Below are 249,046 nucleotides of genomic sequence, written 5' to 3' on the forward strand. Positions count from 1 at the left end.
GCCTGGTGACAGGCACCTTTAGTCCCAGCTACTCTGGAGGCTGAGGCAGGAGAATCACTTGAACCTGGGAGGCGGAGGTTGCAGTGAGCCAGGATCGTGCCACTGCACTCCAGTCTGGGCGACAGAGCAAGACTCTGGCTCAAAACAAAACAACAACAACAACAACAACAACAATAAGAAACTAAAAAAGAGAAGCCTACAGTCCAGTGGAACCTGCTTTCTGCAGCAGGAGGAACTGCAGTTAGATCTAAGGAAGAACTTCCTTTCAGGCAGAAGATCAGTGATATGGGCTGGGGAGGCTTTAGGATTTGGTACCCAGGGCTGTGAACCACTGCTCCTCGAAGAAGCCTAGTTTTACCCTGTTCATATTGCTCACCTTCTGTAGGTGCTCAAAATTCTTGCTGCCTGAACAACTGACTGGTAAAGTTGGGTTGCTGAGAGAGAGATTCAGGCTAGAAGGTAGGTAGGATTCAGTGTCTTGGGGCAGGTGGCTGGGCCTGGGAAAGGGGATGCAAACTGGCCTACTTGGGTTCCCAGAGGGTGGTGACTTTCACTGTGGCCCCTTGGGGCTTCTCGGTTTCTTTCTTTCTTTTTTTTTTTTTTTTGAGACGGAGTCTCGCTCTGTCACCCAGGCTGGAGTGCAGTGGCGTGATCTCAGCTCACTGCAAGCTCTACCTCCCGGGTTCATGCCATTCTCCTGCCTCAACCTCCCAAGTAGCTGGGACTACAGGTGCCTGCCATCATGCCCGGCTAATTTTTTGTGTTTTTAGTAGAGACGGGGTTTCACCGTGTTAACCAGGATGGTCTCGATCTCCTAACCTTGTGACCCGCCCGCCTCGGCCTCCCAAAGTGCTGGGATTACAGGCGTGAGCCACTGCGCCCGGCCCTCTCAGTTTCATTTTTAGGGTTCATTTCCTTCGTTTGCATAACGAACGCTCAGGGAGGCTGCCAGGTTCCCCTAAGCCCCCTCCTCTTCCTTACCCACTCAGGAAGTAGATTTGCTGAGCTGGAGGTTTCTGAAGCTGCTGAATCAGAAAGAAAAAGAGAGCCACGAACCCAAGGGGTATGTTAGGGAGGGCCGGGGTGCCAGTGACATCGGCTGCACTGATCACCCTCTCTCTGGGATGCCCCTGGGAGGCGATTCTCACACTCATCACAGGCCACAAGGCCCTTCTCTCTAACACACCCATGCAGCACTGGTAGCGGGGAGGAGCCCAGGGTCCAGGTCTTCGGATGATCTCCTGACCATGGGTCCAGTGTATAGAGATGAGTCCAGTGAGGCTAGAGCCAGGGGACAGCATTCCCTCTTTCCCACAGGGCTTGGGGATAGCTCTGGCCTGGGAAGGGCTTGGGGGAGCCTGTGGGTAGACTCACTGGATTCCGCCACGTGTCCATTTGGCCTCCCAGGGTTTGGGCTGGGCTTTTCCAGTTTCAGCACTTGGCATTTTTAGCACTTGGCTTTCTGCCTTTCCCTCTGGGAGCTTTCCCAGCTTGCCCAAGTAGGGCCTGCTTCCCTGAGAGCTCAGCTCTGGGGTCCTTGGGAGGAATCACTAGAGTTGGGGGTGGCCTTCTTGAGCCTTCTACTCTCAAATGGAAAAATTATATTTCCTTTGGCCAGTCCCAAAAACTTATTTCCCGATAGTCCCCAGTCTGCATTCCCCCCTCCCATCCTTATCTCTCATTCTTCAGCCTCACCTCCTTCCCAGGCTCCTTCAGCCGCCCTTTTCCCAGTGCCCTCAGCCCAGCCTCTGTCACCCATGCCCTCTCTGGCCCTGTACCTCCTCCAGGATCTCCCCCGTCTCCTGCTGCCTCCCCAGGTCCTCTAGGCCCCAGCCTTTCCCCATTGCCTGGCATTCATACCCATCCTGGGGTGACAGGTGGTGCAGACAGATAGGGTGAGTGGGTCATAGGTAGTGGTAGGTCACGTCATTTCCCAGCCTGACCACCCCTATTGGCTTCTGGAAGGTCAGAGACACATGCTCCTTTTGAGAGTGGCTCCCAGCCTTGTCCGGCTGGGCCCAGGGACACACACTGGACTGTCTGGCTGTTGCCATGGGAACCTCCCAGGGTTACCCTGACGCAGGAATGTCTCCTCATCCTGCCTTGTTCTGGGCCACGGATGTTCCTGGCCCCTTCACATGCTCACAGCAGGGGTCTGGTAGGGACACTGCAGGTTGCAGGGTGGGGGTGTGGAGGGCTGTTGCCTAAATCAGACAAGAGGTTCTTCCCCCTCCCCGACTCAGCTGCCTGAGCCACAGAAGCCCCTTGTTAAGCACTTATCTGAGTTCCCCGTCCCACCTCTCCCAGGCCTCCCTTAAGGTGGCCACACATCTCTTTGGTAACCTTTGGCACCCAGGATAGGTGACTGCCCGCTCCCAAATGGAGAACAGTGAACCCCTTCCCTGCTTACCTGTTCTTCTGGCTGGGCCTGTTCCTGGCTCACCTGTCCCTGGGCCAGGTGGGGGCCCAGCCCAGAACTTTTCTAACCAGAGCTTTGGCCTGAGCAAGATTTGAGGTCAGAAAACCCAGAGTGTCGGTCTCCACCACTGCCCACCTGTGGGCCTTGGACAAGAGGCCTCTCCTTGCTTAAGGGCTCAGCTTTCTCATCATTGAAGTGGAGACCACAGACACTGCTCTCAGAGGCTGTCCCGAGGGTGAAATGAGTCAACTTAAGCTACATGAAAAGGCTTTGCAAGCTACAGGGCACTGAGAGCAGTTACTTTTATTTTACTTAACCTCTAACAGGGAAACTGGGAGCCTCTGGGAGCTACTGAAATGGGAGGAAAGGGTGTTGGTTCCCCGACCACGACCACCATGAGGCAGGAGCTGGCGGGAAAAGATGCTAACTAGCATTTAGGTCTCAACACTGTGCTAGATGCTGTGGGGCCCCCAGTCCTTGCCCTGAGGCTAATTGGATTAGCTGCACACAAAGCAGGATTTTAATAGTACTCTCTTAATGGTGCCAGGAGCAGTCTGCCAATTGCTGAAGAGGAAGGAGGGGGTGGCCTTTGAGTTGGATCTTGAAAGATAATAGGATTTCAGAGATGGGAGAATGGGGGAGGGCATTTCAGGCTAGGCAAAGGTGAGGCCTAAGGTGGGGGTGTTATAGCCTATAGCTAGAGGGTTCACAGAGGGGGCAAATTCTCCCACAGGCAGCCTGCAGGTCTGAGGGGAAGGCTACTGTAGGAAATGGGAAGGGTGCCACTAATTCTCACCATTCCCCCAACCTTCCACTTCCTCTCCAGAGCAGGGCCCCTTTGCAGGAGTTCTCACCAGCATGCGGCACTTACCTTCACTCAGCCCCAGGGGAGGCACTCAGCAGAGGGGAGTGAAATCCACTGAGCTCATCACTGAGGCCCTGTTCAAAGTCAAAGGGACAAGTCATCTGGCTAGAGCAGGATAGGCAGACACTTGAAGCCGCATGCTGTCGAGAGGAAAGTGCTAGATGGCTCCCTTTGGAAGGTCCATCACCCAGGGGTCAAACAGGCTGGCCATCAATGCTTGCTCATCTGGAATGACAGGACTAGTCCAGAAAAAGTGGCATGAGGCCAGCAAAGGAACAGGCTGACTGGGCGCTGTGGCTCATGCCTGTAATCCCAGCACTTTGGGAGGCTGAGATGGGAGGTGGATTTGAGGCCAGGAGTTCGAGACCAGCCTGGGAAACACAACAAAACCTTATCTCTACTAAAATAAAAATAAAAAAAAATTAACTGATCATGGTAGCGCACACCTATAGTCCCAGCTACTCGGCTGGCTGAGGTGCAAGGATTGCTCGAGCCCAGGACATCAAGGCTGCAGTGAGCTTATGATCCACCACTGCACTTCCAGCCTGGGCACAGAGTGAGACCCTATCTCAAAAAAAGAAAAGAAAAGAAACAAGCCGTGGCTGTCATCTAGGTGGGTCATTAACTTTTCAAAGCACTTCTATACCTTTTTTCTCACTGAGAAGTAGACTTTGAAGAATGTTAAGACCACCAGTACCTCTATTTAACAGATAAAGAAACTGAGATAGATGTGACCTGTCCATTGGTGGGGGGGAAAAAAAAGAAAGAAAGAAACTGTGAGAGATGAAGTGACTTGCCTAAGGTCACATCCTAGCTAGACAGTGGCAGTGGAAGAAGACTGGCCCTAGGCCACTCTTAGGACGCCTCCCCTTCTCCAGCCCCAGCTGGCTGAAGGTTAGTAGCACTATCCCAGCTCCCATTTGTGTTCCCTTTGACTCCTCCCTGAGCCCCATCCTACACCCCCACTGTAGCTCCCTGGGCTCCTGGCCCTGGAGGCATTTCTTCTCTGGCCACCAGCTGCCACCTTATTGGCTCCAGCTAATGGGTAGGAGAAGGTCAGTTCTGGAAGGGCCCATGCGAGCATCAGTCCTGACTCTTGTTGTTCAGAGGTGGAAACCGGGGGAAGTGACTTGTCCGAGCTCACAAAGCTTGCTAGGAACAGAGTGGAGATCAGAGCCCAGGGCTGCTGACCCCCGGCTAAGAGTCCCCCTCGTTCTTCCTCCCTCCCCTCTGTTCCCCTCCTGTCCATGGCTCTGTGAGCTTGGCTCTGAGGTGTGGTCTGGAGGAGCTGCTTGCTACAAGTCAGGTTCTTCCTCATCCTCACGCGTGGCTCCCTCTGCAGAGATGCCTGGTGGTGGCCACAGTGGGGCAGCAGCAGGAGGAACTGGAGGCTCTCCTTGCAGAGGAGTGGGATGGGAGGGAAGGAAGGGCCTCTAGGAGCTGCCCCAGGAACCTGAGCTGGGTATGGTATTATAAGGTCTTAAGCTTGAGGGTACCCACAAAGGCCCATCTAGCCTCAGGGGTGAAATGGCTTCCCACCCCTCCCCCATAGACCCCCCATTCATTTATGCATAAGTAATTTATGGGGCACTTATCCTGTCTCTGGTCCTGGGCCAGTACCACTGGATATGCAAAAGCAGCCATGTAAAGCCCAGTACAGTGCTGTGGGGAGAAACACTGGGATGGAGCTCCCACTGCCAACAGAGGCCCGGTCTGCACATCCAGGAGGCTGCCTTGGCCTGGAAAACATCCATCTTTGGAGCCAGACAGATCCAGCTCCACCAGTTACAGCTCCTAACTTTGAAGCAAGTCTCTCAATCTCCTTTTTCGATTAAATGAGAAGAGATTTGACACACAGTAAGCACTCAGTAAGTGTAAACTATTAACCACCTGGGTAGAGAGAAATGAGTAAACTGATAATTACAGTATAGAATGAGATACCGTGATGTGGGTAAATACGGGGTGTATCAGCAGTACAGAAAATGGGTTTCTGATTCTAACTTGGGGGGTGGAGGGGTCAGGGAAGGCTCCCTGGAGGAGGTAAGACAAGCTAGATGTTGAAATACAAGGAGTTCATTCCACACAATGAAGATGGGAAGGTGTCTCAAGCAAAGGGAATGCCATGAGGATGCATTGTTAGAGTCATTTACAGCTGATAGCAGAGCATCCTGCAAGTATTAATTTATATCAACCTTTTCTCTCCAATTTTTAAGCTCACACTCCATTTTGAAGCTATCTTGTCCTTGCCTGTCTCCTGCGAGAACGACGCTCTTTGAGAGCAGGTTCTGTTTTGTTCCCTGTTGTGTCTCTAGTAATACCTGACACATTTCGTATATTTAAATACATGTTGTGTGAATGAGTGAATAAACAAATGAATCGACTTCTCTCCAATCAGGTCCCCAAAGACTCTGCCTCCCCTTCTTTTTGCTTGTCGTGCTGTTTCCTTACAAGCCCCACCCCATTCCATCCCTTACCTGCCAGGCTCTGTTGCCCCTGCAGCAGCAGTCATCAAACACACGAGGACTGATTCACAAACCACATTAATAGTTACCAGCACGGGCGAGTGCCTGGGTCAGCTGGGCAGTGACCATAGGAAGAAACACTGGACTCAGAGGCAGGGAACTGATGCAAAAGCAATTGGTGGTGTCGCTGAGCCAGGATGGATGGCATGTGGTTCCACCATGGGACAGGCTGGCTTTGGGGGCTGACCTTGGTACTCCCTGCTCAAGACTCCTCCACCTGGGCAGAGTGCCCCTTTTTAGGCTCTGCAGAGCTGGATGAGCTGGTCCCCTGCCGGCTCAAACTGCCTGCATGTGTGAATGCGGTGAGCAGGCTTCCTTCAAATAGTCCTAGATTTGACTTCCAAGCTGTCCTCTCCACCAGTGAGGTAGACCTTTAATTGCTCTGTCCTTCTGCAGAAGAGTGATTTCAGGGTAGTTGTGTTCCCGAGCTCTGGGGGGTACCTCTCTTTTGTCTGAGGCCAACATCGGCTTCCTCAAGCATCATATTCCTGAACCCTCCATGAGGCCATGGTATCAGACACCCTTGGCTTCCAATTTGAGTCCCCGTGTTCTCTGACTCACTTGCCCAGTTGTCTCTGCCCTTGTCAGACAGTGTTGCTCCTCTCCTCTTTCTGGCCTCACCCTCACTAGTGCCCAGCTTTCAAATAGTGCCTCACATCTGTGCAGTGCTCTGCAGCTCACAAAGGATTTCCATACATTTACTTTTTTTTTTTTTTTTTGAGATGGAGTCTTGCTCTGTTGCCCAGGCTGGAGTGCAGTGGCGTGATCTCCACTCACTGCAAGCTCCACCTCCTGGGTTCACGCCATTCTCCTGCCTCAGCCTCCCAAGTGTAGCTGGGACTACAGGCGCCCACCACCACGCCCGGCTAATTTTTTTTTTTTTTTGTATTTTTAGTAGAAATGGGGTTTCACCATGTTAGCCAGGATGGTCTTGATCTCCTGACCTTGTGATCCACTCTGCTTGGCCTCCCAAAGTGTTCGGATTACAGGCATGAGCCACCACACCCAGCCACATTCAACTTTTTTCCCTGGGTTGTGGAAGGCAGGCAGAGCATATTATACAATGTAACCAGTTCCACCAGCTAGTGGACTTGGGAGGGAAGTGCTACTTTGGGGAGTATTTGAGCAAGTGACCTTGAAGGGTTGGGTTGATGAGCATGTGAATTTGCAGGCTGAGCAGCTTCTGGTGATGACAAAGCCCAGGTTGTGTCCACAGGAGCTGGCCTCTGAGGAGGAGAGGGGGAAAAAGGCTTTGAACAGCCAGAGTCAAGGGATTGAGCAGTGGGGTGTTGGATGGGCTGGCCATGACAGTGAAGTCACTGAGGATGATGACAGCAACTGTGTAGAAAAGGAGACTGGGAGCCAGTGGCCGAGTCTCAGAAAATGAGAATGAGGCCAGGTGTAGTGGCTTACACTTATAATCCCAGCACTTTGGCAGGCTGAGGCCAGAGGATGCTTGAGCTCAGGAATTCCAGACTAGCCTGGGCAATATAGCAAAACCCCATCTCCATATCAAGAAACAAAAGAAAATGAAAATGAACCACCAGGATTACTGGGCTGCCAGTACTGAGGAAAGCAGAAGGGTAGTGCAGGCAGCTGGCATGAGCCTTAGAGGAACCATAGTTTTCCAAGAGGCAGGATGAGTAATGGTGTGGAAATTGAAATGGGGAGGAAGGGAGGCCACAGACTCAAAGCGGATGCTGAGGAATGAGGGCTGGGAGACAAAAGCCACCACTTGAGACTGCGGTAAGGGACCGTGGAGTTCAGTTGAGGCAGCAGGGGGAGGGGGACTTCTGAGACTAGGCTACGGGGGAAGTTTTTATTTTTATTTTTATTTTTTTGAGACAGAGTCTTTCTCTGTTGTCTAGGCTGGAGCACAGTGGTGCAATCTTGGCTCATTGCAACCTCTTCCTCCCAGGTTCCAGTGATTCTCGTGCCTCAGCCTCCTGAGTAGCTGGATTACAGGCGCCCACCACCACGTCCAGTTAATTTTTATATTTTTAGTAGGGATGGGGTTTTGCCATGTTGGCCAGGCTGGTCTCGAACTCCTGCCCTCAGGTGATCCACCTCTGCCTCCCAAAGTGCGGCGGGACGAGGCCAGGGATTACAGGCGTGAGCCACTGTGCCTGGACTGGGGGAAGTTTTCTGATCGCTCACTAGGTATTCAGGGAGCTGGATCTCAGAGTTGGGGAGGGAGGTAAGGGGTGTGCATTGGGTCAGGTGAGGAAAGAGACTCCGGGAGTAAGTTCTGACTCCTTCCATGTGACTCAAGTAAAGCAGGAGATTTGCACTTTCTGTGGAGGCCCAAATACATGTTTATTGAAGATGAGCTGGAAAATCTGATTCTGCGTTGAATGACAAAGTGCTAGGAATAAATAACAACCCCTTACATCTGGATGATACTTGAGAACTTACAAAGTATTTTTTGTACCTTGTCATTTATTTTCTTCATTCCTTTCTTATTATAACCCTGGGAAGTGGGCGTTATCAGTGGTAAACTCAGAGTGACTTGCTAAGTGTTCAAGCTGGGACTGAAAAGCCACTCTGTGCTGCCTTCTAGCGCGTTGATGAGTGCAGTGCTTTCTGGGTTGTAAAAAAAAAAAACAAAAACAAACTAAAACCACACACACACACACACACACACACACACACCCTACTAAAGTCTGTTCTTTTTGCATCTGACCACTCTCCTGCGCCTCTTTTCAACATTCAGGAAATTAATGGTTTCTCCCTAAGTCTCCACACTACACTTTTTCTCTAGTGGAGGCAGTAATGAGTTGCAGGCTCTGTTCTGACATGCTCAGAAAAATGCAGGACTGCAAGTCATAGCCAAAAACAACTCCACGTACTCAGCTGGGGCTACCCGTCAGCTACTGCGGGCAGAGGCAGAACCGGGGATTCAGGGAAAGGACAGATTATTCTTATTCTGCCTCTCAAACTCCTGGCTGGGAGACGTACTTCGGCTGAAACCAGGCAATCTCATCAAGGGATTCAACGCTCCCTTACTATCGATGTCACCCACGCCGTTTCAAGTGCTCTTGCTTCCGAAAACCTTTGATCCGGAGGCTGCGGCTAGAAAAGCAACCAAAGGTTTCTTGCCGGGCTTAACGGGCCACATCTTAGTGACGGCTCGGGTTATAAAGTCTGCTTGACAATAAAATATCGTGTGAGCGATTCCGCTCCTCCCCCGACATGACGTGACCAGACACGCCGCTGGCGTCAGGGCTGCCTTACACCCCCAGGAAGACCCATTCCCACTCTGGGGCACCCGCAGATTTGCTGAGGCACATGCACTATAACGCACAGGCAAAAAGGCAGTTTCCAAAACGTCTCCAAGTGATCGCGCTCCAGAGATTTTCTTTTCCTAAAGTTTTTAGGGCTGCGCGGAAGGGAACATGGGGTTCACCTCAGGAAATTTCAGACGCCACCCCCCTCGGAGGAATGTAGTCGCGTCCGGTTCCTCCCCGGGAGTCAGTTAAGCAGTCCCGGCTGTGAGCAAAGGTTCTGGGCGGGGCTGGACTGTTCTAAGTGAGTTCGGGTGGGGGAGCTTCACGAGGGGAGGCTGCCGTGTGAAGGAACAGCCTTTCTCTCCGCGGGTCTCACCCTTTTCTCCCGGTATCTGTTTGGACATGAATTGAGCGCACAGTCGCGGACGGTCAGCCCTGTTCGCAGCTATGGCGAGGAGGGGTGGGATTGCTCCGTGTTGCTGCTCCGCTCAGTGGCCGCGTCCATTCCGCGCGGTGTCCGGAGTTTAGGGGTAGGGAGAAGTGTCAGCTTCAGGCTTCGCGAGGCGTGGCGGCCCATGGCCCCGCTGGGAGGCGCCCCGCGGCTGGTGCTGCTGTTCAGCGGCAAGAGGAAATCCGGGAAGGACTTCGTGACCGAGGCGCTGCAGAGCAGGTGTCCGTGGGGCGGGAAAGGTGGAAGGGGGAGCTCTCCGCATCACGTGACACGAGGAGTGCTTTTGGGTGTCACCAAGTGAGCTTTGGAGTAGGGGTCCTCCGTTTGCAAGGCAGGAGGACCACTGGGTTGGGGAAGGTGGAATGTCACCATTACATAAAACAGCAATTTACACACGGGAGCCTCAAAGAACCAGGTGACCATCTCTCCAAAGACCTTCAGCTACAGGTCTAAGAAGCATTAATAATGGTTCCTACCAAGGCACTTTCAATGTACCAGGAGTTGGATACCAGCCTGGGCACCACGGCGAGACCCCGCTTCTACGAAAAATCCAAAAAGTAGCTGGGCATGGTGGCACGCGCCTGTGGTCCCAGCTATTCCGGAGCTTGAGGCAGAAGAATTGCTTGAGCCAGGGAGGCGGAGGTTGCAGTAAGGCGAGATCACGCCACTGCACTCCAGCCTGGGCGACAGAGCAAGGCCCTGTCTTAAAAACAAAAACAAAAACAAAAAAACCCTCTTCACTTCTTTGTTAGGTACTGTGTGCCATTATTAGCATCTGCATTTCACAGGTGAAGAAACTGAGGTTCTTAAAAAGTTGAACAGGCTGGGTGTGGTGGTCATGCCTGTGACCCCAGCACTTTGGGAAACAGAGGTGCGAGGATCGCTTGAAAGCCCAGTAGTTGGAGACCAGCCTGGGCAATACAGTAAGACCCTAGTCTCTACAAAAAAATTGAAAAGTTAGCCTAGTGCGATGGCAAGCACCTCTAGTCCCAGCTACTCAGGAGGCTGAGGTGGGAGGATTGCTTGAGCCTGGGGGCTGCAGTGAGTTGTAATCATGCTACTGTCCTCCAGTCTGTGCAGCAGAGCCTGAGACCCTGTCTCGAAGTAAAATAACGTACAAAGCTAACAACAATAAAAAACCCTTGCTGGTAGCAAAGTAAGTGGCAAATTCAGGATTCAAATTCAGTTTTGTGGTTCATGATGGGCATCTCAGCAATTAATATATAATTGAAACAAACAAAAAAAACCCAAACAAATTCAGCTTTGTCTTGCGCCAAGGACTGGTTTCTTTCTCTTTTATCTGACTGCCTCCCCAAATAATAATACCTTTTGCACAGTGTTTTCTGTCAAAGCAAGATCTTCTGTGCGGGAGCATTTTGCTGAGACCTGGGCTAGGAGAGCAGAGGATGGGGAGAAACTGGAGGGGGGCTCCTCTCCTCTTGAAGGCCAGTGTGGTGGGGGTACCAGGAAGTTGCTTTTGGATATCACAGGGGTTCTACAAAGGTGTGGGAGAGCCCAGAGCAGAGGTCACCACTTGAATTTTTCACCACTAAGTATCTCACCACCTTTTCCTAAGTTGCATTTCTCCTCACCTTCAAACTCTGATGTCAAATAGTGGTCAGAAGCACAGGCTGTGGAATTAGACTGCTGGGATGCAAACCCTGGCTCACTGTTGATTAGTGTGTGATCTTGTACACATCTCTGATTCACTCTGTGCCTTAGTTTTTTTTTTTTTTTTTGAGAGGGAGTCTTGCTCTGTCACCCAGGCTGGAGCGCACCCAGGTTGCAGCTCACTGCAACCTCTGCCTCCTGGGTTCAAGCTATTGTCCTGTCTCACCCTCCAGAGTAGCTGGGATTACAGGTGTGTGCCACCACACCCAGCTAACTTTTGTATTTTTAGTAGAGACAGGTTTCACCATGTTGGCCAGGCTGGTCTCAAACTCCTGACCTCAAGTGATCTGCCTGCCTCGGCCTCCCAGAGTGCTGGGATTACGGACGTGAACCACTGCACCCAGCCTGTATCTCAGTTTTGTCATTTGTAAAATGGGGATAATAATAGGGTGGTTGTAGGGATTAAAGGAGATAATGTGCATGAAGGGCTTAGAATAATTACTGGCACCTAGCAGAGGTGCAGGAACTAAATGTTGTTTATATTTATTTTACCAATCCTGGCTTCACTACTTACAGTGGTGCTTTGGGGAAGTCAATCCTCCTTTCATAACCTCAGCTTCCTCATCTGAAACATGAAAATAAGAACACTTACAGCCAGGGCAACATAGTGAGACCCCATCTCTACAAAAGATAAAAAAAATTAGCTGGGTGTGGTGGTGCATGCCAGTAATCCCTGATACTCAGGAGGCTGAGGTGGGAGGATTGCCTGAACTCAGGAGTTCAAGACTGTAGTGAGCTGTGATCATACCACAGCACTCTAGCCTGGGTGACAGGAAGACCCTGACTCTTAAAAAACCAAAACAAAGAACCCTTATCGCTGGGCGCGGTGGCTCACACCTGTAATCCCAACACTTTGGGAGGCTGAGAAAGGTGGATCACTTGAGCTCAGGAGTTCAAGACCAGCCTGACCAACATGGTAAAACCTTTCTCTACTAAAAATACAAAAATTAGCTGGACGTGGTGGCGGGGGCCAGTAGTCTCAGCTACTTGGGAGGCTGAGGTAGGAGAATAGCTTAAACCCAGGAGGTGGAGGTTGTAGTGACCTGAAGTAGCGCCACTGCACCCAGCCTGGGCTACAGAGTGAGTCTCAAAAAAACAACAAAAACAAAAAACACTTGTCTTCCCGTGCATTAAGTGTATCTGTGAGCATCTTGAGGCTAGGGCAGGAAGCATGTATCATTCACATTTGTATCACCTAGATCCAAATATGGTACCCAATAAAGCATTGGTTAAGTAGGGAGGTGGAGGTGGAGGTTGCGGTGAGATGAGATGGCGCCACTGCACCCCAGCCTGGGCGACAGAGTGAGACTCTGTCTCAAAAAAGAGAAAAAAAAAAAGGCCAGGTATGGTGGCTCACGTCTGTAATCCCAGCACTTCGTGAGGCTGAGATTGCCTCGCAGTGAGCTGAGATCGCGCCATTGCACTCCAGCCTGTCCAGCCTGGGCAACGGAACAAGATGCTGTCTCACAAAAAAAAAAAAAAAAAAAAAGATTGGTTAAGTAAATTAAATAATGAATAAGTTATTTTTATTTATTTTTTATTTTATTTAATTTATTTAATTTATTTTTTTGAGATGGAGTTTCGCTCTTGTTGCCCAGGCTGGAGTGAAATGGCACGATCTCGGCTCTCGGCTCACTGCAATCTCCGCCTCCCGGGTTTGAGCGATTCTCCTGCCTCGGCCTCCCAAGTAGCTGGGATTACAGGCATGCGCCATCATGTTCGGCTAATTTTGTACTTTTAGTAGACACAGGGTTTCGCCATGTTAGTCAGGCTGGTCTCAAACTCCTGACCTCAGGTGATCCATCTGCCTTAGCCTTCCAAAGTGCTGAGATTACAGGTGTGAGCCACCGCACCTGGCTTTTGTTTCAGTTTTTTACATTTGCTTTTCTTAGTTCATTTTTTTGAGACAGGGTTTCACTCTGTCTCTCAGGCTGGCATACAGTGGTACAATCGTGGCTCACTGTAGCCTGGAACTCCTGGGCTCAGGAATGCTCCCGCCTCAGCCTCTGGAGTAGCTGGGAGTACAGGCACATGCTGCCATGCTCAGGTGATTTTTAAACTTTTTTTGTGGAGATGGTATCTTTGGGTCTTACTGTGTTGCCCAGGCTGGTCTTGAACTCCTGGCCTCAAGCACTCCTTCTGCCTTGGCCTCCCAAAGTGTTGGGATTACAGGTGTGAGCCACCATGCCCAACCAGTGAATGAATAAATGATACATGTTATGGTGACCAAGTCAGTGGAGACAGGTACCTCTGGCTGTGAGAGAATTAGTTTAGGGTCTGGGCAATAACCTAATCCAGCCAGAATATTGCTGTGCCTGTTCACACTGTAAGTATCTCTTTATACATTTTACCTGTTAGTTTCAGGGCTCTTTTATATTCATTAGAGTTTCATAATAATCCTGTGTGGGAGACAGAACAAAGTGTTATCATCATTTTCCGATGAAGAAATAGGATCAGGGACACTGAGACCTACCAAAGTTACATAATACCAGTAGTAGAAATGGGACTTCAGCACAGGCCTCTTGACTCTCTTTCTGGGACCTGGAAGCTCCTGGAAATTCTAGGCTAACTGGCTTCTGATCTCCCTGTCTCTCAGACTCGGAGCTGATGTCTGTGCTGTTCTGCGGCTCTCGGGTCCACTCAAGGAGCAGTATGCTCAGGTAGGTAGTGCTCTGTGGCATCCGGTGTGTTGGGCGGGGCCGGCTCCAGGACTTTGCAGCTGTGGCTGCTGCCTGAGTCACTGGCATGATCCCCGTCACCACTGCTGGCAGGGCGGTGGCCAGCTCTTGGTTTTCTGTGAGTGGACGTTGTGGGGGCATTTTCAGCTTATATTTCTTTCCTAATAGCCTCCCTCCCTTCAGAGTGAGTTCAAGAAGGTGTGCCCAGGAAAGGCTGTCGACACTGGAGTTGGTGGCTCTGATGCTGTGTGATTAGTAAGGACCTGACTGTGCCTCCTCACACCACCCTCTCACTCAGCTGGCCTGACACAGCCCCTGGAACTTTGTTCCTAGAAATTTAGTACAGGCTGAGCACAGTGGCACACGCCTGTAATCCCAGCACTTTGGGAGGCCAAGGCAGGTGGATTGCTTGAGTCCAGGAGTTAGAGATCAGCCTGGCCAACACAGTGAAACCTCATCTCTGTTTCTTTAAAAAAAATTTTTTTTTAAAGTAAACAACAACACACAAAAAGAAATTTAGTCCCATAAGTTGTCAAAATATATCATTAAATGGGGGGAAAAAAAAGCCAATACCAAGATGTAGAACAGTGTGTAAAGAATGCTACCTTTGTCTAAAACTGAGGAGGCACTTTGTGACCAAGAATTGTAAAGGAATTCTAAGTGTATCTGCTCATATATTCGGCTGTTTAACAAATATTTACAGGGTGCCTGTCTCATGTTCAGCACTGTTTCAGGTGCCTGGGATGTGTTCCTGCACTGCGCGGGAAAGACACGTTAGAAACTGTACCATTGGTTGCCCCCAAGTAGGGGACAGGGTGAGAGAGAGATTTTTCACTGTAAATTAATGTGTATCTTTGAATTTTGAACCACGTGGGTTAAAAAAAAAATAGGATCGTTAAAATAGAATAAAAAAAAAATAAGTCAATAGGAACTCTCAGAATCTTAGACTTCGGAAAGAGAACCTGGAAGGCAAGATCAGCCTCCCACATGGTGAAGAGCCCTCTTGTTGCCCACATTTTGCCCTTGGCCTCTAGGTGCACCCTTCTGGGACATGTGCTCTGGCCCCTCCGTTGGCCTGAGTGTGGCCTCCAGAACCACATAAAATGAATTGTCCCCCCTTCTGTGTGCCAGCTCTGCCTCCATGGGAAGCATTGGGTCATCTCTCACCAGCTGAACAGACCCATTCATAGGGTGGCAGCCAGTTATTGTAAGAATAACTAAATTAAGTCATTTAATTTTTTTTCCTTTTGAGACAAAGTCTTGCTCTGTAGTGCAGGCTGGAGTGCAGTGGCGCATAATGGCTCACTGCAGCCTTGACCTCCTGGACTCAAGTGATCCTCCCACTTCAGCTTCCTAAGTAGCTAGGAATACAGGTGCATGCCACTATGACTAGCTAAGTTTAAATTTTTTTTTTGTAGAGATGGGAGTCTCATTATGTTGCCCAGGCTGGTCTCCAACTCCCGGGCTCAAGCGATCCTCCCACTGTGGCCTCCCAAAGTGCTAGGATTTGGGTGCGAGCTACTTTGCCTGGCCTGGTTTTCAAAAATTTTAAGCAGGATTCTTTCCCAAATGAAACTGGACACAGAATTTCTTTGTATCCAGGAGACAGACTGGAAGTGACTCTGCGGGGTGGTGGGTTGGTGGTGGGGAGATGGGATGAAGGAAGGGGTGAAGGGAAAGGCACTGAGCCTTCCCTAGTGGGGCCTAGGCACTTCCAAAGGCCTCCCAGGATCACTTTCAAAACTGATCTTCCAAAATTCCCAGATAGGTCTTGCTTCTGTCCTTCTGAGTCAGACTGGTGGGGTTGGGTGGGGGCGGGAGGAGGAAGGAGCAGGAGTTTGCATTTTTATTTATTTATTTATTTTATTTATTTATTTGAGATGGAGTCTCGCTCTGTCACCCAGGCTGGAGTGCAGTGGCGCGATCTTGGCTCACTGCAACATCCACCTCCTGGGTTCAAGCAGTTCTACTGCTTTAGCTTCCTGAGTAGCTGGGATTATAGCCATGCGCCATCACGCCAGAGTAATTTTTTTGTGTTTTTAGTAGAGACATGGTTTCACCATATTGGTCAGGCTGGTCTCGAACTGCTGACCTTGTGATCTGCCCACTTCGGCCTCCCAGAGTGCTGGGATTACAGGCGTGAGCCACCACGCCTGGCCAGTTTGTTTTTTTTTTTTTTTGAGTTGGAGTCTCACTCTGTTGCTCAGGTTGGAGTGCAGTGGCGCGATCTCAGCTCACTGCAAGCTCTGCCTCCTGGGTTCATGCCATTCTCCTGCCTCAGCCTTCTGAGTAGCTGGGACTACAGGCACCCGCCACCACGCCTAGCTAATTTTTTTGTATTTTTGGTGGAGACAGGGTTTCACCGTGTTAGCCAGGATAGTCTCTATCTCCTGACCTCATGATACCCCCGCCTCGGCCTCCCAAAGTGCTGGGATTACAGGCGTGAGCCACTGCGCCCAGCCCCAATTTGCATTTTTAAAACCTCCATGGAAGATTCTGATAGGCCAGACTGCCCTTGCTCTGTGGAAGTCCAGCACCACTCTATCCCCCACTCCCATTAAAAAGCAAAACCAAAATGAAATGTTCATGCATTGATTTCCTAAGTCACAAGGGGAAATATAAATGACAAGCAGACCACGATATTCCTGGAGGGAAACCAGTTCAGGAGCAGGAGGTGGCTACTGACCTCCTCTTGCAGCAAGGGGAGCAGGTGGGTGATCAAGAAATTGAGAGCCTGAGGGGAGAAAGTCTTGCTGCAGTGAGCTCATGGAGGAGCCAGAACCTGAACTGGGTGGTGCTTTTCAGACGCCTCCTATCCTGGATCCCTTTAGATGGACCCCTCTGCTTGAGTGGGGAGCAAGGAGCTCCCCAGGTGGTCAGAGTAGCCTCTCCTGCCTGGGGGTCCTCTGGGTGTGGGAAGCCTTGCACATAAGTGCCCAGAGCTAAATGGAGTGTTGCTGTTTCAGCAAAGGCGCCAGGAATTTGGGGATGGGAAGGGATAAGGGGGAGAGGAAGGAGACACAATCTCCGTGGGATTTGGGATGGGGGCAAACAATGCTAGTGGGAGGACATGGAGTGCAGGAGTTTTTTTTCCCCCTCAGATTTCCCACTTTAGCTGAAGGCTAAACCTTTGCCCAGGGGATGCAAACTAATTTCAGGATTAGTTTAAGCCAGAAATAATTGGGAAGGTAAAACTTGCAAAAGAGAAACCACGCCACACATTTCAAAGACAAATTGAAACAATTTCTGGATTATCCCCAGACCTTTCTTCTGTCTACCAGTGATTGGGATTTCTTAGTTGCTGGGGTTCTTTCCCTTGCAGACCTTTGTTCTGGCTGAAACCTCATTAATCCTTGCATCAGCCTTGGGAGAGGCAGGTGAGGGTGAGGGATGGCTCTTCTGCTGTTTTAGGAGAGACCACTGAGGTCGAAAGGCTGGTGACATAGACATAATGTCCTTTGGGCAGGAGCATGGCTTGAACTTCCAGAGACTCCTGGACGCCAGCACCTACAAGGAGGCCTTTCGGAAGGACATGATCCGCTGGGGAGAGGAGAAACGCCAGGCTGACCCAGGCTTCTTTTGCAGGAAGATTGTGGAGGGTGTCTCTCAGCCCATCTGGGTAAGAGGGCTCCATGGCAGCATGAAGAACACCTGTTTCCCGAGCTCTTTGCTGTGTCCATCTCTCTCTGTCTCCACTGCCACCGTCCTGGCCCAAGCCCCCACCATTTCTGGCCTGGACAATCGCAGTAGCCTCCACACTGGTCTGTAGCTGTGGCTCTTGCCGTCTGTGTTCTATTCATTACACAGCAGCCAGACTGACGTTTTATTATTTATTTATTTATTTATTTTTGAGATGGAGTCTCACTCTTGTCGCCCAGGCTGGCGTGCAGTGGCGCAATCTTGGCTCACTACAGCCTCCGCCTCCTGGGTTCAAGTGATTCTTCTGCCTCAGCCTCCCAAGCAGCTGGGATTGCAGTTTTTTTGTATTTTTAGTAGAGATGGGTTTTCACCATGTTGGCCATGCTGGTCTTGAACTTTTGACCTCGGGTGATCCACCCACCTCAGCCTCCCAAAATGCTGGGATTACAGATGTGAGCCACTGCGTGCAGCCCAGACTGACCTTTTGAAAACATGAACCAAGCGATGTCACTCTTCTGTTTAGAATACTTTGGTGGCTTCTCGTTCTCATGTTCTGTTTAGAATACTTTGGTGGCTTCCCGTTGTTCTCATGAACAAAATGAAAATCCTTCACATGAACTTCTGGGCCTTGTGTGATCCAGTTTCTGCTACCTTTTTAGCCTCCTTACTCCTTGAGCTGCAGCAACACTGGCCTTCTTGGTCCTCAAGTCAGTCAAACTCCTTCTGGAAACAGGGCCTTTGCACATGCCCTTCCACCTGTCTGGACTGCCCTTTCTTTCTCTCTTTCCCTGGTTAGCTTCAGCTCAGTTGACATGACACCTCCACAGGGAAGCCTTCCGTAATATTCAAGTCTTAACTGGTGCTCCCTGGCAGGTGCTCCTATGTCACCCTACCCTTTTTCTTCCTCATTCATTCTGCCAGTGAATATTGAGTATCCACTTCTGCCAGGTATGGTTGCAGTTTCTGGGGATATATTGGTGCAAAAATGCAATGAAGTCTCTTCCTTCAGGGAGCTTACATTACAGCTGAGGGTGGTGGGGAGATAGGCACAGAATAAATACAGAATATATCAGGTGGAGGTAAATACTAAGGAGTAAAATAAAGTAGGCCTAGGATATGAGGAGAGATAGGGAAGTGCTGATGTTTTATTAAGGGTGCCTGGGAAGGCCACACTGATATGATGATGTTTGAGGAAGACCTGAAGGAAATAAGGGATAACTGAATGGATATTTGGGGAAGTAGCTTTCCAGAGAGAGGAGGAAGTGCAGAGGCTTGAGTGGTGAGTGTGCCTGGTATGTCTGAGGACAAGCCGGGTGGCCAGAGTGGGTGAGCGTGAGTGGTGGGAGGTCAGGTCGGACTTCCCAGGGAGGACCTTTGGGAGAGCTGGGATTTTATTCTGAGTGAGATGGGGAGTCACTACAGGGTTCTTAGCAGAGGAGAGACATGATCTGATTTAAGATTGAGAAGGCTGGCCCTAGCTGCTGTGGGGAAGATGGGAGCAGAAGCACAGGGACTGGGTGGAGTATTTTTTTTTTTTTTTTTGAGACAGAGTCTCACTCCATCACCCAGGCTGGAGTGCAGTGACACGATCTCGGCTCACTGTACCCTATGCCTCATGGGTTTAAGCGATTCTCATGCCTCAGCCTCTTGAGTAGCTGGGATTACAGGCATGTGCCATCATGCCCAACTAATTTTTGTGTATTTTTAGTTGAGACGGGGTTTTGCCATATGGCAAAATTCAAACTCCTGACCTCAAGTGATCCACCCACCTCGGCCTCCCAAGGTGCTGGGATTATAGGCATGAGCCACCACGCATGGCCAGGACCTTTCTGTAACAGACAAAATGACTATGGTTGGGGCACAGAGGGGAGTGAAGGTACAGTGGAAATAAGGGGTCGATTTTGCATGTATTTTGAAGAGAAAACCAACAGGATTTGCCCATGGGTTGGCTGTGGGGTGTGAGAGACTATACCAAGGATTTTGTTCTGAGCAGGTGGACAAATATAGAATTACCATTTTCTAAGACAGGGAAGGTTGGGAGGAACAGGATTGGAGAGGAAATCAGGAGTTGAGTTTCAGCCATGTTGAGGTTGAGACACTTGTTGACATACACTTTAATCACATGGTTATTCGATCACTAAACATCTGTTCAGTGTCTCCCACTAGACTGTAAGCTCTGAGAGGGCGGGCACAGGGTCTGTTTTGCTTACCACTCTAGTCTTAGCACCTAGCACAGTGCCCAGCACACAGTAGGTACTTGCTATAATACTTGCTTAATTGGATGAATGGTCAGGAGCACTGCCTGACATGTAGTCAGCACTCAGTGGCGTATGTTCAATGAATGAGTGAATCCGTGAATAGTGAGTCTAGTTGCTGACTTGCTCATGAAGATGTGGGGTAGAGCCACACCCCACATTGCCCTGGGTTCTGGAGTCCCCCACCTCCCCTCACTTCTAGCATCCTGTCCTGTTGGTCACCTGTGTCCCTCCCCTGCAGTTGGTGAGTGACACACGGAGAGTGTCTGACATCCAGTGGTTTCGGGAGGCCTATGGGGCCATGACGCAGACTGTCCGCGTCGTAGCGTTGGAGCAGAGCCGACGGCAGCGGGGCTGGGTGTTCACGTCAGGTGAGCCACTCCATGTGTAGGGCACAGGAGGACACAGGCTACCCATCCTGTGGTTTGTCTCCCTGGCAGGCCTGGGGAAAGTGAGTGAGGGATGATAAAAGAGAATCTGAGGCCTCCTGATTAGGGAGTAGCATGGTGGAGGAGGTCCTGGGGGTCAAGGTTCTCTTGGTTTAACCTAGGCTATCTTCTCATGGCCAGTGGGCTGCTTTGGTAGTCTGGCTGGGACCCACCCCCATGGTTCTTCACCTTTGCTTTCCAGCCCTGTAGGGGCTGACAGTGGTCAAGGGCAAACCTGACAAAGCTCACTTCTTTTTAACACAGTAGTGGAGTTAGAAGTTAGTAGTGGAGAGGAAGTTCTGCTGGAAGCTTCAATGGTGCAAGCCCAGGACCCTCTCTGTGGGCTTCTGAAACACAACTTAGGCTTCCTTCCTGCCCTAGATCACTGTGACTTGGAGCAGTTCAGATCCAATGGGTATGACCACTGCTAATGCTACTCATTTCTGGGGCACTCACATGGTCCAGGCCTGTGCTAAGCATTTTATATGCACTGTCTCACTTTACCATCAAAACAGATTCAGCAGGTAGATGCTGTTATTAATTTACCCATGGTCGGATGAGGCCCTGGCCTGAAAGGTTAAGTCTCTTTCCCAGGGTCACAAAGAGTGAGAGGAGGAGCTGGCCTCCTGACCCTCTGCTTCTAACTCTGGCACATGCTGCCTCCTGAGGGGACTGAATTGGACAGATTTAGGGATAGAAAAGGACACAACCACCTTGACAGAAAATGAAAACACAGTTGTGTGTGGTTTTAGATGACCGGATTCACCCTCTGTAGGCAGTAGCAAGTGAAGAATTAAGTCAGGAGGGATCAGCTGGGGGGCCCAGGTGGCTGTGGGCTGCTGAACCTACCATCGCAGTGTTTCAGGGGTAGGGAGGTGCCTTCTGGGTGGGTAGTCCTTAGCTCCGGGGTAGCAGAGGAGAGGCCGGGAGGGCCCACTCCAGCTGGGGCTAGCAGGCCTTGAAGACTGGTGTCTGTCTGGAGGGCTGGGGCCTGACCTCTCCATGCTTCCTTCACAGGGGTGGACGACGCTGAGTCAGAATGTGGCCTGGACAACTTTGGGGGCTTTGACTGGGTCATCGAGAACCACGGAGATGAACAGCGCCTGGAGGAGCAGTTGGAGAACCTGATAGAATTTATCCGCTCCAGACTGTAGTCGCTAGGTTCTAGGAGTCAGCTGGGGCCTGCTGCAGTGGGGGTGGGGCTGACTCTGCAAGATGAGGGGTCCCCTGATCCTGGCCAAGGTGAGGAACAGACAGAGGGGGGTCTAGATTCTGAAGGGGTTGGTGGATGTTGGGCAAAGCAGGAAACGTCTGGAGACCTCATTTTCTCCATGGGGAAGACAGCCATGCTCTTCAGGAGGAGACTCCAAGGGCAAAGGAGGGTGACTTGGCTGTGCTTGAAGGAGAAACCCTGCTGTCTTCCCAGCGCCAGTCCCCTCAGCCTGTGGCAGCCTTGCATCCTGACTGGATGTTCTCAGCCCCTTGTTCTGGGCAAGAACCCAGGGCTCCCCAGTGTGGATACTAATAAACCTCTTTGGAGCACACTCTCAGAGCTGCTTATCTCTCATTTCCCTGATGCCAGCCTGGCTTGGGTGGGGTTTAGAAGGCCTTAGGGTGTCATGGTGGCTGGGAGGGGGTCCCTGTTCCACCTCCCACCTGGCTAGAATGTATCCTGCAGAGGTTGACCTATGCTGCACCTCACAGGCAACAGGCCTGTTTATGTTGGAGGTGGGATTGGGTTGAGGGCCTTACCCTCTGGGATAGCCCCATGAATGGCTGTGATCCACAGAAAGTGCCACCAGCAAGTGCTTCCTCCCCCCGTTTTTTTTTTCTTTGAGACAGGGTCTTATTCTGTCACCCAGGCTGGCATGCAGTGGCGTGATCATAGCTCATTGCAGCCTTGACCTCCTGGGCTCAAGCAATCCTGCCTCAGCCTGCTAAGTAGCTGGGTCTACAGGCACACACCACTACATTCAGCTAATTTTTTTCATTTTTAGTAGAGACAAGGTTTTGCTCTGTTGCCCAGGCTGGTCTTGAACTCCTGAACTTAAGCAATGCTCCCACCTTGGCCTCCTAAAGTGTTGGGATTACAAGTGTGAGCCACCATGCCCGACCCTGCCCTTGTAATTTATATAGCCTTTTATAATTTCCAAATTTCTTCTAGATTCTTCATAGCCACCCCCTGAAATAGGTGAGGATAGGATTTTCATCTGTATTTAGCAGATGCCAAGAACTCAGAGAAGTGAAACAACTTCTCCAGGGTTAGAGGGCTTAGTAAGTGTCAGTGCTGCGTGGAACCCAGGCCACTAGACTCCTGACCAGGCCCCTTCTGCACATTCCTATGGGTGTGGAACAAAGTCCCAAAGCTCCTTGCTGTCCCCAGGCCAAGCCTAAGCCCTCCAACTCTGGCCCTGGCTTCGTAATCCTCCCACAAATTGTGTTCTCACAGATAAGGGAACAGCCAAAGAAATTACAGTTTCAGTGTGACCCAAACTGAATTTTGTACATTTCTGCCCAGATCTCCTCTGCTCTGCTGCCATCATCCTTGCTGGGTGCCAGGCACTGGGGACATAAAGATGAACAGGTCACAGGACTGTTCCTTAAGGAGCTCTTGATCTCGATCAGAAATAGACACCCCCCAGGTGCCCAGGAACCTGAAGGCGGTGCCAAAGACAACTTCAGTTCTTTGGGAAGGAGGGTGCGCTTCCATGACACCCCAGGCCTGCCGTGCCAGGGTGAGCACTGACCCCTTGTCCCAGGGCCACTGCCGTTGCTGCTTGGAAATCCCTCTCTGGAGCTGGGAGCAGATGATTGTGAACAATCCCAGTCATGAAAATGTCCAAAAGTCACTGGGGCCAACTCTGATGAATGTGGGAGGCAAAGTTTTTGGGTTACAAACCTTAACGAGTATAAAGAAATCAAGTGGGGACCGGGGTGGGGTGGCTCATGCCTGTAATCCCAGCACTTTGGGAGGCCGAGGAGGGTGGATCATTTGAGGTCAGGAGTTCAAGACCAACCTGGCCAACATGGTAAAACCCCATCTCTACCAAAAATACAAAAATTAGCTGGGCATGGTGGCAGGTGCCTGTAATCCTAGCTACTCAGGAGGCTGAGGCAGGAGAATTGCTTGAACCTGGGAGGCAGAGATCTTGCCACTGCACTCCAGCCTGGGCAACAGAGTGAGACTGTCTCTGAGAAAAAAAGAAGGGCAGGAAGGACACAATCAAACCAGGGAGAATGTAGAGTCCATGGGGCCAGCTAAGAGGCTTCTGCAATATTCCAAGCAAGAAGTAGCACAGGCTGATGGAGAGAGGGTCACTAGAAAGCAGATGGGTCAGTGGTGACATTCAACCTTGTTTCGGACCCAACCCACCTGATACTGGGCATATTCCCATCAGTGATACTGGCTCACTGCCTGAAGGGGAGCAGAGGTTCCGGGCACAGGAGCCCAGTCAGAACCTCCGGGTTGGAGGTGAGGAAACACCTACTGCATGGCATCATTACCTGCTTGATTCCAGCATGTCTTCTGTGGTCCTGTCTCACCACGCATTCAATCACCTCCACTTCCTGAGCACCTGCTGTGGCTCTCAGAGCTAGGGACACAGCTATAAGAGAGACATGGGCCCTGCAATCACAGAGTTTACCTTTCAGAAAGAATCCTAGACAGGGTGGGTTCCACAGAACTTGGGGACTGATTAGCCACAGCAGCTGGGGAGATGGAGGAGTTCAAACTTGTGCCAGAAACCCTGGGTTTTGTCACCTTCCCTGAGGGGGGTGTCTTCAGCATGTGGGAATGTGGTGGTACCTTCTCAGTTTGGAAGCCAGTGAATCCCTGCCTTCATAGGCGACGAGGGTCAAAGCTCCAGATGGATGTGAACCTATCAAGTGTGGTACTAGGGTTGATGCAGACAGGAGGTTAGGGACTGGTGGGTCTCCTGTGTCCTCTGGGAGGCGTGCTGCCCTGCTTTCTTGGCTCTGGGTATTTAGAGGAGTCATAGGAGTATGACTTGGGAAGCCAGTGGGTCTGTCTACGTTGTGACAGGTTGGTACTGATGCCTCTTAAAATAGGAAGCCCACTGTCTGCTGGATTCGAAGTTCATAATTTTTTTTTTTTGGAGATGGAGTCTCACTCTGTCACCCAGGCTGGACCAGGCTGGAGTGCAGTGGTACAATCTCAGCTCACTGCGGCCTCCACCTCCTGGGTTCAAGCGATTCTCCTGCTTCAGTCTCCCAAGTAGCTGGGATTACAGGCTCCCGCCACCATGTCCAGCTAATTTTTGTATTTTTGGTGGAGATGAGGTTTCACCATGTTGGCCAGGCTGGTCTCGAACTCCTGACCTCAGATGATCCACCCGTCTTGGCCTCCCAAAGTGCTGAGATTACAGGCGTGAGCCACTGCGCCCAGCCTCATAATTTTTTCTTTTTCTTTCTTTTTTTTTTTTGAGACAGAGTCTCGCTCTGTCGCCCAGGCTGGAGTGCAGTGGCTGGATCTCAGCTCACTGCAAGCTCCGCCTCCCGGGTTCATGCCATTCTCCTGCCTCAGCCTCCTGAGTAGCTGGGACTACAGGCGCCCGCCACCTCGCCCGGCTAGTTTTTTTGTATTTTTTTAGTAGAGACGGGGTTTCACCGTGTTAGCCAGGATGGTCTCGATCTCCTGACCTCGTGATCCGCCCGTCTCGGCCTCCCAAAGTGCTGGGATTACAGGCTTGAGCCACCGTGCCCGGCCCTTTTTTTTTTTTTAAAGCAAGGTCTTGCTCTGTCGCCTGGATTGGAGTGCAGTGGTGCAATCACAGCTCATTGCAGCCCCAACCTCCTGGGCCTAGGTGATCTTACTATCTCAGCTTCTTGAGTATCTGGAACCACAGGTGTGTACCACCATGCCCAGCTAATTAAAAAAAAATTTTTTTTTGTAGAGATGGGGTCTCGCTGTGTTGCCCAGGCTGGTCTTGAAGTTTTGGGCCCAAGTGATCCTTCTGTTTTGGCTTCCCAAAGTGCTAGGATTACAGGCATGAGCCACTGTGCCCAGCCCATATTTTTTTTAAACTGATATTTCCCTAAATATAAAAACCAAGAATAACCCTGACTTTTGACACCATATGTTATGGTGAGAACCTTAGCTGCTTTTTATTTCAAGACATTCTCCCCACTTTACTGCTACAGGTTGACCATCCGAGTCCAAAAATCTGAAACCTGAAATGCCCCAAAGTCCAAAACTTTTTGAGCCTTGACATGACACCCAAAGGAAACGATCAGTGGAGCATTTTGTATTTTGTATTTTTGTATTTGGGATGCTCAGCTGGCAAGTATAATGCAAATATTTTAAAATAAAAATCAGAAATTCAAAACACTTCTGGTCCCCAGCATTTTGGATAAGGGATACTCAACCAATAGTCTTTGCTAACTTTGTCTGTGGTTATAATCTCAGTGTATTAAGCTACTTATTTATTTTTTTCTTTTTCTTTTTTTTTTTTTTTTTTTTTGAGACGGAGTCTTGCTCTGCCGCCTGGGATGGAGTGCAGTGGCCAGATCTCAGTTCACTGCAAGCTCCGCCTCCCGGGTTTACGCCATTCTCCTGGCTCAGCCTCCCCAGTAGCTGGGACTACAGGTGCCCGCCACCTCGCCCGGCTATTTTTTTGTATTTTTTAGTAGAGACGAGGTTTCACTGTGTTAGCCAGGATGGTCTCGATCTCCTGACCTCGTGATCTGCCCATCTCGGCCTCCCAAAGTGCTGGGATTACAGGCTTGAGCCACCGCGCCCGGCCTATTTTTTTCTTTAAGACAGGGTCTCCTTCTGTCACCCAGGCTGGAATGCAGTGGCATGATTATAGCTCACTGCAGCCTCCAAATCCTGGACTCAAGCAATCCTCCTGCCTCAGCCTCTGGAGTAGCTAGGACTAAGATACGCGCCACCATGCTTGGCTAATGTTAAATTTTTTTTGTAGAGATGGGGTCTCGCTATGTTGCCAGGGCTGGTCTTGAACTTCTAGCTTCAAACGAAGCTTCCACTTTGGCCTCCCAAACTGCTGGGATTACAGGCATGGGCCACCATGCCTGGCCAAGTTATTTTTAATATTATGTGTCTGTTATTTTACTACTTCTTTTTTTTAAAATTTATTACCCACCCATGAATGTATGTAGATGTTATTTTAATCATGATTTGTAACACTAACAGCCTAAGAATTTATCATTATATTTCTAAACAACTTTATTGAACTATAATTAAAATATAATAACTACATATATTTAAAATGTACAATTTAGGCGGGGCACGGTGGCTAACACCTGTAATCCCAGCACTTTGGGAGGCTGAGGTGGGTGGATCTCTTGAGGTCAGGAATTCGAGACCAGCCTGGCTAACACAGTGAAACCCTGTCTCTACTAAAATACAAAAATTAGCTGGGTGTGGTGGTGTGTGCCTGTAATCCCAGCTACTTGGGTGGCTGAGGCAGGAATATCGCTTGAGTCAGGAGGTGGAGGTTGCAGTGAGCCAAGATGGCCCCACTGCACTCTAGCCTGGACAACAGAGTAAGACTCTGTCTCAAAAAAAAAAAAAGTACAGTTTACTGAGTTTTGACATATGTATACATATGTGAAACCACAGTACAATCACCATGGACATATTCATCACTCTCAAACATTTCCTTATGTCCCCTTGTAATTCCTCTTCTCACCTCTCCCTGATTCTCCACCCTCGCCTCCAAGAAACCACTGGTCTGCTTTCTGTCTCTATGGATGTTCATATTTTCAAGGATTTTATATAAAGAATAATAAAATTTGGCTGGATGCAGTGGCTCACGCCTGTAATCCCTTTGGGAGGCCAAGGCAGGCAGATCACCTGAGGTCGGGAATTCAAGACTAGCCTGGCTAACATGGTGAAACCCCGTCTCTACTAAAAACAATAATAAAAAAAATTAGCCAGGTGTGGTGGCTAATGCCTGTAGTCCCAGCTACGTGGGAGGCTGAGGTAGGAGAATCGCTTGAACCAGGGAGGCGGAGGTTGCAGTGGGCTGAGATTGTGCCACTGCACTCCAGCCTGAGTGACAGAGCCATACTGCATCTCAAAAAAAAAAAAAAAAAAAAGATTAATAAAGTTTTATACAAAGAACAGTATATATTCTTTATTGTCTGGTGTCTTTCATTGAACGTAATTATTTTGAGGTTCATCTACCTCAAATTGATGGTATCAGTAGTTCATTCCTTTTTCTTATTGGTATGTGGTAAGAATATACCACAGTTGTTTACCAGTTCACCTGTTGATGAATATTTGGGTTGTTTCTAGTGTTTGGATATGACAAATAAAGCAACTATACACATTCATGTACAACATGTATAAGTCTTTGTGTGGACATGTGCTTTCATCTCTCTCAGGTAAATATCTTTTCAACTTTTTTTTTTTTAAGACGGAGTTTCGCTCTTATTGCCCAGGCTGGAGTGCAATGATGCGATCTCGGCTCACTGCAACCTCTGCCTCCCGGGTTCACACAATTCTCCCGCCTCAGCCTCCTGAGTAGCTTGGATTACAGGTATGCACCACTAAGCCCGGCTAATTTTGTAGTTTTAGTAGAGATAGGGCTTCTCTATGTTGGTCAGGCTGGTCTCAAACTCTTGACGTAAGGTGATCCACTCACCTCAGCCTCCTGAAGTGCTGGGATTACAGGCATGAGCCACCGCGCCCTGCCAACTTTTGGTTTTGAGACAGTCTTGCTCTGTTGCCCAGGCTGGAATGCAGTGACAGGATTTCAGCTCACTGCAACCTCCACCTCCTGGGCTCAAGCGATTCTTCTGCCTCAGCCTCCTGAGTAGCTGGGACTACAGGTGCCTGCCACCATGCCCAGCTACTTTTTGTGTTTTTTTGTAGAGACTGGGTTTTGCCTTGTTTGCCCAGGGTGACCTTGAACTCCTGGGCTCAAGCAATCTGCCTGCCTTAGCCTCCTAAAGTGCTGGGACCACAGGCATGAGCCACCGGGCCTGGCTTAACTTTATTTTTGGAGACTGTGTCTCACTCTGTTGCTCAGGATGGAGTGCAGTGGCATGATCATGGCTCACTGCAGCCTCGACGCCCCTGGGCTCAAGTGATCCTCCCATCTCAGCCTCTTGAGTAGCTGGTACTACAGGCATAAACCACCATGCCCGGCTAAATTTTTTTGTGTTTTGTAGACAGGGTGTCTCCATGTTGCTCAGGCTGGTCTCAAATTTCTGGGCTCAAGCATTCCTGAGCCCAGGAGTTTGCCAGACTGAGGCCTGCCTCAACCTCCCAAAGTGCTGGGATTATAGGCATGAGCCCCTATGCCCAGCCATCTTTTTAACTTTTCTTTTTTTTTTTTTTGAGACAGAGTTTTGGTCTTTTTGCCCAGGCTGGAGTGTAATGGTGTGATCTCGGCTCACTGCAACCTGTGCCTCCCGGGTTCAAATGATTCTCCTGCCTCAGCCTCCTGAGTAGCTGGGATTACAGGCATGTGCCACCACACCTGGCTAATTTCTGTATTTTTAGTAGAGATGGGGTTTTGCCATGTTGTCAGGCTGATCTCGAACTCCTGGCCTCAGATCCTCAGGTGATCTCAGAGGAACTCCAGATCCTCAGGTGATCTGCCCACCTCGGCCTCCCAAAGTGCTGGGATTACAGGCGTGAGCCACCGTGCCCAGCTTTAACTTTTTTTTTTTTTTTTTTTGAGACGGAGTCTTGCTCTGTTGCCCAGGCTGGAGTGCAGTGGCGTGATCTCGGCTCACTGCAAGCTCCGCCTCCTGGGTTCACGCCATTCTCCTGCCTCAGCCTCCTGAGTAGCTGGGACTACGGGTGCCTGCCACCGCGCCCGGCTAATTTTTTGTATTTTTATAGAGACGGGGTTTCACTGGGGTCTCGATCTCCTGAACTTGTGATCCGCCTGCCTCGGCCTCCCAAAGTGCTGGGATTACAGGCGTGAGTCACCGCGCCTGGCCAACTTTTTTTTTTTGAGACAGAGTTTTGCTCTTGTTGCTCAGGCTGGAGTCAATGGTGTAATCTCAGCTCACTGCGACCTCTGCCTCCTGGGTTCAAGTGATTCTCCTGCCTCAGCCTCCTAAGTAGCTGGGATTACAGGCACCCCCTACCATGCCTGGCTAATTTTTTGTATTTAGAAGAGACAGGGTTTCATCACGTTGGTCAGGCTGGTCTCAAACTCCGGACCTCAGGTGATCCATCTGCCTTGGTCTCCCAAAGTGTTGCGATTACAGGCATGAGCCACTGTGACCGGCCTACCTTTTTAACTTCTTAACTTCTTTTTTTTTTTTTTTTTTGAGTCAGTGTTTCACTCTTGCTGCCCAGGCAGAAGTGCAATGGCACGATCTTGGCTCACTGCAACATCTGCCTCCCACGTTCAGGTGATTCTCCTGCCTCAGCCTCCCAAGTAGCTGGAATTACAGGCTTGTGCCACCATGCCCAGCTACTTTTTTTTTTTTTTTTTTTTTTTTTTTTTTTTTTTTTTTTTTTTTTGTGAGACGGAGTCTCGCTTTGTCGCCCAGACTGGAGTGCAGTGGCCGGATCTCAGCTCACTGCAAGCTCCGCCTCCCGGGTTCACGCCATTCTCCTGCCTCAGCCTCCCGAGTAGCTAGGACTACAGACGCCCGCCACCTCGCCCGGCTAGGTTTTTGTATTTTTTAGTAGAGACGGGGTTTCACCGTGTTAGCCAGGATGGTCTCGATCTCCTGACCTTGTAATCCGCCCGTCTCGGCCTCCCAAAGTGCTGGGATTACAGGCTTGAGCCACCGCGCCCGGCCGCCCAGCTACTTTTTGTATTTTTAGTAGAAACAGGGTTTTGTCATGTTGGCCAGGTTGGTCTTGAACTCCTGACCTCAGATGACCCACCCACCTCAGCCTCGCAAAGTGCTGGGATTACAGGTGTGTGCCACCGCTCCTGGCTTACTTTTTTAACTTTTTAAGAAATCCCTGTCAAGTTGTTTTCCAAAGTGGTTGTACCACATTCCTACAAATAGCGAATGAGAGTTGCAGTTGGTGTGCATTCTTACCAATACTTTATATGATCAGTCTTTTACCTTTTAGCTGTTATAAAGGTATGTAGTGGTATGTCATTGACTTTTTTTTTTTTGAGACAGAGTCTTACTCTGTCACCCAGGCTGGAGTGCAGTACCATGATCTCGGCTCACTGCAACCTCCGCCTCCTAGGTTCAAGTGATTCTCCTGCCTCAGCCTCCTGAGTAGCTGGGACTACAGATACATGCCACCATGCTGGGCTAATTTTTGTATTTTTAGTAGAGATGGGGTCTTACCACGTTGGCCAGGCTGGTCTCAAACTCCTGACCTCAAGTGATCTGCCTGCCTTGGCCTCCCAAAGTGGTGGGATTTCAGGTGTGAGCCATGGTGCCTGGCCCTCATTGGCATTTTATTTGCATTTTCCTAATGACTAATTTGGTACAAACCCTGTATTCACATTTGATAAAATCTGTCAGCAAGCTTGAACTAGGATGGTGATATAGTTTGGATATTTGTCCTCGCCCAAATCTCATGTTGAAATGTAATCCCCAGTTTTGGAGCTGGGGCCTTGTGGGAGGTGTTTGGATCATGGGCGCAGATCCCTTTTGAATGGCTTGGGCCATCAACTTAGTCATAAGTGAGCTCTTGCTCTGAGTTCACACGAGATCTGTTTGTTTAAAAGTGTGTGGCAGAGGCCAAGGTAGGAAGATCACTTGAGCCCAGGAGTTCAAGACCAGCCTAGCCTGGGCAACATAGTGGGAACTTGTCTGAATTCATTAAAAAAATAAATAAATAAATAAAGTGTATGGCACCTTCCCCACACTCTCCCTCTCTCTTGCTCCTACTCACTCTTGCCATGTGACATGCCTGTTCCTCCTTTGCCTTCTGCCATGATTGTAAGCTTCCTGAGGCCTCCCCAGAAACTGAGCAGATGGCCAGCACCATGCTTCCTGTAAAGTCTGCAGAACAGTGAGCCAATCAAACCTCTTTTCTTTATAAAGTACCCAGTCTCAAGTATTTATAGCAATGCGAAAATGGCTTAATGTAGATGGAATATACTCAGCCTCATAAAGAATATCTGTAAAAGCTCTACTGCTAACAACACACTTAATGGTGAAATACTAGATGTCTTCCCCCTAAGACTGGGAATAAGGCAGTGATGTCTATTCTCATCACCTGTTCGACATTCTACTGGAAGTTCTAGCCAGTGCAATAAGAGAAGGAAACAAAAAAAAAAGGCATCTAAATTGGGAAGGAAGATATAAAACTCCTTTTATTCATAGATGACATGATCATCTATGTAGAAAATTGGATAGATTCTCCAAAAAAGCTACTAGAACTTATAAGTGAGTTCAATAAAGTTGCAAGATCAATATACAAAAGTCAATATTTCTTAGCAATGAGCAGTCAAATTGAGATAAATAATACCAATTACAATACCACCAAAATATGAAATAGGGATAAATCTGATAAAAGACATAAAATCTGTACATTGAAAATGACAAAACATTGCTAAGAGAAATTAAAAGACTAAATAAGCAAAGAGATTATACCATATTCATATATTGGAAGACTCAATATTGTTTTTTTTTTTGAGATGGAGTCTCACTTAGTTGCTGGGCTGGAGTGCAGTGGTATGATCTCAGCTCACTGCAACCTCTGCCTCCCAGGTTCAACCAATTCTTGTGCCTCAGCCTCCGACGTAGCTGGGATTACAGGCACATGCCACCACGCCAGGCTAATTTTTGTATTTTTAGTAGAGATGGGGTTTCACCATGTTGGCCAGGCTGGTCTCAAACTCCTGACCTTAAGTGATCTGTCCACCTCAGCCTCCGAAAGTGCTGAGATTACAGGCATGAGCCACCGCACCTGACTCAATATTGTTAAGGTATTTATTTTTTAAATTCAGGTATAATCACATACAGTGAAATGTACTGATCTTAAGAGTGCAGTACAATGAGTTTTGACAAATGAGCACACCTGTATAACACCCCATCATGATAGAACACATTTTCATTATTTCAGAAGGTTTCCTTTCAACTCTTCCTACTCAATCCCTGCTCTCCCAGAAACAATTATTTTGAATTCTTTCACCATAGATTAGTTTTGCCTGTTCTAGAATTTCATAAAAATGACTAACATCCACCTTTAAACCAAATTTACAACAATTTATAATTTAGACTTCACTGGTTTATTGCTCACTTTCAATACTTTTATAGTACCTCAACTTCCCTATTTTTGAATTTTGTATTTTGATTCCTCTCCAGATAGTTGATGTGTCTCAAAAATTTTTTTGAAAATGGTATGTAGATGATTTTTCTTTTCTTTTTTTTTTTTTTTTTTTTTTGAGACGGAGTCTCGCTCTGTCGCCCAGGCTGGAGTGCAGTGGCCGGATCTCAGCTCACTGCAAGCTCCGCCTCCCGGGTTCACGCCATTCTCCTGCCTCAGCCTCCCGAGTAGCTGGGACTACAGGCGCCCGCCACCTCGCCCGGCTAGTTTTTTGTATTTTTTTAGTAGAGACGGGGTTTCACCGGGTTAGCCAGGATGGTCTCGATCTCCTGACCTCGTGATCCGCCCGTCTCGGCCTCCCAAAGTGCTGGGATTACAGGCTTGAGCCACCGCGCCCGGCCTTTTTTTTTTTTTTGAGACAGCAGCATGATCTTGGCCCACTGCAACCTCTGGCTCCCAGGTTCAAGTGATTCTCCTGCCTCAGCCTCCTGAGTAGCTAGGATTACAGGCATGTGCCACCACACCCAGCTAATTTTTGTATTTTAGTAGAGATGAGGTTTCACCATGTTGGCCAGGCTGGTCTCGAACTTCTGACCTCAAGTTATTGGCCTGCCTTGGCCTCCTAAAGTGCTGGGATTAGAGGTGTGAGCCACTGCGCCCGGCCATGATCTACTTTCTGAACCTATATGTATGAGAGAATGACATTCTCTTACCTCTATATTTGGACAGTGACTTGGTTGGCATAAGTTTCATGACCTGGTTCCACTGTCTGGAGAGTATGAGGTCACCTTGACTTTTGTTCCTTTGAAGGTAACCTCCTTTTTTTTTCCTGGATGCTTTTGGATATTTTCTTTCTTCTTTTTGTCTTCATTTTTGAAATTCAAATCTTGGCATTCTCCAAGGCAGAGATATGGATGTGTCTTAACAGAAAAAAGCTGGCATTTTATTGTTCCTGGTAAAGCATTATTGAATAATGAGATGGGAACAAATGGTCTTGTACATCCAACTGTCTGCTGCAACTTAAAGTAGTCACCTTGGGCGTTTGGGCTGAGACACTTCAGGGCTGTTGCCTTTATCAAATGGCTTTGGGAGCTCCTCTTTGCTTTGAGGACCTGCCCTCAACTATGCTAAATTCTCATACCCCAAAGTGGATTTGAGTTTTGGAAACAACCAAAGGGAATTTGGTACTAAACTCTGGTGAAGGAGACATCTTATGGCCAGGAAAAATAGTCCTGTAATGTAATAATTCTAAAACTTACCAAAGTTAATTCTCAGAGAGAAATTTTTAAAAGTTGCCTTAGCAATCAAGCCTCTGTATCTTTGCCTGTGGAGTCACGCTGCCTAAAGTACCCTTCCTAGTTGCTTGGGCTTGGACCACTGCAACTTGAGCAGAGCAAGGGGCACTCCACTTCCATTCCCAGAATGCTCCACAGTGTACACTTTCTTACTCCTCCACCATGCTGTGAGCAAGTAAGGAAAGGTTTTTTTTCTTTTGAGTCTTTGGTGCATTGCACATAGTAGAGGTATATTAGTCAGTTTTGCATTGCTATAAAGGAGTGCCTGAGACTGAGTAATTTATAAAGAAAAGAGTTCTGCAGGTTATACAAGCATGGCACCAGCATCTGTGCTGCTTCTGATGAGGCCTCAGGAAGCCTCTGCTCATGGCTGAAGGCAAACGGGGAGCAGGCATGTCACATGGCGAGAGAGGGAACAAGAGAGACAGGAGGAGGTGCCAGGCTCCTTGAAACAACCAGCTCTCCTGTGAACTAATGGAGAGAGAACTCACTCATTACCACAGGGATGGCACCAAGCCATTCATGAGGGTTCTGGCCCCATGACCCAAACACGTCCCATCAGGCCCCACCTCCAACACTGGGGATCACATTTCAACATGAGATTTGGAGGGGATAAACATCCAAACCATATCAGTAGGTCTCAATACATGTTTGTGACAATGAAGAAAATTTATGTGTTAGAAAACAGTATGACCTCCTAAGCTTATTGTCATGAAGCAGTTAACAGTTATTTGGATGTAGAAAGTTATGGCGAATGTGTTTGAAGCAAGAACAAATTGCCTCCCATTGCATTACTCTTATTTATTATACACAGTCATGTGCTGGCAAATGTTTAATAATCAGCTCCCTGGAAGGGGAAAAACAGCCCTGATTTGTAGTGTTTGACCATTTCTGTAGTGTAAATATTCCCACTGTGGCTGATTTCAATCTACCAATGGGATGTCAACTGGCTAGCAAAATCCCTGAACATGCAAAATGTTGGCTCTTGCAAGCCAGTAGGAGGTGGCTGAAGCTGGCTCCAATGTACCACTGTACACATTCTATACCTCTTTTTTTTCCATCATCACCCAGTTCATTTGCATGCCCTTTATACAGCACATGTCTGTGACTATATTTTATTCCTTGCATCTATCTGATACTATTTTTATCTTCATTTTACAGGTAGTAAAATGAGGCCCAGAGACAAAGGGACTTGTCCAAGGTGGTAAAGCTTTCCCGTCTATTCTTGGGTTCAGTTTCTCACTGTAGCTCCCTGCCTGGAGCCCGACATCGCAAGGGACTAGAGAGATGTCTTCTTCACCCAGTTTTCTTTTCTCTGGTGTTGAGGGAAGGACCCAAGCACACCGTGATTGCCACCAGCTCTCACGCCCAGGACATCCCTGCTGGCAGCTGAACTGTGACGAATGCTGGCATTTGTCTTGTTCACTTGCTACCCGATAAACAGGTGATAGGGAGTTTAACAACTTTCATTAGACGGGGATCAGCTCTAACTCTCATGGCCTAATTCAGGATCTGGACAGTGTCTTGTTGTCTGACAGCCAAGTGCAGTGATGAATCCCCCTCTACAGTTTAGGATTTTAATTATTTTCTTCCAGGTGAGTCCCAGGAACATCCAGCCAAAGGCAAGTTCTTTGTGAGCCCAAGCTCATGGCGGTGACAGCTCCCCCAGGAGATGAGAGGTGAACCTGCTGTCCGCTTCCTGCTACTTTATTTTGTCTTTAACAGTTCCCAGTTTCTGGGCTTGTTGAAGGCCTATGTTAGGGACTGTGTGAGACTTTCTGAGAGATCACCACCTAGATATGTGATGTCACACAAAGTGAGTATTGTAATGGACCTCAGTGATCTAGCTCGAAACCTGTTGCTTATAGATGAGGAAACTGAGACTCAGGGAGGGGAAGTGGTTCGCTCAAGGTCGAGCAGCAATGAGTGGCAATGCCAAAAGTTGGCCCCAGGGCTGCTGACTCCCCAGTCTGTGCCCTTCCCTTACCCTAAGTGTCTCTGAGACAGCATGAACCTGTGCCCTTTATCGGAGGAGGGCAGAGACAGCTCAGCCTGAGCTCGTGGGCGCTCAGCCCAGTTCCCTGCTTCCTGGGTTTGTTCAGCCTTCTCTGAAGAGGCCAGGCCACCTGCCTATTCCACCTGGCATGTCCTGCTTAGGTGAATCAAGCTGTACCAGGATGAGGAAGCCACAGAGTCACTTCCCAGAAGGGAATAATTCTGTGTGCTAGAGGACAATGGGGTGGGAGAGATGGGAATAGACTTGGACTTGTTGTTCCTAGGGTACTGAGGCTGAGATTCCTGACGTGGGGGAGGCCCTGCCCTTCACCATGGCTGCTTTCCATCTGGGTATTGACTGTGTCTGCTAAATGGGACATGCCCAGCAATGTCCTTCTGCCGTGACACCTTTGGTGAATTTCCAGGCACATTAGAACTGAGCCAGTGGTAGCTTTGGCTCCTCAGCTCTTCTGCTGCAGTGGCTGGCTGTCCTCAGGACAGCTGGCTTGGATTGGGCGTTGTTCTAGCAGATCTGGGATGTTCCAGGAACTGCACTATAAATCCTGTTGAGTATTGGCTGAGTGTGCCAGGAAGGGCAGGGGGCCAAGGACTCGGATCCATTTGGCAAAGTTACTCTCAGCACCTCTTGAAGAGAGCACTAAAGAGACGGGGGCTCAGAACCTTGCCTGGGGAGGGTCAGTGGGGAAGCTGTGGGTCAAGGGAAGATAACATGGTGGCATGCTTCATGGTTTACCACGTGTTTTCTCATATATTATTTCGTCTAATACTTGCGATAGTCCTATTGTTGTTTCCATTTTAAAACTGAAGAAATGGGGACACAGAAAGATGACATGACTTTGCCCAGCACACTTTGGAGTCAGATTTGAATCTCACCTGTCACTATCCACCTGTGGGATCTTGAGCAAGTTAGGTTACCTTTCTGAGCCTTGATTCCTGCCTGTACAAAGCAGATAATGCTGCTCACATGAAGGTTTGTTTAGGCGGCACAGCACTTGCCTGGAGCAAGAGGCCAGGGACTCTGACTTTTTCCTTTTCCCTGACCTCAAATCACACAGTCCAAGACAGTGGAGTTGGGCCTGGGATTGAACTTCTATTCCATTTTTAGTGTCTTCTACCCCTTACTCTTTGGTACATGTGAGATAAAGCTGGCAGTTTTGGAAAAGGAATTCTTATTAAGAAATAAAGGGGAAACACAGAAATAGACATGAAGGTGTGAACAAAGGGCAAAATGCTGACGCCTTGTCTGTGTAATGTGGAGCTCAGGCTGGTGTGCCCGGGGCTCTCCCACCTCCACCCCTGCTCTTTTGTCTCCTCTCAGCATGTCTGGCTGGACCAGACTTGCAATATGCCCTACAGGCAGGTCCTCCAGGGTTCCAGGGGCCCTCCCAGAAGCTTCTCCCACCTGCTCTGGGTGTGGGCCCTATGAATGGGATCAACGATGAATGGTCTGAGCCTACCTTGAACTGGGAGTGTGTGCAACCAAAATCAGCCCTGCACAGGTTCAGTGTGTCCTTTGGTGGCCCTGGAGCCCTGAGTGAGTGGCTCCTCAGCACACCTCAGGACTCGAACCCCTTCCTACCATGGCCATAGGTAGTTTTTTGTTTGACAACAGAGGTGAATCTGGAAGGTCCACACTCAGGATGTATAGGCCATGTAAGCATGAGTGAGGTGCAACTTAAGCTGTGGTCATACCTGGTTTCCTTCTATCAATCACTCTTCATGGGCTCCATTTTAATGACATCTGGTGGGATTGAACTTGACCAGCTCAAAAATTGGTATTGTCAATTATGATCAACTTCCATTAAACCAAACCTGGTATGGAGCTTGGAGCCCATTCATTCATTCATTTAACCAAGGAGTATCAATCGCTCATTATACATGAATCAGGACATATAAGGTTGAACAAAACCCAGCCCTTGCCTTTGGGGAGCTCACAGATCTGTAGGGGTAACAGACAAGAAAATACAACCGTGTGATAACATGGATGATAATACCTTCAGGAGGAGGGAGGGTGAAGTGATGTGACAGTGACTTGCAGAGTCTATGGAATTAGATGAGCTGACTCCTGCAAGCCAAGCAGGGCATTGTGACCCTTCCCTTCACAGTTGCTGCCATCGGGACCCACCCAGGTGTGATGGGAGATGAAGGGAGCTTGGGGCACATAGCAGCACCACCTCATGTATGCCTTCATTCTTCCATCCTCTTTCTTGGGGTAGTTTGACTCACCTGAGCCTGGGTTTCCTCTACGTACATCTCAGGGAGGGGCTTGATCTCACCTAGTGCTGGCTGGATGGACGGGCGGCTCCATATCTTGATGCTGTGAGTTCCTGGGAGCCACCTTTGCTTCCAGGAGTCCATGTTTCTGCTGGTCACTGATTTAGCCACTGCAGTCACCCCCGCCCCAACTCCTGGCAAGGGTTATGTATTTTGTTCAGTACACAATGTATACAGTTTTGGTCTTAGGATATAGTAACCTATGGTTGTCTGCCCATAATTAGGTTCTTATTTCATGGTATTTGGTACTTTTTGTTGAATAGCCTGGGCAGGCCCTTTTACTATGGCTTTGGTCTCACCCCTTGGATGACCATTTTGGTGCTGTGCTCTCCATTCTGATTTTTTTTTGAGAGGGGTTCTGCGTCTTCCTATGTTGCCCAGGCTGGTCTCAAACTCCTGGGCTCAGGGGTCTTCCCACCTCAGTCCCCGATTAGCATTCTGAACATTTTGCTCTCAGTTCCTGGGGCTTGCCAGGCTCCTGCTCATCTTTGCTTACCTTTGTGCCTTTGTGTGTACTGTTTCTCTCCTGGAACGCTCTTGCCCCTTCTGCTCTCCTGGCCAACTCTTCCTCTTGCTTTGGTTCCGTGTCACTTCATTCTTTGGCTTTGCTACTCCTTCCCCAAGGTGAGGCGTCCTTGCTCTGGAATTCTACAGCACACTCTGTCTAGCCTCACCATCCCCTGGGAAAGTCTATGTAACTGTCTTCCCTGCAACCCTCTGAGCTCTCTGGTCCCTCTCACTGATGCAACTCCTAGCATTTCTCATGTGGTAGGTGGGCAGTAAATGTTGAAAAAGTGAATAAGAGAGTGAATTCATGACTGGTCAGGAGGCCATAATTAGGATCATGAAAGAGCCTGGGCTCTGGGGCACGTGGGTCCATTAGCTCAGGTCCCAGACACACCGTGGTGGTGTGGCCACATTGATGTTCTTTCTTTTCCAGGCATCAGGAAGCTGAGCAGGTGATGAAAGCCAGAGTGGCTGAGTCCTAGCCTGTGTCCCCACCTTATCTCCTCAACCCCATTCTCCTCCTCCCATCCCTTCCTCCTGTCTTGGTGGTGGGTCTTTCCATGCTTAGCTGCCCACTAGTGCCCACCCCCATCTACGACTCTGCCACATTAACTAGCCCCTCTCTCTCAGGTTTTCCAGTTTCTCCATCCTCCCCTGTCCTGAAACAGCTTTCCTTCTGTGGACCCCTCCAGTACTATCTCAGTTATTTTGTCCCCTTTACTCCTGAACACTTTGCATTTTGACCTCTGCTCCTGTCTCTACTGAAACTGCTTCTTGAAGGTCACCCACCACCGACAGCTGTCTTTAGTTCTCCCTCGTGACCAGTCTGCATCAGCCGACTCACCCACTCCACTCCCTCTCTCTTGAATTCACTTCTTTGGTTCTCCTGCCTTTCTGCTCCTGCCTTTTCTATTTCTGACTCCTCCTCTTGTTGGGGTGATCAGACCCAACACAAGGTCGTGGGGCTGGCGAAGTCCGGCGGTCAAAGGACTGAGGAAAAGACAGTTTGAGAGAGAAAGGTGGGACCAGGGGGCCATGGCAATTGTGGAGGCTGCGAAGGTCCCAAGCTCTGGGAGCCCACAGTATTTACTGGTAATTGAACAAAGAAACAGGTGGTGAGAATGTGGAGGTCAAAAGGGCAGGCACATGATCTACAGCTGTGACAGTTTAGCATTTATAAGGAACATTTTCTGCTACTTGAGACAATGGGGAGCAGTTTCTTTTAACTCAAGATACAATTGATCCTGGGAGAGCAAGGAGCAAGGAGCCAGCAAGTCTAGACACATTCCAGAGCCACGAGCCCTGGATTCTATCCAAGCCACGAGGGATTTTATGCCCTGGGCTTAGATTATGGTGCGTCAGGGTAGCCTTCCACCCTTTAGCACAGAGCTTGGTGTTCCAAAGGCCACAAGGGGTTTTAGACTCTGGACCCCGGACATGTTCCAAGACTCTTTTACATTATGTTAGCCATGCAAGCCCTGCCTCAGCTTCTCCCAACACTCAGCTTTTCCCAACATCCTCTCTTCTTGTCCTAGAAATACAGGTTCTCCTCAGGCCCTGCCTTCTGTTCTCTCTTTTGCCTCCTCCCTTGATGAGATCACCTTGGTATGGATGACTCTGAAGTTTTCCTGTCTTCACATGGGCATCCCATGCACTGTATTTGGAGTGGCTTCATGTTGGCTCTTGAAGCATGCTTCTTCCCTAACAGGCTCCCTTCCATCACTCAGACTGGAACAGGGTGCCTGACGGAGACCCAACCTTCAGATTTTTGAAAACTTGGTAAACTGAAAAGGGAAAAACTGCTATGGAAAAGTTGCAAGGAATTTTTATATTGAGAGGTGGTTAGATCAATTCCCTTTAGGATCAGGGAGTCTCTTCGTTTCAGAAAAATTGCCCAAAGGAGCCCTTTCATTACACATATATGAAGTAAGCACTTACCCAGTGCTTGGGCAGAACGCAGTCCCAGAATATGTGAGTGCATAGCTTTGAGCCAACCATTCTATTTGGCAACATCAGCTCTTGGCCATAACTGAGCCAGAGCTCTGCCTCTGAGCCTTTCTCACTTTTTTTTTTTAGTGAGGGACAGAGTTTGTCCAGGCCAGAGTGCAGTGGCATGATCTTGGTTCACTGCAATCTCCACCTCCTGGGTTCAAGCGATTCTCTTCCCTAAGCCTCCTGAGTAGCTGGGATTATCATGCGCCACCACTCCTGGCTACTTTTTTTTTTTTTTTTTTAGAGATGGGGTTTCCCCATGTTGACTAGGTTGGTCTCAAACTCCTGTCCTCAAGTGATCTGTCCACTTTGGCCTCCCAAAGAGCTGAGATTATAGGCGTGAGCCACCATACCCAGCCCATCCTCACTTTTGGGGAGTCAGGGGAAGGAAAACTATTTCTTGAATCTGTAGGAATTTAGAGGACACTGAGCTGCAGACTGCTGTTTGTCTTGTGGGACTGAGTGTTCTTGTAGACCAGTGGTTTGTGGGGTGTCCAGAGCTGAGGTGGATAAGAACTGCTGGCAGGACCCATGGATGTGCTCATACTTTGTCTTGGAGAACAGACCAAAGCCAGAGCTGTCTGGACCCAGTACAGTTGCACCTGGATGGGATGGGCTGCAGGTGGCCCGTTTGTGCCCATGTTGTCTGTCTCCCACTGGACTGTAGGCGGCATGAGGGCAAGCACCATGCTTCTCCAGTATCTAGCTCTCACAGCACCTGTCTAATCCCTGCCCATTGAATGAAAGATGAATGAATATTGTGGGCTGCTGTACTTGGGGCCATAGAGCAACAGCACCCTCTCTTGGTAGGGCTGGGGTTTCTCCAGAAGGATCCATGATCCTGGTAAAAGAATGCCCTTCAATGGGGAAGGTGGGTTCTCCCTGGCTGCTGGGGAACCTCTTTATTTCCCTGTGGGCTGGCCGGGAGCTCATCGTGGTGGTGGGCCTGAGGCCCTGAGAGTAGCGCCATCTCTAGTAGCTGGAGCTGTTTCTCTTCGGTCTTGTGCTTTCCTTCCGTGACCCTTCGTAAGAGTCTGAGGTGTGGTCTGCGGACCTGCCCCTCACATTTGTGGCGCTGGAGCAAGAGGCCTACGTACTAGATGTCTAAACATTCAAAAATTATAAATAAGCCAGGCTCACGCCTGTAGTCTTAGCTACTGGGAAGGCTGAGGTGGGAGGGTAGCTTGAGTCCAGGTGTTTGAGTTCAGCCTGAAAAACCTAGTGAGACCTTGTCTCAAAAAAAAAAAAAAAAGTTATAAATAAAATTAACAAACTGTTAAATAAATAAAATATGGCTGGGTGCAGTGGCTCATGCCTATAATCCTGGCACTTTGGGAGGCCGAGGCAGGTGGATCGCCTGAGGTCAGGAGTTCGAGACCAGCCTGGCCAACATGGTAAAACCCCATCTTTACTGAAAATACAAAAATTAGCTGGGCATGGTGGCGCATACCTGTAATCTCAGCTGCTCGGGAGGCTGAGGCAGGAGAATCACTTAAACTGGGGTGGTAGAAGTCGCAGTGAACCAAGATTGTGACACTGCAGTCCAGTCTGGGCAGCAAAGTGAGGCTCTGTCTCAGGGAAAAAAAAAATATATATATATATATATTTATATATTCATACATATGTATATATATTCTAACCTCCTACTTTGACAAATATACCTTTATAATGACAAAGCTAAAAATATGTAACTCAAATTTGCTAACATATCAAAATTAATTGAATTTAATTATTGTTGTATATGTCTAGATGTTCTATTAATGTGCCAGAGATGATTGCACGAGTAATGAAGATAAGTGTCACTTATAAATTATTCTATTTTTCCATAACATTTATTTTTCTTGCCTTTATTTTAGAAAATCATAAATTATATTAATTTGGTCAAGATCTTCACCTAATTTGTGTGCTGTTGATAGCAATGATCTAGATAAAAGTATAAAAGTCATTTTCTAAAAAGTATAGAGTCTGAATATTTTTTCATTAAAATATACATTGAAATAAATGTAAAACATTAAAAAATTAAGGCTGGGTGAGGTGGTTCACTCCTGTAATCCCAGCACTTTGGGAGGCCAAGGCTGGTGGATCACCTGAAGTCAGGAGTTCAGGACAAGCCTGACCAACAAGGCAAAACCCGGTCTCTACTAAAAATACAAAAATTAGCCAGGCGTGCTGGCGGGTGCCTGTAGTCCCAGCTACTTAGGAGACTGAGGCATGAAAATCGCTTGAACCCGGGAGGTGGAGATTGCAGGGAGCCGAGATTGCGCCACTGCACTCCAACCTGGGTGACAGAGTGAGACTCCATCTCAAAAAAAAAAAAAAAAAAAAAAAATGAAAAATGAAAAAGAATGAATAAGATCTAGTATTTGCTAGCACGATAGGGTGAATATAGTAAAAAATAATTGTACATTTAAAAATAACAAAACCTAGGCAACATGGCAAAACCCTGTTTCTACAAAAGCACACAAAAATTAGCAGGGTGTGGCAGTGCGTGTCTATAGTCCTAGCTACGCAGGGGGCTGACAGGTGGGAGGATCGTGTGAGCCCGGGAGGTCGAGGCTGCAGTGAGCTGAGATTGCTCCACTGCACTCCAGCCTGGGTGACCCTGTCTCAAAAAAAAAAAAAAAAAAAAAGGAACAACAAAAAAGCCTAAAACAATGAAACAATGTAATTGGATTGTTTGTAACACAAAGATAAATGCTTGAGGTGATGGATACCCCATTTACCCTGATGTGATTATTGTGTACGGCATGCCTGTATCACTCAGCTCTTATAACCCACAAATATGTACACCCACTATGTACCCAGAAAAATTAAAAATTAAAAAAAGATTAAAAAGAGAGAGGCAAAAAGAGGCCCGAGGGAGCTTGTTCCCCTCTTCCATCACTTGAGGACACACAGAAGGCACCAGCTATGAGGAATAGGCCCTCATCAGACACTGAATCTGCAGGTGCCTCAGTCTTGAACTTCTCAGCCTCCAGAGCTGTGAGCAATAAATTTCTGTTGTTTATAAATTACCCAATCCAAGATAATTTGTTATAACGATCTGAATGGCCAGAGGCATCAACTTATCTATTAAATAAAAGGCAAAATAATTGGTTTAAATAAATGAATATAAAAAATTGAAAGCAAATTTTTTGAATAAAAACAATTATTTTAAACTTTATTTTACAAAAATTTAAGTTTTATTACATGTTTTTACAAAAATAAAACTATTTCCAATTCTAGTATTCAATATCTAGTGTTTACCTCCAGCCAATGTAAAGAATCAATAACTGAGCTTTATGCATTTACGTCTAGGCCGACATATTTACTAATTTAAGAGTAATAAGAATTATTTATTTATTTTTAGGTATTTTGCTAGCACCATACTCTTTGTTATTATTTTTAAATTTCATACAGGGTCTCACTATTCACTGTGCCCAGGCTGCCTGGTCTGAAATTTCTGGTCTCAAATGATCCTCCCATCTCAGCCTCCCAAGTAGCTGGGATTATAGGTATGTGCCAGCATGCCTGGCTCCATAAAACAAGTTATTCGATATTGAAAATATTCCTCAACTACTATGCACAACAGTTAAGAACGCTCTGGTAGTCGATGAATACTTCCATAGTCGTGTTTGAAACAGGAAGGGAAGGAAGAAAACAAACACTCAGCGTTCTGGTGAAAGGTATGTTGTGCTTATATAAAAGGGGATGACAAATTAATTCATTTGTCTTTTCTTTTACTGAAGCAATTCTCCGCTGAAATCTTCCCTGTACTCTAAAGCAGGGTTCATCAGCAACACTGGTTGTGCGGCAGCCCACACACCTTTTCGGCATTCGGATTTCGTTGCCTTTGTTTTGAAGACATAAGACAAGAGATGTGGAGAAATGTGAGAAATGTTAGTCACAAAAGAGGATATTAGGATTATGTGGTGCCCTGTGCCAGCACTGAGTTCAGCTCCTGAGAGAATGAGGTACCTGCACGTGTGTGTGTGTGAGACAAGGTCTCACTCACTCTGTCACCGAGGCTGGAGTGCAGTGGCATGATCACAGCTCTCTGCAGCCTCAACCTCCCCAGCTCAAACGATCCTCCCACCTTGGCCTCCTAAGGTGCTGTGGTTACAGGCGTGAGTCACCGCTCCCAGCCATGTGTGTTTGATTTATCGTAACATTTTCACATACCATACAATTCACCCGTTTAAAGAGAATACTTCAGTGGTTTCTAGTACATTCAGAGTTGTGCAACCATCACCACCAATTCCAGAACGTTTCCGTCAGCACAAGAGAAACCCGGTACCCATTAGCAGTCATTTCCCATTCTCCCCTCCCCAACCCCCTGGCAGCCAGTGATCTATGTTCTACCTCTATGGATTTGCCTATTCTGGACATTTAATATAAATGGAATTGTAGAATATGTGTCCTTTGTGATTGATGTCTTTCACTTAGCACAATATTTTCAAGGATCCCCCATATTGTAGCAGGTGTCAGTACCTCATGGCTGAATGTGATTCCAGTGTGTGGATACACCACATTTTGTTTATCCATTCATCAGCTGATGGCCATTAGGGTTCTAGCTATTATGAATAATGCTGCCACGAACATTCACGTACACGTTTTTGTGTGGGCATGTATTTTCAGTTTTTTTTTTTTTTTTTTGGAGATAGAGTCTCACTGTGCTGCTCAGGCTGGGGAGCGTGGTGTGATCTTGGCTCTCTGCAACCTCCACCGCCTGGATTCAAGTGATTCTCCTCTCTCAGCCTCCTGAGTAACTGGGATTATAGGCATGCACCACCATGCCTGGCTAATTTTTTTTTTTTTGTATTTAAGTAGAGACGGGGTTTCACCATGTTGGCCAGGCTGGTCTTGAACTTCTGACCTCAAGTGATCTCACTGCCTTGGCCTCCCAAAGTGCTGGGATTACAGGCATGAGCCACTGCCCCTGGCCATATTTTCAGTTCTTTTGGGGATATACCTAGGAGTGGAATTGCCAAGTCACCTGTGTTCATTAACAATGCTTGTATGTATGTATGAGTGCATGTGTGCGTGTGTGTGGGTTCAGGGAAGGGTCCTTTTGCTTAAGTTTAAGGGTGGTATTGGTAGCCCATTCTCTGCTATGCTGTGGGGAATGAAGGAAAGGGCTTTTGTCACACTGGGCTGAGTGGCCAGAAAAGGGTAGAACCAGAATGGTGGCTGTCACTTGTGAGAGATGCCCAATTATAATCTGGGCATTTAACTGAAATGTGGCTATTCTGTGCTAACATACTGGTTATAGGGCCATCACCTTCCCAGTCACCCAGCCTTAAATTTCATGACACACATTTTGTGTATTAGTTTCATGGTATACATTTTGTCTGTGTCATCATCAATAACTCTCGCATCTGCCCCTTCTCTCCACCATCCTAGTTTGGCCTCACGTGGTTCATTACCTCTTGTTTGCTCTTTGTGTTTTCTGATCACAGAAGTAAGGCACAGATACACAAACCCAAAACATTGCAGAAATACAAAATGTAGAAAGCAGAGCCCTTCCCATACTGACTCCCCCAGAAATAGCTATCATCAACAATTTAGTGCATTCTCTTCTGAAATTTTTATACATATTCTAACGTATTATTTCTGTTTTAAAACAAAAATAGAACTGTGTATACTGTTCATCCTTGTGTTTTCCCCCCTATAAAAATATATTAGACATCTTCCCATGAAAATACATAGAGGCCCGCATCATTCTTTCAAATAGTGATATGCAGTCTATAGTGTGGCTAGATGGTGGTTTATGTAACCAGCCCCCTGTTTGTGGATATTTGGATTGTTTCCAAGTTTCCACCATTATAAACAATGCTGCAACAGTGTTTCTGTATACATATCCTTTCTGCATTTGTGGGAGTTTTTCTGTAGGATAAACTCCAAGAAATGGAAATGTTGGGTCAGAAAATATAAACATTAAATATTTTAAATAAATACTACTACATTTTCCTCTGAAAACATTATACAGTTTATATTATCATTAACAGTTCCTGCTGGGCACGGTGGCTCACACCTGTAATCCTAGCACTTTGGGAGGCTGAGGCGGGTGGATTGCCTGAGCTCAGGAGTTCAAGACCAGCCTGGGCAACAATGGTGAAACCCCGTCTCTACTAAAAATACAAAAAATTAGCCGGGCGTGGTGGTGGGCGCCTGTAGTCCCAGCTACTCAGGAGGCTGAGGCAGGAGAATCGCTCGAACCCAGGAGGTGGAGGTTGCAGTGAGCCGAGATTGCACCACTGCACTCTAGCCTGGGCATCAGAGAGAGACTCCATCTCCAAAACAACAACAACAAAAAAAGCAGTTCACGAGAATGCTTGTTTCCCCGCCTTTTGGAGGGCTGGATATTATTGATTTTTGTCATTTTTATCAATCTTGGCAGTATTTTTTTTTTTTTTTAGACGGAGTCTCGCTCTGTCACCAGGCTAGAGTGCAGTGGCGTGATCTGGGCTCGTGACAACCTCTGCCTCCTGGGTTCAAGTGATTCTCTTACCTCAACCTCCTGAGTAGCTGGGATTACAGGTGCGTGCCACCATACCTGGCTAATTTTTGTATTTTTAGTAGAGACAGGATTTCACTCAGGCTGGTCTCGAACTCCTGACCTTGTGACCCACTCGCCTCGGCCTCTCAAAGTTCTGGGATTACAGGCGTGAGCCACTGCACCTGGCGGCAGTATGTCTTCTTACCTCCCTTGACATATCATCCCAGCCCCTAAAAGGTCCCTCTATGCCCAGTTCTCTCCTTTTGTTTTTGATTTTTGTTTTTTTTGTTTTTAGACGGAGTTTCACTCTGTTGCCCAGGCTGGAGTGCAGTGGTGCCATCTCGGTTCGCTGCAACCTCTACCTCCTGGGTTCAAGCTATTCTCCTGCCTCAGCCTCCCGAGTAGCTGGGATTACAGGCACCCACCACCATGCCTGGCTAATTTTTGTATTTTTAGTAGAGACAGGGTTTCACCATGTTGGCCAGGTTGGTCTTGAACTTCTGGCCTCAAGTGATCCACCCGCCTCAGCCTCCCAAAGTGCTGGGATTACAGGCACGAGCCACAGTGCCTGGCCCCAGTTCTCTCCTTTTGTATATTAATCTGCCCAATACATGGTTCTAATTATGACTTTGCCAACTCTAAAAACCCTTTTGAAAATTGCAATAGGCCTGTGCAGGACGCTTTTCTTCATGCAGTCAACAGATAGTTATTGACTCTGACCAATGTTCCAGGCACCGTGCTAAGCGCTGGAGGCGCAGCGTTGAATGGGAATGATAAGGTCTCTGCTGTTGCAAAGTTTAATTACCATGGTGGGAGACAAATCACAAACACTGGAGAAGAAAAAATTATCAGACTGTTATACGTGTAATCATGAGAATTAATATGGGTAGGTGGTGATGGTTACTGGGAGGTTGGGTGGACAAGAAGAAAATTTCTGAGGAGGAAACACTTAAACTGAGTCCTGAGTGATAAGAGTAAAGTTGCAGGGAATAGCATGCTACACAAAGGGAACAGAATGTGCTAAGGCCAGAAAATAGGAAGGAGCTTGGCATGTAAGGAGTTGAAAGAAGTCAGATTGGCTAGGATGGGGAGGACATGGGGGTAGAATGGGATGTGATGAGAGTAGAGGCTTAGCCAGGGTCTGGATTGGCACAGTTTTTTGAACCAGGGCAAGGAGATTGAATTTTTTTTTTTTTTTTTTTTTGAGATGGAGTCTCGCTCTGTCGCCCAGGCTGGAGTGCAGTGGCGCGATCTCGGCTCACTGCAAGCTCTGCCTCCTGGGTTCACGCCATTCTCCTGCCTCAGCCTCCCGAGTAGCTGGGACTACAGGCGCCCGCCACCTCGCCTGGCTAGTTTTTTTTGTGTGTGTTTTTTAGTAGAGATGAGGTTTCACCATGTTAGCCAGGATGGTCTCGATCTCCTGACCTCGTGATCCGCCCGTCTCAGCCTCCCAAAGTGCTGGGATTACAGGCTTTAGCCACCGCGCCCGGCAGGAGATTGAATTTTAAGTGTGATGAGAAGCCACTGAGCAATTCTGTTTTTTTGTTTTTGTTTTTTTTTTGAGATGGAGTCTCACTCTGTTGCCCAGGCTGGAGTGCAGTGACGTGATCTTGGCTCACTGCAACCTCCGCCTCCTGGTTCAAGCGATTCTCCTGCCTCAGCCTCCCATGTAGCTGGGATTACAGGCGTGGACCACCATGCCTGGTTAATTTTTTTGTATTTTTAGTAGAGATGGGGAGGGTTTCCCTATGTTGCCCAGGCTGGTCTTGAACTCCTGGCCTCAAGCGATCCTCTTGTCTCAACCTCTCAAAGTGCTGGGATTACAGGCGTGAGCCACTGTGCCTGGCCTCAACAATTCAAATTTTGAATGTGGCCTGATCTGAGTTATGTTTTCAGAAGATCACTGTCACTGGGTGTGGAACATAGATTGTAAATGGGCAAGAGGGTCAGCAGGGACACCCTGTAGGAGAGACTGTGGAGGCCTGGCATGGGGAAGGCAGTGCAGACAGAAGTGGATGGAGTAACGAGGTAGGCGGTGGTGTTATTTACTGAGAAGGGGAAGACTAAGGGAAGGCTAATCCTGCCCTATCCAGGAGTAAATGTGAGATGCTTACTAGACATTTCCATGGAGATGTCATGTAGGCAGTTGGATATTTATTTTATTTGGTTTTATTTTTTATTTATTTATTTTTTTTAGAGACAGGGACTTGCTCTGTCACCCGGGCTGGAGTGCAGTGGTGCAATCACGGCTCCCTGCAGCCTTGACCTCCCGGGTTCAAGTGATCTTCCCACCTCAGCCTCCTGAGTAGCTGGGATTACAGGGGTGTGCCACCACACCTGGCTAATTTTATAGAGACGGAGTCTCATTATGTTGGCCAGGCTGGTCTCAAACTCCTGGGCTCAAGTGATTTTCCCACCTTGGCCTCCCAAGGTGCTGGGATTGCAGGCGTGAGCCGCCTCATCTGGCCTTCTACAGAAGTTTTGCTGTGGACTGGGCACGGTGGCTCATGCTTGTAATCCCAGCACTTTGGGAGGCCGAGGAGGGTGGATTACCTGAGGTCAGGAGTTCAAGACCAGCCTGGTCAACATGGTGAAACCCCTGCCTTTACAAAAATACAAAAATTAGCCGGGTGTGGTGGCATGTGCCTATAATCCTAGCTATTCAGGAGGCTGAGGGGGAAGAATCACTTGAACCTGGGAGGCAGAGGTTGCAGGGAGCAGAGATCGTGCCATTGCAATCCAGCCTGGGTGACAGAGCGCAATTCTACCTCAATAAATAAATAAATAAATAAATAAATAAATGGAAGAAGGTTTTGCTGTGGATAAGGGGGAAAGGAACGGAGGAGCAGAGGGAGGGGAGATGAGATAGAGGGAGGATTTGATAAAACGATTCCAGGTTAAGTTCACAAGAGGGAGGATTTTAAAATAAGAGATACTAGGACACTATATTGTACACACTGCAGGGTGGATTGGGTAGAAAAGGGTAAGTTAACATGCAGGAGAAAGAAGATGAGCAGAAGTCTGTCCTTGAGACAGAAGGGAGAGGGGGTTCAATACAGGAACAGGTGCAGGGCTGCAGGGACACTGGCTCTCCTCATGGGAGGAGCAGAGAGAGTGGTCTTTTTTTTTTTTTTTTTAAACTTAACTATTCTAAATATATATGTAACAGAGAGGCGTCTTGACGCAGGTGGCCTGTAAGTTTTGTGGTATGCGGGGATGAGGGGGTTCCTGCATCAGGTTTTCCCCAAGGAATGACAAGGCAAGGTTACTGGCATGGTGGTGGAGTGGTGGGGAGGAGGATGCAGGCCATCTGGGGACCGAGAAGAAGGAATGAACTCATCATATTGGAGACTGGGGAAATATTCATTCCAAGGAAGTGTGGTGGGATTATTGGGTACTCATTTTATTTTATTATTTGAGACAGTCTTGCTATGTTGCCCAGGCTGGCCTCGAGCTCCTGGGCTCCAGTGATCCTACTGCCTCAGCCTCTTGAGGAACTGGGATTACAGGTAGGAGCCACTGCGCCCAGCTTTGGGTGCTCGCTTTAGATTGACTTATAAATATCTCCAGCTTTTTCCTCAGAGGGAAGTCTTCTGTGCTTCCTGGCCCAGCTTTCCCACCCCCATACCTGTGCTCATTCATTTCTTCACTGGGGTTTACTAGGTGGAATCTGAGCCAGAGGAATGAAAGGAGGAGGCTGGCAGAGAGAGAAGCCAGACAAAGTTCCCTGTGTGCAGCTCAGGGGGTCCCACCACAACCCCGGGATGCCCAGCTCAGGGGGTCCCACCACAACCCCGGGATGCCCAGCTCAGGGGGTCCCACCACAACCCCGGGCAGCCCAGCTCAGGGGGTCCCACCACAACCCCGGGATGCCCAGCTCAGGGGGTCCCACCACGACCCTGGGCAGCCCAGCTCAGGGGGTCCCACCACAACCCCGGGATGCCCAGCTCAGGGGGTCCCACCACAACCCTGGGCAGCCCAGTTCAGGGGGTCCCACCACAACCCCGGGATGCCCAGCTCAGGGGGTCCCACCACAACCCCGGGATGCCCAGCTCAGGGGGTCCCACCACAACCCCGGGCAGCCCAGCTCAGGGGGTCCCACCACAACCCCAGGATGCCCAGCTCAGGGGGTCCCACCACGACCCTGGGCAGCCCAGCTCAGGGGGTCCCACCACAACCCCGGGATGCCCAGCTCAGGGGGTCCCACCACAACCCTGGGCAGCCCAGTTCAGGGGGTCCCACCACAACCCCGGGATGCCCAGCTCAGGGGGTCCCACCACAACCCCGGGATGCCCAGCTCAGGGGGTCCCACCACAACCCCGGGCAGCCCAGCTCAGGGGGTCCCACCACAACCCCGGGATGCCCAGCTCAGGGGGTCCCACCACAACCCCAGGATGCCCAGCTCAGGGGGTCCCACCACGACCCTGGGCAGCCCAGCTCAGGGGGTCCCACCACAACCCCGGGATGCCCAGCTCAGGGGGTCCCACCACGACCCCTGGATGCCCAGCTCAGGGGGTCCCACCACAACCCCGGGATGCCCAGCTCAGGGGGTCCCACCACAACCCCGGGCAGCCCAGCTCAGGAGGTCCCACCACAACCCGGGGCAGCTCAGCTCACAACGTCCCGTCACAACTGCGGGCAGCTCAGCTCATGAAGTCCCACCACAACCCCAGGCAGCCCAGCTCAGGAGGTCCCACCACAACCCTGGGTGCTGGCAGGAGACCTAGCCCGCCTGCCTGGCAGGGTTGGAGGCAGACTGACTAAGTTTAGGAGGCCTCCTGGTTCTATTGTTCTGGGTGAGGCTGGGCGGTAGGGGAGGTGGTTTCAGGCGGGGATACCCAGTGTGGGAAAGGAAGCGTGGCTGCTGTTGCCATGCGAGAAGGATGGAAACTGTGAGCCTGGTGTGCAGGTTTCGGCCCCAGGGAGGTTCTGCTCTGGTTCCCATGAAGCAGGTAGGAAGTTGCCCTTCCTCTCACCCCTTCCTCTATGAGTGGCTTTTCCATTGTCCCAGCAGAGCGTGGGGTCGGCTGGACCCCTCAGCTCCCACGCCAGCAGTGCTGGGGGCTGTTTCCCCCGCCCAGCTTTCGAGCTGGACAAAGGGTGAATGCCAGCCTATCATGGGAACACAGTGAACTTGTTTGATTCTTTCAACTGCCAGCGAGGCTGCTAATTGCCATTTCACATGCAGGGATTGGAGACTCACTTGCTGAATGACTTGCCTAAAGCCTCCCTTTGGTAGCTGAGTTCTCTCATGATCCCCTGGTGGGTTCTTAGGTTTCCAGAAGGACAGAATACTTTGTGCTTCTGGTGAGGTTTGCTCCTGTTCACATGGCAGCCTGGGTAGGCACAACAAAGATTTTTTTCTTAGAATTGTTATATGAGAACAGAGCTAGCATGGGGGTCTAGAAATGGGCCCCAAAGGCCTGTATTCAAATCTTGACCCCTCTAGGTGTTAGCCCTGTGACCTTGAGCAAGCCATTTAATCTCTTGGAGCCTCTGGGTCCTCATCTGCTCTCTGGGGCCGGTCACCCCTGCCTGGTTCTTGGGGCTGCTGTGAGCTCCCATGAGATAACGCAAAGGAAAAGGCTTGCATGGAAGCAGGGACTCCCAATGATGTGAAGCTAACAGTCTAAAGCAAAGGCCGGATTTTATCTTGGCTCAAGAGGGAAAGGATTGTTTTACAAAAGGAAAGAGGGCTCGTGGTAGTTATTTAGGAGTTTCATGGCGGTGGATTTTGTTGTTAAAGTCTTGTGACCAAGTTAGAGGAAGGCACACAGGCAGATGGATGAGGTGTTGCCCAGGCTGGTGAAATTCTGAACCCCACTGGTCTCCAAGGCCCTGTTGAAGAGGAGAGCACTGGGCTGGGAAAGCCACTCCGAAGGAAACTTGTATGATTTAAAATTCCAAAGATGTCTCGACAGCTGGGTATGTTCTTTGTTGCTTAATAGGTTTTCTCCAGTTAATTCTCCTGGGTTCTTTCCATTTCCTGGCCAGACGGAGTAGCTTTAATATCTCTCCTCACTAGCAATAAACTGCTGCCTGGAGAATGGAGATGAGAACCTGCGGATCCACGGGGGAGGGAGGACCAGAGTGATGGGATCTCAGCAGTAGTGCTGGAGGGAAGTCAGGCCTCCCTCGAAGTCACCTGAGGGTCATGGAGGGCCATGCAGCTGCCTGACAGATGCAGTGCTGATCATTTTTACTTCTCTTGTTTCCTGATGAACTCTTACTCGTCCTATAAGTCAAAGCTCAAGTGATTTCCCCTCTGGGAAGACTTCTCCAACATCACTAGACAAAATTAATCGGCCCTTTTTTGTGCTCTTATATCATTAAGGAAGCTTTTAGTTGCAAGGAACAGAGGAAGATCAATTTAAATGGTTTTAAACAATTAAAGAGAATTTATTATCTTACATAGCTGTACATTTCAGAAGTAATGTTAGCTTCAGGCATGGCTTGATCAGGATGCTGGCTCTGTTTCTTGTTAGTTCTCTAGACCTCACCCTCCTCTGATGTGTTGGCTTTGTCCTCTGCTAGCCTCTCCTATGGAGGTGATATGACTGTCAACAGCAATGGAGACTAAATTGCTCGCTTATTTATAGGCAGAAGGAAAGAATGTCTTCTTTCCCAGCCATAGATCAAAAGCCCTAAGACTTACTGGGTTTAGACCTGAACTGGCCAAGAGAATCCATACACCGACTGACTTAGGTCAGCATTATCTCCTCTTCTTGAATTAGTCAGTGTGTGGTAGAAAAGATGAAATTATGCCAGGCAGGGGCCACCTTGGATCTGGGATGGAATCAATTTCACTCAAACATGTGGCTGCTATAAAATACATGTAGGTGGTTCCTAAAGGAAAATATTTTATGGAGAAGAGAGAAATTGTTGCTGGTGGTGCAACCAGCAATTGCCCTCTGTACTCTTGTGGTATTTGGTATACTAAACTCGTGGACACTTACGTTTGGCACTCCAATTCTTAATTTTGGTGACGTCCAATGTATTATGTTTTCTTTTATGGATTGTGCTTTTAGTATCATATCTAAGATAACTTTGCCTAGCACAAAGTCACAAAGATTTTCTCTTATGTTCTTTTCTAGAAGTTTTATAGGTTTAAGTTTTACATTTAAGTCATTGATCCACTTTGAGTTAATTTCTGTATATGATACGCGGTATGGATCAAAGTTACATTTTTGCATATGTATATTCAATTGTTTTGGCATCATTTGTTGAAAAGACTATCCTTTCTCCACTGAATTGCCTTTGTACCTCTGTTGAAAATCAGTTGCCAATATGTGTAGGTCTATTTCTAGACTCTATTCTGTTCCACTACTATTTTTCTCTTTTTGATGCCAATACCACACTCTCAATTATTGTAGCTTGATCATGTCTTGAAATCAGGTAGTGTAAACCCTCTAACTTTCTTTTTCAAAATTATTTTGACTTTTTTTTAGGTCATTTGGGTTTCCACATAAACTTTATTTATTTATTTTTTGAGACGAAGTCTTGCTCTGATGCCCAGGCTGGAGTGCAGTTGCATGATGTCGGCTCACTGCAACTTCTGCCTCCTGAGTTCAAGCAATTCTCCTGCTTCAGCCTCCTGAGTACCTGGGACTACAGGTATGCCACCACGCCCAGCTAATTTTTGTATTTTCAGTAGAGGTGGGGTTTCACCGTGTTGGCCAGGCTGATCTTGAACTCCTGGCCTCAAGTGACCTGCCTACCTTGGACTCCCAGAGTGCTGGGATTACAGGCATGAGCCACTGTGCCCAGCCTACATAAACTTTAGAATCAGCTTGTAACTCTACAGAAAAAGCCTAATGTGATTTTGATTGGGATTGCACTGAATCCATAAATATGGGGAGAATTGATAACTTAACAATATTGAGTGTCTAACCCGTGAACATGGTATATACTTCTCTGTTTAAATTTTCTTTAATTTATCTCAGCAGTGTTTTGTACTTTTCCGTGTACAGGTCTAACATTAGGTCTTTTATTAGGTTTATCCCTATTTCAATTTTTTTAAAAAAAATTTGTGGTAGAGTCTTGCTCTGTCACCCAGGCTGGAGTGCAGTGGTGTGATCTTGGCTCACTGCAACCTCTGCCTCCCTGGTTCAAGTGATTCTCATGCCTCAGTCTCCTGAGTAACTGGGACTATAGGCATGCACCACCATGCCCAGCTAATTTTGTTGTTGTTGTTGTTGTATTTTTAGTAGAGGCAGGGTTTTGCCATGTTGCCCAGGCTGATCTCAAACTCCTGAGCTCAGACAATCCACCTGCCTCAGCCTCCCAAAGTGCTGGGATTACAGGCGTGCAGCACCACGCCTAGCTAATATTTGTATTTTTAGTAGAGAAGGGGTTTCATCACGTTGGCCAGACTGTTCTCAAACTCCTGGCCTCAAGTGATCCGCCCACCTTGGCCTTCCAAAATGCTGGGATTACAGGGGTGAGCCACCATGCCTGGCCCCTACTTCAAAATTGTGATGCTATTGTATAACACATAGCATTGTTTATTTCAATTTTGGATTGTTTATTGCTAAGTAAGAGAAATACAGTGGATTTTTGTACATTAATCTTGTACCCTGTAACCATGCTGTGCTCATATATCAGTCCTAGTAGCTTTTTTTGGAGATTCCATCAAATTTTCTACACAGGTGATCATGTCATCTCTGAATAAAGATATTTTATTTCTTCTTTTTCAATTTGTATGCCTTTTACTTCTTTTTCTTATCCTATTGCACTAGCTAGAACCTCCAGTGTAATGTTGAATAGGTGGTGAGAGAGGACATGCCTTGTTCCCAGTCTTAGGGGGAAATCACTTAGTATACTCTTCACCATCAACCATGCTGTTAGTTGTAGATTTTTTGTTTGTTTGTTTTTTTTTTTTTTTTTTAAGATGGAGTCTCGCTCTGTTGCCCAGGCTGGAGTGCAGTGGTGTGATCTCGGCTCACTGCAAGCTCCGCCTCCTGGGTTGAAGCCATTCTCCTGCCTCAGCCTCATGAGTAGCTGGGACTACAGGCGCCTGCCACCACGCCTGGCTAATTTTTTGTATTTTTAGTGGAGATGGGGTTTCACCGTGTTAGCCAGGATGGTCTCGATCTCCTGACCTCATGATCCACCCGCCTCGGCCTCCCAAAGTGCTGGGATTACAGGCGTGAGCCACCACGCCAGGCCAGTTGTAGATTTTTTTAATAGACACTTTTTATCAGGTTGAGGGTAATGCTGGCCTCATATAATGATTTAGGAACATTTTCTCCTCTTCAATTTTCTGGAAGGGTTTGTATAAAACTATTATTATTTCTTCATTAAATCCTTGGTAGAATTGACCAGTGAAACCATCTGAGGCTGGGGCTTTCTTTATGAGAAACTTTTGAGCTATAAATTTAATTTTTTTAAACATATATAGGACTAGTCATGCTATTTATTTCCTCTTGTATGCACCTTGGTAGTTTGTGTCCTTCAAGGAATTTATTCATTTCAGATAAGTTGTCAAATTTATTGGCATAGGGTTGTTTACAATATTTTTTTATAATCCTTTTACTATTTAAGAATTGGCATGGATATTACCTCTCTCATTCCTCATTATTGATTAATTTTTGACTTTTTTCTTTTTTCATGATAAGCCTGGTTAGAGATTTATTGATGTCAATGATCTTTTCAGAGTGCAGTTTTTGGCTTACAGATTTTTTTTTCTGTTTTTCTGTTTTATATCTCCTTGATTTCCACTATGATCTTTATTATTTCTTTTCTTTAGTTTACTTAAGATTTAATTGCTCTCCTCCTAATTTCTTACAGTACCAGCTGACGTCATTTACTTGAGATGTTTCTTCTTTTCTAATATAGGTATTTGGTGCTATAAATTCCTCCTAAGTACTGCTTTTGTGGCTTCTCTCAAATTTGTTTTATTTTTCATTCAACTTAGAATACGTCCTGTTTTCCCCTTTGATTTCTTCTCTGAACCATGGGTTATTTGGAAGTGTGTCATTGTATTCCTAAATGTTTTAGGATTTTGTAAAGCCCTTTTGGTTATTGGCTTCTAATTTAATTCCATTATGTTCAAAGAACATACTTTGTATGACCTGAAACTTTTAAAATTCTTTGAGACTTGCTTTATGGCCCTGAATATGGCCTATGTTGGTAAACACGTTCCATGTGCACTTGTAAATAATGTGTATTCTACTGTTGTTAGGTGGAGGGTTTTATAAGCATCAATTAGGTCAACTTGGCTGATTGTGTCGCTTAAAGCTTCTATGGCCTTGTTTTTTCGTTTGTCTCCTCTATTCCTTTTTCCTCTCCCCCTCTTTTTCTGCATACTTTTGAATTAATTGAATATTTTAAATAATTCCATTTAATTTATCCTTTTCGTATCCACATAGTTGCCATTGTTGGTGATTTTCATTCCTTTGTGTAGATTTATATATCTGTTATCCTTTTCTTTTTGCTTCAAGGATCTCCTTTAACATTTGTTATATTTCAGGTGATAAATTATTTTAGCTTTTGCATGGCTGAAAAAGGCTTATCTTACCTTCAGTCTCAAAAAATGTTTTCAAAGATATAATATACATCTAAGATATATTCAAAAGATATAATTAAAATTTGGCAGTGTTTTTTTCTTTCAGTATTTAGAGATACTGTTCCATTATTTTCCGGTTTGCATTATTTATGACAGGAAGTTTTTTGTCATGCTTATCTTTGTTTCTGTGTATATAATGTCCCTGGTTGCTTTAAAAATTTTTCTCTTTATCGTTGGCTTTGAGCCATCTGATTGTTCTGTGCCTTAGTATAGTTTTATGTTTCTTGTGCTTAGGGTTTATTGAGGTTCTTGGTTCTGTGAATTTACAGCTTCATAAAATTTTGAATAATTTTGACCATTATTTCTTCAAATACTTTTTCTGTTCCCCTCTCCCACCCAGCTTCCTTTATTCCCTGGGATTCCAATTACACATATGTTAGGCTATTTGAAGCTCACTGATGCTCTGAGAAAAGTATATTGGATGGGTTTAACAGCAGATAGACATTGTGGAAGAACATACTGGTAAACTTGAAAACATATAAATAGAAATACCCAACATGAAACAGAGAGAAAAAAGACTAAAAAAATGAACCCAGCTGACATTTTCACTGCAAATCCATGAGAGACTATGAGTCAGAATCACCCAGCTATGCTGCATCCTAATTCCTGACCCAAAAAAGCTTTGAGGCAATACATGTTTGTTAATCCCAGCCAAGGTGGGCAAGGGATTTTGGGAGGCCAAGGTGGGCAAATCGCTTGAGCCTAGGAGTTCGAGACCAACCTGGGGAACATAGTGAAACCCCATCTCTACAACAAATACAAATATTAGCCAGGCATGGTGATGCGCACCTGTCGTCCCAGCTACTGGGGGTTGTCGGGGGCTAAGATTGGAGGATTGCTTGAGCTCTGGAGGTCAAGGCTGCAGTGAGCCATGGTTGCACCCCTGTACTCTGGCCTGGGTGACACAGTGAGAACCTGTCTTAAAATAAATAAATAAATAACAAATGTTTGTGGTTTAAGCTGCTAAGTTTTGGTATAGTTTGCTGTGGAGCCATAGATAACTAATCCGTCGTCTTTGAATTTTCCTCTAACTTCTCTATGTGTAAGTCTTTCCTCTTTAGCAACTGAGTTATAAGAAAAGAATCATGAGTACCCTATTAACTGTACTTTCTTTCAAAACTTTTCATGATAATTTTTTGTTTTTATATTTTTTCCTTTTTAGAGATAGGGTCTTGCCATGTTGTCCAGGCTGATCTTGAACTCCCGGGCTCAGGGAATCCTCCCCTACCTTGGCCCTCCAAAGTGCTGGGATTACAGTCATGAGCCACTGCGCCCGGACTGTTTTTATTGTATGGCTTCCATTCTTGTAGTCTAGGTTGATTATGATGATTTTGGCTGTACACAATAGAAAACCAATTCAAGTTGGCTTCAACATATGGAGTCACATACTAAGAAGATTGCATAATAAAAAAGGCTGGAAGACTCCGGTGTTGGTTGATTCCACAACTCAGTAAAGTTATCTAGCACCTGGCTTATTTTTATCTTTCTGCCCTGCCATCCTCATTGAGTTCTCTTCAAGCTAACTCCCTTCCTGGTCCCAAGATAGCTGCCATAGGTTCAGGCAACACATATAGACCCAATGACATCCAGAATCAGAAGCCTTTTACAGACTTTTCCCTTCTCATTTAATTGGCCATTGCTTGCCTGTGCCTAAACCAGTCACTGTTGTGGGGAGTGGGACTACAATGGTAGTCTTAAACCAGTTATGATTCAACCCCTGGGACTGGAGCTGTGGCCTTCATTTTCCAAGATACATGGCCACATGGGCAATAAAGTACCTAAACAAATCTTGCGTTCTGTTACAAGAAAGAAGGAGGGCAGTGGCTACTGAGGAGGCAACTGTGTCTGTTTCCTTCTGTTTGACTCTGTCTTCCAATGTGGTCAGATGTCTGACCATGTCAATGCTTTGATTACATCCTGCAATGACTTCTGATTAATAACTTCTGATTAAATCCCAAGTTCCTACTGTGGTGGTCCAGGTGTCCATGACCAGGCCTTTATCTACTTCTCCAGTCTTTTCTTCCACTGCTCCCACTTTGCACATTAATACTGCATCAACCCAAGATAGTCCGTGTTTCCCACCCATGCCAGGCCACACCATTAGTCTTCAATGCTCAGCCCGGGCATTGTTTCCTCCAGAAGGCTTCCCAGAACTTCCAGGTGATCCAAGTACCTCTCTTTGGGTCCCCATAGCACCCTGTGCATCCATCCCTCTCTCTTAGTCCTCTATGATACTGACATTTCTAAGCACCACCTGCTGAATAAACCTTTTCTGAACAGAACTGCACCCCTGCCAACCTCTCTCCTGAGGCTCCAGGCCTACTTGACATGTGTACTTGGTTTGTCCTAGTCACCTGAATCCCAACATGCCCAATAAGTGCCATATCCTTATCTGGCCCTGATCACTTCTTCCCCCTGCGTTCCTTATTTTGGAGAATGTACTTCCATCAAGCTGCCAAGGCAGGAATTTGGGAACTACCCTTTCCCTCTCTTAACCTCATATCCATTTTGTCACCAAGCCCTATCCCTCTTATCTTCAAATGCCTCCCTAATTTCCCTCGTTTTTCTTCTCATTGCCTTAATTCAACTCCTGATCATCTCCCTGGGTCATTGCAGCTGGCTCCAAACTGATGTCCTTGTCTCTATCCTATGCTGTCCTTTCTCCACTCTGTGGCCAGAGTGTACTTTTTAAGAAGGTCACTCTAGTGTTTAAATCCTTCGATGCTCTCTATTTCCTTATCAAACTACTTTTCTTGGTTGTAAGACCCTTCCAGTCTGGCTCCTATTTAATTCTTTAGCCATATCTCTTATCATGCTCTCACACTCAGGTGAACTCAAGCCATATGGGATTATTTCCAATTTCTCCAAAGTAATTCCCTGAAGTTTTTTTTCTCTGCCTGAGTGTGAATCTCCTCACTTCTCCCCATCATTGACTCAGAGTCCTCGTCCTTCAGGACTCAGAGGTAACTTTACTGCCCTGGGAAGCTCCCCCATCCCCAGCTGCTTTCCCAGGTTGATCCCGTGTTGCTGCCACTGTCACTGCTCCTAGCTCGCAGCCAGGTTTTAGTAGGAGACAGAGTGGAGGGGCTCTGACACTAAACACACACTCTTGGATTACAGCCAAGACAGTGCCAGGGAAGAGCAGTACAGGGGACTCGTGGAGTAAGTAATAGGGGGCCTGCTCTAGCGGAGGAGTCAGGACGGCTTTCCCGAGGAAGTGATGCTTACATGGGGACTCTAGGGATGAGGAGGAGTTGGTGGCCAGCTGAAGAAGATGGCAGGAGCAGGTGTTGGTGGTTTTCCAGGCAGAGGAACATCATATGGGAGGCCCATAGTGGTGGGAGATGTGGCTCTTTGAGAAACTGGAGGGAGCTGGTGTGGCTGGCATGCAGAAGCAGCTGGGAGTAGGGAAGGATGACACAGCGGCGTGCAAGGTTGGGGGAGTGGGGTCAGCCGCCCCTGTGGGGCCATGGAGCCACATAAAGGAGCGACATAAAGGAGGACTTTGGGTTTTATCCTGAGAGCTCTGGGAAGCCATTATGGGGTTTTAAGCAGAGAAGCAATATGATCAGATTTTTTTTTTTTTAAATTTTTTAATTTTTTAATTTTTTAGGCAGAGTCTCACTCTGTCACCCAGGCTGGAGTGGTGCAGTAGTATAATCTCGGTTTACTGCAACCTCTGCCTCCTGGGTTTAAGCGATTCTCCTGCCTCAACCTCCCCAGTAGCTGGGATTAAAGGTGGATGTCACCACGCCTGGCTAATTTTTGTATTTTCAGTAGAGACAAGGTTTTGCTATGTTGGCCAGGCTGGTCTCTACCTTCTGACCTCAAATGATCCGCCCACGTTGGCCTCCCAAAGTGCTGGGATTGGAGGCATGAACCACTGTGCTCGCCGGCCAGATTTGCATTTTCAAAAGACTTTTCTGTTGCCCTGTGGAGAATGGATTTGAGGACTGGAGGGGTGGGAGTGGGACCAGTTAGGAAGGTGTTGGGTACTAAGTCTGACCAGGGAGGTGGAGAGAGAAGGAAAGCGATGCTGAGAGCTACCTTCAAGGCTGGGTCCACAGGATTGGGTGCCAAGGACGGCTCTCATCTTCTGGGGGATGCTAGGGATCTGCCTGAGGTGGGGAGACACTGGACCAGGAGATGATTTTGGAGGCACGGCCAAATCTATTTGGCATATAAGGGTGAACTCCTCAAGAATTGACACACACATAATTCATCTCGAATTCTCCGGTCGGGCACGGCAGGGCCCAAGAAATGCTTGTGGAATAAATGATTGGAAAGCCACTCTTGGGCTTGCTGGTCTGTCTTGCTGGCCAGCGTATAGTGCTGCTCCTCAGATGACAAAGGGAAGTGTCTGCTATGTTGTTTCTAACTTGGTGGGTTATCTGCCCAAATAGGCACTCTGAAGATGACCCCAGATGACAGCAGAGAGAGGCACATGTGGGCAGCACATGGGTATGTGTGGGAGTGTGGGAGAGAGGGCCACTGGGAGTTGGGGAAGCATTATCCTTAGCATCTCATCACCATTCGTTCACATTTACTACTCAGCTGGGAGTATGCTCTGGCTACAGGGCAGTGCTTTTAGCCCAAAGACTCAGAACACTTTCCCATCACTAACATGGAACACTCCCAGATTTCCCCAGAGGCCTGGGGTTCCAGAGAGTACAACATACAGAAGGCTGAGGCTCCAGCCACACCACTGAGGTGTCTGAGCATAACGGTGCATCCGTCCATCCAAGCATGCACCATTTGTTCATTCACTTGTCACGTGCCAGGTACTGTGCCAGTCTCAGGGAATCCAAGGGCAACAAGACAGGCCTGTCCCAGCCTCCTTGAGCTCACATGCTTTATGCACATCCAGATACAGGGGTGCCACTGTCACTAGAACCACCTCTGGAGTCAGCTAGCAAGATCCGGAGCACATTATCCTCACTTCCATCTAAGCTGGCTGAGCTGCAGCCCTTCCAGAGTCTGTGGATGATGATGTTATTGGGAGTTTTATCTCTAACCACATGTACCTACTTCCTGGAGGTTCAGAGCAATGATCCTTAAAATCGTCAGAAACTAAAACTGAAAACTACCCAACTGCCTAAGAAGAGTGAATGGCTAAGCAAATTCTAGACATACGATGGGGGAGCGCGACATTATCTAATAAAAACGTGGGGTTATGTTGATATGTTAATGAGATGGGATTTATTGTCTCTATGAGACTGTCTTTAATGAAACAAGAACATAAGATATCAGGTACACACTAATTACATCACAACTGCTCAAAAACCTATGTACACACATTGACATCTCAATTGCATAAGGAAAACACAATGCATAGCAAAAGACTGAAATACGCCAAATCTTAACAATGCCTCCTTTGGTAGAGGAATTACATGTGACCTTTCTGCTTCTTTGTTGTTTTCTATTTTTTTCCCAAACTTTTAATAATCAGAAAGCATTTACTGTGAAAATTCAGAAAAGTAAATACATTAAGACCCTCCTATGTTTACACATTGGCGTAGGTCAGAAAAGTATTTCCAGGGATGTTAGCTGGGCGTGGTGGTGCACGCCTGCAATCTCAGCTACTCGGGAGGCTGAGGTGGGAGAATCACTTGAACCCAGGAGGCAGAGGTTGCAGTGAGTTGAGATCACACCATTGTGCTCCAGCCTGGGTGACAGAGCAAGAGTCTGTCCCCCCCCCCAAAAAAAAACCATTTCCAAGGGTGTAAGAAGAGTTTGGTGAGCGCTAGGTTCAGTTGTTCGTATTTGTAATGAACCACACACTGATCACTGAGAACTGAACTAGGTAGACACTAAATGCACCTTTGCTCTGAAGTGCTGGGATTCAACTTAATTCCATACAAGTTGAACAGCTTACAATCCTGTCAGGGAGGCAGACTTATTTGTTTACTCAACCATTCATTCAACAAGTGTTTGTGGAGTTCCTCCTTTGTTCCTAGCATTGTCCCAGATGCTGGAGAATGTAAACACATAATCAATGTGATGTGACAAGGGCCTCAGCAGAAGTCCCGACAGAATATTAGGGGAATACAGCATGGCTAACTCTGTTTGAGGATGTTGGGGTTCAGGAGGATCATTTGAACAAGGCCTTGAGGGATGAATAAGAGTTCTCTAGGCAACAAATAGAGGGACATGGAGCCTAAGCTACTTTGGGAATTATTTTTAGAGATGCCTACATGTGCTATGAGGAAAGATACAATATGTGGATTGTTTATAGACTGTTGTTTTCATTCCAACCAGGAGACCAGAATGAGGAGTTGAGTTCAAAGGTCTGAACTCACAAAATTAGAATAACTCATTTGTGTCCTGGCTGTTTTCTTATCCCATGTTTAACTAAACATCATGTGTGTTCAAGGCCTCTTTGAATAATGACCCTCTCAACCCAGGATCTTGACCCAAGTTCAGGAAGTGGAAACATCTGGATCCTGCTGGGCTAGAAAAACATGTGTGACCCCTAGATCTCTATCCTCACACAGAAAGCAAGGACAGCTTTCAGAAGGGGACTCACAACTGGAAATTCCAACGGGCAAATATTAGTATCACTAAGAAATCTTGCAAAGGTGATTATTAGCCATCTCTTGTCTGTTGAGTTCTGTTGCTTTTCTTTCCTCTGTCCTTTTCTCAGTTTTTCTCTCTCCCCTGTGTCTTTCTCCTCCTTTGCCACAGCTGTCTGCCTCTTTCCTTCCCGTCTGTTTTTCTTTTCTCTAGTCTCTTATTCTCACTCTTTGTCTCTTTCTGTCTCTCGGAGCATTTTTCTGTCTCTCTTGTTTTGCTACCTTTCTCTCTCTGTCTTTCTTTTTCTTGTATCTCTTGCTGACCTTGGGGTCACCCCCTTGGTTTTCTCCATTTAACGGAGCCCCAACTTGCTTTTGATGGCATTTGGGGAGGGCAAAGTTAGTCGGACTCTCTGAACTTGATTGGCCTCCCGTGACAAGGATCTCTTTTCACAGGGTCTGGCTTTAAAGTGTGAAAATATAAAGGGCTTTTTCATTCTGACTCGCACATATCCCTACTTGAGCTGAAGCATTTCCAGACAGATAATCATCAGGTTTCCTACAGGAAATTAAAGACCTCAGTACCATGTAGCTGTTCAAATCACCCGCATTGCCCATTAGGTTTCATGAAAGGCTTTGCTTCCCTGGTATGTGATAGAACAAATCTTTAATAAGATTTTTTCCCCAATTTTTCTAATGAAGTCGGTGGTGTGTGTCCTCTAGATAAGCTCACAATAAGGCCAGCAGGTTCCCATTTTGGTATGAGCTGGTGCCTCACCCCTTCTTATCTAAGCCACAAGGACACGGAGCTGGCACATGTCCTCAGAGTCCACACTGGGAGCTGCCCCGGGGACACGAACCCCTAGAAGTAGGTGCATTCAGACCTCTTGTTGGATTGGCTAACTCTGGTTAGCACCTACTTCAGAGGAAGTCAGGCCCCAATCTAGCCAAGATGGTACTTCTCTTCCCTTTTCTTGGTGATTGGTTTAGATCTGAGCATTTAATCTTTTTTTTTTTTTTTTTTTTTTTTTTTGACTGAGTCTTGCTCTGTCGTCCCGGCTGGAGTGCAATGGCACGATCTCAGCTCACTGCAACCTCTGCCTTCTGGGTTGAAGTGGTTCTCCTGCCTCAGCCTCCCGAGAGTAGCTGGGATTACAGGTGCGCACCACCATGCCCAGCTAATTTTTGTATTTTTAGTAGAGACAGGGTTTCAACATGTTGGCCATGCTGGTCTTGAACTCCTGACCTCAGGCAATCTGCCCGCCTTGGCCTTCCAAAGTGCTGGAATTACAGGCATGAGGCACCATGCCCAGCCTAACCCATTCTTTGACCAGTGAGATGCAAAGGAAAGTCTAGAGACTTCTGGGACAAGTGTTCTCATTATTAAAGAGATCCACAGCAGGGGGGCTTCCCTTCATTGCTGTTGGACTTGAAGGTTGGCAGTGGGATGCCTCAGTGTGCTGTGGCTACCTTGTGATCAACATGCTGAGGATGACAGAGCAGAAACTCAGGAAGGGCCAATGCTCATGGTGACATGCGCTGCCAAATTAAGGACCCTGGGACTGTTCTACCTCTTGAGTTCTTAGTGTGTGAAATAACAAATTTCCTTGAGGCTTTTTTTTTTTTTTCTTTGACTGGCAATTGAAAGCATCTTAGTAGACACAGACAGGGAGGTCCAAGATGGGCTCCCATGTCTTCTAAGAGAGGTCTGAGCTCACTGAGAGAAGGGTTGGGTGGGGACAAGCCTTGGGATCAAAGGTCCCGCATTGGAGCAGTCTGTCGTTTCACACTATGACAAACCACGGGCAAGGCAACCTCTCTGAGTTGAAGTTTCCTTGGCTCAAAATGAGTGTTGAATACCTCACAGACGCTCAATAATCATCAGCTCTCTTCTCCTCAGGTATGCTTATCTTCCAGTTATTATTATTATTATTTTTTGAGGCGGAGTCTCGCTCTGTCTCCCAGGCTGGAGTGCAGTGGCACGATCTCGGCTCACTGCAACCTCCGCCTCCTGGGTTCATGCCATTCTCCTGCCTCAGCCTCCTGAGTAGCTGGGATTACAGGTGCCTACTACCATGCCCAGCTAATTTTTGTATTTTTAGTAGAGATGGGGTTTCATCGTGTTGGTCAGGCTGGTCTGGAACTCCTGACCTCAGGTGATCCACCTGCCTCGGCCTCCCGAAGTGCTGGGATTACAGGTGTGAACCACCGTACCAGGCCTCTTCCAGTTATTTTAAACGGGACCAGGAGGTGCCAGGTACAGAGAGCTATTTAATATTTCAGTGCTGGGGAAATTTTACACAGAGACCATTCTGAGTCCTTTACCCACAGTTGCTCCAAGTACAAATCACGTCTCTAATGCCAGCACCAGTGTTGAGGGGGAGGCAAATACACCCAATTCTCAATTCTCCATGGTGATGAGGAATGTGGATAATTGAAAACAGCAGATAATCCCCGAACCTGCTTTGAGTCACTGACTTCCACTGCCTCCCCCATCATCACTTTTCTGGTGCAGCTGACAAAATGCCACATGCATGCACGTTTCTTCTCTCTCTTTTGGTGGATCACTTGGCAAAGCTGCTTATCCACTTCAAAACCGCCAAGTCCGGGATGACAGGAGAAGCCAGGGGGCTGAACACCACCTCCCCAGCCAAGAACAGCCTGGAAGCTACACCACTGGGCTTGGCCTTGGAGTGGGTTCTGTTCATCCCTTAGGTTAGTTTGACTTTAATTCCTCCAAGCTCTTCAGGAGGTCAAAGACAAGAAGGCGCAGGATCCCGCAGGTGGTAGTGAGCACCAGAGACGCTGGGCTCCTGTCCTCAGATGGGCCCTGCCCAGGCCAGCCAGTGCGTGGCTGGCTTCACGTGAGCCAGAGCTCCTTCCTACATGCCACACATTCCTGGAAACCAGGATGCCTCCCTCTCCCTCTCCTGAGCAATGGCTGGACTAAGGTTAATTGTACTCCTTGAATTTAAAGCTTTTAGAGTTCTGATCCAAGACCCCTTCTCGGTCAGTGAAACCCCTTCATATGAGAGGGATGAAAAGTGAGAGAAGGAAATGGGTCTTCAGCAGGCATCTGCCCAGCTCCATGCCAACCCCTTCACATCTCCACTTCACAGGGAGAGCAGATCTTTCAGTTAGAACTTGTCTAACCTGGAGTGGGAGACACTGGCTGCCTGCTTGTCTCTGGCAATCTGTTCTCCTGGACAGTTTCTGCCTTGGTACCAATACCACACAAATCAAATTCCTTCTGTCTCAGACCCAGGTCTCTCAAGATTTCTTGCTGTCTTGTCCTTTCTCTCTACAGCAGAAGCTCGTTCGATCAGCTGAGATACTTGGGTCTGAGGACACTGGATGACCCAAAACTTCTCCGTTGGGCAAGGGGGAGTCGGCAGCTTTCTAAGCCCTAGTCAGGAGATGCAGAAGCATGCGCCCTGCTGATCACAGTTAAAGCTCACACTGCCAGGAACTGTGGTAGTAAGATGTTAGGGGCTGCGAGGGCGGGCTCCCACCCTTTTTCCTTTTCCTTCTCTAGCCCTCCTGGCGGGCTCAGAAGCTTCTCTAATGGAAGTAGCAAGAAGTAAGTAGGAAGCCACTAGCCTTTCTTACTCTCTGATGCTCACATGTGCCAGTTCCTGGGGCTATCAGGAGGCTTAATCACTGGGTTTGTAGGAGGAGAAGACAGTGTGCTAAGAAAGGATTAGCGCTCACCAGGCCTCCCAGGAGCTCCCGTGATGGGCCACAAGGATTGCCCCAGCAGCACTCTGTCATAAAATTGGCCCTGGGAACACAATTTCAGAAACAATCAGAGGAGGCAAGGTTTCTTAAATTGTAGGACAAAGCTCCCTGGTTAGAATAATGGCTTCTATTTGGCATCCATTCTCTCTGGGGTGTGCAGCCTCATCCATTCCCATTCTGAGGCGTGACTTTCAAACACCAGATGGGAAGAGAGCCAAGATGAGGGTGCTGGGCCTTGGAGTCTGAAGCTCGGTTATTTTATCCTGGGCAAGTCCCTAGGCCTCTCTGGATCAGTTTTTCTTTGTAAAATGGGGACAATAAGAACTGCCTCACCAAGAGAGACAGTGGTAGATTGAGGGATTTGGAGAAGACTTCCATCCTGCCCTCCATCTCTCCCTCTCTGTTTATGTATAAATATATATAAATATATATCTATGTGTCCACATGGATATACACACATATGTGTGTGTATGTATATATATGCATGTGTATGTATGTGTGTCTATATTTATATATGTGTGTGTGTGTCTATATGGGTTTGTGTCTATCCCAAGGATCTCTGGGAAGGAGGTGGGCTTCCCTAGTTCATTCACATTTCCTCCAGGGTTGATGCAGGGGGATTCTCTGATGGCGGATAGGGAGGAGCAAATCTAACTTTGTCTTCCTCATGGCTATGCCCCAATGTCACCAGGCATTGGGGTCTGTGTGAGACAAGCACAGCCTCCAGAAGGCCACCCCAGCGGCCACAGACACGTTGGGTGACTTGCAGGCCTAGTGCACTTTTCTCTGTGCCCTGTCTATGAAGCTTCGTGTGGCCCCGTGGGCTCTGGAGGTGAGACCAACTGTGCCCTGCCCAGTAGCATGTGGTCTTTGGTTCAGATGCTCCACATTGGACCTATGTCCATGGCTGCATAAAGTCTTGTGGCCTTGGTGACTTGGTCTGATGTGTAGGTGGGTAGGTGGGGTGTCACATGAATAGAGGTGACAATGTTCTGATTTCAAGGTGGGGAACCCAGTGGTGAAGGAAAAGTTCTGGTCTCTTGGTGGGACAAGAACAGCAGTGACAGTGTCCTGATCCCCTGGAAAGGCTGCTCATGGAGGTGGTATGCCCTGGTCTCATGGCAGAGACCCTGGTGAGGAGCTTGCTCTGTTTTCATGGTGGGGAGACTAGCAGTGGTGATAATGATCTGGTTTCCTAGTGGGGACAAACAAGGGGGCCTGTGTGGCAGTGGGGAGTCAGGGTGCTTCTGCCTCAAGGCAGCAGAGTGGCCGGGAATCCAGCTCAGAAAAGTCCTGGACCTGTGGTTCTCAAATTAGAGCAAAATGGCTGTCAAGGTCTTTCCTGCAGTCACTGCCCATGTACACAGCTGTGGCACTTCTTCTCTCCCTCCTTTTCCACTCAGCATCCCACCTGAGAGACACTGGCCAAGTCATTAGGTGTCCGATTTGATGGGGGCCTGTTAAGACACTATTGCTTTTCTAATTCTGGCTAAATCGACATTGGTTTTGTCAATCTACCTACATAGGTCGAGCTTGTTGCTTCCAATTTCAGGTGATTTCCATCTTATCACTCTGTCCTTCCCTTCTCAGCCCATCTAATCCTCGGGCTCTCAGGCTGCCCAGTACTTCCTGTGAGGCAGCATCACTGCCTCTGAGGCTCGGCAATTAGAGACTTGGACTCCAGCAGGGAGGGCATCTTCCGATTATTACTGCAGAGGGAGAGCCCAACTGCAGTGTCCATAGCAACCCTCCGGCTGCCACCTTTCCCAGGAGCGAAGGGAGGCAAAACAAGGGCGGGAGGCAGGCGAGGGGCCTGGCCTTCTGCAGGATTCATGTCAGAGGGCTGGGCACTCAGGCTGCAGCTCCTGACTGTCCGTGGTGGCTGTACTGAGGGGAGAGGGGGCTTCTTCCCTCGTTTCATAGCAGCAGCCCAGAGTGGAGCTGTGCTGGTGGATGCCCCATAGCAACCAAGAGATGATGGGCTCGTGGAAGGGGACCATCATGGAGGCCGGGCTCGAGTCCCGGCTTTGTGCCTGGCTCACGAAAGAGTGGAGGCAAGTCCCCTCCCATCTCTGGAGGTCTTCTCTTGCTAATAGGGTGGGCCCGGAGGTGCCTCTAGCATCCTGTCCAGCCCTCTCATTCAAAGGCTTTATGGTGCCCTCACCCAGGACAGACAACAGATGGTTTCTTCTTCCCCAGTGGTGAAAAAAACCCAAGGAAGCCTGGGAAATAAGAGTGACTTTTGCAAAATATTCACAGAAGTTGATTCTGGCACCAGATCCAGTCCCTGGGCCTCCATAGAAGGAAGCAGAAAGCTGAGGCTGGGGTTCAGGTTCTGTCTGGGGTCTCCCTCGCATCTCCCAAGGTGCCTGGAGTGTGAAGCTATGTGCATACGCCACCAGCAGAGGCCGCCACACTCCTCACAAACCCGCCACAGGTTGCTCTGTCCCTACCCCCATGGGTGAGCACTGACCAGCTGGGACGGCAATCTCAGAGCCGGGGCGGGGCGGGAGCTGCTACTCGCTGCCTGGGGTCCAGGGAGGGGCTGGCTTAGGGGGCTGTGGACTCAACTGCAGCTGGCCCTGCTGATCCTTCACTCCCCTCCCTGTAGGAGAGACATCCATCCAGGCCCAAGGGACACTGGCCGCCTTCTTCCCTGCTGGGAACCCATGGGCTGCTCCGGTCTGGGCTCTCCCTTGGGCTTCTGCTCAGGCACCTGTTCTGCATTTGGGAAACTGTTAGAGTTTTTGTTTGCTATGAGCCGTTTGAGACTGGGGCCAGGAAGCTGATTGATTCAGCAAATCTGAACTGAGAACATGCTCTATGACAGGCCCTGTTTTGGGCACTGGGGTTATAGCAGTGAATAAAACAGGCACAAATCCCGCCCTGCGGAGCCAAGTCTCCAGTGGGGGTGGGTGTCATCACCTATACCACAGTGTGGGGCTGGGCAGGACACACACACCCAGGATGGCACGTGACAGCTCTCTCTACCGACTCAGCCCCATGCAGACAGACACTGGACCTACGCAGACTCTGGGGCCGAGGCTTCCATGCTGAGCCCTTGTCAATCTGGGTCTCTACAGGCCCTCCCTTGTACTGGCCAGTGCACATCGGCAGCACTTCACTGTGTTCAAAGTGTGCACCTCCACTGGCTCCCTATGAGCCCAGCAGGCATCTTGGTGACAGAATGTTGGCACCCTGTGCCCATTTCCCATGCCTTCTTTCCAGACACGGTATCAGCACCTTCCATTCGACCTTTGACTCCCTCAAGTAAATAAACCTTCTCATCCGGACTGACTCATCTGGTTAGAACAACAAGTTCCCACACCAAAGCCTCAGAGAAGGGGTCAGGAGACACATTTTAAAATGTATCTCAGTTTTCACAAGACAGCTGTGCAGGAGGTGTGAACTATCCCAGTTTCACAGGCTCAGAGGGGCACACCTTGCTCGTCACGGTCCCTGGCAGGAAAATGGCAGCTCAGAATCAGATGGGCCGATTCCCAGCCCAAGACTTCTCTGGTGCCTGGCCTGGCTGCTGCACTGTCTTCTCTCCATGTTAGGGCCAGCCTGGCCTCTGCAGAGTTTTAGAAGCAGAATCATGAACCTTTATCCAGACAGATCTCCACGGAGCTGCTCTTTTGAAACCTTTCCCCACTCCTGTTGTTAGAGGCTGTTTCCTGGAGGACCTGGGCAGGAGTGGAGGGCAGGAGTGGAGGGCAGGAGGGATACTTTCTCTGGAAAGGATGAGTTCAGTAGCAGAGGCTGAGTGGAGAGGGTGTGACCACGCAGAGTGCATAGACCTGTGTGGCTCATGGCTTGGACTCTCCCCTCCACTGTGAACAAGAGCAGGCCAGTTAACCTTCTCTGAAACTTGACTCAGTTTCTTCATCTATGGAATGGGGATGCTAACCTTACCCTCTGGCATGTTGGAACCACGAACGCCCAGAGTTGGCCCTCAGTAAATGCTCCAAGTGTAGGGAGTCAGGCCATATGTCCCCTTTACCTTGGCACTCAGATGATGCAAAAGAGCTCCAGTTTTTCTTTAGCAAAACAGAGTGTGGGGAGGAGCCTGTGTGAAGCTGAAGACTCCCTTGGCACCCGTAGGTGGCTGAGAGTTGTTGGTGCATGGCCTGGGGACAGGTGACATGCTGTAGTCCTACCTCGATCCTCAGATCATGGCTTGTGGGGCCAGGGGTTAGGTGTGCATTCACTCTAAGAGGCTTCACCCAATGTCTAGACATCCAGGGACTCAGAGGAAAGAAGTGTGGACAGAAGGCCTACACTTACCAGTTGGCATTTCTGGTGGCCAGCCGGGCAAGTAAGGGGCAAGTAATGTGTCCTGGTTCAAAGTGCCCAAACTCTCAGTCAGACTAAACTCACTCACCCTCTTATCTGCTTATGTATTCAACACACAATTTGGGTGCAGCATGAAGTGCAGTGTTTTGTGTGTGTGTGTTTTACAATTTATACCATAAGCTCCTGTCACCAAGAGCTTATGGTATCAATTAAAATCAGGGAAATTAGCCAGGCGTGGTGGCGGGCGCCTGTAATCCCAGCTGCCCGGGAGGCTGAGGCACGAGAATCGCTTGAACCTGGGAGATGGAGATTCCAGTGAGCCAAGATTGAGATCGCGTCACTGCACTCCAGCCTGGGCAACAACTTCTCTCTCTCTGTTTCTCTCTCTCTCTCTCTCTCTCTCTATATATATATATATATATATAAAAAACAAAATCAGGGGAGAGAAGACATGTATATAGACAACACCAGTGCAAAGCAAGAGGTGAACAGTGTCCCCAGAGAGATACAATAAAGTACCAAGGGAATTTGGAAGAGGGAGATAATGTCAAATTGAGGGAGCAGAGGAGGGGAGGTCGGGGAAAGCTCTGGGCAGGGGTTACACTTGTGCTGCTCCCTAAATTCTCACAGGACAGGACACAGAGCAAGAAGTGGGCTGGAAGGGCTTTCCAGGCAGAATGGATGGCAAAGAGCACAGACAGACCCAGGTTCAAATCCATGCCTAAATGGTGACCTTGAGCAAACTACTGAAACCTTTCTAAACTCTAGTTCGTGGGAGTAAGAGTGGCAACGATGGGGCAATAGAACCTTCCCAACCAGCCTTCCAGGGCTACCAAGAGTTGCAAATGAAGTATTTTACATAAAAGCAGTTGGAAAACTATAAAGTGCTCTGCAAACACAGGGTTTGTTTTTATTATTAGAGCATTAATTAATCCAGTAATGAAGCGCCTAGATAAGAACACAGTAATGCCTTCAACAGCTCATTAGCATGGGCTAATGAGCTGTTCAGCCTAAAGCTGTCCAACCACTCAGAGTCTGATAAAGGGGGTGGTTGATCTTTATGACCCTATCCTTAGGAGGTTAAGGGTATCCGTCCAACACCACTGGCTTTTTTTAGAAAACCTGCCATTATCTGTCATTGTGTCTAAACTCCCTCCCTCCCTCCATCCATCTATCATCCATCCATCCATCCATCCATCCATCCATCCATCCATCCACCCATCTATCCTCCCATTCATCTGTCTGTTTGTCCATCCATCCGTCCACCCACCTATCCACCCATCCACATGTCCATCTGTCTGTCCATCCGTCAATCTATCCATCCGTCTAATAAATCTTTTCTTTTCTTTTTTTTTTTTTTTTTTTTTGAGATGGAGTCTCACTGTGTTGCCCAGGCTGGAGGGCAATGGTATGGTCTTGGCTCACTGCAACCTCCGCCTCCCGGGCTCAAGCAATTCTCCTGCCTCAGCCTCCTGAGTAGCTGGGATTACAGGCGCTCGCCACCATGCCTGGCTAATTTTTGTATTTTTTTTTTTTTAGTAAAGACGAGGTTTCATCATGTTGGCCAGGCTGCTCTTGAACTCTTGACCTTGTGATGTTCCCACCTCGGCCTCCCAAAGTGCTGGGATTACAGGTGTGAGCCACCACATCCGACCAATAAATCTTTAATGAGTAATTCATAGCCAGGCACCCTGATCAGTGCTGGGGATACAGAAAAAATTTAGAGCCCTTTTATGCAGGTCACAGCTTGTGGACAGCCATATGAACCATGAACCACTACTTTTCTTAAACCTATTTTCAGTTAGTCTTACCTTTCGAGGATAACAAGTTCTACAGACAATAGATTATGAGATTTTAAAGCTGAGTGATCTTAGAAATTATCTTTTTTATCTCACTATTTTACTGACGAGGAAATTGTGTTTATGATTTCTTGTGAAAAGTGCTGTGACTTTCTCTTACTTGCCTTCAAATGACCTCACCCAGGTTTCAAGTTTAGTCAGTTCGATTAATTTTTACTAAGCATCTGTTGTAAGCAGCTCTTCGGAAAAGCTGCAGTACAGCTGTGAAGAAGACATCATCCCTGCCCTAAAGGAGGTCATGGTCTAGGGGCAAAGGACACATATGGAGATATAGCTGTGTTGCTCTGTAGAGGCCCTGTTAGCATAGGCGACTGAATATACAGAAGGAGCTCCTGATTTGGGTTTGGGGAGTTCAGGGAAGCTTCTCAGAAAGAAGACCTTTGAGCCATGTCTTGAAAGGCAGAGAGAAATGTGTTAGATGGAAATCTGGGGGAAGGGCATGCCAGGCAGAGGGCATGCAGATGTGAAATAGCTTGACTTATGGGAGAGCTACAATAGGTTGGTGATGCTGGGGCTTAAGGAGGAAGGTGGTGAGGAATGAGCCTGGAAAGGAGGGCAGAAACCCAGCTCCAGCACGCTTGATGCTTGATGTGGAGCCAGTATGGCCAAGGCCACCCGTACTTTCCTTGTCTGCTCTCCCTGTCTCTCTGAGGTAAGAAGCTCCTCCACACCCCCCTTTGCAGACTAAAGAGGCCTAATTTGTCAGCCTCTCATCTTAAGGCAGCATAAGGAGTTGCTCCCCATTCTTTAATGTGTGGCTTACGTCCCACCACCTCCAGGAAGCCACCCTTGACAACCCTCTGCCTTCAATGAACTCTACTGTCTCGACCACACTTTGGGATCTTCATTGCTGTTTTTCGTCACCCCATGTGAGTGTAACTTGTCTCTACAGTGAGACTTTAAGTTCCTGAGGGTTGGGTACGTGAGTCACATGGTAATGTTTAATAAATACCAGTAAGAATGAATCCTTTAAATTTGGGTTTCAGGACATATGGCGAGTGTTTGAGCTTTGAGGTTGGACAAGCCTGGGTTTGATTCCAGCTTTATGACTGGTTTCTAATTAGTAACTCTGGGCAAGTTTTAAAATCTGTTTAATGCCTCAGTTTTTTCATCTATAAAATGGGTGATGGCCTCAACTCACAGGCTGCTGTGAAGACACGGTTGTGGCTGGGGGCCAAGGGCAGCATTGAGGGCTTTTCAACAGTGGGGCTTTGAACAGGCAGCAACAGCGGGAAGACGCCTGAGTGCGGTGCATCTGGAGGGCAGTGTGGAAAACCTGACATGATCAGGCCCTGTGGTTGAGAGCTCCCAGCTTATTCACTAACCTGTTGGTGCTTGACAGTTACAAAGTACTTGGCCGGTGCTCTCACTGGAACTAAGGAAATTGAAGGCCTGAGAAGATAAGCAATTGGTCACATAGTGGGCGAGTGGCAAAGCTTGTGCTGGTGAGAAGGAAGGCAGAGGGTGGAGTGCACAACCTGTATATAAGGATATAGGAAGCAGTAATGTGCCAATAAATGTTGAACAGCTAGGAAAAGGTGTAGCAAGCGGCTTCCAGGAAAACATAAGCTCTAATTTACAGTGTTAGCCGATTTCTGTGGTGTAAATACTCTGATCGTGACTGATTTCAAGCTGCTAATGTGACGTCACTGTGGAGTTAGGAAGAGATGTATATGGATGATCAGAAGGTCATCTTGCCTGTGGTCACACAGCCATCCCTGTGGCAGAGAAGGGGTCCAGCCTGGGCAGTCTGACACTTGAGCCCAAGCTTTAAACATGACTGTCCTCCTCCTCCTTCTCCTGTTCATGACAGGATAGCCATAACAAGGGGCATGAGCTGGCTCAGTGGCATCAGCTGTCAAGTTGCAGCCCATTTCCAGATAACCACTGATCTTTGGTGCTGGCATAGTTAGGGCTCTACCCAACTATCTCTCATCCTCATCCATGATGGCAGGACATGTTCTGATAGGCCCCATTTGGATCCCACTGGCACCGCCAGGAGAACTGGAGGCAAGAGTCTGGCCAGAAAGGTTAGCTGAGGCAGAAGGCAGCTTATGGAGGTGGAGTGAGTACAGAAATACCCAGGCCTGGAGTCTGTTCTCCAAAATTGATTTTTCACAGCCCAGAAACTGTATCTAGCACTAAAAAACCAACAAGAACAGCACATTTTTGCTACTAACAACATATTCATGGTAATTTATTAGAAGATAATGAAATCTAAGTATGCGATCTGGAGCCTTGAACCAAGCAGGTGGCTCTGTTTGGGCATGGAGGAGTGGGAGGGAAATCAGGAATACAGAAGGGAAGGGCAGGGAAGGCAGAGGATGCTGAAGGGGTTGGGGGTGGGTGCTAGAGGGCCTGGTCATGGGAAAACACATGAGACCCCAGGCTTGCATCTGAGGCCTGGTGCTGTGACTTCTAGTGTGTGTGTGTGTGTGTGTGTGTGTGTGTGTGTGTGTGTATGTGTGTGTGTGGTGGCAGGGGTAGGGGGAATGACTATGTCATTGATAATAATAAGAATCAAGATTATTATTTTATATTTTATTTTTTTTTAGAGACAGGGTAATGCTCTGCCACCTGGGCTGAAATGTGGTGGCACTATCACAGCTCACTGCAGCCTCAAACTCCTGGGCTCAAGCAGTCCTCCTCCCTCAGCCTCCTGGGTAGCTGGACTACAGGCACTCGCCACCATGTCCAGCTAATTTAAAAAATTTTGTAGTGTCTGGGTTTTGCTATGTTGTCCAGGCTAGTCTTGAACTCCTGGCTTCAATCAGTCCTCATGCCTTGGGCTCCCAAAGTGCTGGGATTATAAGCATGAGCCACCACGCCTGGCCAGAATCAAGATTATTGTGCAAGAGGAATTGTCAGGTATCTGGGGTTGTGGCTTGTATTACAAGTAATATTTAGCTCTCAATCTCAGGGTTAATGGGGGACTGGAGAGGTGAGAACTGATATACAGAGGGGACTCTGGGCTCATTTGGGGGGAGCTCTGTCCCTCCCTGACCTGGACACTTGCTGCTTACCAGTCAGGAGTGCTGCTTTAGAAGTTTCCTATGTGTATATGTGTGCATGTGTGCGTGCATGGGCTAGTGTGTGCATACAACCATGTACACACGTGCATGTGTGTCCACCTGCTTACATGTTTTCTGAGTGTGTGTCTGTGTATGTGTGCATGGATCTCCTACCCTTTCCTCTTCCCATCTAGGGAGGGAGCTGCACAGAGGCCAAAGGGTGATGGGGAATCAAGAGCCAGAGAGGAAGAGGCCTGCCTTTTAAAACCCCAGGTGTGCTGGGGAATTCCCTCTTGGTGACTTCCTTTCTGATTCCTAATGCTGCTGTGGTTAGAAATGAAAAGGAATTCAGCTCTGGTCCCATCCTTTGGAACCCCCTCTGCACACAGTGGGAGCTTAATACATACTTGATGATGATGCTGAACCTGGGAAGCCAGCAGCTGTTCCTAGCTCTGACTCTCAGAGCCCCATGGGACAAATCAGGCAGGGAACGACCATGGGGGAATCTTCAGTCTTCCTGCCAGATCACCCTGTGACTCCACGCCCAGCTGTTAGGGAAAGGGCTGGAGCCATGGTCCGCTTCACACACCCTGCTTTGGAGAGGCCAGTTCTTCCTCAGCAGCTTCTCTAGTTTTTCCCCTATCCAACATTTGAACAATATTTATTGAACAACCACTTTGTACTGAATATCATAGTGGAAATGCATCCTGGGAGACAGTATAGGATCTGTAGGGTCAGACTGACTAAGTTCAAACTCTAGCACCTTTAATTACAAGCGGGGTGACATCTGACAAGTTACGTATCTATGTTTGAGTGTTTGAGTGTTTTTTCCCCTTTCCTTTCTCTCCTTCTTCTTCTCCTCCTCCTCCTTCTTCTTCTTCCAATTTTCATCTGTAAAAGGAGAGTGATGACATCATTTTCGTGGGGTTGATGTGAGGGTTGGAAATAACAGAGAGGTGCCTGAACACGCGGCGTAGGCACTCAATCAATGGTAGGTGAGTTTATCCACCCAGTGTTAGGAGGCGTGGATCCCCCCTGCTTCTGTGACCTTGACGTTGTTACTCAACATCTGTAAGCATGAGGCTTTGTAAATGAGACCATACTGCCCACCTCCTTGGGTGTTTGGAGAATGTATCCGGATAATATATGTGAAACAACCTATCGTAAACCCTGGTGGTTAATAAATGTTTGCCTTCCCCTCCGTCTGCCCCCTCATCAGGGTGCACACCTCCCTTCCTTCGGAGGCCTTCTGTCCCTCCTCCCCATCGCCCAGCGTGAGCGAACATCCCTTATCGCCTTGGGCTTGCGGGTTGTGGCCATACCTGTCAGAGGAAAGGGGACAGTGGCTCAGCTCCGGGGTCGGGGAGCAAAAACTACAGTTCCCAGCCCTCGCTGCGCCGCCACTGGGGCCGGAGACTAGGACGCCAGGCCCCTCCTCTGGGGAGGAGCCTATGCGGGGGGCGGAGCTAGGAGGAGGTTGGAGAGTTAAGCCAAGCCAATGAGACCAGCTGCTAATAAGTGGGCTTGGCTTACAATGTAACAGTGGCAGGAGGAGGCGAGCGAAGCTATTGAGCCAGCGAGGAGTGAAGCTGATCCTGGCCTCACACGCTCCTAGAGGACCACCTCCTGAGAGAGTTCTTTCACCCCCTCTTCTTTCTCCAAGCTCCTCTCCTGCTCTCCCTCCCTGCCCAATACAATGCATTCTTGAGTGGCAGCGTCTGGACTCCAGGCAGCCCCAGAGAACCGAAGCAAGCCAAAGAGACAGGACTGGAGCCAAGACACTGGTGGGGGAGATTGGATGCCTGGCTTTCTTTGAGGACATCTTTGGAGCGAGGGTGGCTTTGGGGTGGGGGCTTGTGCTGCAGGGAATACAGCCAGGCCCCAAGATGGACACTTCTGGGCACTTCCATGACTCTGGGGTGGGGGACCTGGATGAAGACCCCAAGTGCCCCTGTCCATCCTCTGGGGATGAGCAGCAGCAGCAGCAGCAACAGCAGCAGCAGCAGCCACCACCGCCAGCGCCACCAGCAGCCCCCCAGCAGCCCCTGGGACCCTCGCTGCAGCCTCAGCCTCCGCAGCTTCAGCAGCAGCAGCAGCAGCAGCAGCAGCAGCCACCGCATCCCCTGTCTCAGCTCGCCCAACTCCAGAGCCAGCCCGTCCACCCTGGCCTGCTGCACTCCTCTCCCACCGCTTTCAGGCCCCCCCCTTCGTCCAACTCCACCGCCATCCTCCACCCTTCCTCCAGGCAAGGCAGCCAGCTCAATCTCAATGACCACTTGCTTGGCCACTCTCCAAGTTCCACAGCTACAAGTGGGCCTGGCGGAGGCAGCCGGCACCGGCAGGCCAGCCCCCTGGTGCACCGGCGGGACAGCAACCCCTTCACGGAGATCGCCATGAGCTCCTGCAAGTATAGCGGTGGGGTCATGAAGCCCCTCAGCCGCCTCAGCGCCTCCCGGAGGAATCTCATCGAGGCCGAGACTGAGGGCCAACCCCTCCAGCTTTTCAGTCCTAGCAACCCCCCGGAGATCGTCATCTCCTCCCGGGAGGACAACCATGCCCACCAGACCCTGCTCCATCACCCTAATGCCACCCACAACCACCAGCATGCCGGCACCACCGCCAGCAGCACCACCTTCCCCAAAGCCAACAAGCGGAAAAACCAAAACATTGGCTATAAGCTGGGACACAGGAGGGCCCTGTTTGAAAAGAGAAAGCGACTGAGTGACTATGCTCTGATTTTTGGGATGTTTGGAATTGTTGTTATGGTGATAGAGACCGAGCTCTCTTGGGGTTTGTACTCAAAGGTAGGGGCTGTGGTTTCTCTTTATACCTTGAACAAAAGGAATATGTAGGTAGCAAGAGAGGGATTGAGAGAGGGGGATTGAAAGAGAGAGATTGAGAGAGAGAGAGAGAGAGATTGAGAGAGAGAGAGAGAGATTGAGAGAGATTGGGAGGGAGACTGGGAGAGAGAGGTGGTGGTGGTGGTGAGAGGCGCTTGCTCAGTTATATTGAACACTCTAACTTCCCGTGGTTTTCCTTCTTGATCCCGGGAGAATTCATTCCTCGTTTCCTTTAGGGGGTAGGGGACATCCCCACACACTGTGTCTAATTTGCAGACTTTCTGTTAGGGAGGATTAAATAATCCCTTCTGAGAAATCCCTTTTCCTCCTGGCTCACTGGTACTAAAGCATAACCCAGCAGCTTAACGCACCAATTAATTACACTCCGCCTTGATGTGTTTGCCAGTTCCTGCGACTTCCCCTTCTTTCCTCCCCTCCCTGCTCCACTCCATTTTCCTGAGGATAAAAAAGAAATAAATGTCTGGGTGGGGGGTGGGGATTCCATACCATTGCCCAAGTCCCTTCTCTCCCTGTCTTCTTCCTCTCTTCCCAAGTTTCTATTTCCCTCCTCTTCTCAGAAACACTCAGGCAAAACAGAAAACCATTCATGACCTGTGTCTCCTGAGGGCATGGGGTAAAAATATAGGTGGAGGAAATCAGTGGTCCTTTCCCTCAGGAGAGAGGACTCAGAATAAACCTGCTGCTGCTTTGTAAACATCTCCTGATAAAATGGCTACAGGTGTTACCTGGGCAGAGCAGCTGGGCGCCGCCTTGGCATCAGCTGGGGGAGCACCTCTCCTTGGGATGGGATGACAGGGCTTGCCAGGCGGTCCCCGCGAGCCCGCGCCCCAGCTCAGCCCCAGTTCTCCCCTCCCACCTCAACTCCTTCTCCTTGGGATAAATAAAGATGAGTGTGTGTGTGAGTGCGCGCCCGGATGGAGAACAGCAGGCACTGGCTTTAGGGGGGAGCTGGCCTCACTGCTCCAGCCTCTCAGTCCAGCCCCAAGACAGAGGAGGGGGTTTCCCTCCCAGAGGGAATGGAGATGGAGGAAGGTGGGTTTCTGCCGATGCTCGGCTTGCCGGGGAGCTCTCCTGCTGTGGGCTGGAAGGCTTGGAGACCTGGGAATCAGTGGACAAGTGGCTACACGATACCCCCACCCCCAATTTGTTGGTGTGTGTGTGTATATGTGTGTAATGTGTGTACGTATTGCATGCGCCTGCTTGTTGCTTGGATTTTTCTATTTATTTGTCATTTGGGGCAGGGGGTGGCTGGCCGGGCTGGCCAGCGCGTAGCTGGGAGGGGTTCAGCTGTTGGAGGTTTCAAATAGAGCTTGTTTCAGGCAGGGCACAGCTGCTGCGAGACTGTCACATTCCTTATTGAAATCCAGCCGCAAAAACCTAGGAGGTGCTGATCGGATTTCCCCCATTCCCAGCATCTCGCTTTAACCGGGGATGGGCAGACTTTCCCGCCCTGGAAACGGGTGGGGCAGACCTGTCAGACGACCTGAATAGCCAGGACCAAGACTTCCGGGCAGAGGGTCCTCCAGCAACCCGGTTGCTGTCAGTGGGCTGCCCCAGCGGAGGGCAGCACCTGGAAGCTGCCTTAGTCAAAATAGCTCAAGGATGAGCGTCTCAGCGAGCAGAAGCGAGTGGGGTTTCCCCTGGAATCGCAGCTCACTTAGTCATTCCCTGTAATGAGCCTTTGCGTCTGCGGGTCCTTCTGCTCGCTGCCTTCTCAGAACCGCCTTTCCTGCTGGGCGCTCCAGGAGATGGGGCCGGCAGCCTCGCCAGGGCTGGCAGCTGCCCTGGTCACAGCCCTGGCTCTCTCCAGTCCTCCCTTGGAGATCAGGGGCCCTTGCTGGGGAAAACTGATGAAGGCCCCAATGCAAGGGGGGTGTGGGGAAGGGGCAACCCCAGCATCTTCTCTTTTCAGTGACACCGTGGTCAGAGTTCTTAAGGAAATGGCTCTTCCCAGAGGCAGTGGCTGTGCACAGGATCTATGCACATTTGTCTTAATGTGATGGGATCCTCTTCAGGATTGGGCCCTCTTCCCTGCCTGAGGCAGGTGCCAGCCCTGAGGGGGAACTCAGGGAAAGGGGCTTTCCCAGAGATGCGGAAGGCAGATTTTAGGTGAATGAAGGGGGAGGCCACCTGAGGTGCCTGGCTTCCCCCATTTCTGAATCACGGACCCTCATAGCAGCAGTGGCGTGCACCGAGGGCACAGCAGCTGAGAGGTCCTTCTTGCCTCAGTTGCCACTTCCTGTGTGCCTTGGAGCTGCTCCTGAGATAAGCAGAGTTCATTGAACTTGCTCACCCACTCACCCATCCCTGCACTGGCCATCCAGGTTTTGAGTCATTTATGGAACAAGTATTTTCTGGGTGTCTCCTGTGTACCAGGCCCTGTAGACACCCTCTCTCCTGGTGGCAAATGGGATGGTTTCAAGGAACTGGGCCAGAGTTGGAATCCCAGCTCTGCCACTACTATTTGTGTGATCTTGGATAAGTCATGGAGCTTTAGCGAGCCTGTTTCCCCAGCTGTCGAGGAGGGAGAATTAAATTAGAGACATGTAAGGCACGTATCTGCCTGCTCAACAAATGGGACCTATGGTGATTGTTATTGATGATGACAATGATGAGAGGAAAGGAGATGTCTTTTTCCTGTTATCTAATTCTGGCTATAAAATGAGTTGGGGCCTTAACAGATTGGGATCTAAGACTTGTCAATGGAGTGAGAAGTTGTATCTGGGAGGGAAGAAGTTCTGAGAAGGGACTGGGTCTGACTAGAGACCACCTTTAAACATGGTCTGTTCTTGGGGGGAGGTGAATATCTGTGTCCCAGTTTCATGGAGGAACTGGTCTCTTCTCCTCCATGGTCTGGGTAAGATGAGGAGTCACAGCCCAGGAGAGCTCAGGGATATTCAGTGGATCCTGGGGAGGGATGGGTGACAGTCTTTTGCTGGAGAGTTTTGTGTGCCTGGTTGGCCCTGCTGACCAGTCTGGAGGCAGGCGGATGGATGAGGCAGCCTCAGGGGTACCAGGCAGATTAGGTAATTCTGCCCTGCCAATGGCAGCTCCCACTCAAAGGCTCTTGGGAGGGGATTTTTCCCCAAGTGATTGAAGATTAACTAACCTTGTGCCTGAGCTGCTGCTCTCTGAAGTTCTCCGCCTTTTTTCCCGTGGGGTTGTGGCCTTGCTGTTTACCTATGTTTGGCGGGTGCCTGTTGCTGGGGGAGCAACTTATCATGCAGGTCTGGGTCTCTTGAAAAGGAGGGTGGCATGTGCCCCGAGCATGTTCAGTTAATGCAAATGGGAGCCAGTGTGAGGGGGTTGAGCAACCGGGACAGAACATCCCCAGCTCCCGCCTCACAGGCCTGTAGGTGCTGATGTTGGAAGGAAGCTCTGCTAGGAGGCATCAGCATGGAGCAGGGAGGTGGGGCTTGATTCCTGGGTGAGCTCAGATAAGAGGGGAGCTTCTCATTATTATGCCTGGGACATGAGATCAAATAGCAGAAAGATGCCTGAGATGGCCCCAATAGGCTCCTAAAGGTACCAGGTGACCCTTGAACCAAATGAGGAGTCCCTTTTTTTTTTTTTTTTAATAGGCAGGTTTACTCTCTGAAGGCTTAGACATTGTGACGAGGCCTGGTCTAGAGATTCTGTTGAGAGTCTTAGTCACGCCATCTCTACCTATCAGTGCCACCCGGATAGAGCAGCAAGGACCTGTGAAGTCCTTCTTGGTGTTCTTTATTTTCTTTTAGAGCTGGTTTGGGACACACCCACTCCATTGCATTAAATTACCTCTATGCTCTCTTCCCTGGGTTCAGAAAGAATTAGGGAGGGGAAAGGCCTGGCTGCCCTCCCCTTTCCCCAGGCTGTGACTTCACCACCCTGGCTCTGACATCATGTTGGTGGCTGAGCTGGTACCTCTGTGTGGCTGGCAAGGCACCCATGGGCCTCATTTCTCAGGACCTCAGGCGTTGGACTGCGGGATCGTCTCGGGGAGGCTGGAGAGTGCTGGTGCGGCAGCGCGGCTCTTCTTTCCCACCAGTCTGTACAACCTCCAGCCGCTTCCCCATGCCTGGCCTCGAAACTAGTCTGCATCTCTCCTCCCAGGCAGAACCAGTCCTCTGCCCGCTCCCCCACATGGCCCCGTCTCGCCTGCCCCACCGACTTCCTGCCCCTCTGCTCCTCTCTGCTGCCCCTGCCTGGTCTCGTTGCTGGGGTAACCCAGGTGGCAGAGAGGAGCTGGTGTGAAGGTGCTTATCTGGGTTGCCCTGTCTGCTCCCATGGTGGCTTCTTTACCCACCTCTAGTTACTCTTTCTTCAGACAACCTCATGGGAGGCCACCCTGGTGGCACAGGCTTCTCCGCATGCCCAGGGGAGCCTGGTCCTCTGGCCGTTCACTCTTTAAAGAGAATGGCCAAGGCTATTCTCTTAGGCCAAGACCAACTTGTCTGTCTCTTTGCAGACCTCAAAGAGGTCTGTGAGTCCATCCCCAGCCTCCAGACCAAATGGCTGAGTAGTATCACTGGTTCCAGTTCTGATCCTCTGCTCTCCCTGGTCACAGAAGCCCTGTCTGCAGAAGGGCAGAGCAGCAGCCCAGGCTTGGCTGGTCAAGTGGCTCTGCACCTTCTCTTTGGACCCAGGTGCTGTTTTGGGATAGGTTGTTGGCTGTCACAGTGTCCTGGTATTTTTGAGAAGATGCCTCTGGCTACTGGTGCCTGCGTTTCAGGCCATGGTGGAAAAGTAGGAGTAGGATAGATCCTTTCCAGCCCTTTCCATGGACCCTCCCTGTGGGCTGACCTGCAGGACCAGGACGCAGAAAGCAGGAGACTGGTTGAGAGCCTGTGAGCCCGCTGCTGAGGGCCCTAGGCACACATTTTGTCTTCACAGGTCACACTGTGTCGGCCCACAGGAGGGTGAGCATGAAAATGGCCTTCTGACAGCGTGAAAATGGCTTTCTCTGCCGCCCGCCCCAGGGTGGTGGTGACTTTATTTATAATCTTTGTGGACAGTCTGTAAATGAGTCAAACATTTGTAACCCACAGGGGGACAGCTAACTTTTTATATATGCTTCTCCTTTGCGTGTCATCACACTATTTATAACTGCCCTGGGGAAAGACTTCATCACACATCCGGACTTCCCTTCCCCACAGGCGGTGTTACCCGGGTGCTCAGCCAGGGGCATTCTGACTGGGGCATTTATCTCCTGCAGAGCCTAACTAGAAAGCCATCTGATGGCCTCGCATTTCTCTTATTGCACTTTCAGGAAGAGGGATTTGTAAGGCCATGGCCAAAAGATCTGCTTTAAAAAATGTAAGGTACAGAAAATCAAAATGAAAAGAAATTTGAGTAACCTCTGTAGAGAATCTGGGGCCTGGATGGAAATGTAAGATCAGAATAGAGTGCTTCAGTTCTGTTGCAGTTATTTGTGAAGCACATTTGGGGGAGAAAATGAGTGTGTGTGGGGGTTGTGAGGGGCGGCTATATATTGATGAAATACCACTTTACTCAGCTCAGTGACAGGGAGACCAGCACGTTCATTCGTAGTTCTTTTTCTTCTCTTTCTTTCAAAACCCCAAAGGGAGAGCAAGAAAGCAAGCCACTATTCCTCTTTAAATAATGAGGGTGGGGAATTCTGAAACTGTGCTGTTCCCAGGAGCTGTGGGGAGGAAAATTCTAGTGCCTTTTCTTCAGGTGAGGAAAGTCCGGAGGAGGCGAATGGGTTTTTAAGTGTCCCCTCCCCCGACCCTGTCATTCCACCCCCAGGTGCTCAGCTGGGATCTGAGGGAAAGGAGGGGAGGAGCGGCTGGGGGCAGGGACCACGCTACTTTCTGGTCGCCCAGCACTTCAGCTGGGCTGGCCGGGATGTTGCTGAGTGACAGGAGAGGGGAAGGCAAGGACCATTTGTGGAGCGCTGGGCTGGCTTTGCATTACACCCGGGAGTACGAGGAGCAGGTCGTGCTCACCGCCCCCTGTGTAGATGAAGTCCCCGGGCCACGCTGACACGCTGGTGGTGGTGGCGCTGAGATAAGAACCCAGGCCCGTTTAGCTCCCGGGGTCATGTCCTTTCCCGTGCCTGCTGCTGCTGGTTAGATTGCCCATATCCTTAACACAGACAAATTGAGTTTATGGCCCTGAGACCCGTGATGCAAAATGTTGGAACAGGAGGAACTTTACCACGAGCTGGGCAGGAAGGGCTCGATGGAGGGCAGGAGATGCCAGCGCAGGACCTGGAGAAGACAGTGCTGGAGGGGTGACAAGGGCAAGTGTGGGCCCCCGGGGTAGCCTAGGATCAGGGTGAGATTGTGGACTGGCCCAAGGTCAGTTCTTGATGCCTCCTCTCTGGAGTCTGGTGCTGCTGCCCTCAGGGTGATACCGGGCAGGCTGTGAGGGGGGTAGGTGTGGGGATTACAGGGAAAATGAAAGCCTATCCTGCAAAAGCTCCTGCCACAGCCCCTAGCACTCCCACCCTCCACCCCTGGAGGGCCAGCAGGACCCCTAGACCTGACTGGACATGTCCATACACAGCTCTCTCACCCCTCACCTCTGCCTTGCTCTTCTTTAGGCTGCCTTTTTCCTCCAGCACTGGCTGTGTGGCTGTTTATCAGGGGACAGTCACATGAGCTCAGCATCTTACATCTTACAAGGTATTTTCATCCCTGGGTCCTTCATGACCCTCACGATGGCTGGCCCAGGGCTCATGATGACCAACTATCTCAGGGATGAGAAAACTCGGCTGCACAGGGGTCCCAGGGTTCAGTGACTTGCTCCAGGTGCCCATCTCAGGAGAGATGGTACTAGAATGAGAGCTCAGGTCTCAGTGCACTTCTGGTTTCCCTATTGCAAATCCCACCACAAACTTCTGCTGGGGATTTGAGCAAGGGACCTCGAAGGGTTTCTCCATTCCTGGTTCTAGAAGTTTCTTCTTCATTCTTGAGTCCCATTTTCCTGTGTCCCTGTCTGTGCCTCATGCCTCTGTTGAGCTCTGTCGTGGGCACTGAGTGCTGGGAAAAGGCCTGTCTCTGCATTGAGCCCCTCAGGAGGTGCTTCTGCCTCTTGCTTCCAGCTTGTTGTGTGATCTTTTGTCGAGTCCCTTCTCCTCTTTGGGTCTTGTTTCTCTGGCCTTAAAACAGGAGCTGAACTCCATTCCTGTGCTGAGGCTTTGCAATCCGATTCCAGATCATGTTTCATCACAAGGATGAGCAGCCACAGTCCCGAGAGTCCTGTTCTCAGGGGTGTCAGGCAGCACCCAGATGGCATCCATCCCAGCCGGGCGGTGGTTTATGGTGTTGGTGCTTGGGAGGACTGAAGAAGGAGACAGTGACTCAGACTGGGGATGCTGGGTGGATTCCCTGTAAGGGGTTGGGGGGTCCCTGAAGGACTAGACAAGCCAGGATGGGAGGGGCCCGAGCAGGGGCTCAATTCTGAGTGTGAGAAGTCCGGGGAGAGGGGGCCGAGTGTGTAAGGAACAGAGTGGGCATGAGGACGGCTTCGGGTTGCTGCCGTGTGGTGCACACAGGGGCATGTAGGGAGGACAGAAGAGACTGTCTCGTCAGGAGAGGCTTTGGGCAGCAGTGAACACAGGCCCAGGGCGAGGGCACAGTGATGGATAGAATATTTGGTAGCATCGGTAACCACCAGAGCTGCAGAGTTCCGCACACTCAGGCCCTGAAGACCTGATATCCTTTCTCAGAGGTGGCCGGGCTTGGTAGTTAAGTTCTTGGAGCCAGGCACGGTGGCCCATGCCTGTAATCCCAGCACTTTGGGAGGCCAAGGCAGGTGAATCACCTGAGGTCAGAAGCTCGAGACCAGCCTGACCAACATGGCAAAATCCTATCTCTACTAAAAATACGAAAATTAGCCTGACGTGGTGGCACACACCTGTAATCCCAGTTACTCAGGAGGCTGAGGCTGGAGAATCACTTGAACCTGGGAGGCGGAGGTTGCAGTAAGCTGAGATCACACCACTGCACTCCAGCCTGGGCGACCGAGCGATACTCTGTCTCAAAAGAAAAAAAGACTTGGGTGGCACACCAGTGATGTGTCCTCTGGGAACTTACTGAACCCAAAGTGTATTTCCTCAATGTTAAGAGGGAATCACAACTACTGGCTATAGCAAAGCAGCCAGCACAGAGCCAGCCACACACTGGGTCTCAGCAGCTGGCAACTGTTGCCTTTATTAGAGTGGTGGTTAGAAGATGCCACCTGGAGCATCAAGACTGGAGGGGCATGTGCACCCACGTCACCCCTCCACTGTCTGCAGGTGGCCGTAGACGAGCTGGTGTCCCTGCCTGGAGAGCACGTGTGGAACACGCCCCTTTTCTCATGAGGTCAAATGGCCTCCCATCCATGACCAGCTCCCCAGTCATGTTTCTGGATAGATCTTGCTGGGTGAATCTGTGAGTAGAAAGGAAGTGGGCTGTTCCCTGGAGGGCAGGGCTGTAGTGGTGGCCTAGGCTGGACTTCTGAAGCCTTCTTACCCCATGGGGCCCAGTTATTCTACACTCAGTCAGCAATTTGTGGTCTAGGCAGAGCTAACCGGGTGTGGACATGCAAATCGGACAGGTGGAGAGAGAACAAAAATAAACCCATGGGGCCAGGCCAGAGGCTGAGAGGCCTGGAGGAAGGTCAGGGGGACATACGATGACCAGGCAGAAAAAGGCTGAGAGAGTAGGGCCCCGGGAAGAGCTGAACCGGGAAGCTGGCCTGTGACAGAAGCAGGGAAGAAAAACATTGCTACAGCTTGCCTGATGCGTCACCAAGAGAACACAATTTCCCCTTCAAGACTTGAGTCAGGGTGCTTCCTAGAATTCCAAAGTTCCTTTCTGCCCCTTCACCATGCTTGGAGCGCCAGGGCTGCGGCAGTGGGTGACGTTCCCAGCCAGGTGCCAGGGGGCAGGCAGCAAGAGCAGCTGGGCAGGGGAAGGACGTGCCTAGGGCTTGCCCTTCGTGGCAGCCATATTTTTTTCACAAGCCCTGGTGGCAGGGTAACCAGAGTTGTATTCTGAGCAGAGCCTTGATGATACTAAATGAACAGCATGCAAATGATGTGTGAAATAATATGCAAATTGGCATCTGTTATTTTTGAGTCAGCTTGTTGGGCATTTTTCTTACAGGACAGGAGTGATGCTCAGTGTCAAATGAACAGGAAAGTCAGCTTAAAGGACACTCCTTGCAGGGACTGAGCTGGCACCTACTCCTTAGAGCTTGCTCATACCAGGCCTGCCAGGCAACATCTATAAAGACAGTTGTTTGGTGTTTTGCTTCAGGTTATAGATGGAGAGACCTATAAAGGTGGGTGCCCTGCCCAGGGTTACCCAGTACGGAGGGAGGAGGAGGCAGATGACCTGTTGCCTGGCTTGAGCCGTCGAACCTTGCTGACCTGTCAGTGGCTTTGAACTGAGGGGGCCCTGCAGGGAGGCAGGGACAGGCTGCCTTTGCTCATTCTGGCCCATCTGCCACTGTTGGTTTTCCTTAAGCTCTGTGCCTCAAACTCTCTGAGCCTCATTGTCCCTGTTTGTAATGGATGTGTGGAGACTGACATCCACTAGCCTGGGGAGGATGACACTTGCTAATGGTTGGTCAAGTGGCCAGCCCGGCAGTGGGCGCTCCTAGGCTGCCAGCAAATGGTGGCTCCTCCTAGCCCCTTTGCCTGAGTTGGCACCTGCTTGTCTCCTCACAAGCTTCCACTAGCAGGGAGTTTTGCAGAGCAAAACCCCTTTTGAGATTTCTGATTTTAACAAATTGGAGTTTAGCTATTTTCTTTCTTTTCTGTCTTCCAGTGGGTAAGATGTTGGCCCCCAAAAAGCTCCCATACATGGGAATGCCTGGAGAGGCCGGCATGGGTGATGTTACCTTCTCCCAGGGTGAGGGCTTGGGGTAGGCGTGTTGCTCAGGGCTGAGCCACCGCCTTTGGAGGAGTTCAGAGCTGGATGGCATTGGTGGAGGATGCAGGGGAGGCCTCCTCAGGGAGGCACCATACCTGCCCTGGATGGCCAAGCTCTGTTGGCCAGACAGGTGTGCTAGCCTGGGTGGGCATGATCTCTGCATATGCCTCCCAGCCCTGTGAGGAAGGCAGGGAAAGGACCATCCTCCTCCTTATAGGACCCCAAGGCCCATAGAAGTTATGTGGTGGCTCACACCTGTAATCCAGCACTTTGGGAGGCCGAGGTAGGAGGATCGGTTGAGCCCAGGAGCTCGAGACCAGCCTGGACAACATAGTGAGACCTTGTCTCAAAAAAAAAAAAAGTTACGTGACTTGTCCAAGGCTACTCAGCATTGTTAGCGGCAGGGGTATAGCTAGAATCTAAGAATTCCTGGTTTTAGTTCTTCCTCTCTTTTTCTTTTTCCCATCCCTCTTCTGGAAACATATCCTGAACACCCACTGTGTGGCAAGCCCTGCTCCAGGCGGCAGGAGTGCAGAGAATCTGTGCCTTACAGACTCTGGGGGGGTCTCTCCCCAGCCAGATGTGTTGTTCTCCACCAACTCTTCCTAAGAGAACATAGGCTTTCCCCGTAGACCTGGATTCAAACCCTGGCTATTCAGCTGTGTGGCCTTGCACAGCAGCTTCTTTATCTGGGAGGTGGAATTTTAATTCCTCTTGTGGGTAGAGAGGTGGAGAATTCAACGTGGAGCAGAGCTGGCACCCGGGGGCTCTTGTCCGTGCTGGGCAGTGGTGGCTTTTGCCTTTGGTTGTTTCTTCAGGGAGCTCAGTGGCCTTGGGATCATACGAGGTCCCTCATGCTGGGCCCAGGGTTCCCAGCCCCTCCTGCTCTGGGCTGGACCTGGTGTTAAGCTCTGCCAAGATGCTTTCCTCTACTCCGGGAGAGTAATGGTGCTGAGCCTGGTAGGAGGGCATTTTGGCAGAAGACACCTGACGGGGTGCACACTATGTGCCAGCGATGGAAAGATCCCTCAAGAGTGAAATGAAATTGATGCAAACTGAGAGCAAGTCTAGGATGGAGTTGAGTCATGAGGGTTTCCTCGTGGGTGGATGGGATCATATATAATGCTTGTGTCCACAGCAGCTTGGGGGAAATGCACCGCTTTCATAAAATGGGAACTTATTTTTCCTTTCATAAGAATGACTCCAAAGCAACACCAGGTCTTATTCAGGAGTGAAGAGGTGACAGGCAGCGGAGGAGAAGAGAATATTTGTTAAGGACCTACTATGTGCGTTTACACACCTCATCTCATTAAGCCCTCACAGCAACCCTGTGAGGTAGATATAATTCTCCCCATTTTACAGATGACAGATCCAAGACTCAGAGAGGTTAAGTGACTTTCCCAGGGTCTCACAGCTGGGAGGTGGTGGAGTTCGGATTTGCACATAGGGGAGTGTCTCTGACGCCCGCACACTGTGCAGCAGACACACTTTTGCATATCACACCCTAGACTGGGCTCTTTCAAGCCAAAAAGCTTCTCCTTGCCTCCCTGAGCTCTCCACTCCTGCCCACCCTGCCCCTTACTCTGCCACCCTCACTGCCCTTCCAGCCTCCCCCAGAGCCTCGGGGATGTTTTGTGCTCTTGGAGGGAGGAGGGGAGGAGGGGAGGAGGGTGCTGTCAGTTTAGATACAGGGGTTTGCTGAAGCTCTAGGTGCCGTCTGGGCTCTGGGGCTGAGGAAGGTCTCCTGTGGGCCCTGGAGGGGCCAGCCGAGCCCTCAGTAGCGTGTGTCCTAGTGTTCTTGCCACAGCTCTGTGGCTTCCCAGCTGTGCAACCTCATTGAGAAAACTGACCTCTTTGAGCCTCAGTCTCCAGGTCTGTGAATGGGGTTAACAGTGTTTTCTCCCTCTCATGAGAATGGGTGTCATGAGGAATAAATGAGACAAGGGCATCCCCTGGCGTGTTCTGGTTGGCTCTGGAGGTTCAGCACCAAATAGACATGGAGCTCACAGACTGGTGGGGGAGGCAGGCACTGAACGAGTGGCAATAGGTCTGATGTAAGCTTTGCGAGAGACAAGGCCACACACATATGGCTTGGGTTTGACCCACAAGCCTGAGACTTGATGTCCCATGCGTCTGTCTGCTCCCCTTCCTCCTGTTTCCTGAAGGTCCATCTCACCCTCACTTCTTCCATCCTTCCTCGTATCTGTCTCCCAGGCCATCCTCTGATTCTTCTATACCGGCCATCTAGCCTGGCATTAGGAGAACAGGCTTTAGTGCCGGGCAGATCTCCGGTACAGCACTGGCTGTGTCACTCACTGTAGGCCGTGTGGCTTTGGGAAGCTGTCTCGGTGCTTTGATTCGCAGTTTCCATGGGGGTGAATCCTGCCCTGGCCGCTGGGGCTGTCATGAGAGTTAATGAGATTGCTGTTTGTAAGGCATGGGACATGGTTGCTGGCACACATGGAGCGCTCTGTGAAGGCCAGCTGAGTTGCAGCTGAGGAGAAGCGTCCTGGGCTAGGTGTGGGCAGCTTGGTTTCTGGGCCTCTGTTTTGTCATCTAGAGAGTGAGAGAAGGAGCCTGAGGAGGGGATGTTTCCTGCATTGGGCATCTGCGGAAGGTCGTGAGCACCAGATGGAGTTACAGAGAAAACTGGAAGAAAGCTGTGCTATTCCAGCTGGAGGGGGTCCTCGTGGATGGTGCATGTTGGCAGGGTGGGCTGTGGGGGGCGTTATCGTCCTGTCCCACAAGCGAAAGCCTGTGAAGACGTAGTGGCTAAGGGGATTTTCTCACTCTCAGGAGACAGCTGAGAGACAGGCCCTTCTGGCCAGCCTCCCTCCCTGCTGCCTCCTCCCTGCAGGCCAGCCCTTGGCACGAGGCCTGCTTGTCTCCTGAACCCTCCTAGCAGCAGGGATTTAATTACTATAATGTAAGTAGCTGTGGCTTGAGGCCTTCTGGTGGAGGGGAAACAGATTTGTCTTCTCACTAGGAGAATAAAAGTCTATGGAAAGGAAAAGAAATGTACTTTTCCCCGAGGTACCTGAGGCTGTTGGTCTCAGGGGAGCTTCCCTCAGGGCAGGGAGAGGGAGCATGGGTGGCAGCAGGAGAAGGCACCACGTCTGACTCAAGGACCCTTGGCGCTTGCTTTTGCTTTCTGTGGGATGACTCAGCTAAGCTGCCTCTGTTTCCCCAATGACCCTGCTAACAGATCAGCCTGACGTTTAGTAGGCATCTGTCAAGCACCTACCATATGCACTTCGAAACTTCCAGCTGAGTAGCGAGCCCAAGCGGAAAAATAATTTTATTCATTTGACAAAGTTATTGAATGCCTGTTATGTGCCAGTGTATTGTTCTAGGCACCACGGATATACAGTCATGCGTTGCACAGTCTAAGAAATCTGTCATTAGGCGATTTCATCATCGTGCGAACATCATGCAGTGCGCTTACACAGACTAGGTGGCATGGCCTTCGGCACACAAGGCCGTATGGTGGAGCCTACTGCTCCCAGGCCACAAACCTGTACAGCCCCGTTACTGTACTGAATACTGTAGGCAGTGATAACACAACGGCAAGTATGTATCTAAACATAGAAAAGGTACAGTAGAAATACTGTACAATGGATACAAAATACTATATCTGTATAGGGCGCTTACCATGAATGGAGCCTGCAGGACTGGAGATTGCTGTGGGTGAGTCAGCCAGAGAGTGGAGAGTGAATGTGAGGGTCTAGGATGTGACTGTACACTAGTGTAGGCTCTGTAAACACTGTTCACTTAGGCTAACTACATTTATTTAAAATAGTTTTTTCTTCAATAACAAGTTAACCTTCCCTTACTATAATTTTTGTTTGTTTGTTTTGTTTGAGACAGAGTCTCACTCTGTAGCCCAGGATGGAGTGCAGTGGTACGATTTCGGCTCACTGCAACTTCAACCTCCCAGGTTCAAGGAATTCTCCTGCCTCAGCCCCCTGAGTACCTGGGATTACAGGCATGTGCCATCACACCCGGCTAATTTTTGTATTTTTAGTAGAGACGGGGTTTCTCCATGTAGGCCGGGCTGGTCTCAAACTCCTGACCTCAAGTGATACACCCGCCTTGGCCTCCCAAAGTGCTGGGATGACAGGCATGAGCCACTGTGCCTGGCCAAATTTTTCACTTTATAAGATTTTTATACTCTTTTGTAATAACACACACACATTATACAATTGCACAAAAGTATTTTCTTTATATTCTTACTCTATAAGCTTTTTTCCATTTTAGAAATATTTGTTTTAAAAAATGTATTTTTACTTACAAAATTTTTTTTTTTTTGGTTAAAAACTGAGACACAAACACACATTAGCCTGGGCTGACACAGGTTTGGGATCATCAAGATGTCACGAAGTGACAGGAATTTTTTCAGTTTCGTTATAATTGTACAGGACCTTGACTGAAATGTTATTATGTGACGCATGACTGTGGTAGAAAAAACCCACAAAAGAGAAAAATCTTTGCTGTCAGGAATTTACATTTTAATAGGTAAACCTGATAGTAAACTATGTAAGTTAATTCTGTATTATATTTGATGGTGATAAGTGCTATGATGAGCATTATAAAGAACTTCTTCCCTCCCAGATACAACTTCTCACTGCATTGACAAGTCTTAGATCCCAATCTGTTAAGGCCCCAACTCACTTTACAGCCAGAGTTAGATAACAGGAAAACGACATCTCTTTTCCTTTCATCATTGTCATCATCAATAACAATCACAATTGTTAGGACCATTCTGGATGGGAGTGCAGGGGCTTCTGAGAGGAGAATGGTCATATTATTTTATTTATTTTTAAATTAATTTATTATTATTATTATTTTTGAGACGGAGACTCACTCCGTCGCCCAGGCTGGAGTGCAGAGGCACAATCTCGGCTCACTGCAAGCTCTGCCTCCCAGGTTCACTCCATTCTTCTGCCTCAGCCTCCCGAGTATCTGGGACTACAGGTGCCCGCCACAACGCCTGGCTAATTTTTTGTATTTTTAGTAGATATGGGGTTTCACCGTGTTAGCCAGGATGGTCTCAATTTCCTGACCTCGTGATCTGCCTGCCTCGGCCTCCCAAAGTACAAAAGTGATGGGATTACAGGCATAAGCCACTGCACCCAGCCTTTTTTTTTTTTTTTTTTAAAGACAGAATCTCACTTACTCTTGCCCAGGCACGATCTTGGCTCACTGCAACTTCCGCCTCCCAGATTCGAGGGATTCTCCTGCCTCAGCCTCCTGAGTAGCTGGGATTACAGGCACACACCACCACACCCAGCTAATTTCTGTATTTTTAGTAGATACAGGGTTTCACCATCTTGGTCAGGCTGGTCTTGAACCCCTGACTTCAAGTGATCTGCCTGCCTCGGCCTCCCGAAGTACTGGGATTACAGGCATGAGCCACCATGCCCAGCCGAGAGTGGTCATTTTAAATAAGTGCTCAGAGCCAGGTGCGGTGGCTCATGCCTGTAATTCTAGCACTTTGAGAGGCCGAGGCAGGAGGATCGCTTCAGCTCAGGAGTTTGAGACCAGCCTGGGCCATATAGTGAGACCCCTTCTAAACAAAACAAAAAATTAGCTGGGCATGGTAGTGCATGCCTGTGGTCCCAGCTACTTGGGAGGCTGAGGTGGGAGGATCACTTGAGCCCAGGAGGTCAAGGCTATAGTGAGCTGTGATCGTGCCACTGCACTCCAGCCTGGGGAATAGAGTGAGACCCTGTCTCAAAAAAAGAAAAAAAAAAAAAAACCCACAAACAAAACTAATAAATAAGTGCTAAGTGCTCAGGGCCAGGCATGGTAGCTCACGCCTGTAATCTTAGCACTTTGGAAGGCCAAGGGAAGAGGCTTGCTTGAAGCCAGGAGTTTGAGACCAGCCAGGACAATATGGCAAGACTCTCATCTTTATTAAAAAAAAAAAAAATGGCTGGGTATATTGGTGTGTGTGCCTGTAGTCCTAGCTACTCATGTGGCTGAGGTGGGAAGATCGCTTAAGCCCAGGAATTCGAGGATGCAGTGAGCTATGATTACGCCACTGTGCTCCAGCCTGGGCGACAGGTGAGGCCCTGTCTCTAAAAATAAACACATAAATAAATAAATTAAATGAGTGCTCAGGGAAGGCCTTACTAAAAAGGTGATGTCTGTTGGAGGATCTGAAGTTGGTGAGGGAGCCAGCCACCTGGGGGAAGAGGAATAGCAAGGTGAAGGCCCTGGGTGGGGATCATGCCTGGTGTGGTGTAGACAGCACTGTCCAGTGGACATGAAATGGGAGCTACTGCTGTCATTGTAAATTTCTGAGTAGCCATATTAAAAATAGTGAAAAGAGAAAAGTAGAATTATACATGTTAATAATATTTTTAATTCAACCCAACATAGCCAGAATATTATTATTTGAATGTGCAAGCAATGTAAAAAATTATTGAGATCTTTTACACTCTATTTTTTGTACTAAGTCTTTGAAATCTGGTGTGTCTCTGACACAGCATATCTCAATCAGACATTAAGTTTTCACTGGAGATACTTGATCTGTATTCAGAGTTTATAAAATTTACAATTAAAAGAACAGATTTGCTGGGCATGGTGGCTGACACCTGTAATCCCAGCACTTTGGGAGGCTGAGGCAGGTGGATTACTTAAGGCCAGGAGTTCGAGTCCAGCTAGGTAACGTAACATAGTAAGACTCTCTCTCTAAAAAAAAAAAAAAAAAAAAAAAAAAAAATTAGCTGGGTGTGTGGCATATGTCTGTGGTTCTAGCTACTTGGGAGGTTGAGGTAGGGGGATAGCTTGCTGTTGAGGCTGTGGTGAGCCATCAGTGTGCCACTGCACTCCAGCCTGGGCAACAGAGTAAGATCCTGACTCCCTGTCTGCAAAAAAAAAAAAAAAAAAAGAAAAGAATAGATTCACACACTCAAGTTGTTGAAGGTGTACTTGAAATTTTTCCAATAAAAGAATGGAGTGTACAGGAGGCTGAGGCAGGAGAATGGCATGAACCCGGGAGGCGGAGCTTGCAGTGAACTGAGATCCGGACACTGCACTCCAACCTGGGTGACAGAGCGAGACTCCGTCTCAAAAAAAAAAAAAAAAAGGAGTGTCTTTTTATATGTAATTTTAAATGAAATGGACTTAAAATCCAGTTGCACTGGTCATGTTGCAGGGGCTCAGTGGACACACGTGGCTGGTGTCGCCACATTGGACAGTGCAGGTCTGGGCGTAGAGGGGACGCCTGTGAGGCTGATTCAGTGAGTGGAGGGAGCATGTGGGCGGGGGTTATGAGGTCACAGGGGAGGCGGGGCTGGCTCTGCAGGGTTTGTAGACTGTCCTGAGGACTGTGGCCTTTACCCTGGGTGAAACGGGAGCAAGAGGAGGGCTTGGAGTAGAGAAGTGACAAGATCTGACTTACATTTTAATAGTATCACTCTGACTGCTGTGTTTGGAACAGACAGGGAAGGGGCAAGCCAGGGCCAGGGAGCCCTCTTGAGAGGCGATGGGGACATCTCAGGTGAGGGTGGTGACGGTTTGGACCTGGGTGGTAGTACTGAGTTGGTAAAAAGTGGCTGGGCCGTAGGGCTATTTAAAAGGAGGGCATTCTGATGAATTGGATGAAAGGTCATGGTGTGCAGGGCAGGCAGTGGTGAGAGAAAGGGGATGTCAAGGATGAGGCTGAGACTTTTGGCCCAAGCAACTGGGAGGATGGAATTTCTGTTAATTGAATGGAGAAGACTGTGGGAGAAGCAAGTTTTTTGGGGAAGACAGGGAGCTTGTGGTTGGACTTGTTAGGTTTGAGGTGTATCGATTTTGATATAATGAGGGTAGCACATGCCCCAGGGGTTGTAGGAGGTCACAAGATGGTGCTTCAGGCTGTGGAAAGCTGCCTGGGCTCCTGACCCAGAACAGATGACTCCTCTCACCTTCCAGAGGTCTGTTCCAGGCATGGCTGTCAACATTAAAACAACGTTCGGCCAGGCACAGTGGCTCACGCCTGTAATCCCAGCACTTTGGGAGGCCGAGGCTGTGGATCATGAGGTCGGGAGTTCAAGACCAACCTGGCCAACATGGTGAAACCCCGTCTCTACTAAAAATACAAAAACTAGCCGGGCATGGTGGTGCACACCTGTAATCCCAGGTACTCGGGAGGCTGAGGCAGGAGAATCGCTTGAACCCGGGAAGGCAGAGGTTGTGGTGAGCTGAGATTGTGCTACTGCACTCTAGCCTGGGTGACAGAGCGAGACTCTGTCTCAAAAAAAAAAAAAAAAAAAAAATCAACTAAGTTATCCGTGCCTCCAGTGACATGGGTGTTGACTCCCTGATGGTCATTGGAAGTTGCTAGGGTCTTTCTGAGTCAGTCCACATTTCAAGGTCAAATCTCCCTGCTCTGGGCTAATGAATAAAACACGTCATAAATGCACAGAAGTTCCCCCAGCATGGCCCGGAAGCCTGATTTTATGGAAACTTACTGAAATGGTACAAAACGCTAAAGATATGCATTCCTAATTTTCTAGCACTTTCAACTCCACAGGGATGTTGGGGGAAGGGATTAATGAGCTTGGAGAGGTGGAATAACCTCCTCAAGGTCTCGCAGCTGGGGGAAGGTAAGCACTGGATGCTGAGAATCACTAGCCTCACGTGCGTCAACCATGTCGCCAAATGTCCAAAGCCTGCAGAGGGCCCAGGGCTCTCACGGACCACACAGGGAAGCCACTGCACTTGTTCCTTTTAAGGCTGGGAGGAGACTGGGGAAAGGCAGCAGGTATGGCTTTTGAGGTCTTCTCCTAGCCCAACTGGTGTCTGATGCTGGCACCTGGGCTTGGAGGGTGAGAGTCTTGGGACCTGTAGACCAAGGCCACCTCACTTGGGCAGCCCAGGCCTGCTGGACATGGGCCTTCTGACTTAGTTTCAAAGCTGGACCCTGACGCTTGTTGGTTGCATGACTTCAGTGATTCAATCTTTGAGTTTATCTGTTTCATGGGGGTGATGGTGCCTGCCTTGCAGGAGTTTTGCAAAGTGATGTTAATGAAGGAGCTTAGCCCAGTGACTCGACACATGTCTAACATAAGGAATGCCTGTGGGGCTGCCTGGCCCTGCCCCTAGAGTGGAGGGAGGCAGTGCAGAGGGAACAGCAGAATTAGTGTGGGCTGCGGATGCCCGGCGAGTAGTGTGAGTAGGGGAGAAAGAAGCACCTGCCAGAATGGGAGGGAGCGAGAACAGTGGGGGCTCCCCTCCCTTTCACGAGACCTGGGATCTGGCTGTGCCTGTAGACCAGGGCTTCTCAACTGGGGCAGTTTTGCTCCTCAGGGGACATTTAGCAATGCCTAGAGACATTTTTGGTTGTCACCGCCAGGAGAGGGATATTACAGTCCTTTAATGTGGAGAGGCCAGGGATGCCCCCTACGACAAAGAATTACGCAGCCCACAATGTCAGTGGTACTGAGGCTGAGAAACCCTGCTTTCGATGACTCATTCTCAGCGGCTTGTTACGAGGATGAATGCGAAAATGGAGACTGCATTTCTCACTGCAGCCTGCCCTTCCAGGTCCTCTTGTTCCCTCACCCTTTCCCAAGGGGGCTGCCTCTGTCATCAAGGAGCCTGGTCCAGGAGTCACAGACCTGAATTCAAGTCCTGACTCCTCATGCCTCAGTGGAGTTTTTCCTTAGTTTCTAGTCTCCATGTCTTTTCATCCTTGGAAATCTTGTCTTGAGTGGGGCAGTGGTGTCTACACAGTAATAGGGCTGTGGTGTGGACCAAGTGGGAGCCCGGATGGGAAGCATGCTTAGTCAGCTGTGATGTGCTGGCAAAGGGAGGCAGCAGGCCAATCCGCTTTCTAGTCCAGCAGTGAATAATAGCCTTGGGGGGCATTGCCCAGGAACCCCCGTTGGCCTCTGTGAGGCCACATGGCTGCTTTCCCAGGCCTGCTCCATCTTGCTTCTTGCCTTGTATTTCCTTGAACAGGTGGAGCTAGTCTCCATTTGGGGAAGATGGAATTTGCAGGAAAATGCAGGGCTATTATTTCTGTGCTGTGTGAGTGGGAGACAGAGCTGGTTGAGTGGCAGATTTCCTGGCAGGGGGAGAAACAGCTAAGTGTGCCAGCCCAGGCATCGCTAGAATCCTCTGGAGGTGAGTGGGCCAGGATTCCCCAGTGGCCACCTCGGGAAGCAAACGTTTGTTCTGAGCTCAGGACCAGCCCCAGGGAAAGATGGGGCTTGCTGTCGGGGAAAGGTCGGTACCAATATATTGAAGCTCTGAGAACATTCTACTCGGCAAACTTTCACTGATGCCCCATTCTGTGGCAGGCACTGGCCCCAGGGACGTTGGGGGACACAGAGATAGATGAGGCTGAGGGGGTGTTCGGGCTGCTGTAACTCTGAGGCAAGGCAGACTGTGCTAAGTGCGGTAGAGAGGCTCTGCATCGCGTTAAGGGCCTGCTGCGAATATTAATGTCTGGAGTCTTCTTAGAAGAAGTGGGGGTTGAGCTGGGTTTTGAAAGAAGGTAGGGCTTCATGAGGCAAAAGGGAATGCATGTTCTGAGCCGAGGCAACAGTAGGGGCAGAGGCTCAAAGTTAGAGAGTGCCACGTGTTCTTAGGGAGGGCTGGGGAGGTAGGCTTTCCTAGAAGGGCTGGGAAGAGAAGACTGGAGAGGGACATGGTGCCCCTCCCCGTGAAGCTCGTGGAGTAATGGGGACTTCATGAACTAGGCTGATGAATTTGCATCTTTGTGTAAAGGCACAGGGAACAGTGGAAGGTATGTGAGCAGGGCAGTGGCGTGCTCCTGCCACAGCATGGAGGATGGGTTATAGAGAGAGGGAGCTGGAAGCAGTGTTACTGCAATAGTTCTAGAGAAGGAGGAATGAAGGCTTGAACCCGGCTGGGGGCAGTGGGAAGGGAAGATATGGGGGGAGGTCTGGGGAGGCAGGCAGCACGTTGGGCTTCACCTTTCTCCACCCTGGATATTTGGGTTGTGTGTGAGGCTCGAAGTGACTGCCGTGGCCCGCTCACTACATTGCTCTGCTCAAAGCTCAGCCTTTTCTTGGAGAATGACAAGTAGCGAGCATCAGGCAGCCTGCTGGTCCCAGAGAACAGGATGGCACAGTGCCCACACCAGCCGGCACCAGCCACTCTGGCTGGGGGGCGGGGAGGCCTCCTTCTGGAACCCATCAGCGCTGGCTTCTGGCCAGGCCCAAAGGAGGTGGAATACACCCTCTTCCTGCTCGTTTTCAGAGATTTGGGAGGAGTAGGTATGGAGGACAGCAGCAGCGTGCTGGAGCCGGCTACTCTCGGGTTCATGTCGGAGCTGGGGGAGTGACTGGCTGTGCGGTTGGGCGAGTTGCCTGGTCTCCCTGAACTTCAGTGTCTGTGTTTGTAAAGTGGGCATCATGATGCTCGGCCCACAGGTGGCTGCAAGGGCATCACACAGGAGTAATTACGCAGGTGTCATGTTCTTAGCTCAATAATTGGCAAGATATGATGATGGACTTGACTTGATGGGTGGGGAGAGGCAAGACCTCCTTGCCTTTAAAGGAGTTGAAGACCTGGGAAGCGGTTGGAATGGTGAATTCTATCTTGGGTGTGTTGGCTTTGAGGGACTGGGGAAAATCCTAGGATATTCAGAAGAAATCTAGGGTCTTCTAATCATGTGGTTCACATAAATGACCCCTACTATAATATCTATCTCAGAGTCAACTTTTCAAAACACCAGCCTCCCTGCAGGCAACCACAGTGTGGCATCAGGAGAGTGGGGTCATGGGTCAGCATGGTCAGCCCAGCCTCTGGCCTTGCTTGTGTCATTGGTGACTCCCCTTGGTCCTCGGTGCCTTCCTCCATGATGGCATTTCCCATTGGTTGGCTGGGCCTCTGCCCAGGGATCCAGCTGGGTGCCAGCCCAGCTCAGACTCCAGAGAGGAAAGAGTCCTGGATCTGGGGCCAGTGACCTGATATTCACGCTGGCTGTGCCCCTTCCTTCTCGGTGTGGCCTGGAGAGACACGCAGGCTCCCCGAGGGCAGTGGGGGTAGTGAGGAGGGCTCCAGGAGATGGGGGATGTGAAAGCAGCAGCACGGGCCTGGCACACAGGGGCCCCGGCAGATGTTTGGTGGACAAGTGAGGGCAGGCAGGGCAGGGGGCAGAGAGGATTCAGTGAAGCAGGCCTGGGAGGGGCGTGAGGGGTCAGGTGGAGCCGGCTCAACTCCTGGCTCTGCCACTTACTAACAGGAAGACTCTGTGTCTGGTGCCTGCTTTGGTCACATCCATGTGTGGGTAGTGGCAATGGGAGGTTGGCCTTGGGGGCCACTCTAATGCCTACCTCACAGCATAGTGATAGGTGTAGATGGATACACAGTACCAGGGCCTGAGAGTGCTGAATAAATCTTCGTTCCTCCTCTGGTAAGTATAGTAAGTCCCTAGAGGGCAGTCCCCAAAGGCCTTGATTACCCCAACTGTGGAGTACAGCGAGAAGTGGAGCTTCTGGAGCCAGCGCTTTCTCTGCTCAATTTTGTGTATTCTTTCGCTCTTCATCTCCTGAAATCTACCCAGCCCCATGGAAACTGACTGCAGACACCTAATGGCAGTGGGGTATCAAAGGGCAGGGGAGCAATCGGCTCCTGGTGCAGACAATGAGGGGTACATTGTCTGTAGAGGATGTAGAAAAATAAATAAAGCCAACAAAAAGTCAGTCTGGTTTTTGTTATTGCCATGTACCGGCACTTCGAAACAAGGTCAGTGATAAAACACTCCCCCTCCGGGCAGGCGCTCCTGGCTCCCCCTCTGCCTAACGGCCCTCCAGAAAGGAGCCTCCGTGGCTGTAAATACCAGGAAGGAACTCATCAAGACCTGACAGAGGAAGCCAGAGATGATTTGGAGAATAAGCCCATTGATGATTGCAATGGCAGTGTGGATTTGGGGCTCAGGAGACTGGGAAGGGGAGTGTGCCACACCGTGAAGTGAGGGTAAGGCAAGGGAGTGGAGGTAACCTCTGTGGGCTCCGGCCGGGAGAGGCATCGTCTAAGCCCTTTAGACGTGGTCAGGAAGAGGGTGTACTTCAGCTCCCTTGGGCCTGGCAGGAAGCCAGCACTGATGGGTTCCAGAAGGAAAGCCCCCCAGCCAGGGCAGCTGCTGCCAGCTGGTGTTGGCTGGCATGGGTGCTGTGCCACCCCGCTCTTTTGGACAGGCAGGCTGCTTGCCATCTTCCAAAGGGGACTGGTCTCTTGACAAGGGTAGGAAAGGAGCCAGGGCTGCCCTATGGGCTTGGGGGCTGGTAGGGGGTTGGGGAGGGCAGGATTCACATTTCTCTAGCCTGGACAACAAGCATGTGCGTGAGGATCAAAATGAGCACTTTTCGGGTTTTATTACTATTATTTACTAAACAAGTTTCCTTGCCGGGTTGTGGAAGGGGCCCCCGAGGAAGGATCTGTCTAGAGGAGGAGGCTCTGCATGTGTACAAGGGAAGGAGTTGTGTCCTTGGGACTGGCTGGGGCACAGCCCTAGGGAAGTGTGTGTGTGTTTGGTGGGGTGGTCTAGTCATGTGGTCCCTTCCCTGACTGAACCCCTTGCAGGGCCCCATGCCACACAGCAATGCTGCGTGTGTTGCAGAGGCAGATGGCACACAGCAATGCTGGGGTCCATTGCAGAGGCAGACACCTTTGGCTCCTGCTGTGTCGGAAGCAGGTGTGCATTAGTCAAGGTGGCTTCAGTGGTCCTGGATAGTGGGGCCTCTGCAGTGAGAAGAACAGAGACCTCTTGGGCCCGGGGGTGTAGGAGTCACTCTTCCTGATCTGCTCCCAAATGCAGGTGCATCTGGTTCCATTTGGAGCCAGTGAGCCGGCTGCTGGTGGCTGTCTGGGGCTCCTGGGGCTGAGCAGCCAGGCTAAGCTTAGCCCACAGGCACTTCCCAGAAGCTGGTGGCACTGTCACAGTGTTGGCTGGATGCTGAGGAGTTGGCAGGATACAGTTGCAGGAACAGCAAATAGGTTTTATCTGGGTGTCAAGTTGAAACAATTGGTACCAGCTGCCACGAGGGCTGTGTTGAGAAGGATTCTGAGGTGTTGTCTGAGCTCAGTGGGAAGAGTGCCCTGATTGATTCATGAGGTCTATCCTGGGCAGGAGAAATGGAAGAGTGGCAAGGGGTTTGCCATCCCTGGTGTAGTGGAAAAAATACAGAGAGCCTAGATTTGATCTTAAGTGAGTGGCCCCAGTTTTTTTTTTCTCTCTCTCTCTCTTTTTTTTTTTTTTTGAGACAGGGTCTGGTTGTGTTGCCCAGGCTGGAGTGCCATGGCACAATTTCAGTTCATTGCAACCTCCACCTCCTGGGCTGAAGCCATCCTCACACCTCAGCCTCCTAAGTAGCTGGGACTACAGACGCCTGCCACTACGCCCAGCTAATTTTTGTGTTTTTAGTAGAGGTGGGGTTTCACTATGTTGGTCAGGCTGGTCTTGAACCCCTAACCTCAGGTGATCCACCCGCCTTGGCCTCCCAAAGTGCTGAGATTATAGGCACGAGCCACTGCAACTGGCCCCCAGTTTCATTTCTAACATGAGGGTAAAAATATTGCCCTTCCAACCTGATAGTCTTATGGTGGGCGCTGAGTAAGATAGCAGAGCAAAAGCCCTTTATATAATATAAAAAAGCGATACAAATCCAGAGTGGGAGTTTTGTTGTAACGGAGTCTCCCAAGAACCTGGAGTGACTTCCCAGTAATAATGTCTGCCCCACTGGGGACCACTCCATGGTCTGAGTGCCTGAGAGGTTGACAGGACGTGTGACCGGCGCAGTGCCCGGCACCCAGGCCTTTGATACACCCTTGGCCAAGTGTCAACGAAGTGTTTGGTCATGTTTCCAAAGCTAAGTCACTTCATTTCTGTCTGACTCCCTCCCTGGCTTAAGATTTAGAGACTGTTTTTGTGTCTAATGAAAGAAGGACAGAAAATCTCTCTCTAGAACCTTGTCTCTTACTCTCCATTAAAGGTAGCAAAATTGCTTTATAAAGTCTAAAAGCCTGACAAGAACGAGTACTAATAATGCATGAATTATGCAAATCTGTGTAGTCACTTGATTTGCATAATGGAGGGGCTGGAGGAGGGTTGGGGAGGGGAAGGAGTGAGGGTGAGGGCGTCTGCCCAGATCTGTGTGTAACAGGGGACATTCATTTGCTCCCTCAGGAGGAGTCCCCTTCTGCAAGCCCCCGCTGGTCCCGAGGGTGTGTTCTTTGGCCTTCCCCTGCTGACCTGGTGTCTGCCTTTTGTGGCCTGGCTGTGCAGCCGCCCCTCCTACTTGCGAACAGTCATCGAGGCAGGGGCTCGGCGCCCTGTGCTGGACTCTCATGTAGAACTGGCTTCATTAAATCTCACAGCCGTCCCTCCATGTACAGACAGCCTTCCCTGAAAGTCCCCTGGGTCATTATTTCTCCAAACGTCTGTCTTGCTGAGGCATTGGACTTCGTTAAGTGCCGTCTGGAATTGTAACTGTTGCCAAGTGCCTGTTTCTCGGGTTCTGTGGGAAGCGAGGGTGAGAAGGTGTCTCCAGGAGAGAACTCCCCCCTGCCCCGTCTGGTTTCTCTCTGGGCATTTCTCACTGTTGCTTTGAAAGGTTTCAGCCTCTGCTGTAAGGGGCCTCCTGCTTTTCTCTCCCAGCCTCCTTGCATACTTGCTAATCTTGGGACTTTAGATTTGATGAGGGGCCAGGCGCAGTGGCTCACACCTGTAATCCCTGCACTTTGGGAGGCCGAGGTGGGAGAATTGCTTGAGGCCAGGACAACATAGCAAGACCCCATCTCTATTTAAAAAAAAAAGATTTGATGAGGGCTGAGGTTGGGACTGAGGATACTTGAGGCTTGAGCTCAGTGGGTGCTGCCTGGAAGCCTAGGGAGGTGGGGGCTCAGGCTGAAGGGGCGCTGGGAACCGGCTGTGGAGAGTCAGGCAGCTGACTTTTTTGTCTAGAACCTAGATGGGGCAGCTTCTTGTTCTGAGGAGGGGAACTATTCTGCAGGGTGGATGGATGCAAGGAGCCATCCCTGGTTGTGGGGTGGGAGGGACAGGGACCATATCTGGCTCCTGGAGAGGCCAAGCAGACTGTCAAGGCTACAAACAGGCTGGGGTTCACCTTATTTCAACATACTTCTTCAGCACCTAGGTCTATGGGCTGGGCTTGTGCTAGGCCCTAGGTGTCACAGAGATATAAAGGCACTCATAGCTGTCATTTATTGAGCTCCTATTATAAGTGTCAGGTCCTTCGCTAAGCCACTTATTTACACGTGTCATCTCATATAATGTGTATGACAACTTTATGAGGTCACTACTCTTACTGCCCCATTTTATAGACGAGTACGTTGAGGGTTGGTCACACGACCAGGAAGTGGCAAAGTAGGGCTCTAAGTGAGGTCTTTGGACTCCAAAGCCCCTTCTCCAGACTGTGATGCTTTGCTGCCTCTGTTGAGTCAAACTGGACTCTTCTCTTGAGGCCCTGATGGTAACAGCAGTGTAAACAGATGGTGAGCACAGTGTAGTGTAATATATGCAAGAGGAGAGGTTGGAACCAGGCACAGAAGTAGCACCGAGCATTTAATTGTGTCAGGGAGGGCGGGGAAAGCTCACAGGGGAGGTGTGGGGTCCCTGAATGAGCCACAGGAGGGAAACCACATTCTGTCTGGCACTTGGGGAAGCAGCCAGTGGAGGCTGCAGGTCAGTGGGCTGGGGTGAGGGGTAGGGACTTTAAATTCCAGATGCTTATAGCCCCCTTCTGCCCCATTTTTGGGGTGCAACCAGGTGATGTGGAGCTCAGGAGGTCATGGCTGGGATATGCAAGAAGGTCAAGTGTGGGGTGCTGCCCTGGGGCCCCTCTCCTTGGCCCATATATTCAACAGGTGCACTGGGCTCCCTGTCTTGTCCAGACAGCTCTGAGAGCTGGGGCTCTGGGGGTGCCTGAACAGTGTGTGGACCCTGCCTGCCTGCGATGAGGCCACAGCTGTTCCCACACCTGCACCTGCTCACACCCAAGAAGGGGGCTGCCATCATCACTGTGGAGGCCAGGGTGGGAGGGCCCTCTGGACCATGTAGTCCCACCCCATTGCAGCACAGAGAGGGGATCTGAGACCCAGAGACTGGAAGTGATTTGCTGCAAGTCACACAGCAAGAAGTGGGTCAATCACCAGGCTTCTGGTTTGGAGCACTCCCGGGGGTCTCCTCTCACCCCTCACCCTGGGCTCTGCCCTCTCCAGGCTCTGTGTGCCATCCTCACCACCTCTGCCGTGCCCTCACTCACCCACGTGGCTACACTCTCACGCATGTTTCTCTCACGCCTGGCCATCCTCTTAGGCCAGGCCAAGGCTTCGTTCTGGAGAGAAATTAAATGGCGTTGTCAGATGAGGAAGGAAAAGAACCTGCCAATCACATGACCTCCCGACAGGCCCTCCGCACACACTCAGCCCACTCTCTCCAGCCCCGCACAGGCCCTTCGGCTGGCACATCTCTTCCTTACTTCTGCTAGCAAGCAAAGATGCCTGCAGGTGCTCTCATTTGGGGATGGGGATGTAGTAGGGAGACAGTACCTGGTAGATAGAGCTGAACAACTTTATGCACAAAGTTTGGAGTGAGGGGGGCTCCATGATGGAATACCAGGCGTGAACCAGAAGCCTAATTCTATTGCTTAGAAGCTGTGTGACTTTAGGCAAGTGACTTAACCCCTCTGAGTTTCAATCTGCTTATTAATAAAACAGATATGAATAGTGCCTTGCTCAGTGGTCCCCAAACTTGGCTACATTTTTGGAACCTCTTGGGGATCTTTAAAAAATGCTGATGCCTGGCTCCCAGCTTCTGACTTGATGTCACTGCCCTGAGGGCAACCTGTGTGTGGGGATTTTAAAAAGCTCCCTGGGTGATGCTAATGTGCAGCAAGGTTTGGGAACCACTGTCCCAGGGTTTGTTGGGGGTTAAAGGAAGAATTCAGACACGTGGAGAGCGCTCACTAATGGAGGCGATTATTTCAGTGTTATCTCCCTGCCTCTCATTCCATTTAATGGGTCTGCAGGACTGAGGTTTTCATATTTGTACCACAGTGGGTTTGCCCTGAGTGCTGACCCTGAGGGGGCTGTCGGCGGCCTGGCTTTACCCCGAAAAGCCCCTCCCTTGCCCCCTCACCATCTCTGCGGCCCTAGGGCAGGCCTCAGTCTGTCTTACGGGCCCCAGGGTCCTGATTAGGCTGGGCTTGACCCCGCAGGGTCAGGCCGCTGCCTGGTCTCCACCTGGTGCCTCTGGGAATGGAAATGCTGGTTCCCACAAAGGCTTCTGGGAGACAGAGGCCTAAGATGCCTGGGTGCGGTGCACACACTCAGTCTGGATTCAGTGGCCTGACCCGGGGGATCCGGGGAGGGTGTTGGTGGGGGCAGAGGCGTGGGAGAGGCTGCTTCTTTGAAGCTCTCCACTCTGCTCCTTGGTACTGTCTGAGGCCCTGCAAACCTGAGCAGAGTCTGTGAGGGGAGACACATTTCCCCAGATTCCTCAGCTGTCCTGATAGGAAGTTGTGCATCACTGGGCTGACAGGAAGGAAATGGCTCTGCTGTTTGGAAAGAAATAGAGAATTCTGACTGGGGCTGAGGGAAAAGGTGTCTGCTTGGAGAAGCCGTTTTGTCCTGATATGAGGACTCTTTGTCTCCGCAGGCAGTTGCTCCCTGTTTATTTTCCTTTGAATGACAAGGATTGGCTTCGGTTAATGAGGAGCGGTGAGAGGAAAGTGAGAAGGGGCCTGTGAGATTTCGGGACATGGAAGCCTTCGCAGGAAACCTGGCCCTCTGCTTGTAATCAGCACCTTTCTTTCCCAGCTCCCTGCTTCGGGGACTGTAAGGTGACAAAGGATTTTGTGATCTCACACACCGCTTTTTCCTCCATCCACCAACCATACCTTTGCAAATGCCTTTGATTTCTATTTCTTTTTACCACCCCAAAAACACAGTGGATCTTTTAATAGCACAAGGCCTTTTGAATCTCTAACCAATCAGTCTCCAAATCCTATCCAAAGTGCACTTAGAATAGACATTTTTAATAAAATATATTGCTTTTAAGCCAGTGTAAACCTGTGAAATTTGTACATTTCTTTTAGAGCATCTCTACAAATTTTACAATATTGAAATCACCACCCAGTGACCTTTTAGGAAATACTAGATAAATTGCAAGAGACAAATAGACAAACCAAATGGAGTAAGTACAATTTCCAGTGCCTTTCCTGCTAGGTTCCCAGGCTGAGTCTTAGAAATCCCTGACTCCCTGTGCCCTTCCCCTCAGCTCTGTGACCCAGACCCTGCCCTGCAGGCCTCTCTGCCCACCCTGCCCCTGGCAAGGAGCTAGTAGCTGGGGTGTCCTCTGAGAGCCATTTGGAGCTCTGAGAAGCAGCTCTGCTCTGTGGCTCCTGGCACCTTGTTCCATCTGTGTTTGTCTCTGCGCTCCATCATTCAAAACACTTCCACCCGTGGCCAGGGCCCCCAGAAGGGCTCTTGGGGGTGACTGAGGACTGCTTTGGAAAGGCTCAGATGCTCTGCGACTGAGTCTGCCCCAGGCAAGTGGCAGAGGGTCCTCAGCCTTGTCGAGTGAGAGCTGAATGGGGGTCTGAGTCCAGCAACTTTCCCTGTGGAGCACTCTCTGTGCCTGGGCCAAGCCTTTGTCAGCCAGGTGTGGATTACCCACTTTGTGGATTGCCTGTGGTGTCTTTTTCAAACCCAGGTCATGTTCATCCCTGCTGCTGTGTCATTGTGTGGGGACCTTTCCTCCCTACCAGCTGGTGGTGCTCAGGGGATGTAAACCACGTTTCATATCTTGTTTGTGTTTTGTACAGGGAAACAGAATTTGGAAGACAGATGCTCTCTAAAATCACATTACCAGAGCCCCCAGAGGGTCTCCTGGAGGCTCAGTGCTCCTTTGGGCTATGGGATCTGTTCCCTTTCTGGTATGGGTACCCAGAGCCTTGGAGCAGTGATGGGGGTGAAGGGGGCACAACCGCGCCCTGCTTCCTGAGGTCTGAGGATTGCAGGTCACTCGAAGGTGGTGGGCATGTGGTTATGCACTCATTTCATGGATAAGTGAATTCAGTCACCAGCTCAGCTGCTTTGCCTTCACTACACAGCGACCTGTATCAGCACCACAACTGGAGTGTTACTTGGGTCCCCTGTATCTCAGTTGCTGTTTTTCCCATGGAGTGACCCGACCGCCCTCCAACATGGGGAGGGAGGGAGAGCAGAAGGCAGATCAGTGGTTCGAGATGTCCTGAGTGGCACTGGCCTTTCTGTGGGTAAAGTAGCTTCAGGAGAAACAAGGTACCATCAAAGCTGCCTGGGCTTCATTCACTCCTTAATTTGATAATTAATTCCACAAACATTAATGGAGTTTTTCTCACATTCCAGGCACTATGCAAGGTGCTGGGGGTGGGGGAGAAACAGAAAGATGACAAAGACTTGGTTCCCACACTCAAAGAGCTCACAGCCTGGTAAGCAGATGCTTAATGCACTTAGAATTATCTCCCGAAGAGGACTGAAGGGACAGGGTGGAGGAAGTGCAGAGGCGGAGACAGCTCTGGAGGGTAGGGTGGTGGGAGTGGTGAGAGCGGAGCTGGTCCTGAAGGTTGACTGGGAACAGGAAAGGCTAAGGGGGAGGTCGTTCCTGGCACAGCAAGCACATGGAAAGGTTGAGGAAAGCGAAAGCTTAGTGCATTTTGACGGAGTGTGAGCAACTTGGTATGGCTGGAGTTTATGGTGTGAGTATGAGATATGGGGCTATAAAGGCAGGCAGGGGTCAGATCATGCCTTGCTTAGGGGGTCTGCCTTCATCGCAGAGGCTGTGGGGAGCCGCAGAAGGGATTTAAGGAGTGGGATGGCACGATTTGTGTCTTAAATTACTTGCTATGGAATCTACATGGGATAGCAGAAGGAGCCCCGGAACAGGGGAAGGATCTGGGCTCTAGCTCTAGGTTCTAGATCTGGATCTAGCAGATGGGTGACTTTGGCCAAGGCCAAGTTGAGGCCTCAGTGTCCTGGCCTGTAAGATGTGAAGACTCTAAGGTCTGTCTTAGCCCTGACGTTCTCCACACCCATGGCCACATTCCTGTTTGGCCCCCACACTCTCTGTTCTCTACTTCTCCATCCACCTCTGGCCGCCTGACCCCTGTCACCTGGCTGCCACCGTGGTCAGCAGTTGGTGGCAGCTGGAGGGAGAGGGGCAAGTCCTCCAGGAAGCATGTGCACTCCTGCCCTCGTACACAGCCTGCCTGGCCTCTCCTCTTCCAGTCCTGCAAGAGCGCCTTCCTCGCCTCTGACCTCAGCACACCTGGCTCCCCACAGCACACAGCCCTGGCTGGGCCCCGCTGTGTCTCTTCAGTGAGACAGTTCACCCCCTTGGGCCAAAATCCCCATCCACCTGGCCCCCACATGACAAGAGGCAGCTGCTTTGGGGTTGCCACCTGGTAGCCCGTGACATCTGTGAGATGTCTGTGCATTTGGCCGGCACGAGCTTTTTCCTTTGCTCTGACCCAAGCTTCAATAGCTCAGCGTGTCATCATCGGCAGTGGATGCCTGGGAGCCCCAGACTGGCTCTTCCTGCCCAGGGACCCCCAGAGCCACTTCTGCAGGACGCCTTGAAACAGCTGTGGGTGGAAAGCCAGGCTTTCCCCCATAAGCATCACTTGTTCTGCCACCTTCCCAGCTTCTGTGCTCCCGGGTCCAGAGCTCCTCCAGGGTGAGGAACTGGGAGGAGGGATTGGCTGGGTTGGCTGTTTTCCTAGGTCTTGGATCACAGCTGTTATATGTAAAGGCTTAAATAGGCCGGGCGCAGTGGCTCACGCCTGTAATACCAGCACTTTGGGAGGCTGAGGCAGGCAGATCACGAGGTCAGGAGATTGAGACCATCCTGGCCAACATGGTCAAACTCTGTCTCTACTAAAATACAAAAAACAAAAACAAACAAACAAAAAACACTAGCTGGGCATGGTGGCGCGTGCCTGTAGTCCCAGCTACTCAGGAGGCTGAGGCAGGGGAATCGCTTGAACCTAGGTGGCGGAGGTTGCAGTGAGCCGAGATCATGCCACTGCACTCCAGCTTAGCAACAGAGCAAGACTGTCTCAAAAAAAAAAAAAAAAAAAAAAGGAGTCTTAAATAATGGCTTCTAAGCAAATAAGTATCTGTTTAGTCAGTGGAACGAGGAAATGAAAGTTGATGGGAGTTCTCCCCGCCGTTGGAAGTGTCGTTCCCCACCTGGGTGATGGGGCCTGCAGGGAAGTGGTTTTGCGCGATTCTCCTCTTCTTGGGAATAGGCCATGGGGTAGCATCCCTTCATTCACTCAGCAAGTATTTATTGAGTGCCTACTGTGTGACAAGTCCTGTGTGAGGTGATGGAGCAGAGAGACAGAAAAGACCCAGACTGTGCCATGAAGCAGCCCCGAGTCTGGAGAGGGGCCACTCAGAGGGAGCCCAGCAGCGGCAGCTGTCGGGCTCCAGCCGAGTTTCCTTCAGACCTAGCCCTTTTAGCTGACAATCTTAAAGCCTGGTCCTGGAAAACAGGAATAGTGCAAGAGGGATGAAATGTGGGTGAGGAGAGTGAGACGAGGGTGGAGGTAAGAAAGAGGGATGGAACAAAAGATGCAGCAAACTTTCCTGTGAGAAAGTTTGTGTGAGACTCTAGAAAGCGCCCCAGTTCCCAGCTGAGACTCCCAGCCACAGCCAGCAAGAACCCACAGGAGGGGAGGCCTGTGTCCCCGCTCAGCTCTGCCCTGGCAAGCGGGGTCGGAGACAGGGCATTCCCTGTGGGGTCTCAGTCTCTCCATCTGTAAAATGAGGCTCTGGACTAGGGGAGCTCAGAGATCTGTTTAGAACTAATATTCTGTAACCGGTGCAGGGCAAAACAGATGAGGGCAGGAGCCCAAATTAAGGCCAGTCGAGTACCAGATGGGGTGTTCCTCTGGCTCTTCCTATCACAACAGCGAGAGGGACCCAGGGGTACTGTGGGAGTCCTACCATCTCCTCGCTTGTACGAGGTACCTTCTGGCTGCTCTTCCGGCTGCTCAACACTCAAAGAAGGAAGGTACTGGGTGTCCTTGTTTGCATATTTTTCTGGCGTGGACACATTCTTCTTGGAGTCTCTTGACAGTAGGGCCACTTGAAACGCCCAAGGTAAGGGCTGCTCTGCCTGGCAGACATGCGTCGGGTGCCTTTGGCTCCTCCTTGGCAAGTCTGCCTCCAGATGCCCTCAGATCCTGTCCTTGTGCCTGGCCATGGGGCTGTCTGACCACTGATGCCAGAGGGTCACATTCTTCTTTTTCTTTTTTTGAGACGGCGTCTCGCTCTGTCGCCCGGGAGTGCAGTGGCGCGATCTCGGCTCACTGCAAGCTCCGCCTCTCGAGTTTACGCCATTCTCCCGCCTCAGCCTCCCGAGTAGCTGGGACTACAGGCGCCCGCCACCATGCCCGGCTAATTTTTTGTATTTTTTTTAGTAGAGATGGGGTTTCACCGTGTTAGCCAGGATGGTCTCGATCTCCTGACCTTGTGATCTGCCCGTCTCGGCCTCCCAAAGTGCTGGGATTACAGGCTTGAGCTACCGTGCCCGGCCGCCAGAGGGTCACATTCTAAAGAGCTCTCATGCAGGTCACACTCATCAGTCTATACTGGAAATGTTTTGGCAACCCCGCGTTAGAAGAGTGGGGTTTCCCTAACTGTATGGCTTTGGGTAATTGCTTAAATCCTCCGAGCCTTAGTTTTTCCATCTGTGGGTTAGGAGTGGCTGTCTCTACCTCCCAGTATCAAATAGGAAACTGTGCAAGAAAATGCTTTGTAAAACAGGAAAGCCCTAAACTGACATCCAGGACACAGTGTCTCAGTAGCAAGTATCTTCTGATATTCAGCCTTCTCCATGGTTACACCCTCCTCTGTGCCGAGAGATTCCAGTCACCAAGGGTTAAAGCAAGTTAGGCACATGGCCATGATTGTCCATAATTGATGAAATAAACCTTAAAGGAGTGACATATAATTAATTGCAATTAATCCAGGCACTGTGACACCACCTTGCTAAAAATAGTGTCTACTAATAATTGCTTTGATCTAGCAGAATGATGCCTGCCCATGAGCTTGGCAAAGTGTCTGCTGCTGGAGACCCTGCACCCCACCCTCCTGCTACACAGAGTGGGTGCGGAAGCTGGAGGCATGAGGGCAGAGGGTGGGAAGGGGGCCCCAATTCTCTCAGACCCTGTGGCAGCAAATGCTACATATATGGGGTGATCATATGATTCATTGTCTAAACTGGGACACTTTCGAGATTATTATATTAACGATTACGATTCATAGTAATAATTATGCCAGATAACAGGCATACACTGGACTCTCCTGGGTAAACCCGAATGTATCGCCACCTATGCATACATAAAAAACACCCCTGTCTTAAGCCCGTGGGAACCCTCGATTGGGAGAGTGTTTTCACGTTCATTATCTGCTCTTCCTCACGACAACCCTGGAAGGAAGAAAGGATTTTTAGTCTCATTGAATAGATGTTAAAGACGGTGATGGTGTCAAATGGTCCAGCTCTAGTCTTTGGCCTGGTTTCCTTGGTGGCTGACCCCATGCAGGTAGAGGACAGCTGGTCAGGACTGGGAGTTCTGTGGATGTGGAAACAAGTGCAGCTCAGGGGCAAAGAAGTAGCAGATCTGGCTTCAGTGGAGCAGGAACAAGCAACTTCCTCCATGAAGAGCTCAGGGCATAGGTCTCAGCGGGGACTGTGCCGCGGTCCTCACCGATCCTGGGCTTGGAATCAGAAGCTGTGTGTTCCAAGTCTGGCTCTCACACTTCCAGCTGCGTGATCTTGGCAAATTGTATAATCATTCCATGCCTCAGTTTCTCATTTCTCAAGTGGGGACAGTTCCTTCCTGTGAGGATTAAATGAGAGCTTATGTGAAGAAGGATGGGTAGACTCAGAGCCTGTCATATAACAGGTACTCAGTAAGTCCTCGTAGAGTTTGAATCTGAGGAGAGTTCCCGGAGGCAACACCTATAGGGGAACCATGGAGATCCTTCTGCCTTGAAATGGCTCTAACTTGAACCAATTAGGGTGGAATGAGCTCCTGCCTTGAGATGGGGCTGCCTTGCGTGCTTGGAGAAAGAAATGGAGGAAATCAATACATGGAGGAACTGGGAGATTCCCTGACCCCCCTAGACCATGGATAGTCTACTTGTTAGACTCTACTGCATGCCCCAGGATAGGCAGGACCAGCACCCAAGGAGTCTTTGCATTTTGCAGTTTCCTTGAAGCCCTGTAGAGGCCGGTGGCCCACGTTGGTGTGTGGCTTCCAGCCTTCCTCCAGGCGCTCAGGCTCTCAGATGAGCATGCTTGGACATGGGCAGGCAGCAGGGCTTGTGTGGTGCCCCGTTGCCGGAATTCATGGCACCTCAAAGTAAAAGGTAGGCAGGTCGGCAACAGTTTGGTGCCAGAGAGCTAATTAGAGAGAGAGAAAGAATTATAAAAGTACCATGTTTGGTCTATTAATAGCCTGTGTTTGGTCTCCACCACTTCTATCAACATCGTCCATCACATCCAAACAATTGAAAAACCTGTGCCAAATGGTGAGGAAACTCACGGCTGTGCTGTTTCTAAAACACAGCGTTTCTACTTCTTATGCCACACTGAGATGCCAGTAGTTCCATGCCAACTGGTTATTTTTCCAGACCATTTCCCTTTATTTATGTTTAAGCTTTTGTATTGTTAAGCCAAAAGAAGATAGAGAACCTGGAGTAGGTAATTGTTATTTCTCCCGATTTGTCCTTGAATGAGGCATGGAGGAAACGTTCACTCCCCAAACCTGAATTGAGGAGCCGCGGAGGGGTGGAGAGAGGACTGAGACAGGGGCCCGTCCCTTTCAGACAGTGTTCAAGCTGGTGGATGGGCAGAGTGAGGATGTGGCAGAACAGCAGCCCCACCCTTGGAAGGCTTAGGGCATTATCAGCCCTTTCTGTTACTGGTGTGTGGCCTTGGGTCGTCCAGAGCCCCTCTCCCGGCCTTAATTTGCTTGCCTGTAGGATCGGGGAGTGAGACTTGATGGCTTAGAAGGCCTCTTCCAGCTAAGTCGAGTGTTGGGTGGAGGACTCACTGTCTCACGTTTGTTGGCAAGGCTGTAGGTGTGGAAGTGGAAGGAAGGTGATGCTGCCCTCAGAGTGCTGGCAACTCCAGGAAGCCTGGAAGCATGGCTGGGAAACACGGACGCGGCTGTTCTTTATCTGGGAAACTCCAGAACAGCCTCCAGAGATGTCTGTGGAGCCTGCAGGCGGTTGTTTTTCTCACCATATGTGATTTCTGGGTGTCTTAAAAATTTTCGTTTGGCCCAAACATTGTCGGGGTTGGGGGATGATTTTGCCCAGTGTGGGGATGGAAATGGGTTTTTGCCTCTGAGCTTCAGGTGGGGAGTGGTGGTTTTCTCCATTTTGGAATTCTCTGACGAAGTTGGAAGGTTCAGCTGGGGCCCTAGTGTTGCAGCAGCCTCTGGTGCAGACAGAGGCAAGGGCTGGAGGGAGGAAAGGGCTAATTGGAGGGGTGATAAGGCTGAGAGACGCAGGGTGGGGAGTCATCTGTAGGCCTTGCTTTGTGTCTTTAAAACCCACATACTTCTCTGTGGCTATCAGGTGATGCAAATCAACATTATTTCAAGTTACAGCTATCTGAAGTGGATGTACCAGTTCCTTGTAACTAGCTGACCACAGCTTCTGCAGAGAATCTGGGAATCTGTTGTGCGTCTGGTCAGCGATGGCTGGGTCAGGATGGGGAAAGGGAAGCCCAGGCCTGGGACAAGCCCAGCTAGGCTGATTTGGTTCTAGTGAGCAACCCAGTCTAGCAGGGAGCCCACAGCTTTCTGCAGAGCAAAGTGATTTCCTGCTGTTTTATTCATTTGGGGGCCAGATAGGTTTTATTAAGAGAAAACAAAACTACTTCAAAGCAAGCCATCCAGAAAGCACATTTATTTGTTTCAAATATTCTAGAACATTTAAGAAAATGGGGTTCCTGCAATCTGGATGAAATAGGGGGGCCAGATCCTTGGCAGGTGGAGCAGTAAATATTTGCTAAGTGAACCCCTCATGGTGATAGCAAATTAAGCAGCGTTCCGGGAGACTCTGGGAGGGTGAATCAAGGTTAGGTGTTTCACTGTAACTCTGTACACCCCAGATGCCAGGACAGATTTGGGTGCTGGGACTAGGGACCTTCAGTGTGCTATGCAGTTCTCCTGAGATAAAGGTATGGTGTCAGAACCTTCAGAACCTGGTGCACAGTGGCAGGTACGCATTCATCAAAGCCGGAGGAGGCTGTAGGGACTTCTTGACACCACAAGAGTAATGTAATTGCTAACTGGCCAAGAGCACTCACATTCCACAAGCAGTGGAGGCTAAAAGCTAATCAGGAGCCCATTTTTTTATTGGAGAAGGAAACAGTGACTAGGTGACAGGCTTGGAGGTGACTTCCAGGATAGGGATACAGGCTTCTGGAGAACAGACGAATTCAGGGACTGGTTGTTATATTTCCATCAGTAGGAAAAGCAGGGTGGGCCGGGCTGCCTGCTCCTGTGAGCATAGGGCGGGAGTCCCAACACCTGGGTTCTAAAGTTTTCTCCAACACAGGATGCTGTATGATGGGGGCAAGGCAGCCTCAGTGTCCTCGTGGAGAATGAGAGTTGGGGAACTAGCGGATCTCCTGGTGTTCTGCACGTTAATGAGTGTGTGTCCCAGCGAGAGGCTCACTTGTCAAAGACATTGACATAAACGTCATGATGCTAAAGTCAGAGCAGGACTTCACAGAGGCATTTGTTTCACTGGGACCAAGCACTGCAGGCAGATCTTTGAAAAAGAGCCATCCAGAATAGAGTCTCTCCAGGGCTACATTGAGAGGAAGTGAGTTTCCAGTCCCTGGAGATAATCAAGCAGAGACTGGATGGCCGTGTGCCAGGAATCTTAGAGAAGAGACTCATGGGGCACTGAACTAGATGGCTTCTAAGCTCCATTGCTTAGAGAGCTTAGAAGGGCTATGATGGCAACCCCAGCCTCCTGGCTTCTTTCTTTCTGCCCCAGAGCAGCAATTCTCATTTCTGGCCCGCACATTAGATTCACTGAGATCTTTTTTTAAAAGTTAGTGCCGAGACCTCACTTGCAGAGATTCCGATTTAATTGCTCTGGGGTAGTGCCAAGCCCCTCAGTTCTACAAGGACCTGGGCTATTGGTGCTTCATGGGCTTCCATCCCACCTCCATCCTCCCTGTAGGGGCGGGGAGTTACAAACCCTTCTGCTCCCATTCTGCCTCTGGATGGAGCTCGAAGGTTTAAATCTGTATTTACCGTTCCATATTCATTTACCCAACAAACATTTGTTAAGTGCTTGCTTTGTGTCTGTACGAATCCTAGGTGGGCCAGCTTTTGGCTACCTTAGGAGCAGCAAGGACCAAACTGCCTTTAAAAAGGCCTCATCATGTATGTTTCCACCTCCTGCACGTAGCACAGTGCCTGGCACATGGAAACATGTAATAAAAAAGTTTGATTGAATCGCGTGGAATCTTTGCCAATATTGTAAGCGGGGCAGGAAAATAAATTATAAGCAAGCATGCGGTAGAGAATTCATGATATGCCAGTTCCCCTCTGCCCAGACCTTATAAAGGAAACTGTCTCCTTAATTGGAATTATGTTTGTGGCCTGAAGGGGGTGACCCGTCTGACTTGATATTTTGGGAGCGTGGTCTCCTAAATAACCTTTTTCTGCCTTCCTTGGGGCATCGCACAGCGGGAGAGCCAGGGCCTGGGGAGGATCATTTTCTCTTAATTGGTGTCCTGGTCGTCATGCTGGCTTCACTAAACATGAGCAGGCCACCCTCTGCTCAGACCTGAATGCCCTTGTTATTAACTGCATGATGTCCCTCAGACATCAGGTTCCATCTCTTTCTGGGATTGACAACTTAGAGGTCCAGGGACATGCCCCAGGGGCAACTTGACTTTATGAGTTTTGTGTCGAGACCACTGGCTTCCTTCAGTCCACAAGTATTATCTGCCTAGTGTCCCCGTGGCCAGGCCCAGTCTGCAGAGACGGTGCAGACCCCAAGCCCTGACCTCAGTCTGTTCACTGTCTATCACACCACTAAAGCCACACCACTGGGGGCTTCTTCAGAGAGCAGGTGGGACTGGTGAGGGCAGGGCATGCAAGGGTGATGTTCCGGCAATTGCCATCCTGTCTTCGTGAGGCTCCCTCTGGATCAGTGGTGAGAGCCCAGGTTTGAATCTGGCCCCCACCTCTTCCTCATCCGGGGACGGTGGGAATGTGACCCTTTCCAGGCTTCAGATCCCTCATCTCTAGAATGGGGCCATGGGTTGTTCTGAGGACCTAACGAAGTTAGCACAGTGCCTGGCCTGTGGTAAGTGAATAATAAATGTGAGCTGTTGCTTTCATCACCTCTCTTTAGTTCTGATGAATTTGGAAATTCAGGATGGAAGTGTCTACCTGCTTGACATATCTCAAAAATTTTGCTCCCTTCATTCAAATATTCAACGTTCAACTAGTATTTATTGACTTACTATGTGCCAGTGTTCTAGGCATGGGGCTGTAGGAGTGAACAAATGCAATGTAAAAATTCCCCGCCCTCTGGGCTGACATTCTGGTGGGGGTGAGAGAACAACATCCATGGGAAAATGGGGTCAGATGGTGAAAGGTGCTCTGGTCACCCCAGCTGGGCAGTGCTGACGGGGGCACCAGTCATGGCCAGCCTCAGGGAGGGTGTGGGGCCCAGGGCAGACTAGCGGGGTTCCTGGTGCTGAGGTTACCCTGTGTAGTATTAAAGCAGGTAATGGCTCCCAGCTTCGATGGGGGTATATGGACCCCATTCTGGGATGGGGGCTGAGGAGGGCACAGGAGGACTGAGGACAGGGCTCCGAGGAGCCACCTGCTCTTGGGTCTGGGTCAGACCCCACTTCCTGATGTGGGTCAGCTGGCTCATGATGCCTGGCCAGCTCCTGGGACTGAGAGGAGAGTGTGGATGGTCTCATCTCAGCTTTCCACCCACTGGGGATCCACCTCAAGCATCCCCTGGCTGTGGGGTTGGGGCGTGGGCCCAGAACAGAAGCTTCATGTAAGAAGGTGACGGGGCTGGAGAAAAGGTGGCAGTGAGGTTTAGCCCCATCTCCAGCCCCTGGGACCTGAGGTAAAGACATCTTCACCCACATAGTGGGTTCAGGTAGGCAGGAAAGTTTCCTGGAGCTTGGCAACTAGTATCCATGCTTGAGCTCTGCCGTGGAGAGCGCTGGTCACTCGAGCACAAAGGAACCACTTGTAGGTCTTCTCCCTCAGTCCGGGCTTCCTGCCCATTCCTGGCTGTCCTAGCCTGATGTGTCCTCCAGGGTCCCCTGACCTGACCCTTGGCCCATCTCTTCTTGACCTTGCACTGTGGGCAGGATGGAGAAGCCAGGGAGAGAGTCCAAGAGGGAGAGGATGGGATGTCAAGGTGACGGGGCGATGATTGTGCAGAGGGCAGCCCTTGGGATGAGCTCCTGGGAGCTCTTGGATGGCATTCAGGCTCAGTGGGTTGGGGTTGGAGGGGGTAGGGAATCCCTGGCATTTGGCAAGTGTCCAGCACAGTGCCTGGGCATGGTAAGTGCTCAGTGAATATATGTCGTATCAATGCACGAGTGAATGAATGTTTGGCTATGCAGGTTGCAAAGGTGTCTTTCTGAAATGCCTCGGGGATATCTTTATAAATTGTTGCAGCCATAAAATGCTGATATTGGGGATGCAGTGAGCAGCTCCAGACTGAGGATCAGCTGCATTTACCTGCACTGACATCTGCATGGCAAGAGAAGAGGTGTTTGGCTACAAGAGAATGCATGCTTCTCTTTGTGTGAAAACAGAATGAGATTTTTCATATGCATCATCTTATCTCATCCCCTAACAGCTGTGAGAAAAGTAAGGGTAGTTCTGGTTTGCAGAGAAGAAACCAGAGGCCCAGAGAGGTTAAAGGACTGATCCAATGTCACACAGCTAGTTAGTAGCAAAGACATGACTTGAACTCTGGCCTTTTGGTTTCAAATCCTATGTTATTTAGAAAGAGACAATGAACATCTTCGTTAGCCCCCATGACTAAAAATAGGAAGCTTGCCTTGTTGTGTTTGAGGAGGAGATGGTGTGAGTGGGTTTTGTGGCTGACCATTTCACACCCAGCATTTCATCATCTACAAAATGCCTAGGAAAAGAAAACTGAAAAAAAAAAAAAAAAAAAAAGGAATGGGTGTTGGATATGTCCCTGTGACCTGTTTGTCATGGCATGTGTGCCTGGCATCTTGGTCATCAGGCTTAACTGAACTTTAGAGATGGTTCTGTCCAGGAGTCTCATGTTACTGGGGGCTGAGGCTTAGGAGAAGGAAGCAACTTGTCCAGGCCAGGCGTTTGCTACGGAGGAGGCTGAGACCCCTGTGCCCTTGGATCCATACCCTGGGCCTCTCTTCCAGAGCTCTCTTGGCTAGCAAGCATCAGGGTCTTGGCCCTTCTCCTTTCTCAGGCTGGTCAGAGGTCCAGCTGCCCTCTGGAGTCCCTAGAGTCTCCCTTCCCACTGTGACAGCATCGGCTGTCTCTCCTGGTCTCAGGTTGAACAGTCCTGGGAGGTAGAGGGTCTGAGTGACTTCATTCTGTCACTTCATTCATTAGTAACTGAAACAGGATTCTGTTAGCTGACTTCTGGTAGGAGCCAGGCTGGGAAGCCGCTCTGAGAATGCTGGGAGGACCAACAGCTGCAATTATTATTATTATTATTATTATTTTTGAGACAGAGTCTTGCTCTGTCACCCAGGCTGGAGTACAGTGGCGTGATCTTGGCTCACTGCCGAGAACTTCTATCTCCTGGGTTCAAGTCATTCTCCTGCCTCAGCCTCCTAAGAAGCTGAGATTACAGGCATGCGCCACCACGCCCAGTTAATTTTTGTATTTTTAGTAGAGATGGGGTTTCACCATGATGGCCAGGCTGGTCTTGAACTCCCGGCCTCAAATAATCCACCTGCCTTGGCCTCCCAAAGTGTTGGACTTACAGGCGTAAGCCACAACGCCTGGGCTTGCAATTAAATTAGGGTGCTCCACCTGGAAGGAGGAGGCTGTGCTAAGATAGGAGCTGAGGATGATGGATAAGAATGAAAGATCCCGCTGGGCACGGTGACTCATGCCTGTAATCCCAGCACTTTGGGAGGCCAAGACTGGCGGATCATGATGTCAAGAGATCGAGACCATCCTGGCTAACATGGTGAAACCCCGTCTCTACTAAAAATACAACTGGGCATGGTGGCATGTGCCTGTAATCCCAGCTACTCGGGAAGCTGAGGCAGGAGAATCGCTTGAACCCGGGAGGCGGAGGTTGTAGTGAGCCGAGATTGTACCACTGCACTCCAGCCTGGCGATGGAGCAAGACTCTGTCTCAAAAAAAAAAAAAAAAAAAAAAAAAGAATGAAAGATCCCAAGAACTGGGCAGCATGAGATTGAGGAAGGAAGAAGGCCAGGGCTTGGTCCTGGTGTGGAGGGAAAGGAGCCTCAGGTCTCCCTGGAGAACAGCGACTAGTGATGCGGTCTTCCCTGCCAGCAGAAGAGGGGCTGGTTTAATTTGCATAGCATTAATTAGCAAGACTATCTAATTAGGACAACCATTACAGAACCACAGTCATAAGCCGATGTTGAATATCAATCAATTTTGGACCTCTCCATGAAATTGAAGGAAAAGTTGACCTTATTAGATAGAAAAGATTTCTAAATCAATTATTTCCCAGACTGAATGCACACAACAGTGATGTTAGACAGGCACATCAGACCTTAATTCAGTAAATACGAACTTCAGATGCTGTCACCTTTTCCCTTTGGGGGTTTCAGCCAGTGACAGAAATCATGAATGGACCACATGTGTGTATAAACACACACACGCACACAGCCATACACATACCGTCTTTGTGGGTAGCAGCTTGGTTGGGGAAGGAGCCTGCGCATCATTATCTGAGTTAAGCTAGTATTTCATTTTGGTTCAGTGCCCCTCCAGGACTCTGTCTGTAAGCATAGCTTTCTCTTTTTTGTGATGTTCCAAACAATAAAACACATTTAGAACTTCAAAGTCTCTGGGAAGGATCTACCATAATCATTACAGTTCTGGCCTGCTTTTGGAAGCTACAAGGCAGGCCAGAAGAGCAATTTCTGAGGCTGGCTCATAAGCTGGGGAACACAATCCATCACCCTCTGCACAGCCTCAGGGGAGGAAAGGCTGGAGCAGCTCTAAGAAGCCTCACTGCAGATATTGGAGGGCCAGCAAGGCGTGGCTGCAGGAGCAGGTGGGGTGCTGGGGCACAGGCAGGGTATGGAACCTGGAGGCAGACAGATCTGGGTGTAAAACCTGGCTTCTGCAAATCCTGGCTTTGCCATGGTAAGCCCTGCCCTTGGACAACTTACTTAACTTCTGAGAGCTTCCATTTTCTCCTCTGTAAGAGTGGGTTGATGATGCCGTCCTTGCATGGTAGGCCCCTATAGACGTGCTTTATTACAGATTATTGTCATCAGTGAGAAATCACAGATCTGTGAAGGGCTGGCTTGTGGCCTGGAGCAGAACAGGGACCACATGGATGGAGGCAGCTCTTAGGAATTCTGTTGACGTATTTTCAGTCTTTTTCTACACTAAAAAAAGCTTAAAAACTAAATAATTGGAAATATACTACATATTGTGTTGGGATCTGAGTTTTTCACTTAATATCCTATCATCAACCATTCTCCTTGTCTTCAGATATTCTCTGCAGAAGTGTTTTTTAGTGACTGCATGGTGTTCCATCACTGCCTGATCTCAAATCTACTTAACCACTTGAACATTTGTGGGCATTTAGGAATAAATGGCTTTAAAAATGACTCTCATGAAATGGGATATAATTCCTGAGTATTCCTGTGTGTTAAGGATTGTTACTCCGTGTTGAAAAGTTCTGAGTCATGGGGCAGAAGGGTTGACCAGTTGACCACTGGATTCCCTCTGTTCTATGAGCCCCTTATTGGCCCTCAGATGGGAGTGAGTGGGGACGATGGGTGTGGCAGGAACCCCATCCTGGGGTGTATGGCAGCCCTGTGTCACTGCTGTCCCCCAAGGAACCATATCAATTTCAAGCTTCATTGATGTCCAGGCAGCAAAGAGAAGATGCTAATTCAACATTTTACCAAATAGAAAACATTCCTAGTTTAGCCAGACTTCTTTAACATGTTTTCCAGCTATTAAAAGTGGTTGGTTAATTTTTTTTATTGACTTGATGGAGAAGGCAAAGAAATCTGTAAGATATTGAGAGTCCCTGTTGATCCAGCACACAGCTTGGTCATCCCGCAGATGGGGCTGGAACTGGCCAGGGAGGTTGTACTGACCAAAACCAAGAAGCAGGTGGGAGTTGCCTGTTCATGTAAAGGTTTTGAGCTTTAGGACAAAAGGAAGAGGCTCAAAGGAGAGAGACAGCATCTGGCCCATTTCCCTTCACTGCTTCCTTTAAAATGATGGAAATAGACTTGGATTCTGATGTCAATTCATTTCTGCCAAAAGAAATAAATGAGAGGCTGAAATGTGCAACTGATCCCAAATCCTTCCCGGGGAGGTGCGAAGCTCCCAGATGGTTTTAGACCCCTTTGAAAAGAAAGTTATGGTCATTTCTGGCTGGAAAACATTGTGAGCTGTCCCCAGTTGATTCGTGCAGGGAGGTTTGTCTTACCCTAATACAGTCTGAGTGTTCCTGAATTCACCGTTTGCTCTTTTCAGCTCCATCTGGGTCTTGTGGTTGGGTAGCGTTTCAGGCATCGGGCAGTGCTTGTGAAGATCAGAACGTTTTTGAGGGCCAGCACTGTGTTCTGTCCTTCTCTGTGTTGACATTGGACCAGAACAGCACCAACCCTCCTTAGGCCCCCATACATGTGTGCTGAGTAAATGATTGCAGGCTGCTCTTCACAGAACCGTGGAACATGAAGAGGCTAAAAGAAGACTTGCTTATGTGTAGATCATCTTATGTACAGCAAATAATGGAGATCTTTTCCCATAGTTGGACGACCCCATACAATGTAGAAAGTCAGAGTTAGTGAATAAGCCAGATCAGAAGCTTCTGGTGTGTATCACTGTATGTATAGAATCTAGCACACTGGTGGATATCTAGCAAGTGCCCAGCTAATGAGAAGTGGTTGAAATTGTTGTGAAAGAGTGAATGAATGAGTTACTTTATTAGTTTTCTTTATATCTCCAGTGGGCCTCAAGAAGTGTACCAATGAAATGAATGGGGAGATTAATAGACATCAGGGAGAGCGCTTTCATTCTGTTTTAGCCCACAGAGGGTGGCCGAGAGCATGGACCTGGGCACTTGGAAGTCCTGGGTTCGAGTCCCAAGCCCTCCTCTCATTCTTGTGGTTGCCATATTGGACATACCGCCTCACTCCACAGATCTCAGCTGCCCTCACATCCGCCTCTGAAAGCTGCCTCGGTCCCATCCACAGTGGCCTCCCTCCCTCGAGCTCCCCTAGCTCTACCGTAGATCTCATTCTGCCAGTTGATCATATTCTCCCTTACCTTGTTGTCTTAAGGTGTCAGTTAGGTCTACTTAAATGAATGCTTCCCATGTTTCTACATCATTTGCCACTGGAGAGTGTGCCTGAGAGCTTGTGGGCGTGCTCTGTACTGCGAGTCAGAGGCCTTGGCTTTGAATTCTGGCACAAGCCACCCACCCCTCTGGGCCTCAGCCTGTAATATCTATAAGGTAAAAGGCTGAGGGCTGTTGTGAGGAAGGATGAGAACAAATACCTGAAACTACCTTGTAAACTGTAAGGTGCCTTCCAGAAATTGGGCATCATTCTTCTAATGACCAACTCCCTGAGGACAGGGGCTGTTTCTTTTGTGGCGTGCACCACTCTGGACCAAGTGCAGGGCCGCCACACACAGTCGCTGCTTGGATATGCTTCCTGGATCTCATCCGCTGCCTTTGCTCAGGGCTGTGTTCCCTTCCTTTGGAACTGGGAGCTATCTCTACTTACAGCTTTAAAATGCCCAGAGGTGCACCAAATTCCAACCCAGACACCCTGATTTGTAGAGGATGCAAAGTAAATGATAAGGGTAGTTAACACTTACTTGGCCAGGCACTGTTTTGGGCACTTTACGAAAATTAACTCCTTTATTTTCACAATAGCCCTGTGAGGTAGGCCCCAATATTCTCCGCATCTGACACAGGCGGCATGCTGGTGCAGGGAGGTGGAGCGGGCGTTCTAAGGTCATGTAGCCCTAAGTGGCTGTTGCAGGACTGGGACCCAGCAGTGTGGCCGCAGAGGTCATGTTCTTAACCACACACCTCAGGTTCTCTAAGCTGCCCTGGGGCTGAAAGGCTGCGGTGGAGAACACAGGGCTCACCTCCCCCACCTAATCCCTAGCAGGAGGGACCCTCAGGGTCCTTCTCCTGCCAGGAGCCCTTTCTGCTCCTGTGCTCACTCACTTCTTTCTCCAGTAGCTCCTCTGCTGTCCCTGCCTCCTCCCCTGCCCTTGGCCTAAGCCAGGAGATGAGAGCAGCTGCCGGGACATTCAGATTCATTCCTGAAAGAATTCTGCCTCCGAGATCCTCTGGTTTGGGTTTAAGAGAAAACAGAGGCCCAAGCTGGCGTAATATTGATGCCCAAACCGTGTAATAGCGGCACAAAAAAGAACGATGTTCATATGACTTACGAGCATGGAAGTACAAATTCTAAATAACACATCAGCAAACTGAATCTAGCCATGTATAACAAACATAATACATCATGCCCAAGTAGCGTTCATCCCAGGAATGCAAATACGACTTAGCCCAAGAAAACAGAGGCTCAGAGGGGGCAGCTGCTGAAACAGAGCCAGCCCAGGCACAGCCCAAGGCTTTTGTGTGGCTCAGGCTGACTTTGTGCTACACCTGCTCCTAGGAGTGGCTGGTAACAGTCCCTCCTGTGTCCCCACCCCTTCTCTTTTACACAGCCGCAGAATAAAGTGAGACGCTCCTTTCCCTGCACTCCCTAATTCTCTCTCTCCATTGTTCCTGCAGGACTCCATGTTTTCGTTGGCCCTGAAATGCCTTATCAGTCTGTCCACCATCATCCTTTTGGGCTTGATCATCGCCTACCACACACGTGAAGTCCAGGTAGGTGCACCCGCCTCACCCCTTCATGCAGCGGCTGATCCTTTGGCCTTGCTCTGAGCCGAGCCCATCCTCACCCCCAAAACCCACTCCCCGAGCAGCTACTTGGGTGATTTTACAAGACGGTGCCCAAGATCTTGGCTCTTCTCTTCTGGTTTGGACCCAAATGGGAGAGGAAACTGCAAGGCTGCCCTATGGCTTTCGAATAACTGTTAAGTTGTCTTCGAAGTGCGGATCCCAGAGACAAACGTAGGGCTTCACGCTGAGCGAGGTTGCTGTATTCGGGACCCTCACTGAGCACCATCGGGCCGGGAGAGCCCCTGATGCATTGCTCTGCCTTTTCTGTGTCTTGTTGGATCCTTTCTGAACTTGGGCCACCGAGTTGATCCCCTCAGTGAGGCAGACCTGCCTCGTGTACCCCCACATATGCTGCACCGAACTCCACCAAGGAGTCTGCTTTTTGTGAATGATGTGGGCTTCACCCTTCTGGGTGCCAGGCTGGGGGTGTCATTTTCTAGAAAGAATAAGAGTCTGCTGTGGCCGAGAAGGCCCCTGTTTCTTGCTGCCCAGGAGTGAGTTGGTACCCAGAGAAACATTGGCTGGGCCTCCAGGGTGCACTTCCAGTTTGGCTGACATAGGGAGGATGGTTCAACCCGGGCCAGGAGGATGAGACAGGAGGGAACAGATCTGAGGCATCTTCTGGTGACGAGCCTCCCCCAGCCCCCGGCCCTTCAGGCTGACCTGCACTGCTGTGGACCTGAGCAGTTCTAAACTATCCAGATGTTTTTCCTCATGTGCATGTGAATCTGGAAACCATCCCGGTCCTTTGGCCGGAGGAGCACAGATAGATTCACATCTGGGCAGCAGGCGAGAGACTGACGAAGACCAGAGCTCAGAGTCAGAAAAACTGGGGCCAAGGCTCGGCCATGACCTTTTTTCTTGGAGTGTCTTTGGCCAGCCCTGTGACCTTCCTGGGTCTCGATCTTCTCATCTAGAACATGGGGCCTTTATTCCAGCTCTGCTGAGCTGTTGTGAGGATGGGATGAGGAGTGCATGGGAGAGTGCTTTGTGAAGCGCTATTTAACAACACTGTTCGAATCCAGGCCCTTTTGTTACTCGGCATTTTCAGGGTGGAGCAGCTGTGCGGACGCAGGTGGGAGTGCCTCCTCCTCCTAGAGAGCCTTGGCTTTTTGTCTAAAGGTCAGGGGCCGCTGTGGCTGACTGGGACATGGAAGCCTCTGCTCCAGGCCACCTTGGCAGGGCTGCATTCTGTCAATGACTAGAGGATACTGACCTGGATGCTGGGACTCTTCAGCCTCTAAAGGGTTGCACGTGCTTGGACAGGGGCTGTGCTTGTGCCGGATGCCACCAGGCAGCTTCCTTCATGGAGTCTGAATTGGACGCAGTGGTGGACTTTAACTCAGACATTGTCCAGTCAGCCCCAGAAAGGAGCCAGGAGTACAGGCAGGGAGGAACAGGGCCACGGAACCGAGATAGGACAGAAGTTGACAGTCTGGGCTCCGGGCCTGGTTCCGCCCCACCCAAAGCCAGCTGTGGGACCCAGGCAGTCCCTCAGGGTCCATGTCCTCATCTGTAGGAGGCTATATTATTATATGTCCCCCTGACCTGTGTGGGGAGGTGTCACACACACCAAAGAAAAAGGCAGAATCATAAAACTCAGTTATGACCCAGGCTTGAGGAAGGGGAACACTATGTTGGTGCTAAGCCTGACTACTTCCTCTTTCTGCTCCAGGCATTTGTGTGGGTAGAGCCAGGTGTCCCTCCCTCTGATGCTCCTGAGGTCCTTGTTCCCAGTCCAGGGCCTGCAGCCCTAGCTCTCGGCCTGTTCTTGTCCAGCTGCCGCTTGACTCAGTTCTGGCCTGGTGGCAGGGTCATGTTGCTGACAGCCCAGAACCTGGCTGGGCACCCATTGTCCCATGTCCAGCTCATGGCCAATCTCTGTTTCAGCCCTAATCATGGGCAGTAGATGATGCTATTGGGGGTCATTCATTTTGGCCTGACACAATTTGGAGAAACAAAGTAAAATCAGTTGTGTTGAATCCTGACACTGGGGCTCAGTTTCCCCATCTGATATGGGAACCACATCAGCCACTTTGCTGAACTCTTGCAGGGGTTGGGAACAGTGTAGAGTACAGAGTGGGCTTTCAAGAGTGGAAACTTTGGTTCCTTTCCTGTGACCTTTGTCCCACTGCTTCTAGCTGGGCCTTGTCACTTACCAGCTGGGTCCACCAGGTGGTCACTGTCATGACTGCCTGGTACTGGCAGGTGGCTGGGCTTCCTCCTGCTCTGGCTCAGCCCTGCCTGTACCCTGAGCTCCTGCCACCCAGCCCCTTATCCTCCCTACAGCCTCCAGCACTTGAGGAAAGTCACCAACACCGGCTTCCTCTGTGCCTCTTACCTTTCCAGTAAAGTTCTTTCTGTGCCCAGCTGGACCTTCTCTTGCCAGAGGGAAATGGGAACAGTTTGGGCCCAGAGAGTCAGCAGGAGGGAGGCTCCTACAGAATACCCTTGTATATACCTCATATTGCAGTTTTCTGTTAGGTGTCTTTCTCCCCAACCTCAGGGGCAATTATCTTTGCATTAACCTTTACATTTCCAGAGACCTATAGTGTCTGACAAAGAGCAGGCATTTGTAGCACGTTCTTTGAATGGAAAGTGTGCTGAGTTCAAGGTAACTATTTTCCAAAGCTGGTCATATCATGACTTAGCTTTTTGGTCTTGGACCTCAGTTTTCTCATCTGTTATTTAGCCCCCCAATCTTGTAATTCTCTGGTTTAGATCTGGCTGCTCAGCCAGCTGCGGAACCTACTTCCTGCGAGTGGAGGAAGGAGTTATCCCAAGTGTGACTGATGAACTTATGCAGAGGGGAGTGCTTAGCAAGCACCTTCCACAGGCAAAGGCCAGCTGCTGCCCATCTGTTGTGAAGTAGGCAGAGCAGGGGGTGGCTGCTGCATCTCCCCTTGGGGTGATTCAGGACCTTTGCTAGGAATCTGCTCACAACTTTCCTCATCCACAATGGTTTCTGGTCACATGGCTAAATTTTAGCAGGGACCAGAAGACCATGTCCCCATCTTCCCCAACCTTGCCCCAAAAGCTTACACCCAGGCCCCAGGCCCTGCCCAGCACATACGTGAGGCTGGGGGAGTACCTTTTAGAACAGTATTCTTATTTGTTCATTTAGATGGCTTGAGTTTTTCAGGAAGAAGAATTCTGCAACATTGTTGGGTAACTCTCATCCAAACTGGGTAATTTATAAGGAACATAAATGTATTTCTCCCAATTCTGGAGGTTGGGAAGACCAAGATTAGGGTGCCGGCAGCTTCAGTTGTCTGGTGAGGGCTGCTCTCTGTTTCCAAGATGGCGCTGCATTGCTGCGTCCTCAGGCGGGGAAGGCAGGAGGCCGGGGGACTGAACACTGCATAGCGCCTCTTTGATATGGGCCTTAATCCCATTCACAAGGGAGGAGCCCTCATGGCCTCAACACCTCTGAAAGGCCCCATCTCTTAGCACTGCCACATTGGCAACACCTGAATTTTGGAGGGGACACGTTTAAACCGTAGTGCCCACCTAGTGCAGGAACCCCAGGGCCTCTGTGGGTGCTGCTGTGGCAGAGCTGCCAGCCCCCCTGGGAGAGGCTGCCCTACCAGTGTCTTTAGAAAGCCCGCCCTTCTGCCGAGGTGAGGCAGCCTCCTTGGAACTTGCCCCCAGGCCTGGTTCTGCTTCTGGAGCAGGGAAAAGAAGAGGCTGTGTTTAAGCCTCCATTGTTTGAAGATGGCACCCCACCCCATCTCTCCTCAGTCTCCTTCTCTGTTGGTATTTTGGAGCACAGACCTTCAAAGACTCAGGCACCTCTTTTCCTCAGGCCAATGTGTCTGGGAGAGAAATGAAAATACAAGAATCAATGCATTTTGTTTATTTACCAAAACTCTGACTGAAAACTGTGCTCTCCCTTGGAGAGTCCATTTACTTCTGTGGTTTAGCTCTCACCAACAGCTCTCAGACCATGCCAACCCCCTCACCAGGCTGCAAACTCACGTTTTAGATGCCACCGGCAACCCCTGGCTCCACAGGCAAAACACTGAACTCCTCTTGCTCCCCGGTATCCTCTCCTCCCTTGCCCTTGATGACCCACCAAGGGCAGTCATTGGTTCAGTATCTATTTAATAATCTTCTAGGTGCAGAGCCCGGGACAGGAGCCCAGTTCTCTAGAGGAGAAACTTGGAATTCACCATGCTTCTCCCAGGGGTCACCAACTTTGAGTGAATCTATGGCTCTAATGAATGGCCCTGGTGCCATCCTGGAAGGCAGGCTAGCAGGTGACTGAGAACATAGACTTCAGAGCAGCCCAACTTGGGTGCAAATCATGCTGTTTGTCACATTTTAGTGTGTAAGTGGCCTTTAACAAGTTACTTAATCCTTCTTAGTCTATTTCCTTTCTGTAAAATAGGAATAATAACCATACTGTGGAGGCCACAGCAACTCCATCTTGGATGCTGATCCTCTATATTGACTTCCGATTAACCCAGTTTTGGGAAAGCCTCTAAGATTTCTCCTTTATCTACTGTTTACTGTAAGTCCTGCCCTTAGGCAAATTGTTTCTGAAGTACATATACCCCTTCCCTCTGGTATCTAATCCCTGGTTCTAGGGCATCATGGTGCAGGATCTACCATCTTGTCTTACTGCCACCGGAGACTGTGGCTTTTGTTCATAAGTCCCTATTAAATATTTCTTTCTGAGACACTGGATATGTCAGCCCCTTTCTTCAACCTCTCAGCTTCCTCAGCCTTTGGGGGTAGGTTTGCATATGCCTACCCACCTGGAACCAGTACCTACCAGAAAGGGTTATTGTACAGATTAAATTGGATAATATAAGCAGAACTCCTTCACTGAAGTGAGAATGTTGTTTGTCTGGCTGATGGAGTGGAAAGGATACCCGGACAGAGGTCTCAGAGTAAACAAAGGCTCTGAGATGGGGAACTGCAGAGCACACTGGGAATGTATCAAGGACAGGGTCCTGGGTAGGGGGGCGAATTCACTATGGATGGTGGGCAGGACCTGTAGGGACTTGTTTGCCTTGCTGAAGGGTTTTGGAATGTCCTGTAGGCAGCAGCAGAAACTATGAGAAGGTTTCAAGATGATCAGATTTACATTTTAGACAGCACTCTTCATCTGTGGCATGCAAATGTAGGAAAGGCCAATTTCAGAGGTAGGAGGACAGTGGGAAGCATGTCATCATGGGCCAGGTGAGGGGTGATAATGCCCAGAGCTGGGGCAAGAGTGAGGAAGGGAGAATGGGAGGGATGCAGTGCCCCAGGGAGGAAGTGCCTGGCTCAGAGCCCCGGGCATGGAATAAGGGGTGGGGTGCAGACACATTCATGTCCAAAGGTGTGGAGCAGAGCCTGGCATCCTTAATAAAGTTGCAGGGATGGGAGGTGCGGTCCCTACACCCAGGCCAATGCCGGGCACATAGCAGGTAGTCAGTGAAGGCCTTCAACCTCATGAATTTGAAATACAAGGGACCAAAAAAAAAAAAAAAAAAAAGGGAGGCTTTTAATTTATTAGGTATATAAAAGGGGATATTTTCATTAAATACCGATAGAGTTCTGAGCAGACAAGGAAATTATTTGAAATTACAGGACATAAATTATAGGAAGCCTCACTCCTTGTGGCATGATTGCTCTGTGGATGGGAATGTCCTCCTAGGTGCGTGTAATGTACTGTCACAGGGACATGGGTGTCTGTAATGCAGGAGGTGTTGCTGGTCCAGGTACTTTGGGGTCCCACCACTAAAGGAGTTAGTGGTGTCCTCCCCTGAAGGAACAGACAGGACAACTCACACTGTGTCTTGCTCCGTGCCCTCACTCTCCCTTCTCCCTGTAAAAGAAAGCAGACTCAAGTCACATCCTGAACGTAACCTGTAAGGTGTCCTGGCACTGAGAGACAAGGTATAATAGCAGAGCATGTACTGACTTCTATAAATTTTCCAACCCTAGTACAGTCTATAAAAATGGTGAGTCCATTCATTTGTTGATTTATTCAACAAACATTTATTGTAGGACTACTTTGTGCTAGGCATTGAGAATCCAGAAATAAAACAGACCTGATTCCTGCCTTTGGAAATTGGTTTGTCCTAGACCTTGATCCACTGTGACCCAGGGTCATAAGTGCCATAATATGAGGGTCTGTGAAACGCCAAGTGGCCACGGAGGAGGGAGTGATGCATTTCTCCCAGAGAGGCTGGGCAGGTTTCACGGGGAGATGGTGCTGTGCCCTGTATTTGCCAGGAGCAGAAACCTTGTATGCTTAGGACAGAGCTGGCCCAGAGCGTTTTAGGAGAGGAAAAAAAGAGAAGGAAGCTGTGCCTGTCCTCCAAGGGAAGGTGGAGGTTGCCCAAATCCCCCAAGGTTGGGGCTAGAGTCCCCATCCTTCTTCAGATACCTGGTAGAGGTTTCCTAAGGGTGTCTCTGGCTGGTTGGATGATGAACTAGAAATACCTTAATTGAACCTCCGTGATCTTGAGACCCCCAGACAGACTTCTCAGCCTGGCTAGGTTTGAGCATGTCAACTCCTTAACTCAGATGTGATGAGCAGATGGAAGGAGGGAGCTGGGGCCACTCGTCCTGAAGGGGAGGAGACCTTGACAGGAAATTCCACATGGGAGTCTCCTCTGCCAGGTGTACATCCCTCTCCTGTTCCACTTTCATAAATGCGCCCCTGGTTGATCACAGCACACAAGGGAAGTTGAAAATGGGGAATGCGTTCCAGGGAACAGTGCCCGGCGACGGGGATTCACTGGAGTGCTGCTCTTCTCTGGGCCTCGGCCTCCTACCTGGCCCAGCTGTGCACAGTGGGGCTAGAAAGAGAGGAATAAAGACAGAGAGGATGCTACGCCGCCAACTGGGCCCGAGAAGTCAGAACACCATGGAATAAATCCTTGTCAGACTACACTTTGAAGATAGAAAACTCAGAGGCTGATGCATTAGCAAGCACCTCAGAGATGATGGTGTGGCCACATCTTGTCTAGTACTTTGTATTTTTTAGAGGGTTTTCACATCTACCAGACCTTTGGCCTGGCTGCCTTTACCTTTTTGCCTTTTAGGTTTCAGCATAGTTATTTCCTCCTCCAGGAACTCTCTCCGGCCATCATCCCCCTTCCCTGACCCCAGGGTGCCCCTTTTAGGAGTAGACCTAGCACTGGCTCTTACTTGTCCCTGTGTGTCTTATGTTGGTTGTGAATACTATCTCTTGCCTGCAACTCCCTTCCCTGACTGTGGGCTCCATGGCAGTGGTGACTGTATTGGATTCACTGTTGGACCCCCAAAGCCATGAGAGTGCCTAGCACATAGTAGGTGCTCAATGAGTGTAGGTTGAACGAATGAATGAATGAATGACAAAGCCGGGGTAGGCATGGCAGATTTGCTCTCTCCTCATTCTAAGGAGAAAGCGGAGCCACTAACAGGCTGAGAGCTTGACCTGAAGCCCACAGCCCTGACATCTGACCTGTGCTTTCTGCATCCTAAGGGGCTGCAGGTCCCAGCGGGTTGCCCTCCCTGGCACTCTCTGGGAGGCCCACCTGGGTCCCAGCACCTTTTCACTTGGATTGGCCGCTGGCCATGGATTGCCATGGTTACTACACTAGCCCTGGCAGTCTCTGTGTGACATTTTGGTTTTATTTGCTAAATATTTAAACACTCGGGCTTAACCCTTTCTGCCTCAGAGGGGGCTTTCCTGCTGCTCCCCGTCCCTTAGGTGTGAGGCCCCCCTGCTGCTCTCCCTGGCCCTGGCTGGCATCTCCAGTGGGGTGGGTGTGCTCACAGTGGCAGCAAGGCTTGTTTCTCAGCTGCCTGTATTGACTTTCTGTTTTGTCTCTGGGGAATGTCATCCTGGATCGTGCTCTCACTGGGCGGTGCTGTGTCCGTGAACAGGTGTGAAAAGCCCTGCCCCGGGCACGTTAAGGCTTGACCTCCCTGTCAGCTGGGGTTCTGTTGACTTCCAGGCAAATGCCTCTTGCCAAGTCCTCCAGGAGCTTCCCTAGCTCCAGGAGTTCAGGACTGGGGGAGTCATCTGCCCTGGAACCCTGGCAGGAGGACAGAGGGGAGACTGGTTTCGGGAAGAGTCCGTGTTTGTGAATGGGAAGGCGGTGTGTCGCCTTGCCTCCCACGCCTCCTCCCCTGCGGGCTCAGGATGAAGCCTCCCGGGAAGAGGAGGCGGCCCGGGAGGCTGAATCCACCCAGCTATGTGTTACCTTGGAAACCACACACTTGTCCTCGCCCTAGGCCATGTGAAGTGAGGGGGCCGTGGACAGGCTTCTCGGGAAGCTTCCAGTGTAATTCAGGATACAAAAAATCACAGTCCCAGCATGGGCAGCTGAGAGAACGAAAATATTCCCAGAAAAAAAAAACAGCCAAACACCTGCTCCGCCCAAGGGGCTCCCTCCCCAGGAACCCTCTGCCTGTTCTACATGGGACGAGAGGTCAGAGCCAGTTTGTCTGGGATGCTGATCACTTGTGAGCTAGGACAAGCGACTTGTTCTAGCTCAACCTCAGTTGTGTTGTCTGTAAAGTGGGCAGATTAGGCCAGATGATCTCTGAGAACTCTGATTATAGCCAGGATTCCATGTCTGAGGGACACTGCGTGACAAGGAGAGGAAAATGTTATGAGAGTGGCTGGGGGCGGTTTTTGGTAACAATGACTGACCTGGTTTGTGTTCAGGAGGCCCTTTGTGGGACTGTCCAAACAACTTCTGTCCCTTCTTTTAATAGCCTTGCCTCTGCCCAGTCACAGAGCTGGCTGTCCCCTAAACGCAGTCTCAAACTTGACGTAGAAACCAATAATAAAGACAGCTCTTGGGCTCCAACATCTGAAAGTTTAAAGGTGACTCCTTTTGAGTCTCTTACACATAGGAGCTGGTCAGACAGCTTCAAGTTTTCAGGATGATAGAGTAAAGTTTTCAGGATGGCCGAGTCCCCTGCCTTAGCACTCCATTCCAACCTCCTTCAGCGAGCGCAGACTCCCACTTCTCCAAAGTCATGGGGAACAAGTGCTCAGCTTAACAGAATATTCTGTTTCTCTGAGACTGCCAATGTGTGTCATCCATGACTTTTCAAAGTTAATCTGTTCTATTTGGTTTTCTTGTTACCATTTTTCAATGATGATCTTTTCCCCTGTGGCAGCAGTTCTCAATCAGGGGTGTGCCTCAGATCCCCTGTGTCATGTCTGGGTCCTGCACAGGCAGATGAACCCCACTGCCTGGGAATGTGTGTTTTGACAGCACCGCAGGGGGTGCAGTGCACACTCCTGTAACTTAGCACTCAGTTAAGCTCAGGTAGGCCAGCGTCTTCCCAGTCATCCCTGCAGCCGCCCCTGCTGTGCCTAACAAAGAGCACTGTGCATAGTGGGACTCAGTGACTCCTCAGGTAAGGACCATTGACTCTCCGAGGATTTGTAAAGTTGGAAGGCGCCGTCGAATCTTTAGTGTTTGGAGGCTTCTATACAAGTGTTGTTGCATTGTACTATCAAGAAAATTCTGATAATTCTAGTTTCCTGTTGAGTAGGAATCTAGTGAAATGACATTTTCCTGTTTTTAAGAGAAAAAATGGCAAAATCACCGCTGCTCAAATTCTCCAAACCCCAACAATTGGACGAGGAAAAGAGATGAACTGCCCCTGATTTATCTTTAAATTAAAGAATTCGATGCAATTCAGTTGAGCAGTTTGTTTCCTCCAAAGACATCTCCCACGCAAACCTGTCCCGTTAGCATGACGGTGAGAGAGACACTGGGCTTGTGGTCCGCAGACCTGGGTCCAAGTTGAGACTTGGTCATTTAAAACACTTTTTAGGCTATGCACGGTGGCTCATGCCTATAATCCCAGCACTTTGGGAGGCTGAGGCGGGCGGATCATGAGGTCAGGAGATCGAGACCATCTTGGCTGACATGGTGAAACCCCGTCTCTACTAAAAATACAAAAAAAAAAAAAAAAAAAAAAATTAGCCGGGCACGGTGGTGGGCACTTGTAGTCCCAGATACTCGGGAGGCTGAGGCAGGAGAATGGCGTGAACCCTGGAGGCGGAGCTTGTAGTGAGCTGAGATCACACCACCGCACTCCAGCCTGGGCAATAGAGCCAGACTCCATCTCAAAAAAAAAAAAAACAAAAAAAACTTTTTAAAACTTGTGGTAAAATATACATAACCTAAAATTTAGCATTTTAGCCATTTTTAAGTATATGGTTCAGTGACATTAAGAATATCCTTATTATTGTATAATTGTTACCACCATCCATCTCAAGAACTGACTGTCATTTTCTATGTGGCCTTATGTGCCCCCACCAAGGCTTGTGGTGAGCTCTCTTTGCACATCATCTCCACAAGCATCCCCCACTTTGTCAGCCCCTAAACTTACCTTTACCCTGTCGCATCGCCCTAGCGTCACAGGCCGGGGTTCTGATTGCAAGTTTAGATTGGGGAAGTGGTTGGTAATCCCACAGGTGGTAATAGTGGTGCCTCCATCTGTTGATCTCTCATGTTCTGGGGACTGTGCCTTTACTTTATCATCTCAGTGATTCCTGGCGACAGTCCTGTAGTTAGGCTCTGTTATCATCCCCCCTTTATAGATAAGGCAACTGAGGCAGAGAAGGTAAGAGATCTATCCACAGTCACGTGGCTGCTGAGGGCAGAGGGCTTTGAGGTCAACTGTTTGAGTTGACCACCTCCAAAGCTAGCCAGGTTGCCTTGCCTGGGGGAGAGAGGCCTGTCCTCAAATTACCTCTTCTACCCCTGGTTCCTATAATGGCTAGAAGCAGCCTAGAAGGTGGGCTGAGTCATGGGGACTTCCCTCCAACAAGGGTGAATATTAGGAAGCCTAGGGCTGAACAGCAACCCAGTGTTGGTCCAACCTTGCAGCAGCTCTGGAGGCCCTCATCCCAGCCACACCTCCACCTTGGCTGTGCCCTATGGTGGCTCCTTTGCCTATTAAAATCCCTTCCTTCTCCTCGTTTCCCTATTGTCCTCCCCTTGGGTCCCAGGCTTGCCTCAAGGATGAGGCCCAGCACCGTTGGGGAGGTAGAAGGGCAGCTATCTCAGGGTTACATGCACAGCCATCAGAACTGGGACCCGCTTCAGTTTCTCTGCCTTCCCTTCTGATCCCGACTAGGCTAGGGTCTTCCTTCAAGCCTGGTTGAGTCCCATACTGGGTCTTGTTCTTTCTTGCCTCCCTGCCTTCTGAGAGGCTGGCTTCTACTTCTGCTTGCCTGGAACCACAGTGTCCCTGAGAGTCCCCAGGCCCTCAGGATCAGACCTGCCTCTGCCCCCAAGCCATCGTCTGCCTGGGCTGAGTCTGGTCTTTCCCTTAGACACTGTGCCTTGGGCTGCCAGTGGCCTGGGTGGGTCAGGCTTCAGCAGCTCTCCTGTTTCCCTGCCCATATTTCCCCCTCTTTCTGCCCGTTCCTATGGTAAGATGCCAGCAGCCTCCCACCCAAGCTCCCCTGAGCTGGATCCAGGACTTTCCTAGATTAAATGCCCCCGCTTCCCTGGCATAATCATGTCAATAATCCTGTTTCCACCCTGATCTTGCTACTCTGAACAGGACCTGCTCGGTCCATAGCAGCCCAGGGGTCTGGTGACACACTGACCCTCACACACCGCTGGGATCAGGTCAGTACAGAGGGCACCGACCAGCTTTCTCATTTTGTTACTGCAGTCAAAGACAGCCAGTGACTTCTAGCTTTCATGGTAGCCTATTAGTTTATATTGAATTGAATATTTACTAAAACCCCACTGTCTTCTCATGAGCTGCTAAGCCATCAGCTCCCCACCCTCTGCCCCCTCCATCTCCCATCCTTGCTAATACGGTTGGCGTTTCAGGTGAGAACTGTACCTTTCGTTTGCTTCTGTTAGTTTCCCTGCAGCTGTTTCAGCCCTTCGTTCTGGTCTGTCCAGGCCTTTCAGCATCTCACTCAGCAACATGTATTTGGGGGCCTCCCAGCTTCCTGAGCTCCCACATTTGATGAGCCTAAGTATAATAGCTTCATCTAAACCATTGCTACAAATGTCGAACCAGAAGTCGAATCTGGGAAGTAAACTTTCTTTGGTTGGACCAAAGACAGGAGGAGTAAAGAAGAAAATTCAAGGATTTGCACATCTTTTTCATCTTAAAAGTTTTGTGGCCTCCCATGAGGTTGTGGTTTTATGTGCCCTCCCACCCCAGCCCCCAAATAAGCCTGTTCTGCATTCATAAAACACGTGTTCATTGAGCCATGCTCTGTGAGGGGCATGGCGCTTGGTATGGGACAGAGCTGTGAACTACAGACTGGACCTGGTCTCGTGTTACTCACGGTCTGTGACATGAAAGGGTGGCTGCTGGTGCTGGGGCTTGGCTGCTGGGGCTGAGTGCTGAGTCTGTGAAATGGAAGGGTGAAGCCATACGCCTGGTCACTCGGTGAGATCGTGTTGTGTCACAGGAGAGTGCTGAGGCACGGCCACCATGGCTGGACGTTCTCAGAGACACTGCTCAGCCACAGCAGCTGGGCTTGGCTGTGACCGCTGACCTGTGACTACATCAGGCACAGCCACAAACCAGAGATCAGTAACCAGACACGGCGGAGCCATCCATCGGGCGCAGAGCAGCCGCCGCCTCTGAACTCAGAGCCACGTGGCGGCTCTGTGGGAGCACTGGGCAGGGAGTCAGGTATGTCCCCTACACCTGCCTGCTGTGTGATCACCAACAGTCTCTGCCCCTCACTGCCCTCAGTTCCCTCACTTGTGCATCTGGGGAGGAAGCTAAGGGCTCTCCAAGGTCCCTGTCAGCTCTTTGTGGTGCTTCTTGCTAGAATGTGCTAGAAACCATATCGATTTGAGAGCAAAGAGAAATTGCCACCAGTGGGTGTGTGTGTGGAATGGGAGGCGAGGGAGTGGGCAGGGCAATATTTGTCTTCCTGCTGCTGTTAGAAATAGCAACTATTCTCTCCCTCCCCTGAGGACTGGACAAAAGGTGATTAATTCATTCAGCACAGAGCTATTGAAGGGCTGTTCTGAGCCAGGCACCGTGGGGACAGCAAGGTCCCTGCCCGAAACAGGCTTGTGATCTAATGGAGAGATAAGCACGCAGACACTCACACGCCTTGGTTGCTGGTGCTGAGGACAAGGGTGTGGAGGGCACGGTGCGCAGTTCCACCTAGACAGGAATGAGGACGCTGCCGTGCAGGGCATCTGAGGCGGTCATGGGGGCTGGACACAGTTCTAGCAGGTGCAGGTGGTGCGAGGGTCCTTTAGGGGAAGGGACCAGCTCCAGCAGCTGTGAAGAGTACAGAAGCGCAGGGCTCTGGGGAATGGAAAGCATGCGGCTGATCATAAAGGGAATGTTGGAAGGTGAGAATAGACAGAGGGCCTGGAGCCAGATCCTGGTGAGCAACAGCTGGAGAGATGAGGCACCCAGGTCTAAAATGGTAGTAGCCCCATTCTCTCTCTATTAGAAGGGGTTGGGGGATGGCGATCTGATGGCGGGAGAGGGAAGCCAGGGAATTTGTCTTCAAGTTGCACCGGCAAAGCATTTTATGTAAGATGGAGAGAACGTCAGTAGTCTGTATCAAAAACTGAGAGGTAAGAATGGGGGTGGGAGATGGGTGTAGATTATGCTACAGGTTGAACCCCCCTCGATCACTGGGACCTGCTCTGACCTTAGAGTGCAGGGTTGGGCTAGAGGAATGGTGGATGAATCTCCCTCCTTGGGAGACTGTTAGGATTAAAGATGAGAGCCATCCGGTAAACTCTTGCTTGAGAGTCAGAGGAAGGGAGAAACACCCCTCCTACCCCAGAATGCCGAGGTTCTGATCTCACTGACTGAACACCACCCCACCAGGAGCCCGGGCTCGCGGGCAGCCCGAGTTTGTCTTGCTCTGTCAGATCTTTTTGGATGTTTAGCAGGAGCGACACTGATCAGACTTCACAAGAACCTTAGGATTTTGCAATTTTGCTCTTCCCTTATTGTTCACAAATCAAGCCTACGCCTAAAAATACACTCTTCTCCAGCAGCCTCGGGGACTTAGCTTCTCCCCCAGGCAGGGAGTTTACATCCTTCCTTTGCCTGCAGAATTCAACCTTGCAGGTTTGGTGGGGTGGCTGGAAACCGCCACCATCCCAGAGCAGGCCTCTTTCCCCAGGGCCTGGCTGTCACCCGTAGCAGCAGTGACATCACCCAAAGCCGACATTGTGGTGGGGGGGCTTCTGAGTTTTAAGTGGGCTCAAAAGGTTGAAGAGTGGGGACAGGTAGGAGGGGCCGCGTGGCTTGGGAAGGAGCAGCTGGCGCTGGAGAGGGAATGACTTGCCCCAGCTGCTGTTGGGTTACAGGGCTCAAGCTTGTCCCCAGTCACCGGGGACATTTTTTCCTCTTCTCAGTTCCTCTTTGACCCTGCACTCAGCCTCACCAAAACCACCTTGTCCCACCTTCTCTGTGTGTCCTCGGCCTCTCCTTTCCTGCTTGCCTCAGTCTTTCCCATCTTTCAAATCTAAACATGTGGTGTCTGTTGCTGCCGGTTGACTGCATGTGTATGTGTGGTTTTGAAGCTGAACTGACAGGGCTGAGTTTTACAGCCAATACCGCCTGGCTCTAGAAGAAGAGAAAGAGGGGGACGATGAGGGACAGGATCTCTTGTAGCAGAGAACATTCTGATCCAAATGTCCTTTCAGGATAAATTTAGTTCCCGGGGCTGGGACCACATTCTAATTTGGTGGGAGTCCTTGGGCACCCCCGTGGGGAATGGCTGCTTCTTTCCTCACCTGCCTGGTTGATTTCAGGGACCGCAGGAAACCCAGGCCTTATGAACATTGTGCAGAACTGCAATTACAACAACCCTGAGCTGACATAAGATTTATTCACTGGGCGCCAAATTTCCTCCAGGCCCCTTTCTAGTTTGTAGTTTTTGAAGCTGCTACATTTTTTATGGCTGGCACATCTCAAGGAGGAAATGCAGATTAATAGTCTGTACTGGCTGTGTTCTCATGCTCTCAGGATTGAATCAATAATGACTGAAATATTAATTAGGCCTTTATGAAAAGAAAATGAAATATGGTATGACATGGAAGATTCTAGATTTAGAATCAAGAGTTCAAATCTCAGCTCTGCTGCCGTCTAATGCGTGACCTCAGGCAAATCACGGAATTTTCCCGAGTCTGTTTCCTCCTCTGTATAAACAGATTATAATGCTGGCCACACACCGATGTTGTGAGCATCAGCTAAGAGAGCTGGGTAAAAGGGCCCACCAGGGCCTGGCACAAACAAGAGACTTTGGTGACTTTAATTTTGGACTCTCCTTGCTAAGGAAATCACCACTGCAAATCCAACCCTTTGCTGGTGCACAGTGGTGCAGCTCTTGCCTGCTTTTGGCAGCAGGTGGGGTACTCGGCACTTTGAGATGAGGTCTCCAAAGTCCTTGCTGACCATGTCCATGGTCCCTTCTTAGCTGATGACCAGGAACACTCCCTAGGGGTCTCCCTTCCCAACCCTCCACTTCTCCCTACCCACACCCGCCAACGGCCCCATTTCCTGTTGTTTCTCATGAATAGAGTCAAGAAGTAACAACACTAGTTGGTGCCGTGTTCACGGGCATCACGGGGCTCTAGGGAGCCTCACATCACATCACTCTGACACTGACTCTCCTGCTTCTCTTTTCCGTATTTAAGGATCCCTGTCATTATGTCGTGCCCATCTAGATAATCCAGGATAATCTCCCTATTTTAAAGTCAACTGATTAGCGGCCTTAATTCTATCTGCATCCTTAATTCCTGCTTGTAACATAGTCACAGGTTCTGGTGATTTGGACACAGACATTTTGGGGGGCGATTTTTCTGCCTACCACAATCCTGTATTTGTAGATGAGGAAACTGAGGCTAGGGTATCAGGTCACATACCCAAGGTCACGCAGCCGGTAAGTGGCCAGGTTGGAAAATTTGAACTGGAGCTGCACAGTCTGAAGTCTACCACTACCCTAAAGGGCTGCCTAGAAACCCAGAGAAAACACGTTCCCACAGAATGGCCCCGAACAGCCAACCACAGCGGGAGAAGTAGAGATCACAAGAGCCCGCCCATCGGAATCCCCACACACCGTCTTAATGTTCATCAAGTTCATAGTGCAGAGAAGAGACTGGTGAATAATACTGCACAGACTCTGAACCAGTGGTTCTCAAATTTGGATTGAGAAAAAGTAGTTTGTAATTGCCCTAAGAGCTTTAAAATAATTGTCTTGGAGCTTTAAAATAATACTGGTGCCTGAGTCCCACCCACTAGGGATTCTGATTTCATTGCTCAATTGCTCAGGGGAAGCATTGGATATAGGGGATTTTTCCAAGCTCCCCAGGTGATTTGAAAGTGCATCAGAATGTGAGAATCATTGCCCTGAACTAACCGACATGGCCACAGCCATTCCTCCTGCCTGACAATTGTGTCCATAGTCTGATTAGACCATGCCCAGAACACACCCCTCCCACCTTTTGGGCCTTTTCCCTGAACGCCCAGGTCCCCCTGTTTCCTCTTTGCCGCCTCACTCGAACCCCGACTGCGTGCTGAGCAGCATCAGATGTGTAGAGAGGACCCTCCCATGGGAAATGGGGCGTATTCTCTCCTCTGGCATCTGTCATGCCCTTCTTGCACGGCTGTCTACAGAATAGAATTGTTTTAATGTCCTCTTTGTACGTGCTATATTTCTACAAATAGTCTCTCCTTGAAAATGTAATTCACTATGTTTTAGGCGTCTGCATCGGTTCGGCTTGAGAGGCAGTGTGTACAGAGGGTTGGAAGTCTGACTCTGAAGCCAGACTGCCTGGGTGCAAAGCCCAACCCTGCCAGTTCCTGACTGAGCTTGGGGTGAGCGATTCTAGCTTTCTGTGCCTCAGTTTCCTCATCTATAAAATAGGGATCAGAATAGCCCTTACCTAGGGTTGGTGTGAGAACTAATGCTTTCATATATGTAAAAGGGATTAGGACTGTGTATTTGCTCGTGTTACTACTATTGCTACTACTGTTGTCTTAACCGAGACCTGTGGGATTCAGTTAATTTCAGCAGACACTGATTCCCTACTCAGCGCCAGGATGGGAAAGAATAAGATGTGTTCTCTGCCTTCAAATAGTTCGTGATCTTGGAAGGGAGAGGGCTGTTAAGGAGGAGGGAAGGAGTCAAATAGGTGAACAGCTAATTATTAGTATAATACAGTGTTGACTTGGAACCATGTTGCTGTGGAATAATAAAGATGGGGACTTCATGATGTGGGAATTCACCATGGTTTTGAAGGGCGTATCATGAATTCTAAGCACTAATAAAAAAATCTTAGTGGGTTTGGTCCTGCCATCCTTCCACATTTGCGAAGCTGTGGGCTGTAACACCCTGTCAAGCCCCTTAGACTCATTTTGTGAGTTGTGAATTTGAGTCAATTGTGTTAGTGTTTGTGAGTGAATGCATTAATCCAAAAGGTGTCAGTGGCATTCCAGTTCCTGCTGCAAATGCCCCTCACAGTGAGAGGAAGCGGATGGCTTTCTCCAAGAAAACAGCCAGTCTCCTCAAATTCTAGCCCTACCCTCCTTTCAAGGTGCATCCCAGAGAGCGGCTGGAGTCCACTGCAGAGGACGGTGAAGGAGGACGTGTCATGCCAACAAGGGAGCCATGGCAGCAATCAAAAGGGACATCCAAGGAAAATGCAGAGTTGCACAGGGAGAGGGGGTCTTAAAAGCCCACACAGGAAGGGATGGAAAATGCCCATCTGGGAATGCTCATGTGGTAAGGTGGCCATGGGTGAGTGGGAAAGGAGGGAGGGGCGAATCCTTGGTGTGTGAGGCTCTGTAGAGAGAATGGTTGCTGCCTGGGCAGATGTGTCCTTCCTGTCCCCTCCAGCCAAATGGTCACACATCTCTCACTCAGATTGTCAGCTTGCTGGCTGGCATGGTGGACAGCTGTGGGAATCTCCGCCAGCTGTGGGAACAGCTGTGCACTGCCCGGGGCCACATCATGCCCTGGCATGTTTCCCAATCCCTCTTGGTAGAACACAACAGGACTCAACGTTCCTTGGTTTCTAACTGTAAAATATGCCACGTGAAGGATGCAAACTCCTGTCTGCCTGGGGACTACAGTGGGGCAGGGAAATGTTTGATGGGCTTGTGAGTTTTTGTGTTTTGAAGAAAAACAACGGTCTCAAAGCAGACAGATGTTGATGAATGTGTTTGTTTATGAAGGGTGTACTGAGCTAATCATGACACTAGATCATTCCCCAAATGACAGGTGTCCATGCTGACTTATAACTCAGAGGGTGTCACTGCCTCTGTCGGAGCAACCTGCTCCATACTGCTGGCCTTTTTCACCCGCAGCCTGGTGTGGCTTGTGGCAAAATGTTTGTGTAGCCTGGGGCTTGCGTGAAAGCCCTGCTAACCCATCTCTGTGCCCTGATGGTGGTCAGAAATGTCTGTTCTTGTTTCTAGGCTGTCAGAATCTCTAGGACTCTGGGCAGGGAAGGAGGGTCCTCGGGCTCATTGGTGGCCAGGGCCTGGGGGGATTTTTGAGCCACTTCACAAAGCCTGGTCACAGCCCGAATCCCAGTACATACAGCTGCAGCCCAAGTGACTCCATGGTGAATTTCGCCATACCCAGCAAAAGGCATTTGGCACAGCCTCAGTGAGGTACGAGAGAGGCCAGAGTAGGAAGGTGTCATGCACAGCATGAAAAGGGCCCTCATAAAGACAGACAGCCTCTCCCCTCCAACCAGGCAGAACAACTAAGTAGAAAGACTGGTGCAGCTGGAGAATATGGCCAGGAAAGGAGCCTCACTGTGACAGCTAGAGGAAATGCAGGCCGAAGCTATACTGGGCCTGTGTGGGTCTGCCTCTTGGATGGGGCTCCGTGCACGCCCGTATTAGCAGGTGGAGCTGTGTGGGGACATGCAGGTCCCTGGGGTTGAGTCTCATGCCTAGTCCTGGCTGGAGGGTTTTGATGAATGGATCTTTTTTTTTTTTTTTAATAGTGTAGATATTGTATTTTGCCTCATATTCTTGGGTTATCCATATTAGTCTGCAGCTGTTGGTCTTCCTAAACCATGACTGAGTACGTCATCCTCTGTTCACCACTGGTGATTTCTTACCGTTTGGTGATTTCCAGATAATGCTGAGCCCCTGAGCTTGGACGTCAAGGCTCTACAGCAGGGCTGGGCTCCATACTTCCCTGGGCCCTGCCCCTGGCCAGCTGCCCTGTAATCACTGAACACTTGGGGTGAGAATATATCTTACCCACCCCTGCTCCCTGTGTTTTTTCAAACTTCCCTCCTTCCTGGCTCTAGAGCGAGCTCCTGAGTGTGAGGTAGTGGCTTGAGCTCCATGCAGGTTTAATGTCTTGCTCATACCGAGAAGCTCAGTAAGCCCACATCAACCATTTGTCTTTCTCTAGCCAAGAGTCAAATCGATTCACATCTAAATCCCAGCTCTGCCTTTTATTAGCTATTGGACTAGTTGCTTAAACCTGTCTGCCTCAGTTTCTTCATCTAATATTAGTACCTTCCTAAAGGGGTTGCTGTGCCCATTACATGAAATAATGCTCAGAAAGCACTGGTACAGGATAGGAATTCAGAAAGGTAGCTGTTATTGTTTTTGTTACTATTATTATTTCATCTCACCCCTACTGCCAGTGCCCCGCATGCAGTAGGTGCTAATAATTGTCCAATCAAGAAATAAGTGAATGAAGGCCATGTTCTTATTCCCTTGCTCTTGTGAGTTGGCCCCCTCCTCTTCTATTGCCTGCATGCCCACTCCTCCCATCAGGCAGCTGAGAGTGCTCCTGGTGCGCCCTGACTTGGTGCTGACGTCAGCAAACAGAGCCCCGGAGGCCAAGTCTTTCACTCTGGGGTTGCGCATCCTTTGGGGGTGTCAGCTCTTCAGGTTCTTCCAGGTCCTGCAGCTGTTGGCTAGAGATGCCAGCTATGGAAGCAGCTGTGCCTCCACCATCTTGCCTCTTCCTCCCCCTGGATTCCTGCTATCCCTTTGGCAGGCAAGTGCACTTAAAAATAAGTGGCCAAAGTTGCACTTGTTTGAAGTGTAAGATATGCCACTCTCAGAAAGAGATTTTGTTCTTACCGAATAAAGGATAAGAAATAGATTCCTAGTTAAAGAACTTTTTTGGCTAGCTCTTCTTTCAGGGGCTGGGAGCGAGCATCCTTTGTCCTTTTGGCGTGGGCTCGTGGGGAAGAATGAATGTTCTCGCGTCAGAGCTGCCGGCAGAGGCTCTCTGGGCTCTGGCTTTCTCATTGATCTATTTCTCTCTAGTGAATGGGTTTTACAGAAACTGCAGAGAGATTTTCCCCTAATGATTGTGGATAGAAAAGAATAAAAAGTGACTCCGGGGGTATCTTGGGACCTTAACTGTCATTGCACGCTGACACTTCATTTCAGAATGCAAACGGCCTTCTTCCACTTTGCCGGGATAAATGGTTCTCTTTAGCCGGGGACAGTGAGAAAAGAAGCAGGGTTTTCCAGGTAAAATGGAAGGGCCTCCTGTGTTGGGGGTGAGGCTCTCCCCTCACCTCCTTTCCTCATCTGCCCCAGAATCCTAAAAAAAGGTGGCTGGAGGCTGGAGGCCACTGGCCAGCTTGGTGTATAGAGTCTTTTTCTTTCTTTTTTTGAGCGAAGGATAGGGTCTGGTTGGAGGGCAGTGGCACCATCTTGGCTCACTGCAACCTCCACCTCCCAGGTTCAAGCCATCTTCCCACTTCAGCTTCCTGAGTAGCTGGGACTATAGGCACGCACAATCATGCCCGGCTAATCTTTACATTTTTTGTAGAGATGGAGTTTTGCTGTGTTGCCCAGCCTGGTCTCAAACTCGTGAGCTCAAGCCATCTGCCTGCCTTGGTCTCCCAAAGTGCTGGGATTACAGGCGTGAGACACCACACCTGGTGGTGGATAAAGTGCTAATCTGTTTCCCCCAATAGGCATCTCCCAGTGAAGACTGAGTCTAGGGAAGGAACTTCTGCTTAATGGGCCCCCAGGAAGTCCCTTTCCCAGGCTGGCTGGCATCAGAACTGGTGCCCAGGTAGGAGGCGCCAGTGTCAGTCTGCTCAGGGTGGGGTGGTGTCTGCTTTTCCTGTGGGTCTAGCATTCTCACCAGGTTATAACAAGACCAGCTTGGAGCTCTGTACTGGGATATCTTAACAATTATCGGCCCTGAGCACTGATCTCTTGGGTGAGATTTTGGGCCAGAAAGATCCCCTGAGCCAATTCTGGACTCCTTATCTGTGTCCTATGATAGAGCAACAGCTCTGTGAGGACAGAGCAAAGCTAGGGGGCCACGGCGTGTACCAGTATCAGCACGGGAGCCTGGTCCTGGTGGGAAAGCAATGGAAATCCATCTGCGATAGAATAGATGGGTGAAGGAAGCAACTTACAGCTTCTCAAGCAGGGGCAGGTGGCCCTCATGATTCCAGACCGTGGCTGTGATCTGGGACAAGCTCTCCCCTTCGTTTCCAAGTGAGCTGCTTATACATCCCATTCTGTAAGAACACAGCCAATGAATCATCAAAACAGCACAATGACAATGATGACTTTGGGACTCAAAATAAGAAAATCAAACTCTCTTACATTTGTTCAGGACTCTACGGTTCAACGAGGCTGTTTCCCATGCATGCGTTGCACCCTTCGCCGGCATGTGAGTGGATGGATGTGGCCTCTGTTTACAGGTGAGGCAGCTGAGGTGCTGCCAGGTCAAGGGACCTGCCCTGGACCGTGCAGGCAGTAAAAGGTGGGGTGGCTGCCTCCCAACATGGGTTGCAGAGCTGCATTTGCCCCAGCACAAAGTCGGTTTCATGTTCAGAGACAGAACGAATCTCAGTGACCTTTCCTGGGTCCCGTGCTCTGCTGTGGATCTCCTGTTGGATGAGGCCACCATGCTGACCAAGAAGCTCCAGACCACGATCAGCTGGCTGTCCACCAGGGGCACAGGTCTCCCCACCCCAGGGCACTTGCGGATTCAGGAGAGAAGCAGTGGAGGCTCTCCTTGCTTTCAGTAGGAACTAAGCCCTTTCGACTGCACTCTAGGGCATTTCCAGCAAATTCCTACATGAGCCTATGCAGGGGAGGGGACACGACCCTATGCAGAGGAGGGGACACAACCCTGGTGGCTTCACTTTATGGGTTGAAAGTCTCTGTGAGTTCCAAAAGCAGGTCAGCCTGCCCTCGTTTTCCAGAGACTCTGGCTACGCTCTTTGGACAGTTCACAGGGACGATCTCTGGAGGTGCCCTGGCTGGAACACGGAGATGCCTGGCACTCACCCGATGAGTGACAGTGACCTTGAGCCCTTGACCTAATCCCACAGTGTGACCCAATTCATTTGGCGTTAAGGCTGGCTGAGACTGGAGACCACTGACATATTTTCCTTTCAGTTTGATCATGTAATAAGAACTGTGTTAGTATAAATCATTATTTAAAGTGTACTTTAGGCCAGGCATAGTGGCACACGCTTGTAATCCCAGCACTTTGGGAGGCTAGGCAGGCACATCACTTGAGGTCAGGAGTTCGAGACCAGCCTGGCCAACATGGTGAAACCCCATCTCTACTAAAATTACAAAAATTAGCCAGGCATGGTGGTGCACACCTGTAAACCCAGCTACTTGGGAGGGTGAGGCAGGAGAATGGCTTGAACCCAAGAGGCAGAGGTTGCAGTAAGCCAAGATTGTGCCACTGCACTCCAGCCTGGGTGACAGAGTGGACTCTGTCTAAAAAACAACAACAACAACAACAAAAACGCAGTAAGTGTTGAAGTGATAGGATGGAAGGCCTGCAACTGGAGACTAGGATTTGAATTTTGGCTCTACCACTTCCTAGTTGTGTAACTTCACACACTCTCTGAGTCTCAGGCCCCTCATCTGCAAAGTAGGTACAGCGTCGGTGCCTACTCATTGAGTTTTTGTGGGGCCAAAACCAGAGAGTGCTTGTCATGTGTTTGTCACTGTGGTCCCCCTTACCCTTAGGAAATGTCAGCTCTTTTCTTTGCTCTTATTACTACATTAGTTTAAACAATGTCTCCCATAGAGGCTGCTCCTGAATTAGTAGTGTATTCTTGCCATAAATTACACTTGGGAATAGCCTGATTAATAGTCAGAGAAAAGAGGCCTAGGGTGTAAACTCCACCAAAATGTTTGGTGTGGGAGGCTTCGAGTTAGAAGGCTTGGCGAATGTCCTGCCTCGCTTTTTGCTGCCTTCATGGGTATAACTAATGTACCTTCTCCTCATCTGTGAATGGGGATAATGATGTTCCTGAGCTATGGAGAGGACCAGGCAAGCAGTGTGTGTCAGAACACCTGGCATAGGGCCTGGTACAGGTCAATGCCCACCTATTTTCTGTCCTTCCTGTCTTCCTATTTGTTCAAACCAGGTCTGAGGCTAACAGATGTGTCTTGGCGAGTCCAAGAGGGTGCTCAATGCTGGGCCATAAGGGTTGGGGAGTGGAGAAGTGGGGCTACCAGTTGCAGCTGGCAATTTGCAATATCTACCCTGTCCCAGGAGTTGTACCCTGGCCTCTCGGGATGATTTAGTATGGCATTTGTGGAGCTGAAAGTTACACATGGAGGCTCCAGTGATGGAGCTGGATTTCCTGTTCTCTTGTTCAGTCCAGAGCCCATGTGGAGAATCCAAGTCAGTTAGAGCCAGAGAGTGCTGGAGAAGGCCTCAGTGATCATCATCAGACCATCCTTCTTATTGAACAGATGAGGAAACAGAGGCCTAGAGAGACAAGACACTTAGAAGTCCACATAGCAAGTTACAGAGACTTTCTCAGGCAGAGCCACACCCCTGTGTCCACGCCTCTGGTCCTTCTAGTCTCTGGAATCATACTGATTAGCATTCCTCCAGCATCTTCTATATACCAAGCTTTGTGTTTCTCATTCAATTCATTTACCGAAAACTGAAAGAGTGCTTACACTGTTCCTGGCACTGGGGACACAATAATGAACAGGACAGATATGATCCCTACCCTCATAGAGCTTCCAGGCTAGTGAGAAGGCACAGGGACAGGCAATAACAAGGAATCAATCAAATAAATCCATGTAAATTCAGATGCAGACAAAGAACAGAATGTGGCAGTGATGGAAAGTCATGGAGGAAGAAATGAATTAGGGTTGTGGTTTCAAGGGCGACCTCTGAAAGTGATTCTGGTATTGTGAGATTTCCTTCTATTAATAGCTCCTTACCCTATGTACTACTGTATTATCTCCTCAGGAAAGTGAGCTTCAGAGAGGTTAATTAACTTGCCCAAGATCACACAGCCAGTCAGTGGAGGAGTCAGAATTTGAACCCTACTCTGCTTGACTCCAAAGTCCAGGTTTTTTCCATCTTTGCTTGTCTACAGGAATTAGGACAACCTGCTCCAGAATGTCAGGTAATATGGTAGCCATTAGTATGAGCATTAAGGGATCCCAAGGCCAGGCCTGTGAGCTCCTCCTCACTGCTATCTCTGCCTCCTGTTCTAGGGGAAGGGACGAGGTGGATAATCTAGATGGTCTTACCCTCTGCTCACCTTCGGAGACTAGCCTCATTGGGAGTGAGATGACACTGTCGTGGGTCTAGCTTTTTTTTAGACCACTAGTTGTCGCAGACTCCTTATGAAGCTAAGCAGAGCACCCCCATGTCCACAAGCACACCGGGATTCGGTACACTAGGATCTAGGACTTGAGTCCTAGATCCCAAACGCCTTTTTCATTTCTGGTGTTGCATTTCTTTCCATTCTATTATCTTCATTTGGAAAACCTTTTCATTCATCATGAAAGCAAGCCACACAATCAAAAAAAGATGTGTCTTGTCCTCTGGGCGCTGCCTCGTTGCCTGCCCCGTTATTGACCAGTGCCACCGGAGTGCCTTGTATACCTTGGCCAGCGTTCGCTGTGCACGTCGACCAGTGAGCTGGCATGCTGACAGCTGTAGGGGCCCCCAGCCTCAGGCACTTCTGAACCCAGCTGCTTTATGGACACAGTCGGTTCTTGAATCATGACTTGTCTCCCGAACCACAAATTTGTAACTAATTCACCGTGAGCCTGTGCAGCCAGATGAATTGTAACTTGGGCAGTCCCTGCACCTAATTTTTTTTAACCCAATAAAAAATGATATCTAGACATCTCCGTGTGCATGAAAGCATGTCTGTACGTATGTGTGTATGTTTGGCACCAATGGGAAATACAGAGACGTGGAATGCCAGCTCTGCCCTCGACCAGACGGGTGGGAGATGATATTCTGTGGACTGTAATTCAAACCAGACAGACTAATAACAAAGAGCTATGGAGACCAGGGGAAGGGCAAGAATTCAGATCTGGAATGGAGACCAGGAAAAGCGTCCTGGGAGGCCGGACTGTTGGAGAAATGTGGACCCGGCAATAAGAATTTATGAGCTCTTTCTCAGTCACTGCTGAGTGTGTATCTTCCAAGGTATTTTCCAGTGGGCATAAATTACCTTTTGACTGCAGTATTCGCTACCTCCACTCATCCCCCTACACCAGGTCTTAAGTGGACTGTTAGGGAAGCCTCTAACTTGTACCCCGCCTCCTCACCCTTTCTGCAGCACCTCACCCCATTGTCACAGCTGTGAGGAATCCAACAGGCACACACACTGGACCTTGTCCTTGTCTGAAAACCTTTGGCGACTCCTCCTTGTCCTTAGAATACAGTCTAGACTCCCCAGGGGGGAAGATAGAGCCCTCCAGAATTGGCCCTGCCCTGCTCTGTGGCCATATCTATGCCATTTCCTCTTGGAACACTGCCAGTCAACCTGGAGTCCCCTGTGCCCGTTACCCTGGAGTCCCCTGTGCCTGTTACCCTGGAGTCCCCTGTGTCCCACAGGTCCATGTCTCTGGGCCTCTGCATGTACCACTCCTCCTTCCAAGTGCTGTTCTCATCTCTTAAGCCTGAGCTGTCCCCCCGACCTACCCCCACTGACTTTCGGTGTCCCCATGGAGCCTCATGCAGACAGACATCTCTTGCTGCACCTCTTACACGCAATATGTTCCTCTGTTTACATGACCGCTCATTTACTGAGTTATTTGAGGGTGGTCCAGGCCCATGCCTCTTTGAGTCCCCGTGCCTTGTACAGCATCTGACAGAAGGGTGGCTCAGGGAGTGTGCGGCACAGGAGTGAATGACGTGCGGCTTCCACCATACTTCCAGACATGAATTGGAGGTCCTGAAACCTTCAGAGAAGCCTTAGCATGTTGTGATGAGTAGGCAGGGGACTCGACACTACCACTACCGAGGTGGCTCTGTGGGGTGGCCCCTGTGTGCCCTCTTATGTTTGAAAAGTGCATTCTTTCAGGCAGTCAGCCTACCAACGGTAGGTTTCTTTCTTCAGAAGCCAGTCAGAAAAGGGACTTGGCTTCCCAGATTACTCAAAGGCAATCTAATCCCAGACCTTCAGTTTTTGCTTAGCCAGTGGCTGCAAAAGTGTCACAGACCACAGGGGTTGGGGGACTTGGGCATGGTGGTCCCTCTGCTTCCCTGGGCCTGTTAGGATGTCATTCTCTCACACGACTCGTTTCAGAGAATTTTCCGTGTAAATGTGAAAGACCTAAATTTATGCCTGCCTCAGTAACCAAGTATCAGCTACTTATGGAACCACCCAGCTATGGGAAATCCAGCCATGACAACTAACTGTGAAGAAATAGCCCCCCTTATTACACAGAGCAGACATCCTCAGGGATTGGATGAAAAAGAGCTCTCTAGGAAGTCAGTGAAAATGAGCTCCCTGCCTCCTCAGAGTATGCCTGGTCAACGTGTGACAGGCTCGCCACTGGGTTCCCATGCTGCACCCATAGCAGACATAACCAGTCGATCCCAGCATTCTTTCTACATAGGCTCAAAGTGCTTCCTCCCTCCAGTGCCACCTCCATGCCCAATGCCTAACCTCAGGCATACTGCTGCTCCTGCACCTCTGTGAATGAACCCTCCACAGAGGTCCACCTTTGGTCCATGGATCAACCATGAACCAAAATGCCTGTTTCTTGTGGGTCTCAAGACAGCTGAATAATCTATTAATTCAAAGGGAGACCAGAAAGACAATAGTCAAAGATAATAAAGAGCATAACTATAGTCTGCCCTCTATAGTCCAAGTTTTTTCTCCTCTCAGAGGGTCCCTGATCCCATCAGAGGACTCAGTTCTTCACAAGCAAGACTGATCTTGCAGCAGAGGGCTGATGGAGTCATTTACATGGAGAGCCAAAGACAGTCTCTCCCACCAGGACCTTGAGCTTCTTTGAGGTGTGCCTCATTTTTTCACTCATCAAGTGTTTATTAAGCATCTGTGATTAAGGACAAGCTCTGGGGAAAACATGGACGTAGAAACAGACATGGTCTCTGTCCTCAAGCAGCTTATAGCCTATAGCCTCAGAACAGGCCAGACATTCGTCAGATAATTGCACAAATGACTGTAAAATTACAACTATAGTAAGTACTCCAAGGAGCCTAGATTGATGCAGTCAGAGGATGAATAGGCGTTAACTTGACATAGAGTGAAGGGAAGAACATTCTAGGCAGAGGGAACAGCATTCACAAAGACCGTGTATCAAGAAGGAGATGAGCACAACAGCCTTGCTGGTCCCGAGAAGAGGATTTGTCTACATTCTACGCACAACAGGAAACCACCAGGCAGAACCTCTAGCCCCAGGGCAGTGCTGTGCACATGCGAGGGCTGGATGCATCAGTGAGGAACGAAGGCATGCATTAGGGAAGGATCCTATGTGATGGAATGAGGGATGCTCTCCCACCCGGAGTATGTGCAAACCCTGGAATGAATCCGCCTCCACACTGACTTTGGAGATCTGGGGCAGGTCGGGTTTCCAGCTGCAGGTCTTTAGTATTCCTTGACTAAGTCAGCTTAGTCAACTACGTTAACTAGGTCAAGTCAAGCTAAGTTAACTACTCCAGCCATTCTTAGAGGTATTTCACTGCAGGCTTTTTGTGTGCTATTTCTGCCTTTCCCCCCCAACTTGGGTAACAGTCCCCAGCATCGTGACTAAGTTATATAAGATTCAATATTGATTTGTTGGAGTTTTTAAAAATTAAAAGCATAATTAATGATTTATTGATAGTTTGCAGTTTACATTAATCACTGTCATTAATGGTAATCCTTTTAGGTGGTTTATAACCTTTTTTTTTTTTTTTTTGAGATGGAGTCTCGCTCTGTCGCCCAGGCTGGAGTGCAGTAGCCGGATCTCAGCTCACTGCAAGCTCCGCCTCCTGGGTTCACGCCATTCTCCTGCCTCAGCCTCCCGAGTAGCTGGGACTACAGGCGCCCACCACCTCGCTCGGCTAGTTTTTTGTATTTTTTAGTAGAGACAGAGTTTCACCGTGTTAGCCAGGATGGTCTTGATCTCCTGACCTCGTGATCCGCCCGTCTCGGCCTCCCAAAGTGCTGGGATTACAGGCTTGAGCCACCGCGCCCGGGCTAGGTGGTTTATAACTTTTAAATGGGGTCTGTTAGTTCCCAAGCCTGGTGGCTTTGTCTCTAGGCTGCATTGGGGTCTGCCACCCTCCCTTGCCCCCCACATCCCTCCCCATCACCCCCTTTTTTTTTTTTTTTTGAGACGGAGTCTTGCTCTGTCACCCAGGCTGGAGTGCAGTGGTGCGATCTCAGCTCACTGCAAGCTCCGCCTCCCGGGTTTACGCCATTCTCCTGCCTCAGCCTCCCGAGTAGCTGGGACTACAGGCGCCCGCCACCTCGCCCGGCTAGTTTTTTGTATTTTTAGTAGAGACGGGGTTTCACCATGTTAGCCAGGATGGTCTCGATCTCCTGACCTCGTGATCCGCCCGTCTCGGCCTCCCAAAGTGCTGGGATTACAGGCTTGAGCCACTGCGCCCGGCCACCCCCTTTGCTTTAAGATACAGGGATGAAACTCCAGGTGTAAACTTTTCAGGGTCAGCCTCTTACCAAGGAACAGACATTTGGGTACCTCCCTCGCTAAGAGGAGGAGTGGTGCACAAGGTGGCTCTGGGCCTTTCCTGTAGGCAGAGAGAACCAGGCCACTGCTAGCTCTTCAACCCACTACCTCGTTTACAACTCTCTGACTTTGTATTCCCTGGTTTGCATGTCTGACACCTCACTTGGCACATGATTTATTACAGCTTTTCAATAGCCCGTTCTTTCTGGATTGACCTGTCCGTCTCCATTTGGAGTGGAAAGATTGGCTTCTAGGTGTTTGTGGTGAAAATATTCCTAAGTGCAATGGTTTGGGGTTAGGGGCTTCCTGCTCTTGGTACAGAACTGAGGACCATAACCAAAGGAACTCCCCTTTTTCTGGCTGGGAAATGAAAAGGGTGGGGAAATACACACTAGAAGTTGCCTGAGACCTGGCTGAAGGAGAGTGTGGGTGCAAAAAAACTTTCTGTTTTACCAACACCTTCAGTGATAGAAAAAAAAAAAATCGAACTTCTGCCTGCATCACAGGCAAGGGAAGGTAGTTCAATGGAAACAGCATGAAAAGAGCTTTGGAGCCCATATAGATAAATCCCCTGCTTCTGGGGTGGGCATTCTCTCCCACATGAATAGGTCCAGATTTCATTTTGAAAACATTTCCCTGGGGGGAGTCTTCCCTCAACTTTTCTCTCTTTCCATCTCTACCCTTCTTCAAGGTTTGACAGTCTTTCCAACCAAAATCCCTCTTGCTGTAGTCAGAGCCTCTTAGGGACCAGTTAAACTGGAATAAGGGATGGCCATAACAAAACATGCAAATTCCCTTTCCTTTTAAAGAGAAATATGTCTCCTGGATATTACCTGAATAAACCCATCAGCTTGCTGTTACTGTTCTGGGATTATACTTGGTGAGGATGGTTGCAGAAAGTCCTGTAAACATCTTCTGTACTCAGTATGGGGAGGGAAAGTCCCACCCATTTCCCGTGGAACATTCTGATTCCTGTTGTTGCTCTATATTTACAGAGTGGGCTCCATCAAGAGCCCACCTCCTTCTGTCACTGGTGGAAAGGCTATTTAATATGATCCCAGTTAGAGGGAGGAGGATCTGGGATGGTTGTTGAAACATGGCAGATGGGGGGGACCCAGAGGGAATGAACCACCCCAGGATGCTGCGTGACCACCTGACCCTCTGCAAAGCAGCATCGTGGCACTTTGTTCCCTTCCAAGGTTCCCACAGTGAGTGCCACCCATTTTTACCACAGTGGCAACAGGATTTATGCTTCCACCCACTCTCAGTTCTGAACTCTCTATGGCTTTGCCCCTCATTGGTCATAAAACAGGTGTCACCTGCCTCTCTGACTTGGCTTTTCTTGCAATTACATGGTTTCCTTTGCAATCTTCCTGGCCAGTGGAAGCAGAAGGATGCTTTTACAGATGGGGTATTATAGATGGGTTGGCAGATGAGGTGATTTCTGAGGGACTGGCACGATGCCCAAAGGAACGTGAGTCAGCTCTCAGAGGAGGTTTGGTTTTTCCTTCCAAATTCATACAAACAGCAGTGAAGTTTAAAAGATCCTCAAGTGGATTACAACCCCCATTCATTTGGCAGCAGAGGAGCACAACTGTCAAAAAGCCCAGGTACTTTCAGCCGTGGGAGAGGCACAGAGTCACTCTCAAGTTGGACAGGGCTTCAAGCTGTATCTAAAATTAACATCGGGGCCTTTTGTTCCCTTTCGAGGTTCCTTTGAGGAACGGGTGAAAGCCACCTCTTCTTGACCACAACAGTGACTGGATTTATTTTTGTCCTGTCTTCCTCCTCCCCATTCTCAGTTCTCGAGGCTTTTATTGTTTTTGGTTTTAGCCAGGCTTGGGCTGGTTGCTTACTCTCCGGTGTGCAGGGCTTCTAGAAGTGTTAGCCACAGCCAGCGGGAGGCAGCAGATCACCCATCCCACCTGCTGAGCCCTCACGGGCAGACATCTGTTGAGCTCCTCCCCAGCACCAGCCGCAAGAATGTACTAGATGTGGTCCCTGCTCTGCAAGAGCTCTCAGTTTAGAGCAGTCTTTTTGGGGGAAAAAAAAAAAAGTGGTATGATACGTAATATAAAATACCATCCTAACCTTTTTTTTTTTTTTTTTTGAGATGGAATCTCACTCTTGTCACCCAGGCTGGAGTGCGGTGGTGCGATCTTGATTTGCTGCAACCTCTGCCTCCCAGGTTCAATCGATTCTCCTGCCTCAGCCTCCCTAGTAACTGGGATTACAGGCATGCACGACCATGCCCAGCTAATTTTTGTATTTTAGTAGAGGCAGGGTTTCACCATGTTGGCCAGGCTGGTCTCGAACTCCTGACCTCAGGTGATCCACCCACCTCGGCCTCCCAAAGTGCTGGGGTTACAGGCATGAGCCACCTGCCCTCATCCTAACCATTTTTAAGTGTATAGTTCAGTGATGTTAAGTTTACTCACATTGATGTGCGAACAATCCTCAACTCTTGTCTTCCTGCAAACCTGAAATTCTGTACAGTATATACATGGGGGATATGTTCCAAGACCCCTGGTGGATGTCTAAAACTGCAGATAGTACCGAATCCTATAGAGAAAGATAGTCCCAGATTTAATGATGGTTTGACTTAAGATTTGTTGACTTTATGATGGTGTGAAAGCAATACACATTCAGCAGGAACTGTACTTTGAATTTTGAATTTTGATCTTTTCCTGGGCTAGTGGTATGTGGCATGGTATTCTCTTGTGATGTTGGGCAGCGGCAGAGAGCCCTAGTCAGCCCTGTGATCACGAGGGTCAGCAACTAATACAGTACTCTACAGTTTACTGCGTTCAGTAAATCACATGAGATATTCAATGGTTTATTATAAAATAGGCTTTGTGATAGATGATTTTGCTCAAATGTAGGCTAATGTAAGTGTTCTGAGCACACAAGGCAGGCTAGGTTAAGCTGTGACATTCGGTAGGTTAGGTGTATTAAATGCATTTTCTACTTAGAATATTTTCAATTTACAATGGGTTTATCAGGCCATGACCCATCATAAGCTAAGGGGTATCTGTAATGCTGCAATGAACATGGGTGTGCAAATATCCCTCTAATACTCTGCTTTTAAAACCAAGTGTTCTTGGCCGGGCATGGTGGCTCATACCTGTAATCCCAACACTTTGGGAGGCCGAGGCAGTCAGATCACCTGAGGTCAGGTGTTCGAGACCAGCCTAGGCAACACATAGTGAAGCCTCATTTCTCTACTAAAAATACAAAAAATTAGCTGGGTGCGGCAGTGCATGCCTGTAGTCCCAGCCACTTGGGAAGCTGAGGCAGGAGAAATGCTTGAACCCAGGAGGCAGAGGTTGCAGTGAGCCAAGATCACACCACTGCACCCCTCCAGCCTGGGCGACAGAGCAAGACTCTGTCTCTCAAAAAAAAAAAAAAAAAACACACACACACACACACAAAAGCAAGCGTTCTTAACCTGGGGCCCATGAACTCCCAGAAACTAGCTGCAATACATGGTGTGTTCCAGAAATGCTTCTTGTTCTAGGGAAAGCAAATTCATAGCTCACATCAGGTTTTCAGTGGGATTAGGATACCAGGAGGGCTCAGTCTAGAGAGTAACAAAAGCAGCACCTCCTTCGGAATCCCCTGAGGCCCCGCGTGTCCTGAGTGCTGCCTGTCCGGTGGCAGGGCAGGTGTGAAGGAGCAAGTCATTCACATCTTGGTTCCCGTCCCAGCTGTGCCATTTACTACCTGGGTGACACTTGGCAGTTCAGCTGACGTCTTGGAGCCCTAGTCTTCAAATCTGTAAAATAGAAATAATGCTAACATCTTCCTAGGATTGTTAGGAACACTAAACTAGATTTAGCACCATGGTTAAAAGCATAATGTGGTAGGCTGAATCATAATGCCCCTCCCCCAATCATAATGCCCCAACCCCAACCATATTTTGGCACAGACCCTGCCAAAATATCCAGCTCCTAATCCCTGGATATCCTGGCAAAAGGGACTTTGCAGGATGTGGTTAAATGAAGGATCTTGAGATGAAGGAGATTATGCTGGGTTATCCAGGTAGGATCTAAATGTAATCACAACTGTTCTTGTGAAAAGGGAGGCAGAGGGAGATTTGACTACCGAAGAAGAAGCAGGATGAGTGATGGTGAAACAGGAGGCTGGAGTGGTGGGAGAAAAGGCTACAAGGCAGGGAAGGTAGGCCCCCTCTGGAAGCTGGAAAAGCAAGGAAACGGATTCCCCTGCCAGATCTTCTGGAAGGAGCCAGCCGTGCGGACAACCTCCATGTTAGTCTAGTGAAACTGATTCCACACATCTGGCCTCCGGAGCTGTAATATAATAAATCTGTGTTGTTTTAAGTAATGTGTTACAGCAGCAATAAGAAATGAATACACATGGACTCTGGGTCCAGACTGCCTGGGTTTGATCTGAGTAAACCACTTACCAGCTGTGTGACCTTGGGCATGTCATTTAATCTCTTCATGCCTCAGTTTCCTCATCTTTCAATAATAAGACCCACCACAAAAGGGCTGCTATGAGGAGTAAAGAAGCTAGTATTTCTAAGTCATTGAGAATAGCACCTGAAACCTGGTAAGCGCTGTATAAGTATTTGTTAAATAAAATAACTAAAAAGCACGTGAAGGTGGCTGGCTCACAGGAGGCTGTGGGGTGACGCGAGTGGATGCTGACGGGTTTGGTGGCATGGGCTGTGCTCTGTGGAGTGAGTTCAGGAAGGCAGGGGAGTATTTGGTGCCTCTCAGGAAGACTGTGGTAGTCTTCGTTAAAATGAACCATAGATGCTTGAAGGAAAGAACCCTTCATTGTCTGTTACACTGAATGCCTCACACCCTGCATTTCCCAGTGTTCCTTGAAATATTAATAGCTGTTACTTCAAAACAAGAGTCAAGGTCAAATAAGTTTGAGAAACTGCATTTCAAAGCCTACCAGTTTTCTTTTCTTTAGAAGTCTCAGAAGCTTTCATATGCTAATGAGCCTGATGAATCTCTGAGAAGCATTTTTTAAATATTTGGCCACTCAGTCACTTTGTATGGTGCTTCCAGCGTGGCCAGCACTCTGCAGAAGGCACCTCAGAGCAAGCCTGGATGCCTGTGGCTGCTGCAGAGGTGTGTGAAGGTGGGACAACCCGTCTGAGAGGCAGTGTCAGGGGCCTGTTTACCTGACCTCAGAACTAACTAGAAAATGTAGCTGCTGCTGATCCTGTCATTCATATCCCAGACAGTCAGAAAGGGTTACCGACAGGCCCATCTATCCCTGTTTCCTTTAGGGCCAGTGGAGGCACCTAGACCCTGAGGCCCCAGACCCTAGCATGCCCCTCTCTTGCCTCCCTCCTGATGCAATCCGAGACCCTGAGGGCACCGTGGATGCCACAGCCCTCAGGTCTAAACTTCATCCCGCCCCCTCCTCCAGCTGCCCCCTGGCTGCTTCTCAGGCTTAGGGATGTATCTACCAGCAGCCAGCATCAGCCTATGGGAGGACAGATGGAGAAAGTGGCAGTGTGGGCCCTGGAAGCAGGCCTGGGGCCTTTTTGGACAAGGGACTCTGGGGGTCTGGATATCCAAAGTGGGGTGTAGAAGGTGGAGGCAGACAAGGCCTCTGGGCCCTGTGGGCTTTTGGCTCCAGGGGGTGTGGTGTGACTTGAGGAGTGGTCAAGCAGGGCCCTCTAGTGTGGGGGACCCAGAGCCAGAGCCCCAGGTGTCTGGATCCAGGGCAGCAGCACAGACCCTGAATTGCAAATAGTGCCCTAGTCACCAAACCAGCCTTCTCCATAGCCATATCTTTGTTTGCTTCTGCGCATCTCTAGGAGACACGCAGTTCGAAGCTCCTGGTTCGTCAGGAACTTGCATCCTGACATCCACTGTACCCCACGGGGCTTGGCACTGTACCTGGCACACTGAGACCAGGTCCGCAGCCAGCTCTCACCAGCAGCAGTCACTGTGGCGATGGTGGCTGCCGCATGCCCTGGCCCTGGCCCCCTCCTCCCGAATGGAGGGAACAGTGGAGCAGGTTTCAGTTCTCAACCATGGGGAGGGCCACCACTTCCCACAGGGAGCCCAGGCCTCTGCCGTCAGTAGGGGAGCAGGGTGGGCCACTAACTAATGCGGCTTTCAGTGCCTGCGATGGGAATGCACATGGAGAGGTGGCCTTGAAATAGTGCCTTTGTTTAATCTTCATGCCCTGGAACTATTTTTCACAAGGTGGTTTAGTTAGAGGGGCCGTGGATCTGGTAATGAGGCTGGCCTTGGAGGGGGAGCCTTGTAAGAGGAGCTCAGCTATGAACGCTTCTAGCAGGGCTGTGTTCATAAAATCCTGGGGGCCCCCGGGGGATTTGAAGCTCTACACAGAAAATTACAGGGCAGGAAAGGACCTGGCAATTATTGTTCCTCCAAGAATGGTTGTGCTTAAAACATCACCATTAGGCGCCACAAGTGGCTTTCTTCAGGACAGTTCTTTTAAAAAATACTTTATTGGGTTTTTTTAAATTACAAAAGCAATATAGGCTTGTTTTAACACAGAAGTGTGTTCTAATTATCAAAAGGAAAAAAGTCAATAGGTTCCCTGATTCCCATCTCCCTACGTCCCCAGTGGTACCAGTGTTAACAATTTAGTGTTTAGTTTAGCCAGAGGTGATTAACGCACCTTTTGTGTGTGCTTATACAAAAATGTACCAACATGCATACACATATATGGGCATTTTTGGTTTTATGTGTTGGTGTTTGCTCTTTTAAAAAAGAGGAATCTCGGATTGCATTGGGAGTTATACCTTATGTAAATGACGAGTTGATGGGTGCAGCACACCAACATGGCACAAGTATACATATGTAGCAAACCTGCACGTTGTGCACATGTACCCTACAACTTGAAGTTTAATAATAATAAATAAATTAAAAAAAAAAAAAAAGAGGAATCCCACTATACCTATTATGCTGTAAGTTTCTCTTTTTACTTAGCAATATATCATGAACATTTTCTAAGTCAATACATATAGATCCACTTCATTTTTAAAAACAGCTACATAATGTTCCCCAGTATGAGTACCATAATGTATTCAGCTGTTTCCCTATTGATGTATATTCAAGTTTGTTTCCAGGGTTTTTTTTTTAAGTATAATAAGCAGTTCTTTTAAAAATATTCTTTGATTTCTTTATCTTGTGCATATGTTGCAAAAGACTCTTTTGCCTTGGGAGAATTATAAAAATGGTAAACAATTAAAATATTTCTTTGGAGTCACATTGACATAGTTTTGACACCTTAAGCCCTTTATGTATTGGTTTGGGCGGCCCATATTTCCTGGGTGCTGTGCCTGGCACTGTGGAGGACAGTGACCAAGGAGACGTCTGTCCTCAAGGACCCCTGCTTTAGTGAGGCTGCTGACAAGCAGGTGGACAGGAACACGGCTCAGATGGGAGATCAAGAGGGGGGTTTTGGCCAGAATGGAAACTTAATAGATGAGAGTGTGGCCTCTTGGTTTAAATCCTGTCTCTACCACTTAGTTGATATGAGGTCTGGGGGAAGTTCACTTTTCTTATGGGGCTATTGTGAGACTCAAAGAGTTAATGTAAAGAAAAGTGCTTAGGAGGCCAGGTGTGGTGGCTCATGCCTGTAATCCCAGCACTTTGGGAGGCTGAGGACGGCTGATCACATGAGGCTAGGAGTTTGAGACCAGTCTGGCCAACATTGCAAAACCCTGCCTCTACTAAAAATACAAAAATTAGCCAGGTGTGGTGGTGCACAGCTACTCGGGAGGCTGAGGCAGGAGAATTGCTTGAACCCAGGAGGCAGAGGTTGTAGTGAGCCATGATCGTACCACTGTTCTCCAGCCTGGACAACAGAGTGAGACTCTTGTCTCAAAAAAAAAAAAAAAAAAAAAAGAAAAAAGAAAAGAAAAAGAAACGTGCTCAGGCCCCAGCCAGCAAGTTGGAAACACCAAATGGATTGTTGCTGTTTGAAGTGCTGCCCCCGCCACTGGGAGATCAGGAAAAGCTCCCCCTGAAGGGGTGACGGTGCAGCTGGCCCTTGAGAAGGAGTTGAAGGCCTTTTAGTCAGTTGGGGAAAAAACAAACACTCCCTGCTCACCACCAACACCTGGTCCTGACCTCAGTTCTTCAGCTCCCTAGGCTGTTCAAAGATCCAAAAACCTCTTTATTTTTAGTTGCTAAAAATATCCCCTAAGCCAGGGTTAAAGAATTTCTCCCTGAGTGGTAAACAGGTGACTTAGAACCAATCAGGGCCCAGCAGCCCCAGTGATGGTGCTCTTCCTCCCCTACCCCCAAACATTCAGCAGGATCCTTTCGTGTGTCAAAAGGAAAGAAACTTACCAGAAACTTCCTGTTGAGAAAACGATTCCTCTTACCCCAGACTTAGCAGATGCACAGAGACCTTTCACTCCTGGATCTGCCAAGGCACACAGAGAACCAGAAACACGTATTGGCCTGGCCTGGGATAAGCAAACATCCGGGTTCAGTCCAACAAGCCCTCCTAGTACAGCCTGGGGCAGCACACACAGTAGTGGAGAGAGTGAACTTTGGAGGCTGCCTGTCCCGGCTCTAGAGCCTAGGTCTGCCCCTTATTAACTGTGTGACCTTTAGTAAATTACTTAATCTCTCTGAGCCTCAGTTTCCCTGTCTGTAAAATAGAAATAAGAATACCTATCTCAGAACACTGTTAAGGACTAAATGAAATGGTGCCTGTAAGGTCTGGTCTCCTGAAACGCGGGCTAGCACTCCCCAACTGTCTGGCCATCCTTCTCCAGCTGCCATTTGGGGATTGGCTCTGTGACAAGCAGGGGGCACAGGGCCTGGGGAATACTGGAGGAAGGCACTCAGCCCCACCTGGGAGTTGGAAGGGACCAGCTTAGACCTGTGGAAGGGAGGGACGCTTGATCTGGAGGTCTCTGGTGAAGAAGCTGAGAAGAGGGAGTGCTTGTACAGAAGATGGAGGGGCGCAAGCTCAGGGGTTACTGGTAACTTGGTTTGGCTGGGATGAGACACCAGGTGTGGCAGGTGATGGGAATGGAGGGGCCAGCTGGTGCCAGGTGGGAAAAGGCCCTTTTGGCCAAGTGCAGTTAGGAGGTTGGACAGTCTGGGTTGCCACTGAAAGGTTCTAGAGGGGGAGGTGACATGATTTGGTTTGTATTTTGGAACATTCGCTCTGGCAGCAATGTAAAGATGGCTGGGGCGGGGCACATGATGAGACCGAGGTGTGGCCACTGCAGCCCAAGGATTGACTGGGGACACTTGGCCTTACTGCTTCTTCAAATAGAATTGGTTACAAACTCCCACCCCACACAGGAGGGGACCCAGTGTCTTTCCACTGGTCTCTGGGGGCTCAGAAACTTCCACTTCTCTTTTGACAGCTCATCTGATGCCAAACTCTTTCTGCTGAATTCTCCACCTCTATCCTGTACTTAGTGACCCCTTAACGCACCCTTCCTGTTCCCATTGCTCCTCGAGGGGCCCATGACCAAGGCCTCTAGGTTAGCCGACATTTCCATGGATCTGGAGCAAGGGGAAGGGGTGAGGTGGTGGTGGCACAACCAACGGGACAGCGCTGAGCACCACATGCTCCTGATCTTACAGTCTCAGCACTGTCCATGTCTCATGGGTGGTCAGCAGCAGTTAGTCCTCAGTGGGCTCCGGCTTCCCCTTCTCATGGGACTGGCCCAAGGTGCTGCTTAGCCACCTGCCCTCTCCTTCCAGTCCCATAGCTCACAATCTCCCACCTCCAATGTTCCTGTTCATTTCTAGGGCACATACATTAAGCCCTGTGTTGGTCTCCTCTGACCCCACCCCAGCCCTATCCAGAGGAATCTTCTTCATTAGCAAACATGCTGGGGTGTGTAAGTGGGCTCCTAAACTAAGATGGTCTCTTCCTCGCTAGGGACCCCATCACCAAGTCTCCATAGAGGTCTGTTCACTGGTGGGAAGAGGAGGAAGGGAAAGATGATAAATGGATATTCTATCTGTGGAAATGAAAGCTGTGGTCTTAGTTCCACAAACATAGCCCAGTCTAGATTGCAGGTAACAATGTGTGTTTCCAAGGTGGTGCAGACACCAGGGATGGAACCCAGTTTATTTTAATTGTATATTGATTCTCTGGTCAGCAAAGATTCTTCTGAGAATGAGCATTTAAAGTGTGGTCTTGAGTTTTCTTTTTTTTGAGACGGAGTCTCGCTCTGTCATCCAGGCTGGAGTACAATGGCGCAGTCTCGGCTCACTGCAAGCTTTGCCTCCTGGTTCAGGCCATTCTCCTGCCTCAGCCTCCTGAGTAGCTGGGACTACAGGTGCCCACCACCATTCCTGGCTAATTTTTTTGTATTTTTAGTAGAGACGGGTTTTCACTGTGTTAGCCAGGATGGTCTCGATCTCCTGACCTCGTGATCCGCCCGCCTCGGCCTCCCAAAGTGCTGGGATTACAGACATGAGCCACCGTGCCTGGCTGAGTTTTCTTTAGAAGACAACGTATACCCCAAACTGGCCAGCCCCCAAATAGAGGGCCTGCTTAGCAGGCTGGCAGGTGAAAGGGCGTGGGATTTGGAAGACATAGAATGCTGAAGGCCGCAGTCAATTGATTGAACTTCTCTTGGTTTGGATTTCTTCATCTGCTAAATGGGCATATTACTCCCTTACAGGGACATTATGAGATTGCAATGAAATGGTATGTGCAAAGTCACCTGGCTTGGCCCACAGTCTGGCTTTTGGGTAATTTTCACACAAAAGGAAATAGCTATGAACTGAATTGTGTCTCCCCAAAACGCATTTGCTGAGGCCCTAACCTCCAATGTAACTGCCTTGGAGATAGGGTCTGTGGGAGGTAATTAAGTTTAAATAAGGTTATAAGGATGGGGCCTAATCCTATAGCACTGAGGCTCTAGGAGAAGAGAAAAAGAGAGGTCTCTCTCCATCTCTCTGCCATGTGAGGACACAGTGAGATGGCGGCCACCTGCAAGCCAGGAAGAGAGCCTGACTGTGTTGGCACCCTGATCTCAGACTTCCAGCCTCCAGCACGGTGAAAAAATACATTTCTGTTTTTTAAGATGCCCAGTCTATGGTATTTTGTTTTGGAGACCCGAACTGACTACCGCAGGTGCATATTTAACCTGTGGGCAGTCTGTCTTCAGAAAGTGGTGACATAGTGCACATGGCCCTGGTGGGAGTGGGTCTGTGGTCTCCCATCCTTTGATAAAGCTCATTCTGTGACCTCCAAGGTCCCAGTGATCTGGGTCCTGCTACCTTCTTGGCCTCATCTGGTACCATCCCTCACTTCTTTTTCATGGTCTTCTTTCTTCTATCTCTGCAACTCTCTACACTCCATCCTGCCTTGGGGTTTTTGCACATGGTTGTCCCCTCTGTAATGCATACCTTTGCAAGGCTCACTTTGGATTCAGAGGACCCCTCCATAGAGAGCCCTGTCCTGGCTGTCTGGGACTTCTCCCATTTCCTTTGCCCTGTCTTATTCTCTTCCTGGCAGGTGTCACTCTCTAAAATTAAATGGTTTACCGGTTTAATATCTGTTTTCCTCCCCTGAAATGTAAGCTCTGTGGGGACAGGGGCCTTGTCTATTTGTCTTGCTATATCCCTAGAGCTTACCAAGTCACATAGTAGGGGCTCAACTCATACTCAATGAATGAATGAGTGAATAAGCTGATCAGGGCAAAGCTCCATGCCTGTGCATCCAGCACCTCTTGAACCAGACCCCAAACACTTGATTTCCAGCATCACACCTTGTCTCTCATTACAACTAGAGACCAGTCGGTCCATCCAAAGGATTTCCAATCAAAGGGTTCTATGGAGAGCATGGGGTCCACTACAGAGATCTAGACTGGAGGAGGAGGTGAGTGAGTTGATCTTTGAATGTTCTTCTCTACCCTTTCAACTACAACAGCTCTGAATTTGTGTTTCCCATGTTGGGCGTACATGAACAATCTTATAAAAGAAATGGCCCCACAGCCTGGAGAAAATGGAAAACTACAAATTGCATCCAAGTCTTCACATTACACTGATGAACCTCAGGTCCAGAGACTTGCCACACACAGATGGCCAGAGGTGGGATGCTCTATCCCCAGTGGTGCCGTGGTCAGGGATCAAGAAATTCCTGCTATGTGAGTGAAAAATAATGGCTCCCTTAAATGCTGTAACTTGGCTTTCTTTCTCTGAGAACCAAGGACAGGGGAAAGGATTTATGATCACCAGTGACCTCTGTTAGTCCCAAACAAACTTCAGGCTCCATAACGCCCATGGGTAGTCATTATATACTGCAACAGACCAAAAGCGAGCTCTGGTGAGGCACTCAGGAGAAGCCTGTCCTGGCCGGACCGAAGAGCCACTGTGGGACACCACACGTGGCCCAGGGAGTGGGATGGTTTCAGGTGAGAACAGTTTCTTCTTAGATACAGAGCCGGGTAGCATGGACCCCTTCGCCCTAAGCATCATGTTCATGGTAGAATCATAGACTTCCCTGACAAGGCCCATTCACTGGCTGGCCTGTTTTAGAGCCACCTTTTTTCTACCTTTGCTTCCCACCCCCCACCTTCCTCCCTTTCTTCCTCTAGTTCCATGGAGCATTTGCTGACTGGAAATTTTACGAACCATTGCTGCAAACCCAGAAGTTCATTTCATCACTGGCAATCAGCTCCTGTCCTCAGGGAAAGCTAATTAGGTACTACAGGACTTTTGATGTTGCTTCCATGGTAACCCCCCCTAGTAATGGTGTACGTGCAGAATATGTGCTCCAGGGTGTTTAAATTTATATATGTATATATATAAAATATAAAATATATTATATATAAATAATATATCTTAAGAAAATCTGTAATTTTTTCCTCTTGCTTTGTTTCTGTGTATATTTTTTTAAATGATGGAAATTTTCCCTGAAGTTTTTTTCCCCACAGAGAGGGAACAGTACACAAAAAGGCTTTTTCCATTTTCTCTCCTTTAATTTAGAGAAATTCATAGTTGTGCAAGAGTGAAAGTTTTTCAGTTTGGTCAGAAAGTGTCTAAGCAGGAATATGTTCTCCTCCCTGATTGCTGACAACATTTTAATGACAGATTTTGCTTAAATAAAAAATCAGAAAGGTCTCAAGCCTTTCAAAATAGAATGAGGGGAAAACGAGTGAATCCAATGAATGGACTCTAAACTTATCCTAAAAAAAAAAAATAAAGAAAAAAGGCAAGCTTCCCTGCATGCCTACCCCTCTGCAGGAAGTGTGGGAAGGCCTCACAAGCCTGAAGCTCAGGCTGTGCCATGTGGCTGCTGGAGACACTGGGTAGTGTCCTTGTCTCCCTGTCAAGGCAACCTGTCCCAGGCCCTATAGAGATTGCAGCTGAATGGCCCTGTCCTGAGGTGGCCAGATGGCCTTCAGCATTGGCCTTGTGGTGAGCTGGCGATGACATCTTTGCTTGGTGAGACACTGTAACCAGGGAAAGCTCAGACCTGGACTCCCTGAGGTGCAGGTGACAAGGGAGAGGGCCTGTGACACGCCTACAGCTGAAAGCTGAGGGCTTCTGAAGAATCCCTGAATAACTAAAAGTGCTTTCTGTACTATCCCTCACTGGCCATCCAAGGATGGAATGCCATGCTGACCTCTTCATTAGCTGCCAGCGAATCCGTTTAGCCTCAGCGTTTGCCAACAAGGTCTACTGTTCCCAGACTCCATGCTGTTTTTCTCCAGTGCCCCCTCCCATTAATTCTGTTTTGCCTTTGTTCTGTGATTCAGTCTACCAGCTGACTTCCTCACATCTGAGAAAACACTTTGTATGCAAAACAACTAAACTGCTTGCAAAATAACTTTTTAAATGCTCTGAGTTATTCTTTGATATCTCAAATGATGCATCCATGGTGGGAGTGGTGATGGGGGAAGCTGGAATGGCCCTTGACCCTGATCTCCTCCCCATCCAGTAACCCAGTTGCTTGAGAAAGACTGGCCAGCAGATATAACCGAGTGGAGTGGGAAGGTGGGGACAGGTGAGCGTTCCTTCTAGGGGCTATGGCATAAGAATCTAAAAGGAAAACGTTGGGCACGGTAGGCACATGACCTGGCTTTTCTAATATGTGCCAAATGTAAGAATTAGTTTTGTTGTATATTAATTTTGTGGCATAACAAAGCACCTCAAAACATAATGGCTTAAAATAAGAATTTAGGTCACATTTCTGTGGGTCAGTCATTTGGGCTGGGCTCAGCTTGGTGGTTCTTCTGCTGGTCTTACCTGGGGTGAGCTTCTGTCATGCAGCTGGTCTAGGATGGCTTCTGATGGCTGGCAGCTGGTGCTGGCTGTAGGCTGGGCTGAAAGGGATAGTGAGGCCATGTGTCTATAGTGAGCCTCACGGTGCTGACATTTTTTAAACCTCTGCTGTATCACTCTTTCAACTGTTCCACTGGCCAAAGCAAGGTTCATGGCTAAATTCAGACTGAAGAGATTAAGAAATAGGCTGTACTGGCCAGGTGTGGTGGCTCACACCTGTAATCCCAGCACTTTGGGAGGCCGAGGTGGGCAGATCACTGGAGGTGAGGAGTTCGAGACCAGCCTGGCCAACATGGTGAAACCCCATTTCTACTAAAAATACAAACATTAGCCAAGTGTGGTTGTGGGTGCCTGTTATCGCAGCTACTCAGGAGGCTGAGGCAGGAGAATCGCTTGAACCCGGGAGGCAGATGGCACCATTGCACTCTAGCCTGGTTGACAAGAGAGAAACTATCTCAAAAAAAAGAGAGAGAGAAATAGGCTATACTTCTTGACTGGAAGAGAGGCAAAGTCACATGTACAGAAGTAAGTGAATGGGATGGGAGGAATTTGTGGCCATTTCTGCAAGCTGCCCCCTCCGGTGTGTCTGATGCATGCCTTCCAGGCACTGCTGAAGCCCTGTCTAGCCCAAGAAGCTTTTCAAATTGCATCCAAATCATGCATGTCTTTTGCTAGAGCTACTTGAGATTGTGAACTGATTCATGGGACATGTGTTTGATTCGTATTTATATACCCACAGTAGCCTAACCTTGTTGATTCTTAATAATTATTATACTGAACTGAGTTGAGTTAGTTCTCCTTTTTCTCTAATTACAGGCTCCTTAAAGGAAAGTTTGGAATCACTGTTGCATACAATCTCTCTCCCAGAGCTCTCAGAATTATACTAACGGCTGAAAATCCTACAAGTCCTCAGAACCACCAGTTAAGTGGTAGAGGGATTAGGCCTAGAGCCACCTCTGGACAGAGCAACTATCTGAGGAAAGAGTGGAACTTTCAGGAGACCAGAGACTGTGGTACTGACACATTACATCTTCAGGCCAGTTGCACCCTCAATGAGTGAAATCACTTTTTTAGGCTTAGGAGGCAGAAAGATTCAGTGACTCGGAGAATGTGGCTTTCCTTTCCCCATTCAGGGAGGCCAGCATGCGAGGAGCAAACCCACATCTGGTCAGGAAGGGACTCGTTCATCAGCCCTGAGCCTCTGTGGCTTCTCCTGCTCTGGAACAGCCCAGAACAGACCACTCGAGGGCCCACAGTGCTCCCTGCCCCATGCCACATTGTGTCCACACCACCTCAGTACTTTTCCAGAATCCGTCAGAGGCCAACAGTCAAGCTGGTCTAGAATCACGGCTGGATGACTGAGACTAAGCCCTAGGGGAAGATAGTCCTTTGTGGAGCCACATACACACTCCTCCTGCCCCTCTGGTCCAGCGCTACTCAATATCCTAGTTTCAGACTTGCTCTAGAACTTTCTAAGGCTTGGAGGTCACCTGGGACAGTTTATTCCAGGTTGAACCACCCTTTGGGAATAAGAGGGTGTCCCTTCCCGTGGTGTGAGATGAATTGTCAAGTCCTTTGTGAGTCACAGGCTTAGGAATGGATTTTCAACAGGAATTTCCATTCTGGGTGGTTAACAAGGGCCACGGGCAATCTGTCCTTTTCTTCATATGACACAGTCATCCGCCTACACACCTTTTATTCACCAAAATTCTACTGACTGCCCACTCTGTGCCAGGCAACGTCTCAGGCATGGGAGTGGGGTGAGATGAGCCAGGCATAGTTCCTGTCCCTGGAGAGCTCAGGTGCACTGAGAACACAGATGAGGCGGGAGCTGCCAGCAAGAGGGTCTGTGTAGAACCACAGAATTACGGCTTCTTAGAGCAGGAGGTACCTTGGGGATTGTCTAGTCTATTCCCTCATTCCTCAGATGAGGAAGCTGAGCCCAAGAGAGGGAAGATTAGTCCAGGGGCACACAGTATGTGGGAGTTACTAATTCACTAAACAAGCATTTATTGAACACCTACTAAGTGCTAAGATCTGAGCTAGGCTCTGGAGATGCCACAGGGAACAAGGAAGACACAGCCCTTGTCTCTTTGGAGCTCCAACTGTGACTGGGGGAGTGGGGGTGGGTCCCAACCCTGGTTACATTTTAGACTCACCTTGGAGCCTTAAGAAGAACCCCCGTGCCAGGGCTCCACCCCCAGAGATTCTGATTTACTTGGCCTGGGGTGGGCCTGGGCATGGGTATTTTTGAACAAGCTCTCCAAGTTATTCTAATGTGCAATGTGAGTAGGTTGAGAACCACGTCTGAGGGGTGAGACAGCAAAAATCTCACAAACGCAAATCAATAATTGGGATTGTGCTTTGTTAGGAATGAATGGGATGCAGAGTGAGGAACCGGTGGAGTGGGGTATCTGCTACTTGCTCTGAAACGGGAGGGAGTGAGACCACACTCGGAGAACTGTGATTCCAGGGGTCAGAAGGAAGGAAGCATAGAGTGTCCTCATGTGGGTCAGCAATGGGATCTTCTAGGACACGTCCCACCCTGCAGATGCAGAAAACCCTGCAGTGGAGCCCTGTCTAGCAGAGGCTTTTAACCTGCAGCCTGAAAACTCCCCCTACCACCTACTCAAAACACCGCCTCTTTACACACACTGTTTATGAGTGCCCCCCGGGCCCTCCAGCTTAAAAATCCCTCACATTTTTAGAGCAGTTAGTAAAGCACTGTCGGACTTATTTATTTATTTGTTTATTTTGAGACTGAGTCTTGCTCTGTCACCCAGACTGGAGCGCAGTGGCACAATCTTGGCTCACTGTAACCTCTGCCTTCTGAGTTCAAGTGATTCTCCTGCCTCAGCCTCCCGAGTAGCTGGGACTACAGGCGCCCGCCACCACGCCCGGCTAATTTTTTTATGTTTTAGTAGAGACGGTTTCACTGTGTTGCCCAGGCTGTTTGCGAACTCTTGAGCTCAGGCAATCTGCCTGCCTCGGCCTCCCAAAGTGCTGGGATTACAGGTGTGAGCCACCACGTGGGCCACCAACCCCAGCCACCAAATTTTTATCTGTATTATTGGATCCTAACACTAACCTCATGAGGCAGGCAGGGCCAAGGTCAATGTTCCCCTGTTGGAGATGTGGAAACAAGCTCAGAGAAGTCACACACGGCCTGAGATCACATGGCTAATACCTGGATGTGGAGGACTTCAGACTAGCTCTATGGCCTCCAGCTCCACTACCCCATGTGGCCCCCACCTTCCCTGCACCAGCAAGCTGCAACTGAGGCAGGGCACCTGAGAGGCAGTACCTGAGAGGCAGGACCAGCACCCTCCCGTCACGCTGGGCAGAGCTGCTGGTGCGTTCTCCCCTTCAGCTGTGATGGCTTACAATCCCGCTCCTCATCAGGCAATCAAAGGAATCTGTTACTTGTTGCTTCCCTTCCTGCCCAGAGTGAACCCAGTTACTATAGTAACCAGATGCAATTCTTTATTACAGAGTCGATGGTTTTAATTTTGCATTTGAAGAATTTGGCCAGGCAGTCACGTTGCCATGGCTTGGCCTGTCGGGCGGCAGTTAGAAGCAGAGGGAACCCTTTGAACAGCCATTAGGGCTTTCCAATTGCTGGGGGAAACCTGTGTCTGGAAAAACCCAGGCTCAGCTGCACTGGGGAAGGAGGAGGGTGAGTCTCCAGCTGGTGCTGTGCTGGGTACTGTCTCCTGTTCAGAAATGACAGCTCTCTGATTAGAGCCACCAGGTGAGCCTCTCAGCCAGTTGCTCCCACAGTCCCCTCTAGTTTCCCTTCAGGATCCTTATGGGTGGGTCGGTGGGGGGCTGCTCGTAGGGCCTTCAACACATGTTTGTTGAATGAATGAATGAATGAACAAATGATCCTTTGTAGTTTATTAAGCCCTGTCAACCCATTGTCTCCTCTGCTCTCCATTATGGCTTTGTAAGGGTACGCAGCAGGGAGAAAGAGAAACGGAGGCTCAGCAAGGTGAGAGACTTGCCTCCTAGTGCTGCCTCCCCCGCCCCATGCCTCTCAGGGCCCACTGAATTGCCTGGTAGGTTCCCCTTGCTGCCGAAACATATCACAGGTAGATGCTAAAAGCAAGGCAAGCATCGCCCGCCCACCCCACACCAGGCCTGGTACCATAGGTCCTCTCCTGGGTCCTTGGTTCCTGCTGAACTAAGGAAGGCAGCAAAATGGGGAGAGAAAGCTGCTTGGTGACTAACTTTGAAATAGAGCAGAAGCTTCCTTCAGCCCAGACCATCAAGGAGACAGTTGGAGGGACAGAATAAAGAGCCCTTCATTCCCTGATCTCCCTGTGCAAGGGAGGAAAGGAAGGTTTCACTTGGCTTTCAGCCAGACCCCACAAATCCACGCTGATCCAGTCTCTCTGTTACTCTTTCTGTGCTGAGGGTGTATTTCCACATTAAGTAAAACCTCCACCCAACCCTGGCCTCAACATTAATTTCTCCTAACCCAGCCTAGTTTCTTCCAGCCTTGCAGCTCAGGCCTTCCCAGGATGCATGCGTGGGCTGCTCTCCTGGCCAGGAGGTGCTGGTGTTGGTGCCCTTCATCCTGAGCTCATGTTAGGCCACAGGACCCTGCCTGTCTCCTGTTTAAAGGCAAACATAAGCAGCTTTGGAGAGCAGCAGCTCTCTGTGGCTATCGGTGGAGCAGGCAGCATATGAGGCTGGAGTCTTGAGTGGGATGTGTTTGTGGATGAGCTGGGACAGGCATCAGCCAGATCCGCTGGAGGGCCAAGGGCCCAGTAGAGAGAGGGCATAGTGTGATGATAAACACTCCACTACCTCCCAGAAGTGAGGTGCCTGCACAGGAGGCCCACACCGAACATATGCGTGGATCTCAGGCCTCACCCTCCAAGAATCAAATCATCTGAGCTGGATGAGACCTTAGAGGCTTCTCATTTCAGTCTCAGATGAAGACTGAGGCCACAGAGGGGAAAGATGTGAACTCCGTTTCACAGTCATCAAACATGGTGGGACTCCACAGTGGGACTTACCCGAAGACAAAGGCTGGGCACACAGCTGGTGCTCAGTCAATTCTTGTGTGAACAGCCATCCTCATGAGGTGACAGCAGGAAGCATCTTTGTGAAAGGTTAGGGCTAGAAGGAAGCTTAGACATCACTGAGTCCAACTGTCATTTTACAGAAAGATAGACCAGATCCCTTAATAATGCTAAAACTAAGAATAGCTAATAGTTACATAGCATGCTGGGTGCTAGGCAGGATTCCATGCATGCTGCATATACGAACCCACTGCAGCCTCACAGCGGCCTCTGTGCAGCAGCTATTATCATCATCCCCAGATGAGGTCACTGAGGCACAGGGCGGTTCGGTAACTTGCCCAAGATCGTGGAGCCAGTAGTGTTAGGATCAGGCAGTCCGGCTCCAGAGTCCATGCCGTGAACACTTCACTGCACTGTCTGAGAGCACGGTGCTACCAGCAAACACTTGTGCTCCCCTCTCTGAGTGGGGAGAAGGAATCTGTGCCACCCCCTGTGAGTTCGCTCATTCAGGAAACATGACTTTTTCATCTTCGCATCCCCTTCCAGGGCTCAGCTCAGGTCTGGCAGGGGCTCAGGGATGTGTTTTTAATACAAATGAGTTGATCTTTCTCACCATCGTGAAACAGCCAATTTGGCACCTGTGTGCTGGAAGGGACCTTGGGAAGTGGCTCAATATAGAACACTTGTGGTCAGCAAAAAGGAGGGGGTGGTTCCCACACACCAAGCAGTTCTCCAGTGGCCACTGGCTGAGTGTCCTGCAATATAACTCAACCCTGACTGTCTGCCTGGAGTTAGTGTTGGCTCCCATGGGTTGAGGGCTCAGTCCCACCACATTGACCCCACTTGTGACGCCAGTCACCAGCCCCAGGCTGTTTTACCTGAGCCTCTGACCAAGTGGCTATAAATCAGGGGTTCCCAGGATGCCCTTCTCAGGTTTTCACTAATTTTCTAGAGCAGCTCACTGAACTCAGGGAAACACATTTACTGGTTTATTATAAAGGACCTTACAAAGGATTCAGATGAGCAGCCATATGGGAGCGAAGCAAAGGGCAGGGTGCATGGGAAGAGGTGGAGCTTCCATGCCCTCTCTGGGCACGGAACCCTCCACGTGTCCAGGGACCTCCATGTGTCCAGCTATCTAGAAGCTCATCGAAACACAAAGAGGGGAACGATAGACACTAAGGGTGGAGAGTGGGAGGGAGAGGATCAGAAAAAATAACTATTGGGTACTAGGCTTAGTACCTGGTTGACAAAATCATCTGTACAACAAGCCTCTGTAACACAAGTTTACCTATATAGCAAACCTGCATATGTACCCCTGAACCTAAAATAAAAGTTAACACACACACACACACACAGTCTTTTTGGGATTTTATGGAGGTTTCATTACACAGACAGAAATGATGACATCATTGGCCATTGGTGATCAACTCAACCTTCGGGTCCCTCTTCCCTCCCAGGAGGTGGTGGGGTGGGGCTGAAATTTCCAGCCCTCTCATCACCAGATTGGTTCCCCTGGCAACCAGCACCCATCCTGAGGCTACCCTGGATCCCCACCTCCCACCCCAGCCACTAGTCATCTCATTAGCATACAAAAGACACTTATCACTTTGGAAATTCCTAAGGTTTTAGGAACTGTGCCTAAACCAGGATAAAGACCAATTATATGATTTCTTATTATAAATCACTATATCTCAGGAAGTGATTTGCAGAGGAGGAAAGTGAGGCCTAGAGAGTCAAAGTGTCTTAGCCAGGGCCTCCCAGCCGGACCTGAATCCAGGTCTCCCTACTCCCCATCCAGGGCTCTTGCCACACAGCAAGGCTCCTAAAGAGCAGGCTGAGGTGGTCAGGCTGACCTGAGCCCGGTAGCCTGCCCCAGCCTGCCCTACCTGTCCTGTCTGGGCCTTGCTGTGCACTTCCTGGTCCTGGCCACACTAATGGACTCTCTGCCCCCACCAGCTCTTCGTGATCGACAATGGCGCGGATGACTGGCGGATAGCCATGACCTACGAGCGCATCCTCTACATCAGCCTGGAGATGCTGGTGTGCGCCATCCACCCCATTCCTGGCGAGTACAAGTTCTTCTGGACGGCACGCCTGGCCTTCTCCTACACACCCTCCCGGGCGGAGGCCGATGTGGACATCATCCTGTCTATCCCCATGTTCCTGCGCCTGTACCTGATCGCCCGAGTCATGCTGCTGCACAGCAAGCTCTTCACCGATGCCTCGTCCCGCAGCATCGGGGCCCTCAACAAGATCAACTTCAACACCCGCTTCGTCATGAAGACGCTCATGACCATCTGCCCTGGCACTGTGCTGCTCGTGTTCAGCATCTCTCTGTGGATCATTGCTGCCTGGACCGTCCGTGTCTGCGAAAGGTATTCCACCTGGGGCCTTCTGAGTGCAGAGTCTGTGCTGGGACAGGGAAGGGAGGAGGAGCAGGGGTGCCAGGAGGTATGTGGTCTGATGGAGGAGACAGGCATGTACCCAGACACCTGAAAGGAGACAGTGGGAAAGAGGGGAGTGCTGAGTTGGGGTTGAGTATGAGCTGTAATTGCATCTTTGGAACGAAGGTAAGGTGGGAAAAAGGCACAGAATTTTCCTGATTTTCCGTTGCTTCTTTGCAAACCGATATATCATTCTGGTTACATCAGTAACTCACATATAACACATTGCAATTTATTCCTCTTGGGTATTAATAATGCTTATTAGCATTTTAAAGGCTCTGAGAAGTCCTGCAGTAATGAAACCATTTATTTTCGTTTAGTTCAAACTTTCTCAATTGTATTTGCCCTCAAACCCTTTTTATTATAAAGCACTATTGGTACCTTGCTACTCAAAGTTTGGTTCACAGACCAGCAGCATTGGCATAACTGGGAACTTGTTAGAACAATTCCCAGAATCTCAGGCCTTAGCCCAGAATGACTGAATTAGGATTTGCATTTAACAAGGTCACCTGGTGATTCATATGCACCTTACTTTGAGAAGCACTGTACTGATGGAACATACTTTGGGAAATGTTTTAGGAGGCTGGTGGTTGGGAGTCATTCAGAGGAGCTACTCATGAGATAGAAGGGAGATGTGTCCTGATAGAGATCCAGGGCTGTAGAACAAAATGCCAACTCCTTGAAACAGCCATCATCAAGGCGCAAGGGCAAGACTGAGACCACCTCCTTCCACCACCCTTGAGCTGCCTTTCATGACTCTTCTCCCATGCAAGGGGTCCTGGATATTCATCTTATTTATTTATTTATTTATTTATTTGAGATGGAGTCTCATCCTCTCACCCAGGCTGGAGTGCAGTGGCACAGTCTCTGCTCACTGCAATCTCTGCCTCCCAACTTCAAGCAATTCTCCTGCCTCAGCCTCCCACGTAGCTGGGATTACAGGCATACACCACCATGCTAGGCTAATTTTTGTATTTTTAGTAGAGATGGGGTTTCACCATGTTGGTCAGGCTGGTCTTGAACTCCTGGCTTCAAGTGTTCCTCCTACCTTGGCCTCCCAAAATTCTGGGATTACAGGCGTGAGCCACTGCACCCAGTCCTGGATATTCATTTTAATCTGATTTGATATGGGGAGTCCAAATCTAGGTTAGAAACCGTGATTCTGCCCCTAAGTAGCTGTGAGACCTGGGGCAAGTTACTTAACCTCTCCGGAATACAGTTTCCTCATTTTAAATTGAGGATCACTTGAAATAGAACGAAGCTATGTTTACTTGAGAGAGATTATTTTCAGTATGTCGGGAGGTATGGTGAAGCATCCTGTGTAATTTACACAGATTCTGGTAGTCATCCTTAATTCGTCAACACTTACAATTATATTGCCAAACCTTCCATGCGCCAGTGTCCTAGCAGAGATCAAACAAGACAAAGAAGTCTGGGGAAGAGTTAGCCTAAACACACCCCACATGGGTACCTTGAACCATATCTCCTACCTATTTTTGAGACGTTCTGTTTGCAGATATTTCTTTCAGCGTTTTGGCCAGCAGACACACGGTCAAACTGAGAGGGCATTCTGCTGCCGCAGAACAAGGGTTCAGGCTCCAGGATGCAGGTTCAGGCTGTGAGAGCCAGTGCAGTGTTGGAAGACCTTTCTCACACACAGAGCCTCAGGGACACACCATGCTCACCTATTCAGAACCTCGCCATTACTCAGCAGCTGACATTGCAACATCCGCTCTGAGTGGGACCACACTGCACGGGGCTTCATGAGCCTTCTCCGGTAAGCAGACACTCTTTGCTCAATGGAGAAAGCATGTGCTTGGGTTCCGACCCCAAACTCCTCATGGTACTGTTAGCTGAGCAACATTGTGCTGGTCGCTTCACCTCTCTGGACCTCAATTTTCTCATCTGAAAGCTGGATACAGGATTTACTGTTAGAGTCAAACAAGGTAGTATATATGCACTGTGTATTGCGATCCAGTGATGGTGAAAATTAGTAATAATAGTGTAGATCCCTTGATAACTCTTGGGAATTTTGTGCTGCCTTCTTATAATTAGAACAGCCCAACTTCTACCATACATTGGCCTATATTCTTCCTGTTTTCCTTTCTAAATGATGGAAGCCACGTTGTCTATCAACAATAATAATTGAATTTGTGTAGCCCTTTAAGCTATTTGAAGTCTTTCACGTCCTCGGATGATCCCTGGCGTGTACTTCAGATGAGCAAACAGGCTGAACATGCAACAAAGTGCCTGCAAGTGAGTTTCATAATTTATTGAACCTGTCACGAGAAGGGGTGACTATTTTTCACTGGAAAATAAGCTTGTTTTAAAGAATGTAGTTTGCAAAGTACTTAGATGATGCATCTCATTTGATATTGCATGGCCTTCTGTAACTTCCAAGCTGAGGCTGGGGTAGCCTGGCCCCTGGTGGGCCACTGGGTCTCTCTCTCTCTTTCTATAGACATGGGTCACAAGCCCCCGCTAAGACCAAGGCACGGAGGATCAATGAGCAAATCGGAAATTCTCTGAAAGTTCCCTTCTCTTGCAAAAAGGCCATTTGAACAAAGACTTAAGTATAACATGAGGTGTATTAAAGCATGGTAGATGTTATTGTTACTCCCCTGTGCTGGTTCTGTGTAAAATCCATATGCCATCCCAGCTTACTCTCACAATAGATCTATGAGAGAGGTACCTTGCCTGAGGGGAGGAGAGCCCAGGTTCTGGAGGGGCATCTGGGTGAAGCAACATGTCATCCACTACATGGATGTGTTTGAATTGAACATGAAGCCTCATGGTAGAATCGAGGAAACTGATAGAAAGTAACTGGCCCCGAGGTCACCGAGCTCTTAATAGTAAGCATGGAGCCAGAATCTGGACTCGTTTCTGACTCTGAACTTCCATGTGTATGTCAGGCTGAATCCTGCACATACGAGGAGATCATGGCCTCAACTCTCCTGGCAACTTTCCCAGTCTCAGAGTCTCAAGGCCACTGAGACTGACATGTGAATCCCAGTCTTGCTGTTTTCCCTGCCTCCGCTGCCTATGGTCTTGACCATGTTATCATACTTAAGCCTCCCGGGCTGCCTTCATATCCAATTCAAACACAACCATGTAGTGGATGACATATTGCTTCACCCGGATGCCCCTCCAGGACCCGGGCTCTCATTCCCTTAGCTGGGGTTGTGACTGAGTCCCTCTCTTAAGGTCAAGCCCCTTGCCTGGGAGCAGCAAGCTCCCGAGGGGATTTGTCAGTGTGGGAGTTCAAAGGCCCAACCCCGATTGCTTCTAGTAGGACACTCAACCGGGCTCCAGGGTCCCTGAGGGATCGCCTAAGGCCCCTGTTACCACTGCACCTGGGAGTTTCCCCTACACCCCGGAGGTGTTGATCCTGAGAGCAGCCCCAATCAAACTCCCACCCTCAAATCTCAGCAGCTCACAGACTCTGTCCCAGGAATCTGCCCTATTAATATATTGTTTCCTAAACAGGCAAAGCACTTCTCTTACAAACACTGAGCAATATTTTTAGAATCAAGCTTAAATGATCATTGTCTTTCCCAATATCAAATAATAAGTAATATTGGCAGAGGCCTTCAGCCAGGACTTATTCAGCCGGAGACTGGACAGAAGCTGAAAGCAGGGGAAGCCTTGGGGAACTGAAGCGTCAGACCAGGTAGTGTGGACAAGATGATCTTGATCTCTCTCAGCTTGATCTAATGATGATTCTATCACCTTAGGCATCAGAGAGGGTAAGTGACTTGCCCAGGGTCACACAGCAACATGACAGGTTCTAGAAAAATCCACAGCTGCTGATGCCCAGAGCCTGTTCACATTCCAGGTGGCTTTCATCAGCCTAGACTTATCTCTAGTTGTATACACACACTTCTGAAGTTGCTATGGAAATCTCTCTACAGCAAGATGTATTTTAAAAGACAGTTCTCATATCTTGGGTTGGTTTTTATGTGACAGCAAAGGTTTTTCATATTTCCTCCTCCCAAGGAGAGAGAGTGGGATCGTAATTACGCAGAACAGCCGTGCCATGGGGAGGGCAGTGCCTGGTTGCTGGGAGGGCAGTGACAACAGCGGGCTTGTTTTCCTTGCCCCCGGAGAGGCATTACATCATGGGTTCTGAGGCCTGACAGTTGTGGCACTCCGCATTCTCTGGGATTCTCCTGGCTGCCTGCCCACCTCCCACAGGCCTCTCAGGGAGGAACCTCCTGATTATACACTGTCAAGCGCCAAGCAGCCTTACTGGTGGAGAGACCATCTGAGGCCCCAGGTCCTCACTGCGGCAGCAGGTTGGAGAAGCCAGCTTTCCTAGCGTGCCTTGAGCAGTGGCCTGCCAGCTCACCTTCATATGCTTATCTCCTTGGGAGGAGCAACAAGGCTTCCCATAACGTTGATGAAGTGGGATAAGCTTTGCTGACAGAGCCACGCTTTGTAAATGACCTTCCTGGCCTCTTGAGTGGATTCCCTTCAGACCCTTTGGACACTTTGCTTTGGTCCCTCCTGAGGCTCCAAATTCTGCAACAGGCTGTCTCAGTGTCCCAGGTCTTCAGTCTGTCAACAGGTTTTTGATTGTGGTGGTTAACTTTTGGCATACTGATATTTTAATGAGAAATTTTATTCTGGAGACCTAGCTCCTAAAGCAGGAGAAAAACAATTTGTGATCTGCTCTTTCTCTCATTAAAAGAGCCACCACTCCCATTGTAAGGAGGTAAAAAGAGGCTTCCTTCCTGTGCCCTCTTCTGCCTGTGCCTCAGACACCCAGGTCTGCACTTGCCCGCAGCAGGAAGCTAGACCACAGTTCCCTCCTCCTTCGATCACCTTCCCACGACCTCCTACCCCCTCCAAGAAGGGGTACTTCCACTCCAAGGGAACAGTAGGAATGGCCGGGCACTGTGGCTCGCGCCTGTAATCCCAGCACTTTGGGAGGCTGAGGCGGGGGGATCATGAGGTCAGGAGATCGAGACCATCCTGGCTAACATGGTGAAACCCCCGTCTCTACTAAAAATACAAAAAAATTAGCCAGGCGTGGTGGCACGCACCTGTAGTCCCAGCTACTTGGGAGGCTGAGACAGGAGAATCACTTGAACCTGGGAGGCGAGGCTTTCAGTGAGCCGAGATCCCGCCACTGCACTCCAGCCTGGGCAACAGAGTGACACTCCATTTCAAAAAAAAAAAAAAACCAAAAGCAAAACAGTAGGAAGGTGGTCGTTACAGGGATGAAGCACCCTACATGGGATTGATGAAAACCTGCAAGCTAAACCCTGTAGGGAACAGGGAACAGTGGGAACAGTGGGGCCGGGCACTGTGCTTCCTCATGGGCTGCTTTGGTTTGAGTTATAACCTCCAATGTGGGGCACACACACAGTGATCCATGGGACTATGGGAAGAAATGATCAGAACTTCTACCCATGTATATATATGGGTATATATGGGTATATATATGGATATAAATAATAAGCCTAGCTAACATTTAATAAATGGGTAGAGAGCAATACATGTCTGTAATTTATAATAAATATGTGTATAATGGAGGAGGGCGTGCTAAAAAATTTTTTAACTGGTAGGAGCTCATGATTTTAAAAGTTTGCAAACCACTGGTTTATGGTATCAGAGGACTAGTTAGAGAGGATAGGAAAGTAGCCTACCACATGGGATGAAGCCTGCTAGACCCAGGAACCCTGGGTCTCCGGTAGGGAAGGAGCAGCCTGTGGCAATCCCCTGCTGGTGCCAGGCGGAGAGATGGATGGCTCAGGAGGAAAGGTAGGGAGGCGACAGGGATCCTGCTGGAGGCCTTTGAGAAAAACCTGCAGCATTAAGGAAGAGGAAAATAATCCTGAAGATTCCTGAAAAATGTTTAATTATGAGAAACAAAAAGCAACATTAGAAAAGTCTTGGGTGGCCAGGCACAGTGGCTCACGCCTGTAATCCCAGCACTTTGGGAGGTTAAACCAGGCGGATCACCTGAGGTCAGGAGTTCGAGACCAGCTTGACCAACATAGCGAAACCCGATCTCGGGGGGGAAAAAAAATTAGCCGAGAGTGGTGGTGCACCTGTAGTCCCAGTTACTCAGGAGGCTGAGGTGGGGGGATCACCTAGCCTGAGAGGTCAAGGATGCAGTGAGCAGAGATTGTGCCACTGCACTCCAGCCTAGGTGACAGAGTGAGACCCTGTCTCAAAAAAAAAAAAAAAAAAAAAAAAAAGGAAAAGAAAGAAGAGTCTTGGGCATCTCTAATAGGGTGCCAGAATATATATGATCCTTATGATAGAGAAGAGTGGGCAGATGTGAAATGAAAATGTATCCGGTTCACGTAAGCGCAGAGTTCCAGAAAACTAAAATTGTTTTAGCAAAAAGAAAATCCACATTGATGGCATTACATTTTTTAAAATGTGGACTGTGGAGACAAACTTAAAAAATTTAAAGTTCTTTCAGAATGTAAAAGAGATAAGAGAAAGGATGAATAGGACAGAACTGGAGGCTATAGGATCCAGGTGAAATCTAAGAATTAGAGTTATTTCAGAGGAAGAAATAAAAATAATTTGGATAAAAGCGTAATCAGAGATATACACAAAGTAAACGTTTTCGGAATTGGCCTAGGTAAGGGGATGTTGTGTGGGGGGATGGTCGATCAGAATAGGCAGATCAAAAAGGATTCCTCTTTTCCAGTTAGAATGTGGGGGACAGGAGGAGCCACCCCTAGACATACCCTGATTCATTCCTTTTCTGGAAAATTTATTGAATCATAAGGTGAAACAATCCTAGAGGCACACAGGCATCCCGGAGTTAACTCTCCCTCAGGAACCCTAAATTCAGAGTCATGAGAACACTTCCATAGCATTTTAAATTTGGATCCACCCTGTCATTTGAGTGAGGCAACCAAAGAGGAACAAAAGTCATTCTTGGAGTTTTCCGGCCTCAGAAGGTAAATCACCTACACTTTTGCGGGGAACTCGTTTACCAGTTGACCAAAGAATGAATCACAATTAAGATCTTAATAATGAAATGTTGTAAAGAAAGACAGGTAGACATTGGTTCACACAGGCAAACACGAAATCAAGACTAAACGTACGAATGGTTGCAAAACTCCAAATTCTAATGTCAAAGAAAAACTAGATTCTGGAAAGAGTAGATGTATGAAATTAAAGCAATAATTCAATAATAATTAGAGGGCTGCAAATCCTCAGATTAAAAATTTGAGAGGAGAAGGCTAGAAGGGATTAGTAAAAGCATGCCAGATGCGTTGTCTTATGTAGAGAAGAATTTTAAAATAAAGCCCTATTACTCAGTTTTAGCAATCAGAGAAATATTTTTTTAAACCTAAAGGAACCACAGGCAAAATTTTTTAAGTATAACAAGAATAACAATAGCATCAGCCATGTATTGTTTCATTTAATCCATACCACAGCTCTATAAGATTGTATCTCCATTCTATATATGAGGATGTTGAGATACAGAGAGGTTGAGCGATATGCCTCAGGCCACAGAGCCAGCAGACCTGAGACTCCAACACCAGCCTGAGAGCCTTTTCCCTATCCTGGAGACATGTGCCTCCCATGCCACATCAGAGCCCACATAGCTAAGACAGAAAAAATAAAGGAAGCAGGAAGAAAGAATTTCAATACAAAGTATGAAAGAAGATCAGAGAAAAACAAACTTAAAATTTGTAACAATCAACATAATTGTGTTTACCTCCTTGTTAAAAGTAAATGTCTCTTAGATGAAATTTAAAAGGAAAATTTAATGCATGCAATTTACAAAAGGAGTACCTAGAACAGAAGGACCCAAAAATAAATGAAGAGCAAAGATTTATTAGGTAAGTACAAATCAGATGGCAAATGAATAGAAGTTCTCATTTTAAACCAAGATGAATTCAAAATAGAAATCATTAAGTTGTCCAAAAGAACCATTTAATATGGATAAAAGTGCCATATACAGTAAAACTGAATTTTATACAAAAAAAAAAATGAGATTGAGAATCTGAATTGTTAAATGTTTAAATTAATTGAGCACTTTGTAAACTACAAACAAATCTTTTTAAGCATCCAGGGAACACTTTAAAAGATCAACTTCTTGGTCACACATTTCAAAACATCAGAAAAATTGCGCGGGCTGTATTCTCTGACCACAAGCCCATAAAACTCCAATTAAAGGAAAACTTTTGGGTGGGACTTTTAAAGCAAGCTCCTCAATTACAACAGAGAATTCAAAACTACCATTAAAGGCTATTAGAAAATTATGACAATGACGACCCTATATATAAAAACTCAGGATGTGACCAAAGTTGTACTCAGATGAAAAATATCTTTAAAGCTTTTCAGGCACGATGGTGTGCACTGATAGCCCCAGCTACTTGGGAGGCTGAGGTACGAGGATCGCTTGCGCCTAGGAGTTCCAGCCAGTAGTGGACTACGATTGTGCCTGTGGATAGCCACTGCCTCAGCCTGGGCAACATAGAGAGACCCCATTTTTAATAATAAAAAGAGAAAAAAATGAATAGATAAAATAATTGAATCCATTAGAAGAATAAAACAAACCTCAGGAGAGAAGATTAAGTTGAGAACAAAGGCAAAGATAGGAATTAATGAATTTAAAAACCAGGAAAACATAATTTATAAATCCAAAAGATACCAACTTCTAAAATATAAATTTAATTGAGAAGAAAGAAAACACAAAGTTAGAAATTGTAATGGAAAATAACTACTGATTCTGAGGATGTTTTAATAAATGAGTGAGAATAGCTTAACTTTTTTTTGAAACAGAAGACCATTGAGGGAGATTTCTCTACTAGATATTAAAATGTATTACAAAACTAAAAGTAATTAAGTCCCTCTGGCATTAATGAAAAATCAATAATGACAGATCAATGAAACCTAATGGAAAACCCTGAAATAAACCCTACTATGTTAGAACCCAACATATGAGAAAGAAAACCAACTGGGAAGCAACAGATTATTCACTAAATGGTAATGGGGAAATTGGAAGCTTAGATGAAAAATCAAATTGGAACCCTGGCTCTCACCAGCCACCAAAATAAATTCCAGGTGGATTAAAAAGTCAGATGTAAAAGAAGAAACCATGAACAAGCTCCAGAAAACAAAGTGAATATTTAATCAACCCTGAGAGGAGAAAGAACTGTTAAGCATAAAATCTCAGAAGAAACATGAAGGAAAAAACTGGTGTGTTTGATTACATCATACACATGATTTTACTTTTCAGTCCTTCAAAAAATATGAACTTATTTAAAAAGGAAATGTTACACTAGAAAAAATATTTGCAGCAAACATGACAAGAAGTAAATATCCCTATTATACAAGGCGGTCTTAGAAACCAATCAGAAGAACTCATCTCCCCAGTGAAAAAAACAGGCTGACAATAAGGCCAACTACAAAGGAAGAAATACAAAAAGTCAATAAAATAAAACACACAACACATATTCAGTCCCGCTAATCAAAGAACTGAAAATTATAACTACAAGGATAATTACTTTTTCTCCTCTGGAGTTGACAAAATTTTAAATAAATAGAACTTAGGGCTGGAGAATCTTCTTATTGTTGGTGTTGAGGGTGGACGGGGTTGTCTTACGCTGAGGGCAAGAAGGAAATTAGACCACCTTTCTGGAAAACAATTTAACAATTTGTCACAGGAGCCTTGAGTTTGTAACTTTGATCCAGGAATTCTCTTTCTAGGAAGCTATTTTAATAGAGTAATCAATTTACATCAAACCGCTTCTGCATGGTGCAGTTTATAACAGAAAAGAATGAGAAACCAAGTAAACATCTAGGATTTAAATGGTTAAACAAGTATGGCACATCCATATGATGGGTAGTTAGCAAGAATCTTAAAAAATCTAATCAACGTGTTTGTTTTGTTTGTTTGTTTGTTTGTTTTTGATACGAAGTGTCGTTCTGTCACCCAGGCTGGAGTGCAGTGGCACTATCTCGGCTCACTGCAGCCACCATCTCCCAGGTTCAAGCAATTATCTTGCCTCAGCCTGTCGAGTAGCTGAAATTACAGGCACCTGCCACAACACCTGGCTAAGTTTTTGTATTTTTAGTAGAGACGGAGTTTCTCCATATTGGCCAGGCTGGTCTTGAACTCCTGACCTCAAGTGATCCACCTGCCTCAGCCTCTCAAAGTGTTGGGATTACAGGCGCGAGCCACCGCGCCCAGCCTGAAAATCAACCTTTTGAAAATTACAGTAAGGTAGGAAAATATTCATGATGTAATATTTGAAAAAGGAGCATACAAAATAGCATTATGTAGGATGTTACCGATTTATAGATAGATGCAGAAATAATTGGAAAATACATAGAAACATTAAGTTGATTTCTTTGTGTTATATGTAATATTTATTTATTTATGAGATAGAGTCTCATTCTGTTGTCCAGGCTGGAGTGCAGTGGCGCAATCTCGGCTCACTGCAACCTCTGCTTCCCAGGTTCAAACTATTCTCATGCCTCACCCTCCTAAGTAGCTGGGATTACAGGCGTGCGCCACCACGCCCGGCTAATTTTATATTTTTAGTAGAGATGGGTTTTCGCCATGTTGGCCAGGCTGGTCTGCAACTCTTGGTCTCAGGTGATCCGCCCGCCTCAACCTCCCAAGGTGCATGCGATTTTCATACATGTAAACATCAAGTTGATTTCTCATGATGTTACATGTGATTTTTTCATTACTTTTTAATTATATTTTCAACAATGAGAATGCATATACATATATAATTTTTTAATGGAAAGAGGTAGCATTTGTTTTTACACACTTGACAAAGTCCCTCATCTTCCATAGGAACTCAGGTTTTACATCAACGCGGGGTGGAGTAAAGCTGAATGGCTCAGTTTTTACATATAATTTTTTCTAATAAGCGCAATGCAAGTTCCTTCTTGAAGGGCTCTCTTCCGACCCATCGGCCAGTGGCCTTGGTGGACAGGGCCGCGCGCGGGGCGCCTTTGCCGGGCCGGAGTGCTTCTTCGCGGGCGGGCGCCTCCCTTGGAGCCCCTCTGCGGCCGGCCGCCTATGGGAGCGCCTGAGCCGGCGTGCGGGGAGGTGGAGCTCCACAGGGGACGTGTGATCGAGGCAGGCTCCACTGGCTCTTCAGTAGCCTCCCGGGCCGGCCGGGATCTGCGGCCCAGCGGTGCTGCTGGGTCCGGTGTGGAGAGGCCGCGAGTCCGCGGGTGGTTCTGGCTCGGCCGGGGCCGGGGAGAGGCCGAGGCTCGCTCCGCCAGGGGGCGCGGGTCGCAGGGCGGGCCGGGTGGGCGGTGTCCCCACCTGCAGGGACTTGCCGCGGAGGAACAGAGCGTTCAGGTTCCCTCTCGCTGTGGCGACAGCCGGAGCGGCTTCACGGCTGCTGCTAGCTCCTGGCTCCTGTCTCCTGTCTCAAGTGGGATCCCATTCAGATTTCACCTGCGTGCTTCACAGTCTCCAGTCCCACTCCGCGGCCGCTTTCTCGTTCTGTAATCTCGCATTCAGCCGTTCTTTCCTCTTCCTCATTGGCAGTGTTTTTGTGCCCTGTGACACTTAAACTGCTAATTTGTGGCTAGTTTTTTCGTACTTTTATATTAAATAATTATACATCACTTAGCTATTATAAATAATGGATGCTATCTCTTAGAAAAGAGAATCAAGAAATAGGGAAATTATTAGCCAGAGTGGTGGCGCGCACCTGTAATCCCAGCTACTCGGGAGGCTGAGGCAGGAGAATCGCTTGTACCTGAAAGACGGAGGTTGCAGTGAGCCTAGATCCCACCATTGCACTCCAGCCTGGGAGACAGAGTGAGACTCCGTCTCAAAAATAAAGAAAGAAGGAAAAGAAAGAGAGGAGAAAGAAAGAGAGAGAAAGAGAGAAAATAAAAGAAAAAAGAAACTGGTAAAACAAGGAAAATTTCCATAAAATTTGCATTCTGCAGCACTAAGTTTAGGGCTGTGGGTGCAAAGTGAAATCCATATTGCATTGAGAAACCATTCCATTTTTTCAGTCAAGTCAACCCCCAAATTATTCCAAATTATTTGCTGCATTACACCAAACCTGGGTTTCCCTCCACTCTCTTCTGCTGGGAAGTCACTAATGTCTTTTGTCTCCAGGATTTTTTCTTTAGGGAGACCCAGTTAAATGCCAGGGTTCCTTCTCCAACTGGGGAGGACCATCCGACCTTTGTCACTGGAATGAATTCCTTCCCAAGTCTGCCAAAGACGGTACACAGCGACTGTTAGCGCCATGCTAGGTGTGTAGGAGAGAAGTGACTTCCTTTCCTACAGCGGATGCCTAAGGGCATGGGGCTTGGTTCTCACCCGCTCCCCCACCCACCTCCTCAGAGGGGCTGAGGTAAGGAAAAGGAAGGGGTTCCTGTAAGTGACGTCAGCCACATCTATTTGTGGGCTGACATTAGTCAAGCAGGAAATCCATATTCTGTCTGCTTTTCCATCCTTCAACTATGGGGTTGTTTTGTTTGCCCCTCGTGATCCCATTGTGCCCTACATTTCTGGTGCAGACCCCTCCCTCAAAGGACGGGCACCTCAGCTCCTCAGGGCCCCTTCTCCATGAGTTTGGTGTCCTAGGCTGGCTCTCAGGAGCATGGCTCTTCACCCTGCTGTGTTTCCCCTGCCCTCCACTGCCAGCTGGGGGCCCCCGCCCAGGCTCAGGTAAAGCTCTGCATTCCTGGCTCACAGAGCGCAGCTGCTGGAAGGGTTTTTTAAAATGTGATATTTTTTGGCCGGGCATGGTGACTCACATCTGTAATCCTAGCACTTTGGGAGGCCGAGGTGGGTGGATCACCTGAGGTCAGGAGTTTGAGACCACCCTGGCCAACATGGCGAAACACTGTCTGTACTAAAAATACAAAAATTAGCTGGGCGTGGTGGCGCGCGCCTGTAATCCCAGCTACTCAGGAGGCTGAGGCAGGAGAATCGCTTGAACCCAGGAGGTCGAGGATGCAGTGAGGTGAGATCACACCATCGCACTCCAGCCTGGCCGACAGAGCAAGACTCCATCTCGAAAAAAAAAAAAAAAAGAACAATTTTCTCTTTCCATTTAATACAGACTCCTCTGTTCCCTGAGACTTGGCCCCAGTCCCCCAGAGGCTGAGCTGAGAGGGGATACGGGTGAGACATGCCATATTCCTTGAGTACCCCACCTCGTTCCATTAGATCTGGATGCCTGCTTACCCCCACTGCAAAGAGAGTTCAAGGGGCATCCAAAGTCCCCTGGCTGCCTTGGAGTAGTGGTCCTAGAAGCCTCTGGCCCTAACACACCTGGTCATTTTGTTTTCCCAAAAGGCAGTGGGAGCTGCCCTGGTAACACAGCCCCTGCGGGCCCTCTGAGACAGGGCCAGACATGCTGCAATAGACCCAAATGGGCTCTGACACTCCCACAATGGAGGGGGCACAGAACTTAGTAAAACTCCTTTTAAATATCTTAAACATGTTTCAACGGAGCCAAGGGGAAAACACCTAATACACAGTAGCAATCACAGCAGCACGGGTTCCATCCTGTGATCAGGACTGCCTGAACTCAGGGTGGAAAAACCAGGTTTGACCCCTGGTTGTACCATTAACCTTGCACATGTACTTAACCTGACCAGAGTCATGCAGCCTCTTTTGAACGCCCTCTGGGACAGTACTTTAAAAGACTATCCCATCCATTTGCAGACAGCTGTGACTTAGAAGTATCTTCCTATTATTGGTTAATATTGGTTAAAACTTGTAGTTTCTGCCTTGGGTCCTAAATCAGTTCTCTGGGTCTACACAAAAGAAGTTCAAGCACCATAGGCTGGCAGTTAAGCCATTGACATCGGGGCAGATGTGGGCTTGGAGCCTTGCTCATGCTCTTACTAGCAGGTGACGTTAGGCCAGGAGAGGAGGCAATTCACTTCACAAAAAGCCCTTAGCACAGGGTAGAGCATTTAGCACACTGTGAGCACCCGGTGAAGCAGCCGGGCATTTCTTTTTCCATTGACGGTCCCTTGAGTATCCAAAGTCAGGTCGAATCTTCTCTGCTCCAACCCAGTGGTCTCCAGTCCCCTCAACCATTGTCACAGGACTTCTGGTCAGACTCCACCCTCTCGCTCACTCTCCTCTCTGGTTGTCAGTGTCCTCATGAAGTGAAGGCCCCAGAATGAACATAGTGCCCCAAGTGTTAGGCATCCTCCCGTTTCCTCAGCATTATTTTCCTTTTAAGGAAATAATGAAAATAATGAAAAGAAAAGCAGCCTGAGAGTAGCCCATATTCTTAGGGCAAAGGGCTCCCAGGCATAATGGTCTGGGAATCAGGGAGCAAGACCCACGGCACATCTCTGTTTAGGTTGGGCACTCTTGACAGTTCCATTCTGTGCCCCATGCTCTACTGTTAACTTTTCTTCAATACAATTGCAAGGGCCTTGTTTAGTCTGAATCCTGCAGGGAGCAACTTACACCCCTGTTCCACGTGGCCACTACCAGATAAGAGCCACAGCTCAGTAAGGCCAGAAGGGTGGTTCAGCCATGTGGGAACCAGCCAGGACTCAAAGGGACAAGAGGCTCCTGTCCTGTTTCCAGCTTTAGCAAGAGAGTTGAGGGCTGGCCCGAAGTCCGTTTCTCTCTGCCTTGGTTTTCCTGCTGATAAAAGCAATAGTTAGTTTCTCAGGCTCGCACTGATTTCCCAACAGAGATTGTTTGAGCCCGGAATGTTGAGATCTCCCCTGATCTCTGGACACATCTCCTACTGATTCCCCCCATACCCTATTTCCTACGCAGATCTGTCCTTTACCTGGACATTCTCCCTCCTCTGCCATTTCCCTTCATCATGCTTGCTCCCGGAGAATGCAGGCACTCTCACAGGAATGCATCCATGCATCCCAAGTGGAGCATTGAGCCACGCCTCTCTCTGAGCTGCAGTGCTCTCCTGAGTGACTTGCTAAATAATAATACTGTTTTGTATAGGTATGGAGCTCTGCTATTCACCAGCCACTGTGCTAGGAATTAAATATCTCTTAAAGCATAAAACACAGATGATTTTTTCCCTCATGGGCTTATAGTCTACCAGGGAAGACAGGTAATAAGCAAGGAAACAAAAAGTAGGTAACTTCATATCTATGATATACACTGTGAAAGAGGAAAAAAAATAAGTTTCTTTAAAAAAAATGTTATGGCATTGGAGAGGGATCCTACTCATCTGGGGCCTGCTTGGAGGTCTCTCTGGGGAGGTGATGCTTCAGCTGGGCTCTGAAGGATGAGAGGAAATAAGCCCTTCACAGACCAAGAGGGTGAGCTTTCTGAGAAGAGAGAGGAGACTGCACCAAGGCCCTGAGCTCACAAGGAGCCTGGGGGAAGAAGGAGTCACTGGAAGGAGAGTAAACAGATGAAGTGGGGGGTGTGGCAGGGACTGAGCTGCAGAAGGGGGCAGGAGGCTGATAGTGAAGGGCCCCGAGGACCACATTATAGGATTGAACCTAAGTGCAGTGGAAAGCCTTTAAAGAGTTTTATCTTTTTATTTACTTGTTTCTTCTTCTTCTTTTTATCTTTTCATTTACTAGTTTCTTCTTCTTCTTCTTTTTATCTTTTCATTTACTTGTTTCTTCTTCTCCTTCTTCTTCTTCTTCCTCCTCCTCTTCTTCTTCCTTCTTCCTTCTTTCCTCCTCCTCTTCCTTATTCTTGTTCTTCTTTTTCATCTTCTTCTTCTTGCCTTCGCCTTCTTGTTCTTCTCCTCCACCTCCCCTTCCCTTCCTCGTCCTCCTCTCCTCCCCCTCCTCCACCTCTTCTTCTTCTTCCCTTCATCCTTCTTCTTCTTCTTTTTCTTCTTCCTCCTCTTCTTCTTCCTCCTCCTCCTCTTCTTCTTCTTTTCTTTCTTTCTTTCTTTCTTTCTTTCTTTCTTTCTTTCTTTCTTTCTTTCTTTCTTTCCTTCCTTCCTTCCTTCCTTCCTTCCTTCCTTCCTTCCTTCCTTCCTTCCTTCCCTCCCTCCCTCCCTCCCTCTTTCTTTTCTTTTCTTTTCTTTTCTTTTCTTTTCTTTTCTTTCTTCTATCTCACTTTGGCACCCAGGCTGGAAAGCAATAGCATGATCACAGCTCACTGCAGCCTTTAACTCCTGGTCTCAAGCAGTCCTCCCACTTCAGCCCCCTGAGTAGCTGGGACAGACATAAGCCACCATGCCTGGCCAAATAGAAAAATTTTATGGTGACAGAGTCTCTCTATGTTGCCCAGGCTGGTCTTAAACTCCCAGTCTCAAGCAATCCTCCCACCTCAGGTTCCCAAGTAGGTAGGATTACAGGTGTGAGCCACCATGCCTGGTGCCTTTGAAGGGTTTTAAATAGGAGAGTAATGCAATATGGTTCATTCTAAAAGTATTACTTTGGCATCTTTGTGAGTAAATTGGAGGTGGCAAGAAAACTACTAGGAGGACCAAAGAGGCTACTGTAGCAGGCAAGGCAAGAGAAAAAAGTGACTTGGAAGGGCGGTGGTGACAGTGTAGAGTTCTTGAATACATCCCTGCACCAGGCCAAGTTTCATATACATCTTCGCATGTACTGATGTCCCACACATCAAATCTGTGATCAAACTCATCATGTTGCCCCTAAATTCTCTCTCTGCTTCTCTGTTTGTGTCTTCTTTTTCTCAGGAACTTTATCTGTTAGTGTTCATTTTAGGCTGCAAGGGTTGGGAAACCCAAAACAACAATAGCTTAAACAAAATAGAAGTTGTCTCTGATGCCAAAGAAGTCCGGAAAGGTGTCTATAGCAGGTATGCTGCTCTCTGGCATCATCAGGGACGCAGGCTCCTTCTTGCTTGCTGCCCTGACATCCTTGGTACATGGCTTCTTTCTCATACTTCAGGAAAGCTGCTGGAGCTCCAGCCATCCCACCTACCTTTTAGCCAGCAGGAAAGAGAAATGGACAAAATAAGGTTGTTTCTTTCTTGTTAAGGACATTTTCTGGAAGTAACACATGTCACTTTTATTTACAGCCGTTGGTCTTTCACATGGCTGGAAAACGTAGTCTTTATTATTGGCAATCTTTGCTCATTCCTGGGCGCGCTTACTAATGAAGAAGAGGAGAAGCGCTGTTGGGCTACGCCCATCTCTTGGGCTCAAATCATTCCCCCATTCTTGTGCCCTTGCCCAGTCCCATTTCCAACCCTCTATTTAGGCACCAAGCTCTATGGTTCTTATTCTGCGATGTCGCTCAAAGTCATTCCTGCTACCTCCCTGACACAGATCCCTGTCATCTTACACCAGTTTACAGAAGTAGTGTAAACTTTTCTGTAAACTGGCTTCCAGTTACCCTTCCTACTATTGCCCCTTAAAAACCTTCAATTGCTCCCTCTAGAAGATTAAGTCCCTATTTTTAAATTTAGTGACCAAGGTCCTTCATCATGCACTTCCAGTCAACCCATGATAAAACCAGTTTGGTTCAATTTTAGTCATCAGCAACAATGGTAATAATGCTACTTTGCATTCCTACATGTAAGGTTTCATTGCTCACAGAAGGGACAGCACATGGCACGTTTCTGGAGTCAGAAACGTGTGCTCATAGCCTGGCTTAACAATGGACCAGCTGTGCAATCCTGGGCAAGTCACCTGCCCTCTATTAAATAAGCACCTGTGACTGTGGCTGGTTCCTAATAAACCCTGAGCCCTTTCCTTTCCTGGGCCTCTTTCTTGGGATCTGTAGATTGGAGGTAAACCTGGTCTACCTACTTCCCAGGGGATTATGAAGTTCAAACAAGAGGAGACCTGAACAGCTGGGGGAAACATACAACATAGGACATCCTCTTCTGTTTTTCACCACGACCCTATGAAGTGAGCAGGCAGGACAGGGAACCTACGGTCCTCATTTCGTGAATGAGGATGTGGTGACTCAAGGAGGCTGATGATCTGCCCTGGCCCTGACTTGCAGGGCAGTGGAGGAGGCCTGGGCCCTTGGGACTCTGACCACCTGTGGCAGGGCTCTTGGGGTATGTGTTCCACTGGGGAGGTGTGTCACGGAGTGAGGCTGTGTTGGGACAAAAGGAGAAAGAACATAAGATGCAAAGTTTTTCTTTCAGTTTGGGCTGTGCAGTCATTTTCGAATTTCTTGGAGGTCATGCTGTTTGGTACCTAGGAAAGGAATTGTGATTGGTATTCTAGAAAAACAGCAATTTTTAGTGGGAAGCCACTGCCTATTAGCAAGTACAGGCAGAAGTGGCCCATTGTCCTTGAATGCCATGATGTCTGTTTTCGAGGGGTGGGGTGGGGTCTGGTGACTGGCTAGACTTTTTTGGAGAAAATATATAACAAACTTGGCCGGGTGAGGTGGCTCACGCCTGTAATCACAGCACTCTGGGAGGCCAAGACGGGCGGAGATTGAGACCATCCTGACTAACATGGTGAAACCCCGTCTCTACTAAAAATACAAAAAAAACTAGCCGGGCAAGGTGGTGGGCGCATGTAGTCCCAGCTACTCGGGAGGCTGAGGCAGGAGAATGGCATGAACCCGGGAGGCGGAGTTTGCAGTGAGCCGAGATCGTGCTATTGCACTCCAGCCTGGGCAACAGAGCAAGACTCCGCCTCAAAACAAACAAACAAACAAACAAACATATATATATATAAAACAAACTTAATAAAGCAAACATCTATGTTGTCAAACTTACTGAGTTAAGTAGATGTGAATATAGTTAACTAGGTAGTAGCTTTATAATTATTTTGTCAAGCTTAACACGTGAAATTGTTCCCACTTAGTTACCAGTATTCTTAAATTGTCTTGTCTTGTTTATAACTTAAACTGTGGATTTTATTTAGAGAGTAAATGTGTCTGGAGGCTTTTCGTTATTTCAGACATTAGACGATAGATTCCTGAGGTGCCCGGCCTGTGCCTGAGGCCACATGATGCAGAACTGAAGGAAGATGGGTCTGAGCTGGGTACTTGGAGCCTAGTCAAGGGTGACCACAGGCCGAGGGAGGAGAAACTTCTGACTTGCAGCATCCTCACAGGAATGCTTTGTGGTGTTATCTCCATTTCCCTGATGGAAAAACTGAGGCCAAGAGCAGTGGGGTAACTCCCCCACCATGGTGTGGAGTTGCTTTATTGCCTCGCCCCCAGCAGAGGGCACATCTGAATGATAATATCTGCTACAGTGCTCAGCCTCTGTAGGAGGCTAGGAATTGTTTTTTTAATAAATAAGGAGCACCATCTTTGTTCATGGCCATTCATTCTACACAGGTTCTCCTCTGTGGCCCAGCACTCTGTGAAGTAAGCAGGGCAGGAGCAATTTTCCCATTTTAGAAATTAGGAAACAGAGGCTTTGGGAGGTAAGTGAGCCAGGGTCTCACCACTGGCCCAGTGCTGCTGCCCGGAGAGTCCTCCACCTGGAGCGCTCCCATTCTCCGAGGTCCCCTTGCCAACTGGCCATGACTGTCCAGCCTGAACATCACTCCTTCCTTCCTTCATGTGCTCAGTGCTTGAAGATGCCAGAGCCCAAGGTCACTTCAGCTAACAAGCCAATGGCTCTATATTTGGGTGAGCTGATGGTGCTAATGGCAGTGTAGATCTTCGTTTTAGAAGATAATTATGTTCTCTGAAAGTCTGCGGAGAATTGTGCCATTGCTTGAGGGGTATCTAATAAAAATCACCCATCAGGTAAAAGTAGAAGTCAGCAATAGACCAGTGTTCACCTAAGGAATCATCATCGTCATCACTATCATCATCTTCCTTATCAACAGCCTCATCTCCAGTCATGACAGATTTGGCCAAAAGGAAAAAAAATAAAGGAGGCCTTTCGAGGACTTAACACTGGGAGGACTTTCCTCCATGCCTCCTCTCTCTGTCTGTCTCCCTAATTTCAGTGAGTCAGTTTTTCCTCCCCATCTGTTTGCTTTCTGGCACTTTACACAACTGTCTGGGCTCTTTCATTTTGCCTTCTGTGGTTGCTCAACTCCATCGTTTCCCTCTCGATGCTTCTCCTTTGTTCCCTGGCAGGCTCCTCTCATCTGCCAGTTTCCAGTCCTATGAAGAGTCAGAGGTGGGTTGTAGTTTTCAGGCAGCATTTTTGTTGCCTGGCAACGTGTAACAAGCATCTTCGGTGGTGGCTGCTTCCCCTAAAACAGAGCCAGGTTGCGGATGCGGTGGACGAAGGAGTCTCTGGGAGCTTCTCTGGGGTCATGGGGAGGAGTTAGGGGTGGGGGACAGACAGACATACAGTCCATGGTGACTCTGAGTGTTGCCATTCTTACTCTTTTATAATAGTCTTGGCACCGGCACGCCCTCTCCTGCCCCATTTCAGGTATCCCAGGTCCTGTGAAAAGGTCCAGTGGTGAAAAGCCTTGGGTTAGGAGCCATCAGAAGTTCTGTGTAACTTGAAAGGCACCTGCCGCAGCTCCCTGAGGCGTGGCCAGCCTGGGTGAAGGCTGCTAGGTGGTTTCCGCTGGTGCTGACTCTTGCTTTATCTTGTACGCACGGGATACCACAGGCCTCCTGTCTGGAAAGACACCTGGCTTTTGCCTCCGCGGTCAGCCCCGCTGCTCGTCCTCCCGAGGATGGGAGTGGGAGAGAGAAGGGGGACAGAGTGTGATCCAAAAAAAACAAAAAACAAACAAAAAAAAACCTGACTTAGAGCTGGAGGGAGCTCTAGAGCTTCTTTAGCCAAATCCTCACGTTGTACACATGAGGAAACCAAGGCCCAAAGAAGAGAAGCAACTTGCCCAGAGTTACACCGCAAGTTAGGTAGGTCTAAGCTCCCAGCCAAGGGTCTCTCTCCTGGGACTGGATTCTGCCGAGCTCACAGATCTGATGCCCCATAGCTGGAAAGAGGCAGCGTGTGGTGAGAAGTACACCAGATGCCCAGTCCTCTGCTTTCTGGCCTCCATTTGCATATCTGAGAAGAATGAGGTGAACTGGGCTAGAGGGAGCCCCAAGACTCAGTGACTCTGATGGCAAAGCCGACCCAGCAGGCAGGTTCCTGCTGCCCAGGTCTTCGGCCACGTGTCCAGGGCTGCTGGCACCGCCCCAGGAAAGCCCAGAAGCTGAGAGGGTCCTGGGCCTCTGAGCTGATGCTCCCCGGGAGAATCCCACTGTGTGCAGAGACCCAGAGCACAGCCACGACACTTGTCACCATCAGGCTGATTTAGGGCAAGCCTCCTGGGCATCTGTGTCTTCAAAGATGGTCTCTTAAGACCCTCATCCTTGATGAGGGCTGCAGCTGCCCACTCCCCTAGCTAACCAGCTCTCCATCTTGTGTGGGAAATGGGTAACAAAATGTTCTCTGAGAATTACGGCTCTTTGGAGCTGGAAGGGGCCCTAATGCACGTGGACCCAGCCCCCCACCCTTCCCAGATGAGGAGAGGGAGGCCCAGAGCTTTGAGGGTTGATGCGAAAGGGGTTTTGCTCTATTCCCTTCAGACCCCACAGAGGAGAAGGCATCTCCAGACGGGTCATCTCTTTATCCTGCTCTGTCCTTTCCTCAAGTAAGAATCTCTCAGTTCAAAAGGCAGAGAGAAGGATTGTTGAAGGCAATCTGTCTCTTCACATGTCTTTCATTTTCCTCCTGGGGCTGAGGAGATGGGTGAGGAGGGGTGCAGGAGGCCCTTGGCCTGAGCACCAGGCCTGGAGCCTTCCCTTCCAGCCGCTGCTCTCCAGAGCTTGGGGTGCACCAGCTTCGAGGCTTTAAAAGTTTCTCCAGCAAGAAAGGCCCTTTTGAGGGAAGAGTTGTGTGTGTGACTGGCTGTCTCCATTCCTTTCTCCATATAGTATTGAGCTTCAGAATTGGCTTATTTCTGATGTGTACCAGAATTTTCAGTTAATCATGTAAACCAAGGCTCAGGTGACTTGTCTGTGGGGCAGGTGGGCCTGGACCAGCCCCTGAGAAACTACTCCCATCCTAGACTTTGTCATGCTTCACTTGGCCAGAGCCCACTCCCAGAAAGCAGGGCAATGTGCCTTTCTGGGTAGCCCAGGCCTATGGAAAGAGGCGAGAGGTCAGGGGCAGCTGCGTTCCCTGGGCAGGCTGCTTATGGTCCGGGAGCATCCCACAGTCTCCCCAAGCCCCATGGCCATGGGGCTCCCGGGTCAGGGCATTATTGTGCATATCCCCGTCCTCAGGCCCATCATGTTCAGGCCAGACCCTCACCCAGGTGCCCTTGCCGTCAGACTCCTCTCTCTCCAGCCTCTGTCTCTGTCTTCATCCCTCTCTTTCTCTCTCTCTTTCTCTATCTTCCTCTCTCTCTGATTCCCTGGGGGCTACTTTGCAACCTCTGCTGAGTCAGAATTCTTTCCACTCGCCCTGACATCCCAGGCTCCTCCTTGGCACCCTGTCTTATCTGTGGCAGGGAAAGACGCCCAACCAGAGCTCCCATGTCCTGCCCTGGGAACCCCACTGCTCTGGGAAACAAAAACAAGAAAATTCCTTCCCAGGGTACTTTTCCTGTGCTATTCCTCTTTGTTCTTGGTCACAGGGTGATTCCCACCTCCTTCCCACACTAACCCTGCCCAGGTGAGGCTGCAGCTTTGTGTGCCTTCCACAACATGTGCTTGCCTAGGGAGCTGCCTGCCTTTAATTATCTTTGGAAAGCATAGGTGAGAAGAGCAAGACACCCTTCTTTTCTTTAGGGCTCTTGCCAGGAGCACTGCCTATGCAGCACTTCCCTCCAGGGGGTGCCATTCACATCGAAGTCTTCGTGACTGGCACTCCTGGGAGTTGCACAGTGCACAACCTACGCTGCTGAACAGGGCAGCCCTGGCTCTATCTTACTGTCCTGGGAAGCATGGCTCATTATAACACAGATCCAGGATCAGATACCTGAGAAAGAGAGAATCCCCAGCAGTCTCTCCACTCATCTCCCCTCCCTTTTTAGGCCTCTACTTCCTCCAAGGTGTAATATGGTCAAAGACAGGGCTGTGGATGCAGGCAAGTCCAAGCATGCACTCGGGCCCTGCCACTCAATTGATGTTTTATTTTGTGCAAGTTTCCTAATCTAGTAATTAATCAAGTGATCCTCCCACCTCAACCTCCAGAGTAGCTGGGACTATAGGCACATACCACTATGCCCTGCTAATTTTATTCATTTTTTGTAGAGACATCATCTCACTTGTTGCCCAGTCTGGTCTTGAACTCTTGGGCTCAAGGGATCCTTCTGTCTCAGCCTCCCAAAGTGCTTGGATTACAGGCATGAGCCATTGCACCTGGTCTAATTTTCCAACTCAATAAAATGGGAAGTGACAGTTATGAGTCTTGTTTTTTGAGGATTAAATTAAGTAATGCACATAAAGCTTTGGCCCACATGGCACGTGACTGGCACTTGAGAAATGATAGGGACTATTCTTATCTCTTCAAATAAGATGAGCATCGAGTCCTACCTACCTCACAGAGATAGCCCCAGAAATAAAATGAGTGAGAAGTAGATCATATCTAAGATCTCTGAGGAAGTATTTTGCAAGAATCCCAACTACTGTTGTTCTTCTCTCTGTATATAAGAAACAAGAGCTGTGAAGCCCCTTTGCTTCCGAGTCATGCTCTGTGACTGATGGCAGATGTCGGGAAAGGCTCAACCAGGAGAGAGAAAGCTTGCAGGCACGGGCGGCAGACTGATGGCCCCGGGCGGGTGGAGCTGAATGAAAACCACAGACAGACAGCAACTGTGAGAGAAAGCAGAGACCCAGTATGGCTTTAAACAGAAAGCAGAGGCCCGCAGCAGGGAGTGAGATGAGACCAGGTTTAAATGTCACTTTCCCCTAAGTTCTTATTCATTCACAGCTTCCTTCAGTAGCTCTGACCAGCTTTCTCAGCACCTACTGACCGACAAACCAACTGACCAATGGAGGCTGGTGCTGGGGGTGGAGATGGCCAAGAGCCCATGGTGAGAAGTAAGGGAGAATGGGGAAAAAGGGGCTCCATGGAGGGCACTTGATCCAGGATGGCTTTCTGGAGGAGGTGATTTCCTAGGCCTAAGGGGCCTCCAGGCAGAGGGGCCAGCATGAACGAAGCTCAGAGGTGGGGGAGCATGGATTGCAGGAGAGAATAAGCAGTTGCTTGCCTGGGTGTCATAAGATGCCGCAGTGCACCCAAGGCTGCAGGAGCAGACAGGGGGCTTTTTCACCAGCCTAAAGATTTTGGAATGACTCCTCGATCAGCCAACAGTTTCCAACCTTATTTATGTACTTGTTTCTTTGATTCCAGCGACGCAGGAGAGATGGTATTCAGACACCTGACTTCTGCTGTGGGTGTGCCCCAGGTTATAAATCATTTTCATCAGGCTAGCTGGAGTCCCGGCCCTTCCTTTCCACTGAAGAAAGCAAATCAGAGTACAAGACAGCGAGAGTGGTATTATCACAGGATAGCCTTGAAACTGCCATAACAAAAAAATAAATCGTTCACAAATGTCAATCCTTCAACTACTATTAGGCCCAGAGAGATTGTTTGTCTACCCCAGTGTGTCGCTGCGCAGAGGCTGAGAACGTCCCCTCTTCTCTTCCCACACCTAGGCTGGGGGAGCCGCTGGTAGATTGGGAGCAGGGGAGGGTCTGGAATTTCGGAAAGATCTCCCTGGCTGCAGTGTGGAAGGGGGATTTGAGGGGAAGACGGGACACCAGTTGTGGAGACTGCTGTAGTAACAGAGCTGTGACAGGATGCTCTCCCCCCACCCCCCGGGACAGTGGTGGCTGGGATGGAGAGCAAGGGCAGTTTTGAGAGAGCTGAAGGAGCCAGCCCCCACCGGACTGACTCATGTGATGGGGAGGAAGCTCAGGAACAGTGCCTGGTGTCCTAGTGTGGCTGGATGGATAGCTGGTGGGACTGCCCACAAATAGGAGGTGCAGGATGAAGAGGGCCGGGGTTGCAGGGGACCTGGGCAGCAGGGAGATGGCAGGTAATGAGCAGAGTTGGGGATCAGTTGAGCTTAGTTTACCTCCCTCCAGAGATGTCCCATGTTGGGGGGACCCATGCACCTACTCCAGATGTTACCCTCCCCACTTCACAGCACAGGATTCTGCCTGGCGACATTTGATGCCATCTGTATCTGGCCACCCAGTGGGTGCCAAATGCAAGTTTGCTGAATAAGCAAAATCAAACTGAAGTAAACAAAGACTGGTGTCCCCAAGGGATGGCCAGCTCCTTGGAGGCAGCAACCCTTTCCCTCTAGGGCAGAGCTTCCTCTGTGGGTCCTCACAGGGGAGGGTGGGAGAGAGACTGAACGAGTGAAAGGGAAAACAAGAGGAGAGATGAGAAGGAGGTGGAGACAGTGCTTCAAAGGAGAAAAAAAGAAAAGCATGAGAGAGAAGAAGAAAGAACAGAAAGGGGCAAAGGTAGGAAAAATACAGGAGGAGGATGAAGACGGAGGGGTTTCGGGTGAGGGTAATGGTGCAGGCCAGCTGTGCCCGTGAGTTCACGGGGTTCTGCTTATTAAACCCCAGCACTGGCAACTTTGAGAAGTTGCTCAGAGTTTCTTCCCCGCCCTGCTTCTCCCTCCAACTCACCTCAGCCTTCTCCTGAGCCTGCCGCTCCACCCGCAGCACTGTCATCCCAGCCCATACCTGCTCCTCTGAGATGGCTCTGTGTCCCCTGCGCAATGGCCCCCCGCCTCAACTTGGCATCACTTGTCTCCATTGGAATGCGGCCCTTTTTTGCCTTGGTGCTTTTTGGTGTCTGCCTCCTTTCTAGAACTCTTAAGTTCCCAAGTAGGCACCAAGCCAGGCACACACTAGGGGGCTCATTTCTATTGCTGACCAAATGAACTCATTTACTAAGTTCCAAAATTTGTGCCAGGCACTGTGCAGAGTTTTATGTTTTTCATCCATGTAATCATCCACGTGGTCCTGTACAAGGTTTTACTGCTTCATTTTACAGAAGTGAAGCCTAAGACACAGAGAGGTAAGCGCCTTCCCTAGGCCACACAGCTAACAGGTGGCAGGGCTGGGATCCAGACCCCCATCTGTTGGACTCTCTGCCCGTGCCCTCTCTGCCACGCCACCTCCAAATACCGTGGAAGACATGCTTCCCATGGGAACAGTGCTGCTTCCGAGCATATTGTTTTTCTCTATTTTCATGCATTTTATTAAACATTTCCAAATCAGGAAACATGGAAATATTTTTTAATAAGAAGAAAGGAAACATTGCAAATTGAGAAACTGACTCAGAAGGATTTGCCAGATGAGCCATCTGGTTTTTAATTTAATAGCCATTCAAAGAGGTTGACAGTGCTTCCCTCTAAGAAGAAAATGGACTATGGAAGGAATGGCAGCTGGCTTCCCTCAAGTGGTGCATCCATTTGCAAGGTGGAGAAGTTGAGCAAGACCAAGAGACCCAAGAGAAGAGAAACACACTCCAAGAAAAGCTTGGCCGGTGCTGGTGTTGAAGCTTCCCCACCCAGGCCCGCGGAGGTTGCATCCAGCTGTGTGACACCAGCCAGCTGTCCCACCTCTTCCAGAGTTGCTCAGAAGCTTCTACAGAAAACCACTAATGGAGACAGAGATGCCACCACCTCAGTGAAAAAAAGCCACACCAACCAAACCCGCGTGTTCACAGAGCAAGAACAAGCTGTGGTTGTTTGGCGGCAAGTCACATTTGTTTGTTGGAGCCGTTGTGCTCTGGTGGTGCTGGTTTTCTCTCCTTTTAAAAATAACTGGAGGCCTTGCACCATGCTGTTAGTTCTTAGCGCTGGAAATAAAAGACTAGATTTAGAGTTGCCTTGGAAAGATCCAGGGCTGTTAACTTGAATTACCTGGTAGAGGAGAATGTCGTTATTTTCCTAAATTCAAAGCCAATTCTTGAAAAATAGGACACAGAGGTGAAGTGGATGGAGGGGTGACTTTATATATGCATATGGTGTCCTGGGCACGTGGTTTGATAGTCTTGTGATCAGCCCTGAGTCTTCAAAGCCATTCATTTTATATTTTAAGATGTTTATAAGGGAAATTGTTTTTGAGAAAAGAACAAACTATTTTTTTTTTTTTTTTTTTTTTTTTTTTTTTTTTTTTTTTTGCCTTGATGTGAATTCACCCACTGGCACAAGCAGTAATAGCCCTGAAGTCACCTTAAGCCATTTATTCCTCAGCTGCTTTGAATTTCAATGGGATTCTTTCACACACCTCAAGCATTTCTGAAATGTTCCTAAAGGAGCTCATAATACCCTTAAGAAATGGTGATTTCACCCCATTTTCTCCATAAAGCTGGTATCACATGCCCTAGCATGCTGAGGGTATTTGATAATTAGAAGTTGATTATACTGGGGACCTGGACAAAGGCAGAGCTGGGAATGGGAATAAAACCCAGGACTCCATGAAAATCTCTTTCCTTTCATAATAGCTTCTAATTCAGGCTTCTAATAGCTTCGAATGCCAGTCACACACACAGTCTCCCGGCCATCACCTACTGGCAGTGGCTGAGCGGGTACTTTGCCAAGCTGGAATGGTCCCTGCCCAGGCACACAGGTGCTGCCTCCATGCCCCACCCTGTGCCCAGCTCACTGCAACTGCCATTTTTAGCAGCCGAGAATATACAGGTTTCAGTCTCAGTCTTTTCACTTAGTTGCTGTGAGAAGTTAGTTAGGTCAGTTACACACTGGAGCTTTGCATTGATTCACTGTAAAATCGGGTAACAGCTCTTATCCTGCTGGTCTTGTCCCACTGGCTTGTGAGAAAGACGAAGTGGGGCCATTCATTCATTCATTCACTGGACAAATATTTATTGAGCACTAGGGATACAGCAGTAAACAAAACAGAAAAAGTCCTTTCCTCCATGAACCTGATATTTTAATAGGGGTTGACAGTCAATAAATACAAAAATAGGCCACATATCTCTTATGTCAGGTGGTGATAAGTGCTGTGGAGAAGAATGACTCGGTGAAAGCTGGTCTGGTGGGTGTGGGGCAGTAGTGCACTTGGAGACAGGGTGGGCAGGGAACACCTTACTGAGAAGCTGACATTCGTGCAAAGGCCTGAAATTATCTGGGATAAGAGCCTTCTAAGTACAGATGTCCCGTGACTTACTTCACAATAAACCCACAGTAAGTTGAAAATATCGTAAGTTGAAAATGCACTGAATGTACCTAACCTACTGATCATCATAGCTTAGCCCAGCCTACCTTAAACGTACTGGGAACGCTTGCGTCAGCCTGCCGCTGAGCAAAATCACCCGGCAGCACAGTGCCCTGTAGAGGACCTTGTAGAGTACTCGTGATCACCTGGTTAACTGCGAGCTGCCCAGCATCGGGAGGGAGAGTTGCATCACAGATCCCTGGGAAAATATCAACATTCAGAATTTGAGGTACACTTTCCACCGACTGTGTATTGCTTTTGCACTGTTGTAAAGTGGCACCATTGTAAGTCAGGGCCATCTCTGGAAAGAACAGCAGGTGAGGGGCTCTGAGGCAGGAGTAAAGGTGGCTGGGTGAAGGAGCTGCAGAACCCCAGGTGGCAGGGCCAGTGGGCAAAGGTGAGATGGACTCAGAGAGGCCCCCAGGTTGGGGGCCCCAGGAGACTTCGGCTTTTTTTCTGAGGGATACAGGAACTTTTGTCTTACTTTTTTTAGAGGGCCTCTCTGGCTGCTGTAACGGGACTAGCTTGGGGCAAGGGTCGCCCAGGCAGAAGCAGGAAGGCCAGTGAGGCAACTACTGCAGTGGTCCAGGTGAGAGGGAGGGGCTGGTCCAGGTGAGATGGTGGGGCTGGAGCAGGTGAGAGGGCGGGGTTGGTCCAGGTGAGAGGGCGGGGCTGGTCCAGGTGAGAGGGCGGGGTTGGACGAGGTGAGAGGGTGGGGCTGGTCCAGGGTGGCCACAGACCAGGGATGACAGGCGCTCCAATTCTGGAGATATTTTGAAAGCAGAGGTGACAGAATTTAATGGAGATAAGGGGTTTAAGCTGCGAGTCACCATATGAAGAGAAGGGGCTGCAGCCACCCAGAAGAACAGCGACGATTAAAAGGAGAAGCTGGGAGGAGTTTCTGTTTTCCTACACAGCAGCATCTGCTGCCTGTTCTTTCCGTGCGGCTGCCCTTGTCACTAGGACGAAGCCCCAGGTGGGAGGCTCCTGCAGAGGCCGTGACACGCCTCTGTCTGTATCACTCGCTGAAGGCTGATGCAGCCCGTGCACATTCATTCCTCACCGCAGCCTCGTGAGGCAGGCAGGACGGCATCATTACACCCTGCTTCCCCGGAGAAGCAGCAGGCCCCGAGTCCGTGGAGTCATCTGCTGAAGGTCACAGAGCCATTTGGCATGAAAGGCAGTCTCTGGGCTCCAGATCTTGTGTTCTTTCTGCTATGCCAAGGCTAACCATAGACACACAAGATGAAAATCGCACTTTTTTTTTAGTGCACCTATGTGCCCGGCACTGCTCTAATCATTTTAGACATATCAGCTCCTTTAACCCTCACGGTAACTCTCTGTGAGGTGGTACAAGTATTATCCTCTTTTACAGGTAGGAAGACTGAGGATAAGTTCATGTAGACATTAAGGTGCAAAGCCCGGATTCAAACAGGTGTTCTGGCCCTGGAACCTGTGAGTTCAGCCATGACCCCAGCCAGCCAGGCGATCTCTCCGCAAGCTGGTGTGCGGACAGCAAGCAGATACTGCTGATGCCGCGTGGTGTGTGAGACACAGGCAAAGAGCTCTGGTTGGCTGGGTGGGTCAGGATGGGATTTGAAGTGGGCCCTGAAGGGCCAGTTAGAAGACATCAGGGAGGACAGGGCAGGGGTGACAGGAGCAAGAGAGCCATGTGTGCAAGGCAAGCTTGGAGCACAGCAACGCTGAAGCGGCAGTCAGAGCAGGAAGCCAAGAAGGCACAGTTGAAGTGGGAGGAAAGCAGGCCAGTGAGCCGCTGCACACGCCAGAGGAGGGCAGTGTTCGGAGGAGAGAGGCACCGGTGGGGGTCAGAGGCCACCAGGGGGCCAAGCCAGGTATGTGTTGTTGGCTTCTTCATTGGAGAAATTCTGAAGCACAGGGTTCGCAGCTCAGTGGGCAGGTCTGACTGTGTGGCTCTGAAGATTGACTGGAAGGCAAGGACAAAGCAGTCCATTTGGCTGCTTTGGAGTTCTGCAGAGGGTCTGGTTCAATGCCTGCAAATTTCCAACAAACAAATCAGACCCAGGACAAATGGCTAGAGCCATCATATCATGTAGATCCGTGTGAAAAGAATCCTTTTTATTTTATTTTATTTTATTTTTTTACAAAACTGGTTTTAAAAAGTGTTCAAACTCTTTTGGAGAAGAAGGAAGAAGAGGCAGTCATTTCACTTTGGCTTATTTTCTGTCACCCTAGTGCTGTAACAGATCACAGCTAGTGTCACGAAGCTGAGTTCTTATTAATAGTGAGAACTGACTCCAAGCTCAAGGAATTTGGCAGCCACTTTGACAAAGGTTTAGTCTGCCGAAGAGAACAGCTGAAGTCATTTTAACATGATTCGCTGAATTTACTGAAGCAAGCCTCACTTGTGTAGGGGGACAGGAAAAGCAGCATGCAGGCCTTATTCAGCCCACAAGCATTTTAGTGAGTACCTATTATGTGCTAGACCCTGCGAATGTACCAAGGAAAGGCTACAGAGAATACTGTAATATAACTTCAGGGTTAGACAAATAGACCAATGGAACAGAATAGAGAACCAAGAAATAGTACCACTTCCACATATAATTCATGAGACAGAGGAAGCATTGAAAGCTAGTGGGGGAAAGGATGGTCTGCACATTAAGTGAAACTAAGATAATTGCTTACCCATGTGAAAAAAATGAAGTTGTATCCCTGCTTCGCACCATATGCAAAATCAATTCCAGGCAAATTAAAGACTTAGAAAGGCAACATTTTAAAACATGTAAAAATGTTACAATCTCAGGGAGGGAACCATTATTGCAAAAACCAAATAACTGCTAATTATAAATTAAAGGATGATAAAGTCACCTACAGTAAAATTTAAAACTTCTATTCATCAAAAATACTGTAGAGAAAATAAAAAGGCAAGGCACACACTGGAAGAAGATATTTGCAACACACAAACTGATGAAATTCTTGTTATCTAGAATATATAAATAATTTTTAGAATGAGAACAAGACACAAACAAGCCAATAGAAAAGTGGACAAAAGTCATGAATGACACGCCACAGAAGAGAAAGTATGAATGACACAGAAATATATGAAAGGCTACTTAAGCTTTTATCATGGAAATGTAAAGTCAAATCTCGATGAGATCCCGATTCACCCACTAGTTTGGCGAAGACTAAAGTCAGATCATGGCAAGTGTTAATGAGGATAGGGAGCAACAGGAATTCTTCTCCACCACTGGTGGAAGCCTAATTGGCACTGGCATCTTAGAAAACAACTTGGCATTTTCTAATGAAGTAAAATATGTACATATCCTACAAACCAGCAAACCCAGTCTTAGGTATGTGTCCTAAAGAAACTCTTATGCAGTGTACCAGGAGCTATGATTAAGAATGTTTGGGCTGGGTGAGGTGGCTCATAGCTGTAATCCCAACATTTCGGGAAGTCGAGGCAGGAGAATCTCTTGAGCCTCAGAGTTCGAGGCTACAGTGAGCTGTGATTGTGCCACTGCAGTCCAACCTGGGCAACAGAGCAAGACCCTGTCTCTAAAAATATAATAAGTCAATAAAAACAATGTTTGTAGCAGTATTTCTGATTAGAGGAAAAACCTGTAAGCTATCCCAATGTCCATCAATAGATGAATGAATAAATAAATCATGGCATATTCATACGATGAAATACAATACAGGAATAAAAATACCCTATAGCCACATATGTCAGTATAATATATATGTTGAACAGAAAGGAAGCAATTCATAGAAGGGTTCACTGTATTAATTATCTGTTGCTGCATAACAACTTGCTCCAAAATTTAGCAGCTAAAAACAACAGACATTCACTATCTCACAGTTGCTGTGGGTCAGGAATTCAGATGCAGCTTAAATGGGTACCTCTGGCTCAAGGTCTCTCATGAGATTATCAGGCTGTCAGCCAGGGCTATCATCTCACCTCAAGGCTTCACTTAAAGAGCACCTGCTTCTAAGCTGCTCATGTGGTGGCTGGCAGGCTGTGTCCCTTGCCATGTGGCACTCCACGGGATTGCCTCCATGACATGGCCAGTGGCTTCTCCCAGGGAGAGCAATCCAAAAGAGAACTAGTGAGAGATCACCCAAGACAAAAGCCATGATCTTACCATAATCTAACTTCAGAAATGAGAGTCTATCACTTCTGCCACACTCTATGTGTTAGAAACCAGTTACTGGATCCAGCCCACACTCGAAAGGATTGCAAAAGTGTGTGAAGACCTCAAGAGGAGGGGGGATATCGAGGCCATTTTAGAAGCTTCCTACCATACTCTCGTAGTATGATTTCATCCTTATGAAGGTCAGAAATAGGACAAATGAAATTACATATTGCTTAGGCAATCCTACCTATGTGGAAGCACTATGAAGAAAAAGAGGAAATGATAAACATGACATTCAGGGTAATGATGATCCTGGGGTGGGGGGCGCTGAGAATGGAGAGAACACACAAGTAGATTCCACAGATTGGAGCTGGATGGTGAGTTCATGGTGCTTATTTTCTTTTTGTGTTTCTTGATGTCATTTAATGTTGCGTGTAGTTTTGTTTTTTTCTCTTTGGTTTGGTTTTCTGTTGACATGATCAAAGTTACATGTGCATACACTGTAGAGTCAGTCCTTCTGTGGTATTTGCTGTCTTCCACCAGCTCTTCCCATTTACCCTTCTCCAGAGGCAGCTACTTTTACCTCCTTTTGCTAATTAGTTTTAGTATTTGCCTCCATGTCTGTGAGTAATATGTGTGTATTGCTATCCTTTGATGCTTTGGTTTGTTTAGGTATTACCTATTCCCTTCCCACTCTGAGAGATGAAAATTCAGCTCCCTTTCCTCCTCTCCAACTCTTCCTCACCCTTCATCTTCCTTTTATAATTATATCATAATTTTGGTTAAAGCAGTAATCAGTGTTTACATTAGTCAGTCAACACTAATTTGACTCTATTCCTAGTTCAGCCACCTTGTAGTAAAATATAACTTTTCCCTTCCTGCGGAACTTTTCATTTTTCCTGGAGTTGTTAATGATCATGTTTGTGCGTTTGCTTAGTTTTCTATGTATTTGTCATTAAATCAAGTGCAAACTCTGGCAGTTGTCTAAATCTGTCTTCAGGATGTTCAGGCACATTAGATTTTCTATCAATTTCATCTCCTTGGAAGTGTCTCCCAGAGTCTCTCGACCTGCTCCAGCCTGGACGGGTTGTCCTCCACGCCTGGTGTGCACCTGTCCTACAAGGACCTCCCTGTACCATCACCCTGAGCTCATTGCCTTTATCCCTTGTCTTCCTCCTTGGTTTACTTCTTTGTTTTGGTGAACCATACCTCCTGTGGCTTCCTGAGAGAGGGTGCATGGGAGGCAAACCCGTGACAACCTTGCATATCTGAAAATGTCTTCATTCCACCCTCAGACTGAACTAATACTTTGGCCGATTCAGATTCTGGTTTCTGGTTTGGAATTCTGATTTGGAAATAATTTTCCTCCAGAATTTTGAAGGCTTTATTCCATGGCCTTCTAGCTTCCAGTGTTGCTGTCAAAAAGTCCAAAGCTGTTGTAATTTCTGGTTCTTCGTATCTGGCCTCTTTTATACCTTCCCTCAAAACCCCTAAAGCTCTGTGGGATTGTCTCCTTTCCCCTGGTGTTCTGAAATTTCACAATAATGTGCCTTGGTATGCATCTATTTTCATCCACTGTGCTGGGGACAGTGAGCCTTTGCTCTGGAAACTCATGCCCTTAAGTTCTGGGGATTTTTATTTTTGAATGATTTTTAAAATAATTACTTCTCTCCTTCTTTTTCCCCCAGTTGTTTCTTTCTGTAACTCCTACTATTTGAATTGGGAGACTGATTCACTGATTTTCTCATATTTTCTTTCCCTTTCTCTCCTTTTAACAGATGGTGGGGGGTCTCGCTGTGTCCCCAGGCTGGAGTGCAGGGGCACAATCTTAGCTCACTGCAGCCTCAACCTCCTGGGCACAAGCAATTCTCCGGCCTCAGCCTCCAAGCAGCTGGGGGATACAGGCACGCACCACAATGCCTAACTTCATATTTTCTTTCATTTTCATTCTTTGTCTTTTTCTGCTTTTTGGGAAACTTCCTCGATTTATCTTCTAGCCCCTCTAGGAAGACTTTTTTCATACAGCATTCCATTCTTGTCTCGTGGGTCTAGTATCTTATTTTATCTCTCTTACGTTAATTATAGGGTTTTTCTTTCAAGAGTTCTCTCTGTGAATGGTCTGTATTTGATCCAGAGTTCCTTCTTTTTGTTTGTTTAATTGACTGGTTTGATCTGTGTCTTTAATGTTAGAGACTCCTGGCTGTCTGGGGATTCCTGGTTGCCTGTTTATTTTTAAAAGTAGGGGACTAACAACTTTGAGCTGTAAGGGATTTGAGGGAGCAAAAGTAGACATACGTCTCTACCATCTTTGCCAAGTCATATAGTCGTTTGTATCTCTCATTTATTTCATGTTAAGAAGGGAAAAAAAAAATCCATAGTCCACACCCTGAAAGATAAATCAGTAACTGTAATAACTACCCTTGAGCTCAAAGAAAAATTGTATCTTTTCCTCCTCAGCCTTTAAAGAAAAACATGGAGCTATCCCCCCCCAATTTTCGATTGCAAAAAATAGCACGAGATTAGTATGTGAATTTGTGACATGTGTAAACCGCTCTAAAATTGTGAATAGGTTTAGAAACCTTTTCTCCCTCCTCTCTACTCCCACAGTCCTGAATCACCAGCCCAGCCTTCTGGCTCATCACTTCCTGCTTGGTGAGTTACATGCATGTCTTATCTCCATGACGATGCTCCAAGCCACTGGAGAGCAGGGTGCATGTCCAATTCATCTCAGCATCTTCTGTAGCCCCCACCAGTGGAGCGATCACTGAAGGCTGACAAACAACGAAGGACACTCTCAAGACCTTCATCTCCTCTGCTCAGCACACACAGTTAGCACCCACAGGAATTTATTACGGTGAATGAAAAAAGAAACCCACAAGAATATAATTTATATGTAATTCCACTTTGGTCTCTAATCTCTTTACCTTGGCATCCTCCCACATATGAATAGGATGCTCCATGATCCTAAGGGCAGTCAAACAGCCAGGGAGCGCGAGTTTAATCCTCAGGGTTTGCAGGGAAAGGAGGACTGTGGAGACCCGTGTGCACAACAAAACCCATGATGTGACAGAGCATGGGCTACAGATTAAACCCTAACTTCATAGTTAGGTATTCAAGGCTCTCCATTGCTTCTCCCTGGACACCTGCAAAGCTTCTAGCAGCATTCCTTATCTGGGGCCTGACCTCTGTAGTCAGTCTTGCATGTAGAAGAATTTTCAGATACCAAGTGTCTCATGTCCTTTCTTTGTCCAAGAACTTACAGTTGATTTATTTTGTATCTGTATCAAATAGTTCTCCAGCCTAAACTTCAAGACCTCTTCATGAATGCCTCACCACTCCACTGCACGTGTAAATCCATGCCCCTGTATTTTTCTGTCTATTGTTTCTCAGACTGGTAACACCTGCGCCCTCTCAGCAATGATAATGGCCGACGTTTAGTGAGCACTTACTTTGGGCCAGCCACTGTGCTGGTATTGCTTGTGGGTTATTTTACTTAATCCTCCCATCAGCAGATAAGGAAATTGAGTGACAGAGGGTACGTCACTTGCCCACAGCCATGGAGCTACTAAACGTTGGAGCTGGAGCTCCAAGCCAGGCAAGCCCAGCCCAGCCCAAGATCACTGGCTCAGCTCAACTCCTCACTGCTAAACTGCCTCAACCACGTTTCCTCAGACCTTACCCAAGACTTGTCTTCCAGAAAATGTTTTTTGGAAGAACTGAGGACCCTGGCTGTGACTCTACTACATTTATGTGTTGCCGGCTTGTGGCATGGAGCTGACTTTACGTCTTCTCCCTTCTGTGTCCCCTCCCACAGTCACTGAAGTCTTGCTTTAGAGAAGCTGAAGTCTGATGTTTTCACCACTGTCTCAGCACAGGGTCTGAGGGTCAGGGTCTGCCGCCATCCCTCCAGCCAGAGAGCAGCCCGCTGGGAGGGGAGGGGTTGCATTGACCTGAAGGCCTAGCGGGCAGAGCGAGCAGGCAGGGAGGCAGCTGCCTGTCGAAGGCCACAGCAGAGCTGGGAGGGGCTGCCACGCCGGGCCACAGTCAGGGGTAGATGAATCCCGGGAATCCGAGTTGGGAGCCACCAGCCTGTGCTACTCAAAGATAGTCAGGGGAGCAAAGGCAGGCCCCGCCGGGGGAAATGAGGCCCATGCAGCCAGCCAGGGACCCTCAGGGTGGTAACAGAGCATCCCTGGGGAGCAAGTGTAGCAGATGGAGAGGGCAGGCAAGGCCATCTCATCAGCAGAGCTTTGGGGAGGGGGTATCTTTTCTTCAGATGTCCCCAGAAGTACCAGACACCTGTCCTTGTGCAGACAGCCACAAAAAGGCTAATGCCATGCCACCCGCCGGGTCCCCAGTTGCTGGCCAAGGGCTCAAGTGGGCTGGAGAGCCCACCACTGATGTGCTCACAGGGATCTGCTGGGGCCAGGCTCCGGTGGGTGAGAAAGGCTGTGGCCTGTGTCTCTGTCCCAGCTTTGCACACCTGTTTCTTGCCTGGCCACCCCACCTCTGTGTCCTGTGTCTTCAAATACCCTGCTCACCACCCGCAGACCACTCTTCCCAGCAAGCTGTGTCATCTTGTCATTCCTGTGCTCAAGAACCCAGAATCTCTTCTAAGGCCTCTAAGGCAAAATCCAAACTTCTTATCCCAGAATTCCAGGCCTTCGTAAATCTGACCCCTGGTCTCTGAAGACCCCTGGTTGCCTGCTACTAGAGCCCAGGTGATCTCCTCTCACCGAAGCTTCCTCATTATCCCCAAGACACATGCCAGTCGCTTTTGCCCCTGATGTTGAGTGAAACAGTGAAAGGAGCATGGGCTTTGCTTCCTGTGTGTCCTTGGGCAAGTCACCCAGTGTCTCTGTGCCTCCTGCTGCTTACCTGGGAAATACTTTAATGGCTGTTGTGAGGTTAGAATGTTTGCGTACAATGTGCCAGCCACACAGCAGGTGCTCAATACATGCACAGTATCCATCATACTGTGCTCTTGCTGCTCCCTGACTTGATGGCCCTGTCTCCTTTCTGACTGGCTGAACTCCTGCCTCCTTCCAGGCCCATCTCTCGCTGCACCTATACATGCAGCCTGCCCTGCACGCCTCACTTAAGGTGGCAAGGGAAGGAAAAGCAGCGTTTGCCTATCACTCGCTGGGCACAGACCCCGTGGGGGCGTGGAGATCCCTGATGATGGCAGCGAATCCTTCCAGGGGCCTCCTTGTGCTAGGCCTGTCCCGGCACATTGTGTTCATTAACTCATGGAAGCCCTGATGGTAACTGACTTCCATAGATTCAGGTTCCTAAATGGCTTTCTGCTCTATCCAACCTAGTTGGTTTGGTCTCCCTGGCCCTTTGTTTTTAGCTTCCCCGTCCAGTGGCCTCCCAGGGGCTAAGAGGAGATTTTATCAAGAAGTGAAGCCCTACATTATAAAATGAAGAGTCTATTGTGTGTTGTTCAGGCTGATCCCATTAGAGAACGGTTTGGAAGAGGATCCACCTTCACCAGCCCTGCCACCCAGCCTGCAACCAGCTCCCTTGCTGCACTTTGTATAAGCCCTGGGCTTTCATTAGGGTCTTCTGCCCAGAGCACCCACTCCTCTGGGCCTGCCTGGAAAATGCAAGCCTTGCTTTTCTGTGGCACCTCTGTAGACCCTCATGTGTTTGGGTCAAGGTCGTTGCCCTCTGCCTCCATCCCCAGGGCACCCCTCTGCAGATACCTGCCTCTTTGACAAACCCCTCTCCTGGGCTGAGTCTCTGAGGGCAGGGGCTGTGTGGTGTTCATTTCTGTCTTTCAGTACTTGGCACAGAGCCTGGCATGCAGCAGGCCTTGGTGTTGGGGTTGAAGGGAGGGAGGAAGGGGATGGGGTGGAATAGGCATCCAGGCAGAGGAAATGGTGCTGATGTTTCCAGTTGGTTCGTCTCAGGGCGGGGCAAGTACAAGTCCCTGTCTGACTCAGAAAGGGAGGTCTCCGTGGACACCCCAGACCCCCCTCTAGAGATAGCTCCACGAGAGCCCCAGCCACCACAGCTTCCCTCTAGACCCCCGGGAGATATCAGTCTTTGAAATGCTTCAACTTTCTTAGAGGAAATCACTGAGTATGTTTGATAATTTTTTTTGACATTTTCCCTGTTCAGGAGCTTGTGATTTCAGATTAATCACATCCACATACATTTAGACTATCGGCTTGGAAGGGAAAATTTGAATTTTATTACTGCATGATTTCATCCAAAGCTATCTTACCAACACTAAAAGGGTGTCTACAATGAGGTGCAAATCATGACAAAACATTTTATCTCTGGGACCAAGCTCATGGCAGGAGGCCAACGGGATGGGGGGCTGCAGGTGGGACCTGGGTGGGCACAGTCGCAGCCCCTTCAGTAGCCTAAAGAGATCTGTGTGAGCCACTGTCACTGCTGCCTCTTCCTCAGCCAAATATCTCATTTCCTTCCCCCCTCTAGGTTTGCCCACAGCCCTTACTCCCGGGAATGGCTGTTCATCGACTAACTCCTGTCTTCCCCTTGGCAGGTACCATGACCAGCAGGACGTAACTAGTAACTTTCTGGGTGCCATGTGGCTCATCTCCATCACATTCCTTTCCATTGGTTATGGGGACATGGTGCCCCACACATACTGTGGGAAAGGTGTCTGTCTCCTCACTGGCATCATGGTGAGTACCCGCCTCTGCCCATTCCCTACCCTCAAAATGTGGCAAAGAGCAGAACTCTTTCTTGCAAGCACATAGGGGCCTTCCTAGCCACAGCGTGGGGGGCGGCTGTTAGCTAATCAACCTGCGTGTGTGTCCCCTATACATAAAAAGACAGGTGGGAAATCTGCAATGGTTTCTCACTCTTCAGTTGACTTTTCTAAGGTAAGAATGAGCCCTGGACTCCTGGCAGTTAATGGTCTATTCACAGCTCCCTCAAAATGGGCTGGGTGAAGCTGGTCTTGGCCCGATGCTTTGATGCCCACTGCACTGCTGTGCAGCCCCCCAGTTTGCTCACCTCCAGTGAGCATTGGGGCTTGCAGTTTATTGTCCTCCTTCCTGTTCCCTTGGTCCCACAGACCTTGGCACCATTTCTGATCATGTTTAGCTGGAACTCACAGAAGCAGGGACTGGGGAAAGAGCACTGAGTTGGCTTTTGGGACCTGTGTCCTGGACAGGGCTGGCCATGTGGCTCTGGGCTGGCTCTTGCCTTTCCCAGGCTTCTGCTTCCACCTCTGCCTATGGTGGGGCTGGGCTTTAAGTGCCAAGTGCTTTGCAGGACTGGCATTCGGCAAGGCTGTGATCCCATCCCCAGGTGCCCAGCAGGTGTGCCGTGCCCTTTCAAGGTGTATCTTTCTTGCCCAGTGCCCTATGACCCACACTCGACACTCTCGCAGAGGCACACGCTCTCGCCTGTCACATGGCCACCACAGTGTGCCTTATGAGAGGGACGTGGGGTCTGAGTTTCTGCTCACTGTGGACCCTGGGTCAGGCACTCTGCCTGTTGGGCCTGAGCATCTTCCAGAGGAAAGTAGAGATGGAGGGCTTGCCCTGCCCCCCCCCCCCCCCCCCCCCCCGGCTTGTGCAAGGACCAAATGCAATGATTTATGTTCAAGTGCTTTGAAAACGAGAAGCGGTCACACACCGGTCAGTGTTGGTGGTGTCCTCAGTGTCCTTCAGTTGCAAATTAGTGAAGTGTTCCCTTGGTCTTGTTGCACTTTGGGTCCAGGACAGGCAGCTACTGCTCTTTGGCCTTCGTCCTGGAATCCTAGAACAGTGTCAGAGCAGGGTTGGACACTTCTTTCAGAGACGGAAACTGAGGCTGAAAGAGGAAAGCACATCTAAGCCTGGGTAGTGTTGGAGGAGGTGGCGGGGTGAGAAGTGGACAGGCCATTTGTGGCGCGGCTTTGGGTCTCCATGGCTGGAGACTGCAGCCCTCCCAAGGACAACCCCCGCTCCACAGCCCCCTCACACCTTTGTGAAAATTCTTCCTTGCAGTGATCCCTCAGATTCCATTCGTCACCCCCATTGCTCCCAAAGAGATGAAGACCCTCTTTCTGGAAGGGCAGTGACCGCTTTCTGCAGTGGAAAGGGAGGGCCGCAGGTCTGGGGGCTGCCCCCACTCCCCACCCCAGTCTGCCTTGTTGGCTTCCTGGGGCTGATATTGGTGGACCAGACAGTCAGACCAAGGCTTGGGGCAGTCGGCCTGCTGAGCAAGAGGGGCCAGGCTCTCTCCTCCTTTCTGACTCCAGTCCAGGGCAGGTCCCTATTAGCAGGCAGGTCCTACGACAGCAGCTAATGACAAAAAGCTTAGCGCTGGGGTTGTGATAAATCATGGGTAAGTGCAAGGCTTTAGAACAAATATCTTCCATCGGTTAGTAGGAGCTTGTCTTGGCATAGCACCAACTGTCATGAGGAAACCAGGGAAAGATGCTTCTTACCAGAAAAGAGTGAAATGCCACCAAAGGCCAAAGCTTTCCTTCTTAGAGCCACTCCTGGGGTGTGGGCTTTGTGCCTCAGAACCAGCTGTCAGCCAGGGCTGGCACAGAACAGGGTTGCCAATAGATGGATGGGCCCTGCGGGGAGCCTCTGTTATTTTAAAATACCAGACTTTGTCCCTCTCAGCACATAGCTGTGCCCCATCCAAGAAGCAGCACCCTAAGGACCCGGCTTCCTGGTTCCTGGACTTCGCATCTCCTGGCTCTACTCTGGCACAGCTGAGCGGAACAGGCGAGACCCTTGCCCGACCCCTGCCTCTCCTTGGGGTCCGGGAGCTGCTTGTCTTTCAGCACCCCCTTTTGCTGTCTGGCTCTGCAGTGCTCCCCCAGAGGGAGTGTTCTGTTCCCTGTGGATTGAGGTGTGATCAAAGTGGAAAGAACAAATGGATGAGGAGGAGCCAATCCAATCCCCACCTTCCATATGAAAAATACAGCCCAGGCCTTTCATCTCTTTTTGTACAAAACCCTGTGCATAAATATATACCTTTCTATATACGGGAACAGGGAGGTTTCCTCTATTCATTGTCAGTGTTTTTCACCCAAATTAAAGTCAGTCGCCTCACTCTGGGGTCAGCCACAGTGAGGAACCCTGGTGGCATTTTTCTAGCAAATGTGATTTTTCTAGCTGAGTCACTCCTAGCCAGGGTTTCACTTTGCTGAGGATCCTTTCCCCTCCTCCTCCCAACCTCCCAACACTATGTATAGCTCCCAATTATTATTGCAAGTGCCTTTACTAAAGGTAGGGCTTCCTGTTTGGTTACCATGGACACCATGAAGGCCAAGGCAAGGCCTGCTTGGGAAGGGAAAGGAAGGATTTGTGTGTGTGTGTGTGGCCTGTAAATAGTCTTAATCATTGTTTTCTCTTGGCAATCCCAGTAACGATGTAATTATCAGCCATTAAGCAGGGTATATAATTGTCTGAACAACTTGCCGTGGCTGGCACAGACCTGGTGTGTTTGAGAGATTTCACCCACAAAAGCAGCTACATTAAAGTCCAGCATCTTTCCATAAGGATTTTTCATGATCACAGTGACAACACAGTAGAGAGAAAGCTGTCAATATTTAGTATCCAGAATTGGAAATGACAATGCAACGTAAAATATGTGCAATGCTGACCTTCTGGTTCTGCAGGCATCTGGAAGACCCCAGAGCCCCTCAAGGCTGCTTGGCATAACTTTGTTTCAATCTAGCCTCTTTCTAAAGCTGGACTCACTCTGTAGACCCTTCATGAGTTATGGACAAACAGGCAAAAGCTTCCACTGTCTGCAGGGACGCTGAGCTTTTCCCCACTGGCCTCATGAGAGATGTGTCTGAACTGCCAAGGGAAAGTGATGATGAAGTAAAAGGTAGCACAAATTGAGTCATTTTGGGAGGAGGCAAAAAGAGGGCTCAGCAAGACATCTGCTTAATGTCAGTTTTAGAAGATGAGCTTCTCCCGAAACACCTTGGTTTCAAACCAATTGATGTTATTTTAGTTGTTGCATGGAATCTGTTGCAGAAACAGAATCCAACTGTAAATCCTCCAGGCTTCCCTCCTCCATTTGTCACTTTCATTTGTGTTTTATTTTATTTTATGCTTCTTTAGTTAAGAACACCTCATACTTTTCCCCTTGGGATACTTGTTTTTCCAGCTTCTAAGGTTTTCCAGCTGGAAAATGTTTCTTGAAAACAAGAGGTGGGAGGACTGGTGTGGAGGAGTCTCGGTCCAGATTTGGGTCCGAATCTCTAGAGTTAGGCGTGTTCACCCCGTCCCAGCCACCCTCCCTCCGTGCACTCGGTGCTCCCTGCTCGCCCGCGTGCCTTGGGAAGTTCCAGCTCATCAGAAGTAGACCCCGTCTCCTCCCCTCTCCCCACAGAACTGGAAGTTGGACAGAGCAGATCCAGGGACTCTAGTTTTGTCCCCTGTGGTTCAGGACTTGGCATATCTGAAAGCAAAAGGCTGAGTCATGGCTCTTCCCCCCAGTCTGACCCCAGGGAAGTCATAGCAGCAGCTGTTTACCCTTTCCCATCCTGCCTCCTCCCTCCTCACACACCCCCTCTGCCCACCAGCCATTTCCAAGATTCCACGGTTAGCCAGGCCCTCAGCGATTTGTCTCTTAAAACTAACCTGCATCACTGCCACGTGACATAGCACTGCCAGGCTGCCACTGTGGCCTGTCAGACTATTAACTCACCTAAGTGAAAGGGCCCAGCATCCCAAAGGGGACCCAGGGGATAGGCGAGTCTTATACCAATTGAAGATGGACACAGCAGGGTGGGATCCCTTGGCACTTCCTTCATGTCCTCTAAAGGGCCAAAATGCACCACTGACTTCTGGCTCAAGCCTTAGGCTCCTTGTTCTTCCTTCCTCTCTCAATCCCATCAGCCCATCATTTTTTCTTATTCCTCAGCCTCCTCCTTCTCTCTTTACCCCCCTGACCCTTGCTGTTTAGGATGCAACACAACTTGTTCCCTATCTCATTCTCTGCCCAGCTTGACCTCTCCCTGCAGCCACCTTCCTTCTCTTCTCCCCTCTCCTTCCCTTCCCTTCCCTTCCCTTCCCTCCCCTCCCCTCCCCTTCTCTCTCCTCTCTCCTTCCCTCCCCTCCCCTCCTCTTCTCTCATGTTCCCATTGTCTTCTCTCCCTTCTTCATTTTTCCTCCCCACACGCCGCACAGTCTGCAGAGGCTCAGCAGTCTAGGCTTCAGCATTCCTCCACGACTTTCTGAAGGCTGCTGATGTCTGGCCCCATCTTTATGAGGTTGCCTCTTAATCCAGGTTAGGTGTCATTACTGGTGACTGCCCCAATTACATCCAGTCAATGGAAAAATGAAGCTGAGAGCATCCGTTGAAGTTGGAATTAAGGGTTAAGAATGCAGCATCCTCTACAGAGGTACTCACAAGGGAGTCATGACATCTTTATGTTGAAAGAAACTGGGAAGTGCCATCTAGTCCACTGTCCTGCCTCCAGAGAGAAATTTATCTTCCTCATGTGAGACAGATGGTTCCTTAGATAAAACACTGTAGTTTCTAATTAAAAGCCCCCTGCATTCAGCCAGTTAAAGTGCGGGCCATGGCAGGAGCTGTGAAACACCCCATCTAGACCCTGGAAATTTGGAATGGTGGATGATTGATTGTTGTGATTACATTCTCAAAGTAGCATGGTGCAGGGAAGCTCCCTCTTCAGGCCCATTGGACCTCAGCTTTCAGGGATGATTTAAGTAGAGTTTTGCTTGGGCCCAGCAAGAGGAGGGAGAATGGAGCCTGGGGAGAACCCTCTCCATCTGATGTTCCATTTTTAATGCTATGATATAGCCCTCTTTTTAGGCTTTCAGCCCAAAGTACTTTTGGAACTCCATATAAAGGAGAGGGATGACACTCTGTCCGGTCGAGGGGAAGGGAGCACACATCTTCCCTCTAGGATGGCTTCTTTTAAGCTATTTTTTGCTTTTGGAGGCCTGGCTAGATTGATTACAGCTACAGACCAGGCTGTGCAACTGCCCAGATCCTTTGAAAACTGGGCACAGAGTCTCCTGTAAGTCACAGAAGCTGAAAAAACACAGCCGTCCTTGAACAAAAGAGGAAAATGAGGTCAGAAAAGGAAAGTTCACACAGACTTGGTTCTTTTCACTTTGTGAAAAGGCCAACCAATGTACTGAGAAACACTAGATTGTTTTAATGGGGACCCTTGTGGGAAACAAGGAGAAAGCATTGTGAACTTCAACCATATCGAAACTTCACACAGGCTAGCCTTTGTCAGCCTGTGGGATAAAGAGAGAAAGAGATTCTCAAAGAGAGAGTAGGGAATGGATCCACCCATATGCATTCCTTCCAAGTTGGTTATAGATTATAGTACCTTTGAAAAACATTCTTTTCTGCTTCTCACACATTTTGTAAGACCTGATGAGCCAAAAATGTTACTGACAGATTCCTTCCAGTCTGGGACCTCATCTGCTAGACTGGGTTCTGTAGCAACTAGAATTACTGTTTGACATCTAGGATTCAGTTGTTGGCTTTAGTAAGTTCATCATCTCTTTCCGTGAGTGGTGGTCAGGGCAGCGCAGGGCACAGCGTGCAGGTAGACGGCGATGGTCTCTGATGAGAGTCCGCTCGCAGAAGGAGGGGGCTGACTCCCGCTGCCTGCCAAAGAGCCAGGGGAGTAGTGAGTCTTCGACGTCCCCCTGTGCTCACAAGCCAACCAAGAAGCCCAGCGAAGATGATTTTAAAATGTGTCGGGAGAATGTTGGAATGTGCAGGGAATTCCCTGCTTATTTCCCAGACAGTCAAGCATGCACCCAGAGGATTAGGACAGAAAAAGTGAGTCTCACCATTCTTGGGGCTCAGCAGAGCATGCTTCCTTGCCCACCCTTTCCCGGGCTCCCCTGGCATGGACCTACCGAGCAGACTAGGATCGCTGTTCCGGAAAATCCCAAGGGTCTGCTGCGGGCTCACTTAAAATCCTGGTTTTGATCTAGCAGAAGTGGTGTTGTGTTTAAAATCTCTGCATGGTGGTGAATTCATGAGCCTCCTGGTGAAGGCAGGAAGGAACCGATTCCTTGTGCTGAGTCATAGCGTAAACCCTCAGGTGAAAAAGCCCAACCGCAGAGCAAGCACAGTCACTGAGTGCATGTGTTCGTGCCAACCTGGGTACCCTCTGTGAAACAAGCCCTGGGGAAAGGTATTGGCTCTTCATTAGATTGTTTTCAGGAACACTCTCAGCCACTGGCAGGTGTTCCATCTGCACCCCAGCTGATGTCCTGCTTGCCTTCCTCCTGGGCCGGCTGGTCTAGAGCTGGCAGTGGGATGGAGACCTGCCTGAGGGAGAGAGGGCCCGTGTGTGCTGGCCCCTCTGTCTTCCGCTACACAGCTTGGCAGGTGGCCAGGTGCTTATCTGTTGGTTAAACCCCCCAAAGTCTCAGCACCACCCAGCATCCTTCTCCATTGGAACTGGCTAGCTCAGCCTCCCAGAAGTCAGCTGCAGAGCACAACTCAAGGGGCACTGCAGACCCCTCTGTGGGTCAGGACATCAGAGTCCTGACAGATTTCGACAGATTTTGTGGCTTGGTCATGACCAGCCAGAGAGCTCGAGTTCCCACTCCACTCCCAGGAAACTACCCCCGTGGGCGCCAGGCGTGTTGAGTCTCTCGTCTTGCCTCTTAATGATGTGTTCTTTCCCCTCTGGTCCTCTTGATGTCCCCCCACAGGGTGCAGGCTGCACTGCCCTTGTGGTGGCCGTGGTGGCCCGAAAGCTGGAACTCACCAAAGCAGAGAAGCACGTTCATAACTTCATGATGGACACTCAGCTCACCAAGCGGGTAAGATGCTACATAGCCATGTCTTATGGGGGACTTAACACCACAGTGGAAGCCAATGAGAAAGCAAATGGTCCGCCAGGTGCTCACGCCTGTAATCCCAGCACTTTAGGAGGCCGAGGTGGGTCGATCACAAGGTCAGGAGATCAAGACCATCCTGGCTAACATGCTGAAACCCCATCTCTACTAAAACTACAAAAAATTAGCTGGACATGGTGGCGGGTGCCTGTAGTCCCAGCTACTCAGGAGGCTGAGGCAAGAGAATTACTTGAACCCGGGAGGCGGAGGTTGCAGTGAGCCAAGATTGTACCACTGAACTCCAGCCTGGATAACAGAGTGAGATTCCATCTCAAAAAGAAAGGAAGAAAGACAGAAAGGAAGTGAGAGAAAGAGAGAAGAGAAAGAAAGAAAGAAAATGGTCATGTCGTATGGGTTTGCACTAGGCTTTTAAAGGGCATGTTTGAGGGAGCCCCAGACACAAAATGGAAACAGCATCTTCACACGATGGGTTCCTGCCTTCTGTTCGATCGCTGTGCATGGTTCAGGCAGCCAAATAATTTTCCTGGTAATTTAATTAATAGCCTACAATGGTATAACCTGCCCCTTTGCCTGATGAAAATCACCCAGTATGAGGCAATGTTTTTTGTTTATGCTCAAATATTTTCAGGATTCTCATTAGGAAGGGCAAAACTATATTGAAAATGTACCTAAAACTATAAAAGTATATTGAAAATGTACCTAAGTCTAACCCTTTAAAAAAAATCATTTAAAGAATCATTCTAGGCCGGGCCCGGTGGCTCACGCCTGTAATCCCAGCACTTTGGGAGGCTGAGGCAGGTAGATCACGAGGTCAAGAGATTGAGACCATCTTGGCCAACATGGTGAAATGCCGTCTCTACTAAAAATACAAACGTTAGCTGGGCATGGTGGCAGGCGCCTGTAGTCCCAGCTACTCAGGAGGCTAAGGCAGGAGAATCACTTGAACCCAGGAAGCGGAGGTTGCAGTGAGCCGAGATCATACCACTGCACTCCAGCCTGGGCAACAGAGCAAGACTCCATCTCAAAAAAAAAAAAAAAAAAAAAAAAAAGGAATTATTCTAGTAGAGCCCACATTCCTAAATAAGATTGTTCATCAAAACGTCATCATCCAATTTTTCCCTTTTGGGTTTTCCGGGTAAAGTTTCTCACTTGAACCATTACGAAAGTGGTTATGGAAGATGAAAATCTGAAAATATGCAGGAATGGGTAGACCAATTTGCTGCTGAAAGTTGGATACCCCACTGAATTGTCAGAGACGAAAAGGCCCATTTAGAAAAGACAGATACAAGCCTTCCAGAATAACAGCAGGCCAAATGGGCAAGGCAGGAGTTGTTTATTCAAGGACAGCTTTTATGGAAAATTCTTTAGAACTACAGCCTGAAGGAAGGTGAGTAAGATGATTTCCTGCAAGACTGTCCTCTTTCTGAGACGAGGCAGAATTAAAACCCTGTGTCCGTGTCTTGGCCTCCATAGTCTTTTTCATTTAGGACTAAAGTAGGTTAAGGAACCCATGAGCAACCAAATGTTGCTTTAGGTTTTTGAAAGCTACAGAAAATATTCAGTGATTAATGTTGCACCGCAGCAACAATGTGTTAGAAATAGAGACAAAGGCAGGAAGGAAGAACAAAAAGAGAGAGAGAGAGAGAATGACAGAGGGAGCTGCGAGTGAGCTCTCGGGGAAGGCAGTGGGAGAGTGTGCAGTGGCCAAGGCCTCTCCAGTTTCTCAGCAGAATTATTTATGGTGTTTGATTGTTTGGTCTTTGATTACATTTATTGGATTTTGTAAAGAGCATTCACAGATGTTAAAAGGAACTGGTACAGGCAAATATTCTTATGTTGTTGACATTCAAGTGTTTGTACTTGGTACATCACGGCCCTGAGCTATCAGCTGCACCAAAAAAAGCCATGATTTGTCACATCACGATGGCAGTGATTGAAGGCTGTTACCACAGTAAGGCCTGCCGGGAACCCTGCCACTTGGCCACTCTCTTTCAGCCCCCTCTAATAATGGGTGCAAAAGTCATGCTCAGTATTGAGGAAATTACTCAAGTTATTGAAACACCTAAATGCAAATCCACTTGCATCTATTTTCCTGAAACAATTTACTGAGGTTTCACTGAATTGAAACTACGTGCTGGAGTGAGGGCAGGGAGCTGTTCTGCCTCCAAAGCCTTCTCATAAGCTGTTTACCAAGAGTAGAGACATTAGCAGTTTCTCTGTTTATTCTGGTTTTCTTTTTGAAGCCAAGTATATTCTTTGTATTTGGTGTTATTCCTTTGTCCTCTCCATTTTTCACCAAGTAAATCAGACGCTAGAGGAAAATAAAGCTGAGGAAAGCCAGCTCCTTTGTATGCCAGGAAAATAAACAATTTTTCTGCAATATAATTGTAGAAGATGAGACTGTGGTTGCTAATTTTAATCTTTCAAAAATGATTCCCTAACATCCTCCTCAATTCCACTTACTTCTTGAAAAGTAGTACTGAAAATCAAATCAACAAATATTTATTGCTCATCCATGAATGTAAGGTAGCTTTTTAATTGAATAACATCTCATTTTTCTGAGAACACTTAAATCTGTTGAAATGTCCCTTTAATATCTAATATCTTTTCTCAAGGAAATAAACAACACAGGAGGGATGGTTCTTACAGAGAGAAGATTTTCAAAGCTGGCAGGACTAGAACTTCTGAAGGTTCTTTTACATAACCTTAATTGAAACGAAACTGGATGTGTGCATCCTTGGCCTGCTCTGGTTTGAGCTGACTTTGAACTGCTCCCAAGAGAACCCCACCTTTCTTCCCCTGGGGATGCCTGGCCTGCCCTCTGTCCTCTCCAAATGGCCCATTGTGTCCAGCTGGAGTGGCTCATTGGTCAAGAAGATGCTAAGCAACTGGGCGTGGTGGCTCATGCCTGTAATCCCAGCACTTTGGGAGGCCGAGGCAGGTGGATCACAAGGTCAGGAGTTCGAGACCAGCCTGACCAACATGGTGCAGGCCTGTCTCTACGAAAAATACAAAAATTAGCAGGGTGTGGTGGTGCACACCTGTAATCCCAGCTACTCAGGAGGCTGAGACAGGAGAATCACTTGAATCTGGGAGTTGGAATTTACAGTGAGCCGAGATCCTGCCACTGCACTCCAGACTAGGCAACAGAGCAAGACTCTGTCAAAAAAAAAAAAAAAAATAGAAATACTCACTCTCAGATCAGACATGATCCTTAGAAACTCTTGGCCGGGCACGGTGGCTCACACCTGTAATGCCAGCACTTTGGGAGGCTGAGGCAGATAGATCACGAGGTCAGGAGATGAGACCTTCCTGGCTAACACAGTGAAACCCCGTCTCTACAAAAAAAAAAAAAAAAAATTAGCCAGGTGTAGTGGCACGTGCCTGTATTCCCAGGTACTCGGGAGTCTGAGGCAGGAGAATTGCTTCAACCCAGGAGGCAGAGGTTGCAGTGAGCTGAGATCGCGCCACTGCACTCCAGCCTGGGCAACTGAGCGAGACTCCATCTCAAAAAAAAAAAAAAAAAAAGAGATGCTAAGCTCAGTCTATTCATAACATCTCAGTGAATTCTCAGAGAAAGATCCAACATGAAGGAGTTTACTGTGGCATAATTTCAACCTCTTTGGAGTGGACAATTCGCAGATTTGACAGATAAAAGCAGTCTCTTACTGGTATATGCAACCTTGATGCTTCAAACACCTAAGCAAAACGAAAAAGGAATTGTAGGTATTAATCATAAAAAATACCCAAATTGTTCTAGTATTTATTCATCCTGTCTTGCTCTAAAGGCTGCAGCCTAGCCTTTGCCATGAGAGCTAGCACTATTTTTATTTATTTATTTATTTGTGGGGAGGGAAGAGGGTCTGATAGCACTGAGTAAGAACTCAGTTTCTGGTTTTCTTGAATCCCGTGCTTATCTTCTTTCCTTGTATCAACTCTGGCAGCAACATCATTTCTGTATTTAATTCAATCAGATCTTCCCACACTGATTTCGCAGTGTCGCTGCCATTGTTATTCTATAATTATAACTTATTGCTAACCTCTGGGCTACTAGATAAATATATTTAAGTACATGATTCACAGAGGGACTGGAAGAAAGATACTAGAGCCCCATTTTTTCTGCCACTCAGTGCTTCCATGTCCCCAACATTCTGTTTTATGTAACTAAACAGGTCCATCACAGAGGTCACTCCCTGGGTGCCACACTCTGTACTCTGGGGGCACCAAGATGGGTAAGAGGTGGTCCTTACCTCCATCCTTAACCTCTGGTGGCTGACTGCCCTCAGAGAGCACTTCTTATAAGAGGTAGAGTGGGCCGGGTGCGGTGGCTCACGCCTGTAATCCCAGCATTTTGCAAGGCTGACGTGGGCAGATCACTTGAGGTCAGGAGTTCAAGACTAGCCTGGCGACCATGGTGAAACCCCGTCTCTACTAAAAATACAAAAAATTAGCCAAGCGTGGTGGTGGGCGCCTGTAATCCCAGCTTCTCGGGAGGCTGAGGCAGGAGAATTGCTTGAACCCACGAGGCGGAGGTTATGGTGAGCTGAGATCGTGCCACTGCACTCCAGCCTGGGCGACAGAGCGAGACTCCATCTCAAAAAAAAAAAAAAAAAAAGCAGAGTGGGCTGCTATGGACACCCTTGGCTTGAGAGGCACCGTGGACCGGAGATATTTTCTTTGTGGTACCTACTCTCCACATCAAGCCACAGTGAGCAGAACCTTCAGACAGCACAGTGTGCTGAGGATCATATCTCCTTCTTGCTGCAAGGTTTTCTTGCCCCAAGTAGCTCATCCAAGTACACTTCCCCATGAATTCTATGAGTAAGACCAAAACGAAACCCACAACTTCCCTAAACTAGTTCCTTCTCCTAACTTCCCTAGTGTGCTCCTGACATGGTGTTCTTCCAGACTCCAGGCATAAAGACTTAGCCCCATTTCTGACTCCTCTGGGCCCTGAACCCCACAGGGGTCTGAGCACTTTCTGTGTCTGATTCGACCTTGCCGTGGCTGTTCACGCATGCGCGCCTCTCCAGGGCCTCTGCCCCGCCACTCTTGAAGCCGCCATCTTCTGTCTTGCACTATCACAGCAGCCTGCTACCTGCGCTCCTCACTTGGGCCTCCCTCTCCCCAGTCATCCTGCACTCTGCTTCCCCATGGCTCTCCTTAGACTCTCGGGCTTACCTCTACATATTACTTCCTGCTCAAAAACCTTTAAGTAATTCCCCCACCTACAATCTCCTGAATGACACTAAAGACAATTTTTCTTTAATTACAAGCATATGCCAAAGTTTGATCATAATCTTGCTAGAAGAAAATTTTCTTCAGCAGCCTAATTCAAAGATTACTCTTAGTAGTGGTATTTCATAGGAAAAACAATGGTAGCCATTGTTATGCCAGATATAGAAGGTTTCGCTAAAGGACTGCTAATGGACAGCTGGTTGGGCTCAAGAGTGGATTTCCAGAACAAGTCTTTATCTCTTTATAATTGATCAGATAATCAATAGGGCAGTTATCAGGAATGCTAATTCTCCCCAGAAGAGGATTATAAATTACATCACATACAAGATTCTGTCCCAAACAGAGTGGGTACAGGTTTTTTTTTTAGCAACAGTCACAGAAATATTGTGTGTTTAAGCCGGAAGGACCCTCAGGGAAGAGCCACTCCAACACAGATGAGAAGCGAAGGCCCAGAAAGGGGTGAGGGGGCCCCCGGCCTATGTAAGATCCAGTTTGCTCTCAGACCATCAGGCAGGCAGCTTTAGGGTGGTCAGTTCCTTGGAACTCAGCATGGGGTTAGGGTCCCAGGCCTGCTGAAGAGAAAAGCCAGCTTAACTCTACCCTAACTGAGTATCACATAAATAGCATTATTGAATTATCCACCACCCATTACCATATTACTACAGGGAGAACCTCAAGCTCCAACTTTGAACAACGGAAATACATCTCCTCTCTCTCCACCCAATTTCCTGCCAGCCAGAGAGGTGGAGCTCCCAGTTCTAAGTGGTCAGTGAGGGCCTCCGGGTCAGGCAGGCAGAGAAGCCTGCAGAGGGAGTGTGGAATAGAACAGAGGGGGGAAAAAGAGGAGGTACAAGCTGGGCGATGAAAGAGAGGGCAACCGGGGAAGCCAGAGCAAGTCTGCGGGGTAGTGATGAGGGGAGAGTGGGCTTGGCAAATGGGAAAGAGGAACCAGCCCCCTTCTCTAGTCCTGTGTGTAATGGACACCTTCAGTCAAGGGCCGGCTTGCAGGTTCTCCGATAGTGATCTGATCCTCACTCAGCCTAGTTTCAACCTGTGTAACTCCTTCAAGTTACAGTCATGCACTGCGTAACAACGTTTCAGTCAATGATGGAGCACATATACCAAGGTGGTCTCAGAAGCCTCTAACAGAGCTGAAAAATTCCTCTCCCCTAGTGATTTGTGTTACCGTTGCCTACAGTGCAGAAATGTGCCATACAGGCTTGTAGCCTAAGAGCGATAGGCTACACCATACAGCCTAGGGGTGTAGTAGGCTGTACCATCTAGGTTTGTTTAAGTACAGTCTGTGATGTTCACACAGTGAAGAAATTGTCCAAGATGCATGTATTTAAATCACACCCACCGGCCGGGCCTCCCTTTCCCTGTCTCCAACCTCCAAGTAGAATACTTCTCTGGCAAGGGTTCCTGGCAGCATAAAGGGCATGCTAGTGATTTCTTCTCTGGGGGGCTCTGCTAATGGGACTCCTGGAATTTCCCAGGACTCCTGGGGCTGCTGGAGGCTTAGGGTGCCCAAGAAAGGTGCTCCTTTCATCCCCCTTGTACTCATGCCCCAAGCATTCTTGCCGCAACCGACAGCCCCTCTGTAATAGCAAGTAGCAGATTACCTGGGCAGAGAGGTGGCCAGAGCAAGTCATTGACATGAGATGCTATGGCCAAGAGCTCAAGGAAGCGATGTGTGTTCTGTTGTATGTTTTCTTGCGGGCTGGGGAAATTAGAGGGAAGGAAGCTGATGTTTATCGGAAGAGGAGAATATTAGCAAAGATACCATGTATTGAGGCATACGGCCAGGGTCTGTGCTAATGTTTTAAGTATATTCTCATTTAGTCAACACAGTAATCCCGTTTCACAGATGCAGCTAGCACTTGCATCACTCTCTAGCCCCAGACCCTGCTTTGTTGTTGTGGTTTTTTAAATGCTTGTTACCTGATGCTATAATATAAACTGCATACCATCTTCTCCACAAGATTGTAAGTTCCATAAGGGCAGGAATGTTATTGATTTGTTCACTGTGGTACCCTTACTTGCTAGTACAATGTCTGGCCCATCATAGGTGCTCACTAATTGTTCCTCAAATGTATGAATAAAGAGAGTCTCATAGAGTTCAGTAGTGGGTCCAAGATAGAGCTCATGATCACATCTATTTGTCAAGTTTTTCTGAGGGTTAATGAAACCATGCAGACATACACGCTTAGCACACATCCTGGCACATAGTAAGCACTCAGTATATGTTAGCTGTCACAATAATTTTCAAGGTCTTCATTGGACCACTTTCTTGTCCAGGCTCATTAATTTTAGAGCCCTTCCTAAAGTGGACCGTAGAGCCCATTCTCTGGTCCCAATCAGAGTGAAAGCAATTTTTTTGGTGGAGAGTTTCTGGGCTTGCAGAAAACAATCAGCCCATTTTGGAGGCAGGACAGCTGGACTTCCATTCACTTCCTCTCCTAACCATCCCCAAACCCACCCGATTGTGGCCAATGTTGAGCCTCTCTTTCTGGCTTGCTGCTTTCATCTTAAGCCCTGCCCCCTCGCACTGCTGCACCCTAAGAGCGTCTTTTGGCCCTAGTGCCTCTGCCCACCAGGAGAGGTCAGGAGGTACCCAAGCCTCCATCAAGGAAGGGTGCATGGAGCCCTTCGGAGGCTCGGGAAATCTGAGGAAAGGCACATGACCTCATCTGCTCCTGACCCCAGCAATGCTTAGATCAATCAGCCAGGTGAACTGGAGGGAGACCCTGGCCACAATAGCATTTATCGTCCACCTGGGAAAGCCCAGTGCAGTTAAAAGCCTATTTCTTTTGCTCTCGCAGATATTGATCTACTTAGCTTTGTGCCAGACTGTTTGCTGGTAATTAATTTCAGAGTCAGTGCAAGGGCTGGCAGTTAACATCACTTTCCCGAATGCACAGCGGCCTCCCTCCAAACTCATAAAGATGATGTGACTGCCTCTGTCAGCTACCCGGGCTGTGCTGTGACTTCAATATCTTACATTTGGGCTGACTTTAAGTGCAGGACCTGGACTCCGTGTTCTGTCACATTGCTAAGTAAGGGCCATGATGATTTAAAAAAAAAAAAAAAAAATCCAATGTTCTTTCCAATTCCTTGATCCTGGAAAACAGGAAATGATTTTGTTTGTCTTTCCTTCAGTCCACATGAAAACCTTCTGCTTTTCCTGGACCTGGCTCTTGTTTTGACTTTGCCATTAGCTAGCTGTGTGATTCCGGCTCTCACATCCCATCTCTGAAGTGGTTTCCTCATATGTTCCATGAGGGGTTTGAGCTAGATGATATTAACTAATATCTGTACGGTACTTTACGTTTTATGCAACATTCAAACCCACACTGACTCAGTCTGCCATTTATAATTGTCTAGTCTTGGTCTGTGTCTTGGTTTCTTCGTCTGAAAAATGTGGATAATGTTAGCACCTCCCCGATGGGGTTGTGGTAAGAATTAAAGGAGCTTAGACATATGAAGTACTCAGACCTGTGGCTGCGCCTGGTAGATGTTAGCTGTTGCCCCCAGCACCATCATCACTGCCTCATAGCAGCCCTCTTTATTTTTCACATCTTACAGATAATGAAGCATTTGCTCCTAAACCGCTTCATAATTGACAGAGCAGGGATTCACCTGCAGACTTTCCCGTTTCCTTGAGGCTTTCCTAAGAGGCTAAGTGCCTAGGGAAACTGAAGAAATGACACATCCAATTGCCCCTCTCCCTGCAGGAGGAGGGCAGTGGTATTCAGTGTGCGCTCTGCAGAGAGCGAGGCTTCCCTCGCATGCCGCCTTTTTTCCCAGGAGGCTGCTGTTCACTCTAGTTCCCTGAGCAGAACCCCAGAGACCACAGTGTCCTCTCCTGGACATCCACCATTTCCAACTTCTCACCACAACCTGCTTCCTTTCAGGCAAGAAAGTACTAGAGGCGGGCAATTAAGTCATTTAAAACTATTTTCATGGTGGATCTTTACTGCATTTTTAAAAAAGCAATATTTATGTCCCTTAGACATTTCTGAGAAGACTTAGCTGTTCTTTTAAAAACATCACTTCAGCGCCAATGAAAAATATAATCCAGCCTTAGTAATAAATTTTTAAAACATACACACACAAAAGTTATCAGCCTGCAAAACAATGTTTCCTAGCCTTCCCACACGTCTCAGTATTTTAACAACGTCCCATCTGTTGATGTCAGTCTGAAGAAGCAGGTCTATAGTCTCTAATTTTATTAAAATCCTTTCTGGCTAGTAACCTGATTTCTATTAGGCTGGCCTACTTATTTCCAGGCCCCAGGCCTGTGGACCTGTGCCAATCTGCATGACTGACAGAAATGGGGATGGTTAATCAAAAATCTGTTTAGCGTGTGCTTAATAAGGAATGTTTTCTCTTGCTCTTGTTACTAATTGCTGAGGATGTCTGTGTTTGGATTAAAACTTTGTCCCCTGCCATCTGGATGCCATTGATATGTCTCAGCTCAGTCGTGAGCCTGGTGATATCAGTGGTTTCCATGTCAACAGATGACAGCGTCATATGTTGAAACGTGTGATTGCAGTGCACAGTGAAGGAGCCAGCCTTGGGAAAGAGGAAGCTCTGGTTTCACACCTAAATATCTTCACTGATTTTCAGACGTTGCTTTGAAATTATTTCCGTTTTGTGCCAATTACATTTACATGTAAAATTGCAGCGCAAATGTTTTTGGCCATTTGGGAAAGGACAATGGGCTTATTGGTACCTATAGTTCCAATTAGTGGGAAAGACATTTTCTCAAAGAAGTCTTTTAAAATCTCCAGCTGATAGGAAATCTGTTTACTCTCTGAATCCAAGCAATGTACCATTACTAAGTGGCAATCTCAGGTGAAGCTCGGAAGTCTGCATGTAAGGGCAGCAGTGGTATATTGCTAGCTATTTTCCTAGGGGACCCCGGGACTCAAGGTCTTGCTCATGCAACCTGTCTAAATATAGCATCAGCAACAGCACTCAAGAGACAGTACTGAAATAATCAAGAAAAAAGAAGAAAGAAAGAAAGAAAGAGAGAGAGAGAGAGAGAGAGAAAGAAAGAAAGAAAAAGAAAGAAAGAAAGAAAGAAAAGAGAAAAGAGAAAGAAGGAAAGAAGAGAAAAGAGAAAAAAGAAAAGAAAAAAGGAAGGAAGGAAGGAAGAAAGGAAGAAAGGAAGAAAGGAAGGAAGGAAGGAAGGAAGGAAGAAAGAAAGAAAGAAAGAAAGAAAGAAAGAAAGAAAGAAAGAAAGAAAGAAACCCTTCCATTTAGCTCTAGTCTGCAGTGTCCAACACAAGATTAATAGCAGATGAATTTTAATCACCTTTTCTTTCTTTCTTTTCTTTTTTTTTTCTTTCTTGAGACGGATTTTCACTCTTGTTGCCCAGGCTGGAGTATGGCACGATCTCAGCTCATTGCAACCTCCGCCTTCCAGGTTCAAGCGAGTCTCCTGCCTCAGTCTCCCAAGTAGCTAGTATTACAGGCATGGGCCACCATACCTGGTGAATTTTATATTTTTTGTAGAGACAGCTTTGACCATGTTGTCCAGGCTGGTCTCGAACTCCTGACCTCAGGTGATCCACCTGCCTTGGCCTCCAAAGTTCTGAGATTACAGGCGGGAGCCACCGTGCCCGGCCTTCATCATCTTTTCTAGGAGTTCCGTGATTTTGGTTAAGAAAATAGATCATTGCGAAATCGTTTCCTTATGAGGTAGACTACAGTAGCAACCACACACAAAAAAAATATTATGTGAACCTAAGAAAATGAACCTGATAGCAGCCTACTTTATTTATTCTTCCTTAGATCAAGAATGCTGCAGCCAATGTCCTTCGGGAAACATGGTTAATCTATAAACACACAAAGCTGCTAAAGAAGATTGACCATGCCAAAGTCAGGAAACACCAGAGGAAGTTCCTCCAAGCTATCCACCAGTGAGTATGCCAGAGTGGTTCAGCCATCAGATAACCAGATTGGGAGCAGTGGGACTCCTACAACTCTGTCAGTAGCTTCTCATATACTTAGGAGGCACAGAAGAAATCCATTCTGTTCCACTCAACAAGTGGAGTGGTGAAGTGGGTCTGATCACTCACTCACTGCACCAGCCACATGCCAGAAATTGGGCAGGCTGTTATGGAAGGTAAAAACTAGAGTAAGAACCTCTAAGGGCTTCTACATTCTACACACACACACCCACACACACCACACACACCATAAACACCACATACAAACACCACACACACCTCATACACACCATACACACCACACACCACACACACCACACACACACCACACACACCACACATCATACACCCCACACACCATACACCCCACACACCATACACACCACACACACCACACATCACACATCACACACACCATATACACCACACACACACCACACACACCTCATACACACCATACACACCACACACACCACACACCACACATCACACACACCATATACACCACACACAAACACCACACACACACACCCCACACACACACCATACACACCACACACCATACACCCCACACACCATACACACCACACACACCACACACCACACATCACACACACCATATACACCACACACACACACCACACACACCACACACACCACACACCACACACACCACACACCACACACACCACACACCACACACACCTCACACACCTCACACCACACACACCACACACACCACACACCACACACACCTCACACCACACACACCTCACACCACACACACACCACACACACCACACACACCACACACCACACACCACACACACCACACACATCTCACACCACACACACCACACACACCACACACCACACACCACACACACCACACACACCTCACACCATACACACCACACACACCTCACACACACCACACACACCTCACACCACACACCACACACACACCACACACACCACACACACCACACCCACCACACACACCACACACCACACACCACACACACCTCACACCATACACACCACACACACCTCACACACACCACACACACCACACACATTACACACACCTCACACACACCACATACACCACACACCACACACACCACACACCCCACACACCACACACCACACACAAACACCATATACACCACACACACCACACACCACGCATCACACACACCATATACACCACACACACACCCCACACCACACACACACCACACACACACCACACACACCACACACCACACACAAACACCACACACAAACACCACACACACACCCCACACACACCATACACACCACACACCACACACACCACACACCACACATCACACACACCATATACACCACACACACACCCCACACCAAACACCACACACACACCACACACATTTCACACACACCACACACCACATGCCACACACACACCACACACATACACACCACACACAGCACACACCCCCCCACACCACACACCACACACAGCACACACATAGCACACAAACCACACAAACCACATACACAAACCACACACAAACCACACATCAAATGCACTACACACACAATACACACCACACACACCCTCTACACACCACACACACAACACACATGACCCCCCACACACCACACACAGCACACACACACCAAACACACCATGCACACACAAACCACACACACACCGCATACACACACCACACACACCACACACCCCATACACACACCACACACAATACACACACCCCCACACACCACACAAACACAACACACATAACACATACCACACACACTGCACACACACCCCATACACACACCAAACACACCACACACACACATGCCCCCACACATACCACATGAACCACACACACACCCACACACACAAACCACACCCAAACACACCACACACACACCACACACACCATACACCCCACACACACACTACACACATTACACACACCACACACACACCATACACCCCACACACATACTACACACATTACATGCACCACACACACACACCACACATACAACACACACCACACACGCCACAAACACACCCATACACACACCACACACACCACACACACCCCATACACACACAACACACAACACACATCACACACATGCCCCCACACACCACACACCACACATACAAACACCATACCACACAAACCACACACCACATGCCCCCACACACACACCACACACACGCCCCCACACACAGCACACACACAACACACATAACAAACACCACACAAACCACACACAAAATACACACACATGCCACACACACACAGAACACACACCACACACACAGCGCGCACACACACACCCCCCCCCCATACATTGCAACTCAAATCAAAACAAACTGTGGCTGATGCTTTCTGTGATGGGGGAGTTTTTAAAAGTGGAAAAACAAAGGATGAAAACATTTATTCTGATGGAGAGGTTTGGGGAACCCCTGAAAAATTGAGAATAAGGCACTCAAGATGGAAGGCGCAGCCCAGGCATAGAGGCAGGGAAATGATCTGGGAATAGCAAGAAACCAGTGACTGAAGGTGAGCATGCGTTGGGACCCCTGGGGGGATGTGACAAGCCCCTGGAAAGTAAAAGCCTCAGTTCTTCTCCAGGTTCACGGTCCCCATGCTGGGTTCCAAAATCAGAGGCAGCGGAAGGGCTAGAGGATCTGCTGGTGAGGCTAAGCCTTTGCATGAATTTGAAGGGCTTGCCTGTTATCACTCTTCCCCACAGGTTGAGGAGCGTCAAGATGGAGCAGAGGAAGCTAAGTGACCAAGCCAACACCCTGGTGGACCTTTCCAAGGTGAGTGGCAGTGTCTGGAGACATCCCCTAGAACCTGCAGACACCGAGTCTTCTCAGGCTCACCTGTGAGTCCTGGCTGGGTTTGCACTGGACAGAGCAGGACCAGGCAAGCAAAGACAAATTTCTGCCTGGTTCAAAAATACCTGTGCTCCCGTTTGTTCCATTTGCAATCTACCGGTATGTCCTGTGGTCTTTTAAAACTTGGCATTTGTTTCTTAAGTGAAATCGCTCAGGTGTGTCTTTGCGTGGAATTAATGAGCTGACCGAACCTTTTCCGTGTCATTTTATGAGCTGCACACTGAGGGACTCCTGAGGTTGGGCTTGAGTTTGCACGGCTGTGAAGCATGCTAGCAAGGACCAGACGGCAACGATAGCCATGCTGACTGCCCAGGTCACACCGGTTTGCTGTGATACTTGGAACTTCATTTTTGTGCATCCTCCAATCCTTAACAACCAGTTTTTCTGGCCTCAAATTGGTGGCAGTGGTGTGTGTGTGGGGGTGCATTTCTTTACTTCTCAAGAGGCAGATAGCCTACAAGGAACATGAAGATACCCAAAGAGAGAACCCTCCTTTGAGAGTCCTAGGGCGTGAGGCTCGCCATCACTCTGCCACTCTGTTTCTGGCCCTGAGCTGCCATAAATACTGTAAAGAAACTCTGTCCTCTTGCAAATCACCCAGGTGAGGGAGCTGAAGGCCACACTGCTGGCAGAGCTGAGAGTCGGTGCCACTGAAGAAAGGGCTTCCCCCACCTCAGCCCACTCTCCTCATTACCTCTTGATAGGAATTGTATATTAAGCATACAGCCCAGGGCCAGGCTGGCAGAACATTCCAGCAGATGTCAATTATCATAATGGAACACATTCCCTGGGTAAGCAAGAGAAACTCCCTCAGGCACATTAAGCACCCTTTGAAAAGAGTGCAATCAGAGAAATCACTAGTTGTCGGGGCCACGTGCAGGCGCCTTGTTTAATAAAGGGATTGAACAAAAGAAAGGGCCTCCTAAACCTGTGAGGACTTCAGACGGGGAGTAAGCAGCTTGGCACAGTTGGGGAGAAGCCTCCAGGCCTGCGTGCCTTTGGAGGAGGGCGTTCACGTGGAGTGCAGGGTGGTTCCTAGGAGCCTGCGGTGGGAGTGGAACGTGGGCATGCAGGAGAGAACTCCCTCAGGTTTTTGGGTGTGTTGGTTTTAATATCAGAAACCTGCTGGGACTAGGTTTAAAAATGGAGAAATCTATTCTAAGGATATAAGGGAGTCTCATTCCAGGCAGAACCTCAAAGGAGATATGTGGCCAGACTGCAGGAAGGAACTGATTTGAACCAGACCTGAGAAGCCCCCACAACCAGGAGGTCTCTCACCATCGCTTCTGTCTCTTTCTGTACAAGTGACTGCTTCAGTTCTCTCTCCCTCTCCCTGTCTCTCTCTTCCTCTCCCTCTCTCTCCCTCTCTTTCTCTCCCTCTATGCCTCCCGTCCCTACAACAGACTGTAACAGGCTCCAATTCAGAGAGTACATATGATAGTTTTAGCCACAGGTAAAGACTAATTGGCCCCCTACTAGTCTTAATTCTAAATTCTCAGAAGAGAAGAAATGATTGGCCAGTTTGGGCCATGTATCCACCCTGGGACCAATCAGCATTGGCCAGGAAGAGGGTCATATGGGGCAAACAGGGCTAGAGGCCCACCTGTGAGCTTCAGGAACAGCCCAACGAGATGCCCCAGGATGTTTCTTCTATGAGGAGCAGTGTTTCCTGTCTCTCCTCTCACCTTGCAGGACACACTGTGACTGATGTTCCCTGGGGACATCTGGCAAACCCAACTTTCAAACCTGCATTTCTGCAGTGCCACCCACGGCCTCTTGGAGAGATGGGGCCCACAGAGCAGACTGGGTGAAGCGAACCCCTCAAGGAACTGGAAAGACACTCCTGTGAATTGGGTGGGGGAACTAAGCTGTAAATAACCCAGGAGCAAGTTACCTGGAAAGAAAGAGTGTGCAGGAAAGAGTTAAAGGAAAAAATCTGCAGAACCCCCGTGGGGAGATCTGGGGAGGAGGTGAACTCTGACATTCGCCCAGTCTTTGTCTTTTCCTCCCAGGAGACTCACCCAAGGTCCTGGCGGCAGCTTAGCACACTTCACACTGGTCCATATTCCCCCTGGCATCCTGTCACCACGCAACGGAACAGGGGGAGACGATAACGCCGTGTTCTCTCTCTTTTCTGTCTTTGTGCTGTAGCCTCCCAACTCGGCGCCTTCCCACTCCTGCCCTTTGGTCCTCTCTAAATTAAGAATATGGCACGTGGCCTCCACATATTATGTCTGTATTGAATTGCTGTCCTATAGGCTGGCAGAGCTGGGAGGGCTTGGAGTCTTTCCCCGATTGCTTCAATTACTTCAGCTGAAATATAAAAATAATTCCTACCATCGGAGGCTCAGGTGGTCGAATAAGATGATATCTGTGACAATGCTTTGTAAACTATAAAGGTTTTGCAAATGGTAGTTCCGATTATCAATATAGATGAGGAAACCAAGATCTAAACGAACAGAGTGACCATCCCACAGACAGGCAGTTGGTGAGCACCAGCGCAGGGGCCACGACCCAGAGGCTTGGACTCTTGAGTCCAGAGCTCATCAGGGTACCCCTGTGGTCAAATGAAATGGGTGATTTTTGCACATTCCGGGAAGAATGTGCGCCTCAAAGAGGTTCTGTCATGTTGATTAGTAAAGGGAGTACTTTCACTTCTAAAGTCGCCCTGTCCTCCAAGGGCCTCCACAACACGGTGTCCTGCTGTGGCCACAGCGGAGCTCATGGGGGCAGGGCCATCCCCATGCCACCTCGTGACCTTTCCTTATGCTGCCCCAGTGATTTCCTCGTGGGGCCTGGAGTCTGCTGGGGAGGCCTCACTGCATTTTACATCCCTGCTCCCCTTCATTCTTCTCTAGCTTCTCACATCTTCTTTTACTCCTCTTTTTTCCTCTCACCTTACTTGCTGCTGCTTTGGTCCCTGGGGCATAAATCGTTTCCACGTCTTCCTAGAGTAACCTGAAATTTCAGGTGAAATAGGACTGGGGTTTCACCGGCAGATCACCAGAAACCCAAAGAGCCACAGTACCTCAGGGATGACCAGGTGACCACTGGCCTGGCCCTCTGCATTGCCGCCCTAGGAGCCTCACTCCCTGACACGTGGGAGGCTGAAGACGCCCATGAATCTTGTTCCCAAGTCTGATGTACACAGCCAAGATGGCATTTGCTAATTTGCGGGGAGAAAAATATCTGTTGCATAGACTGAGACTCTGCAGACCAACAAGGGGGCCACGAGATGTTGGGGAAGGAGCACTGGTAATCGGTCGGCACCCCTGGAACACAGAGAGTCAGTGCTGAGTGCAGGAGGGGTACTGGGGAGCTCTGCGGGGAGCACCCTCAGGACCCCTGCCAAGGAGTGAGAGAAGCAGGATCGGTCAGAGGGAGAGTTTGAACTGGGATACAGTCAACAAAGACCTCAGCCCTTCAGAGTGGCCTTTCAGGGATGTCCCACCCTGAGGCATTGTGGATCAGACAGGGGAAGGGCCACACCTTAGCAAGGCAGCCCCTTTGGCTAAGCACTGTGCTTGAGAGTTAATTCACTTTACTGCCTGGCTGCTGTGTTAAAATAGAGGTTGGGAGATGTGCAATAACTCCTAACTGTGTATAGTTATTATTAACTCCAATTGTATAAGGCAGTCGAGATTGAGAGAGGCCAGGCGCCTGGCAGAGGGCACACTGTTAGTGAGCCGCAGATGTGTACTTGAGCCCTGGCCTACTAATTATACACCCACTGCACTGTCCATTCCCCACCAGTGTCTTCTCTGGAATCATTAGATGCCAGCAGCCACGTGAGCTGAGAGGTTGTGGCCCTGTGACAACAAGAGGCAATTTAGAGACTCACTTTATTTAAGAAAAAAAGGGGCCACTTTTTTCCCTCTCGGTGCATATTTTCTAATAAAATGCTGTCATTAATACTCATTATTTTTGTAATAAGAAAACGCAAATGTGCACACTTCAGCCTTCCTGTCCCCAGGAAAGAAGCCTGTGTCCTTCCTTGACCAGATCAACTGGTGTGGAAGTGGCTCCTGTCATACTGTGGAGGGCATTTCATTTCTCCCATTGCAGATTCCTCTGTGATGACCTGTCATCTCCCTGTCTCTCGCTTCTCTCTCTCCACACAGATGCAGAATGTCATGTATGACTTAATCACGGAACTCAATGACCGGAGCGAAGACCTGGAGAAGCAGATTGGCAGCCTGGAGTCGAAGCTGGAGCATCTCACCGCCAGCTTCAACTCCCTGCCTCTGCTCATCGCCGACACCCTGCGCCAGCAGCAGCAGCAGCTCCTGTCTGCCATCATGGAGGCCCGGGGTGTCAGCGTGGCAGTGGGCACCACCCACACCCCAATCTCCGATAGCCCCATTGGGGTCAGCTCCACCTCCTTCCCGACCCCATACACAAGTTCAAGCAGTTGCTAAATAAATCTCCCCACTCCAGAAGCATTACCCATAGGTCTTAAGATGCAAACCAACTCTCTCCTGGTCGCTTTGCCATCAAGGAACATTCAGACCAGGGAACGGAAAGAAGAGAGACCGAGCTAATTAACTAACTCATGTTCATTCAGCGTGCTTGGTCCGACATGCCTTGAAACCAGAAATCTAATCTCTGTTTAGGTGCCTCTACTTGGGAGCGGGAAGAGGAGATGACAGGAAGCGACGCCTCTGGCAGGGCCCTTGCTGCAGAGTTGGTGGAGAACAGAAATCCACGCTCAATCTCAGGTCTTCACGCGGGGGGTGGGGGTCAGATGCACTGAAGTAGCCAACAGTGAAGCCAGTCCAGAAGAGGGGTCCCCTGGGAGAGGGGGTCGTGTCAGGCTTGGGGGATGGGCTCTTCGCCATGGGGGTCTTTGAACACACCTCTCTCCTTTCCTTTTGTCTACGGAAGCCTCTGGGTGACAAAAGTAAAAGAGAGCTGCCCACAACTTGCCAAAACAGATATACCCAAATCAGACTGAGGGAAAAAAAAAAAAAAAAAAAAAAAAAAAAGACACAGACAAATAAAAAGCCAGATATTCCACTCAATATTAATACCCACATAAACCTGTGTATTTGCAAACGTGTACATGTACACACATACACATCCCACATTCGGTTCAGGTCCTTTCTTATTTGAGCTTAATCCAAATAAAAAAGGACTTGACACCTTACCCTACACACAATAGGCACCCCTTACATGTGTGTTGAGTTGGTTTGAATCTGAACATGGGGTGCTTTCAGTTCAGGTAGTTAGCTAGTTCTGGCCACATTCTGAGTCTCACTGAAGATGTGGGTCCCTTCAGACATAATGCACATTGATTTGTCCTGGATATGCACCTTGCTTGATTTGAAATGGATGCCAAGCCAAAATTGTTGGCATTCAGGAGGGATAAGCAAGCTTCTAAAAATAACAGCATCTGCAGAGTTTTCTTCTTCCATCCAAACAAGCTGTGTTTTGATGGACCACAATGACTAGGTGTATGTCTGTATGTGTGGAGGGAGAGGACAAGAAATTGTGCGTGTGTGTGCAGACATGCACAAACAGGAGCAACCCCATAACACCTTAGTGAATAGAAGTATGGTTTGGGGATTTGCTGAGCTGTATTTATCCAGCAACAGGTTTCCAGCCCCAGTTGTTAGAAGTGCAAAAGGGCCAAGTGCCTCACTTGTGAGCCTCTGAGCTAGGAGGAGAAGTGATGAAGAGTGGCCCATGTGGTCCCTTCTACCTGACCTTAAGTCATCTCAAAATGAAATATTGTGAGAATGAAGGGAACCCTTAGGGAACCTTATGGGTAAGGTAAGAGGACACGGATTTGTCAGTAGACTGTTCCTACTGTGCCATGTTAATCTTGGTGCGAAAAACTATTCCAATACATCTCAAACTCCAAGAGACTTCAGAAACATCAAGATTTAGTGTAGCGAGAGGCACTGAAAAATGTTTTCAATGCTCCATAATCTGACCACATGTAACATTTGTGATGTGAAAACCATCACTTTCTCATTCTGAGGTCTTTGGTTTCTGCCTATGGGAAATTGAATGGCACTGTATGGACTATTTCATCTGTTGAACGTAAAACAAAAGAGTGGTTTTTTTGCTTGTGGTTGTCATCTTGGGTTTACCTTTGTAAGAAGACATCATCACCATTCTGAAGGCAGTGGCTTGGCATGGAGATTTTTCTTCTGTAGCACTGGGCCTGTTCTTCTAAGGACAGCACAAGGTAGACAACTGTCGAGCCAAGGCCACTCTTTCAGGAAGATCTAGTCTGTTGCTCACCTTCTTCTTCCGTCTCTTGCTATTGCTGCTGCTCCTTTGATGGTTTGTAGTCTTAATGGCTTGCCTTGATAATTCCTTTGAACACTTTCATTAGTTGTTTTGCATACCAGAGATGCCACACCTGCTGTTGGCTTATTTTTTTACTTGTTCTTTTAACTGTTGATTATCTGAACGTTTCCCCTCCTCGTTTTATGTCCCAAGAATGGTGCTCTTGTTTTCAGTGACAGTTCAGCTGAACATATAGGCAGATGTGTAAACAGATGAAATAACCATGCAGTTTCCTTATGGCATTAGTTCCATTTCACAAAGTGAAGACCACTGGTGGGCTGATCTGAGTGTGCCAATCCTGATTATTTAAACCTGCAGCCTTCAACTAGTGATTCCTATTCACCGTTTTTATTCTGCTGTAACCCTGTGATATGTGTGTGGGGGGGTGTGAGTGTGGGTGTGTGCACATATAGAGATTTAGTCTTAATTTCAACCAGATGACATGCAAGATTCCACTGCCATTCTTCCTGGCCAAAAGTGTGTATCGACTGTGATTTATTCATTGTGGTCTGCAAATAATTCTTCTTTAACCCATCATTGATGCTCTCACTTAGCTAAACCCTAAAGACCAAACTAGCAACACTAGTCAAGGGAGTGATTGGAGTTATTGCTGGTAGCAGTGGCCACTGGCATCCTAGAAACACATGGACATTTGTAGCATGAATTGACCTATTGGTAGTGCAATAGCTATACATGATTTTTATTCTTGGCAAAAGAATACTTACGCTTCCAAAAAAAAGTGATCGAACCTGCACATTGATCCTGTAACAGCAAATGGAAGGCTATTTCTCTGTATTAGCATTTCAGCTTTATGTGGGAAAGTTACCTGTTCTCCTGCAAGTACAATCAACCCTTGATGACTTAAGTATTAATTATTCTGGGTGTAGCTCACCCAAGTTTTCTTCCTACATCTTTTGGCTAATTCCACCACACCTCAGCATCACAGTCAGATGGGAAAAGGGGCAGGTGGATTCTCATGTCATGCCTTCTGGTACCTTATTTTCACATTTTGTGGTGGAGGAGATTTAATTATCTGCTCAAGAACTGGGTATACATAGCCAGGTGCGGTGGCTCACGCCTGTAATCCCAGGACTTTGGGCAAGGTGAGAGGATCACCTGAGGTCAGGAGTTCAAGACCAGCCTGGCCAACATAGCAAAAACCCATCTCTACTAAAAATACAAAAATTAGCTGAGTGTGGTGGTGGGCACCTGTAGTCCCAGCTACTTGGGAGGCTGTGGCAGGAGAATCACTTGAACCCCGGAGAAGGAGGTTGCAGTGAGCCGAGATCGTGCCATTGCACTCCAGCCTGGGTGACTGAGCAAGACTCCATCTCGAAAAAAAAAAATCAGCTATATGTAAAAACTATTAATTATGGTAACCTCAATCCAATACTGTACCGATCAAGATCTGCCCACTCCTAGAGGACTGACCCAATGGCAGATCCCCTACTATAATCTTTCTGACAACTCAGTGACAGGTAAAATCACTCGAATATTCCCTAAAATATCTAGACACTTGAATTAGAAATATGGAGCCACCCCCACCCCCGCCATTGCTTAAGCCATATTATAGCTTCATGTACTGTAAAGTCAGGGATGTACTGTGATACTTTAAGACCACTAATCTCAGTGGAATTTCAGGACATAGCATTAGTTGGTAAATTACACCAGACTAGGGGCTCACTCCTCCTTAGATTGAAGTCCAAATAAAAGTCTTCACCTTTGGATCAAAGGCCACATATATATGATCATCATAATAAATTGTCATAAAGTGTCTACAAACTGCTCTTGCCATCTTCCTAATACGTAACTTCATGATATCATGTCTCTAGAAGTGCTTAATACAATCCAAAAGAACAAGAGGGGGAAGGCCCTGAGTCACCACTGACTGACCTCAGCAGGGGCCAGTGGTAGAACAACAATCTTGTGAATTAGGAGACATAGAAAATGCACGCGAAAGTAAATTCCAAGCGCTGAGCATGTACGAGCTATTTTTATTATTAAAAGCCAAGAAGGAAGAGCATTGAAGAAATAATGATTTTAATATATTGGGGGATTGCCCCCTTAAATTTTTATAATTTCTTTATGAATAAACAATCATGGAAAAGAAGAAACCTAGTCATACAAAATCAGAATAAATAAAAATCTAAGACTGGATCCACATCTTTGGCCAATTCATATAAGCACCTCATACATCAATTTCTCTGTACTTAAAACGAAGAGAATAGTTAATATTCTTAAGTACAAAGTATTCAATACAGAGCAAATGAAATCACCTTTGTCATCAACAGCCACCCAGACTGATTGTGTCTAGTTCACACCTCGATGTTACGTTTGAATGCAATCAATTGTTACCAAAAAGTAATTAGTGCATATTAAATAGTGGTAAAATCAGCAGGGAGAAATATGGGATTAGCACATAGTTCCAGAACCTTCCTTCTCCTCCAGAGTGCAACTCAACAAACAGTACACTCCAAATTAAGAATCAGTGTTTCATCCCAGGACAAACGGTGTTGCTCCCATCACAGTATCACAACTGAGATACTGTGAAGTCATTGCACTACCAGTAGGTTACTACTACTTTTAAGTTACTGTTTTTAAATCCTAAAATATGTTCCCAGTTTTCTACATTCATTCTTCTTCCCCGAGAGTTGCTAGAAGCAGATGAAGGATCCCTATTGACTCTGCAGGGCTTGATTTCAGTACCTTAGACAGCTATCTGGTGACTTCCCGGTAGGCACGAACAGCCCCTTCTCTCCCCTTGCAGTCAGTGGGCTTGATGACGCCCCAGACAGCATCCTTTTCTTCTCTACTGCCGCCAAAATCAACATTAGGGAAATGGGATCATTAACACCACTGAGAAAGAAGTTTACAGGGATAGCAGTAGTAACTGTGTGCTTGTGGTAGTAGAAAGCTTGTGTCAGGCTGCATGAATAGAAATTAACGTTAAACTCCTGTTAAACAAGTAATATGTAGATTTTTATTGAAACAGACCACAGCTTATTAAAAAGTACTCAGCGCAATGGTATACACATATATACAGATAGAAGAAATATAACTGTGATCTTTTTGTCTTACGCCATTACTGGAAACACCCAAACATGAACTGGAGTTCCCTCTGAACAAAACCATTGTCAAATCTTCAACAAATGACCTCCAAATCTAGGTGCCAAGTGCCCTGTGACAGTTGTTTACACACCTGAAAAATGTATCCTGGAAGCTGTAATCTTGGGCCTGGGCTATGTGTTGAAACAAGCAAAAGAGATATCGTGACCAACCAAACTGGTGGAGGAAAAGCACAAAATTCAACACCAACCTGCAGTTAGGATCCCAAAGAGATGCTGACATTTATAGCCAAAAAGAAAAAGTACAAATATATATCTGAATCGGATTGAAGCAGCCAACGTCCAGCTTCACACAAGAAGGACAAGGAATAAACAACATTCTCTAGCTGTGTCATATTGTCTCAATTTTTGAATCTGAACCAAGACTGATCCACCTTCATCAGATACGTTTTTTAATGGCGCAACAACTCAATTTTGGTCCCAGACTCTCCATTCTGCACTGGCCACGAGAACAACAAAAGAGAATGACAGGATGTTAATGGAGGAAACATTTTCATGGCAAGCTCAGAAACTGAAGTGTTTATATTCAGAATCAGATGAGCTTTAATATGAATTTGCATCTTGCCTCTGTACTGCTTGCTATTTTTTAATGATAGGAGAAAGCATAACAGTTTATTTTAAATATGAAATATATTGATATATTATAAAATATATTGTAACTTTCAATTAACATTTTGTATCAAACTAGTGTTTAGCAGGTCGACTGTCAGCCTGCTCTCCCAATGACTGTTTCTGAGTACACATCACTGTTAGTGATTGCCAGGCACCCAGATCAAGTGTCCTCCTACCACAACCTACTGAACTGCCATATTCTAATTCTCCAAGGCCTGAGTATTAGAGACAAAAGAACATTATTCCAAGTGTAGAAGAATAATTCTACCCTAAATTCTATCAAGCCATTTCAGAAGAGATTTTAAAAGCCATCACTCCTTTAGTAGCTGTGCAAAGCCAGTTTAATAAAAGTGCAGGCTCTTTCTATATAAATTCAAAAGCCTCATTACATAAATTATATAAGTCTTAAACTCAGCCAACCAGTTTTCCTTTGACAATGTCAGAATTGGGCATAAGGAAGAGTCCTGTTTTCCTGTAACTGAAAATACTCAAAATCCTAGGCATTCCAAGTTTCTCTATGTACGTGAAACCGGGGTTGGGTTTCCAAACTACTTTACAAGGCGCAACAAGAGTCCAGCGTGCAGATGTGCTTTTCTAAATTGGCAATACCCTTGAGGGAGCAAGGTTCCCACACGTTTGTCAAGGACATGGAGCCCAGCTCCTAAGGGAATGATGGGAGGAGCCGGCAGGACATGAACAGCCAGAGCCAGCAAAGAGCTGGGCTGCCTTTTCTGCTAGCTTCCTCTAGCTGGGAGGAAATAAAGAGTTCCTGTTGAGATATTGTCCTTTATAGCAAAATTAAGAAACTCATGGAATCCACACCCCTGTTTAATAGAGCAGCTGAGACATATATGTAGAAGTTCTCAGTTCCGTCCTTCGCATGGCTAAGGCACTACTTCTAGATGAAAACAGGGTGTGTTTGGTTACAGAATAAAGGTTTTCTAGAATCAGTGAGCCTCTTCTCACCTAGGACCCTCACTTGCTGTTGTTGCTTTGGTGCAATATTGTTCAGGTGCAAACCAGGTTGCATCGGGGCAGATTTAACTGAGTGTATGTGTCTCTTCCCTTCCCAAGTCCTGGAAATTCACATAGATTTACAGATAGTGCAAAACAACAAGTTTTCTCCTGGGAAAAGGCTGGAATCCCTCAAATTTCAATTTATGTGAACTTAAAGGTATATAAGTCTTGGGGCTCAATGACATTAGGTATTCATGCTGTTTGAAAGAGAAATGTCTAAATGCCCATTTGCAGTCTGTTTATGTAGCTGAGCCCTAACTTGTACACAAGTTTTCTTTTTATGGAGCTAAATTTTCTCAGTGCCTGTATTACTCATCAGTTATATGTTAGGCTGAGCTCCACTAAAGCCATCTGAACTCCAGGCACCTGTTTTTATTAGGTTACTTACTCACGGGATAATGGAAATTGGCTTATTTTCAATTTCACAATTGACTGATTAATGTATTGGTGGTAATTGATTTATTTCTTAACTTTTTTGCTACTAAATGATTTTTTCTTTTTTAAATTTTTAAAAATTATTATTATTATTATTTTGAGATGGAGTCTCACTCTGTTGCCTAGGCTGGAGTGCA

At 48.7% G+C, this 249,046-nt stretch overlaps 2 protein-coding genes across 4 annotated transcripts; both read left to right on the forward strand.

Moving 5' to 3' along the window:
* Positions 1-9,297: 9,297 nt before the first annotated feature.
* PMVK (phosphomevalonate kinase) lies at positions 9,298-21,699 on the forward strand. Of its 2 annotated transcripts, XM_007976951.3 has the most exons (5): positions 9,298-9,703; positions 13,752-13,815; positions 17,300-17,452; positions 19,969-20,098; positions 21,173-21,699. In XM_007976951.3, exons 1-5 carry the CDS (start codon positions 9,609-9,611, stop codon positions 21,307-21,309), a joined length of 579 nt encoding a protein of 192 aa, XP_007975142.1. In that variant the 5' UTR covers positions 9,298-9,608; the 3' UTR covers positions 21,310-21,699. The 2 variants fall into 2 exon arrangements, with proteins under 2 accessions (XP_007975142.1, XP_037853791.1); XM_037997863.2 differs by lacking the exon at positions 13,752-13,815 and having other exon boundaries at positions 9,603-9,703.
* Positions 21,700-78,431: 56,732 nt separating this feature from the next.
* KCNN3 (potassium calcium-activated channel subfamily N member 3) lies at positions 78,432-241,859 on the forward strand. 2 transcript variants are annotated; one of them, XM_007976953.3, is made up of 8 exons: positions 78,432-79,700; positions 126,669-126,764; positions 176,941-177,359; positions 216,024-216,165; positions 223,162-223,272; positions 234,346-234,473; positions 237,276-237,345; positions 241,545-241,859. In XM_007976953.3, the coding sequence occupies exons 1-8, from the start codon at positions 78,783-78,785 to the stop codon at positions 241,839-241,841; spliced, it is 2,181 nt and encodes a 726-aa protein (XP_007975144.1). In that variant the 5' UTR covers positions 78,432-78,782; the 3' UTR covers positions 241,842-241,859. The 2 variants fall into 2 exon arrangements, with proteins under 2 accessions (XP_007975144.1, XP_037853794.1); XM_037997866.2 differs by lacking the exons at positions 78,432-79,700; positions 126,669-126,764; positions 176,941-177,359 and adding an exon at positions 215,383-215,593.
* The last annotated feature ends 7,187 nt before the right edge of the window (positions 241,860-249,046 follow it).

The sequence above is a fragment of the Chlorocebus sabaeus genome, chromosome 20, assembly GCF_047675955.1.
Source record: "Chlorocebus sabaeus isolate Y175 chromosome 20, mChlSab1.0.hap1, whole genome shotgun sequence".
NCBI classification, from domain to species: domain Eukaryota; kingdom Metazoa; phylum Chordata; class Mammalia; order Primates; family Cercopithecidae; genus Chlorocebus; species Chlorocebus sabaeus.

Bases quoted from the DNA above. Each gene is read 5' to 3' on its own strand.
- PMVK (XM_007976951.3), top strand. From the start codon at position 9,609: ATGGCCCCGCTGGGAGGCGCCCCGCGGCTGGTGCTGCTGTTCAGCGGC. The intron at 9,704-13,751 runs GTGTCCGTGGGG...CCTGTCTCTCAG, and splicing joins ACCGAGGCGCTGCAGAGCAG to ACTCGGAGCTGATGTCTGTG. The intron at 20,099-21,172 runs GTGAGCCACTCC...CTTCCTTCACAG, and splicing joins GGGCTGGGTGTTCACGTCAG to GGGTGGACGACGCTGAGTCA.
- KCNN3 (XM_007976953.3), top strand. From the start codon at position 78,783: ATGGACACTTCTGGGCACTTCCATGACTCTGGGGTGGGGGACCTGGAT. The intron at 177,360-216,023 runs GTATTCCACCTG...TCCCCTTGGCAG, and splicing joins ACCGTCCGTGTCTGCGAAAG to GTACCATGACCAGCAGGACG. The intron at 216,166-223,161 runs GTGAGTACCCGC...GTCCCCCCACAG, and splicing joins GTCTCCTCACTGGCATCATG to GGTGCAGGCTGCACTGCCCT.